We start from the raw sequence: 276,271 nt of genomic DNA, 5'->3' as shown, positions 1-276,271 counted from the left end.
GCAGCAGTGAGGCATCCTCATGATCATTCTGGCCTGTATTAGGAAAAATGTGACCAGCAGGATGAGGGAAGTTGTTCCTCCCCCTCTACTCTGTCCTGGTGAGGCCACGTCTGGAGCATTGTGTCCAGTTCTGGGCTCCCTAGCTTAAGCAGGACAAGGAATTACTGGAGGGAGTCCAGCAGAGGGCTACAAAGATGATGAGGGGTCTGGAGCATCTTTCTTATGAGGAGAGACTGAGAGAGCTGGGTCTGTTCAGCCTGGAGAAGAGAAGCTGAGAGGGGATCTCATCAATGTTTATAAATATCTCCAGCGTGGATGTCAAGAGGAAAGACCAGACTCCTTTCACTGATGCCCAATGGTAGGATGAGGGGCAACAGGCACAGACTGAAGCACAGGAGTTTCCATCTGAATATGAGAAACTTCTTTACTTTGAGGTCCCAGAGCCTGGAACAGGCTGCCCAGAGAGGTTGTGGAGTCTCCTTCTATGGAGACATTCAAACCTGCCTGGACACATTCCTGTGTGATCTGCTCTAGTGGACCTGCTTTAGCAGGTGGGTTGGACTGGATGATCTCCAGAGGTCCCTTCCAAACCCAGCCATTCTATGACTCTTTGATTCTGTGATCCCTGTGCCTGACTCCCAGTGTTGATGGGCAAATGTATCTAAATATAGACATTTTAGGGAGCGATCCCTGATTCTCACACCAAATAGTGCCAGCTAGTTTGTACCTGCACTGCTTTCCTTCCTGATCTTACCTCAAGGGATTCATCAGGGGTGGAAGCTGTTTCATCCCTGTATGTGGCTCCTCATGGCGTGCTCATGACTGCTCAAGCTGTGATGATTCCTCTATTACTAAACTCACGAGTACTCAAAACTACACTCAGAGATGAATTAGTAATATTTAATCTAAATTTACTTCAGTTAACTTTCAGTACATTTGGGTGTTTAAAGGCAATGACAATCATTATAAACTGCAAATAAAGCTATTAATGACATTGTAAGCACTGGAGAATGTATTCGCATTTGACATTTATTGTCAGCCATGAAACAACTATTTTATACCAACAAAGAACTCAGCAAACATAATCTAAGGAGGTCACTGAAAGGGGAAATTATAAAATAATGCTAACCTCTGAAGTTTTTTTCCCATTATTTTTTCTCATAGAAATGCAGCTATTAAAGTGTCTTCTTAAATATGTGGCTTTTAAATAAGTGCCCACTAACTCAAAATTTACTGTGCCTTAATATTCTTTGAAAAGTTATGCATCATACAGATAGATAAAACGCTCTAACTACACCATTTCAGAGTTTAAACAAACAGACTTTGAGATGTAGTGGCAAGATTTGCTTGTTAACTGACTGTAATTGTATCAGTGCATTTATTTCCACTTCCAGATGATGTTACAGAAAACCGCTGGGGAAGAACTTCTTAATAGTGCAAGTGTAGGCAGAAATATTAAAAGAAGTGAAGTTCTGTAAGTAATACAGAGTAGACTACAAGTGTTTGTAGTCGAAAAATTGAAGAAATCAACATAAAATTTTTGAAATTGGTGCCGTTCAAGAATTGCTACCTAACCAGAAAGACTAAAACCTGGATTCCAAGCGTACCAGTCCTGCACTTCGCTATCAGTTGCTGATATGGATCACTGGTCACAGCTCTAATTGACTGATTACACAAAAGCACTTTGCAAAATCAAGACTAAGCCTCTGCAATGTATGACCTGCAGTTCCTAGCGACTGGCTCCAACAGAGCTTCAAAGTTTGCATAGAGCCACTAAGATTGAATTTGCTGACTTAAAAGCAAAACTCAGGGGATTTGTCCCGTGCATTTACAGAATCTCAAGGAATAATGAATAAAACTGAAACAGCCAGAAGAAACATTAATTGCTGGGGTATAAACTGAGCAGCAGTGTTTAAAAATGTGCGTTGTATCTGGCTTTAAGTGAAAAAAGGATTTAGATCAGAATTAGTGTTAAGGTTGGAAGATCAGCTCTTCATTTGCCGATAGGAAAATTCAGATGAATTTTGGGAAAAAATGATAGCACAAATGAGCATGCCTCTGGAACATGATTTCATTGAAGGGGTTGTGAGCTTGTTTTCCTTTTACCTATTTCAAAACTAATTCAATTAACTGGTACTGCATCTACCTATTTACACTGTAATCTCAAATCTAATTCTGCAGATGTCCTTGAGACATCTTTTTGTCTGTTGCTTTGAAAACAGGAAGAAAAGCAGAGGCAGAAACAGGAAAGCAAAATCAAAATTGAGGGTAATAACTAAAGATATGAATATCAAACTATTTCATTGTCAAAGATACTTAGAAACAGGCCATCTCACTTTCAGTGTGTGTTATGATCTCACATAGCAAATATCGGAATAACAGACTGGGAGTGCAGAATTTATGTAATAAATTAGTCACATCAAGCATAATAAGATTTTGTGTTGTATTTCTGCAACACCACGCTATCCATTTCATGAAGGCTAGGGTAAGCTTAAAAAGACCCTCAGAGTTTTCATGGACATTTCAACAGCCCCAAAACAGAAGCCACTATAGCATTGCAACCTAATAAATTCTACAAAACCAGTGGGTTTTTCTTCTTCTTGTGAAATTCAGAAAGGATATAAACGAGTTAAAATAACAAGGAGAAAAATTACCTTCCTGTAAATCTTTGCTGACTTCTAGTTTATAGAAAAAGACAAATGTAACTCGGGACAGCAAATTTGTATTAAAATGTGACCCTTTACAACTAGAATGTCCATAATGGGTGGCAGTTGAAAGATCTGTTTTATAACCCTGTCACTTTTTTAACAGCCTCGCATGCAGTAATTTCTGCATTCAATTTCCTGTACATGTGTACGACAGCTTGCCCAAGGGAATTGGGTTCCCCTACAATCCTCTTCTTTTCCTGAGCCCTTGCAATTTCTAGCCACTGGAGGAAAATGAGGAAAAAAAATCCCATTTAAAAAAAAATAACACTCACTGTATTTATGGACCGGTGAACAAGTTTGCAATTCTTTGCTCCCAGTGATGTGAAAAAGGTCATGGCCTGATCCCACCAGGCTGTGCCATAGCTCTCCCAGCTGGAGGACAAGCCCAAAGCTGTCCCTTATGGCAGCTGTCGGATCCAGATACAAAACACCATATTCTCCTTTCCCCTTCCATCTCTCCCAGCTGAAAGGAAGTAGAATGGGAAGGAGAAGGGGAAGAGCTAAACTCAGCCCTGCAGCTAATGGGGATAGTCCTGAGCCAGCTATGAGAATAGATGGTAAAGATGTCATTCAGTTACCACATTAATCATCTTTGCAGTAGTCCTGGACTGTCATGGCACAAATTGTATAACTTACGATGTACTATTTGGCATGGGAAATCATAAGGAAATCCTTTACTTAACAATGGAAAGTGTTTTCAGCCTGTTTGATAACTGACACTTCCTTGTCTATTGTTTTTGGGGTTGATGCAGGAACTGCCGGAGGGAATCGGTAGCCCAGGCTGTGCCCAGAGGACTCACTAGATCATTCTCCTCTGGCTGTGTAGTTCATTCAGAATAATAAAAATAAATCACCTATTGAGCTACATAACGGAAATTTTATACACTTGGTTATCTCTGCTAACTAATGCTCCAGGCTTTTAGAGCTGGCTTTTGGCAGATAAGGAGCCTTAATGCTTTCAGGAAAACCATTAATGCCCTGTGCCAGGCATGAGTGTTAACCCCACCAGCATCATGGCTCTGAAGGGACATGTCATGCAGCATTTGCAGACTTGAGGTCATCTGTCCCATGGTGAATGATAGTGCTTCCACCCAACCACTGCCTGCAGATGAAACAGTAGTCATTCCAGATTGTGATTGTAGCTCATCTATATTTAAAGTCTGCATGTGCATATAGCTCTATATCTATATGCATGAAGTCCATAATATTTAACAGCTCCTCAGCCTTAAGTGTAATACTGGTGTTAAGGCTTTGAGCTAAGACTAGATGTGGTTTTGGTTTTGCAACAGATGTCTCCTCTGTTTTTGGCATAGTCACATTCTCCTGGAGTTATTTAATGCCCCTTTGCCCTTTTGGGGGTGAGGATGGTCTCCAGGGTGCCTAAGCACTGCACTGCAAGGGACTTGCAGGTGTAATTGGAGCACAGATGGTGGTAATAGCTCCAGAAAATTAAACATACCTGTTGGTTTTGTTGTTTGTTTGTTTGTTTGGGTTTTTGTGTGTGTGGTTGTTGTTGCTTTGTTTTGTTTGTTGTTTTTGGTTTGTTTCTTTTTTTTTTCAACAGACAATAACCATCTTAGAAATTATTTGGCCAGGCAACACCGCTCACTGCACCCAAATACAACAAGAAATTCAACAAAGCAGTCAAGATATTAACCAATTTTTCCAATTCTTTTAAAAAACATGGAGCAATGTGGCAAAGTCAATTCCCATCTGGATAATTATTGTTGACACAGTAGTGTACATCACCTAGAGAAGCTGTTTTCTTTAATTTGCTTCATCCAGCAATGAGGTAAATGGGCCTTAGCTCTCTGGCTACATTATCAGCAAGACCATTAGCATGTCTGCTGTGCCATTTATCTCCTGTTCTTCCTGACATGTCCTTCATCCTGCTGTCACAACAGATATTTCTGCAGCTGGAGACGCTCTTCAGGGAGCATAGGAGCCCAAAGCTGCAGCAAGAGGGAACCAGGAAACATAGCACATCCTGAAATAAATGGTGGTTGTTTCATCTTTACCTCCTGGGAAAGCAAGAGCATGCTGACAGCAACCTTTGTGTCACAGAAATTACTTCTGCACCCAGGAAGGTCATTGCTCAAACACGCCTCATTGGTGTGAGCCAGAAGATGATGAGAAGTATTGTGCATAAAATGTTTTTTGTTTTTGAAGAAAAATAAGCAAGCCATGGTGTATGCCTTCATTTCTCAAAATACCCTCAAGGATAAAGAGACTCCAAATACTCCCATCAGGACCAGGGCACCAATGCAGCATGGTTGGCAGCTATAAAACCACACAAGAGTCTTCTAGCTGGTCAATCACAGAATCACAAAATTGTTGAGGTTGGAAAAGACCTCAGGGGATGATCTTGTTGAACCTACTTGCTCAAGCAGGGCCACCTGAAGCTGGTTGCCCAGGAATCTGTCCAGATGGCCTTTGAACATCTCCAAGGATGGAGACTCCAACACCTCTCTGGGCAAGCTGTGCCAGAGCTTGGTCATCCTCACAGAAAAAAAAATGTTTCCTGATGTTCAGAGGGATGCTCCTGTGTGTCAGTCTGTGCCCACAGCCCCTGGTCCTGTCACTAGGCACCATGGAAAAGAGCCTGGCTCTGTCCTCTTTGCTCTCTCCCCTCAGGTATTTTATATACATTGATGAGATCCCCCTGAGCCTTCTCTTCTTCAGGCTGAACAGTCCCAGCTCTCTCAACCTTTTGTCATAGGAGAGGTGGTCCAGTCCTTTAAGGATCTTCGTGGCCCATTGCTAGACTACCTCCTCTTCCTCTTCCTCTTCCCTCTTCCTCTTCCATTTTCTCTCTTCGTCTTCCTCTTCCTCTTCCTCTTCCTCTTCCTCTTCCTCTTCCTTTCTTCCGGATTTCATTTGGTGCACTGTAATGATGGGGAAGCTCTAAAATGCCTAAAACTTCTCCCTTCTCCTCTGTTCATAATGCTTGCAAGCTGTCAGTCGCCCTGGTATAAGCTCATTTTTTTTTGTCAAGGACAGTGGTGACCACTTGTGCCAGCTAAAGAATCACAGTGCTTGTTGCCAGAGGCAAACCTACAACTGGACTAGTTAAAGCCCTCGAGTTTTCACACCAAAAATTTCCCTTTGCAGAACCACAAGCATGAGGTGTGCACCCCTCCATGTCATCCGGTCCATCTTATCACTCCATTCTGCATTTCCATGGTGATTTTGTCACCAGTCAGTCAGTGTTAGTCCCTTGCATTGTTGAGCTCAGCATCTTCCAAACCACTGAGAGCAGCCCAGAATCCAAACCTGGGTGAGATGGACATTTTTTTGCCATTTTTTTCCTCTCCAAAATGTGCTAACTGAAATCTGCATTCACATGATCACCAGGCAAGTTTCACAGGATGGATACGTGTAGCTGGTACACTGGCACAGCTGGATGTGGTCTCACCACCACATCTGGAGCCACCAAACCACAGCATTGCTGGCATGAGGCTGCCATTGCATGAGGATTCAGCTGATGTCTCCATACTTTGCACAATCATGGGTTAAAGTGCACAGATTTTTTTATGCAACTGTGTGGATAGAGGATGTCAAGGTCATAACTGCCAATTTTGTGTCACTAATCAGGTAGTTTAGCACTGATAGTGATTGGACACGTATTTACCAGGTAGGTTCCTGAACAAACCAGTACTAGCTTTTTACGTTAAAAAAAGGCTTGATAAATGTTTTTATTTCTGACTTTTAAAACCTGGAGCCTGAGAACTACAAATATGTTGAGGAGCCTAGGTCCTGTTTAGGAAAGCAGCAGGGATTAAAATGCCTGAATAAGTGACAGGGGCTAAGCACCTTTTTGCTCCTAGGCCTAAAATGTTATTGATACAAGGGATTGCCAGCAGACTTATTCTGGGAAAAGATTTGTTAAGTTATTCTGAATTGTTACATTTTGTTCTGGTTGTGGATGCACTGGTGAAATCAGAAGAGACAGCCTGCACTTTCCATAATAAATTAAACACTGATATGCTTTGAAAAGCAATAGGGAGGAATGGTGTGGGATTCAGCAGAGCTGGGTTTATTTCTCTTTCGTTCTCCAATTCTTTATACATTTGTGGGCAAATAATCTTATTAGTTTGAGTCTTTATTGCCTATGTGTGAAGTATAAAAATATTTCCTTTCTCTGTTCTTTGTCTGTCTTGACTGCTCAGCTTGTAAGTTTTCTCTATGTAAATACAGTGTGTAGTAGCACTAACAGGACTCCAATATTAGATGGTGATTCTAACACTATTGCAATAGAAACTGTAGCCAGCTTGCATTAAATCACCATATATTTGATGTAGCAGTGACAGATTCAGTGGCATTAGGCTAGAGAGAGATTTATCCGAGAGTCTTTAGCAGTGATTTAGACATGAATGCCCTTTTTATGTAAAGTGATAGTTGGAAGGATTAAGGTTGGGAGGCTGATCTTTCCTAACGGCTAACTCATTGTTTTCTCACGATTCCAAAATTCTTTGGTAAGAGACATGGTCTGGATGGCTCACCATTAGCAATTTTGGAATGGAAAGTTAACCGCAAAACAGTCAGAGCTGGATATCTTGCAAAACTCGCTGAAATACTGATTTCCTTCTGAGTCTTTCTTCTGAAGATGCCAAACACATTCCTATCCATGTCCAACAGCTCTGTTTTCTGAAATAGGAACGCTTGCACATACACAAATATCCATGCAGAGACACATACACGATCAAAAGAGACAACTTAAAGTCTCTGCCAAAGAACACGTATGCTGGAAAATATACTGATTAAATAACTTGTTTTCTTATCATAGGCTAAGAAAGATCACCTTTTGTAAGACAGGGTGCTACTCGTAGGGGAGGCTAATATCCAAGTTAGTATTAATTAATTAGAAATCTTAATTTTTTTTCCTTTGGTTTCTGAAATGGGAAATCATCCCACCCCAATGAAAATTTGCTACAGAAAGGAATTGTGCTCCTAGTCCTTCCCAGGAGAAGAAAGACTTGCTGTCAAAGAACTGGTGGAAAGCAAAGAGGGAAGGTGCCATGAGTACTTTTGGACTTAAATCCACATGTCTAGAATTCCAAATGAGTCCTCTTGGTGCTGTGCTAATACATACCCAGTATAAATTCCCTTTCAACCTCCGTTTGTAAATTTTGTCCTCAAATCCAGCTATGTAGCAAGTTAAGGAAAGTTGGTTTTGGTTTGTTTGGTTGGTTTGATTTGGTTTTGTTTTTCTCCCAGCAGTTTTCTTGTTGGTCTGTCTGTTGGTCTACATTCCATTTGGGACGCTTTTGTCATGTCTTTGCCATTTGGTGGTTGCATGGCTGTGATACCCTCAAGTGAAGGCTGCTCTTGCCAGAGGGAACCTTCCTCCAGGAGGATTCAAGCATATTTATAGGCAAATGTAGAGAGGTCTGGTGGGTTTTTTTGGTGTATCTTTCACATACAAATGGTGTGAGGACTTCAGGGCATCCTGTGCTCAGATGAGGATGCTGCTCACACTTTCACGTGTCAGCCCAAACCATATGGGAAGAGGATTTATGAAACAGCCTTGTATTAGGCAAAATCTGCCCCTGTAGAGATATCTGCGTGGTACACACACATAAACGGAGCAATGCTAGGCCAGCGAAGAGCTTTTTTGGAAAAGTGCCAGAGTACACTGTTGTGGGATGACATTTCTCAGTCACACCCCAAATTCTTCTGTTCTTCTGTCCTGTTAGAAATTAAAATCCTCTTTCTTGGAAGTTGTTAGTTATGCTTCCAGGTCCTAAACAATTATTTAAAGGGCTATCTTGGGTTATTTATGGCACAGCTGTAATCAGGAAAAGAAAAAAAGGCTATAGAAGTACCATTGCACATATCTGGTTCAGAAGCAGCTTTCTTCACTCTGTTTACAAATCAGAGGAGTTGTCAGCCAGGGAACGGAGATTTAAATGGGGTCATTTCTGGCTCAATAATCATTAGTAGTACTGACCTTCCTGCAAGATAAAGAGTCCTCCATCTAGGCACAGATTTATGTCAGTAGTACCAAAGCCTCTAGCACACAAATTCTTTCGAGGCCAGCTCTTCCTTCGTTTATGATTTTAAAGTATCTCACTGAAAGAGGCCTCAGAGCCATATTATATCAGAACTAAAAGTTATTTTTAAATCACTGTGTTCCTGAATCAGTTACGTGGCTTTGGCCAACCCCAGGTGCTACTGTTGGTAGAAAAACAATATCATTTTATTGGCTAATTCATTCTGGACACCTTTAGATAAGGTGGTGACTTGATGTCCTCTGAGGATGGTGGAGTGACATAGAAAATACAGGAGAGAAAAATCTTTAAAGCTCTGACTAAGAAATCCAAATTTGGAGGAGAGGATTTTGTGCTGTACAAGTTCGGTTATTGTGAGTTTGGGACTGAATTGTATCATTATTTTTTATAGTGCTATAAAATGAAAAACTCTTTTTTAACAAACCCAGTTCTAGCTGTCCCTTTTGGGTTGTCAAGTCCAAGTGTGCTCTGCACAGGATATAATTAGCCTGATGCACAAGCTAGTAAAATAAATGGACTTTTAATGATGCTCAGGGTGCTCAAAGAAAAGAGTAGCCAATGTAAAAAAATGCGTTAGAACTGGAAGTCAAATAAAATTACATCTTGCAAATGACTTTCTGGCTTGTTTTCTCATTTCACCACTGGATATTCTTGCCTTTTTTTCTTTCTTTTTTTCACCCCTTCATTTTCTTTGGTTGAATTTTTCTTCACAGCTTCCAGGGAGGCAAACCTGCTGCAGGCACAAACTTTCCTGTCTATCTGATCTTCCCACCCTGTCCCAAACAGCTGCTATTTCCTATGCTCCTTCATGAAAAACAGCCTTGCCAGCTCTTCCCTGGTGCGCTGCCATGCACCCTGGGCTGTCTGATGGGGATGCCCCCAGGTCAAGTGGGACGCAGGCTGAGCCCCAGCAGAGGTGGGGGTCAGGAGACCTCTGATCTGCCCCTTCTTCCCTATGCAGAAATATTATCCCATTTTTTGTCTTGCTTTTTTCTCGGAAGTTGGAAAACCTTTTCTGGATCCCACTGGCTTCTGCTTCTATCTCTTTCTCTTCTTCAAGAAAGAGCAAGTTCAGTCCTGAGCTTCATGAGCCCTTTGCTTAGGAGCTGTCATTTTAAAGAAGAACTTGTATGGCTTTGTATGCTTCAGTTGTTAAGTGCATTGAATTTGTAAAGAGCGTAATTCTCATGCTAACCCTACACATCCCGTGGATGTTCATACTGAAAGGCCAACTTTCTTCCACGATGTACTGAAAAAGGGAAATTAATCACAAAACACAAGCCTCCGTGGGCTGGACAGAGTGCAAATGTCTCCCTATCTTGGTTCAAAGAAAATTTTGACTCTGAGCCCTAGATCCATTTGGACTGGTGGCAAATTTCCACTGCCTCCAGTGGCACCAAATTTGGCCCTTGAACATTTACGTTGTTAAACGGACTAACAGTCCCTGGATGAGCCAGGAGAAGGGTCCTCTCCAGCCCACAGGGTCATGGCGTCTGAATCTCACTTACTCAAACATGCAAAACAACACCATCAAAAGCTCATGAACAGTGGTGAATGCTGGAAGTTAAATGAAATGCCTGCATGCTTCACATAAAGCCAAAAGCAGTTGTGCAACTGCAAACCCATTAAAGCGTGAGTCAGCCAGGCGTTTGGAGGGAAAACACATCCCATGGTGGACAGATACAGTGGGTAGATGGACCACATGGCCCACTGCCATCCTCAACTGTTGCTCTTTTAGGTCTCTTATAATAGAATATTTGCAAAACAAGCCTTTCAAAAAGACTTCTGTGCCATGAAGTGGGGTGTAACTTCCCTGGAGGCTGGGTTTCTGCTCCGGACCTCATTATTTCTCCTGTTATACTCTCAGTTTTCCACTTTCCTTTTCTATGACTCCCATTTTTCTTAACACTGCCCTTTTTTGAGCTGCTGCCTTCTCTCCTCTGCTCACACCTCCTTAAACCCGATGTTTGCAGTTACTCCCTTGTTACTTTCCCATTGGTTGGTATCCCTCTGTCCCACTAAATAAGTTATTTATGGAGATCTGTTTAAGTGTTGTTTTCTTCTCACCTGATGCCACACTTTTCTTAAACTCTGCCAGTATTGGTGCTTGATTATTTGTGTTATTACTATCACTAGTCTGGTGTGTGCCCATATTTATGGTAGGTTTTTTCCAGTTCAATCACTAGGCTCACATATCCAGTTTGAAGAACTCTTCCTTTGCTTTTCTAAGGAGCACCTTTACTAAATGCTCTTTTCTTTAATACATTTATGGAAAATCCATTCTGGGGAAAGCTCAGCTGTTAAAGGTCTTTTTATTTGAGAATAGTTGGAAAAGTAAAGGTGAGTCAAGCCACTGATGCAAGATTGCTTTGAATGCAGTATTTGGCTGGTCACCTTCTACTGACAGGTAAAATCAGCATCCCCCTAACTCATTGTACATCTGTAAAACTCATATAGCTTGTCACAACATCTACAGCATGTGGAAAAAATACAATTTCGGCTCTAAAATTTTACTTACTGTTGTTATGAACTGTGAAACGATGGCAGTTTTCCATCCGGAAACAGCTGGAACTGCATGCGGGTGAAGTAAGCTCTGTATTTTACATCTATACTTGTCTTATCTACCATAAGGTAAGGATGTTTAGAAAACAGATCTGTCACTGCATTAGTACACAAAAGCATGTTGCTATCCTCACAAGAAGTGTCATCAAAACTTGTGGAATTACCACACATATCCCATGATCTGTTTGCATGTAGAGTTTCAAACACAGCTTGGCATGTTTTCTTGGAAAATGTGAGTTTTTAGGTGGGCAAGCCATCTAGTTGTTAAAACATTGCCGTTTTGCAGAGCGTGATTGAATGTGTCTTGGATGCCAATCAGCTCACTCAGTGAAGAGAAAGAACAGACAAAACTCTTGGAGTGTTAAAAAGCTCCTCAGCTGCCATCCACTTTCCTGCTTTCCAGCCAGCCTGGTGGGGAGCTGTTTTTTCTCTCCTTGCAAAAACACTTGGGCATGTGCAGTGCAAGGCTTGAGCAAAGCAGCTTCAAGCAGAAACAAGTCATTTCTTACCTAAGAGCAGGACTAAATTCGGTGGAGACAGAAATGAAAAATGAAAGGTTAATATTTTGGCTTCAAGGTCCTTCTGGCAGACTTGAGATTATCTTTGGACATGTCAAGAAAAGCTTTCAGGACAGACCCCAGAGCCAAATCTTTCTGAAGTGATTAGCAGTTTCGGAAAACTCAGCTGTGTCGTGCCTGGCTTGAGAAAACTCACCTTGTGAGAAATCAGGCCCCTTTGCAGGGCTGGAAGGAGATAATTCAGCCCTCCAGACCCAGTAAAACCTCACGCATGAAAGCATTGCATGGGTCCTTCTCAAAGCTGCCTCCATTTATTCCCTGCAAGACAACTCTGCAAGACAATTCTCATTTCATCATGAATGTCTGGACCACGTTAGCGTTTGAGATGCTTCTGCATTTCTTTGATAGAGGTCTAATTGCTTTCAGCAAAATCACTCTTGGTGGAAGATCGATAGAACTTTTGTCACTTATTCCAGTGTCACCGAGAGTTCTCACAGGTGAGAGCTCAGATGTCAGCCCGCTGCTTCAGAAAGGCCTGGTAAACCACATGAGGAGGACACTGTACTCAAACTCATGTTTATCGGTCAGACTTCAGAGCTGGCTCCATGAAGAAAAAAATCAGTGGGACAAAAATAGTCTAACTGAATGGAAAGCCTGTCTCAAAGAATCAGCCCTTCAAGGCTGTATTCTGATTTTATATATGCTAGCTGCGATCTGGAGTATGCCTGAGACAAAGACTTTGCAGCTTAAAACTTGTACTTAAATGTGAAAAAAATGACAAAGCAAATTAAATTTTGCAGTGCATTTAGGTACAAACCTCAGCTGTGAATCCTCTGCTACTGCAAGGTCTCCGAGGCTGGTCTGCCTTTCCTCCAACTCTCTTGTACAGGAGTGGTGTGAAAACACACACCTGAAATGTAGGAAATTGTATCTGAAATTTGAAAACAATATTCCTCCTCTAGCTCACCTCTCTCTGTCTCCCCTGACCTGATGGATATTTAAATGTGCACAGAAAATACAAAAACAGGAATGCATGGGCCAGTAGCTTAAAGTCTATCTGAGCTTGTATCAAACCATGAAGTGATAGCCAAGCTTCAGATGAGCTGGAGGGGATGTTCTCCACATGGCCACATGTGTCACTCAGCCCAAAAGGCCATGCCATGTGTTATCTGAATAACCCTGTACTTTGGTCCATAGACAGGAGAGGGAGAAGAATGGTTAGTATGAGAATCTCTTGAGGTTCGTGCACACCTCCAGGTATCTTAGCTCTACCAGGGCTTGGTAAGTTTGCTTATAGTTTCTGGCAGAAAGTTAGGCACGTGCTGTGTCAGGTGGCAGCTGATATAAGTGTGGAGCACCCCAGCAGAGCCCGTGTGCTGAATTCAGGCACTTCATCATCTAGACATGTTCACAAGGCCTTTCTGGAATCTAATCCCTTCATTTCCCTGAAATGCTGCTTTGAGTTCAGAGTTGCAAAGTGGCAGAGCTCAGATTCAGATGGTAAAATACCCGAGGAATTCTGCCGCACCACCACTTCTCCAAGTACCATAGTCCAGAGGTCTCCAGCACGCAGATGTGTGAGATGCACAACTCTTCTAAGTGTTTGTGGTCTTCCCAGTGCTGTGCAAGCTAATTACATTTCTTTCACTGAAGAACATTCCTTCCAACATCTCATCATGGCAGGGATGGCTGTATTAAGGAGAAAGCTTTTATTATTGGCCCTTTATGGATGCATCGGGGCAATAGCAACTCAGCTGTTGCAGCAGCACACAAGCTCCAGACTTCAAGTTGGCTGCTGCCCACTTCTGCCACACTCTTGACACTCAGCCTGTTTGGGACTTTTTTCACCCCCAGACATTGGCAGCATAGCAATGGAAAACAGAAAAAGTTCAACATGTAGGAGTGTTTACTCTTGTCATGACAGAATTTGGGATTTTCCATTTGAGCCTGAAAAACAAACCCTAAACAGAATTTATTAGGAAAATAGTAGCCATGAGGTAAACTTGTGTCAACAAATGCCAAGAGGTCAAATAGACAACGCATGACATTTTTGCTTGAATATTCTGTGTGTTCCTAGAAGCAGCGAGAAAGTTGGCTCACAAAGTATTTGCTGGAGCGTTACAGTGACTGGGGAATAGGGCAAATCCAGAAAGTTCCTGAAAGAAAAGCCTTATTCTAATTTGTTTTAACAGAGGTCTCTTCTTCACACACTGAACCCAAGTGTTCCAGATGCCAAGGCTGGGAAATGGCAGGAGGTGCAGCCACGTCGCCAGCAGGAGTCGGAGGATGCAGCACAGGCTGGTGCCACGGGCATCCCCACTCCAGCCTGGGTGGAGAATAACTCTGAATTTTTCCATGCTGCACCCAAGTTAATAAGTCATAATTCCTCCCAAAACCAGTCCTAACCAACCCACCAAAATGAGAGATTCACAGCTGTTTTTGGTGAAGGTGCTCTGCTCTCATTAACAGAGGCAGATATTTGCTCAGCCAGCAAGAGTGGAAGGAAGATTAATGGCAAAAGCTGAATATGAAGGAGAATATCCATTCCTGCTTCAGACAGGGTTCTTACATTGCCCTCAGCAGTCATGAACCTGTATGATGCACCTCACTCATTTTTACATCTTGCTTGTTTTCTTTCTTGCCTCACTTTTAACTGCAGGAACTGTGTTTTGAAGAAGAATTTCATATGACATGACATTCCTAACCAACATCACAAATTAGACCATTCCTTTCTGTAGGCAGCAGCTGGGGACTTGGTAAATCCAGTATTGCCAGACCTCTTGCATTCCTGGGTTATTAGCTGCCTACCAAAATGTTGCCATTGTCCATCTTCAGGGTGCCTTGGCACCACCCCAATAGAAATATTGAATACATATAATATCACATATAACAACAGGTTTTAACAGTTATTCTGTCTTAATATATTCCAATAACACTGCAAAATTAGCATTTATCCATGTTACTTCCCCTTTCTTCCTATTCTATTTATTGTTTCAGTGCTAATAATGCCATTTCCAGGTGCGCAGTTACAGAAATTATTCTCCCTGGTTTCCATTGCAGCACACAGTGTTTGCATATGGTGAATAAAGCTACAATTTACTGAGATTATGAGAGAGGAATTAGAAGAAACTCACTGAGACAAACGGGGCAAATTATCATCACAAAGAAGTTAAGTCTTAAGTGTTGCGTGGAACTATTTTGCAGAGATGCAATACACTCTGAAATGCTCTCTCCTTTCAGAAAATGGGGACAACACTCGTACAGACAGATGCTATTCTTAGACTACGGGTTGAAAACAAATGATTCAGGACAAATCACATACCACAAGTAGGTGTGCGAGTTTCCAAGGTTGTGATAATTGCACCGATGGGCATATCCCAACAGGTCACTTGTAAGCTACAAATACTACATAACACTGTGGTGTGCACAGGGGCCCCTGGAAGATGCCATGACACAACTCAACATTTTGCTGTGTATCTCTCATATGAGCTCCAAATTCACATGCTTTATGGGACTTAATCTACAGCACAAAAAATTGGAAAATACGTTGTACCACAGAGAAGAAGAAAGATGGAAAAGATAAATATTTTAGATGATGGGAAAAATTTTCATCTGTGTGACCTTGGAGGGCAAAGCCACAACTATACCAGCACATTCCCATGGGCAAGGCCATACACAGAAGACCATGGGTCATGTCACAACTATGGGAATACTCCGATGTGTCTGCTAACCCCAACTCCTTTGATCGACCTCATACTCTGTCATGGGTTAAAACAGGTATTTACCAACAGTCAGTGAGGTGAAATAAGACCATCCCCTGGCTCACTCTGTGATAACTTCTTTGTGCAGTTATACCCTAAATCTCAAGTCACAAAGCTCGAGTAACTTTGAAAAATAGTTCGGGTATATATTGTCAATTTTTTACAACATTTGTGGCACCTAAAGATGCTCAGTAAGATTTCAAAGTTGAAATACTATTAGGATCACAGTAAATTAGTGAATCCAGACTCCAAAAGAGTCCAGGTGTGTAAGGTGTGCCTATGTGCAAAATGTATGTCCACTGAGTTCTTCAACTATAACTCCTAAGCTTCCCCCTAAGCATTTTGACTTGTACTGTCAACTACCTTTCCAACATCTTTTCTGCTAGGCATGTAATTCATACTGAAAACTGGTAGGGAGCAACCACCGGCCTAAGCAGAGGTCCTGGGGTGAGCTCCCACTCAGGTGGGATGAGAAAGTGCAACCGGCCTCACCTGGTAGCTCAGCAGCTGGAGAATAACCTTTTACAAGAGGAGGAAAGAGGATAAATCCTGTGATCTGGTCACATTTTACAAATACATATGTCATGTAGATTGAGATGGAAGGATCTCCAGGCTTTGGATGAGTATTGAATGGAGATGCTCTAATCATCAGGCAATCACTACCCTTAGTTTCAGGAGGTGTAAGATTGCAAACACAGACCTCTATTTACCCTTTCTTTAGGGTCAATTAGGGTGGCTCCCCATACGTTGACTGATCCACACCCTTTCTTAAGTGATATTTGAAGTATATAAGTCACAGCTCTCAGCTCACAGGTCTGGATCCCTCAAGCAGTTAAACACCTAAGGCAGGTTCTTTAATGACTGACCTTTTTCAGTAGAAAACCTTTATTAGTTCTAGCTCTGAGACTCCAGCTATCCCTAAAATGGGATAGTTATACACAGGGAAAATCTTATTATTTCCCTGTGAAGACCTACTTCACACATTTGCAACACAAGCACATCTTTGCTGCAGAGATTAAGTGTTTTGGTGAGGCAACTATCAGTGGTAAATTCTGACATCCAGATCTTAGGCATTTACCAGGAGTATTCAATTTTAAGTACAGGGAATTTAGAGCTTTAAAATGTCAATTTTGAATCCCTAGATTCAGCCACTGCTGACATGGGGTAGCTTGGAGCTATAGGATGGAGATGAACAGGATAGAAGTATTTGGTCCTCTCCAGTGCATGGGAGCAGAGACCTCCCAGCAGAGCCCAAATCCTGCCTTGGGCACCCCAGCCAGAGCTGATAGGTGTGTGAAGCCATTCTTAACACAACTCCACAGCAAAGTCTAGCTAAAAGACAAATGGAGGTCAACACACTTCCCCACCCTGCTGTTCTTTGATGCTGCCCTCCCTGCTCCATTCACCCACACAACCCCTTGATGTAAATGGGTCAAGACTCAATTTCCATATGGGGCAGTATGTGCTATTTTTAATTTTTGAAAGTTAAACCAGCTCTGAAGCTGGATTAGTGGTGGCAGATCCCCCTAAACTATAGGCACGTAAACTGAGGGTGGACAGCTGCTCCGACGTTCCTGCCGGGGAATCCAACCCTTAAACACACTAGATGCACATACATGGCTTCTTGGCTGCCCCATTTATGCCCATCTGTTACGATGGCACACTGCCTGCTTAGAAGTTGGTCAGATCTTTGCCCTTGGGTAATGTACCAGGCAATAATGGATATATAAGGACAGCCTGTATGTGGTGGCAAGAGATCTCTTCCCCAGGAAGTACCTTCTCCTGCTCTGCCTGAACCTTGCAGTTTGGTGCCTTGGTACACCCTTGCACTCCAGGCACACCTGTTTTGTCACTGGCTTCCTAATAAGTAAGCAAGCTGAGGAGAAGAAAAGAAGCCTGTGGACCTCATGGAAAGTTCTGGCTGTCAACAATGAGGCAGGTTGTATTACAGAGCATTCCTGAAATACATGTGGTCACCAATGGGGACATCAACATGACAGTTCTGCCCACTGCCACTCTGCATAACAGGCAACTGGACCAGGGGACAAATCAAATTTCAAAGGATTGCGTAAATCTGAGCCCAAGATACCGCTTGTACATTTGCCTCAAGAAGAGAGCCAAGGGACATAACCCTTTCTGGTCTTTAGTAGGGTACATGATGCCCTTTCACATGGGAACATGATGACAAGAAGAGCTATGTCAGGTGAAAAGTCAGGATTTTCTTGTATTCCTTTAAGATACCTCCAATTCCCTTTGTCCAAAGTGGGAGAACCCCCTTAAGCTGAAGACTGAGGATTTTATGGGCTTCTCTTTCCCCTCACCCCAAAGATTCTTTTTGTCAGAAGCAAAGATCTTGAGTCTGTAGGACAAGTAACATTTAGCTTGATGTAAAAGAGGGCATGCACTGATCTGCTTTTGTATTTGCAGTAACACGCAGAGACCTCAGCTGAGATTTAAGCCCTAGTCAGTCTTTAGGACAGCTTCTGTCCTGGGAAGCATAAAATATAAGCACATAATGTGAACGAAGACAAAAGAAAAATATTAACCTGAAGCTAACTACCAAGAATTGAATAAAATGACTTATCTGTGATCACAAAGGGAAGTTCTATTTCAGCAAAGCCCTTATAAAACCCTCACCCACACTTTATCTATGAGTTAAGTTCTCCTGTGTTAGAATAATCTCAAACACATTTGTGCTACTGTAGGCAGGTAGCAGTGTCTCTTTTGCTGCCTTTCTCTCTGAACCTTTTCGACCACCTCATGATTCTGCTTCAGGTTGATTTATTTAGTTCAGCAAAAGCTTAAGGGAAACAAAATTATTTTGATGTCACCTTGGAAGATGTTGTTAGGGGAACGATCCCCCAGGATACGAGATCCTGACTCAGGAGACCAGGAGCGTGTTTGATTCAATGCATGGTGCCAGTGAAGATGCTACAATGCTCTCACCCTACTCTACTCTCCCAGTAAATCTCACACTTTCTTCTACACTGCCTGCAAAGCAGCTTCCAAACTCTTTGAGCTCTGGTGCCCAAATGAGCGCAGCAGGTCAGTGCACCAGTGCAAGTACACTCTGGCTCCACCACCTCATGGAAAGGCGGTTGGCAGCGCTTCAGAGGCCATTCTTGCATGATGATACACATGTCCCCAAGGGTAGGTCTTGGAAGGGTAACTGAATGTCTAGATCCCACTGAAATCCTATAGTCTCCTTGTCCCTCAGGCCTCCATATAAATTGGGAATAACAGGAAATCTCTAGCTTAGAGGCATGCTATGAGGCACTTAGATACTGATGTAATTACAGCTATTTATGTACTTCAGGTGGATGGATCTGATGTATTACCCGCGATGGCGCCACTACTGTCCAAACCAGCCTCCAGCGTGTGCACATTTCTCTGCAACACTCTGGCCCACATCCCATCACTAACAGCTATTCAGACCATGCTTTGAGACTCTCTGGTGAAACCTCTTGTCATTCAGTCACCAGGATGAGATAAAATTTTAACAAACGAGACAGTCTACAGTTTTCTCACCAGCACCAGTGAGAAGCCCTTGGTGTGAACTCCTGTGTCTGGGAGTGTGTTGCTGTCCCACTGACCTCTGAATCTGGCTCAGCCTCAGAAGACAGGAGTGGACAGTACATGCACTTTCTGTCCGTAGGCCATTTCTCTCAGTCTAATTAAGTCTGACAAGCCCAGGTTCTCCTAACACATTGAGCTCACATGTTCTCATATGAGAAAATTTTATTTCAGCTGCCATTGTACAGTCAGAAGTATTATAGGTTTTGTTCTTTCTTGCCAGACAGTGTTTTTTCTATAATTGGATCCATAAGAATGCCCTTATTCCTGAGATGAGGCAGGCTTTTGCCAAGACTAATGTCTGCAGAGAAGAGCTAATGTTATTTATACCTTACAAAGCCATGCTTTTAATCCAGCAAAAGGATTTTATCATTGTGTTATTTGGATGAGTGATATGGAGTGGAAACCACCTAAATGACTCTTAAGTAGTTAGTGGTGTAAGCTTTTCATTCTTTAAAATCCTCCTTCAGTCTTGCGTCTGCTGGCTGCATTTTGCAAAATGCCCATTCTGACAGATGCCCTGCAAACACCAGTGGGTGCCCACCTAGCCAGGGAGACAGCTGGAGAAATGTCTCTTGTATGCCCTCTGGCAGTCTTTAGCTGTAGGTGAGATGTGTCGGTGCACAGCGTGTTCAAAACCTGTCTGGATGTGCACAGGGCATCCAGCGAACCATTCCTAACTTCTGGTAAAATTTGCCAGGTAGTTCACAATAGACCTGTCCCAGGTCTTCAGTGTTGCAGTGTCCTTAGGCACAAGAAGTATTCATGTAAGGGACCCTTCCTCCCCTGCGATGGTACCTCTCTGTACGTCTGGACCACTGTGAAATGCATACAGTGATGTGAACAGCCAGGTCGTTCACACACCTGAACACCTGAAGGTCCAAATCCCCATGCAAATCATGTCCTGAGACTTCAGTATTACACACAGACAGCAACTGAGACAGGACTGGAGAATCTCAGTTTCGCACTTCGGACCACAGGGAGTTTCCTATTCATTTAATGGAGCTGCATCAAGAGCACAGATACTTCTTTTATATTTCTGTTGGCAACTGAGGGCCTTTGACCTCTCTGAGAAGCATGTTCTTTCCAGAAGAAAGTTTATGTGTAGACTGGCTAGTTCATTAACACACAAGGGATCAGTTCTTTGTTAAGACTAGACAGTACTTGAACACGGTTAAAAATGAAAACACAAAGGAAACTGGCCCTTTTGGGGCAGGAAAACATGGATGTGGGTTTCAGCTCTGAGTGAAGTCACTGAACCGCTGCTCTTTATGGTGGCATGAGACAGAAAAGACACGATAAAAACCTTCAATGTGATGCTGCCAGGTAATTTCTAGGGCTGGAATCACTCCCAAAGCAAAGACACAGAGAATCAAAGGCTAAGGACTGTCAGCGTTGTCAGAACCATTTCTCAAATATTTAAATGCCAAACAGATCTAGGAAAGCTTTTTGAGGTAATGTAGGTTTGAGAAACTATCCTACAGAATTCTTGAATGCAGCTATGCCACAACTTCAGGCTGACTATAGGAACAATGCAGAGGGGAAGGGGGAAAAGCACAGGGATATGTCCAGGATGTCTGCCTTGCACAATACCTTCCAGAAGAAAGGCCAAGATTTCTAACTTCTTGGATGTACTTACCCCAAAACTTGCCAAAGCTTTTCATTCTCCATGCTGTGAACAGGAATAAGGTAATGGTAACGGGAGGTGAAATTTAATTAGGTGGAACAAAAGGGACCTTTTATGGATTTTCCATCATAAATCCTGTACTCAGATTTTTTTTGGGGGGGCGGGAAATCATACGGTTTAAAGAAATGAGGCATAACATATAAACCAGTAAAGGTGATTAAATAAACATAAATCAACACTTAGTGAAAAGTTGATGCAAACGCAATAGCAGCACACTATGTCATTGTGTTTTTGCCAGAAAGACTGCTTAAAAGTAATGAGTGAAAAACTGCTCTTACTTAGGCGTCATTTAGGCAGCAGATGGATGCCAAATGGCATTTGGGATTTTAAATCACAGTAGATATTTAATGCACTAAGTTAAATGAATCTCAGGCAAGGGACCGCTTCCTTTCCTTACAACCTCCTCACCTAATTTGTGCTGACTTCCATCTTTTCCTGTCCAAATATGATGAGGAATTACAAGGCATATGTCTGATTTGCCCACTGATATTGACTTTGGTCCTACTGATAGCAGAGCAGCTGCTGCAAATTTAGACCTTGACTGGCCTATCCATGATATTATTTTGAACCTTTCCTGAGCACATCTCAGACCCCTTTACCAGTATAAATTTTGTCACACTGGTCTTGGTAAGCCATTTTATAAATTAATGATGCACCTGCATCACAAATATTACATCTTCCTCCTCATCCTCAGAAACAGGAGTGACTGAAGGGCAGTGTGATTAATGAGTACCCTTCCATGTGAGCCAGAAGTGCAGGATGTGACCATGCAGGTTGTCTGTTTTCCCATCTTTCCTCATCCTTGGGTCATAGGTCTAGGGAGAACAGGGTCATGATCCCACCAAAGACTTCTGACAGGTGACCCAACTTTAGCTGGTAGCCCTTCCAAAGGCAATGAGGGATGCCTAGGGGCTTTGGGGCTGCTGGTACTGGAGAGTTTTCTCCCCTTTTCTTGAATAGGCCTCTTCTGGACCAAAGAGGATGAGACTATCACCTCCTACATCTCACCAGTCAGTTTAGCAGCTCTCCAAGGGCAATGACTCTCTTCCAAGAAAAATTTGTCAGAGTCATGGTCTCCATGCCACTCTCTGGAGCCTTAATGGCCTTTGAGTCATAGATTTTCCACTTCAGCTCCAGTCAAAGCACCTTTTGCACAACAAGGTCTGCCAGAATCCCTGGCACTGCAGTCAGCCACAGAGGGTGATACAAACACTGGATCTCTTTCTTCAGATGGTGTATGAACCAGAGCCACAGCCCTCAAGGAGTTCACAGAATCACAGAATGTCAGGGATTGGAAGGGACCTCGAAAGATCATCCAGTCCAATCCCCCTGCTGGAGCAGGAACACCCAGATGAGGTTACACAGGAAGGCATCCAGGTGGGTTTTGAATGTCTCCAGAGAAGGAAACTCTACAACCTCTGTGGGCAGCCTGTTCCAGGCTCTGGCACCCTCACTGTGAAGAAGTTTCTTCTTGTGTTTAAGTGGAACCTCCTGTGTTCCAGTTTGTACTCATTGCCCCTTGTCCTATCATGGTTGTCACTGAGAAGAGCATGGCTCTATCCTTGTGGCAATCACTCTTTACATATTTATAAACATTAATGAGGTGACCCCTCAGTCTCCTCTTCTCCAAGCTAAAGAGACCCAGAAGAGCTGGGATGGTGGTCCAGGTGATGGAGATGTTCAGCAATGGTAAAGGTGACAGGGTCAGCTTCATCACCACCATCTGCTCCCCTGCAAGTGTTGCATAGGTGGGTAGGACTAGAGCCTGCAAGTATATCCCAGTGTCATTGGTACCTAATGAAACACTGAACAGTGCTGTCAGGAAAAGTTATTTGCATGGTTAGTTAAAATGGTGATTAGACTCTGAGAGCACTCTATGTCATGAGGCTGGTCTGCCTTCAGTGACCTTCCAGTTTTCCTCTGAGACTGTGGTTGTTAGCAGTAAAGTAGAAGACATCTGGAGCTTAATGAGGAAGGGACCAGGTCAGTGCTGAATGGATACAGGCACTAGATTGTGGGAGAGAAGTGCTCAGAGACTTTGGCTCCATCTATATCAGCAGACAAATTAGCCCAAGGAGCATCTTGGTCAATGCAATTCAGTTGTCTTTATGGTGCAGACACTGTCATGTTTTTGCCCAGGACTGTCTAGTATTGCTGCAGAAAATTTCTGGGCATAGGTCATGAGTCAGCAGTTCCCAGTGAGCAATTTTCTCATGGCCACCACTTGGGACACTTAGAGGCAGTGACTGGCATCATTTGGTAGAGGCAAGGAGAATGGATACAGAACATTCCTGAGGAGAAGGACTTGGTGGTGTTTGTTGATGAGAAGCTAAACATGACCCAGTAACGTGCACTTGCAGCCCAGAAAGCCAACCGTATCCTGGGCTGCATCAAAAGAAGTGTGGCCAGCAGGTCGAGGGAGTTGATTCTGCTCCTTTCCTCCATTCTCCTCAGATCCAACCTACAGCCTTGTGTTCAGCTCTGGGGCCACGCAACATAAGGAGGCCATGGATCTGTTGCAGTGAGTCCAGAGGAGGCCATAAAGATGATCAAGGGCTGGTGCACCTCTCCTGTGAAGACAGGCTGAGAGAAGGCTTCAGGGACACCTTATAGCAGCCTTCCAGTACCTAAAGAGGTGCTACTAGAAAGTTGGAGAGGGACATTTTGCAAGGGTATGTGGTGACAGGACAAGGGGTAATGGCTTGAAACTGAAAGTGTAGATTTAGATTAGATATAAAGAAGAAATTCTTCACTATGCAGGTGCTGAGGAACTGGAACAGGCTGCCCAGAGAAGCTGTGCCCTATCCCTGGAAGTGTTCAAGGCCAGGGTGGACAGGGCTTTGAGCAGCCTGGTCTAGCATCCCTTCTAACCCAACCCATTCTATGATTCTATTGCATGAAGTCTCAATGTCAGATACAGATCACACACATACTTAATTCACCAGTACATACACAGTGCCTAAGGCCGGTATGGACCATTTTGAGCAAGAAAAGAATGGCTGAAGCCCTCAGCACTTGAACCATTTTTGTTACGCCAGCTTAAAACAGGTTGTCCCAAGGCCAGAAACGCGTACGTGACTCTCTTCAATTAACAGCATTGTCACACAAGGTCCCATAAAAGCCACATCCTGGTTGGAAATGCAGGTATGCATATCTATCTTGGATACAGCAGCACCAGACTCTTCCCTATTTAAGATGCAGTTCCTTGAAGGTGGCCCACAAGCTCTCTTCTGCCAACCCCAACACCTGAGTCAAGAAGTTTCATGCTTTCTGAGTGATGGAAAACCTGCACAGAGGGAGTTACTGGGTTTTTGAGGAGCTTTTACATGAAGGCCAATGCCTAAAGGCTGTGGAGGAGGAAGAGCTCTCTGTACTGTCTCTGCTTTTAGTTATATGATTTAATTTCAGATAGTCCTAAAGGAGCAGGGAGTTTGACTTGACGATCCTTATGGGTCCCTTCCAACTTGAGATAGTCTATGATTCTGTGCTTTCACCTTATTACCATGCTGGGTCCTGAATCTGTATCTCCCCCAAGAGAAAAGAAAATAGGTCCTGGAGTGATTTGGCAGCTTAAATTTCTCTTCTCTGACAAAATGAATATTGCAACAAGAATGTCTGTCTTCTTGTAGGGTAGAAATCCCTCAGAGAAGGTTTTCTACACAAAAATAACGCTGCAGCTTTGTTCCAGAAAATCACACCCCACAGACATCAAAAGAAGGGAACCAAATATTTTGCTTCTCCTCCAGGAGCCCACAGCAACCCAGGCCTTGGATGGAGAGGATGTGGGCACACCAGTCACCCATCATCATGCAGCATTTACTGGTCCTGCCCACAGGCAGAGACATGTTGGTCACACGTACGCAAGAACCCAGAGAGCAGCCCAGAGAGAAGCGTACAATTTAAAACCCATCTAGTAATGTTCTTGGAAACATTCCCCCTCAAGTCAAATGGAGAAAAATATGTATTCAAAATACCAACAAGAGGCACAAGGAATTGCATCATTCTCTTACGGCTCCAGGGCTGCAGCGTGGCCAAACAAAGGAGGTGCAGGAAGGGCAGGATGCAAAATTGCAGCTCTAATTGTTACTTTAGAGGAGGCTTGAGGGTCCTTGGGTTCAAGCAGGAGAGGTTACAGCCCTGCACCAGAGCTCTTAATCCTCCTAAATTAAACAGTATTCACTGAAAATAAAACAAACAGTTTCAGAACAAATACAAAGCCTTAGTACTTATTTTTAAAATGTTCTTTTAGCTTCAATGATTGTTTGCTGCTACCTTTATCTACAGTCATGCTGAATCAAGCTATGGCTAAATGGAAAGTTTAATGTATTCACAGGGTGCTATTGTCTACATCTTATTATTTGCAGTCTCAGAGAAACAAAGTAACTACAACTAGCGCTATGCCAGAAGCTGTCTTCTTGACCAACAACGTTGCTTCAGCATGCAAAGAACTTCTTTCTTGTTAACAACAAGAAACTTTATGTTTGAATATGGTGTGTCTTTAGGTCCATGTGAAAACAGGTTTGAATGTTGAATATTTATGAATGTTGAATGTTTTTCATATCACCCACGAGGACGGCAAGCTGATTTCATTCAAGACACAGTCTTGCTTTTGGTGAAATCAGTGCTAAGAGTTCTCCTGGTTCTTATTGAATTAAGGCTCAGGCAGACCTGAGAGCAGCCTTGCATCAGTGTGTCCCCAACGCTCCGTTGTCTGCACAGCAGCACCCCAGCGCACTGGTGACACAGTGAGCCCACAACAGACATGCAGTTCTGCATCTGTGTATTCACACGTTCACAGATGCTACATGTGTAAATTATCTGTTTTTAAACATCATGATGTAAATGAGAGGTGTATCTTTAAGAAGGTGGGGGCTTCCTTTGGAGAAACAATTATATTTTTTTTCATCTTTTGAAAGCATGAACAAAAGAGTGGTAGGTTTAATTCATGTTCTTCTTTTTTAAAATTTCTTTTTCAGGGGTCATTATTTGCAATTTCAAGAATAGAAATCAAATTCAACCTGTTCTTTAATCTCGCCTTTCTTTGAATCTCTCCTTTCTTTGTAGACATGTCCACTAGTCCTTAACCTGATTTATGTGATTGGTCAATTGTGAGTTAATGAAGGGGATAAAATGATTTCTGGAATGCTGGGATAATCGGCAAATAGCAATGACCAGTAACTGGACCACGGCCAAGGCAGGAACTTAATCCCCTGAAGTCCAAGGGTATTATGAAGCTGCACTGAAGTGGGAACTGAAAGAAACCAGTTACATCATTCCATTTGTTTCCTTAGGTTGGGACAAATGCTCTCACTCCAGTAAGCGTATTTGAAGACTAATTACATAAGGAGAAAACAAGTTAGGAAGGAATTTCTCCACTTCTAGGCATATGTGATTTCAAGTGCGGTTTGAGGGGTTTAATCCTCTTCTTTTCTGGCAACATTTTACTGTTTGATGCATTCAGAGCGGGTTGTTTCTTCCAGAGGTCACACACTCTTGCCCTCTACCTCTGCTTTCCCTAACGATGCAGAGCAGCTCCCTCACCCTCTGTCAAACACTTCGCCTGAATTCTCACTGGCAACACAAGAGCTGAATGGTTCAGCTGCAAGGATTAAAGAGGAGGGTTTAAAATGTATGTATATCCTTCGAGTGTAAAATTTAAATTAGAATACAGAGACACCTTTGCTTGCTCTGCCTTGGATTTTGTATAAAGGTCAGAATTAGTCACTGCTGGAGTCTCCCTGAAGTTAAGCAGTTTTGACGAACGTGGGGCTACTCAATCCAGCCGAGGCTTCTCAAACTGGATCTTTCTGCTCTGGAACACACACCTCAAGAGACATGGAGTAGGACCGGGAGAGAGGATTTTTAGGTGGTTAGTACACAGTCATTGGAGTTAAAGGTTGAAACTATGCACGCAAAGCCCTGACCAATGCTCATAAGTTCAGTATCTAGAAAGGGACTGAAGCACAGCACCTGTAAGACCACCAAGAAGTAAGTTATCAGGCATTTGGTAGAGGCAAAAGGGCACTGGTTACAGTGAGAGGACAAGGGGCACTCTAAAATATCCCCCCTGGCTGTGGTGGGTGTCACCAGCCCCGAGGAGCTTGCCAGGAGTAGAGGGATGACAACCCAATTGACCCTAGGCCTCCGGTTTTGAGAAGTTAGACCAAGTCCCTAAAGTGTTACGTGATATGTGACAGTATAAGGAGGTTGGTTGTCTCAGTCCTTGTACTGACACTATGCAACCCATCTCCCAGGAGGGGATTTCGGGGATACTGCAGGATGATCCCCGTGCTCTGATGAACAGCCAGATGCTCAATTACATTTCCTCAAACACACAACATTATCTCAGATCTTGCTGGCTTAATAAAAGAAAACAAACCAACAAATTTCAAAGGAACTAAAGTGACAGAAACTCTTCAAGGACTTGCAAGCTCACACCCTCCCATACGTTTCTGTGCTGCTTAGGCTCAGTTTTCCTTCAATGAGTACTTAATTTTTAGATCATTTTACAGATAGTTTTTTGACAAGAGGCCCTGGAGAGCTGATGTTGCACATGCAGGTGGACTGTATTTGCTGGAGAGAGAACTGAGTTTTATTTGCCTCATTTGCACCTCAGACAGTGGGTCCTGATTTGCTTGCTACACTAATTCATGTAATTGATGGGCAAATAACTGAACAGCTTAAAATGCCTGGGAAGGCCCAGGAGAAGGTTCAAATGGAGCCATTGCTTTTCTTACAAGAACAGTTGGGGTCTGTAATGATGTGAACTTCGAAGGGAGTAAGAGATGCTATTTGTTTTAATGAGATTTCCAGAGCCAGAGGCCCATGGGGAATCATAAAGAGGAGAATGAAGTGAGACGTAAAGAGTGAGGAGAGATTAATTAACAGTAAGAAACATCCTCTTGATACTCTTTAATAAGCTGAAGTACTCAAATATGTAAGAACTATGTTAATAGTCCATGGTGAAGTACTGGATGGGCCAGCACCAGGGTCTACACCCAAATGTAGGAGCTCTGGGGCAGCCCTGCTGCTCCTCTCCCAGCCTGGTTCTGATCCAAATTTGCAGATGCCTCTATACCCCATGTCACCCACCATATCTCCCATGGAGTCAGGTTCTTCTTCCACCTCCTCCTGGCTCCCCTCCACTGGTCTCTTTATGCCTCTGGCCTTGCTGTGTGTATTTCTTCAGCAATTTTGCCTCTTCATTAGCATTTCAGCAAGCTAATTGCTGTCCTCCCACAAGCTGGTTGAATAACTGTGTCAGCCACACAGCTGCATCTCTCTTGTGTTTAGGGATTTGATGATTAAAAAGATTAGCTCATCCAGTTTGACCCTATCAGCTCCAGCTTCCTTTGCTGCTGATGAGAAGCACATGTTGGTGGGCCTGGAGCATCTCACAGCAGAGCTCATCAGCAAGACAAGGGGTCGGACAACAAGCAGGTGGGTTCTGGCAGTGCAAATTCTTTCTTGCTGTGGGTTCAGGACAGATCCATAGGGACCTATGGTAATCACCAACATAGAAAACACTGCTGCTAACCCAGGATCCCATTTAAGACAAAATTCAGCAATGGGTGGCTTCAGAAGTAAAGGACCTTCTAGAGAAAGATTGAAAAAGATGTTGTTAGTTGGATGAAGTCTGGGAAGCTAAGGAAGAAGAGCTGGTTTTTAGCTCTAATTTGCTAGAGAAGACTTACAAGAATTATTGTATAAATGCCTTGTGAAGAAATAGAAATTTTTATCATCAGATTTATGTGTGGGGTACTACAGACATCTACTAATAAATTGTATAAAGTCAGGAGAGTTGTGTCTGCTCTGTGTGTCCCTGGTTTCAGATGAAGCTTTTGTTACTAGTCAGCTTTCCAGCTCTCCAAAGACAGATCTGATTAGTTTACAGCCCAATGTGCTAAACCTCATTTCCATACCCTTTCAGTCATAGAAAAGACTTGGAGGAGAGGTCCAGAAAGGTTTTGATTATTCATTTACCTTCAAATGTTAAATGCTGTATTAAGGTATAGACTTCTCAGGTCTAATCTGAATCTGGTTTAAATCGAGAGGACAATAGCTCTTAAAGACAAAGATATACAGCAACAAATGTCTACAATAGCTCAGTTCAAGGCCTGATTCACCTAAGGTCTCCTAAAAATCTCCTGTTAGGAAACCTTTCCATACAGTCTATTCCAGCACTTGCCTATCCATCGAGTTACAGAGTTTTCTGGTGTTCAGCAAATCTAATTCTTTCATTTATCCACAATTTTTCCATCTATCTTCTCTTCTGTGATTTGGATCTCATGTGTCTGCAGTACATATTACTTAACCTTTAGTGCCTGAAGCTGAACAAAGTGCTACATGTCTCTCAGATATGACTCTTTCAATTAAAACCACAAACTAGAGATGCCAAGTCCTGACTTAATAACATATCAATTAATAGTGACTGTTATCGGGAAAACAGGAAGAACAGCAGACAGATAAAAGGAGAAAAACTGTATCGGGTTAGGCATTTCTCTGGAAACTTCACTCCAACTTAACCACAAATATAGTCAGGTAACCTATGTGAGTGATAGGCCTCCCTTTAATTTTTGTACAGGTAACTGTGTTTCAGACTAACTTTTCAGAAGGAATAACAAAAGTTATTTTCTCCTACATACACAAAAACTCACACTAGCATGTTTATGCATTGCTATGGGCAAAGCACCTTCCAGACACTCAAGGCTGTTCCCTTCTCTAAGCATTGTGCAAACCAAAGGCTGTTTTTGTTGCTTACTGGGCTATAGCAGTGCTGATAATTACATTTGTAACAAAATCTCAGGTAACGTAAATATTTAGAAACAGGAATCCAGTGAGATTAAACAAACACAGAGCCTAATTCTTACAGGATTTACCTTGTTTTGTTATTCAGCTTGTACATTTCAGAGACAGGAAAACCAAACTGTGTAGGGCTGTGTTGATTAATTCCAAAGACTAAATGCTCATACATATGGGACTGAATTCATGGGAAGGATTTAAGGATCAGTATTAGACCCTGTTCCTAAAACCGAATTAAGCAATTCCTAAAGATGGTAGTTCACAAACCCCAACACCCTGAACATGGCTCTACCTAGTATCAGACCCTCTATTAAAAAAACCAAAATGCTGAAGGCAAGAAATTTCATATGGGATTAACAGCTGGAGCTTTTTTCTCAAGTCTATGAATCAGGTCAGTCATTCGTCTCCCTCAAAAAAATACTAGAGTTGGGCTAGCTTGTGTACAGCTCTTCTACCCCAAGTACTAACCTACACATCTCTGACATGAGAGACCTTCTTCAATGTCCACAGCCTGTGCTGAAGACCATCTTAGAAGTTGGGTCATTAGGTCTTCTTGTGTAATTATTAAGGGGTTTTCATGCAGAGGGGATGGGGCTAAGTGCAGGGAGAGGGGGACATTCTTTCTGCAATAGCCCGTGGGATGTGCACTTCATCTCTGACATGCTTTTTCCATATGTGGCCCAAAGAAAACCTAAAACCCAGCTCAAGGTGGGGGGAGGCAGTTTCATGTGGTGAGCCACTGGGTTTATACACAATTAACCCTATTTTGGATCGAAAAGCTTCAGTTCCAGCTCCAGAAACAAAACAGCGTCAGGGGACTGACCAAGTTATAATTGAATCTCTTTGTATTATTGGTCCCTCGACCTTCCTAAGCTGAAACAAGCTACATTTGATTTCTTTGGCATCGTCTAGCGTGTGTACTGCCAGCGCATTGCCCTTGGTGCCTTGTGTAAGCCAAACCAGCCACTTCTGTGACCTCTTGTTCCTTCTATACATGGAACATATTTCAATGATTTTATAACTCTTCAAATAAGGTCTCTTTTATTCTCATCTGAATGTCCTGTTAACTTGGTTTTGGATCCTCTCCCAGTCTCTAGAATACCTGATGCTTTATACTCTGGATATACCAGACTGCCTGTTGCTTCAGGTTATGACAGAGGGTGTCTGAATCGTATACTTCTCCCTTTAGATGTTAGACTGCTTATTACAGTTGGAATAAGGGTGTCGGGAGGAAGAGTATAAACACCTTCCTTCAAAATTCTCACTGCAAAAGCTGCCCATGAGCATGCATGTCCTGTCCCATCAGGTAGCAAAAGCAAGAAGTCCCTCTTGTTCAGCTTGTCCAGCCTGTGTAAGTAGACAGGTTTTGAATCAAGAAAGCTCATTGTGGATTTTTTCAACATAGGTCTAAGGGCAATATCTGAGGTCACAGAGATGAGGATCTCCCAGACAGTACAGGAAACTGGCATGAGAAAAGCCACATTTCCTGGAAACTGGCTTGTGAGAAGCCAACCTGCTTGCCAGAACATTTAGGGAAAAATTTCCAGATTAAACATTTTAAAAATATACTTTTCAACTTGCCATAATGCACGCTCTCTCTCTCTTTTTTTTAAATTAAGAATTTCTTTCTATTCTAAAGCGTCTTAAAAATTACAGTACACTAATCTTTTCAAAAGTTTTTCATTTTCTTTAGATATCAGAATTAAAATAAACCATTCCCATATGATCCAGATTAAAAATTTCAGTGGAACCAATTTGAAACTGGAAGGGGAGAGTTTAGCATGCAGAGTTCTACTTGTTCTTCATATGTTTTGCAGGAGGGGAAAATCAAAAACTCTGAAACTTCTCATAGGATGGGGAACAAGGTTTCTGATCACTTGTGGGGGCCAAGTTCTCCAGGCAGAGCTGCTTTCATAGCAAACCAGCCCTGGTGAAGGTTTCTTTTCATCAAGACATGGAGAGGAAATACTCCCCTCTCAAATATAAACTGGTCATGGCAGGTATAATGAATATTAGGGGGGGTAGATTAAGCTGAAGTAATCAACCCTATCTCTCATTCTCAACTCAGCTTCCTCCTCTTCCTCCAAACTAACTTGGTTCTTTGCACAATTCCTGCTTAATATTAAGCATGCAAGCTGTATCTCTTGCGCTGGTAGAAGATGACCATGCAGTTATATTAAATAATAATTGACCCCAAACTTCTCCCAATTTTTATGCTCTTATGGGTTTTTTTGACTTCTCATTCTCTTCCTGGCCTTGGCCATTTATTCCTTGAACTTCACCCTCAAAAAGGCCTCTCAAATCCTGAAACAGCCGCTCATTTCTCACTCGTCTGCAGATTTTCCAGCTGAAGCATCCCAGATCATGACAAACCGGATATCTTTCAGAAAAGCCTCCCAGAGGGAAGGTTCAAGTGTTTCTCCCTGCTCTTCCCCCACTCCTCTTCACACCTTTTTGTTATGGTTTGAACTCTGGGATCTGTCATCTCTGCAGCCAGTAAATCATCGAGGAATTCAGCACAAATATGTTCAGCAGCATGTGTATTCCTATCAGTTCCTTTGCCATGCTCTACCACAGCAGCCAGTGGTTTCAGCAGAAAACGCAAGTGGTTTCAGCAGAAAAAAATAAGATGAGCAGCCCTGAGTGCCTAGCTGGTCCTCTTCTCCTGTGATGTTGGGAGGTGCTCAGCAGAGGTTATGGGATGTTCAAGCCTTCAGCTTCATTATGGAGACAACCGATGAGTTTCCAAATGGTCACAAGGTCTTGGAAGTGTGGACAAGACTGTGTGCCACCCTCGTAAGCTTTTACAAAACCAACGTCGACCTCTTCTCAGGTGTTACCATGAAAGCATGTGGTCAGTTCTTAATTCATTGTCCCACATAAACTTTCTTTTGCACTCAGATTACTAGAGTAGGTATTTTTCTTCTTATCGCCTGTCCCAAGCCTTCGGTCAGGAAGAAAGCTACTAGTCAGGAGCCAAGGAGACGTGACCAAGAGAGTACACCATTCACCAGCCCAGGAACAGCAGCCAAGGCAAAATGGAGCCCAGGCTGACTACCTCTACAGCTACCAGGAGAGTAAATGGGGGAAATTGCTCCAGGTAACAGATACCAGAGAATCATGGAATTATAGAATGTTAGGGATTGGAAGGGACCTTGAAAGATTATCCAGTCCATTCCCCCGCTGGAGCAGGAACACCCAGATGAGGTTACACAGGGAGGTGTCCAGGCAGGTTTTGAATGTCTCCAGAGAAGGAGACTCCGCAACCTCCCTGGGCAGCCTGGACAGCTCCAGGCTGTGCTCCAAAAGTTATGCCATATTGGCAGAGGATGACTCAATGGCACGTGAAGTGTTGTTCTGTGCACTGGGAGCAGGTGCTGCTTGCAGAAATCCCTGTCGTGATTTACATACATAATCCTGGACATTGGAGAAGATTGGGTTCCCAGGGGAGTAGCAATGGAGAATGTTCAATGGCCAGGACAGGTCAAATAAGGCTTCAGTGAGGTCCTATGAGCAGTAGGAAAATATTTCTGAAGGTCCTTCTAAAATCCAACTTGCCTTTTGAGTTCTACACCTTTTTCTTTGCAGCGAGGTAATTTTTCTGGACACTATTGCAGGGATGATCCCAAATGGGCAGGGAGGTGCAAAGGGCTAAGAGGAAGTCAGGGAAAGAGCGAGATGGCAACACAGGACAGGCATGTGGAATGACAAGGAATAGATACATTACCCTAATCCCCCAGTCAAGGATAATATCCAGGTTTTCCAAGCCATTTCCATTCAGAAATAAGAAAAAGAGAGAATTACAATCAATCTGTCCCTGTATGTCACTGATGTTCTGAAGCTTAAAATAATGACCTGTAATCCCAAGTGAGGAAGCAATTACTAATTTAAAATGAAACATAGGAAACATGTTTTTTAAAAAAATGCTAGTTCCTCTTTCCCTTTCTCACAAATCATTCCCTGAATTTTGTACAAGTGCTTACTATTCATAAACCTTCATCAAAATTTTGAGTAATAACTTTCAGGCAGTGGAATGTCCATGAATTTACGTAATTTCCTAGTAAGAGATGGCCACACTGCCGTTTGCAGTGTCAGAAAGGCCGGCTAAACATTCCAGCAGTATCCATGTACTACCGTAAAAGGAACTACACTACAGCATGAGGTGTGCTAAAGGCTGAATGAAATTATTCTCTTGTCAGAAATTAGTGGTTAAGGAGATGTAAACATTTTAAGAAATCCCCAGTGGCTGCCCCATACACTTGCGAATATGTTATTAAATTATTTGATGGGCTTTAGGTTGCTATGGGAACTTCATGAACGTGGAGAGACACAACAAAATGAGGCACTTCCACTTGGGACCACGATGTCTTTGGTCCCAAGCACTTCACGATGTACTGTAATTATTTAAATGCCAGCAGAGCAGTGATATCATGCAAAGACGTGACAGATCACACTTTCCTCATATTAGGAGAGAGGGCTGGAACATGTGAATATGTGTACAGGAGTCTGTTTGTAATGAAACTGCCATTATGGGGCCCTTGTGTGCTTGCAGTCTCATTTCATCGAGTTAAGAGTACTCACTTTTCTTAATGCTTGCTTAATGTGTTTACTTAAATATATTTAATAGCCTATGGAGTCCATTTCCATCTACTGTTGGAGTTTTTTAAGAGCGTCATAGTGGGAAGGCTGCATAAGATACCCATGAAAGACATCAGTAACTATAACATATTGAAAGTGCTGAGGAGTGCACGTCCAGTATTTAAGAAGGCAACCTTCAGTTTTGTAATGAAAACAAGTAAATGAGGAAAACTGTGAGAACGTATTAAAATAAAGCAACAAGTCAGTGAAGTAACAAATTACTCTATCTACCCAATGGGAAAGAGTGAAGAAGGCCAGTTTCTTTTTTCAGATGCTGCTTACTGTGGAAGCAATAGATGCCCATTTTGGAAAAACAAATTAATAACCGTACAAGGTCTCTGCTCCCTGTTCCCATCTGACCTCATCACTATCACATTCCTGGGGGCAAAACAGCTCAGTTTCAAGGAAAAGATTGAGCAGCTCTCAAGAAACCCTAGAACCTGGTGCTTAGGACACTTAGTTTGAAGGAAAGGAAGGTTTAGTGTCCCTTGATCTGAATGATAGCTTCTTTCTTCCTAGATGAATGCAAACAGCAGCCACTACCAAAAGCAAAGGTAGTGGGTGTGCTGACCACACTCTGGGACCTTCTCTGGGAAGCCTTGGGGTGACATGGCAGACTAGCTGAGACTGTGATGGAGCTCTAGGTGGGAGGCCACCATCTGGTTTTACTAGAACAGGCTCTTCAGACCATGTCTGAAGACTAAAGGCAAGCATCTAGAGACATTTCAGGCAAAGCTGCTGTGAGTCCTACAGCTATTCTCATTTCTAGACCGGTATACAAGAAATTGCCTGCTCAGTGACCTTAGGGAGGAGAGGAAGAGGCTAAAAGTCTGGAGTCTCCTTCTCTGGAGACATTCAAAACCCGCCTGGACATGTTCCTGTGTGACCTCACCTAGGTGTTCCTGCTCCAGCAGGGGGATTGGACTAGATGATCTTTTGAGGTCCCTTCCAATCCCAAACATACTGTGATACTGTGATACTGTAAAGTCTTGAAGCAGAGGCACCAAATAATTAAGAATCCACCTTTAAATTGCAGGAATGACAAGGGGATTTTGCACTCACCCCTTCTGTGTTTCTGTACCCAGAGTTGTCTTATTCCTGCTAGAGACATCTGTGTGTTAGAAAAGCAGGTCCCAGTGGCAAGGGACACAATGATCTCTTCAGAAAGATCCCAGCTGCCTTTCCCTGCTCAGTGTCACTCATACCGCTGGGCCAGGGAAGTCAGCGCTCATGCATGTAAAATCACTCTTTTAAATTTTCTGTTTCTGTAACATGACCTGTTACTATACTACATCTTCATGAGGCAGAGCTGTCTGGAGAACATCTGTTGCAGTCCCAGCTGTTCGGGTACTTCCTCTCTCTCTGATGTTTCATCCCTGATGTGTGCAAATCACTGACAGTATTACATCCCCCAGTTCCTCCAACAAATCCTGTTTTCTCTGCTCTCACAGAGAGATGGGAGGAAAGGAAAGGAAAGGAAAGGAAAGGAAAGGAAAGGAAAGGAAAGGAAAGGAAAGGAAAGGAAAGGAAAGGAAAGGAAAGGAAAGGAAAGGAAAGGAAAGGAAAGGAAAGGAAAGGAAAGGAAAGGAAAGGAAAAAGAAAAGAAAAAGAAAGAAAGAAAAAAGATACCTCGTATGGTTAAATATGGGTTAGATGCTTTTTATTCTCACCAAATCGGCACCAGCAGGGTCATTGTCGACTGACTCATACCAGACAGACAGTAAAAACCATCCCAGTGTTTATTCCCTTTGGAGCCTGTATAATTAAAGCTGCCCACCTGCTCCTGAATTTTGCTGTCATTTTTTGATGCTATGGGCAACTTGATACTCAGTTATTATCATAAACTATGTTAAGCTCTACCCACTATGGGGTTTGTGACAACAATCCTTGAGAAAACTGTAATCCGCTGTGCTCAAGTATATCTCCTTGTTATAATGCTTATGATTCTTGGCTTGAGATGATGGCAGATGATGGCCATGAAAGACTTCCAAATATGGGTCTTGGCAACTGGCTCTCTCCCTAACTTGCCTGCCTTAGATGTGTTAGATGAAGCCATTTTCAGCCCATGTCTTCCAGCCTTTCAGCACAGCCGGCATTCCTGCTCCAGTACGGATGACTGAGAGATGTGATAGCCTGCCCCAGGGTGATGGTTCTGCTCTCATCTCCAAAGCCAACCTGCAAATATCTGCTGAGAGTCCAGGGTGAATCAAGGCATCTGCAAGGAGCTGGGAGGGCTGGGGTTTAATCTGAGCAGCTCTCATGCAGCTTCACCCCAGACTTTGAAATAAAGTTGCTTCCTTCCTTTCCCTGCCTGGTCTACAACTCTTGTTTTCATCCCCACTCAAGAGCAAGCATCAGGGTGTCTAGTTGAGGGTGCTCAGTAAGTCAAGATTTGGGGCAATTTCCAGGTTTTTGGCTGGAAAATTTGCAGGGACTGGAGTTTACAGAGCCCTTCTCACTCACCTTGAGTGAGAGTTACAATGAGGTCATCCCATTAAAGGGTGGCAAATCCTCTGGGAGTGTTTTAAAAGAAATCATGCTTTGGATTTTGGGAGAAGGGTTGTAGAGAAGAGCACTCCAGGCTGTGGGTCCCATGCAGCCTGATGGGCATTTGGTACTTCCAGTGTCTAATATTTCCCCTTGGAAAAATGCGAATTATTGACTAATGCCCTTTACATACTGCACAGGCGTCGCCAGAGGTGAAGACCAAAACACGTCTCCACTGTTCAACATTTAATACACTACAATTAAAAAAAAATAAATCTAGCTTCTGAGTTCCAAATAGAGTGGAATAACCTAGAGATATCAAAGTACAGTATTACAAATACAGTCATGGGGCAGCTCAAACATCTGACAGTCTTGGAAACAATAAAATAGGTTTCCCTGTTTCCCAATACTGGTGACACATATGTTAAAGCAACCATCATAAAATGATTACTGTAACTTCATGATTGAAAACAGCAAGAACACGTTTTGTCTCTGTAAACATCCTTCATTGGTTTCTGGAAGATTAAAAAGCATCAAGAATATATCTTTATAATATTAAAAAAAAAAAAATAGTAAGAACACCAAAGATTTTGGAAATTCAGCTTTTTTGTGTGACTTTTAAAAAAGTTTTGAATAACTGGACATCCAAAATTTGACACCACATGGTTACAAAAATTCGACATCTGATATAGCTTTCCCTGTACTAGTGCCTCCAGCTAAAATCTGAACAATGAGAAACTATCAAGATTAAAAATCTGAACATGTTTCCTAGACAGTCTGGTCATCCATAATTGTTGGAAGCAGCCACTTCTCTTCACTGCCAAAATATTGTCTATCATTTGTTGCCTGATACTCCTAGAGGGACCTATCAGTGTTTATTTAATAATTTGAATCTGGTTTGCAAAGCTTCCATTTAACGCTAGTTGAAATATGAATTATTTATGATGCCTTTTTTTCCCCCCAGCTTACTTAAGGACAACGTATGTTTTTTGATAAAAGTTTTTGAAGGAACGTGCATGAGGTGGAATGACACACAAGTAACTTTCTGTAGTAGCTGTAGCACAAAGCTTTGATGCTGATACATCTTGCACAGCTCCTCCAGGATGGTGAGAATTTTCCCCTCATATTTCTGTTGCACATGCTTCCCTGGGAAAAACTAGAAAAAAAGAAAAAAAAAAAAAGAAAAAAGAAAGAAAAAATAAAACAAGAAAAAAAGAAAAAAAAGAAAAAACGGAAAAAAGAAGAAAAAAAGACAAAAAAAAGACACTTCTCAGTGCCAATGACAGCAGTTGTCAGAAAGCTGCTACCTTATTAAGGAAAATGAGCTATTCTCCCATGAAGACCAGTACAGGGAAAGGAAAGTGTAGAGTCTTGCATCTGGGTAGGAACAACCCCAGGTTCCAGTATAAGTTGGGGAATGACCTATTAGAGAGCAGCGTAGGGGAAAGGGACCTGGGGGTCCTGATGGACAGCAGGATGACCATGAGCCAGCACTGGGCCCTTGTGGCCAGGAAGGCCAATGGCATTCTGGGGTGTATTAGAAGGGGGGTGGTTGGTAGGTTGAGAGAGGTCCTCCTTCCCTCTACTCTGCCCTGGTGAGACCACACCTGGAATATTGTGTCCAGTTCTGGTCCCCTCAGTTCTAGAAGGACAGGGAAGAGAGTCCAGCGCAGGGCAATGAAAATGCTGAAGGGAGTGGAGCATCTTTTGTGTGAGAAAAGGCTGAGGGAGCTGGGGCTCTGGAGCTTGGAGAAGAGGAGACTGAGGGGTGACGTCGTTAGTGTTTACAGATATATAAAGGGTGAGTGTCAGGAGGATGGAGCCAGGGTCTTCTTGGTGACAACCAGTGATAGGACAAGGGGTACTGGGTTCAAACTGGAACACAAGAGGTTCCACTTAAATTTGAGAAGAAACTTCTTCTCAGTGAGGGTGACAGAACACTGGAACAGGCTGCCCAGGGAGGTTGTGGAGTCTCCTACTCTGGAGACTTTCAAAACCCACCTGGACACCTTCCTGTGTAACCTCATCTGGGTGTTCCTGCTCCGGCGCGGGGACTGTACTGGAGAAGCTTATCAGGTCCCTTCCAATCCCTAACATTCTGTGATTCTGTGAGTATAAGACTCCCAGTAACTTTCAAGAGGCCAAGAATAACCCAAATCACTCTGACAGCCTCAACCAGTGGCTGGGGAAAGAGAGCTTCACCTTTTTTTTAGACCATGATTTGGAAGAAACACAACTCTGAAAGGAATAACAACCCAGCTATGCCTTCCACTGCCTGAGAAACTGAGCTCAGCACTGGGACACGACCACTACAGTGTGGCCTCCAGTATCTTCACTCTGTCAGCAGCTCAGGTTTGGGAAATAATTGATCTTGGTTTTGATTTGCTACCCCTGATGCTCTCAAAGACAGTAGATGTCCTGTGATTTCCCTGTGCCAAACAAGCACTAGTGATGCAATGAGAAAGGTGATGGCTTTGGACAGACATTCATTTGATGTGTGGATCCAAGTTCAAAAGCTTTTCATTTCTCTGTATTTCAATGACTCTTCTATACAGTGAGAGTAATTATTGCTACAATCCTCAGGGATGTAGTAAGAATATGTGGGCAAAGGTGTCCAGAGCACAGACACTATGGAAATGGAGAGAGTTGCTCAGTCATTTACCTACAGAGTGTATATAATATTATCTCCTAAAATTATAAAATGTAACAAGTAGGGGTTTTTAAAGTGCCATTTTTACCTTGTTCTGCCCATGTGATTTTCTGCCTTTTGATTTGTAGGTGACAATTCCAGCAAAGATGGCAAATCATATTAAGTGCCCTGGGGACTGGCAGTTTAAATGCTGACTGCAGAGCCGCGTTTGCACAGAGGCCCCCGCAGCACTGTCAAGGAACTGAAAAACAAGCGCAAACAGAGTTGCGCTGAGTTTATCGCCCCTTAAAAGTCTTTTTTAGCATATGGAAATATTAGGCCTTGAGACACCAAAATGAGAAAAAAAAGTGTTTTATCACTTCTGTGTGGTATCAGGTTGAACCTGTCCTTACACGCAGGCTCTATTGTGCATGCATATTTGGAAGAAGGTTTCAGATAAATATCAAAATGTGCCTCTTCTGATGTCAAGCAGGGCAGCTCTTTGCTCTCATTCAACCATGATGGAGGGCAGCTTGTGTTCCCCAAGCAGCAGCAAAATGTGGCTGGAGCCATGTGATAAAAGCTGGGGCTTGTACCAGCAGTCAATCCCACCCCATCCACCTCTCCCCTCTGATTCCCTTGTTTTGTTTCCTATTCCTATGGGAAGGGAGAGTTCAGAACATCAGCCTCCCAGGCTCAGAGGGATGCTGCAGGGATACAGCAGTATAAGGAAAGTCCCAATTATTTGCTGAGTCCAATATAGATATGACACACTGAATGTAGATGGACACTTCACTGGTTTCCTGCTTATTTTTGTAATTTTCCAATATCTCAGTGCCAAAGCCAGATTTATATTTTTGTTTTATAGTACCTGGATGACAAATTAAACTTATCTCCTTGACTTCAGTGGAACAGTAAACACCATTGAGGGTCTTTCTCTCCACCAAGAAAACAAACCACCTTCAGGAAGTGACAGTTTCTCTTCCCCATTTAAGGATGCTCATGATGACTCTGTCCCTAACTTTGCCACCTCATTTAAGAAGTATGAATCCAGGCCTTAAAACACATTTCTCTTAGAAATCCAGGCAAGACAAGAATGTGTTAAATTAAAAATGCTCTGCAGTGGTGTCCTCAAGAGAAATTGGCTGTTATTTTGAGCATTGAGTGCTCTGGTTTGTCTTGGGTCTGGGGGGAGCACTCCACAGCAGCCCCTGGCTGCCTCCTGGGCTCCAACCCATGTGGACCAGCCAAAGCAATGACTTGACTAAACCCTGGAAACCTCCTGCAACATAACACCTCTCCCCCTCTTTTTTTAATTGCTCCCACTTGCCATTCACATCTCCCCTTTTCACATTCGCCTCCTGTCTTAGGCAGCATTAGTGAAAATATTAATATTTTCCATTTTCAATATTAATAACATTAATATTGAAGTAACTCAGTAAAATTTGCCATAACCCCTTAGCTAAGTCCTCAGCAACAGAGTCACAGAATCATAGAATGGTTTGGGTTGGAAAGGACCTTAGAGAACTTCTAGTCCACCCCCCTGCCGTGAGCAGGGACAGCTTCTACCAGACCAGGTTGCTCAAAGTCCCATCCAGCCTGACCTTGAACACTTCCAGGGATGGGGCATCCACAGCATCTCTGGGCAGCCTGTCCCAGTGTCTCACCACCCTCATGGTGAAGAGTTTCTTCCTTATACTTAATCTAAACCTACACTCAGTTTAAAGCCAATACCCCTTGCCCTATCACTACACACCCTTATATAAAGTTCTTCTCCAGCTTTCTTGTATTTGAGATCCCAGCTCCCGCTGGTTTCAGGATCTGGGCCTCCATCCTTATCTATCTGATTAAATAATTAGCTTTAAAATCCTTCACCATTTTCAACCCTGTAATAAAACACAGGAAAACGTGGCTGTAAGCTTCATGAATATTTATTTTTTCAACAGTGAAGGAGCAAGTTTACCTAACAGCTTTGCTAACTTATTGTTTGCAGAACAGGGAAGTTATGGCCATGTTAAAGCAAGCAGTAGTAGTTTATTGTTTTAGTAGACACTTCTTTTTCCTTCCTTTTGAATAAACACACCGTGGGGTCTGGGAAGACGTGTGCCAAGAGCATTACTGAGCACAGCAACAGCCGAACAAAGTGCGGCAAAAGCACAATCCTAATCATAACAGAGCAAGCAAGTATTGTTACAAATGTTCGCTTTAGCATGGAAATGAGCCAGGGGTAATAAAACCACCATAAAAATGTCAAAATGACCGATGGCCGTGAAGCACTGGCCTTTTTATAACCAAAACTTGCAATGAACTTAAGAAAATTCCTGTGTTTAGAGAAATGCCATTTTTACTTAACTTTATTGTTCGACTTATCCTCACTTCATTGCACAGTTAAATGATTGCAGGAAAACAACAGGAGAAGGGCATCAGTAGAGATCTGATTGATAGTGAATGGTATTCGAGCACGACAGTGGAGTCCGTACGGAAACAAACTGCTAACTAGGGCATTAACATTAACACTGCTACTGCCTCTTTATGAGAATATGGGGCATATTTAGGTACTAATTGTTTCAACAGCAGCAATAAAACATAATGCTTAATAACATACAAATGAAGAGCTGTGTAACTCGTGTAATTCCATCAGAAAACGCTCAGGAACAGCAGCTTGACTTTAATTACTTGGATCAAAAGAAAAAAAGGCATTTTGAAGTCTGGTCTAAAGTGTTATTTATTACTCCTCTCACTAAAGCATAGATCAGCTCAGACAGAAATAGCGCTTTGGATTGGATTTGGTTAGCGAAAATGAGAAAAAATAGAATATTCAATGCTTTGCTGATGTCCACGTATATTGGGGGATATTTTAAATCCTAATTATAATAGACTGGCAGAAAGGAAAAGGCAAAAGAAAGAAAAAGTGTAAAATCTAAAATAAGGACAAATAAAGGTTATAGCTCCACATATTGCTCTCAGAGACCTGAAGGTGGTAAACACACACAAATGTGCCTGGGCTAAACACAAAATGTAAAATGGGCATCCTCTTTCCTCCAGACTCTATGCACAGACAAGATTTATGTGCCACTTAACAGTCAGTGTAACACAAATATTTTAAATATGGCTTTATCAGCCATTATTTCCTGTTTTCAACTACTATAATTGACTTGTTTGTTTGTTTGTTTTGGGAGTGGTTTTTTGTTTGCTTTTGTTTTTTGCATTTGTAGAAAACTTCCAAAAGCTGAGAATCTTTGCCCAAGAGGTGCTTTGCTGGTAAGTTATGGTCAAGAGAAAGTCTGGAATGCCTATAATTCCTAATTATTAGCATTTTCTGGCAGGTCCAGAATACAGAACTGACCTGTCAGGTGTCCTGGGTCTATCCCAGCATGTTTGAATGACAGACACTAACCCTGGCTGCTACCTTCATGCCTCGCTTTTTCCTCTGTGAGATTCTTGCTGAGATCTATAGGTGAAATCCACTCGGTAGAGCTACGCGCTTTTGTCACTATACCCCTCACACCCTCCCTACATCCATCCGTTCACAGAAAAATGTACGTGAGTGTCCCCTCCGTGGGTCTAACACTCACTGGGATCCCACGCATGTAGGAGACCTGCACGGTTACTTTGGCCAAACTGTACAACCCAGCATACAACATCTCACATCCAAATGAGTGTGCTGGGGGGGAGCTGTGTCCAGCCCATGGCGAGGGCAGGGCAGGATCCCAGCTGGCTCTCATCCGTGATAAAAGGGAATGGAAGATGCTTACACCAGGAATAAGTTTATAGAATCATGGAATCATTTTGGTTGGAAAAGACCATCAAGATCATTGAGACCAACAATTAACCTAACACTGGCACTCAACCATGTGTCTAAGAACCTCATATATGCATCTTTTAGACACCTCTGGGGATGGTGACTCCACCACTGCCCTGGGCAGCTGTACCAATGCCTGACAACACTTTCTGGGAATAAATGTTTCCCAATATCCAAGCTAAACCTCCCCTGTAGCAACTCGAGGCCATTTCTTCTTGTCCTATGGTTTGTTACCTGTGAGAAGAGACCAACACACTCCATGCTACAACCTCCTTTCAGGCAGCTGTAGACAGTGATAAGGTCTCCCCTCAGCCTCCTTTTCTCCAGGCTGAACAGCCCCAGTTCCCTCAACTGCTCCTCGTCATCCTTGTGCTCCAGATCCCTCACCATCTTCGTTGCCCTTCTCTGAACTCGCTCCAGCAATTGAGCAGACTGTTAACCACATGTGTTTACATTCAAATTCCCACGTAAATTCTTCATGACACTAACTGCAGTGGATCCAGTATGATTTTCTAAAACGCTGACAGCACAGAGGAGTGGTGTGTGCACACACCGGGCTACGCTGCTGTTTACACCAGGGGCTTCTTGCAGACACAGTAAATGTCAATGCACAGCTCCAGTCTATATAAATAACACCATTACTGTAGTAATAAGCTGGAAAGTGCTGAGATCACATATTTACAGTCTGGATGCAAGTGGAGCTGGGTGTGCAGCCTGAGCAGGGCTATCCTGTGCCAAATGTTGCCGTAAGGCCTATGGTGCATGTGTGCTGGGTGCAGGGGACCTGCGCTTGTGCCTCCTCTTTTCTGCAGATGGACTAAACTTCTTTAGGGCCAGAAGGGACCACTAGATGACCCCATCTGGACTAGATGTATCCTTTCAACCCAATAACATTCCCAAAATCTTGCATCCAGATGAAACACCCTCTCCACAAATCACCCAGCCTTGTTTTGAAGATTGTGAGAGATGCAGTGTCTACCCTTCCTTTGTTAACTCCTTCCAAAATATGTGCATTTCCCATTTAAATGTGTCTGGCTTCCTACTCTTGCCGTTAAGTCCTGTCACATCTTTCTCTGCCAATGGGCCAGCCAAAAAAGATATGTAAAAACCTTGCAATGACTCCATTGATTTCCCAATGGACATTGCAGGGATTTTTTTCCCACTGGCATCTGCAAGAGCTGGAATGGGTGCTGTATGTGGAATAAAAATTGACCGTGGGACATTTGGAGTCCTGGGCACACTCAACTTACCCCATGTAGACGGAAGTGATGACCAGATAACAAAACCATGATAAATTCCCCATTAACCTTTGACCACCTCACAGTTTTTGCTCACTGCTACATCTCCCCTGGGGCTTTCTTCCAATATTTCAAACCTCTGAAGAGTTTTGGAGAGCCACAGAAATTAAGCTGACAGAGAAATATTTCCTCTTTCCCACCCCAAGTCTGCAATTTCTGCATGGGGCTGTTTGGGTCAAAGGTTTAGGTCATGTCAAGATGAAGTTTGGGTGACAGCCAGCTTTTCTTAACTTAAAATTGTCACAGCTTGTATATCTGCTGGCTCTGGAGTGAGTAGTGAGACACATTTGCCTCAATGGGGTGGAGGTGCTGGGCTTGACCCTGAAATCTCTGCTCCACTCCACGCACTGAACTTTGGCCATCAGCCTGAGGGACCCCAACATTTCATCTTGTTAGTGGCATTTTGGGTCCTGGTGCAACTATGGCATTTGGCTCTAGAGGTAGAGAGAGGAAAAACAGTTTATTTTTGCTAAAAAATAGAAACCTTTTCCAAATTTTATAAAAACCAATACCTCTTTTGGATTCACAGCACCTGCACAAAATATTAGACCGAGTTGTGGTGCAAAGGTAATTCTGCAATATTTTCTGCTTGTCTTGCCAGCACATATCCCTGATGTGTGCAAACACACCTACATTCACAACCTCTCACACACGCATAGACATTTTTCCCTTCAAAACATGGTAAGTTTACAGAACTCTATAGTCTATTAACACATTTCCAGGCTTTTATTCCTTTCTTCTGTAACTTTTATTACACAGTCACAGACATACACACACTCTGTCATGCTGTCTCATTTTGATGTGTTCAGTTACCATATTTGCTATTGACTGAAGATCACATGGCACTTTTTATTTTAAATGTCTGATGAATGGGGTTTTTTTTTTAGTTTGAAAGGGACTGACCATACAAAGATTGTCCATACAAAGTTTAAAAATGCCACACACAAACTGGCATGTAAGGCCATGTTTGATCTGTAATGCAAATAAATTAAACAAAGATGGTGAGTTTTAAGCCTAAGAATCCTTTGATCTTTGAAGTCACATGGCTTTAAAAGTACAACTGTCTTCTGTATCACAGCCTGGCATATATATCTATATGCCTATATGTACACGTATACTTATACATTACATAAAAACTTCTGTGTTCAAAATAGAGTAGTTAATTGCAAGACTACGGTTTTCTTCTTTAAATATCCTCTATTCATGAGTGAAGATCAGTCCAAATCTTGTCCCACTGATGAAAAACAAATTCAAACACAAGCAGGACCTGGCTGAATTTATTTAGAGTAAGGAAGACTTTGCAGTACATGCAAGGCACAATCAAGCCTCAAAAATAAATGGCATGAAGTAGGGCACTTACAGATTCCCTCTGGAGGCAAAATAACTCCTCAGAAATGCAAAACCCACCCAGTCACAGCAAGCCAGCAACAAGGCCCAGACAATATATAGAGCCCTTCTTAAATAGAGCACATGATGGTATTTTCCTAGGGGGAAATTTCACAACTATTTAGGTGCCCAACCAGAGATGCTTAAGAGGGAGCTGATACCCAAGGCAGCATGAAAACCCCAAGCTTTCTGCAGATCAAGACCTTTATAGCATCTCACATGATGCATCCAAAACCAGAGCTGCCTTCTCAGCACCGTGGCTGAGAGCTGCAGCTGCGCTTGGCCACTGCACCATCCATGCTGGGTGGTTTGTTGTGGTGTTCCCCTTTGGCAATCCCTCTATCAGCATCACTAGAGATTTGTGTCTAAAGGTAGGAGCTATAAACAGCAGGAAGAAGTCACTCCTTATGTGTTTCTGGCAATACATAAAGTGTTTTACTGTGTGATACAACACCAGAGCTGGATCACAAAGGGTAAAAGGCACCGGTGGAGAGCATTACGCTCAGCGTGGAAGATTGTGCTGGATGGGCAATGCAGAATTGCTTCTTTTAACCCACTAACCCCCACTCTGAGGGTGAGCAATACAGCTACAATTTTTGAAAGTGCTACAGGACATAGTGTTTGCTTAGAGCTCAACCACACAAAACCAGTGTTCACCCCCACATTTGATGCTGGAATCAGTTCCGCCACACAGTATGTGTTAGAAGTGTCATCTCGCTGCAGCCTGGCACAGAGAACAGAGAAGGGCCAGAGGGCTACATGTACATCCCACCCTCTGCCATGTCCCCAACGCTGCTCACACCTGCAGTAGCTCAGTACATACTATTGAGCAGTAAGTTGGCTTGAGATATGAGATGTAGCCCTTAGTATATCTCATGGAAGAATCCACTTATTGCCTTTATCAGATGAAGGTGATGCATTTAGTGTATAAAGGCTTTTTAGTGTGTTTTATTTGGTTTGTTTTCCTTTTTTTTTTTTTTTTTTTTTTTTAATATTAATTGAAATCACTCAATAAACTACAGCCATTAAGAACTCCTGCCTAAATCATACCTTATATCCAAACAGAGACCACAGTGCTCATAATGATGTCTCCCTGAAGCTGAGAGGATGCAGGCAAAGATACCCATGATCTGAATTTAGCTATTTTGGACTTCATAAATTTGTGTTAACAGAATGTAACTGAACCCTCCTGATGATGTTATTATTCATACAGGAAGATCATCGTGAGGGATGGTCTTTCTGTAGAGGTTATAACGTGGAGTTCCTGCTACAGCTTGTAGGAAAGCATCAGAATGTGCTATGCAGTGCTGTATTGCAACAGCACATGTTGGCAAACTCCAGGTGAGTAGGAAGGTGTCCCTCTTCCACTTTCTCCCCCTCCTCCTCCCCTGCACCAGTACTATTGCTAATGGCTGGGTTCTGCCAGCACTGGCACAGGGGGCAGGGATGGAGCCACCAATCCAGATGGCTGAGGCAAAAAAAAAGGGACTTTTAGTAGCAGCATGAATTGGTGAAAGAGATCAGGAGCTCACGTGCTTTGCTGAATCGCAGCTCCATCTCAGAGCACCACGGCTGAGCAAACAGGGAACTGTTTGGTTTGCTGGTGACTCAAAGAAGTCAACAGAAAAATCACTGCAGGTCAACCCAGAGCAAATACCTTCAGAAAAGTCCAGGGAAAAGCAAAGCCTAAAGCATTGTTTTGTTTCAGGTTGAATGAAGTGTTTCACTTTGAAACGGAGCAGCTGGTTTGCTGAAGATCTCTCTTGCACAGCAGGCTTGAGAAGAAAGCAATTTCAAACTTAAAAATTGGCATGTTTCAAATTATCAGGGCTTTTTTTCTTTTCTTTTTTTCCCCAGCAAACTTTAAGAGAAACTGCACTGAACAGCAAACAGTTGCAGCATTGCTGAACCTGCCTTTCTGAAGAAAACATTGGTTGCTAAAGGGCTGGATGCCTCTCCTTGGCATCTCCCCCTTCGTGCTCTCCTTCTGCACCCAACTCAACCACCACGGGCTCCTTCAGCAGTTGCATTTACAAACACAAGTGTTTCACCTACATTAATCCTTTCCAAGCACCCTGAGGCTGAAGTTCATTTTACAGGCTTGCAAATTATTATATTTTGATTTACAAAATTTTCTTTTAAAAAGAAAACACGCTGCAGGTTTGTGCTTCAAAAACAAATGCATAGTGAAACAGATTTCCCTCTAAACGGAGAACTTTGCTATTGAAGATGACAAGGGATCCATGAGAAGTGATCTGGCCACTGCAGGCCCTCACAGCCAGAATATGAACAGTGGAAAAGATCAGCTTCTGACGGAAAGAATGGCACCAGAGGTACCTGCGATGTTAGGAGGTTACGCGTGGCTAGTGTAAAAAGGCATAGAAATAGATGACCTCCAGGTTAGAAGTACAGTTGGTCACGTGCTACATTGAGAATATTCTGAGCATGGCATCTATAGAACCTGAAAAAAAAAAAAATTCTTTATTTTCTTTGATCAAAAATATGTATAGAAATGCCTGTTTCAAGGAAAATATCATACATTTTTTTTCTTGTTTAACAAAATAAATTAAATATACACGACTTCTGTTTAAACTCTATATAGAATTACAAAGGTTTTATATTTGCAATTGGATTCATTTCCAGTCCATATAGGTATTTAATATGGTCCTTATTTATTTTCTCTTCTTTCTGTTTTTACTATTGTTTGAAGTGCAATGAAGTTGAATCATTTCCGAAAAGTTATCTGAGAGGTGGGGACAACCACACACAACCTAGTTGAATATTCTTCAAACACATTTTTTCCTACAGAATTATTATTTCATTCTGCTTTTTTCTCACTCTTTTTTTCTAATATTTTCATGTATGTCGCATTGATGTAGAAAATCCAGTAGCTTGTCACTGTGAGCCATCAGAGAAGGACAGCATGTTCTACCTTCTTCACCATCAGCAGTTCAATTATTATTATTATTATTAATTATTATTATTTCTTAAATATAAATATAAAGGTGTTCTGTACAATGTTCCTCTTTCCTTCTTTCCATTTTCCTGGTAGTGGTACTGAGTCCCAGGACCAGGGGAGTGAAGCACGTGTTGTTTGATCTGCAGAACACTCCGTGGGAAACACGATGCCTTCAACTGGCAGAAATTGAACCAACCAGCTTGGTTATTATTTCAGATCAAATGACTGTGATTGAGAAGCATTTGGCATTTCATATTGTGAACAGGAATTAGCTTTTCCAGACCCTCTTGTGTTGTTTTTTTTCACCAGGTGAACTGGTTATTCAATTGGCATTAAACCTCAGGTACTTTGCCGCTCAAGTCACATGGAGCAGGATGGGTCTGGGGGCTTCCCACTGAAACGAGTGATGTGCAGCAGGTGCAGGAACAGCTGTGCCCATCCAGAAAAACACCACAGTTGCCTCTTGCTCTTCTCACTCCTTTTAGCAACACAAGCAAGGAGGTGATGGTTCACGTCCCTGTGTCCTGTCTCACTTGTCCCCACCTTGATTAAAAAATCCAGGAAGCCTCTGCTGTTGGAGATGGCTGCTTCTCTACTGAGATTTGGAGTTCCTTCATTATTCCTCAGCTACATCCTGATTGCAATAATTAAAAAAAAAAAAAATCTCTTTTCTCTCTTTGTCTATTATATATACATTTATATAGATAGATATAGATATATACACATATATATACACACATACACACACGCATATACAATTATATATATATGTATATATATATATTTAAAATTATATATATAATCTTTTCTGTCTGCTTTGCCTATTGCTGGCAGTGTGAGCTGACTTGGAGCAGTCTCTTCTGAGGTACCACGAGGAAAAGCCCAAACGAGCTACTACTGAACACGGCCGCCCTCTTAGCACTGGTACTGGATGTGCTGGTGCTGGTGGACTTTGCCTTCCACGTGTGAGTGGGTGTGGGTGTGGATGTCCGTGTAAATCTTTGGGTACATTTTGGATGCCATGGCCGGGGCGAGTGCAGGCCCTTGGGACAATAAATGCTGCTGCTGGGCAACATATTCCTCATAGTTTATGGAGGAGATGCAGTCTTTGTCGGGGACCTGGGAGACGCAGATCCTGTCCCGGGGCTGCGGCCGGTGCACGGGGGCAGCAGCTGGAGGGGAGCAGGGTTTCTTCTTGGTCTGGCAAAGCCACAGAAGGATCGTCCCAAAGATGAAGACAGCTCCGGCCGGGATGCCAATGATGACAGGCCAGGGCAGGCTGCTGGCCGAGGAAGGGGGCACAGGTGCGCTCGGGGGCTTGGGATCTGGACACGACAGCAGTAGAGAGACAAAAAGAGTTAATTAAATGCAGGCAAAATGGATTCAAACCAGATGTCACACCCGGGCTGGCTTTTGTACAGGCTGTCTGGCAACCATGCCAGACCAAGTAACAAGGGAGAAATCAAGCCAGCATATGATGTTTGGTAACTGCTTCACTTTTCAGTGCTCCTGGAAGAACAAGCAACTCATTTTCTCTGGTTTAGGGGTCAGAAGGGGAGTCTTTGGGGGATTTTTTAAACTTTCCTATCCAAGTTTTAATGGATGCACTAGAGACAGCCTGAGTGAGTTTCCTAACACTCTCACTCTGCGATGGAGTGGATGTTGCTGCCCAAATTGGAGGAGACAACACGGGACGTGTCAGCAATACCTCCAAGTCAGCAGCCCAGGAGGAACAATAGGGTTGTGTAGAGCCATGGCACGTTGCCCGCTTGCATAGCTGTGTCTGCACGGGCTTTACACACTCTTTAGTGTCCCTGTCTACAGATACTGGAGCTACTCAGCAAAGCTCCACCATGGCAGGCAGCATGAAGATGGTGTTTCGGAGTGCTGTCTTGAGGTTCTTGTGGGGCTGAGCAGAAGGCTGAAGGATGGGAAAAACATAGGTGAGCTGGTGTACCCTCCTTGGTGCCCAAGTCATGGAGACATTAAAGTTCACATGGCATTAAAGTGTGTGTCCAGCTCCCCATGTCAAACGGGATCTAACTCCACCAGTCTCTTTGGAGCTGCAGTTGGCTTTCCAAGGTAGGCAAATTCAGCTACTGGAGGAGATAAGATGCTTCAGACAGCATCTTTTGTACCTAACTCCCCCTTCCCCTCTCTGCTATTGGCAGACTATACATCATGTGTAGCTACTCCAGTTTCTTAGCCTGTTCTCTTGATTTATAGATCCAAAAGGAGTTCTGGGGTAGGATCCTAACTACCAAAATCCCCATCTAGATAGCTACCATCTGGGATTTGCAAAGCCCTGAAAAACACACAGGCACAGAGTTCAGCTTGCAGGGAGACACTCAAGAAACTTTTTGGTTTATCCAAATTGCCTAATATGTTATATTCAAACATACATCACTTAACTTTCCAAGCCAAACTTCTTTAAGACACTAATGTCTTTTTCCCTCCCTGACAAATAATCCTATGGCTAGCTTGAAATATTAAATATCTACCATGTGGTCTCTTTGAAGTCAGAAGGACCTATATGATTGACCTCAACAGACAAAACTTCGATTCACCAGCACTGGAAATTACAGAGTAATTTAGGTTTGAAGTAGAGTCTGGAGGTCATCTGGTCCAGTGCCCTGCTCAAAGCAAGACAGGATCAGAGAAGTGACCCATCAGCTGACCACGAAAACAACAGTCTTCATGTCAGTTGGCAGAAATCCTCCACTGGGCTGAAACGAAAGTGTTTGATATTCCTCCATGCTGTTCTTTGGAGCTGTCTATGTCAAATCTGGTAGATTTACAAGCAAAATTGTGTTTTTCTAACTCATGGCCTTGCAACCACATCTTTGCCTTTGAGGGCAAGCTAGGTTCTCTTTCTTTGTCATTGCCAATAACAACAGGCCTGCAGGCTCTAGTTCTGGTATGAGGCCTCATTATAGTGCCACTTAAATCAATGGAAAGTCTCCCACTGATTTCAGTGGGAACTGGATCAGGCTTTCATTGTTCAGGAACTCCCAGAGGCTTTAAGTTATACTGCACCCATGCAGCCTTTTCCTTGGATTGATGGGCTTACTAGGTGGGGTTTAGTCCAAAATGTAAGTGATGCTGAATAAGACACCAAGAGCATTCTCTTACTTGGCAACTTGCTGTCAGTATTTGAATTTAAGCTAGTGACTCTCAATGGCTGCTGAGATGCAGAACTTCGTCAATCAGTGAGCAGAAGAAGCCATGCTGCCTTAATTACAGGACTCATGAGAATTTTCCCCACTACCTACACAGAAAACCAGTCCTAATAGCCTGGAAGAGTTGATGATCTCTGTCTCTCACTGGTGTCTTGGCTGGAGACACCCAATTAGACCCAACAGCTAAAATGTTCTCATAGTGGCTCCAGCTCTTGCAGTCTTTTAGCTGTGTTGGTCTTGTGGTGGTAAAGGGAAGAAAAAGCAGTAAGATTGATTTTTGTCATAAAACTGGTGGATCTGAAGCTAGGTTCACACAGTAAGAGGAGGCAGAAAGAAATGCCCTTTTCAATTAAAAATATTCTTCAGGGCAGAACTTCACAGTCAAGAGGCAAAAGAGTAAATTGCAGAGTGTGTGCCTCAAACACTCTTGGTACACCCTCAGTTGGACATGGCCACCAGTGCTGAGGCCTGGGGAGAGAAGGAAGCAGCTGTGTGTTTAGTACAAGGGTCCCCAGGGGATCACTGGATAAGAATTTAACTGTTCAATCATCCTCTCCTTCACCTCATTCTTTTCCTTTCCTTGTGACCAGGACAGTTTTTATTCTTCTCTCATTTTATGGGCCTGTATCATTGTTTCCTTTTACCAGTAAAAGCAATATAAATAAGAACAAGAGAAAGGAGGAATGTAGGGGAACGGGGTTGCAAACTGTGCTGCTATTCAGTTCCCCTCTCATGTCCTGCACCCTATTGATGAAGTGATGTAGTGCCTGCAACTGCAGTATCCTCTCCCAGCTCCTCTTCCATACAGGATCAGATCACTCATTTTATTTCACCTTGCTCGAATCATTATTTCCCATGAAGGGAGAAAAGGAAACATCATAAAGAGGATTTCAGCAGGGGCTGATTTAAATCAGGCCTGATTTAGTCTCTCATTCATTCTTGTCAGAACCAGGCTAGCCTAAATCAGCACAGCATCACAGAGGGCCATAGACCCCACTCAGTACCAGCAGTTCCATTAATCATAGAATCATAGAATCATTTCAGTTGGAAGAGACCCTTGAGATCATAGAGTCCAACCATAACCTAAACTAGCTCTAGCACTAAACCATGTCCCTAAGAACCTTGTCTAAACGCCTTTTAAACCCCTCCAGTGATGGTGACTCCACCACTTCCCTGGGCAGCCTGTTCCAATGCCTGACAACCCTTTCTGTGGAGAATTTTTTCCTAATATCCAATTTAAACCTCTGCTGGTGCAACTTGAGGTCATTTTCTCTTGTCCTATCACTTGCTACTTGGGTGAAGAGACCAACACCCTCCATGCTACAACCTCCTTCCAGGTAGTTGTAGGTAGCAACAAGGTCTCCCCTCACTCTCCTTTTCTCAAGGCTAAACAGCCCCAGCTTCCATAAATTCCATGATGCAGACTACTGTTTCAGATTGGGAAAAAAAAGGCATAACTCACCTGGCAGGACTGTTAGAAAAGCGCTGCGAAAGCTGTAGCCCATGGTGTTTGCCCCCAGGCAAATGTACATCCCCGCGTCCTCTTCCTTGGCTCGAGTAATCATCAGTTTGTTCAGGTAGGAACCATCGGGACGGGACCAGACTTCCCCCGTAGGCAGCACAACAAACTTCTGTCCCCCAACATCAATGGTTGAGTTGTACTTGCTCTCTGTGCCATACTCCACCCTTTTCAGCCACTGGATGACGGGTTTGACATCACTGCGGACTTTGCACTGGAAGGATGTGGTCCCACCATAGTCTACTGTTGTGTTGACAGGGTGCGTCCCTGTCAGGATGGGTTTGGATCTCGTCCTCTCTGCACAAAAACACAGGGAACTCCATGGAAAAAGGTGTTTGCCAATCTCATTAACTTGTGATTGCAGAAACGTTGGAAAAAGACACAGGACAATTCCTGCAAACCTCTCCTGATATAAATTTGCTCAGCGTCTGCCAAAGCCGCTAATGGCAGATGCTCCCCAGCCTCTCCAGACAACTCCTCCATTGTCTGAGGCTTAGAAAGTCTTTTCTCAAGCTCAACCCGAACCTTCCTGTTTCTAACAAGGAAGTTAGCTATGTGCATCAGACCTGCAGAAAAGCTTGTTCTCCCTCTTAGCCTTTATATTTTGGAAGATTTTCTTCAGGTCTCTCTTTGGTACACTGAATAACTCTCCTGACTGCTAAGCAAACAAGGTCTTGAGAACCTTCTACAGAAGGTTTTTCTGTCTTGGCTGCGTTTCTGCTCTCTCAGGTCAGTCATGAAGTATTTATATATGAGTACTCAGTTTGCAGTTGTTTTACTCAGCACCACACAAGTCAGACCTGACCTTTCTTCTTCTTGGCAAGTAGTGTAAGTCCAGCCCAGCCTGCTGAATTTTCCCATTCCCTTGCTGTATGAGATGACAAAAGGGGCCATCCTGCCTTGTACTCCCACTTATCCCCATGCCTCAGGGACCATATCCCAGAATAATGGGCTCTTAATGATACACCTTTAACTACAGGGTCAGGGGCTGCAGTGATCTTTCTTGAGTCTTGACCAGAGCAAGTTATACGGCCTGGTACTAGCCAAAAAGGCCAAAACCTATTTCAGGATTAAATTGCGCCAATAGTGCAGGTTTGAACACAAACCAAGTGGATTATTTTACTGTAAATGTTCACTTCATATTGACCCTGATGATGTCCTGTCAATGTATATAACATCAGAAAACACTTTTTTACTGTAAGGATGACTGAGCACTGGCACAGGATGCCCAGAGAGACTGTGGGATCTCCATCCTTGATGATATTCAAAAGACATCTGGACATAGTCCTGGGCAACCGGATCCAGGTGTCAGTGCCTGAGCAGGGGTTTGGACCAGATGCCCTCCAGAGATCCCTTCCAACCTCTACCATTCTGTGATTTTGTGATGCTGTGTCTCTTACCACCATGTCTGGTAGGGTGCAATTTACAGGTGAATATGACAGAACCTTCTGTATTTTCAGTTTTTTGCTAGATTATTTACAAGTATATATCTGTTGAGAGTCCGCACCAGAACCACTGTGGCTACCCCCAGTTTGGGGACAGTGAGGGGTAGGGCAGGATATGTTCCATGTCTTTTTGGTCTTCCCAAATACTCCTTAAAGACAGACAAAATTGGATGGGAAAGGGCCTCTTCTTTCATGGACTAATGGCCTTCAGGAGATATCTGTCACCTCTGTCGCTGGGCCTGGTAGCTACCTATGGGGACCAAACTCTACTGGAAGCCACATCATGCCATATCATCCACTGCTGGGGAAACTGAGACCACAGACACTGCTAGTGAGGAAGATCTTCATCCTCACCTCCCTGATTCTATTATTTTCCTTCAGTCTAATCATTCCCACACTCACTATGGAGCAAATTTTTGTGGAGGAAGAGCTCAGATGGCTTTTGCTTTTCTAGCCAATAAAAAATATTTTATTTCTCACTATTATTTTGCCTCCTATCTCAGACGATGAGGGAAACAAGATGGTAGGAAAGGAAATCAAACATAAGTGGCTCACAAGCTCATCTCTTCAAGCTTTAGGTTGTGTCAACATCACATAAGGTCAAAGGAAAAAATTTATCCTTCATTCTGAGGAATGCTTGGATTTTTTTCTGACATCAGAGAAATCAGCCACAGTTTCCAGACAAGGAGGTACTGCAAACCTCTATCCTAGTAGGCACAGAGAGAAATTATGGTATCACTGTGGGTGGTAACTGCTGGCAATCATCAACTGCTTTTGACGGCAAACACTGTTGGATTGAACATGTAACAAAACAGCTCCCACAAGCACCAGCTTTGGGATGAGAGGAAGAAACAATGGAGCCTCTTTCAAAAACTCAGGATACTTTCAATAATGACGGCTCCAAAGATGTGCTTGGGAAACAAAAGTACCACAGTGGTCTCTATAGGCTTTGACTTGGGACTATGAGCAGGAATCACAGCTGGGGAGACTGAGACTCAGATAAGCAGGACTTAGGAGTGGAGGCTCAGGGGGGAAAAAGAAGGAGGAAATTGAATAAAACCTGTAATGCTCCACAGAATGATGTTAAAAATAGAAAGACGTCTGAAAACTGCTTAATGCCCTTATCTCCTTGACTCTGGTTCCAGCTTTGGTTACTGTTTTCACTCCTAGCCAGCAAAAGCTAATGAAAACAAAGGTTACATACATCTTTAAGTTGATAAAAACCAAGATAAACAGGGACACAGAAAGGGGTTTGTTCCTGGTGCTGTCTGGTTTTGATGAAGTGAAAATGCCACAGCTGCCATTAGGATGGGGCTTGATTCATTTCCCTGTCTCTGCTCCTGGTTTTAGTGTAAACACATGTTTTTACTGTCTCCACACAGCTGCCTCTTTATCAATCCCAGATGTCCAGCAGGTTTTTGCGTTTGGAGCCCAACAGAGCTCCCCACATGTGCTTTTAATTCCTGTGATTCTAGAGAAAGGACTTATCAGAGAACAGATCTTTACCTTTAAGAACAATCTTTCACACTGGGATAAACTTTCTCATGCTAAAATATATGCACAGACAGACAAATAACATGCTTTCCATGTGGCTGGAAATAGCCCTCCATGCCCCTGCTCCTCATTAATGAAGGCTATTCAATCTTCCCTCCACTCAGCTCATCTTCTCCACTTTCTTGAGTTGACAGCTCTGTAATCATTTCCATGACAACTCCTGATGATGTAATGGACAAAGCAAAATGATTTAAGAATAAGAGCTCTTCTCTGGTAGATTTATGTGGGATTTGAGTATAATTTTCTTCAGTAATCATAGGGGAAACAGGAGATTAGAGAACAGGAATCAGAATAGCTAGATAGTAAGAAGAGCAATTTACCCCACCACAATGCAGGGTAATCCCCCACAGATCATCTTCTAAGGTTGAATCTTTGAAGCTATGTCAGCAGCTAAAGATACAGACCAGACCCTAGTGGGATTTTCTTTGTTTTCTTAGTATCTCATTTGTGCCCAATTGAACCTTCAGATGGACAAATGTTTGGTTTTTTTATTTATTTTTTGTTTGGTTTGGTTTGGTTTGGTTTGGTTTTTGTGTGTGTGTGTGTGTGTTGTTTTTGTTGTTGTTGTTTTGGTTTTGTTTGTTTGTTTGTTAATCTGGCCATAAAGCCTTCTCTGGCTAATCACTCTCATCACAAAATTTCTACTAATTCCCTTGGGATATTTCTCTAATGAAGTAGGTCTCCTATTACAGCTATCTAGACTAAATTTTCAATTGATTGCTTTCACTTTATTACCACTTTAACAATGTAATCTTGGCCATCCTAAATATTTCCATCCCTCTTTTAAGGTACATGAAAGGGCTTCCTCAGCTACTTCTCAGTCTGTCCTTGAATGGACTCTGTTGATGGTGTAAGATTGGACTGGGCAATGATGAACTTTTACCATGCAGGTGCCCTTAGAGATGACTTTTTCCCAAGCACCTCTCCTCATTTCAGCTACTGAATCATATTGCTGCTACTCCGTCTTGTTCAAGTGTTATGTTTATTCTGGAGTTTCAGTAATGTTTTCTCTGTCTCTGCTGATGTTTTTAACACTTGCCCATTTCTGTGTCTGGCTACTGGCATAGAGCACTTGCCATCACGCTCTCTTTACTCAGCCAGCCCCCTTCTCAAAGCTCCCCTCCTGCCTGCCCCCCACAGAGGCTGCACTTACGGATTACTTCAACTTTGTACGTTGCATTGATTTCTCCAACTTTGTTAAACACTCGGCAGGTGTATTTCCCACTATCCTCTGGCTTCAGGTTCTTCAGGTTCAGCGTCCACTTCTTCTTCTTGTTCTCCCCAATCTCTTGGGGTGTCAGGGGTTTGTTGTCCTTCAGCCACATGATGTCAGGCCGTGGGTTCCCACTGGCCACGCACTTCAGGCGGATGGAGCTGCCGACAGGACGGGCGATCACCCTCCGTCTCATCTTGGCAGGCTGTGTGAACCTGGGCCGGGCTGAAAAAGGCATGAAAAATTGACTGTGGTGAGCAAAGGGCGTGCAAAGAATGATGCTGCTGTCGAGTGTTATGGCCAAATTTGCTTGAGAGGCACCTGGCAGCCCTAAACATACCAGCGTATCACCCTCACATCAGCTCAAATTGATTTCATTAGAAAGGAGACACCATCCAGCCTGATGCTTTTAAACGTCTACTGGACTGCTGCAGCCACCGCATTACCCATCTCCGTCGTACAACCCTGTAATTTCTCGGTGTCTGTAAGCGAGCTGCATCAGACCATCTCACAAAATAATACCAAAGTCATGCTGCTGTAGCTGAAAGCAAAATGTGGCCCCACAATCACATTATAATTGTTACCATATTCCATGCCACAAATGCAAGCCCTTAGCCAAGACCAAAGGAAAAACCTCAGATTCCTGTCACGCTGACACTGGTGGTCACTTGAAGCTTCATTTTCTGAAGAAGTTTTGCCCCTTAGTTCTTACTGACTTTAATGGGACTTAGGAAGAGACAACTTCTTTTCGATATGTAGGGAAGTCTCAGAAGTATGCCAGACATTTGTACATTGATCTGAACTTACATGTACACAATTCCTTCACCATTAATTTATGAAGCATTCATGTTGAAAGGCCCAAAGAAGCAAACAAACAAAAGGAAAGATCCAATAAAAACGCCTTGAGTTTGCTACTAGAGGATATATCATACCAGTCCATCCCAAAAACGGAGAAGCTGAAGCAATAGCTGCTGGTGGACAGAATCATGGGTTGATATGGGTCTAACCTGAATCTCCCCTCTTCTGGTTTAAAACCATTACCCCTTGTCCTGTCATTGCACGCCCTTCTAAAAAGTTTGTCTCCATCCTTCTTATAGACTCCTTTTAAGTACGGAAAAGCCGCAATAAGGTCTCCCCAGAGCCTTCTCTTCTCCAGACTGAACACCCCAACTCTCTCAGCCTGATCTGCAGCTTCCTCTCTCCAAGCACATGTGAATTGCAGCCATTGGCCTTTGAGGTCTGTGAACATATCCCTTAGTCCTCACCCCTGCAGCCTTGCCCAACATCCCTCCCTCTTGGAAGAGAACACCCCTTGGCATACCCCTCTCTTCAGAGTCCTTTTCTGCAGGGGAAACCATCTGCCTCCACAGCCTTCCCTTGCTCCCTTTGGCTGTCATTTTGGGTCCCAGCCATTTCATGTTATTTCAAACTCTTGCTCAGAAATGCTTTACTCTCCACACAGAGTCTTTCATGTGTAATCTAATGAACCGGAGTAACTCTGGCACTGAAAGGCCTTGCGGTGACAGCTGAGCAGCAAGTGTGACATACTAACCCACTCCACAGGTCATGGTGCCTAAATTGCTGGGTATTCCCTTGGGGGTCTGCTGCAAGAGAAGGCCCTCTCCCAGAAAGAAAGAAACAATCACCCTCCCAAAAAGACAATTAACCCTGTCATAGCCGCACATTGTGAGCAATGACATTTTGAAGTTTATGTCTGAGCTGAGGGAGACATGCTGATAAGGGCTGTCATTGTGGAAATCGAGTAAATGTCTGCAAGGTGCAAGGAGAGGTTAAGAACCAGCTGTGAAATGGGTCTAAACAGTTCATAGAATCATAGAATGTCCTGAGTTGTAAGCGATCTACAAGGATCATTGAGTTCAACTCCTGTCCCTGCACAGGACAATCCCAAAATTCACACCATGTGTCAGAGGATGTGGTCCAGTTGCTTCTTGAACACTGTCAGGCTTGGGGCTGTGACACCTCCCTGGGGAGCCTGTTCAGTGCTCCAGCACCCTCTGGGTGAAGAACCTCTTCCTCATGTCCAATCTGAACCTCCCCTGGCACATCTTCCTGCCATTCCCTCAGGTTCTATCGTTGGTCATCAGAGACAAGAGATCATCACCTGCTCTACCTCCCCCCTAGTGAGGAAGCTGTAGAACACAATGAGGTCTCTTCTCCAGGCTGAAACGACCTATGATTATCCTCTAATATGGCAGTAATTCACTCTGAGACCAGGAACTGCAGATCCAGGTAGGGGTAGATCCTTTCTGGATGGGATTCCTGGGCTGGGACTTACATATCAAAGAGCGGGTTGGAGACAGGACAGTTACATCACCCATGCAAACTGAAAAGTCAAGTGAGTGACTCTAAGCTCTCGCCTTCCCTTACCTCTCTCCTGCTTCCACAGCAATATTTCAGAAAGACTTGGTGATGCCCCTGCTCATAAGGACATTCAAAGACAGAAACTCTCTTTCCTCCCAAGAAAGCAGGCCTGTAACATTTCTGGTTTTCCTCCCACTGCGACTCCTATGAATCTGTCTGGAGTTTTGCCTTCACTCCTTGTACATTGTTGCCCAGATACGTACCAAACTACAGGTAAAGCTAAACTTCTTTGGCTCTTTCTGTCTTTCTTTTTTCTTCCTTTTAAAGAAGGTTAAGTGATTATGCAGTCTCAAAAGCTACTCCAGGCTGTGTGCAATATGCTGAAACCAGATCCCATTTACACAGTCCTGAATGTTTCCTTAACAAAAGCCTGAATTGGACAAGTTTAGAAAAGCCAGTTAACAAAAAAGGGGAAAAAGACAGAGACACACACATAAGAGAGAAAAAGGACCCAGCAAGCACAAAGGAGAAAGAAGGAGAAGCAGAAGCGTGAGAGAGAGGCAGAAAAATTCTCTTTTGAGTGGGTGCTAGTAAATGTCTGTCCCCAAATCTGTACCATTTACAGAAGTTTTGCTTGTTGGAGTGCCAGCGAGGGCCATTACAAAGTGCCTCTGTGTTATTTATACTTCACATGCTTGTTCTCCTCCACATCACTTGGCATTTGCTTCATAAACATGAACTGCACATTTGTACAGTATAAATTATGCCACACACAAGAGGAAGGGAAAACACAAGTGGACGAGACAAAGAGAGAGTGTTGTGTAGGGGTTCCTTGATGAAATGCTGTTTACCATTAAGATTTATTCAAGCTAATGAAAATGAAATTAAACACAAGGCTGTCAGCACAAAGACCTGGGAAGGACTTCACAGTCTCCTCTCACTGTGGGACACCTCGAGGTGCATGGATTAGCTACAGAAGCTCCTGTCGGATGTTGTTCATACAAAGCAAAGTGGTTAGCTAAAACATGTAGTCCAACGTAATCCACCACAATTAACTCCACACAGTGACAGTACCACTTCAAGCTTTCATGAAACTTGTACAAAAAGCATCATGATACAACTAAGTAATGAAATACTTTCAAGTCTTTTGGATAAGAGCTCAGCCAGTTGTGGGAAGATGTTCATGGGGGTATTTTATCATTTCCCCCTCAGCTCCCTGCTCTTGATGGGGACAGGACTTCTCCCCAGTGATACCATTCCATGACACTAGCTGGGAAGCAAAGTGGAGGTTTTTTTATACCATGCTTCTCCTCTCTCACTTCTCTAGGGCCCAGGACTCTGCAAACACAAACTATTCCTTCACCCATTATCCTCCAGAGACCTGCAGACACACACTGACCCTCCCTGCACAATAACCCACAGCAGCAATTTGCTGGTGACCACTGCTGGATGGAAAAGGCTTGTGTGTGTGTGGTCTGCCCCAGCCACTTCCCTGACTGGGGAGGGGAGACAGGAGGGATGGAAGGGGAAAAGCAGAGGTGCAGGAATGCTCTGCAGTACAAAGAACAACTGGACCAGGGCAGCATAGAGCAAGACACAATATGATATGAGATTCTCAATGCCTAATACTTTAGTAGCACTTACATCTTTTCTCATAATACTATCAATAATACTTATTGATCCATCATGGACCAGCTCTACCAGGAGAACATCCAGCATGGCATTTAGTTTTTGCTTCTACCTCCACCATGGTACTGAAGAACAGAGAGATGGCAGCTTTTCTTGCTAGCTGCTGAATCCCTCCTGGACTCCTGGCCTCTAGTTTACCTAAGCCACCCTTTTTCTAGCTCTAAAATGTTGTCATCCTTCTCCAGAATCAGTGAGGATTAGCTTCCTCTCCCAGAGCAAGATCAGTCTCAGACAAACCTGTAATTCAAAGCTGTTACGGCACTGCCTCTTCCAGGTGTGGACTGGACTACACCACAGCACGCCACGTCCCTTCTTTGCCAGCTCCTGAGGAAATCTGGCCTCTGCTCAAGTGAAAGGGTGAAAGCTTGACAGGTTCCACCCCTACCACTGCTATGAGGTTACGCCCTGGCCACAAATGTGGTACAAAGTCACCTCTGTATTATGAAATTAAAAGGAGGGATGTACTGCAAGAGTGAAATGGAAATTCTGTGCTTCTTCCCTTGAGGTCATAAACTCACATAACACTCCTGTAAGTAGTGGCCAAAAGCTGTTTGGCATCAGCCTGACAACATATTGTCCTTCAAGGAGTGCTTGGACCAAACTTTGAACCTGCAAGTCTGAGGTGATTCAGAACCTGCTCCAAGTGAGATTTTAGTAGTTCCCCAAAGCTCTGCAACAGCATCAAAATCCTACGCTTGAACAGCCCAGGGCTTAGAGAATTTCATGCAGGTGCCTAAAAGAGATGGTAATTTTAAAAAATACTCAGCTTTGACTTAATGTTAGTTCTCCTGAAGTGAAGTCAGACCTCACATTTGCCCTCCATGGGAGCAGTGTTATGTTGGCACTGAAGGCTTTTGGAAAAATTGCTGTAAAAGTCAATATGCCTTTTACAGACAGTCTATGAAAGCTGTAATAGCTGCACATGCAAAAGTAAGTCAGTGCCCAGAAAAACAAATGCAAGGGAGAACCATGCTGGCTGTGCCCAGAAAAACAAATGCAAGGGAGAACCATGCTGGGGTATATGGCAGGGGCCCCTAGAATGGACCATAGGCTGCATTTCACAGAAGGACACTTGGATGGGATCCATTCACACCGACGCGTTCAGCTGATGCTCTATTATTTGACCATCTGTAGGGAGAACTCACTCCAGTCGCTTTCCCTTTCCCTTTCCCTTTCCCTTTCCCTTTCCCTTTCCTTTTCCCTTTCCCTTTCCCTTTCCCTTTCCCTTTCCCTTTCCCTTCCTTATTTTCTTTCCCAACTACAAAATGTGCCGCATGAACAGCACTAAACCAAGAACCGAGGAAAATAACAACCGTACTCTGCTCCTTACCCCATTGCTTCCCAGAATGATCTTCATATTCACCATTGGAGCCTTCAGGTGCCTGGCTATCCTTTCTTGAGCTGGCATCATCTGCAAAGAAAAGAGAAGATGTTAAGAAGGTCTCCTGCAGTGCAGCAGCATGATAACAAGTTTGCATTTCCTCCTGGAGGTGCCAAGCAGCTGAAACACACTCAACATACATTTGGCACCCACATCCCAGCACTTACAGCTTGGCCAGTTTTATGCACAATTTAGTTCGCTGCTTTATGGGCTTTTCAGCAGGCTACCAAAGCAATGGGAGATTAATCAATGTTTCCATTAATAGCTGACAAAAGCCTCTTTGTTTATGTTTACAGGTTGGCGTTCCCTAGGAGGAGCTGATCTGTTGTACCTTTTATGCAAATGATGGTATAAATCAAAATTAAAGCTAATTAAACCTAGGAGGTGGGGGAAGACTTATCTGATCAGTCACACAGAGCACACACAGTGGAATTAGGGCCACTAATTTTCCTTTCAGTTTCCATATAAAATCAGGAGAACAAGCAGGTCTGGGGTCAAATGAGCCCTCAAGGGATACTGAATGCAAAGCTATGGCTGGAGAAAGCAATATCACATTGAAAAGGTGTAATCCACAAGACGGGGGAAAAAAACAAAACCCACACAAAACCATAAGGTTTCACCCCAGAAGGTAAAAACCCTGCCTCTCCAGCAGATCCCACCTCAGATTCCCACTGTGATATGGCTACCTACGAGGTCTCCACAAGGGCATCAGGCAGTTCCCTGAGCCTCCTTCTGCAACCCAGGTGGTGCCGGTGGCCTCACACATCTGCTGTGCCTGGATGTGAAGCTTTTTCCTCCTCCACTGCACAAGCTCTCAGCTCAGAGCATCCTCTTATAGCAATGCCCTGCACCAGGATGGAGGTCCACCTGAGGGACTTTGGGCACTTACAGGTGAAGGCACAGCAAAGCGTGGCTCTTCCAAGGCCACTTCCCTGCCCTACAGTCTGAGCAGCTCCATACAGCAGCTGGATTTGAGGTGAAGATCTTGATCAAGAGCTACTCAGCTTGTAGCTAAAGTGTACTGAAGTGCTGAAGAAGTTTGATTTTCAGTGATAAGTCAAATGAAGGCTGGGAAGAATGTTCACCTCAATTGGGAACTGCTCCACAATGGTGTAAAAAAAAAGTAAACAAATCAAGAGAAGTGGAAACACCTGACACAACGAATGAATCCCTTCAAATGCACAGTTCCTAAAACCCATAAGTAAAACATCTCATGAGCAAAAGAGAGGAAATTTCTTGCTGTAATCTCTGTGGCAGAGAGGAAAAACTTATCTGAGCTTATACATGAGCATGTCCCCACCCCCGCCCCGAAAATGTACAAATAGTTGAACTGCTCTTTACACAGAATCACAGAATTGACTGGATTGGAAAAGACCTCAGAGATCATCAAGTCCAACCCTTGGTCCAACTCCAGTCCATTGACTAGATCATGGCACTAAGTGCCATGTCCAATCTCAGTTTAAAAACCTCCAGGGACGGTGAGTTTACAGTTGTTTCAGAAGCCGGGTTGTGCTTAAACAGCGTTTATCGTGTAAACTTGTGCGAAGTCTCTGTGTGAGAAGAATGTGTGTTTAACCCCATCCTCACCCCAGTTTCCGCTATTTTGGAAAATCATCCTGTCTCTTCAGCATTTTACGCCGACACATGCTCCGCTCTCGTTTGCCGCTGTCCCTTATGCAGAGCGGCTGCAATGCCATATGGGTTCGTCCCCCCTCACCCCGGCAGATTTTTCCCCTCTCCTTGTGGTTACTTCAGCAGTTTCCCCCGGCGGTATGTGCAGCTGTCACCTCGAGGCAGAAAGAAAACTTTCAGGGCAGCAGCGTGCTGTGCTCTTACTTCAGCTCCCTCCAGCTGACTGCCCCTTCCCACCTCCTTCTCCCCCTCCATCCATTGCTGGAAACCCGAAGGCTTTCCCCGGGGTCCAGCCAGCTCCCAGCCCAAGCCACAGGGAAGCAGCACGAAACATCAGCCCTTGCATGGTGCAAACGTACTGCCCGGTCCTTGCCGAGGCTGGCCCGCAGCCTGTGTTGCAAAGCAGACAAGTAACCCACGTGCTGCATTTTACAAATATATTTTTACAGCTGTGGCAAACTGAACGCAGGGATTACAAATATACCCATTATATATGATGGCTTGCATATGGCTGATTGTCTCCTTTCAGTCAATATACTGAATTGATTCCCTTCTGGCATTTGTACAGTTTTTCACATAAGTATCAGTAGTGCTACGAATGAAATCCTGGATGCTTTCTGAGAAAGAACTTACTAAACCCCTTAGCACGATTAGAAAAATGTATTAAGTAACAGAGAAGAAAGAAAAACTGCAGCCAGAGGTATAGGATTCCTTCCATTGTTAACTGCCAAAAATCTTAAAAGTGGTTAAGACATTTAAGTGGTGATGTTCTGTCAATTTTATCTTAATCCTACTCAGCTTGATGTACAAAGAGCAGCATATCCTCCCCTTGCCTCCTGCCTCATGTTACAGTATGTCAGCCCATGTGCGCTCCTCCTGCCTACACACAAGGACTGACTGGGGTTCTCAACACCTCTTGACTTGCTGCCAAGCTTTTGATGTAAGTAAAATTGCTCAGAATCTGTTTGATCCTTTGAAGATGCTTCGTTGGTTGTTATCCCGTCAAATCACAAACCTGCGGAGTAACCCGCCAAACACAGAAAAAAATCATTTTGTGGCGAAGAGATCAGGATAACTAATGCCACCATGCTGAGCCTGTGAAATAGATAATTTGGTGGGGGAGCAAGGCTGAAATAAATAACTGCATGCATTTATGAATGTTGGTTTAGATCCACTGGAATCAGTTTTGTCTTTGTTAGGAATGTGGTAATGTTAACAACAACACATAGCAAAATTCTCGGGCAGTGGGGGAAATGCCATAAACATGGAAACTCATGTAGAACAAAACTACTCCTTCCCATCCCCATGCTGGGTGAGGAATGTTACAGCAATATGCAGCGAATTCTGCTCCTACCTTCGGCATGACCATATTCGAACAAACTCATGCTTGAGAACTATATGTAAAAAACTTCATTCATGAAATCCAGGAATTGGATGAAATTCAGCAAAGCTCATTTTGGGGAGATTCTCTGAAGTCCAGGAAACTCTGGTCAAGCTTAAAAGTGTGAGTGAGGCAGCAGAATAGCCAGTGAGATAATGATAAAGTGTTAACCTGAGATGTGAGTCACCCAGGGTCAAGTTCCTCTTCTGCTGCATTCAGAGAGGGATTTGAACCTCTCCTTTTGCACCTTGGGTTAGCGTCTTAAGCTCTGAACTGTGGTCTCAGAGAGCCAAAAATGAGTTTATTATTACATAAAGTGAAACTGCACTGTGCGAGACAGATATCTAGGAACACCCCTAGGATGGGAGACCCCTGTCTGTACTTCAGATATCACCAAGATTCGACTTCCATCTGCCCCATCCAAAGTTAGTACTGTGGCTGCATGGACATAACCTGTTTCTCTCTGTTTTGAAGAACTTCCTTTATTTTTAAAATTTTTGTATCAAGTTGTTTCCTAGGGTAGGGAAACACTTTTGCGGTTTGTTCTAGTCCCTGTGCTAGCAAGGATGGATATCTTTCTGTATCACAGACACACTTTGGTCAGCCTGTTCCTTCTTAGGGAGGGATCTATGACAGTGAAAGCAAAGCCAAATTTCCCAAAAGTTCAGAGGCATCTGTTTCAGTCCAAACCTGGGGTCTGAAGCCCCCAGGTTAATACTGCCAGAACTGAAGACCTGCTGTTTGCATTTCACCCCAAGCTTTACAAATGCAACTGGCCTGGCAATATTATTATTAGACAGAGAGTTGACCTGAAAAAATAAGCTACATTCAGGTATGTATGACAAGTATACATAATGATGAGTTAGTAGCAGAAATCAAATGAGTCTTAGCCATATTCAAAAATGACCTAATAAGCCGATTGCTTACTCGTACTCTTGTCACCTCCCACAGAGGCAGGCAGGTCAGGGTGATACGTACATACAAAAAAATGAGCCTGCAGCCAAAGGGCAGCAGGGACCAGCTCTGCAGCGTTGCCAGCTCTGCTGCCAGCAGATTACCACAAGAGGCAGTGCTAAGGAGGATGAGCTGCTGAAGTTTCCTACAAGCTCCCTTTTCTGTGACCTATATTGGAAGGTCATCCTGTACTGGACTTCTTGGACAGTATCACAGGCTTAGGAGAGCAGCCAGTTGGAAGATGAAGTGGAAAACCTGCCTTGAAAAATAAGCACTGACTAATTTTATGTCACGAGTATCTGAGGCTAAGAAAATACATACATGATTTAGGTGTTCTCACTGTACAATTTGGTTTCGTGGTGTTACAAAGCATGCTGGCTGGTTGAGAAACCTGAAGCGGAAGGCTCAGATATCACGTCAGGTGATAGACTTGGAGACACGAGACAAACTCGTGTAGCCCTTTCCCCTCCAAATACTGCACCTGGCTGTACAAGACGGGGCCAGCATGGATCCAGAGGCATTGGCTCGTTGTTGGGGAATGTTGTCCCAGTGGTGTGATCTCCGGCTGCTCTCCAGCCATTGCCTCTCTCTTGCTTCAGGACCTTTTTCCAAGCTGGCTTCTAGGTCTGAGATCTCACAGGACTGAGATGTTGGCACTGGGGAAGTGTGTGGTGGGGCTGAAAGGGGCAATCACAGCCTTGTTTTTACATAAGGCTTGACATGTCTGAGTGTATGAGGCCCTGATTGTAAGTGCTGTCATCAAGGGCCAAATTGTCCTTTCTCTACATGTATTGCCTTCCATGGGTCTTTTTGGTCTATTCTATTTGGTCTATTCTATTTGGTCTATTTGGTCCCAAAGCAGGCAGGATTTCTGCAGAAAAGGGATTTCTGTATGTAACCTCATGCATTGACAATGCATTTTGGGGACAATAGTGCCAGATAAGCTGGGTATAGTTACTGTTTATCACCACAGCAGAATTGTTCTATTCCCTCTTAAAAGTTATAACAAATAGAAAATTCTGCATAACGGTCCAGCTCAGAGAGAAATTGATGAGAAATATTGACAGATTGTTACCAAGCCAGGATCAAATTTTATTTACCCACAGACTCTCCACGAAGGCTTTGTGTTTTAGTCGAATGGGTATAACTTGTTTTCAGGCCAATACTACGTGCTGAGCGTCCATCCCCAAGTCAAGACAACAGCCCAATTTCTGAAGCAAAAATCTAGCCGTAATATTTCTCTATGATTCACAAAGCTGATTTAATTTGCTATAATGCAAGGCCCGTCCCTGCCCTGACTTGATAGGACCAGCTTTGGAGTCTTTGATGTCAGGGGCCTTGAAAGCCCCATTTCACAGATGAGCCAGCTTTGCATAAATAAACAAAGTGACCTCTGAACTGGAGCCTGAGACCTGAGCACACTTCAAAGAGCTGGGGGAGGTGATGGGGGGGGCGATGGGGAATGAAGCGATCAGCATGCATCATTAAGGCAGCCCCCACTCAACGCCCCGAACAAGGGGTGTAAATAAAAGGAGGGAGGCAAGCTGAGAGGGGGTGAAATGAGGGAGAAAGTGATGTAATCCACTCAGGCTTGAACAATTATAATGAGGCCTTCTCCCATGGATGAATGAAAGAGATCTCTCTGAACTCCGCCTTTAAGCAGCAACTCTTGGGTTTACCCAGATGCATCATATTTGTACATCATATTTGCTCTCCAACGTCCTTCGCTGCTGCAGGTGTCTAGTGAGAGACAAAATACCAGTTGCTTGTGGGAGATGCGTCTTGTGTCTTTCTAAAGAGTTAAATCAGAATTTGTTCTGCTGAGCTCAACCAGTAAAACTGAGGGGTGGGAGTGCGCCATAAATTCAGATCAGGAAGCAATTTGACTTATTTTTCACTAGTCTTGACGATGCAGTAGACAGAAAATAAATACACATGAAAGTAAGTACATTCTGAAAAAAAAAAGTAGAGCTCTGCAGTTTATCTCAGATAAATTCAGGATTTGCTGTAATAGCTGCTGGAATTTTAGGGGAAACACAAGGGAAAGATCATTCTGTACCTTGTTTTAGGAACCCGACTGGTTCATCTGATGCCCAGATGAATGGTCCATGCTGTATACATGCAGGTAGTAACAACTCTATCACTGGGTTTGTGGGGATTAAGGCACTTGCTTTCCCCAGATCTTCTTAATGTGGATTAACACTCCAGGTTTCACTAGACTTTCAGCTGGTATTAACCCCTAATGGCCAGGGAAACACATCCCAACCTACTGGCTAGCACATGATTTCCATGTGAAAGCCACCACTGCCAGCTGTCAGGATTTTATTACTCATCTTGTGTTACTTGGGACGTTTCTGGAAAGCCTTGATCCTGGCAAGTGACTACTTGACAATCTAATTTTTTCTGTGATTGAATAATGACTTTTAACATCTGTGATTGTAAAGAAGAACTCTGCATGAATATAGGTTAAAAGCTTGGAGGAAAAGCAACAAAACACTGATTTTTGAGATCTTGTGATTTTTCAGCTTGTTTGGTGGTTTTGCTAGGTCTGAATTATGGCTTAAGGACCCTCGGTACTGGTGATCCATAGATGAATCCCAAGGCTGATTTGAAATAATGAAGAAGATTAAGATGCAAAGTCCTCATCTTGACTAATTCTGAATTTCCCCACATCATTAAGATCTAATTTAGCACACCACTTCTCTGAACCCTCCTTTCCACCAGAGGCAGACAGAACAAAACTCCAGTGAACACATCCCACTAATCTGGTGTAAATCTTAGATACTATTTTGAATGTTTTTCATAGTTCCTCCATCCACCCTTCACCTCACCCTCACCATTCCTTAACCTGCCTGCTATATTAACAGTGTCACCTACTGTATTATAAGTACCAACACTATGAGAAGACAGGAAATGTGTTTAGAATTTGGAAGGGCACAGTGAAAGTAAAGGAACCAGGAATATTTTAAGTGACGAAAAAGGATCTCATGAAGGAAACCCCTCTCCTTGGGCCCAGCCAAACAAAACCCCTCAAGAGGAAAAAGAAGAAACCCACTCAGAGGAGCACATAGCCAAGGAACACTCTACTTTTCTCAAAAAACAAAACAAAATAAACCCAACACAGACTAAAAGGTTACTGGCAGAGAATTTGCCTCTAACAGGCACTGAAGTATTTACTGCCTACTGCCTTTGGCTCCAGCTGGGCCAGAAATAACCAGAGGTATCGATACTGGAATTTCCTGAAAATAAAAAAAAATGTTTGCGTTAGTGGCTTTTTCTTTGCTATTTTCAGCTTTGGTGATTTCATGAAAGTTTTCATGCAAAATTTTTCATGTATTTCACTTCAGCCCCAGCACTGGGAATCTCTCTGTAAGCAGGGTGCTTTGCAAAAGAAACATTCGCAGCCCAGCTGCTCCCCAAAACACTGGAAAGGCTCTGCAGTCTACAGAGCAAAGCCCTGGCTGGGGTGTGAAGAAACAAGACTTCTGTCCCTAGGTAATATCAGTAACTCACATTTTTAAGTTATGATGATGTACAGGCCCATCCTATTACCTGTAGGTGACAAAGCTCTTAATTGGTGGTTATTGCTGCATCCCACATCTCAACACACAGGTGAACATATATGAGAAGTGACTACTTAATGACCAAAGAAGACTCAACTCACTTTCACAGAATGAAAAAAGGAGGGACTATGGGGTAGCATGGATGTATCAGAGCCAGTTTATTTTACGAGCTGATTCCAATCTAGCTCCAACAGCACGGGCAAACCAGTCCTACTTCTCTGGAGAGTTTTAGAGCCCACAGAGAAAACAGCACTGCTGTGCATAAGCTCCTACTGGCACCTGAGCTAACTCTCTTACCACCAATTCCTTCTTAATACTGCAACCTATGATAGGAGTCCAACATAGACACATCCCTTCTCTATACTCTTGCAGACCACTAAAGACTACTGTGATTTATAGTTTGGGATCCATTAAAAAGCTTTCATGTGGAAAGGGATCACATATTTCCTTAGAGAATCTTTGGAAGATCTAAAATTATAATAGTCTGACTATGGCTGAACTAGAGATTTTACAAATCCCTTTGCCAAAGTTGGCTCATCTAGTTCCCAAAGAGAGTTTTAGTGATTCCTTCACTGTTACTGTTAATATGGTATGATGGATAAGAGTCAAAAAGCACAACAGAAAAGGATGTTTGTGAAAAAGAACTCGAAGACTAAAAAATTCTCTCTTGGCTATGTATATACAGAAGAACTTAGAAGCTCTCCTGGGGTCATGCATGGAGCTCTTCTGAGTCCATGCAGGATGAGACCTGGGCATACCATGTTCATCTCTCTCCTCTCCTTCTTTGTCCCCATGACTCTGTATCTGGTTGAGATCTGCACCTACTTTATAACTCTTTTTCCTCCTTCTTCCCCAACTACTTTCCATAAAGGTGTGGAGGGAGAAGCCTTCCCGAAGTTTTAGTTCTTCTCTTGCCCCTTGTGGTCTATCGCTACCCACAGACCTCACAGGGTCATCTGAGACACGTTCTCAGCCATGGCACATCCACACATAGAGATGCTCCACCTCCTGCTGTAACCACACAAAGAACCACAAAGAGAAACGGCTGGAGCTTTCACTGAACCACTGCAATTCCCTGGCCTGCCATTATAACAATTACATTACAAGGGCAATCACAGGTCTTCCGCCATGCCGACTCCTCCAGACACAAGGACACAAGGACCTCCCGCCCTGCCCTCAGGTCTCCATTCCACTGGGGGTAAGAAAACAATTCTTCCTTCTTTGTTGTTGTTGTTGAGGTTACTTTTTTGATGAGAGTGCCTCAGCACACACAGACAGCAGCCCCAGGATCTCTGCACCACAGGCACCAGTCTGCGGTTTTATTCTTGATCTACCACTGGAGGGGATGAAAGGGAGAAGAAATCAGAGAACGAGAGGAGTGGTTACACTTCTGCCTTGTCACCAGCACTTTCTGAGCATGAAATAGTAGCACCAAAAAAACAGCAATTACCAATTAGCTGTTCTAAACTTTGAACAAACTTATAATATCTCCCAGTATTTTTTAATTGATTCTTGGACCATGATATGATAACATTAAGGATTTCTTAGAAATAGCCTCCCAGTGTATTAGACATTGTTCACACACAGCAGAAAAGACAGTCCTTGTTAAAAGAGCTCACTGCCTGTGTATTGCAGGCATGGACTGGATGTCACATGTATTGAGGTTCCTCAAGAAACATATTTTTTAGCATCCACCTGTTCTGGCCTGATGGGGGAATGATGAAGGTCTTGTGCTTTTGTAGAGTTGAAAGGCAAAGCTTCATTTATAACACTAATCATTCTACCTCAATTTATAACAATTGTATTGAATTTATTATTTATAATAATAAATCATTAGTTACTTATAATAAGCTTATAAACATTGAAAAGAACTATGTGATTTTAATGGTTATCTGACAAACAAAGATGTTGAAATAGTACTAATTTTAGAAACCTAACTCCAGTGCCCAAGTTAGGAATGAGAATGAGAATGAGAAGAAGGTCAGGTTGACATCTACCTCTCTTCTCTGGACTGTAAAAGAGATGACGGAGGGAGCCTCAGCCACATACAGTGTGTGCCAAAAGCGAGGTGATATGAACACTCCACCCAAGAACATAGGCCAAAATTCCATCTTCAACAATTCTAAATTGCTTAGGGTTGGGGGAGGGAAGCATGCCACTGGAAGGACTAACGCAAGGTTAATGATAAGAAGAAGATTACAGCAGAGCCGAAGATAAACTGATAAGACCTGGCTCTCAGCCTTCTATTTTAACTACTGTGCAGCTGCTGCTCCCCATAAAGTTATACCTCTATCACATCCCTCCCTAGTAGCACTGATCAATATTTATTATTTCCTGCACTGAGATGTGTAGTAACATCACTGATACATGTTCTATCACCCTGAACTTTCACATGGTCAACATAGCTAGCGCAAAGAAATTTCCAGAGGGGTTGGAAGGAAAGAGAGGTCATATATGTCGGTGCCTAAGTACAGGAATTATTTTTGGATGGTATTTATAATCGAACAAAAATAATCAATCCCTTCCAAACACTGAGTTAATTCCTTAGTGTGGAATTACCCAATCCATCATGATGAACTGGGAACTGCTATACTGGACTTTACAGACAGGAATGTGGATCCAGCTGTTTCTTCAACACCAGTATGAAAATTATTGAAACATTCTTTATGGGCTTACATATTTCACAGTCTTCTGGTAGAAAATAAAAATACCTCCTATGGAAGAAAATAAAACATCCTATGCAGTGTAACAATTACCAAATGAAGCAAACTCTCTGAGAGGACTACCGCTTAATGTCTTTAATGGAAAAAGTGAGTCCCATGGGTGTTTGCTTGAGGTGAAAAATCACACCTCATCAAGATCCATCACTAGCCTATTATGTTTTAACTTTGATTTCAAGAAATCGCAGCACCTATAAGAGGTAAAAGTGCTAAGAAATCAACAGAGGATGACAGTTTTTAATTGGGTGTTAGAGAACATAAAAATTTCACTGTCTAAGATGTTAGTTGTATTTGATAAGGGACAAAATGTTAGGGAATCCTTCCTCTCAGATTCCAAAGTACAGAGAAATATTTCACAAAACAGTCCATATATGCAATAAATATGGATTTAAAAAGCTATGTCATTTGCAGCTGTCAGCCGCTCAACAGCCACCAACCTATGACTATATACTGAAATATATTTTGATAAATGGACTTTCTAAAGGACAGGTAAACCACTAAGACAAGAAAGTACAGAAAAGGCATTTGAGGAAAAACAAATTTAGTGCTTTTTTTTTAAAAAAACCCCTTAGATTATCTTTTATTAACAGACTGGTATGCAGTGCTGTAATAGCAATATGACAGTGGTGTAATGTCTCTGACCACCGTACTCTACATTATGAGAAATAATTAAAGAAATTGACATTTTGAGGCCCAATTATGAAAGACAGAAAGTAGCAGCAGTACCTGATGATGTCAAGTCTTTCCACATGGCCCTCATAAGCTGTTAAATACATCATTTTCAAGTGAAGTGCCATCCACCTTCTACATCATGTTCAATGACTGCTACATACATGTCTGGGTCATTGTCAGACTAATAATAAACTGGTTTAAGTAGCAAAATGTTACCACTTTTACAATTCTGTCCAAGAACAACTCTGGGCAAGTGGCAATTTTGTTGGCTCCCAAAAAAACCCTGAATACTTGGCACCCCACATAATGTGAGGATTACAGTATGTCACACTAGATAATATGGGCCTATGTCTTGCCAAAATTAAACCTAACCTAATTATTTGGAGTAAATTATAGCTTTCCATGTGGGGTAAAACACAAATTGTAAAAATGGTTGTTCCACAGTCAACTACCTAATCCCAACGCTGTCATTACAAATTTCTTAAACATACTTCAAAACAATGGATAGCGTAGTAAAGTCATTCCTGTAGATGGAATTAAATTCCCCTTTTTCTTTTCATTGTTTTTTGTTCAGTGTGTTTGGTTTTTTCTTATTTTTTCTTTTCTTTTATTTTATTTGAATGCTTGTCCTAGCACATGACCAGCAGTGTATGAGAATAACAACCAGATTAGGACCAGAAATGACCAGAGACAGGAGCTACCTAAGAAAATATGTGAAACTCAAGAGTTTTTTAGGTAGAATTCACCAGATTTTGGGTGTTGAGTTGCAGTGTTACTGCATTGTTTGGAGAGCGAGAATCATAGAATCACAGACTGTCCTGAGTTGGAAGGGACCCACAAGGATCATCCAGTCCAACTCCTGTCCCTGAATATGACAACCCCACAGTTCACACCATGTGTCTGAGGATGTTGTCCAGGCTCTTCTTGAACACTGTCAGGCTTGGGGCTGTGACACCTCCCTGGGGAGCCTGTTCAGTGTCCAGCACCCTCTGGGGGAAGAACCTTTTCCTCATGTCCAACCTAAACCTCCCCTGGAACATCTTCCTGCCACTCCCTTGGGTTCTGTCATTGGCCACTAAAGAGAAGAGGGCAGCTCTCCTCAAGACTCAGAACCCTCTACAGAGATGCAACACACCCCGTGTTAGTGCACTCCATACCTTGAACTTCTCTTTGAGGCTTCACTGAGATGAAGGAAGAGTGGCAGAGAACCTGTATGAGTGATGTTGTTTTGCAGGCAGGGAACAAAGGCACAAAGACCGTACGAATGCATTAAGACAGACGAGGGTTGCAGTTGAATTCAGTCCTTGTCAATGAAACGGAGGTAGCGAACACCTAACCAGTTGCCTCTCACCTGTGACCTTGCCTAGACAATCCATAAACCACTTTTTCCAAGAAGTATTTCACCTTCTTTGATATTTTGAAGCTAAAGCATGTGCAGTTTATTCAGTTTCTATGAGAGTTACCACGTAAGGACTGATCTTGGAGAGCATGATTTAGGTCCTCCATTTAAAACAAAGAGAATATATATCTCCAACCTATCCATGGGAAAAAAATATTTATTTTTTCACTATTAAAAAGTGCTTTCTTCAAAACCTCTAAATACTCTAACGTGCACTGCAGTTACACACCTTATATTTTACCATAATAATGTATACTATTATTAACATACTCATATGAAAATTGCATACTGAATGTATCCCACATGCTGTTGGCTATTTTAAACAACAGATGTGAGAGGGATTTAAATGCCAATTTTAAAACTGTGCAGTTGATTAAAATCCTGTGAGCCATTCATAGATTGCCAGATATTTTATTTACATGTATTCCTCCTATGTAAAATACTTCAGGGAATACTCTAGACCCTGGCATATGGTTTAGAATGATGATAACTGATGTTGGAGATGCCACACAGACAACAGGACATATTATCCGGTTACATCTGTGTGTAAAATGCTTTGAGATTTTTTGATGGAAGGAGTTATGAATGTGTAAGGTTGAGATGCTACATTTATATCCCTCTAAATCACGCTCAGAGACAACAAGCAGTTAGAGCCCCATCAATGCAAAAACAAGCACTTTTATAAATGCATTTCATTGCATCCATGTGCTGTTATCCTCCAGGGTAACTATGACTTGTGGGTGAACCTTGAAAAATTGCGGAGGATCAGCTTAAAAGGAGCGCTCCAATGCCAAAAAGCATCCAAGCCTTGAAAACAGAAACCTTGTGAGAATAGCCTGTGCACAGTCAGACTGCAGAGCACTCGGGGTTTACTCTTCACTTCTTCTAACACTGGGGAAACCCCTCTCCGTGCCACGAATCTGACCAGCTTCAACTTCTGCATCTGCAGCCTCACAAATCCCACGGGCCTGAAACTCCCACGCTCTATAGCAGAGGCCCCGCCTGACAGATTACATGCAAATGCTACAAATACATCATAACTTATAGCGGAGGAATGTTCACAGAGCTGCAGATGCGTTCAGGAGAAAAGATTCAGCAAGACCACTTGGTAAAGTCTCTGCAGCAATACGTCCTGAATGAGGAACTCTGTCGTGTGAAAGTATTCCTAATAATTCCTTCTGTTTTCATTAATAATATTAAATTTCCTGCTTCTTGGCTATCTTTTTGTTTTAACAAGCACAGTTTTTTTGTCTCGCCTTCTGAAAGACTGTGCCACTGTAGTCTATTATTTCTATTTATGCTGAAGTCGTTTAAATGGACCAGGCATCCGTATCCAAAATCAGCAAGTTGCAAGCCATAATCTCATACCAACCAGATTAATGTGACACCTGAGATGTGTTTTCTTTCAAGACATAGGAGTCTGAATGGCTGAAAGTGTCAGAAACACACGAAAAAATAGTCTTTCTGCTTCAGAAACGTATATGCTGTTGATTTTGCGGTGCTCATAAATTACTTTTGGTGATCTTTTTCTTGACAAAGAGCCAACTAAAATTGAATCAAATTGCAATAGTCCAATGGTTTGAAATCACTAGAATACAAATAAGACAGTTGTTTTCTTACTATTTGAAATACCTCATTCTGGCCTAGAAATAATTAGGGGTGGATAAATTATCTGGTGTACGATTTTCTCCGGCATATTATTTTACTCATGTCTTTCTTCTTCCTCTGCAGGGGGTGCTTGTGGTCATATTGTTCTTTTATTTATGGCTCACAGCCTTTTCAGTGGCAGCACGCACACCAAAGCGCAGGCACCGAGCGGGAATGCAAATTCCTTACGAGGTAACCAGCAAGAGAAAACGTCCCAGACCATGCCAAATCTTTACAAGAACGGCAGTTAAACAGAAAACTCTACCCTTAAAAAACCAGAACCTTGGAAAACAGCAATGCTTCATTAGAATGTCATGATTTGTGTATTTATGAGCTTTAAATATAAGGCCTGGTTCCCTGTTAAAATCTAATTGGTTCTTTTGAAATTCCCTTATAAACCGGCATTCATATTATCCAGCTGATGCGTTCCCCTATTTATTTTGCTTGATGGTGACTTGCTTCCACTTTGAATTGGTCGCTCCCAGGACTGCTCCCTGGCTCAGCTTTCAAGCTGATTTCTCTGACAAGCTGGCAGCAATAAAATAATTCATTCCAGAGGCTAAGAGAATCACCCGCAGCATATACAGCGAGTATCGTCTGGCAGCTGTACAGAGCCCTACGCAATGGGAAGCCTGGGGTAAACCCTGCTCTGGGACACATGAATGCAGTGGGGAGGGGGAAAAGCTTCAGGAATTCAACCAGGAATAAAGGCAGCATCATGGCAGTGGGATGGGAGGAATGCTGGAGAGCGGTTGCTCCGAAGGAGACTCAGTGAAATGGGGAAGAAGCAACCAAGGAGAGAAATATTTCTCATAAAATCAGAATTTCCAAGACAAGAAGCAAGCACTGGGGAGGAAGCCTGCAATGGGGCACTATGGTCTGTATATCCATAACTGCTTCCGAAGGACCAGGGAAGATAACTGAGGACAAACCAAATGGCAGGAGCCATTCTTTTGCAGTACTTTTGATAGAGTTTTCATAGAATAGTGTGGGTTGGAAGGGACCTTCAAAGGTCATCTAGTCCAACCCCCTGCAATGAGTCCTGGAAATTCTGGGGATCCACAAGCTGTAAAAAAAAATAACCCTTGTGCTACACAATATGATGTAGAAAGTCTTGTAACTGAAACTCTGAAAAAAATGCAATAGTACACCCACTCTAGTTCAAAAAAAAAAAGGTAAACTCCTCAGAACCTAGCAAGAGCATGGGGTTTAGGATCATATCTGCCGCTGTGGTTTCTATGAGTAAAGACAGGCTTGAGATGTTACATTTCCCTGCTGAAGTCACTGGATCTCTAAGTGCTCAAAGCAGTCTGGACATGTGTGTATCAGCACGACATGTAATGAACTGACTCAGTTTCTCACGGAACAATCACCAGCTTGTTGCGAGGAAACCTTATTACGTATTCCTATGTACTTCCAAACCAACCACATTGGGGTAGAGATTAGTCGCTGTTTTTACAGTAAACTCCTGGACTAAGATCTGCTGTCTGATTCAGGGCTAGAGGCCTCACTACCTATACGCCCTGAAACCTGCCTCAGCAGAATCCCACTTGCTCCCTTGGAGTCCCATGTAGAGGGAAGCAAGTCAGGGTGATTTGGCAAGTCCCCTTGGAGATAACACGGCAGGCAAGCAGGGTTTAACTGTGCTGGTTTTGCTCTTTGAACACTAAAAAATTATACCGTTGGCCAACTAAATCAACACCCACATGAATCTCCCTTAAATTGACATCTGGCTGGTGTAATCATAATTTTTCAGGATTTCAAACTGCAAGAAGTCTCTTCTGCAAGACCTTCTCATAACAGAGAGAGACAGCCCTCCTGCACAACCCAGTTTGTTCAGCTCAGCAGGCAGATTCTCATTGCCTTTGTTCCAACTTGCCCACATTGTCCTGGCCCAGTCTACATAAAGCTCACTGATCCCTAAGGGCAGCCTGGCCAAGGCTGGGATGGTTCTCCCGAGAAGCTGTCTAGAAGGTGATATACCACATTGTCCCTTCATAAGCAAGAGCTAGTGCAACCACACTCTCAGTACACCAGAGATGCAATCCAGACATTTGATCACAAAGCTCCATAATGAAATCTTTCCATTAAATTGCCAGGCTGAAGTTGGCAGAATTTAGGATTATGTTTTAAATGAAGCAGAAAATTGCTTCTATTTTATTTCTAAGCTATACGTTACTCAAGTGACCAGATATTCCAAATGAAAACTGCATCGAAAACTCCCCAGAAACCGAGGTGTGGCGTTAATTCTGGATAAAGCCAAGCAGAAGGCAGCTATCTCTTTTCTATAGGCTGGGTGGTTAGTCGATGCCCAGCAATCTTAAGAGGACTGAATATCACTTTAATCTCAGAAGCCTTCCGCTCTGGCTATAAAAATGTTACAACTGCAATAATAATACAACTGATTGTAAAACTTCAGTGTTAGAATTGGATTAATACCACTGCTACTTTATTCCACAGTGAAAGTAGTGTAAGGCGTCTTATGTGTTATCTCCTCCAGACTAGAAGGGTTAATTAACCGTTATACACTACAGTAATTGTGTTTTTGCCTTCTCAATGGATATCATCTGTGAAACCAGGAGCAATACGTTTCCAACAACTGGGAGTAACATGAGGATAAACACAGCCAAATTGTGAGCCTCTCTGGTACGAGCATAGACACAGAGAGACAGACACGTTGTTTTAGTCAGTGTGTATAACGCACTTAAATTTACCATGCAGTTTCAACTTGCAATCCCGTATTTCCTGTCTTAATCTCAGGCACAATACGGGGTTTGTACAGTTTCCCTGTGGTTGCTCCATAGCAATGTGCAAATTGATTCCTATAGGAAAGGCCAGACTCTGCTTTCAGATGCATACACCCTTTCCACTGCTCTCAAATGGGAGTAGCTGGTGTGGTCCAAAACAACTGGTGGAAGCACAAGGCATAGGTCTATGATCCAGGGGAGCTGATCTTTTCTAAACTCTGCTCAAGGCCCCTGAGTAAAAATGAGCAAATTTTTTGGCCCTCTTTCTGCCTCAAATTTTTACCAATGATGACATTAATTCTGCCTTGTCTGCTTTTACTAAGAGTACATATTCTTTGGGCAGGGCTTGCTCAACTGTTCACAACCACTTGCTCAACAGGACCCTACTACAATGAGTTAGTAACAACTAAGAGCAAAGTTGGTATTCCTTTAGAGGAAAGGCTAAATGCAAACTCATTTTAACAACCTGTACAGCATGATGACAACATTATACAGCTATCACAGGCTGGATCAAAGCACACTAAAGCCAATTAAAATGTCTGATTGGCTTCAAAGTAGAATGGATGAAGAACATTAATGTTTAAGGAAGGATTTGAACAACAATGAAAGATTCAATAACCTGAAACTGTTCTCCAACAGCATGTCCCTGAAGAGTGGAAGTGTTCGCCATCATATATTAGAGGATTATATCAACAAGACTGAAGCAATGGCACAGGAAAAAATAAGAAAGAAAAAAGAAAAAGAAAAAAGCAGTGGAAAGCACAAGCTGTAGAAGGTTCCAGTAAAGGGAACAATACAAATTACTTAGGAAAAGAGCCTGGGTAAAATTACCACCTTTGCCCTTTAAAGTTTCTGCCTGAACCCAAATCTAAATCACACCTTTGCTGCACAGGGGTATTACTGGACGGGAAGGCAAAATACCTAGTTAGCAGCAGCAATGCAAAGAGTAGCAGTGGAAGATGCAAAAACATCTGTTCAGTAACACGTTGCCTTAAGGACAACATATGTTATGTAGGCTGTTTGTGTGAGTTCTTTGATACATGACTTGATCTACACCTTGGGGTGTTTTTGAGCTTAACAAGTAGTAGGCCTTATGATAAATCCTGAGCTGTATTCACAGTCAATGGTCCCATTGGCAATTTGTGCCAGAAAGATCTTATTATTAAGGAACGTGGTTATTACAATTGTTGCTTTAAAAGGAAGCTATTTTCTCATATTATGTTGTTGCTTGTCTACACACAACAGATAAGTAGACACTGTTTTGTGATTCTGTCATCTAAAACAACGACAAGCTTCCAACATCATTCACCAAATCAGACAGGACACAAGTTCCCATGTGCTACCAGGAAAGGGACTACCCCATGTAAAAGAAACACCACCTGGCCGTAAGTGCTCCTCCGTGCTTGTGATTTCTTAAAACAAGTAACTCATCTTTGCAATGGCCACAAAGCACACTTCTCAGCAACCTATCCAACCCTCCTGGCTACCAGAGCTGAGGAAATGGCAAGTGCTCTGCCTTCAGCAACAAGTACCCCCCTGTGGGAATGGTGGACAGAGTGAATCCACCCCAGTATGGGCAATTCAGCTGAGAAAACGGTGACAATCCTTCAACAGAGACAAGCAACAGATGAAATGCTGTTTGATCGGAACCCAGCAGGCATCAACTAGTCCCAGAAAGGTGAGGATTTAATGGTCTAGACAGCCTTACTCCAGGTAAGAAGAGGGACTGGACAACTGGCGTATTATCTCCCATCTTTGCCATTTCCTCGAATGAAAGATAGGTCGAAGGGTTGACTTTTCCAGCAAAATCACTGCATTTCACTGCGAGTCTCAGCTGTTCGATTTTTAAATCATACACCTTCAAGATCTAAGAGCAGGAACCAGTTTTTAAAATGGCAGCAGCTATGAGTGAACAGTTGACAAGCGTAGCCCGGGAGGAAGGGAGAACTTGCTTTTATGTCATACATTACTGCTTCTGAGCAAGGAAAACATAACTGGTAATAAATTATAATGAAAAGAAACAAGCTGATCAAATACTTGGCATGGAAAAAAATGTTGTTAAAAAGAAACTGATTTAACCAGCCGCAGTGTAGTGAATAATGACACATTTGAGCTTTGCCCTGTGAAAAGCAAAGGAGATGCTCTTGGAAAATGAGCTAAATGTCTCATCAATTACAGAATATAAAAGCAGAGACACCTGTAGAGCAAAGTCACAGCTAAGAACATTTTCAGTAGTAAATCCAGTCACACAAATAGGAGGTTGGAAAAAGGGTTTATTTTTCTTATATCTCAGCTGTTGCCTACTCAGCATGAGAAACAGGTACCTGTCTCCTTCACCCCAGTCCAGCCAAGCAGGACAGCCCAGAGCCAAGTGAGTGGTCAGAGAGAAGTGGGATATCAAGGAGAAATTACCTACACATCAAGGCTTGCCCTAAATCTGCTGCAATAATCTACGTGGTCTAAAGACCCTGGTACACAGTTCAAGCAAGGTAAGACAAGACAAATTCTGGAGAAGCCAAAAAATAGCAGAAGAAAGCAAAAGAAATCAAAAGTCAGTTACTCTGGAGGAAAGGCTTTCATATTGGCTGACTGCAAGAGCAGTCTCTTCAAAAATTGTTTCCACACAACCTTCTAATATTGATGGAAGGATTACTCTCTAATACTGCAGAAAGCATTGCTAATGTGAACAAGTTCAAGACAAATCTTCCCTAGAAAAACCTCTCACCTCTATTATTAATAATTTCTTATCTTTCAAGGAGTTCAGCCCAGATCCAGATAACCCTGGTGTCCAGAATAAATAAAATCTGCTTAAAAATGGGGCAGGTAAGACCCAACTGCCTGCCTGTATCAGACTTACAGCACAAACAGTAATGATCTCCAACTGTGTAGCGTTAAGGTACTTATTGCAATTTTTCTCCCCAGAGCTATGTGCATGGTGGGCTCCATCCGCACAAGCCTCTATTAGCACAACACACAGAGCGCTCCAGGAGAAAAGCGGAAGGATTATGCTACAAACAGTTCTGTAGCCTTCAAAAGCCTTCACTATGTTAATAGCCTTTAAAGCGACATTTCAGAGCACCAGTGGCACCTGGTCCAGCTGCTCACGGCTCTGCTTCCATCTAAACCCCTCGCTGCCCATCTCCCAGCCCCTCGGGCCAAGGTGAGGAAGGTTTGTGCCTGCCTACTCAGTGCTAAAATTTATTGGTTAGGCAAGAGGAGAGGACACAGGATTCTCCTTCAGTTTCTTGTGCACATTCTCCTCTACAGCTGCTGAACGTAACTTTAGCAAACATCAAGGAGAACAGGAGGCTTTACTGAATTAAAATATTTAACATACTGGCTAGTCATCGTTCCCTTTGAAACCAATACCCATCTGGGATTTGACTTCATGAAGACTGCTACAGTCTTTCCATACCATGTCCCAAAAAAGTTCAGAAGGGAAGCACATTGTTGTATACTTTATGTAGGCCCATAGAAAGATTGGGTTTGGAGTGCACATGCACACAAAAGCTTTTTATCTCTGGGGACCTAGCCTTTGATAACTGTCATTGCAAGCATTTTATTTTGCTCACTTAAGTAGCGCTATCAATAACGGCCTTTTGCTCCAAAGACAAACGTGGTCTGCTTTTCCAAGCAAAGGAAAACAAATTAAAGACTTAAAACACCCATCAGTTGTTCACTTCAGCAATCTGATCACTATCTTCTTTTTTTTCTTTTATTTCCAGAAGACCCTTCAGGCCAGATAATGGTCACTCGCTGCCTGCAACACTGCACTTCAGTCTGCAGCATGTGTATTTTTTGAGAGCTTCAGTGAAATATGAGTGAGAGGCACAGATTAGAATCTGGCCTGGAATTACAGTTTGAACTCTGCAAAAACGGATACAGCAGGTCAAATTCTCCTCTCAGTTACACCAGAGTAGCATTCCAACGAAGAACAGAAAATCCATGTTTTCAGCCCTTATTTTTTAGGTTATTTATACAACCCAGAACGATAGGGGAGGTTTTAGAAGGATTAAAATAATTTGTAAGAAATCTGCAGCAAGATGCATGTGTACTGCTCACTGACGCATCAGCTGAATGCTTGAGTGAAGAATAAGAAAGTGTGTGGCTCAGTGTCATTTGGGAGAAGGCAGATGGGTCTTGCTGCCTTGCAAGTCTCATGCCTCTCCATGGCAATTCATGGGGTCTGGCTGAGTTTAGAGGAAGCTCTCCAGGCAGCAGAAATTTAGTTGCAGCAACACAGAGCTCAGCAGTATTTTATTCAAATACTCAGGATTTCTCAGCTATTGTGATTTGCTCTAACAGTGTAAGACACACAGAGTTTCACGCCACCACAGCTAGGTGGATGCTCGTCCCCATGATAGCTAGTCTAATTGTATCTGTCATCACTCTATTACATTGAAGACAGTGGTAAAGGCAAACCCCAAAACCCATGAGAGGAATCAGCGAATACCAGGTTGGAAGGGACATCAAGGATCAACTGGTCCAACCTTTCTTGGCAAAGACACAGTCTAGACAAGATGGCCCAGCACCCTGTCCAGCTGAATCTTAAAAGTGTCCCATGTTGGAGAGTCCACCACTTCCCTGGGGAGATTATTCCACTGGCTGGTTGTTCTCATCATGAAAAATTTTCCTCTTGTGTCCAATTGGAATCTCCTTTAAATGGGAAGAACTGACATTAACATGGTGGGAAAGAATAAACACCAAAAACGACCCTGTGCAATACAGTCTATGGAGCACTGCTGTGGGAGCAATGCATTTCTGATGCACACACAATAAAAACAGCATTTGGATCCCCAAATACACGTAGACATGAGTGGGTTCAAGTGTGAGTTGCGCTCACATTCGCCCAGGTGCACGTGAGAAAGGTAACGGGACACAAGCATCTCTGGTGCTCGTGCACCTGAGTTATTCATCACAGTCACAGAATGTCAGGGATTGGAAGGGACCTCAAAAGCTCATCCAGTCCAATCTCCCTGCTGGAGCAGGAACACCCAGATGAGGTTACATAGGAAGGCATCCAGGCAGGTTTTGAATGTCTCCAGAGTAGGAGACTCCACAACCCCCCTGGGCAGCCTGTTCCAGTGTTCTGTTACCCTTACAGAGAAGAAGTTTCTTCTCAAATTTAAGTGGAACCTTTTGTGTTCCAGTTTGAACCCATTACCCCTTGTCCTATCATTGGTTGTCACCAAGAAGAGCCTGGCTCCATCCTTGTGACACTCACCCTTTATATATCTGTAAACATTAATGAGGTCACCCCTCAGTCTCCTCTTCTCCAGCTCCAGAGCCCCAGCTCCCTCAGCCTTTCCTCACACGGGAGATGCTCCACTCCCTTCAGCATCTTTGTTGCCCTGCGCTGGACTCTCTCCAGCAGTTCCCTGTGCTTCTGGAACTGAAGGGCCCAGAACTGGGCACAATATTCCAGATGTGGTCTCACCAGGGCAGCGTAGAGAGGAAGGAGAGTCATGAGACATGAGACAGCATTTGTTCCTCTGCTTGCTTACAGTGGAGACACGAGGGATAAATTTAATCCTGTGATTCTAAGCACCTGGCCAGAACAATAAAACTGCAATCTGTAAATGTGCTCCGACTTTTTTTTGTCTTTTTTTTTTTTTTTTTTTTTTTGTCTAAAAAGGTAATAACTTCCCCTTACATACACACATCCACATTGTTCAGAAATATTAGCCATTTCTCCCCTGCACCAGCTCTGGTAAGTCAGGTAATTGAAGCTTCAAAGGAGAATCATGGTTTAATGGAGGTGTGCTTGCCAAAGAAGACAAAGGACTTTCATTAGATTTCTTCCAGCTTGTTTACATGACTTATCTTTTTATAAATTCAACTTCCTTCCAAAGTTGATAATGAGGTGCCTTGAAAAAAAGAAAGAAATGGAACGGTTTATTTTGTCGCAAGACAAGTGATTATTTTTGTGATAGAGGGTGTCTGGTGTAAAGTTCAAAAACAATGGAATAGTCTTTAGGCAAAACACATAACTGCTCCTGATAACAGCCGCCTAGGAAAAAACAGCATTTTTCAGAATTCTGCATAGTAGCATTGACAAATATCTTCCAGAAGCTGCCATCATGGTTAATTTCTGCTCTAGGAGCCAAAACTAGGGATGGCTTTTCAATTAGATGACATTCATAACTTTTTTGCATTTTATTTCTTTTGCCTCAGTAGAAAATGGACATTTCTGCGACAGGAAAAGAACTATTAACATACTAGATTAAAATGTTTCCATGCATTTGAAACCTTGTCATTTTGACTTGGACACAAATACATCCAATTTCTCCACTGTGGAGTCCTTATAAAATCACAGGCATGGTGATATTTTCCTAAACTGGTTTCTACAGTGTGGCAATGGGGCTTATGAATATCAAGATTTTAGTGAAGGAAAAACAGAAAGAGAGCAATTGGATAATTTGAAATAATGATGGAAGTTACTTTCTAGGTAACAAGTAATCAAAAAATTAGGCGACATGATTCGTAATTCGGCGGCTGGGATGCATGGAGAATTACTCAAAACAACAGAAGGGGACACATGATCAGAAAAAGGATGGAGCAAAGCATCCCCCTCTGCAGGGAGTCAGCTTTAGCACTTAAACTGACTGCTTCTTTATGGTTTGCATAAAACCCTGACAAATAAGCACTCACCTGGGGCATCTGACATATTAATCTGAGGGTCTATCTGAGTGAATTTATCCCAAGTAACTTCCACAGTGAAATCACGCCTTAGCTGTATTTGAATTCCCTCGTCATGAAATAAAAACAACATCAAAGCAAAACTACGTGTGCAATAATTAAACAAAAATAAAACGCTCTAGCATACTTGAGCAGACAACCTAAAAATAGTTTCCAAAAGGATTCTCAACATTTCTAAAAGTAAAAGCTGTCATAATAAGAGCGTGTTGCAAATAGCAAATCTCGCTGGAAAAAGTTCTGAACCTTATGTGTGTGAACTAAGAGAAACTAAAGCAAGAATTTTTACAAGTCAGTTGACTCAGTATTATGGTACATTAACCTTCATTTTTATTACTGCTCAGACCAAAACCCAGAAATACCAATGAATACACATATGCGGGTGGGGAGGAGAGAAATGGGAGGACTTGGTTTTTGTAATCACTGAAAAAATGCAGTAGGAGTTCTGTGCTAAAACCCAAATAGGCTGTCATTTTATCTAACTGATTAGCTCCATCCATAATTAAACCCCAATTTTTCTCCCTGCGGGCTATGAATCCAAACACGTGTCTGAGAACTGTGCGGGAGGGACAACCCGCGATGGGACGTGGGCTCAGGGTCAGGGCACAGCTCAGCCTCACTCCACCAAGACCAGACTCCAGGAGGAAAGTCACTTGCCAAAACATCCATTTAACTGACCACCTCTTATTCAGTGGAATATCACATGTTTGCAAATAAAATTGCTAAAAATAAAAGGAGTAGCTGCTCTGCCTTCGCGCTGATGGGAAAGGCAGACGTTGCCTGTAGCTCTACCCACCACAATTTTAGTCTCAATTTACCCGCCACCCCCTGTTTTACGGCTCACCCTGCGGTAAGATACTGGAAGTCAGAGCTGCTGATTGCCAGTATGAACCTCATACTGGTGTTTATAGTGCCTCATACCAGCAGCCGTTGCTGGAGAACAGTTTGGAAAATATCGAGAAATATTCTCCAGTCATTCTAGTGGAAACCCATGAGAGGTCTGAATTAACCTTGGCCAAAAAGGAAGTGAAACAGGAAACAAAGAAAACGAATGAAGATAGCAGTTCTGGTAATGCACTTGTTTTACGTGCCCAAATCCTGCCCTCAGGCAGAAACGGGCGACTGGGCTGCTAAATAAATGCATGAGCAAAGAATTTGGCACCCGCGTTCCTAACCACAGGTCATTGCAAAGCAAATCATCATTGCTGCCCTTTCCCAAAGATGCTGGGCCCCAGGAGTCCTCCCAGGAGCACTGTGGCAGAGCATCAGAAGCAGCATCAAGTATTAATAGCAGCAAAATCAGTTCATTTCATCACCTTCTTCAGGGAACTGAGTGCTTCTGTAATCTTCCAGGTATGAATAAAAGCTGCTCATGTTTGACAGAGTGAGAAGCCAGTAGTGGGGTTGATGTCCCAATCCTTCCAGGCTTCCTCTTATCTCTCTTATTAGGAGTCTAACGATCCCATGATCATCCCAGATTCACCCTATTTCATAAATTTAAGCTATGCCAACATAGTATGGATGCCCTTGCTCCCCGTGTTTGTATCCCTCCTTGATTTGAAACACCTTTACATTTGCCTGCTATTAAATGTCAGAGTGTTACCGTGGGACTTTTGTAAACTAAATATTTGAATTGTGATTTCCCCAGTAGCAGAGAGCTCCTGCATTGATTTGTGAACACCGTTCTTCTACACCGTGTAAGATCATGAGCAAATGGGCAGATGAATTTTGAAGAAGCCAAGCAGACTACAGCAAACAAACTAGGAGACAATACAGCAAAAATACAGCCCAGATTTCTTTAGTTAAACTGACATGCGAGTTGTTCAGCTGTGGTTCATCTCTAGTGGAAATTCAGCATATGCTGAGCATTTCAGTCATGTGGTGAATGCAGTTAGCATAGAAATGCAAGCCCAGAGAAACACATGGCTGTTTTTGCAGGAGGTACAACACGGTCTCATCCCAAATGCTCTCCCTCATTTTCAATCCACCTCCATTTATCCAAACATTTCTAAAAAAATCCTAAACTAATGCACAGCCATATATCCACTTATTCATAGAGCTGTGCACACTGCTGTGCCTTTTCTGGCCAGGAAATCATGAGAGGGTATACACAGGTAAGAATAAACAATTGGAACTTGTAACTTGGTGAGTTTTTTGCTCCTGCTTGAAGGTATTTTCTGCATTACTCATTTGTGGCTCTGTCATTAAGATAAATTATTTTGATACTTTTATGTATGCAGGCTGGCATGGTGAGGCAGCAAGACCGGACCTCCAAGCCCACCAAAACTCCCACTGGTCCAGAGGAAATAGCTCTGAGAGCATCTGTGCTTGGAGCTGGCTCCAGAATAACTATTTTGCCATCAGCCCCATGGCAGTACCCGTATTCCCAAGCTCTCAGTCCAGATGAGGAATGAGTGGTGAGCTCAGACCCCTGGAATGAGGGGTTTGCACTCCAGAATTGGTGCCTAACAATGAATTTATGCCACAATATCCCTTCCAGAATTTCCAAATATTAGTGCAAAGGAAGCGAAGGAGGTTCTCTGGACAGGTCTCTGTGCCAGCTAAACCTGCATCAATTCTGCGTTTGATCATACTCCCCTGAAAGAACAAGAACTATTTTGGTTGCAGAAGGAATGTTCCGTATGAACAGCAGGAGGCAAATCCTGGAGCCTTGACTTGCCTGTTACACTGGTTGATACTCAACTGAGGTTCCCAGCAGAAACAGAGGGAATTTACCTGCACACAAACTTTGTGTTTCATGGAGCCTTTCTGCCTCCAAAGCAGTGGCATTTGGGAATCAAGGGGAAGTCTGAAAGCTCCTAATGAAGGGAAATATTTCTATGGAGAAACTCCTTGGTGCAGGCAAATTAGAACTGGAAAAAATCAAAGCTCTGGAGGGTTTTATGCAACAGTAGCCAAAACCCTGAAAGAAAACATTGTCAAAGGTTTGTATTTTCTTCTTTTCTTTGGGGGGACCATTTCTGCTGGAGTGGCCTACATTCTCAGGCCTGAATGCTCCCAAATTAATTGCTTTGCGTCCTCTTCCCTCCCCCCACCCTCTTTTCTTTCTCTCTCTTTAGCTTAGTCCCAAGCTGGTGAAATCTTGGCCCATAATGAACTGGCAGAATGATAAAGAGATGCTGGCCTGGAGGGAGGTGGGGGGGCCAAAGCCCGCTAATAAGACCAAGATCCCCTACTTACGCCATGCCCCACCGCGGGGAAGCCATTAAAGACCCACAGAATAGAAGAAAAAAGGAAGAAAGTTCTTACCGAGAGACCTCCCCTCCCCGGGCCCACTCCAGCACTTTTTCAGAACAGGGCCCTCGACATAACTAATCCCTCCACCGCTTAATGAACTACAAGCTTCCCTTTCACTTGGACAAAAGTTTCTTTCCTTTCTCGGGCCTAATCGCAGACAAATGGTTCCCCCCACCATGATGCCTGTTAAAAACCCATTCCCTTTTTTGAGGCTGCGAGGCAGGAGGAATGCCACTGGCAAGAATAGGTACCCTTGAATTGAGCTCCTTCTGCGCTCCTGAGAGATAAGTGGGAGATGACATTGGAGCTATAATGGAAAAAATATTTTCACAAGGCAGCATCTGTTGTTTCAGTGGATGCAGCCCCATTTTTGTTCCAGAATGCTTCTGTGCATCTGTCTATATCTTTTCTGTCAGTGAAACAATTACCTCCTGCCCGCCCTCTCTCTCCACACACATATATTACTGGTAGGAATGTTGCATGGCTGCACAATAAAGCTGCCTCAGCCTGTGCCGAGTTTCGTACGGACAACAACTTACTGTAGGAATGAGTTATCGGTTTGCTTCCAAAATGAAATAGTAGGCATAACTTTTGCAATTTATTACTTCACAATGTGTGGGATGAACTCAAATATTGCCAGCTCCACGCAGGAAAAGGAGCACATGCTATGTAATTGAGTATAAGAAAGTCGAGCATGCAAATTTTATTTCGGTACATAAATAACTATCCTTATTTCAGGATAATAAAGGGGTAAAGTGTTTGCAGCTCTCACTTTTGCAGAGCAACAGTGAAACCAGGCCATTTATTGTAGTGTTTAACCTTCCAAATACAGTATGAATACTTCATCTTGGATGACTTTTTAGATGACCATTCAAAGCTGATTTCCTCAAGTTTATAAAATACACCAGTATCAGAGCCGGGAATGTGCCAGGTCCCTTCAGAGCTCTGTCCTCTGTCTCACACTCGTGTGACAAGAAGATGTATAGACTTCAAAGCAAGCAGGGACTGTTTGAACATCACATCTGAGCTCCCATCTAGTCAGTGCTGCTGTATTGGGTGAAAATATTTTTCGGGAAATCTTCCTTTCCTGAAAGCTGAAGATGTCAAAAGATGTAAAATCCATCCTTTCCCTCAGCAGTTTCTCCCAGGCGCTTTTCACCTCCACTGCCTGCCTAGTTTCTACCTTGCTTTTGTCCAGATTCACCTTTCAGGTCTCATATTGAGTTATGCCTTTCTTTTGTTACATTAAAGAGCCATTTAATATCATGTATCTTCTGCCCATGAAGCACTTGTACACTGCAATTAAGTCACCTCTCAGTCTTCCTGTTGATAAGTTCTCTAAATCTCTTTCTTTAAGGCCATATCTTCATCCCATCAACACTTTTGTGTTTTTTTATATAGCCCCCCCCAATATGCCAGTGTGCTTTCTAATGCACAGGCCCTTTGGTTCTGTGCAACATCTCTCTATCTTGCCAATGCTGTTCACATTGCAAAACAACCTCCTGCTCCCAACAAGTGAGACCACACCAGCCCTTTTACAATGGCATCATTTACATCAATATGCAATCATATTTAACAAACAGAGAGAGGTACTTAGCGCAAAAAAAATCCCTTTCTGGACCTTCCGTGGGAATAAATACTGCTTATTTTCTGCACCTGAACTGAGGGAAAAGGCAGACTTAAATTTGTTTGCAAGACAATACTTCTTTACTGGATTTGACTAGGAGGGAAGGGAGAAGGAAAATCTCCCAACCCTACCCCAGCATGGGGCCTTGGGACACAGGCAACTCCCACCATAAGGAAATGCTGCAGCATGAATCTGTCTCAGTAGACTTCATATCCAGTTATTATATATTTTTAAGGCGGGGGGAGGGAGGTGTATGGATTAAATGAGCAGCTGTAAATCAGTTAAGACCAAATGCTCACAATAGATAAAAGTTTACAACAATAAGCAGGTCAAATAAGACAGAAAGCATGTCTTTGGGACATCACCCCTTCAGCATTTCCTCTCCTATTACAAGCCATCACAGCAATAGTAATTGTGTTTTCTTAACAGACCCTTGTGCAGATACACAGAGTTTTGGGTCTGTCACCCACAAAGCCTGTCTGGAAACTCACAGATGCATTTTCCCTGCAGGACTCCTGGTGGCTCTTGCTCCCATTCTGCTCTCTACCACAATATTTCTGTCTGTGCTCTGTCTGTGCTCTGGGTAGATCTGACAAACACAGAAGCAATCGAGGAAATGACAAGTAGGAACACTAACACCATCGGAGCCGTGCAAAGAGATCTCACATCACCGCATAGTGCAGAGGAGAGAGAAGCTGAGTCCTGCTGGTGTGAACAGGAGCTTTGTGGCTTTGAGCCCACCTTGAACCACCACATTTATCTAAAACAAGGGTGATGACACACGTTTGGACCAAAGAGGCTTTAAAATGAACTAGTAACAGCTATACAGAATCAGGAAAAAGTGTTTTTGACAGACGAGGTCTCTTCTAAGACCATTTCTCACTACTACACCACTGAATTATGGCTCTCTTAGGAGAAGTTCTCCCCATTGAAAGGGCAGAACTCCCTCCCACCCCCAATATCCAGGTTACTCCAGGCTTTTGCAAAAGTAGCACAGAGCTTATCGTCACCAGCTTGGAGCAGACTTTGCATCCTAGACTAGGTGAATCTTTGCCAATGTGTGTAAAGCACCTATGAGGTGAGAAGTGACAAGAATTAGTACTTTCAGCCATGCATTTCTGACTCTGTGGAGTGGGTTCAGTTTCAAAATGTTGGATTCGGTTCTTATTTCTCTCAAGCTTGTTTGCCCATCAGTACTTGCAGGGTCAGGCATGGGAGGAGGGGACGTCTACCCAGCAAATCAAGCAGCTACAAAACAAAAGGAATCCCGTTCAATTATTCCCAGCAAGCGCATTAAGCAATGAAAGCGACATACAAGTCCTTTGTGTGGCATTTTTGCAATTATGTTCATTTTTCCTACATTACTAATACACTACTAGAAACCAGACACCATGCCCAGAAATGCAAAAACAAGACAAAAGAATGGAGCCAGGAAGGGGAAGAAATAGAGTGGAAAAGGCAAAACATTAAAATATTTCTCTTAGCAAATGTTAAGTACCAGCAAGGGCACACTATATCTGGGCCCCCAGACTCAGGCAGCAATGAAGTAGGAGCAAAGCAGCAGATGGTGGTGCAGCAGATTAGAAATTGCTACCAAATGCCCGTCTGGAGAGCTTTGCTTGGGATTACAGACTTGGGGGTAGAGCAAAAACCTGTAGGGAGAGACATCAAAGTATAGAGATCCTTCAAATAGGATGGGTCCAGGCTTCATGAAGATTTAATCTGTCCGTGAAGACCTCTACCCTGCGGGTGTCGGAGAAAGCAGATAGAAATTTTTTGTGGATGTGTAACTGGAAAAAGTAACTAGATCACATCATTGTCATGAACCAGTACAACTGCATGGGCACCAGTAGATCTGAGTAAAAAGACACTGAGATTTGGGCTTCAGAGACCAGACAAAAGCTGATGAAGGTAATCACAGTGCTCTCTTCTTTGAAAATCAAGCATTAATTCCCCCCTTACCCTTCTATCCTCACGGTCTTCCAGGTGTAGAGTGACACATAAGCACTCCCCCATTAAAACGCCATTACATAGCAATAAATTGCTCCTAAAGTGCTGATAAAAAGTGATGGACAACATCTGAGGGATGATCATCTTTACTGTTGGCTGCTTGGAACAGTCACTGCAGCACAGCTACTGAGAGCAGAGGGCATCGCAGCATTCTTTAGTGTGGAACAAGTGCCTAACAAATTTCATTCACAAGGTCATCCCTGTGTTAAATGGTTCTTAATGATATTCCTGTTAACTACCAGCAGCTACTAGTTTATCAGTGCATCTCTGACTATGGCATGACAAACAACACACCCAAGCAAGAATCAAAGAGGGCAAAGGAACTGACTTCAAACTTTACTGGATATAGCCGTCCCCTTGTATGACCAGAGGTATTTTCCAAGAGGTATTTTCCAGAGCAAAAGTTAGATGAAAGCTTGGGAGGAGATCTACTGTATCAGGATGGGCAAATGTGCATGTATGCATATATTTATCACCGCAGTCCTCCCAAGGACTCAAAGTGCCTTCAGCAGAGGGATACGGTTTCTTTACTGGGTGATGTCCAAGCATCAACCTCTGTCATTGACTTCAACTAATGAAACATTCTGACAATAAACCGCCGCAAGCCGCATGCCGCACCCATCGTGCTGAAGCAGTATGTGTTTGCACGTGCATTTTTAAAAGCACATTTTCCTTGATAAGCCTGTAATTCAACTCAGCGGGTCAGTGCAAAGTGAGCTAAATAGGATGGGAGAGTCCTTCATGGTATCATTCACATGGCCAAAGATCTGAAGCAAATCTATTAAACACATTATGTTATTCCAGATATTTAGCTGTGGAAACAAGATCAGGACCTGGCTTGTGATCACAAGAAAAATGTCCCTTATGACCTTTGTCTTTCAAGAGTGAGGGGAAAAAACTGCCACTTGAACATATATAAGGTTTACTCATATAGATTTCAACCTGGACCAAAGAGGATCTGATGAGTGGGCCAAATGTTAAATCAAAGTAAATAAGTATTTTACAGCAGTTCATATTTGGAGCTCCAGTTGTCAGTCCAAGCAAATGTTGATCTCATTCTATTCCAGCATCTTCCAACCAAAGCAACACAGGATTTCCAGCCTCTATTCAGAACACAAAGCTCTGAGTAGCCTTGGAATTTTATTATACAGTATAGAATAGACTATTTCAGTTGGAATAGACCTGCAATGATCATCTATTCCAACTGCCTGACCAGTTCAGGGCTGACCAAGTTAAAGAGTGTTGTTAAGGACATTGCACAAATGCCTCTTAAACACTGATCTGCTTGGGGCATCGACCACCTCTTTAGGAAGCCTCTTCCACTGCTTGTTTGACCACCCTCTCGGTAAAGAAACACTTCCTAATGTCCAGTCTAATATATACACACATATACTTTAGAATTACACCTTTGTCTCAGCATGACCCCATTTGGTTTATGAGAAAGTATCTTCACAAAATTCTTTTTAAAAAGGAGAGAAAAAGGGAATCTCCTCCCATGAGTACTGCCCCGCACTCATGAAGGCAGCACAGTCCCCAGCAAAGTAGTTGCCCCTGTTGTGGAGGGCAAACACAAGGAGGTAAAATACCCCTCTAGTTCAGCAATAACTCTTCAAAGCTCTATCTATCTATCTATCTATCTATCTATAATGGTGTATATATTTCTTCAGAGTTAGGTTCTGGTTGGACTCAATGATCCTGAGAGTCTCTTCCAACCAAAACAATTCTATGATTCTGTGATTGTATATATATAAAATCGTATACATGTATAATGGTTTTCTTTGACACAAAAAACCCGCAACATGTCCCCTTAGTATAGGTACTCAGAAAGCTGGCATTTTCACATTGCATTTGTCAGCCAAATAAGTTTTTGCTTGGAAATAAAGCATACAGGCTGCCTCGCTAAGGCTTTTCCAAGATCAGTGACATGAGTAGCAAGATGTGTCACCACTTGCTGTCATAGGGGATGGTAAGATCCCGTCAGTGATGCCATGCAGTGTACCCCACCAATACACATGGGGAGTGATGGGAAAGGAGCAGCCAGGGTTTATTTCCCTTTCCATGAGGAATAAACCCTGATTAGACTGGCCAAGGCAAACACTGGCCTGCCCTCCCGCCTGCCACAGAGGTCAGGGCTGGTGGGGCCAAGCCAAGTGCTGGCCGTCAGCTGCTGAACCCATGCCATTCCCCACGCAGGCGAGGTTCTGCTTTTCCAATATGCAGCTACAGCCAGGCCTGGCAGGTGCTGTTCACCGGTGACGCCAGGACTTTCTCCTTGGCTTGGCTTGACTTCTCCCCTTTGGATGGGAGTCATGGCTGGCGGCAGACAGGCTGACGCCTGACCAGGGCTGCCCTGAAGGCGAGATGAGACCCCTCAGTGATGACCAAGGGCTCCCTTTTCTCTTGCCTCCAAGTTCAAGGCCAGTTCATGTTCCAACCCCAGAAGCAGAAAAGAGACAAGTGTGTGGTGCACAAGGGTGCTGGATCTACCCCTCACCTCTCGGCACATGAAAGCAAGAAATGTGGTTGCTCCGTCTGCCACAGAGGACTTAAGTCTATAAAATAGCAGAGCTGGCAAAGTTTCTTTTAAAGCTGGTGCGCTTTGTAATGAGGGCAAAAGAAAACTGTTAAACTAAAACCCCAATTATAATGGCCTTTTTACATCAAAAGATAATTTAGTAGCTTTGTTACTTTCACAATAATAACAACAAAAAAAACCCCACTTCTCAGGAGACACAAATATTTGTCTTCTTTGCTGACAGAAAGGGTGAGGTTTCTCTCATCTGCTGCACAAGTAATTCGTGCATGCTCCCCTTGTGTAACACTATCCCCCTCTGCCATCAAAGCGCTGTGGGTAGAGTTTAATCACTGCCGCTACTTGCTCCCCTTACAAGCCTTGCCACAGAAGACAGGTCTCCCTTTGGAGATGGATTTTACCATCAAATCCCTCTTTTCAAAGCCACACCTACTGCACAAGATCACAAAGAAAGGGGATTACTAAGACACAAAACCACAACTGTTTGATCACAGCAGTTATCACTTATAAATATTGCAGCATCTTTCAAATCTCCAGGTATTTATATAAGAAATAGTTAACCTCTGCTCCATGTCTTCAAGACATATGATTCCCTCTTCACCGATGAGAGTTGATTTAAAGTTGGAAAATGAGAATGGCACTTCTATACATAACACACATAAATAAATTATACACCCCTTTCTATGCGTTGGAGATCTACTTCAAGATTAGCCCAAGCAAAAAGCCAGGATCTAAACAACCTCAGGTTGTGAAAACATGTATCCAACAGAATTAAGGCCCATCTCCGGTGACATATCAAGAGGATATTCTGCAGCAGACAAACTAGGGACCCCTTCCCCATCTGAACCAGAAATAGAATCTAGCCGAGTCCTTCCTTCAGGCTAAATGACTTTCTAGAACATCAGTATTGGTTGTATGTTATTTCTGATACAAGCACTATGCAAACCTGTACTGAACTGAAAAGGAAGATGGAAAAATTTAGGAACAAAATATACTAAATATCTTGAAATAAATAACTGCATGGCTATAGCCCAGAGACCTTACAAAGATGTATATTAAATGTGTGCAAAAGCAACTAACACAAAGTGTTCTGTCTAAAATTTTGACACCTTTTAATATTTGCCTAATGGACCAAAACATCAAACTGTTGTCAGTTTGCCAAATCATGTTGTCAAATCACAACAAAACACGCTACTATTCTAAAAAATTCAAAACCCCATATTAATGTGTTGAAAAATCCTAAAATGCTTAATTTGTCTCAATGTTCAAACTAGACTGCATTTTCCTACTCTTGTTTGTGGCCTTATGGGAGCTGTACTTCCTGATCACACTTCATCTTCTAATAGGTGTGCAGGATGACTGATTCTTGCGATGGATCAGACAAGTTTGGACAAGAGACACAGGTATTGTATTACAAAAATAGCCCATGGCAAAGAATGTAAGACAAAAGTATAAGTGCTGCATTAATGGAAGCAACTTAATGCCTTATTGAACTGACTCAAAACCAAGTTGAGTCAGATTCAATAAAGCAAAATATTTTAATTTGAATCACGCATACTCAAATAAAATTTCTTTGGGATTTTCCCAACAGAAGAACTGATATTTTTGGCATAATCAGAAGTTTTCTGAATTAATAGATTTATAATTTTATGGAAATTCCATTTTCCATTAGAAAACGTCTCCAGGAAAGGTTTCCAAATAGCTTTCATAAACTTTGTTGGTTGAGGCAGCAACCATCTTTCTGTTCATTATACACTGTCTAGTACAACATGGTCCCAGCTCATGTTGGGGCTCTTCGCAGAATCACAGAATGGTTTGGGTTGGAAGGGTCCTCTGGAGAACATCTAGTTCAACTCATGTCTCAGTTGTTACGTTGTCAGCAATATCATTAAAAACTAGAAGAAAATACATTACTATTGCCTAGTTTTGCAACAGCTTTTTTGGTTTCTTGTGGCATATTTCTTTCATCCCCAAGGCATAAGTCAACTTTACATTCATGAAGTTTCTTGCTTTGCCATACAGAGGACTTGTCCTTGGATCATGGAAGAAGCTGGCAAGGCTTACTACCCCTGGCAAAACTTTACTGAACATGGCTCAAATGCCAAATTTACTATGAAAACACCCATAAAAGAAGACTCACATTGATTTCTTGTATTTCACTGACACACAACCAAATGGGTCATCTCCTGTGGCTAGTAATTCATAGGCAAATAAGGCAGGCAAATAAGTTATAGGTTTCATGGTGCGCTTCACTCTTATGGCACACACCTACTCCTCCAGGCAAGAAAAGTTATTTTCTGGCCCTGGGGGAAAGTATTTGACAGTAACTGATCAGGACGAATGGCTGCTGTGTGCTTATCCAAGTCAGTGAAACATGGTAATGCTCCATCCCCGATTCGTACTACCACAGCTTAAAACACATTAGGAAAAATAGCCCCATCAATAAATCCTCAATGAATGCCCCAGCACATTGCTGCGTTATCACACGAGTGGAAACAACAAATGTGTCACTCCAGTGGTTGTTTGATGTGAAATCATGTGGAACGCCTCATTTGGAGAGCGGCCCGGTCGGCCTCTCTGAAACCGATCCCCCTTGCGCCATGTTAACCAACGCCGGAGCGTGAAACCCAACCTCGCATCTGCGCTGCTGCGATCTCGTTTTGTGCCCGCTACGTGTCAGCGTCTGTTTTTATTTTCTGGCACCTTGAGCAAGTGTTAGTGACTCTAAATAATAAGTGACATGCGGACACTTTGCTGGAAATGAGCACCTGGACTGGAGCATGGCATTCATTAAACCCTGACACATTCACCTTCTGCACTCTTTTCAGTACTTTCCTTTCTTTCCTTTACCACACGATTACTCATGTGCCTACTGGCAATGTGAGAAATGGAAAATATAGCATGCCCCACTGGCCGAACAACTGGACCATGATTCCAGCAAAACTCTCCTCCGCTTTGGTCCCTTTTATCCTTCCTGCACGGCACATTTAATAAAACCACAGGCACACCTTGGTCAGCTTGCTCATTAGAGAAGATTAGGCACTGATTTTTCTTCATTGCATTGTAACCAGGAATGCCGTACACAGGTGCAGTCAAGCTAAAAGGGTATGCAAGTTTTGCTTTGGACGAGAAAACAAATTTCAGGGGAAGTTAACCACATCTCCACAGCTTTGTAATATGCAAAAAGCCTGAATTTTTCACGCACATCTTCCAAGAAGTTGAACTTCAGAGAAAGTAAAGAGCAGTGTGCACCATGATGGTTTTGAGACAGTTCGTGCTCTCTTATCCTGTGTAACTACCAGAACCAGATGAATCAACAGAAACAGAAAAATGCAGAAGAAGATGCATGTTGGGGAACTTGCAGGCGACCAGGAAGCTGCCAGCAGTCATCCTCCCTATAGGATTTGCTGAATTAAATATTTACTGTCCTCCAAAGAGAAAGCTGTGTCTGGAAGGGTGGAGGGATTATAATGGCTGTGCCATATTGCACTGCGTAAGGCAGGTTAAACTAAACATTTTAAGACCATGTGAAGGAGGAAGAGAGATTTACAACTTTTATCTACAGCAAGCTCAGTTCTATGAGTTTAAGGCTGGGATTGCCAGGAGGATTTTTCACAGAGCATCTGCTTTCATTGGCTGACCATCCACTGCGATTAGCAAAGACAATGACTGCTCCTTAAGCCTCTAGCCATAAATATAAAGAGAAGATTGATGATGAAGACTGTTATTAGTCTTTAAGAAATACAGCCTGCAAAAAAAGTCAAGTTAAAAGAGTGAAACACCAGGGACTCATCAAGCCAAAATCAATAAAGCGGAATTTAAAAATCCATTTCCAGTTCAGGATAATCCTGCTGCTGTATGGGGAAGGAAAAACCATCAGTGGTAGCACAGAAAGGACAGAAGCAACAGCAAACTGTGGAGACTGTGTATCCTGAGAAGAGAGATGACGGTTGGAGCATAAACTGCATCTTCCACTGAATAGGTAACAATTCAGCAGACAGATGCAATGTTAATATATTTGAAGTTGGAAGAGTGCAAAGCTTCACATTGTGAGACTCAGTCTTCAACTTGAACTCTCAGGCAAAATCTGTGGTGTAAATAGCTAATGCATTATATGGATACAAGGAGTGGGTAGGAATACACAATACTGAGATATCATTTTGGGTCCAGACTTGATGTCACAGATCAAAAATTAAATTGAAAGAATGAAGAAAAAATCCCAAAAGGGTACAAAAATGAGCAATAAAGAGAGTGGGAGAAAACACTTGTAAATGTTAAATTGCTCAACACATTCTAATAGTTAGAAAGAAGGCTGAGAAGTGAGTTAAGCCCCCTTAAAAGATTCTGCAACATAACAAACACATAAAATTGTGGCTTCTGCAATCCTGGTGAACCAGGCAAAATATAAGCCAGTGACTGGTGGTGTAAGTCGGCAAATAACAAAGGAGTATTTGCAAAAGTGCAATTTTTCTTGTTTCGTTCAGCAGCATGTTCAATTTTCCAGCCTTCTCCTGGACACATACAGAGATGTAGAGCTGTAATATGGGACTGAAGATGTCAACTGTTTTTTTCACAGTAAATCTTTCATGGATTCCTAAACCTGTCACTTTTCATTAACTTTAACCTTGGCAGGTAGCGACGTTTAACCAAATAACCAAACCCAAATATTTCCCCGTTTTTCTAAACAAAAGGAACTAATGTAGCGTAGGTAGCAATTGTGATGACATTTGAGATTATCCTATAATCCAGTTTCGATCTTACAGCTGGAGAGCAGAGACTGGATGGCTTGAAATCTGTGAAGCTATTTGATTTTAAAGGCTTAACAGCCAAATAAAATGCAGAGTAGGCCAATGACACCAAATTTGCTGTACAATGTGTAGTATGCTGGATCCAGACTTTATACGTGTCCTCTGTGTGCTTAATCCGATATAAACACTTACAGCAAACCAGAAATATGTGCTGTCTGTGCAAGATGGACTGGAATTCTGTCCTTGCTCACGTCTGATCTGTTCACACAGAAGTCAGCAGGATCAGCCAAAGGAAAAGAAGTTCTCAAGACAGAAGGTATTTAACAACAACAAAAAGAACTCTAAAAAAATTGATCATGAAGGAGGAAAGGTCAGAGGGAGCAGAGTATGCATCTTTGTATCATATTGTAGTGTGCAACCAGCTCTTGTCCTCTAATTTAATCAGGAAGACATATATTAGAGAGTGACAAGTAAGAATGAATACAGTCAGTCTTGTTTTCACCGCAGGACACAGAGATTGGGTTTGGATGTCTGTTTGAAAAATTCATTTGCCAGGCAGAATGGAAGCCTGAGGGCAGAAGGCTTCAAAAAAAGAAACAAAATATATCCCAAAAGTCATCTAAAATACAGGTCTGTGCTGTCAACTAGTGTAAATGAATGTAACTCCACTAATGAGAAGGAGTAACAATAGTATAAACTAGAGGAAGATCTGACCACGACAAACTGAAACTGTGCCCTTGGTCACATCTGATCTATTCACAAAAATATGCATGCCTTCTGGGGCAAATTTTACTATCTGTTCAAGTTTGTTTGTTTGGGGAATATGTGCAGTTATGTCTGCTGGGAGAACCAGGAGGGGCAGAGGGAGTTCTGTGGCATGAAAAGCGCTACATCATTAAACATCTCAGTGAGCAAATTCTACCCTCAGTTGCACAGAAGACAATTAACCCCCTCTGGTGCTCTGCTCCAGACCATCAACCCAATGCCCAGCTCTCACCACTCTTGTAGCAAAACTCCTGGTAGAGTTATTATCTCCGAACTTTGTGTTGGCACAAAATAGGAGTGACTTTGCTGAAATAATGATCATAGCTGTTCTACTGTATGGCTGAACTGCTTGTGAGGGGATCGCAATTAGAAATAAGAGAATTGTTCTGTCACGAATGGCAGTGTGCTCTAGTTCAGAGTAAATTCTCTGTCATTTATGCATGCAGCTCTGTGTGGTTTAAACCTCAGCACAGTCACTGGTAAGTCAATAGTAACAGAAGGGGGGAGGACACAATGATTTGTTGCTGCTGCAGAGCAACCGCATATTTTCCTTGTCAACAGCTGTGGTTCATATACACTATAGAGATAGGCAGAAAGAGGAAAAAAAACCCCACCCAATAAATAAGATGTAGGACTCTGAGGAATTGTTATTACATGCTGAGCATGCCAATATAACACTATTCACAGTCTTCTCTCTAGGTCACTAGAGATTCCAGCGTCCTTTGTCCAAAACAGTTGCTTGTCCCCAGGAGACTGTGCAAACCCTTTTCTTTCAGCCAAACCCCAATGGAGGTTTTAACCAAGGAAGGGTGAACAAGTTCCACTTGTGCACCTCACTGAAACGCCCCTGCTCTTCACACCAAATTAGCACATGCCTGTCTACCCTCTTTCTTTGTACCCATCTTCCTTGCTTCTTTACTGCTGCCTTCCACGTGACCGCCTGTGTCTGTAATCCCGTCCTAGTCCCAGTCCTGTAATGCCTTCCACACACTTCTGCTGGGAGGTTTTAGTCCACAGGAACACGTAATCTCAACACTGACAGGCAGTGACACTCCTGTTTGCTTTTCATTCTCTCCATACATAGCATCTTGATTATGGCTTAGGATATTGGAAGCTCCAAGAGGACAACTCTGGCTATGCCCTCTTTTAGTGTAAAGGCTCACAGCCGAAGATGGTTGAGCTGCTCTGTCTATCCCAGCCACCCCTTTGTCACAGTAAATAATGACTCAGTCTGCCCTCATAGCAAATGAAACATAGAAATCTAAAGTGCTGTGAATGTGATGGCATGAGAATGCCAGTTCGGCTACCACAGCTGAGCTGATGAGAGGTAGCTCATTAAATGGTGATCGCAGCAGCATTGTTCAGCCAAACCCTGGGATTTTAGGTTGCTTGAATTTAACTGTAAATCCTCTAGCATCTTACTGGCATGAAAACACAAGGGCATTCAGACTCAGCCCTCTGCCTCAGCTTTCTTCTGGGTAGGATAGCAAATATAGGCAGCTGTTCCCCAACACCAGACACAAGTGCTGACCTAAACCTTCACCCTCCATCTGAGCCAAACTAAGAATGTATTCAAAGGGGTAGGAAGTCCTTACTCTACCCTAAAAATTGTCTTGAAGCATTTTGGTCCTTTCCAAGGAAGCTGATGTCACAGTTCCATGATATACACTGTTTGTTGGACTGTTGATTAACATTTCTGTTGTGATAGTGTCTCAAAAATCCCTTTGTCAGGTCCCCAGCGCCTGCAGCACTTTCTCCAAATGCTTTCATCCTACTGAAACACCAAACCATTTTACCTGGGTGAAGTTGTGGATGACAAGAAATTAAGGTCAATTATTTAGAGTTCCAGTGAAATCCAAGCACACCTATTTATCCACAGCTTTGAGCTTAATTTGTTCTGCAGAGGAGATCAGCAGACATTGAGGTCAGTAAAAAGAACAAAAATTCATTTTCACTCCTTTCACCAGAGAGAAGATTTTTTTGGGGAAAAGTAACAGTATCTGATCTTCTCACAGCAACCACACTATCCAAGTTTTTCAGTTTGAGATCTCATTTCATGTATGTAATACTGGTTCCATACATGGCTCTTGGAAAAAATCATGCTACAAATACAAACATATCAGAAACAGATGTAGTCCTGCAGAAAACTAGCTGTTCTCAGGTAGAAGAGTAAGCACACAGATTGCCCCAAACAATTTTAATATTCATCTTCATAAATAAATAATGGAAAATAGTCAGCGATAGTTACAGTGCTCCTGCAGCCAGGCTGAAACCTGCTTTCAAACTAAACACTGTGGAAAAGTGAGAAGTGTTGCTGGCATTTCCACAACGCAGGTTGGAAGGAACACTATAAGCGCTGATTGACACTTGACTCCTTCCCAATAACCTTCAGGAGCTGCACAAAACAACATCTCTCTGCACCCCCTTTCCTTCCACTCCTGCTCCCCAGAGTAGTGCATCTCATCCTCCCACATGGGCTGAAGGTGGATACCGGCACCCACAGCCATGAGAACAACGAAACGTGAAAAAACTTGGTCTCCTGGGCTAGGAGCTGAGCTGTGCCTACGTGTCTGGAGCCAGATCCTTTCCTGCCTGGCTTTCACAACGCCAGCTTCTCTTTTGTTGTGCAGCACGTCTTACACAAGGAACCGCGTATCTGCTTTCATTCGCAAAGAAAGATCACCCACCGAGCCGGACCTCCGTGTGCCCTTTCTCTTTCACGGTGAGGGTTTTATGAGGGCTATCTTCCCGTTTGCACAGCAAACATGTGGCCTGATCCAAAGATCGTTCAACAGAAAGGCTCCTCTTGACTTCTATAGGCTTCGGTTCTTGCTTCTCTGAAGAGCAAGGAACTGTCATCTTCATAATAAGGCCCTGGGCCAAAAATAGGGCTGCACACATGACACGAGTCTCACCCCAACCCCGTGCTCATCCCCCACCTGTTTCTACAGGTCACAGCTTTGTAGCCACAGGAAGATGTTTACGTCATGGTCCTATTGACACAGGTCAGAGTTCAAGGAAGCCCAGTAAATCATGAGTCTAAATAGGGTAGGGCTGGAGCCAGGCGGAGGAGAGAGGGGAACTAATGAGAGCAGAACCATCTCTTTGAAGAGGAACAAATGTGAATGTTTACAGTCCCCCTGGTGCATTTTCCTTCTGCTGAAAACGTGTCCAGACGCTGGTTGGCTAATCTGCCTTCTGGGAAGCTGTGCTGAATGGCAAGGAGACCTATTCGTGCCATCAACAAGATCTTAGCCTATGATTCAGTTTAAGCTGCAAAAATCCTGGTGGCATGGAAGGGAGCCAGCACATTAGTCCTGTGTTTTCATATGCACTGTACCAGAGAGGCTGAACTATGCATTGTGCATTCCCAAAAGGTTGGTGAAATCAGACTTAGTCCCAACACACAGTGGAAAAAGAGGAAAAGGAAAAAAAAAAACCACCAAGAACCCAGTTAGCAAACAAGACAAGGCACGTTTCTATACTAAACCACAGTACATGGTTTAACAACCTCTCACAAATCTTTATTTATCATTAATCTGAAGGGAACTTCTTTTTCCCCAGCAGAGTATGTATGATCCAGCTGCTTTATCCTACAACATTTCTGGCTTTCCTATAAAGTTCAGAAGATCTCAAATATATTCCCACTGCCTGTAATTACTGCAGAGTGCATCAGCACTTCTCTGTGTCACTCACTGATTTCCTCTGCCTCATTAAGACTCCACGAGTGTCTGATGAGAGCATTTAATTATAAGTGAGTGCAAACTGATAATGAGGTCTCCCAATTCTTTTGTTCATCTCTTTGTTGACCACTAAATGGTAAACTCAGGGGACTGGAGGGGAAAGTCCAGGACAAAATGAGTAGAGGAACAGTGAGAAAGGAGAGTTAACATCCAGGTGTGGGACATTGACGCAGCAAAATCAAATTTCCTGCTGAGATCCATGTAGCAAGGGTGGACACAGTATTAGAAATGCTTGACCTTTCTTCCTTTTAAAAGCAGTCCATGTTTGAAAGACATCTGAAAAGCATTTGTAAGACAGAACAGTCCTGTACATGGGGATAGGCTTCTAAAGGGAAGAGTGATCTGCTGGCCATGCTCCATTCACTTAGCAAATATAATCCAGCCTGTCTTCAGCACAGCCTCTTTACTGATGCCTCATCTACACTAGAAACATTATACTTGCAGAGCTTTATTCCCAGATCCTTCTGTGCTCAAACAGACACAGAAAATTATCATATGGACAAAATCCTGCTACTGTTAGTAAAATCGATTTATTCCAGCTGAGCAGCTGGTCCTAAGCTACTTTTTCTCTGCAATAAAGTCCTAGCAGAGATTCACACAAAGAAATGGATCCCCAGGTAAAAGCAACATTCATTTGGCTTCCCGGATGTAGACTTGGCTGATATCACTTTTATTAGATGGCTGTTTCAGGGAAAAACAGAATATTAACCATGTGGGCAGTCAGCCTCTCACTTCTGTAGCTTTCACTGAGATCTTCACCTTGTCTTAAGCCCTTTTAAGCCACAAATATTGCTCCTGATCAAGTTTTATTTTTTATAAATTGCAAAGGCAGGTAGTGCATTTTTCAGCAGACAGCGGTGGCCTGACTCTGACTTTGCTGCTCTGCAATCATGCAAATCACCCACAGAAGCTGAATGACTCCTCTCTTGAGGCAACCACAGAAAAATATGTGGGATGAGACTGGCCTTTCCTACATAAAGCTGTACATTTAGATGTCGAATCTGAAGGTCAAAAGATATCACAGAAATATCTATATTGACCGTCTACTTATTACATGGCATGATACATTGCACAAATACTTCATTGGAAACACAAAAGGTTTTAGTTAACACAGTTTCCAATTTTCAAGCAACTGCATCAAACACAACAGTGAAGGCCCAACCACTGACTCCTTTTCAAGGCCTCGATGAAGAAGAGGGTTAATTGCCCAAGTGAAGTAAGGCCCAATGCTAGCAATACCCTAGCTGCAAAAAAAATATTGAGCGATCCCTGCCAAAAGCCTTAAACAAAAGATTGCTGGTTCCCAGTCTGGCAAGGAAAGGTCCTCGCCATGTGAGGAAGACACAGAATACAGACATTGACACCACAGTGCTGTCTCAGAAATAAGAACAAAGATCTCCACTTTGTTGATATGGTCTACTGGATTTGGCTACAATATAGCAATTATTCTGCAGCAGTAACTATTTTCCGTATTCTTTCCTAACTTACTTTTAGGTAACCTGTGAATGTTAACAGCATAGGATGACAATTGTTGCGAAGACTGCTGTTCTTGTTATCTGTTATTTATTCTGTAGCTATTGCTCAGAGACTACATTCAGGCCATGAGACACACAGAGCAGGAACACAACGGACAAGGTGACATGGATATGCAAACAAGACTTATGTCTGGTTTGTAGGTTTTGAGTCATTATTACTATTTTCTTGTTAGGTAAGTAAACGTAAGATGCAATGGCATCCATCATCCTTCCTGGCGCCTGCCTAGTCACATGAGTGATAAGCAATATAGCCCATGGTATTGCTTCTCATAAGGGAACATGCATAGTTCCCTGCTCTGGCTACCTGAAACTATAATATGCTTCAGTCTTATCTGCACAGCAGAAAAGCGTTGTGTTAGCAAACATATTTTTTAGCACAACATTCAACACAATTTGTCCTTCTGAACAATGATTATCGCTTTTAAAAACACATTAAGCAATCTCAGATATTTCACAGAAACCCAAGTTAGTGACTTGTTAGTACGTTTAAGTGTGTCTTGGCTCAGGCCCTCTGCAAAGTCAAGGGCAAGCTTATCTGTCTATGTGCGAATGATAATGATTTAGCTATCTTTATTTTTTTTTTTAAAGGAGTTGGTTATCATGTTTGGTATTCTCTGCTTCATTCGGTTCCATGTACTCTGAGGCACTGAGCTGCTGCAGGTATTTTTGGTGACCCTCAATAAGACTGAATCCAGCACAGGTCTGGATGAGCATCTACCATATATTGCTCCCTGCTCTGCTGGGGATGAAGTCCACCAGCTGCAGCTGTTCGCACAGCTTTCCTAATACCATCCCATGATGCAACGTCTCCTGCTCAGAAATTACTCAGAAATCCCCACTTACAAAAACAGGACACAGGAAGAGGGTTTTTAGGTCATCCAGGGCAGGCTGGCATAACCACAGCTCTGTCAAAATATGTGTCCCTCTGTGGGCATAGTAACACTCCTGTACGGTTAAGTGATGCAACCTGCCATGTTCCAAATAAGCACCAGCTGCTATTTTCTCCATATTTTGAAAATTACATGTGGCTCTCAAGAGCCTGGCAAACTGTCAACACAGCCCCTAGCCTGGTGCAATATAAGCGTCCTTAATCCAAATGGTATAAAGGGAAACAGTTACAGAAACTCTGAAAATAAAGGATGATGTTGGGTTGACAGCTTTCTAAATATTTCTTAAAATCCTGGGAGTGCCCTCGGTGGACATCTACTTTCATGCAAAACTTTAAAAGCCTGAGGTGATATCACTTTCCAGAGGAGCTGGCTTAAGGGCTATATTTAGAAGATCTTGTCAAAAAAGCTCCCTTAAAATCAGGCTGCTTAGTCCTACCTAGAAAAGGATGTCATTTTATACACATTTGCTTAACATTTTTGTAAAGGAGAGAGACGACGGGACTACCTCCTAAACTTAAATTAAATCACCATAAAAACCTTGCAGAGAAAATTCCAGTTTTGTGCCTAGTAAAAAACCACGTAGTATTTTCCTGGCACTGTGCAAATGACTGATCCAGTGGTTGTTATCTTTGAAAAATGCTCAAATTATGGAATTTGTTGTTGGTTGGCAGTTACCAAAAACTTCTGGGTAGAATCTGGCTTTTACGGTTTGAGCACTGCTTAGCATCTGTCATGAGAAAGGATTAGGATGAGTTTTCTCCTCTTGCGGGAATGCATTGAAACTGAAGGAAAACCTGAAAGCATCAGGAAAGAAGCAAGTGAACGGAACAGCAAAGTTCCTACTACTGAAGTGCTCGTCAAGTATCTTTAAGAACCAAACATTAATGTGATCCTGTCTTCTTGGAGATGGATTACATGGTCTCTTTCTATAAGTCTTTTCCAGCTCTTAGATCTATGATTCATCCGTCTTTTGGGCAAAATACAAAACCAGTGTGCTGATCATCCATCATAATTAAAAATCCCATTGCATTTTTCACAAAAGCAGAGATGTTTGTTCCAGCCAAAATTCCAATTTGCGTAATTGCTGTACACTGCCTACCTAAAAAAATTCACTTCAGTTTGAATCACAGAGGCATTACGCTGTAACATTTTCTAATCAGAGGAAACGAGCTTTGCACTTCACTTTCTTGAAGTCATTTGCACTTACCCAAAGTGGATGTAAAATGCCATTTACACACATTGTATTTGAGTCCTACTGGGTGAAGTAGCACACAAGATAATGTGCAGCTACAAGGACGGAAAAACATTTTACACAGTTTCAAGACACGACTTTCTTCTTGCTGCAAGGCTAAAACCTTTCATGGTGAGTGTGGGGCACAGCCCCCCCAGGAGACATCTCCCTAGACTGGTCTCTCACGGACCTCAGCTTCCCTGCCCCTGATTTGAGTTGGGTTTGGTCAGAAGGGCCCTATGGCCATGTTACACTCTGCCCAAGGTGATATTTTCTACAGAGGTATTTTTCTTACTGTTTTTCTTATGGAAATGTGAATGGTTTTTAGCACAGAAACCATCCAGAAAATCTTCAGAAAGAAAATGTGGGGTTTGATCTCAGAATTACTACTGGTCTAGAAACCATCAGAAGCTGCAACAAGCTCTTTCAGAAGGCATCAAATCTGAATAAATAACTGCATGTTATTTGTAAAGAGACAAGGTGAAGAAAGACTATGGTACCACATCCCCACCATCATTTTGGGTGTCATTTCCAGTATTCCACACACAGCACATATCTCCTTACTATTGCAAGCCCATGGATACTATGACCAAGGCAAATCTGGAAGGATTTGGGGACAACTGTGAAGGAAAACAAAAAGATTACCCTGTGGCTCTTTGAAATAATGGGTGCCAACCTGTGGCCAGTGTAGATCCAGATAAAGGCTTTTCAGCAATGCATTTAAATGGCTGTTCCCAGAATGAAGGATCAGGCCCAGGGAGCTCTTGTCACAAGGAAAGTATTGAGTTGGAATTCCCAAGCAGAAAACAATTGGGGTCTTGGAAGGGGAATACCACAATATGTTGTTTTGTTTGCTTGTTCATTTGTTTTCCCTTTTCCTTGGGTGTCCACTATTGTGGCTGTTACAGACAGAAGATTGTGCTGGATGGCTCTCTGCTTCAGTGTGGCCTGGGCATGCCTGTGTCTTGATACCCTGTTCCTAAGGCCGGCATGTAAGACCCTATCTGAGGAAACTAGCTCAGTGACAGTCAGGGTAATAATAGGGTTATCAGTGATAGTACAAATAATTCAGTATTTTCTACAGTCAAAGACTCCTCAAAAAAGCAAATTCTTAGGGAAGAGAAGTTATGCTTGATTTATTGTAATAAAGCTATAAATGCTGTAAAATTCTAAGACTAAACTGCAACTGCCAGAGGGTCAAAGAGATTTATGGCACCTCCAGTGCATTGAGACACTCTTAACAGATCCTTCTGGGTCCTTAACTTAACAGCTAAAATATGGAAAACAAATTTGGACCCAAAACCAGTGGAACATATCCATCATACCCAGGGCTTAGATTAGACAGCAGAATCTTCTAAATTGTTAAAAGATTGTATCCTCCACATTTGGGCCAGGTACGTGCGCATGGAAGCACCTTTGTCCCGTGTCTTCTCCTCTTCACACCGAGATATTATAGCTTGCTATAATATAGTTTATAAGCCTGCCTGACTGGCAAATTTTAACACACGATACTTTCCATATGCACTAGAGAAGTTCCCTATGCACCAACAAATCTTATATCTGCGTGTAGAAGCAAACCCAACAGTCACTGTTCTCTGTCATGTTTGTGTGTTGTCAATAGTAGAAAGCCAAAGCCAAATCAAAAGGGGATATTGAATTCTTTACATTGTGTCTCCCTCAAACCAGCAGAATGAAATTCAAAAATAAAATATGTAGGTTCTACATGAGGAAATTAAAAAACAAACAAACACCAAAAAAAACTCTGGCAGAGAAATAAGATGTATTAATAAGTTTTGGAAAAGACTGATTCTGCTTCTTCTGCTTGTGGCACTGGGACTCATACCATAGGGGCTCAGTTTCCAATTCCTGTACAAACTTCCTTTGAGACTTCAGGAAGTTCCCTCACTCAGTAAAATGGGACAAGGGCTGTCACTCATCATTTGTCTGTGCAGATGGCTTAGTCTGGAAGATCATAGGGGTGAGGTCTATTTCTTACTACGCTTTAGAAAAATGCCCAGCACAACATGGCTTTGCTTTCCATTCGGCCCACTGAGCACTACCATATAGATAAGAAATAATCCCAATGTATTTAAAACTGAAAAAAAAAAAAGAGAAAAATAAAAAATAGACTGAGGGGGACAAAACAGTAAGGAAAAAACTCCCAAAAACTGACAAACAAAAAAAACCCCACACAACATGTTTCTTGCAATAAAATCGTGTAAATCAGGAAGGCAATGACACTGTCCAAAAATGAGAAGACTAGTTCTGGGGTGGGACAGGTGTATTTCATAGCTGTTGATGGGCAGCAAACTCACAGTATCTGGCAGATGGATGTTACTGCCTCAGTATCCAGGCCAGCAGGACAGGAGCAGGCAGCAGCTCTGGATTCCTGCCAGGTTGCTCCTCTTTTACAGGTTCTGCCTTAAACCGCTCTGAAATGCTGCTGGGGTCTCTGTCACCAGCTCCTGCCTCCGGAATATGGCACCTTGGGTGACTTTGTTGCACCTTGTAGCCTGGCTGATAAGCTTTCCTCAACCACTCACCAAGGGTCTATCCTTTCAGCTGCACCTTCACCCAATGGTTCATCTGCCAGTGTCTCCTCTGCTGCTGGCCACCACAGGAGAGGTACGAAAAGACATGGAGAAGATAATGCCATAAGCTCTGTTCTCCCCCATGGTATAAATCTTGGATCCTGAAAAATACATGCACGATTTTCCCGCAGACAGAAAGCAGATTTCAAAACTGGAGAAGCGAATTCAGCCTTGGCATAGTCCCAAGCAAATGGACAACTCAGGCTAGACTGAAGCCCAAGGGATGGCACAAGGCAGCCTCCTGCTTTTTAGCAACACATCACACCACCACACTTCAAATTAAAGGTCTGCAAAAGCCTCTACTTTACAAACCTCTATCGGGTACTTCTACGTCATACAAAAATGTAAGTGACAGAAGGAAGTAAGTGGAGAGGAGAACTAATCCACTAAGGAAATGAAATGCTGTATGCACCACTGACACAAGCATTAAATATTCACTTCAGTTGAAAAAGCTTGAGCTATTTTCCGTTTTGGTCATATCAAATCACTTTCCTAATCATACACACTTGTTATTTTTCCCCAAGGGTATGAATGCAGCTAGTGAAACATCTACTTGAAGAAAAGCTTCAAGTTGTTGGTGATGTGACACGAATTGCTGAAGAAACACTGCTGAGGGTCCAACCTGAATGCAAACTTGAGCTGTGGCTTTCCAGCAATACTGGAAATGCGAGTCTGAAAATCACTTCTCTATCTCTCTTTGCATTTTCTGACTCAGCCATTCAGTGCTAACCGTTCAGATTACCAGAACCCACATCTCACTTAATTCCTAAAATAGGAGAATCATAATGAAACCCTGAACACAGCTGCTTTTGACAGAGCCTGAGGTCTGCCACTTGAAATAAAGGGACTACTTTTTTCAAATTCTATTAAATTATTGTTGCACCGGAAATTGTTTTAGCAGAAGCTACGCAAACGCTGAACCTTTTGCAAGCTGTGAAGATCCACAGGAACTGAAGAACTTTTCTCCCCTGACTCTTGCATTGTTTTGCACAGGGAATCATGAACAGGAGGTCAAAAGCAATGCAGGAACAGGAGCCTTTGGCCAACTTCGTGTGCTGAGCACTTGGAAGTCCCGCCAGGAATTCGCTCTGCATTATGAAGAACAATATGGCTTCTTTGAAATGTCCAAAAATCCTGCCCCACCCCCTCAACAGTGGCGCACAGGCCCTACAGTCAGCAAAAACTGCTTTAAAATATTTCATCCTGTGCTCTGGCTAAAGTGTTAAACCAGGCTTCCTTCCACCCCTTCATGCTAATTGAAAAAAAAGCCCCAAACTACCTGCAAAGACATTATCCAGAAATAGGTCTTTGAATTCTCTCACGTCCAGGATAGACAGAAGCACAAACAAACTACTCTGTCTCAAGAATTACACATAGAAATTAAAAGAAAAAAATACTTAAAATAGTCTTGTGTAATTTAAGTGTGACTTTCCACTAATGACATTCTGAGGCCTTATTTGAAACCTTACTAAAGAACTGCAAAGTATTATTGTTACAGCATTATTAAAACACAGTGTGAAATAATTCCAGATGTAATGAGGATGGAAAGGAAGAAAGCGCCTCATGTTCCTTCACAATTATATCTTCAGATGACTCTCTTGCTGTGCCCCAACAGCAGAGGTTTGCAGTGTCTTACACACTGGAACTGCTGAGATGAAGCCCACGATGAATAATGGTGCTTTTGTTTCAAACGAGCTCCAATTCCCATGGTTTCTTTCGAGATTTCTCTCCCTCTTCACAGATTCTATATTTTGCTGACTTTTTCTTATACTTAAGTGTCAGCCAGCAAAGTATTGGCAACAACTGTGGGACAATTGCTTCTTCTCATCTCCTTCTTGCAGGGGAAAAAAAAAGAAGAAAAAGGAATTTAAAGAGACAGCTTGCATGAAGCAGTGAAGCTTCAGCCATAAATGGTACATTTTCAGAGAGCATGAAGCTATGAAGGCTTTGAATACTGGAAAGGTGCAGCATACCTCAATATCTATGTTCTTTACCAAGCCACCTGAAGTGGCATTTAGGGGCAATGGACCTGTATCACAGGAACAGGCTGCCCATGGAGGTTGTGGAGTCTCCTTCTCTGCAGACATTCAAACCCGCCTGGACACATTCCTGTGTAACCTCATCTGGGTGTTCCTGCTCCAGCAGGGGGATTGGACTGGATGAGCTTTCGAGGTCCCTTCCCATCCCTGACATTCTGTGAGTCTGTGATTCTTAGTGACTCACACAGTCAGATGTTACTCACACAACATTCACTCGGTCCTCCCTTGCCCATGGGTGTTTGCAGGAAGGGCTGGTGGCCCGATGTGGTCAAGTTGGAAGAGCATCGACTCAGCAATTAGGAGACCCATAGGGAATCCTGAGAGGGATTGCTCTCTTGCAACCCCCAGAAGAGCTCAGAACCTTGATGTCAAACAATTAAACATGGAGAAAATAGTGTGAAGCCCTGGAGTGAGTTGCACAATGAGTTCAATTTTCTTCCTAGCATGCTACGCAAGGAGAGGAAAGATCCCCTGCCTTTCCACTGCCTTTCTCTGTAGACCTAGGTTATTTGCTACTATCCGATGAAGCACAGGTAAACCATTTATAATGAACAGAAAGTGGTCTAAGCCACCTACCTGCTGTTGACCCTTTGGGAACTTCCAGGAACGGTGGCTTGCTGTGAGTGAATTCAAACACCAAACAATTTTTCCTAATTTGGCAAAAGTGACAGTGCTTTTATGTTTTCTCCCATAGCCTTTGCAACTTGTTGAACTCAGCTAAGATCCGCAAGGAAAGGGATCTGGGGCCTCTGTTACCATGTTGTAGGACTGTCCTCCTTGGAAACACGGATGCTTTGGCCACATACTTTTACTTGAGATCAGAAAAAAAAAATTGATTATGCTCTCAGGAAGATTCTAATGCAGTCCTGGGTCCCACAAAACTGCATCTATTCCTAATCAGTCTCAGCCCTCTCAGCATCCTCTGTGGGCACAGAAAAGACCCACTCCTGCCCTGGATGAAGAGGCTACCCTGGTTAGATGTCCCTCCTACCTCTACATGTGGTCAGAGGTCAAGATTTGTCTCCATGGTGCACAAGGGACATGGGACAGCATAGCAAAAGAAGACAAATGGGTCCAAATGTGGGAACCAGACTGGCAGGACGCATGTGATGCCCACCAGGCTGGGGAAAAGCTGACACAAGGATTTCTACCACCTTAGACTTTATAGGCATGAACTTGGGCCCTTTCTCTTCTTTCACACAGGAGTCCCTGGGACAAACCACTGGGTTAATTCACCTTCCCATCTTATTCTCTTCCATCTTTCCTTATGCCATTAGACCAAAGGAAACCCCAAGAATCCCTAGAAACAGCTTTGCCATTGCTCTTGCACACAGGAATGAGAATTGAGCCTGGAGACATAAACCCAAATATACAGCTGTGTACAGTATGCTGAAAACTAACCCAGCACAGAGAGCTGCTTTTATGGGCAGGATTTGTTTTTCCAAATGGGATTTATTTAAAAGAAAATTGAATGGTTATAAAGAGCTCACTCTAACAATAACACAGAAAATGAATCCAGTGTTCACTGCCGGCTTTGCCACGAGGTACAATCCAGAGAGACAAATCTTCTTTAGAGGGTCCTGGCAGCAAATGACCTGCCCTGCAGAGCAGCCCATAGGGGAACAGCTGGGTGAAAACCGTGACTCTGCTAAGGACTGAAGTTAAGGCAGGAATTTCACTGGCGGAGAATATTGCAATGCCAATGTGAGGAAGTGATGATGGCAACACCTTGTTTCAATAACCCATATCAGTAGCATAACAAGGCTCTAGGAGACAAATGGGAATTGCCCCACCCAGGAAATTGTTGGATATCTCCATTCCCCATGTCACCACCTTTGTCACCAGGGCCAGGACCCCTTAACTCCAAAGATCACCTATGTTCCCTTGATGCTCCCGCCAGCTGTATAAAACTGCCCCTATACAACCTTGCTTCCATTTTGGCTGCATTTGGGAACTAACTGATGGGTACCACAGAACTATACATCAATAAATACCCAGTGCTTTAGGTTTCAACACAAACTGTCCATAACCCACCCTATTGAGTTCCTCAAAACAAAGCACTTGGGACATTTTGACCATCACCCTCTACAATTTCTCATCTCTCTCTGCTTTTCCCAGTGCAGTAAATGTGCTGCAGTTTCCTTTGTCCAGTTTGTCTCCTTTAGTATGTGTCCCAACAGGACAATACACCCCATCACCTAATTGCAGTTTATCGGACTATCTGAAGAATAGAAACCAAAATAATTAGCCATGACCATCAACGTTTCTGATACAATTTACTTTAGGACTACAAATCTATTTCAGTGACTAATTAGAGAGACCATTAGAGGTCTTTAATCTGGGGGACATCAAAGACCTTTCTTCTCCAACTAGGCAATGGGTTTCATTCAGTCCTGCCCAGGACAGTAAGCCATGCACTGTTGCACAGATGTTTTCAAAGCAGAGTGGGTGCAGGGACAATTTTTACAGCTCTTACTGGAAACCTATTAAGGCCATGGTATTGAGAAAGAGCACAGTATGGTCTTCATATTTTAAGCTTTGGAATATGAACCCCAGAGTTGTAAGATTATTTATCCTGGAAGCTGGCTACTAGGCAGCTGCCAGGGTAGAGCTAATCGAGTCATATTAATCCTGACATATGCCCCAGCCGATAGTCTGCCCATAGCATTCCATGCCTACTCCACAGTCAGCAGATAACCCATTACAACAAGAAGTCCTGATGAAACTCCAGATGCAATTGATTTTTTTAAACCTGCCCCAACCACATTAAGACCCAGGAAGAGAAGAAGCGGCTGGATATTTTGCTGTTATGGACTGGAATCTGCAGATGTAGATTAACCCTGGGAGAACTGCCCCTTGAGACCACCTGATCCCTTTCCAAGAGCTCCAAAGACTTTTTCTTCCCAGAAAGACATCACCTTTGCAGTCTTACCCATAGCAGCTTTAGTTTTAACTGAAATTAGCTCCCTTCTCCTTGTCCCAGCGCTCTCACATGTCCCACCGCTGCCCCAGCAGCCTGGGATAACATCTCCGAAGCACATTGCAGCATCCTTTCCTTCTCCCACTCTCCAAGTTCAACACTCAGCAATTCTCCTGCACCTGAAGTAGCGGCCTCCATTGCCTCTAATCCACTCTAGAAAGCTTCATCTTCTCTCCAGCAAAGCTTGAGCTATGAACTGATCACACGTGAGACTGAACATGCCAACTCCAAGTCTACCAAACCCTATCCTGCTTTACAGTTATCCTAAAGGAATTCAGATTTCAACAGCAATTCCAAATGTACCTGCATGTCCTCAAATGAAGTGGATTTCTCCTGTATAAATTGGCTGTGCTGATAACCAAAGCAGGGCAACAAAGATGATGAAGGGAGTGGAGTATTTCCCTTATGAGGAAAGGCTGAAGGAGCTGGGGTTCTTTAGTCTGGAGAAGAGGAGACTGAGGGGTGACCTTATTAATGTTTAGAAATATATAAAGGGTGAGTGTCGGGAGGATGGAGCCAGGCTCTTCTCAGTGACAACCAATGATAGGGCAAGGGGTAATGGGTTCAAACTGGAACACAAGAGGTTCCACTTAAATTTGAGAAGAAACTTCTTCTCAGTGAGGGTGACAGAGCCTGGAACAGGCTGCCCAGGCGGGTTGTGGAGTCTCTGCAGACATTCAAACCTGTCTGGACACCTTCCTGTGTAACCTCATCTGGGTGTTCCTGCTCCGGCGGGGGGATTGGACTGGATGAGCTTTCAAGATCCCTTCCAATCCCTAACATTCTGCGATTCTGTGATATTGTTATCAAAAATATGCTTACTTGATTTCTTCCTGGGTTATATAGGATTAATTCACTCAAAATTGTATAACACCTTGAAGAGGTAAGACACTTGTGCAAGTGGTAAATTCAGTAGGGTACATTAAGCAATAGTGAAAAGAAAACGGGATACATGATTTATATGAAATAAGCAGTTTTCTAAGACCTCTGTAGATAGGTTGCAAATGTTTCTTTTACTATTACGCTGGCATATTTGCTGAGAAATCGAACGTTAACGTTACCCACTGCTAAGGAAACCCTGTCAAATAGCTACCAGTGTTAAAAAGAGGAATTTCCCTTACTTAACCTTTTGAGGAACAAGAGGTTAACACAAAAGGTAAATTGTAAATCTTTCCAATTAAGAAAGTGGGACCTTTTCAGCAGCATTTTCAAGGAAATCTACTGCCAGACTGTTCCCAGAATTAAAATGGAAAACCTGACACCTTTAACAATTTCCTGCCACTGTATATCTGTCAGCGTTGCATGGATTTTATCAACCCAAAAGTTAAGTTTCCAGGTTAAGAAACCTTTGCATTCATACACTTTTGGGTTGTTTTTATACAGCTTTCTTTCCTCTGCAGACCCAAAATACCTGGCTGAAGAATCCTGGGAAAGGCAGCGCTGTGTGTTTTTACAGATTCTTCCTTCCCCTGTGAAACACCATCCAACACAGATTTGAACAGGAGTTTTGGACCGCACCCATTGTCCTAAATAGCTCAAATCTGTTGCCCTTCATGTAATATGACAAGATACAACTTTCACAAGTGATGGTGAAGGGACAAGCACCATCAGTGTGGCTACTACTTGCCATGCAATTGAATCCAGAGGCCATACCAAAAATTAGAGCCCCACAAGGGTGAACACTGTCCCTCTGGAAGTACACGAGTAACATATGTAAGACCCAGGTAGGAAAGCAACACCCAGTGGCACCCAGTAGCTAAATGCCAGAACCAGGAATAAAAATGAGGTTTTATAACTCCTTGCCTCAGCATGCTGTGGCACCACGTTTCTGGGGTAAAGTGGAAATTTGGCTTAGTTACATGTGCTGAACGTAATTAAGGGTATTGAAGATGAAGTTACGCTCTCGTTGGGTTCATATAACACATGGACATGGTACAAGATACTATCTTATCAGCCTAGACAAACCTGGTTTAAAAAAATCACAGTTCCTTTATTTCTTGGTCTCTGTCTCACGTGCACTTAAAAGTCATCAAGATAACAATGAACATTGAGAGGCACCAGCATAGAAAAAGGTCCCAATATTTTACTGCTTCATCCTGTTTCTTACATAAAAAGTGCTGGCTTTCTTCTTCAGAGGTATTCTAGGGTACACCAGCCCATTCTAATCACTGTAAAGACATCCACGTGCCCACGTCTCAACCAGAGGTTCCCAGGGCACTGAGATTGCTACGTGTTATAATTTGATCAGTTTTGATAACAAAAGAAATGCAACATTACAAACACAACCCAAGCATGCACCTCACTGCAAGGAGAAAAGCAGAAGAACTAACAGGAAGGGAGCTCACACAGGAGGAAGAGACTACAACTACAGAAAATGTTTCTACAGTGCTGTTACTTCTTTTAAAGCCCTCCTTGCCATCCCCCACAATATGCTGCTTCTTTTTTCACAACAGAAGGAGCATTTGAGACAGGAGAAGGCATTCGGTTCAGCTGTCTGCTCTCAGCCCTGCAAAACCACAGGGCACTCTCTGTATTTCCACCTCCACCATGCTGGGGAATGACATCACCTCTGCTCCAGGGGGCTGGCGGGCCAACAAAAATAACTGTTACTGACCAAGAGCGCTGTTGCAAGGAATATTTTTGGAACCGTACTCCGCATTCCTCTGAGCCCCCTGCTTCCTAGTCCAAACATATCATGGCCTAAAAATTCCTTGCATTTTCTATGCAGTGTTTCCTTTGGGCTTGCACAATGGGGCAGTTCTTCTGCTCAGAAGCAGTAGTGTTCTGGAAAGGGAAGAGGGGAAAAGCACCAAATAACCCTAATGGCAACCGCAGGGGCCACGGTGTTATTTTTAGGTCTGAAAAATGATGCACAAGGAAACAGAATCACCTCATTTACCTTCCACTGCCCTTTATTGAACAGAAGGCCACAGAGTTGGGTCATTTCTTCCACGTAGTGGTGAGGGGGGCTCACCTATGTTTGTGGCAAAGACCCAGCTTGGTGGAATTTTGCACAGAAGGAGGAGGCCAGGAGGATACGGCATCTCCCTCCGACAGCACCTCCGGGACTGTGCAGGGATCACGCAGCCCCAGAACCTACTCATCTCTGTGCTCAGCTGCCCTTTGGCTGCAAACAGAGCAAAACAAGGGAGGTAAATCCCAGGTTGTGTCGCGGCTGTGCACCGGCCCTTGTTTTCCCAGAGGGAAGAGCAGGAGTCCCCAGCACGGACTGTCCCTCCTGACGTCCCACCCGATGACACTGAACCGATCCCCTCCGCTCCCATGTCTGCCAGTGTGTTGAGATCAGGTCATTCTGGAGGCTTTCTTATAGCAAACAAATGACTCTGGAAAAATGTGTACACCGAAAAATATTGCAGCCTAAGCCAAGCAATGGAAAAGACTCTTATTCCTGCTTCACAAGGCATTTCTACCACTTTTTTTTTTCCTCCTTCATTGGAAGAAAGCCATTTTTCTTATTATCGAGGTAAAAGTCATGGCTGATCTCACAGGGACAAGTTACACATACCTAAGCGGTAGCTCCATTCCAGCCCTGCTCTGTCCCAAGCAAAACTATTTACCCAGTCTTGGTACAAATTTCTATTTGAATAGAAACAGAGGCTATTAAACAATATGTGCTTTACTGGCCAATACTATGTTTCTTTTTTTAGCTGCCTAGATAAGAAAAACAATGCAGAGAAGAAACTAATAGGGGACATAAAGAGGCCATTTATGCCACCGATGTTCTGCATCAGGTTTAGAAACTCCTTTTACCTTTTTGTACCTCTTTTACTCCACCAGTCCTTGACCAACTTAATCTGTTTATACTATAAAGTCTGGCACTTGCTTTCTGCTGTGCCCTCTCATAGCTGGGCCTGGAAGCACACGTTTATTAGAAATCATTATATTTTTAAAGGTATTTAGATTCACTGCACATCCACAAACAGACCAGTTGCCATGAAACTGTTTTCAAACACAGGGAGAGGAAAGCAAATTCATTCTTTGGGGTGTTACAATTAAGAGACGAGGAATGGGCTTGGGAAATCAGTATTTAGGTGGAACTAATTACCAACGACTAAAAGCTAAATGACAACGTAACCCATAGCCCCCTTGTGGGATATTCTAAAATGGCTGTGCATGTCCGAAGCATTTCAAGGACTTTCATTATCTGCTCAGTCTACCGCTTTCACAGCTCAGCTAAATCAGTATTTTCAACCTCAGCATTCCGCTTGTTGCCCCCTGGAATAATTCCCCAGTCATAATTTCTGAAGATACAGAAGCACACAAAATATGATCTCTTTTACTAGGCTAATAAAAACCAGAAAGTATACTGTATAAATTTTATAGACCTCGAAGGTCTATCTTCCGTAGGAGGAAATTGGGACTTCAGGCTACTGTCAGCACTGCAACAGAGAGAAAATATTTACCGGCTGCTTTGGGAAACCCACCAGATAGAAGTCACCAGCAAAGCAAAATAACAGAACTGTAAACTCACCTGAATCTTTCCTCTCTGTGGAGCTCTATCATGTTACGCTTTCAACTCGCAGATTAACGCTAACAGAACCACACGGGGAAAAAAGGGCCAACCAGCCAGAAAAAATACTTCTGCCTCTTCAAGCCTACCCCAAGCAGGCAACTCTATACGATCAGAATGCAAAGCGCAAGGGCCGTACGAGTCTCACTCGTAGCTCTCGTGCATCGCTGTGCACGGGGTCACCCGCTCCCGCCGGCTAAGCCAGGCTGGGGGCGTTCAGAGGAGAGAAGGCGCCTGCTCCGTGCGGAAAGTCCTGCTGATTCGGTAGGATGATCCGGGGAACCCATCTGTGCTCCGCTCCTGAAACGCGCCGGCCCTTGAGGTATTACTGCGTTGCTGAGCGCTCCGAGGTATGTCAAGCACAAGCCCTCATGGCTGTGTTGCTCCTTGCTGAATCGGGGGTGAGAAATCGGAAACCCAAACACCTCCCGAAAGCCACCTGGGTGCTTCATCCCGAGCCGAGAAGATCCATATGGATTCAGCTTCTACACAAGGTGGGGGGAGGCAGGGTGGGAAAGCATTGGAGGGAAGGGAAGGAAAAGATTCGTGTAATTTTCCCCAAAGAAACAAAAGTGCTACGTTAATGCTTTTATAAAGCTGAATGACTAGGCGAGAGGTGGGAAGAAGGACTGTTTGATTGTTGTGTTGGTGAAAGTGGGAAGAAGCTGAATATTGAGGTCCCAAGGGAGAGAGAGAGACCGTGCTTCAAGCAGAAGCTGGGAGCTGCAGAAAGGGAGCCGACAAGAGGTGACCTGCAGACACAGAGAGGCTCTAACAGAGATTTTGGAGATCATCTCAAGGTTAGAAGGAGGACCCCTGCACCAGCAATATGTTTACTTCTTTCAATATTGCTCCTGCATGGTAGAGAACAGAAAGCGACTGCTTTGAAGAGCTTTCTGCAAAATCAATGTATATTTGCTTGTGGGCAAAACCTCACACCTCAGACAGGTAATATCAGACACTTCAATATATGCCCTCGATTCTCAGAAAGTTCCTAAAGACCCCAAACCTCATCCAGTTTCTTTTCAGATCAGAGGCCAGAAGGGTGTCCTGAGTGCAGACCTGAGCAAATGTGTTTTCATGTGCCCTAGCAGAAGGCTCCACTTCTAAAAGCATTTATGGTTTTCCATGGAAGGGACATTTTTCTCCTCAAGTTGTGTGGGTCCAGAGTGCCTGTCCACATGGAAACACTTCTCCTCACCTTAATTTCAGCGATCCAGAACTGAATAACTTCAGATGGGGGAAACAATGGTTGTGCAAATAAAACCACCTAGAGACCATCACATTTTTTGCTTCTTCAATGACCAAGGAGGTAAGAGGCTATAGGGCAATATGAACACAACTGAAATCTGAAAGGTGCTTTTTATTTCCCTCATGATGACAGGTTGGATTGTAGAAAGAAATATGATTCTTGTGAGGGGAAGCAAGCTCTTCTTGGCCATGAGAAAAATCATTCCCCAGGGCTTTCCATCTTGACCACTATGGATGTGGACAGCACTGATCACTCCCTGCCTCAGCCAAGCCTCAGGGAAGAGTTCTGTTGCAAAGGAAGACAGGTGGGTATGTGTTGTGACTGGCTTCCAATTATGTAACCTCAGACGTAGTCCCAAATTCATTAGCTGGTTTTCTCTGCTTCTAACAAATGAACAAACAGAATCCATTCCTTGGAGCCGGAGAACGGATGGAGACTCCCATAACCTTGGCAGGTTTTTAGGGAATAGAGAGAGGAAAACTCTAGTCCTCAAGTGAGATTAACCTAACTAATCTGGAGTATTCTGTCTTCACAGGAGAGAAGGAGAACCACATAGCCAGTTTAGCTCAGGTTAGTTACATGAGGATCCCATCTCCACAGTCTACTGGAGAAAAACAGCGGGTGTCTCCTCAGCCCAGTTTTAGTCCTAGTTTGGGTGCTAAAAGATGGAACAAATAGATCTGGCTCATGACTTTGACATTTGCTCTGCTATCATCATCAGCTACATCTGATAGGATGACGCTGCTTAAGCTGTGGTAGCCAGAGGAAATCCAATGCTAAGGAAATGGACATTCACTTAATGTTTATCTAGGATCTGCTCCACCAATGAATTCCAGATGTTGGCTTTAATTGTCGCATTCTGGTATGTTTAAGCAGCAGGAGTTTGTAAGGCCAATTTGTAAATCAATCTGGCAGACGCATACTGAATCCCATCTTTGCCAGCTTTTCTAAGTAAGAAGATGCTCTTAAAATATTAAGTACTTAATGTGTCTGCAATGCAAAAGGAAGGAAAGATTCTTTTTAAATCCCTTCCCTGATGTTTTTTCTTCTTTTGTTCCTTCTCTCCTTCATTTCCTCTCTGCAGAACTGCAAGACATTCTCTTCAGATGAATGCAATGAATTTTGGCAGTCCTAGAGCTAACAAGGCCGGGTATTGGGACGCGTCCCTGCAACATGGGCAGAGCACCCTGCTCCTCGCTCACAGACATTCCTTCTGAGTAACACTACTGATTTCCCACCACGGCTGACAGCAACTGCATGCATGGACTACATCCAGCAGCAGTGTTCCTGACATTCGAGCCTGGAATTTTCTTACAGCAGAAATAAAAAAAATATATATTACTGCAACCTTGGGACTGTCTCAGGCCCTAGCTTCCATGTTCTTATTAATTTGTATTTAACTGTTACAGCAGTTACATCTCATGTGCAGAAATGTCCTTCATATTCTGAATCCCAAAGCATCGTACAAGCTCCGAGTTAGACGCTAGCAAACCTTGCAATTGTTTTGTGCTCAGCGGGACTTCACACAACAGCTGAATGTGTTGGACTGGCATTAGAGGGATTGCTTATCATGACTTATCAGTCAGGCCTTGCTTACAGGAGAGAAAACTGTGTGAAAAAATAGCTTCATCTTAAGTACTATGCCCCTACTGACTAGGGCAGACACTATAGCTCACTAAAATTGCTTCAGAAGCCCGTTTTCTCAATTTCCTTTCAAAACACCTGCTCCTGAGAAAGCACCTCAGCATTCAACACATGTGAACTCTACTGACATTTTCCCAGGAATGTGTGCTTAGTACACACATTTTTCAAAAGTTGTCACTGGATGGCCAGGTAAGGTTTCAAAAGCTTTCAACACTGGCAATACTCATCCCATGGAAGTTCATGGGAATTCTTCAAAAGGGGTTGACTCATCCTCGGCTGACTGCTTTTGAAAAACTCCCCTTTATCTTCCATCTTTGACAGCCCCAGAGATAAAGTGCTGGAAGTTCAGTTCACCTCCTCCCTTTAAAATTAGAGATCTCAAAGTGGGGTCCAATTCTGCACTCTTTTAAGAAGACGCAAAGCATTTCACTTGTGGCCTGAGTTATGCCATATTTGAAGAGGGGTTTGAGAGATGCAGTGGCCAAAAATCCACCCATTACTTCACACTCTGAGTGGAGACTAAGGTATCACTAAAGAACTGGCTGTATCATCTCAGCTGATCAGTGGTTTAGCATTTGAGGTTGGAGAAGAAATCCCACTGCATTATAACAGCAAATACTCCAAAATAGGCAGGATGAAGCGAGCAGGTTTGAAAATACCCTTCAAGTCCATGGGACCATGTCTAAGCAAGGCACAAAAGCAACATCATCCCAATAAGTTAAATCATATCACTGTGCATCCTGCAGAGCTTGGGCGGCACCAGTTATTGTGTCACATGTGAAGGATAAAAAGGCAGCGCAGAACTCCATAAGGGCTCAGGACACTGGTCATTGCACCTCGGCAAACAGGCTCCCTGTGCTAAGTGTCAAAAAAGCTGGTATGGGGCTCCAGGAAGGTAACTGTCAATGGGAAAAGAAATAAAATACTGGAAAAATAGGCTGTGGCAGCAATAACAGGAAAGACATGCAGGCGACTTGTTGGTTTTTATTCCTGATGTGTGAAACTATTTCTGCAGTCCATAGCATGGGAGCAAAGATGAATAGATGTGACACCACACATAGAAGCGTGCTTTCTCCAAATACCAGGTGAGGAGGATCTAGTGAATCTTTAAAAGAGTTTGCCCTTTGGGACATGCCAATGTGGCCTTGGAGGAACGGGGACGCTGTCACAGGATCTGCAATATTCCTTCCCTCACTGCAGATGCTGAACGTTGGCAAAAATGTCACTTTGTGAACACTTCAGTTCACAGCCCGTCCTCCTGTTAAGTCTGAAGCTTTGAACAGAAGGCGGCCCAAGAACTCCTGAGAAGAGCTAACATAGGTCAAACAAACAGCAATAACCACATATAAGACATAACTTCATTATTAAGAGGTTAATTCACAGTTGAGTATGTCCGTGACCCAGGTTTTGCCTAGAACACGAGTAAAATGTATCCAAATAATTCCTGGCAAAGGCATGGGAGATACACACGGGCTCTAATGGTACTGGGGATGTCAGGTGGCCAAATTCCTTTCTGATGCAATTCTGCTCCTGAAAGCTGTTACCCTTTTGTCTGTTTATTGTGGCAAGGTTTCAAGTGGCCACCACAAAATTCTCAAAATTACCCAAGGACAGAGCACCCAGAGAACAACCTCTTTTTTTTTTGAAGGCCTTGAAGGTCGCATTGACATGTTTTTACAACAGGCATGATTAGGGTTTCTCAAACACCTCCCCGTAGGCTCTGAAAACCATCCTGGTGGAAAGAAGCTGGTGGAGTCCCCATAGATGAAGCCAACTGATCTGCCTGTGTGAGCAGGAGATGGGTGACATCTGAGGAGCACATGTGTCAGGACAGGAGGAGTACACCTAGCACCTTGCTTGCATTTCAAGCCAAAAGCACAAACCAGCCTCTCAAAATTCACCCTCACTTCCCACAAGTGAAGGCGACTGCATCTTCAAAGCCTCCTTGAAAGAAAGGGATTAACCAAACCACACTTCAGAAATGAGGGCTACCAGTGGGCTTGCAGTTGTTAGGAGATGCTGCCAACAGAGCACAGACACTGGGTTGTGCCAGGAATTGGGGAGGTGCCATCCCTCTTCTCCATGAGATTCCTGGGATCAATCTGGAAAGAGCAGCAGGCAGGTCTGGGAATCCCAGCCCACATCTGAAGTCAATTCAGCTTCCTTCCCAAATTCCCTGCCAGGTAGTGGGGAGGACTGTCACCAGCTCTTCTCTCTCCTGCCAGCTGCACATTCAATAAAGGTGAGATGAAGACCCTTGTTCCCTTCAGCAAAAAGGTCATCATAATTTACCCAAGCTTGAAAAAATGCAAAACCAACCTACCAACTCATGTGATTTCTCTTTAAGAGAGAAACATCCAATATTGGACCAAAGAAAACTCAATGAAGAATTTGGTGGTGACGCTTTTTTCCAAATCAAAATAGTTTTGCAATGGAAGATTCAATCCAAAATATTTCAAAGCTCTTTGTTGGCAATCAAGCAGAAAAACAACTCAACTCAATAGTTCAACTGACTTAACAACATTTTTCAGGGAAACAATGACATGGAATTAAAAACAAACTAACCAAAAAGGTAATAGAAGTCCTATGCCTCATTTGGATTGTGTGATCAACTCAGATTTAGTGTCTTGGTTGGCATGAAGAGATCAGAAAACCATCAATACTCTGCATTTTTTGCCCTATAACCTTTGTAGTGTGGCTGTAAGAAAACTATACACACACAGGAACTCACATATCTGTAGCAAGATGAATGAAAAGAAGAAAATAATAAAGACATCAACTGCCTTTATTGTACTGGATCATTGCAATGGAAAATAAAATTATTTGCTTCCCTTTAATTTACATGAAGTATTTTCTGTACAGGCCTGTTAATAATTTAGCCTGTTATTAAACAACAGCATTGTTCTTACTGTTTGTCTCCCTATTGTTCTGCCACTTGCAGTAATTTAAAGCAACCCAAAAGCAATCACGGGCAGATGCATTGCATAGAGGACAGATGTGTTGACCCATTCAGTCTTTTAACAGCTAAACTTGCAAGGTATGTTTATGTTCTTTGCTTTTACTGCACATTAAAAGAAGGTTCTCTTTAAAACATTGAGAGCTGCAAAAGACATCACAGGAGTAGAAAGTGAAGGGATAAATTCTAGGATATCTGATTCCTTTTACTGCTCGGAGGGGTTTTATTTCTCCCCTCTTTTCCTTGGCTTCAGCGCAAGGAGGAGGTTCCACCCCCGTCAGCGCGACCAGAGTGAAAACTGACATTTTATGAGTGGAAATAATCCAAGGATGGTGGCTTATGCTCTTAACATCCTGACATCTCAACCTCTGCAAGCAGCAGCAGCGTTGCTTCCAGTGGCTGCAGAACACCTTAAAAAGCAGCACAAACTGACAATGAAAATAAACGACGGTTGCAGCGCTGCTGGAGTCTGGCAGTCCTTAACAAATACAGCAGCGTCTGGGTGTTAAAATACATAAATCTGTCATCATTACCGGGCTAAGGGGTCGTCGTTCTATTCACAAAATAAAAGAACTGTGCATAATCAGTAGGGCAGGGAGTTCAGAACAAAGTACGCCTTTTACAAACTCTCAACTGCTGATAGATGGATGTTTGCAAGGGACTTAATGTCTTTAACAGGGGACGTTTAAGAAGGAGTGTAGGTTTCAGAACTCCTGGGATTAGCGCTTTTTTCTCTTCTTTTCCAAATTTATTGCCAAAAGTGTATAATGTAAACACTCAGGTTTTCTGACTATGAAACCCACGTTATTATAAAGAAGAATCAAAGCGTTCTAGTACAATTATATTTTTCATCAAGCACAGCACATAATACGTTCTTTCTCTCATCAAACAAAAATAAATTTGATTTAAAAATAGGTTTATACACTAATTGCCAGCAGTTTTGTTGGGCTCTCCCCCCCGCTTTTCTTCATCTTTTTCTTAATGTGGATGCCAAAGACAGCATGGGAAAGGTAGAGAACCAGACCCAAGAAGCGTGTAAAAATACAACTCTTCAACAACCATACATTTAAATGGGCAACATACCTACATCTATGGATCAAGAAGCAGCATGTGAGCAATTGACAGTGCGTACGTGCATTTGCACATAAAGAGGCAGTCTCCAAAATCAACATTCAAGTTACACCTTATAAAGTAGTCCAACTTGGTGTTATTCTCTCTATAATAAATATCGTACGTTGTGCTTTAACCTACAAGTATGCCTTTTGTGCATTTCTGAGTTAACTGATGCCAAAGGAACTAAAATTTGGCTGAAAAGCACTATCAGTGTTTTCCTAAAACTGAGGACAGCAGAGCTGTATGATGGCACTAGCGAATGGGGCACAGCGCTTCCCGGCAGAGACCTCCTGGAGACACTATGCCCATGAAGCTCAATGCAGCTTCAGTGGTCTTCTGAGTCCAATGAGGCCATGCTAAGTTCTTCACTCCCAGCCTTTGGCAAGAAGAAGAGGGATGGAGCACAGGCGCCAAGGAAACACCATCAGGGAGAGAGGAGGACAGCAGTAGTTGTAGGAAAGTTAAGGGAAAGGTCCTGCTACTTGGGGAAGATGGTCATCTTGGATGGTTGACAAGGTGGCAGATATCTCAAAACTGCTGATGACCAGGTCAGCAATAAATATGATGGCTTTTCACTACTTGGGGCACTATTAAATAAAGACTGTTAACTACTGTTCTCCAGTCACAGCAGACCTTGACTAGTAAACTAGAACACCTTCTGCATGCCTGCTTTCCACACACATACATAGCACCTACTTGGACCAGTGTCTGCCTTGTCTTTATTCACAAATGCAGCTACTTTAAGTATTTGAATAGCGACTAAACAATGCCCTCAGACACCTGGTGTGAATTGTGGGGTTGTCATATGCAGGGACAGGAGCTGGACTGGATGATCCTTGTGGGTCCCTTCCAACTCAGGACATTCTGTCATTCTATGATTCTAAGCATTCTTGATTTGTAGAGGTGAGCAAGTCGGTGGCTGTGCACATCAGCATTGCTCTGTCAACACGGGCTGCAATTCTGCCCATTAACTCCATGGAGGATTGTAACAAAGACAGCTGATTAATAAAGTCAGAGGCAAAAGATGCTTTTAGCCTCAGACACAGTGACGAGAAAAACCCAACATGTACGCCACAAACTCATTTGGATCAGAGGCTAATTCTATTAATATCATTTAACAGAAGGAAGCCATAACTTGCTCAGATCAAACACACTTTTATTGTCAGCCTGCCTGGCATAGTGTATTGCTTTCATTCCCCCAAAAAAATATTTCAGCAGCAAACAGAGCTGCAGTTTGCTATTTGCATGGGTGTAGTAGCAGCTACACACTCCAAAGCATCTGCAAAGGATTGTGGGCTAAATGCATCCATATGTCCTGCATGCCTCCAATTTACACTGGCTGCAGCTCTGGTTTGCCACAGTCTGCCACAGGATGGAGTATGGGGGGGAAATTATATATCCATACATATATATATGAATTTCATGCTTACATCCGTGGAAAAAAATCTTTTCATTTCCTTTAAATTGTGAACAGGTGTTGTCACCTTCTTAACTTGGCTTCTATGTTACAGCTTCACAAAGGGAAAAAAGAAAATGACCCAAAACAGTGAGGCTTTTGTTAGCCAGAACATGATGTATTGATAAGCATACTGTAAAGTTTGTTATAAAATCAAATTAAACTAATAAAACCTAACAAAGATCTTGTAAAAACTGTGGACATTATACAGCATTAGCACTGAGTTACATTATAGATCTGGACTTAGAAGAAATAAGACTGCTGCCCAGTTGTGACATTTTCCAGCCTTTTACACCCGTTTGCCCAGAGCCATCAGTCAAATCACTCAGTGCCACATTTTTGATCAGTCATTTTTAGGATAGTTACAGCTAATACTGGCACATCATCACCTCTTCATGGAGAACTAACTTTTCAGTAACAAATTATTACGAGCTGTTGTGACATCAATCTAGTGTAGCACTCATCAAAATGACTAAAACTAGTGAAATCGTTGTTCTGTGGCAACCCAGGAATAGTCACCTTTTCATTTTGGAGTGTTTCTTTCTCCTCCTTTCCTCTCACAGGACATTTTCTCCTCATTTGGGGAATCCTGCCCAGAGTCAACAAACTCCCTGTCCCAATACACAGCATGTTGAGTCCTGGAAAATGTCCTGCGAGAGGAAAGGAAGCACCACTGAAATTCAGGGGATAAGTATACCTGGTTGCTTTTAGATTTCTTTTAACATGCTTGTGCTGTTCCTGAGCAACATCAAGTTTGATCAGTGTGTGTTTCTTTATGCCCTCACTAATAAACACACAGAAGGAAGAGCCCTTGCTTGGGTGAGGGCATCATTAGTCAATGATGAGATGATGAGTCCCTCCCAGTGGAAAAGCAGCTTCATTTCCAAACGAACAGTTTTTCACCATGATTTTGGACCAAAACACAAAAAAATATTTTATCTACCAAGCATTTCATTGACTCCTCTAGGCAGTGGGATCAGTTCATGCAGATTCACAGTCCCTTCCCACAGGCTGACACGCAGGACCCCCTCACTTGGCAACACCACTAAGGCAGGTCTTGTTATGAACCGAAGCCCAACCTGCACCTCCACACAGGGGTTGCTGTGACCCAGTGACATCACGCCACACAACAACAACAAGTCCTTGTGCAATGATTGCAATTGCTAGGCCTTGAGTAGTAAACTAAGGCTCCCCTTTTCTGCGCAACTCCCAAAGGCCAAAAACAATCTGAGCTTTAATTAGCAACATAACCATTACTAAGCATCAGCGACTATGGCCAGATCCTCATCTGGTGTTAATCATGCTGCGTATGCACAGGAGGCCACCAACATAGACCAGCTGCCGGATCGGGGCCTTAACAAATTAAACACGAGAACTTTGTTACTGTTTATTGTCACAAGGAATTCTTCATTTCCATATAACAACTGACTAATCTTCATTAGTCATGATTATATGCCCTGTGATTGTGTTAACGGTCCCATGCTGGATGGGCTGCCTTTCACACTTTGTGTCGAAGTAAACGTGCTAAACACAGATTGCAAACTCCATACCACAACCAGCACAATCCACACCACCCTGTTCTCAAAAGCAAATACTCCACCTCTTTTTTATTTCTTTCTTTCCCTTTTTTTTAAGTGTTGACTCATTTCAGTTTTTGCTTAGCACTAGCAGTCCCTTGGTGCACACATTGCTGACTCAGTGTTGATTCACATCTTGCTGAGCACATCTCTCTCTGGCCCCCAGAGTTTATTAAGAGGCCAAAACCCAAACATAAATGAATTTGTCATGCTTTTCCAAGATGGCTGGTGGCACCTGACTCTGCGCTACAAATGTTTTCTCAGCTTTTGCACTATAAATGAGTTCTGAGACATAGATTGATGACTTCATTGGAGAACTGTAATGCAAACCGTATTTTACTGTACTTGAGAGGCTTTTTTCACACAGTCTTTTCTACTACTATGAGCCGAAAAAAGCACATTAGAATAAATATCCATTCAGACATTGCTATGTTTTTTTTCAGGATACTTATGCTGACTGTTTAAAAAAAAAGGTTATTTTAATGCAAATTTTTCACACATGCCTGTTATCAAAGAGAGCTGTCTTTGGACAAGCTGTAAAAAAGCACAGAATAGCAGCTGGCTCAGCAGGAAAAAGCTACTTTAGAGATAAATCATCTGATGTCAAGGAAGATTCTCAAAGCAATCAATCGCAGCAGACGGACAGCAGGCATGTAATAGTAAATTTGATTGGTTTGAAAACAAGATGTAGCTCTATTTCTCAAGAGCCCATCAGAGGTTTAGGACAACAAGCTGCACTCTTCCTCCTGCTCTCTGCATCAAGATTTTACCACTCCACAGCCCAAATGGGGCCAAGTGGCTTGGTCAGCCAGAGGGCCAACCACCAGAGGGGAGTATGACCTGAACAGACGACGAATTCTTCACCAAAATCTTGTTCCAAATAAACCCAAAGAAGAGAAAAAAATACTTGCAGCAGTCAGAGAAACAGGGTAAGAAAGAGAAACACTGGAGCAGCAGTTCCTTGGACTTAAACGCTTATCTTTTTTGTGCTGAGATGCACCCAAGTGAGATGTGTCTTTGCCAGTTTACAAACCCCGAGTGAAGCGAGAAGTCAGCAGTGCAGAAACAATCCCAAACCCTGCTCTTGTTGCTGCTTGGTTTTCTTGCTGCTGAAGGTAATAAGTAACATGCATGCGGATGCAAAAATAGACAATTCGATCCTTCATCACGTGGTTGAGCAAGTGATGCAAGATGAAGTGTTTACTGGCAGTACCTGTAGCAATAGCCCCGTGTGTTGCAATACTGGCACACCTTGGCCCATAACACTCCTGCAAGTGAAAAGTCCTCTGTGCTGCGCATTAGTAAAAGAGGTCATTATCCTACAGCATAAATATTTACTAATAGTCATTCCTACAGTTGTTTACCAACAATTTTGCCTTCAGGAAATGGCCAGACCTCTGGAACAAGTGATGCTGTTTATTATTGCAGAAAGAGATGGTAATGGAGGTTGTCCAGCGCTTCCTTGTTAGAAGATTTTGTCTTTAGTTATTCATAAGTCAGGTAACCACACTCATTTGGGCTAAGATTTCCCAGTAAGGGCCTGATGGTCACCCATTCTCCAAGCTGACCACAGGCTTCAGTTACGTTATCACACACTGCTTCTTTTCTGTAGAACATACGTCCATTCAGGAGACAAGGTGGACAGTTTTCAGACAATGAGCAGCTATTGCACATTTTGTTTCTTCCCCTTTGGCCTTAGGCTTCCTTTTAGAGCACACTGGCAAGGAAGTTTTATTCTGCAGTAAAGAAACTGTAGGTTTCAAGCAAGCATCTAAAAACAAAGTTATTTTTCACACCTGTAGGTTATAAATGTTTTTCTGAATTGATTCGGCTGGGAAAACAAACAAACAAACAAAACACATACCGGAAAACAAAAACTACTTAAAGATTAAGATTTTTATGGGCATCATTGTACAAATAATTTTTTGGGAAGGCACAGCATATTTGTTTTGATGAGCTACAGGTAATTCTCCCTAATAAGAAACCATTGTACTTAATAACTGCAATGCTGATTTAATACTGATTAAAGAGAAGTTTCTCTTCCAGCATTTGTAAATCTGTCTGCAGTGTAATTGGCATCCCAAATCTTGTGGTAAGCCACAGAAACTATTAACGCTGGCTAGGAGGGGAAATTGTAGTTTTTACTTATATTGGTTATCTGCTTTTACTGGCTTACATTTCACGTAGGAGTGTATTAGAGCAGGATTCCTTGGATCTTTGGGATCTGGGCCCCTGCAGTCTGAGAAGATGAGGAAATAAGCAGGGCAGAAACCAATTGCTACCATCTGCGTTGGCAAAACCTGTGTCTGAGAAGGAAGATCAAAAACCTAGAGTAAGAGAAGAGTCCCTTCCAAAACATCAGCAGGAAGATGCTAAATTAGGAAGAAAAGGCTTTACCAAGTGTTAAGAAGGAGGAGTAGTCTTTTAGGGTGAGATTTAAGAGGTTTAGACTCAACTCTGAGCCACAGCTCATATTTTATCTGGTCTTGGACTGATCACCTGGTCTCTGTTTGCCTTAGTTACCATCTGTAAAATCACAGTAATCTGTCTCATCCGCCCTTGCAGACGGAGAAGTCCTCCAGCCAGGCAATGTGTCTACCAGGTATGTCTACCAGACGTGTAGAGGAAGCCCCAAGTTTGCTCTGCTCATGCACTGAGCTGGCTGGTGGCAAGATCTGTCATGAAAGCCACAAAGCAACATTCAAACAGGCTTATACCAAAATTATTCTATCTCACAGAGATCAACCTGCAACGTAGACAAGGGAGCTCACCTCTACCATGTCTGCTGGCACCCATCGGTGTTGGCAGATCCACTGCCCTTTTTATCCCTTTGTAATATTTAGTAAAATGTCACAGATTTTTGTTTGTTCTCTACACTATAATGGAATATAGAGACTAATAAGAGTTATAGAGCACTGAGTACAGGCAGGAAGGTTCAAGGCAACTGAATTTAGTCCCAAGTCTCTGTAGGACCTTGGGTAAACCATCACCTTATTCTGCTGCAGTGTACACATATACAACACAGGGGTAACAGTTTCACAGTGGTGTGGCAGAGCTCAGTTAAACACATATAGCATAACTCCAAAATCTTTCAAGAAGCTACGGTATGGATTCCAGATATTACTGCTTAAATTCCCAGAATGTTTTCATGCCAAAATGGATTTTACTTTTTCAAGTCCCAATGTTTAATGAATCACTTGATGCTATTCTAGATTTAATATCTTAACCAGCTTGCCCTTGTCTGACACCTGCATGGTTTTACATGGTTGGTGTCAGCAGTAAAGTTGGAAAAAGAGGTCTTTTTCTCCTTTGAAGGGCTTGGAGAATAGAGAGACCATATGGTTCAAAAGGCCACTCTGCCTAATGAAGTTTGTGCTTTCCGGAGCACAAACAAAACAGCTCCATCAATTTGACCTTCAGCCTCAAAACTGACAAGTAGTTCGTTTTCAAACATTGCCTCCTTCTCAAAAATCAACAAATGATTGACTTGCTTTCAACCAAAAGCATTTTCACCAAGACAAACACAAACATCTGGCCAATACATTAAAAGTTTGGATCCTTTGAAAGAATAATTCAGTGATACTTTGTGTTTGCTTGTAGACCTTGGCAAGAAAGACACTAGGGGAACATTTGTTTTCAGAGCAAATTGTTCTAGTGAAAACCAAGTGTTTGAAACATGTGAACACATCTGTACCACTGGAGACCAGGGACACAAGTAATCTGTCAGAAATGGTCTGAGCAACAGCAATGCACAAGGGTACACTGAGAGTCTAAGACATACTGGTTTTAGCCAGCATTAGAACAAGGATGCATGGAGATGAATGATAGCTCAGCCCATATGTCTGCCACACATTTACATTAAAGTTACCCTTTTCTTGGCACTTGGTGATCAATATTTGTTTGTATAGGGCTCAATCTCACACCCACAGAGGCCAGCAGGAGCTTGTAATTTCCTTCTGTAGCTGCCCAAGGAGGCTGCAAATAACTAGTGTTTGTGTCCAGGGCTTTGCAGTGCCAAATATAATGAACACTATTGTTCTTAACACAATTAAATTTGATAATCCAATATCCCTGAGCAACTGAATTTGACTTTATGCCTCAGTCTTTCCTGAATTCTAGTCCAACTTTTGCCCTGTGCCTTCCTTTCATTTGTTTCTGTTGTGCTACCATGAATAATCAGAGCCTTCTTTGACTCACAGATGCCTTGAAGCCTCTTTGCCTTGGAATAATGGGAGCTGGCTTGGGCCCTGAACTTTACAGAAGATACTGGATGACAGAGAAGATCAAAGACTTTGGCAACCTCCACAGAGTGAAAAGGCACAAGAAGGACTGAAGGAGGTTCCTATAGCATTCCTTTCTCCATACCAAACAGTCTGGAAAGTACATCCAAAAGGAGTCTGTATAGACACGATGTTTTATAGACTACTTCCACTTCACCTTTTTTGCTCAGTGTAGCAAAGACAGATGAATGTGGATAGGAAAGTGGTGAACGAGGGAAAACAAATCCACAAACTATGTAAACTATAAGATGGCTTTTTCAGCTTTATCCCACTGATGCTACATGAGTCATATAGCAAGAGGGTTTCCCTCACCTAAACATCACTTTCCCCATAAGACATTTACATTCTGGTCTCCCACACTGGCTCTGCAGTAAAGTGCATTCTCCAAGAATCAATCTGTTATCAGGTGATAATCCTCCATCAAGCAGCACCAAGTGTTGTTCTTAGCCCACAGCATTGTAAGAACATGTTCTTAGTCCACAGCATTTCTCCTTCTGTGATGGGAAGAAGTAACTGAACAAAACCAGACCAAGTGACAACCAGTAGGCAGCTGGAAACAGCCCCAAACTTTGTCATCGTTTCCACTGAGAGAAAAAGAATGTTGTAGACCAGATACTCGGGGTGCTGGTTAGGCAATAGGATGAACAAGATGCCTGATCTCACCCCTTGCTTTGGAACCCTCCAGCTTTGCTTCCTCGGCATCCTCCAGCATGCCAAACTTCAACCAGCTATTTCCCTCCTTGTGGACAAGGACCAACGAGCATATTTCTGTGGCAGCCATGGCAGAGGAATCTCTGATTACCCAGTGAAGTGTATTTGGGAGCCTTCAGGAATGCTCAGCCCAGCAAGTGACAACAAAATCCTATCGCCAGGCTAAGCCCTTTGAAGCCAGTCAAAAGCACAGCCAGTGAACCCATGGCCAGCAAGACAGCATCTGAAGCTTTTTTAATCCTGCCTCCACCAAGGGGATTTCTCAGGAACTGAGCATCCCTGGGTCATATGCCAGATCTGAGCTTTGTTTCAACCTAAATATTATTCCTGAAGACATCGTGCTTTGTAAAAGCTCAGTACATGGATCTTCCAGCTGTGCGTTTTTATATGGGTGCCTAAACATTTGTTTTGAGAACTATCCCATTCCAACAGCAAACATAAAGATCAGCGTGACCTCTCCTTATCACACAGCCTTTCCTGTGTGGAATTCATTGTGATTTGGACCCCAGTGACTATTGCATCACTTCTGTTTATTTGTAACCTTTGGCACTGCGTAATCTTATCTGCTTGCAGCCGGCTGCAGCAGAAGATGTGCAGCAACATCGCCAGCTCTGGCAATCCTCAGACACTGGAAAGGGCCAGTTAAGAGGTCAGTAAATGATTAGCAAAGCAAATCTGCAATCACTGACAGCTACACAGAAATCAGCTCGCTCTCTCCCCAAAAATCAGGTGAGTCCCAGTTTTAGTCCAGCTCTACTCACCAATCACAATGAGGGTATAGTTCACGTTGGTGCTGCCAAAGCCATTGGTTGCTTTGCAAATGTAGGTTCCTGCATCTTCGCTTTCCACCTCCTTGATTTTCAGCCCTTGCTGAAGGATTCGGAACCTTGTCCAGCCACTGTGGATAGTGCGTCCATCCTTCATCCACATGGTGAGGGGCGGGGGGTCACCCTCCACGGGGCACAGAAGCTTGATGGTCCTCCCTAACCTCACGGACTGACGGTGAATCACTTTATCGGCAATCCTTGGAGGACCTAAGAAAGAACAGAGAGAGGAAGAGCTGTTATTGTTTTTGCCAGTGATATAGCACGGATTTAAAGACCAGACATCAATCAGGACATTACACTGACTGCAATCCAGAGGTATAGTGAAAGGTGCTAACCAAAAATCTCTTACAACAAAGGCTAAAAATAGAGAGAGTTAGAGAGGAATACATCAACAGAGATACTGGTTTGTGTGAGACCTGAAGCTGTAGCCTTGCCATCATTAGCAACTCATGCTAACCCACCAGGGAAGCCTGGTTCTGGGTCTCTTTGGTTTTTCCGAAACACCCACATTTTCCTACAGCAAGGAGGAGTCCAATACAAAAACTGTTCAGCTGTATTTGATGAAGCAACTGTGGTTGTTCTTAACTTAACACCTAACCTGAAGGCAAAATTAGTAACAGCACTGGTACTTAAAACATTTCCCCCCTCGAAAAGTTATAATCCTTTCATGTTGTATGTACAGTAATTCCCTTTAATAGTCACCAGATGGGCTTTATCTGAGACACATACGCCTGCAGTTGTTGAACAGAAAGCATTCATTGGGTAGCGCTTCACTAAGAGATATACCATAGCCTGATGTGTTAACATTGCTTATAGTCCAGAAGAGGTTATTTTTATAAATTGCCATGGCGACACTGTTGGTTTGACCCGAATGACAAAAGTATTTGTTCTTCATAAAAGGTGATGATTTTATGCAAAACAGAGTGTCCCTGGAATACCGCACTGTTTGCCACATGGCAACAGGATGGTCTTGGACTGGTCAACACTCAGAAGAAAGAGGTCATAAAGACTTCAATAACAGGAATGGTCCTATAGCTGAATTCAAACCAGAATTTCTTCCTAAGGCTCTGAAAAGTCAAAGCAGAGAGTCTTTTCCCTGCATGTGCCTTCCCTGCCTTCTCATTAACCAGACCATTACACAAGTTCCCCACACAAACTGCAATAGCGATGCTCTTCCCAGAATAGTCTATTAATGGGCGTGATAATAAGTGCCTTGCTCTTGCATAAGGACAAAATGTTTTGCTAAGGATTGCTGATGCTGAGTTGCACCCAAAACCCACAAGATGTTTGTGGGATTTGGAACTGTTCCCTCATATTTTATTTCTGTTCCTAGTGTTTTGCAGGATTGGACCCACATGGGATAAGCTACAGAGCTCATATTTGCACTTCCTCATGACTAATTCCTATTATTTCAATGTCTGCCTTAATTTTCCCCAGCGTGACTAAGGCAGTACATACAGTCCAGCTCATGAATGACTACAGAGCTGCTGTTGCAGTTACTCATGTTGAATCGCACCCATGGATTTTACAGCTTTGCTGGTGAACAGAAGTGCTGCTCAAACTGAGGACAGAGTCATGAACTAGCTTAAAACTCACTAATTAGTTTAACTAAGAGCCTGATTAGACCACTGGGTCTTAGACACACTCAGATTCTGATGAACTCCTGAGGACCCAAAGTGGAGATCTCAACAGCTCATAATCCGAAAAAGTCAGTCCCTGGCAAAGGTAACAACCATCCCTGTACACCTTCAAAAAGATGCCTGTGGGACAATGTCTTGGATGTGATGGTGCCCTCCCATACTCCAAGGCAACTGTTAGAACACCATACAAAATCCTGACTGTCCAGGTCTTTCTAAGCACTGCAAACCACACTGTTAATGTTCTTTGCCTTGGGAGATCTCCAACCAGCTCTGTGAATGGAGAGATAATCCAAAGATCCTTTGAATGCTGATCTGACACAAGCTGCGTTTCTGAATCTTTTAAAGAGATGCGCAAATCAGGAGGGATTGTGTGTGTTGGCTTTGATAAAGTTGAATTCACCAACACTGGGTGAAGATCCAGTCCCAAATTCTGCTACATTTCCCCATGTGTCGCAGTATATCACTCAGTGCAAAAGAGCAGAAATGTCCAGACAAATCCACAGCCTTGCTGAAATTCTGGGTTGGCCCTTGGAGAGGTCGACTCTGACTTAGAGCCATACCAAACCGAGTCAGACTTTAAGAGTAGCTTCATTGCTATCTACTTGTAAGCCGGGATATTCAAATGGCAAAACCAGACCTATAATTAGGGTTGGGAAAGAATGTTAGGTGCAGGGCAGGCAGGGACAGTGGAGAGAGAGCGCCCTCCTCCCAACTTGGAAACCTGCTGTAGCTCCTTCAAAATCCTTTTCCTTCCGACATTCAGGTTGACTCCTGATGAATTTTGAGACCTGGAGGAATCAGATAGTTTCCCAGTCACGTCATGTGCCTCGTTGGGGCAGGCTGCACAGGCGGCTCTCCTGACGGCACCAGAGTTGCCTCTGGACCTGTCACATGTTTGGGTCAGTGGTAAGCTTGGTCCTCCCAAATGCCATTTTCCTTTGATTGACCTTTCGTTCTGAGGAATTGTTGGATCGCTCTCTGTCACAGGATCTATTCACAGACCTTTATGACATTTAGATAAGGGTGTATTTCTTAGGGCTTTTCTGCCTGAAAATAAAAACACTACTGCATTCCTCTGCAGCCCTTCATTAGCCCCTCCAGCGACTTTCTCAGGATGAGGAATAAAAATTGCCCCCCACTCTTTTTCCTGCTGATAATTTTGCCAGAGAGAGCTGCATGCACTTCTCAATAAGGTACAGCCCCAGGACAAAGATGTTAAAACCTTGCTTCTGTTCATTCGGTGCTGTAAATATTCCCATTTTATTACATATCATCCTTGCATTAATAACTTTCTGGAAAAGTAGCACTCTCTCTCTTGAACCAATGCCTTCACCTACATCAAAGGCTTCAGAGGCCCTGGCAATCCAATGATAGCTGGACCTCCTGTACCTGACTACAGCAAGAATAAAATGTTATCATGGATCTCTGTCTTTCTTTCTGTACATCTTTCGATGTACAGGCATCGACTGAGTCTTATTTCACTACATATCTGCACAGCCCTGCCTTGGAACTGCAACAGTGATGGATGAATGCTTTTCAAGTCAAGATACAGTCTGGCACATCTCACGACTCTTTGCTGTCAGTATTTGGATGGGAGGTGGTGGAGAGTGGAAAGTGTGTCTTGCAAAAAGGCCCTTCTGCAACGTCCCCTGTGCAGTGGGTGCTGCTGACACAGAGCTGCCTCACATGATGTGCCATGGAAATGCCACACTATCCAGATAGAAACGTATTCCCCCTCTGAGTCCATGTATTAAGCTACCCAGAACCACTCGGGTTCCCCTGGAGTTTCATTTCCAGGGCTTCTCTATGGCATTTCCAGCTTCCGCTAAATGAACAGAGCAAAAACATGTAGTAAAAAAATTGCATCCCAATTTCTGATGTGCACCACTGCTACTGAAGGGAGCTCCTCACCTTGCAGAACTGGCCCACAACATGCCAGGAGGGTGGCCATGAGAGCAGGGAGCCTAACAGATGACAGGTCCCCCAAGGTGCTGGTTTGGGGGTGTCCCTTGGTGGCACAGCCCATGGTCCGGCAACCTGGACACGTTCCTACAGCTGCTGAGAGAGGAAAAACCCAAGGAAAGCACCTGCTGCTTCACCTACAGCTGCCAGCGGGGTAAAACCAGGCTGAACCCTGGTTGCTGCCAACTTCCCATCCCTTGCTGCTGCCGGCTTCTGTCCTGTGCTGTAATGTAGCACTAAAAAGCAGACGCAATTCCTCCTCAAGCAGCCAGTGTCACGATCTCAGCCATCCTAGACTCCAGCTTTGCGTTATATGGGAGCAGAAATGATCTAATGTATTTTGAGAGCAACACCCTATAGCTGCTTGCCTGGTTTGTGGGTTGCGCATTAGGGCAACGCCACAAGAGCCGGACGGCAGCACCACAAGGGATGGTCTCAAGAGCTGAAATCGTTTTGTTAAACCAGATTGTTGAAGTTATTCATTCATATATTTACCAACACGATTTTTTTAATGCATATATATACCATCTTTGTGGTATATATTGGCACGTGCCTGCACGCATGGAGCCAAAGGTCCAGGCTGGATCCTTAGAAGACACAGCAGAAGAGAGCATTGTTTTCTGGCCCTGGGTGTAAATCCTGGGGGAGGTGTCTTTATGCCATAACCCCAGTCATTTCTAAGCCATTAAGCAGTGATTCTTGAAAACATCAGCATTTTAAGTGCTGAGAATCTGCAGCTTCTGACGTTGCTAGAGACAGAGACAACTTCCCGCAGCACTTTGCCATGAGATATGGGAGAAGACGCCAGGTAGATATTCTACCAAAATTGTTGACACAGATTTCTATACATTTTTATCACTGGGAAGGGAGTGGGGAATGGTGGGGAGAGAAAACCACCACCATTTCGTGCTTCCACTCTTGCAATATTCCATCAGGTAAAGGCAGCTCTCTATGGCCACTGCTGAGAAACAGCCTTTTCAGCTGGAGAGGGGGCAGCCGACTTCACAGCCTGTGCGAACAGAAGGAGCTATGATGATAAATTAAGCCCTACCTCGACAAAAACCCAATGGCAGGTTTTCTTCAGCCTCCCTTGTACTCAAACCAATAATTTGAGAGAATAATTTCTTAATATTTCGGTTGAGGGGAAAGGGTGGGTTTTGACATCCATGGATGTGACTTGGGAAGAAGTGACGAGAATGCAGCTGCCTGCCCCCCCCTCCCCCGCGCCTGGTTGTTATTCTTTCTCCAAATACAAACTAAATATAACTTTGCCCCATAACATTCAAATCATTTTAGTTACTTAAAGGGATCATGCCTGGAGTTCCAAGGGCCAGGGTGCAATCAGGCTTAAAATATAATTTAAACAGTCCAGACCCTACATTTTCCACCAAGTTATTTGCTTGCTTGTTGTTTCCCCATCCGCAAACACATCTAAGTACACAGAGAAATAAACCAACAGTCCCAGCCAGATGCCAAGTTTTCTGTTCGAGATCATATAAGCCCAGTCAAACATTAACAAGGAAATGCCATGATCACCTCATTTGTTTCAGATATTTCTGTTCATATACATGCAGACAAGTGTGCAGATTTATTTGCCTCATTTACGAATACAAGCAACTGGAATCTCCATTCTGTTCCATTATATAAAAGACAGATCCTACACCTGTCTTACTGAACAGCTGGGCAATTTTCAGTTTATATCCTGCAATACTGTTCTCCACTATCCTATACCACAGAAAGGCCCCACTTGCTGTTCTGCTGCTGACGTTGCTTTACAAGCATTCCTGTTCTCCCCCACAGTGCCTTGGAAGGGCTGGTTCTTGCCACTTCTTGGCAAAAGGAGTTATGTAAAGCCCAAGAAAAGGAGTTATGCAAAACCCAGGAAAGCCTCTCTGCTTTACCAAATAGCTATTTCCGGGAAGCAGCAAAAACAATTTCTAGAAGTGTATTTAAGACACAACAGTGGAATAGCCTGGAGCTTCCTGTCCATATTTCTCACAGTCAAAAACACACACACATGTAATTATATTTTCCTGGACTGCATTGCAAAGTTCATGCGCTAGTTCAACTCATACATGTAGTAAACATGATTTATGGCTCTGTGTGAAAACCCTCTAGATATATGGTGTTTTGATAGTGACTCGAACCTAGAGCTATAATTTAGTAACACCTAGTAGTGAAAGCTAAATGATTTCCCACTCCACATTCCTAACTTTCCATGAACCCCTTTTACTGCTAACCTGGGGAGGAGATACTGCTTCTACAATTGTTTGGACTTAGCCTTGTTATTCCTTCAACTAAACTCTGCACTAACGTCAAGCTTCACATATGGTGAACACACCAGCACTGACCCACATCCTATGAGACCATTTGCCATGATACAGTTCAAAGTGAACTTTATTAACACATTAAACATAATTACAAAGAGGAAATTCCAAGGAAGGTCAACTAGCCCGGACAGTTTCTTGGAATGGAAAGTAATTTATAATATCCACATACTGTATTGTAAAGTTTATAAAGAATTTAAATAAGTTTTAAGAGCCCCATGGGCTATGTATATTTTATTATTTAATACCAAACACATTCACTTTCCATGAAGATAAGATTTCTTTTGAAGTGCTGTGTTAGTAAATTAACAAAGTCATTTACCATGAAGCACCCAAACAACCCATCAACACGCGGAAGGAATTAATATCGGGGACTGGGGTGCCACAGACAACGTCTGTCCTATGAGGAGAATACAGCCAAGCAGAGAAATCTTTCACTACAACAGTGAGATGAAGGAGTTGGACAATGGCCGCTAATCAAACCAATCATTCAGTGTGAACACAATCTCTTGCACCAACACTTGAGGCAACATTTGGCCTTCACTATACTCATCACTGTAAAACCTGATCCTCCAAAGTCCTTAGTACAAGAATGGTTTGCACCAAAGTCAATTTCTTTCACCTCTCCCATGTTTCAGAATGAACACAGTTGGCTGGGAAGGACCATCTAAAAACCATGTTTTAAACTCGTTTCCAGAGTTAGTTAACTTGGGCTATCCATTTCCAGAGAGCTGGGCTGGACAACTCCTGCTTACAGCAGGAGTTTAACCATTACTACAATAGTTTAACCCTCTCTGCGAGACTAACATGAGGATTATACACTTGCATGCTCAGCACATCATTATTACCCTCACTTGTGTTGGCATTCAAGCTGTAATGACGGATCAACGGATATAGAGACCTCACTATGCTGGGGGCTGGACAGACACCTACCAAAGAACAATTCCCACATGGAAGGGCTTACAAAGCAATGGTGGCAAGAGTTCAAATTAACGTGAGTAGGTGTTCCTCAAAGAAAGGAACTCTTGGCTCTCCACACAGTGGGAAGTCATTACATGGAGAGAACTGATAAAAATGCTTTTTGACAGAGATAAAAGGATGAATGCTTTGCCCATTAACTATTGGAATAAGCAGTTCAAAGGACTGGTGAATCCTGCATCTTCTCATATTTTCAAAACAAAACAGTCTCCATGTCCAAAAGGTATGAATTAGCCAAGTAAAGTAGGGGTCAGCATAGGGGTAACTGGGCCAAATGCTTTGGTATGTGACGTGAGGAGATCAGATTAGATGAGCTAATGGGTCCTTCTTGGCTTGAAAACATAGGCGCCCACAGACAAAAACAATGCTTATCAAAAACAATCAAAAGATTAAAGAAAAAAACAACAGCATCTCTGTAGAACAAAGAATCTTAAAGAGGAGCACAAAAACACCACAAGTATTTGCTGACCAGCTCCAATGACTGGTCAGGCTCAGCTTTGGGAATAGCGGGCCGTTTGCAGGAGCAAGTTCTAGGCTTAGACTACACAGCTGAGCCCAACAACATGATGGAGAAAACAGCTTTGTGGATTCATTTTATAGCAAGTGAAGTGACATATTTTCTCTTTCTTCCCTACCTTTGTGGTAGGAGCTGCTTTCCTGATGAAATGGATATTTATTGATAGCACAAGAAGTGCTTGCCATATTTTTACATGAGTAATAACTAGCCCCTCGGGTGAAGGCTGCCAGTAAATTATCTACTCTAGATGTTCCAAAAATAAGAAAAATAGAATATTTGGGAACATGTTCCATTTAATCAAGTGCCCTGCATACACATTTCACCGAGATTTAATAAAATAGTTATTGTATGTTAAACAATTGGCACTTGATTATTGCATAGATTTATTGCAGTTCAACAACAGTAGATGAGATGCGTATCTCTTACGTGGTTTTTAAATCCTTTGTGCATATGTTTTCAATAATCAGTTGTATTTATTTAACATGAAATTACCATCTTATTAAATTAAATGTGCATGGGTGACATTCAATTTCAAGCGTTGCTGAATATATTTTCAGCAGCAAAAAATAGTAACCTTATCCCTTAGGTTTTGAGGTAGCAAACGCAGAGGAGAGTTAGGATTACTTCAAATTACTTCTGAAGAAACAGACTCCATATTCTAGAAGGCTTTTCTTCTAGTGTGGAAGAAAAGATATTATTTATTGTTTCTTAAGTGCTTCCAGTGGGCTTAGCATGGGCCAAAAGAGACGACTAATATTTCTAAGGCTGAAATGATACTGACAGCGCAGTGCAGGTATGCAGTTCAATGGATAACCAGAAAACCTTTTTTAGAGAAGAGATAAGTACAACAAACGTGTGTTGGAACACGTATCCACACAATCTACCCTTTTTATTCCCATTCAAGAAGGCAAGTCCATTCTGAATAATGGCATTCTTAATTTGCCTTTTAAAAAGAAATGGCATTAAAACATGTTTTCAAGGTTCTGAAATTAAAAGGCGCTTTTTTTTTCCTTTTTTTTTTTTTTTTTCTCTCCTGTTTCCAGGAAGGACAAGCTGCCTAATTCTGGAAGAAAACTGAAATCCTCTGGCTTGAGGGAGTTAGGAAGATCCAGGACCCAACGAAAATCCTGCCCCATAGCCCCAACCTGTGCTCACCAAACGTAACCCAAACCCACAGTGTCTCCACCACAAGTCACACGGGGACCATTTCTGCCAACATAAGGCATCTGTTTGCTTCCCATAATCACTGGGAAACAATCCAGTCAGGCAGCCCTGAATTAGCTTCTGGGATTAATCTACCCCAATTCTAACATAAATGCTATTGTGCTCTGCCCTTCCAATTGCTTCCCAACCATGCAAATCCTGCTTCACAAGCCCAGCAGATTTCCCGGCCAAATCGCCCACCAACTCCAAGACTTTCAGCAAAACAAACCAGACACTCCGCAAATCTCAGTCTAATTCACTTATTTTGTAACAAAACTCCCCTTCGAGCCACCAGTTGCAATCATGTTCCAAGACTCAGTGCTTCAAAGACAGGCATTTACTTCTGGGTCAACCTGCTTCAGTTTTGTCTCCTTCTTTTTCCCCAATGCCTACGTGCAGTATCCTGTCACCAAATCATCTTATTTAAACAGCTCCTAGAAAATCAGACACCCAAGTTCATGTTTGGTGACACGGATTCCCCTTGAACTTTCGCAGTCAATATTTAACCCAGTCTAAGCACAGTGCAAGGTTTAATAAGTAATTAGTTGTTGCCCTTATAGGCAGGCGTTTGTGTGAGAGCTGCACAAGCTGGAAATTTTAAGTGTCATTGTTTATGTCTGCAGGGAAACAGAAACCATGATGGTTGACTCTGTGACATATTTGGGAACGATGTGAGCAAAGATCTTTAAATACTTGGTTTGCCTTCCTGCTAGTCCACAGAGGCAAGTCTTGGGCCACACAGGGACCATTTTCATTCGTATCTAAGACCTTGGTTTTCCTCAAAATATTCTTTACACTCTTTTTTAACAAATTTCTCTCTAAGGGATGAAATTGGAGACTTTACACTCTTCACCCAACGTTGGTTTCTGCTGGCTTTTTCCAATACCCAAGATGGAAAAGGACATTTAGGGCGTTAAAAAAAAACCCACAAAAGAAATCTGGAACACTCACTATCAAACATATCCATATATCCAAAATATCCATAAACCTTTAGCTGTTGGGAAATCATGGCAAAGCTGTTTTCAGCCCTCTCTTTGCTCGGCTCTTGTCACTGGGGGCTTCTAAGTTTGGTCACCGCAAAAACATAGTAACAACTGTTTGTTGGTGCCCACAAAGAGATAAACACTGTGGTATTTAAGAACTGAAGATATTTTCAGAGGCTTCTCTAAAACAGAAAGCACTTCCAGCTGAATGGCTGCAGAGCAGACTTGGTGTGGAGTGCTTTGCAGAAATGTTTTTCTATCAGAAAATGACATTTTTGTCAAGAACCAAGACTTTGTCCATTTTTCTCTTTCAATATTCCAGTTTGCAGTGTGAGAAATCTTTTGCGCCGTGATTTCAGCAACTTAAAATGAAACACGTACAAACAAAAAATTCAGGATTTTAAAAGTATATTGATTAAGTAATGGTAATATTTTTAATGGCTTGCTGCACCACTAAAATATGAAAACAGCTTTGATTTGGGACAGGGATAAATGAAAATACATTAAAAACTCACAAGGGCAAATATATACATATATATTTATTTTTTTTTTTAAATCTTGATCCAGAACAAAAAACTTTTAAAACTCCTCATTTTTCTCCAAAAGAAAAACACAAAACCAAGCTGACTTTCAAGCTTCTAAAACAACAGCATTTTAAAATTCTGCCTGAAACCATTCAACATTGCCCTACTAAAACCTCCAGCTAATGGTAGGTGTGATGGAAGTGCTCAATCCAGCTCTCTCCAAATTAAACTGTCATCATAAGGATCTACCTCATGGGTGCCTACATCGGTGTTTTAGTTTGGACCAGACGTGTGCTTTAAAGATAATATTTTGATCATCCCCACCAATTATACTTTGCTTCACATCATGAAACAGTTTTGGGGCCTACAAAAAGAGCTGCTTTTATATGACACTGAGCTGCAAGGCGTGTTCCAATTCAGATAGGCATTTAAGTGATAGGACCAGATTAGGGCCATTCAGAAGTGAAACGCCCCTCTGAAATGGGGATGTCAGGTCCTCAACACCAAATGTTTAGTTTTATAGATCCAATCTTATCAATCCCCACCAGCTCCTCATAAAGACACAGCCAGTAATCGCTAACTGGGTCCCTGGTTAAAATTAAATATATTAATGTTAATGTTAATGTTAATGTTAATGTTAATGTTAATGTTAATGTTAATGTTAATATTAATGTTAATAATAATAATAATAATAATAATAATAATAATAATAATAATAGCAGAAGCTGTACTCTTGGATTTCCATTAATTCAATCTACATGACCAGACTGGACCTAATCCAGAATAAACTCCCAAAATACCTACCGTGTGAACATCACCTCCTCATCACCAAATATTTCACTTTAAATATTTGTTCCTGTTGTGCCATTCTACAGGCTGACACACACCTGTACACCTCTTCCAGGCGGGAAAAATACTTAAATGCATTTTAAAAGAAAGTGTTCACATAGTGTTCAGCGAAAATATACATTCAAACTCAAGAGACACCCAGTCTGCTGCATATGAAAACAAGGAAACCATCAATGAATTCTTATAGCATTCACATCTGGTTCCTGCTCCCCTGACACTGGGGCACGCACTACCTGATGTGTAAGCACACAATACTTAATGGCTTTGGCAGAAGCCATGATTTCTTAGTGCATGAAGCCTTCATACCGGAAGAATATTATATTGTCAGATCTCATATAGGAAATAGCCCCAGCTCCAAGTCATACCCAAAGAAAAGCAGGTAACATTTTCTTCAAACAGATCAACCCTAGTCTGGTGTAAAACATGCGATGACGCCGGCTCAAGTCCATGCACAAGCAACCTTCTGGCTGGGAAAACTCGAGTTATCGTGGGCAGAGTCTGGGGGCTCAGTTGGTGCCCTGGACAGAGGCAAGCCCAGATTTCGGCAGCCTGCGTGGAACTGGGACAGCTTCAAACAGATACAGTTCCTCTGCTCCTCCTTTTCCACATGCTGGCTTGTTCACAACAACAGGGTTAATGCACTAATAAGTGGCCTTTATTAGTTTTCTTAGCAAGAGATAGCAAAGACTCGTTCTGTTATGCTTACTCTATGGGTTGTGCTTAGGATTAACAGGTGCTTTTCTGGACAGTCCTGGGACTGTTCAGCTTCTAACATCAGATAGCATTTTATCTGTTTGTCCAAAGCTCTGATGCACCCCTTGCCGCTCAAAAGCTGCTTCATTTCATCTGGACAAAGGCGATACCTCTATTGCCTGGCACTTCTCAAGATGAATGGTGTTACCAAAACAGCACCTAACAGTGGGTATATTGAAACAATAAATGTAAATATTTAAAATATAAATCCATTTAAATTCCCTAAATTATTCAAAGGATTTGGAAATTGATTTCCTTTGCTGAAGATCTCATATTGCCAGATTTTCCTCTCTATAAATCTGCATGAGCAGAAAGATGGTGCTAATTATTACCTGATACACAAGTAAACTACCAGCCCCCTGTTATTAGCACAGCCTGTGGCTGTTGGTGAAGTGCTTTATTTGAGCTTCAGCAGCTACAGAGCATACAGGAGTTTTGCTGACATCAATTGCTCTGTAATTTCAAATGACATCATTCCACTGGTGGGCCGTGCGCCGGTATGTAATGCTGTATCCATCAGGTAGATAGAGCTCCACTGGAATATCAATTAATGTGCACTCCTATTACCTCACAGTCTGGTAATGTACGGTCCCAGCTACCCTCCTGCAAGTGTGTGTGGGGGGAGAAACCTGGAGAGCGTAAGCGCTATCTAGGAAAAGCCGTGCACGGAGAAATATTGTCTCGTCGTGTGATTACGTAGCGGTTTTATCCCCCATCTCGTGCGTGTGTGTGTACTGACACACACACTTCGCATCAGCTGTCAGCAGGAATTCCCGACTGTGGATTAAAGTGTTGCCGTAGTCTGTCTGCTCAGCCTGTCCTGAGCAATGCATGTGATGTAGGAGCACATAAAGTAGACCCTTCTGATGACAGTTTAATTTGGAGAGAGCTGGATAGAGTGCTTCCATCACACCTACCATGAACTAGAGGTTTTCAGTGAGGGTGGTGAAACACTGTCCCAGGTTGCCCAGAGAGGTGGTGGATGAACCATCCCTGGAGACACCCCAGGCCAGGCTTGATGGGGCTCTGAGCAACCTGATCGGGGTGAAGGTGTTCCTGCTCATGGCAGGGGGTTGGACAAGATCAACTTTGAAGGTCCTTTCCAACCCAAACTATTCTATGATCCACATTGGAGCAAAGTGTCCAGTTGCATGCAGATTTCTGAGCATCTCTGTTCACGGAAATAGGAGGTTTTACTCTTGCAATGACTTGAACTTGTTCTTGAGAGAAGCCAAATCAGAAATCACTGCATGCTGGCGTTTCCAAGCAAGGAGTCAAGAGGTCAAAACCCAAGGTCAGAAAAAAGCAGACAGGCAAGACCCCTTGCTGTACCTGTGGCTGGATAACTCAGCACTTTCCTAATCAGTCAATAATCCCCTAATCTTTATTGCATGTAAATTCCAATCCCTTCCCAACGGCTGTGCTGTGGCAATCTCCAGTCTGATTACAGTGAAACCCCATTAGAAGACTCATTGATAAAAGATGGAAACGTGTAAAATCAATTTGCTGTATATCACAAACAGCGCTGCACACCCCTTCAACGGATCAAAGAAACACCATAAAATACCAGCAAATAAGGGGCTGTTAAAAATGGTTTTTATCTATTAGTGGATTTGACTATTTGACAAAAGACAAAACTCACTTCTGAAGGGAGAACCAGGGCATTGTTTTACCTACAGTTGTTGGTGACTAAGGCAGAAAAAGGCAGTGTAAGAAAGGTCATAATTTAAGTCCATGCTATAAAGGTGTGAGAAAGATGCACTTGGGGTCACAATTTATGGGCAGGAGCTCAGACTTGACCAACAGTCTCAGCTTTATCTCCAGAAGGCACAGCAGGAGCAGTGTTGGAATGAAGCGGCTGCCCAATGAATTTATCATTTGGTATTTATAAGAAGCAATAGTCATCGGTGGGGCTGAGCAAAATGCCCCAGGTTTTGGTTCTGAGCTCCATCAAGATTTGGGCTGAAATGGCCCCAGCAGTAGGGACCACATTTCTGGCCCACGGGGAACAGCCTGGGCTCTGGGATCATTGCTAAGCACAGTGATTCTTAGTTTTGAAAACAATGGAAAATTGATAACACTTATAAAAATAGAGTATCTTGGCAGGATCTCACTCTCATATCACTTTTCTACAGTTGGTAGAAGGGAAGCCAAAGCCTCCTTCGTGCAACCCACCAGAAGACAGAGAAAAATATTAAATTAAAAGAAAGCAGAAGCCAAACTAACTCCTGTGTTTCATCCATTGAGGGGAATTTGCCAGCATTCACGATTTTAAAATTCTTGTGATATTAGGTACTTGATTCTTAATGTCTCTTTTTCTGAGGGCATAATCCTGAAGGAGAATCTCCTGTTTATTTGAACATGAAAGGAAATTTGTGACCTTTGTGATCATAGGGAATCACTAAATGCTCTAAAAACATGAAGCAAATAAATAAAATCCAATTTGTTGTAACATTCATGTTACTTAAGCCAGGGCACTGGTTTTCTGGGGTTTGACCCAGGAGTGTTGAACACGGAGGATTAGTAATGTGAGTGTTTCCCACGGATGTGTCCCACGTGATTTATTTAAGCATCTTTATGACACGCATTAAGAAAAAAGCTACACTGGCTGTGGGATCCAATAGCTGTAGGATCTAATATAGCTTATGCTCCATTCACCATACAAGCAGGTGTCTCTCCTAGAGAAACTGTTATGCTGCAATCAAGAGGAAGCTGGCTCATACACCCAGATGTTTGTCATTATGGGAAGGAGGGAGAAAGAGGGACATTAGGGTCAATAAAACTACGCTGCTACTCTTGCAGCACCTACAGTCCAAGAGGGACTTCAGTAGCTCAGCTCTGTCATTGATAAAAGTTTTACAAGACCTCTGCTCCAAGCAGCCCTGAAATCAAAGGTCTGTTTACTTAGCCTTTGCTTGCCGGGCTTTAGGATAGTGCAGGGAAGATCAAAGCAGAGACCTCGTTTAACATGCCCAAGTACACAACCAGCAAGTCTGTTTATGTTGGATTCCTACACACCAAGTGTGCTGCTGTCTGTCAACACTTTGGGCTCATTTTCAGCAATATTGGGTGAGGAGGGAAATATTCAGAAAGGCCCCACAGATTTTGGTCCTGCTGAAACAGAAGTGAAAGAGCAGGGAGCTTTGCTTTTAACTATGACTGCCAAGGTCAAATATTAACTCCTTGCAGGAGAAAAAGAGAAATAGACCTGTGGCCTCTGCTGAAGTGTTACACCATTAAAATGCAGCTAAAATCTGCATGAAGAGCTGGAAAAGACAACTTTGGTTCTGTATTATTTGGGTCCCAATTGTTTTTCTTGCAAATAAACAGTGAGACTAAGGTACTTGGTTTGCCATTGGTAAGGGATGACACCCTGTGCAACTCATATACAGAAAGAGATGCAATAGCCATCAGTAATTCGTATCTTCCTGCAGTATCCCATGATACCTGTACAATCCCACACTGGGCATGGAGTAGTTTGCAATGGCAGGCCATTCATTCATCATATGTAATCTCTCTTTCACACCCACTGCTGGGGACAGCCAACCAGACATGGTTTTATGGTTATCAAAACTCAGCAGGACTAACAAAGCTTAGTTGCCAATGGCCATATATTCTGCGTCTGGATTTCCCAGCACCTATTAAAGGGCAGGAACCTGCTGACAGCTTCATTTATTTATCTGTTTTCTTGTGTGTTGCTGGTGCATTCATCTCCCTCTAATGTTTAGAAAAGGTTGAACCCATGCAATGGCTTTTGCGTCCGGCATGGTGGCAGTTACATACAGCACTATTGCAATCACTCCCATCTACACGGCTTCCCATTTTCACAACGTTTGTAAGAACTTTTTATCTGCTACATCACTCTGCAAACAGACATGTCTGAAAATTGGTTAACAGGCCTGAAAGCTATTGGAGGAGATAGAGATGGAACAACCCTCTAAAAATGTTGACACATGGATCTCATCTCCTTAGGACACAAACCAAAAGACTAGACAGACATGGAGAGGTACAGGAAGGGTACTCAGAAGGAGGTAGTTGGTTACGTATTTATACTTGGAAGTTGGGCTCTCTGTAAGTTTTCTGTGAGGATTTGCTCTGGTGAATCTGCTTTAGCAAGTGGGTTGGACTAGATGATCTCCAGAGGTCCCTTCCAACCCCAACCATTCTGTGTGATATAACCCCCACCTGATATTACACCAGAACCTTCACCAGAAAATCAAGATCACAAGAACTGAAGCAGTTCCACTTTTTTCTGATTTATTTTACTTTTCTTGGTGATTATGTTAGTTTCCCAGAAAAATCCTCTCATGTTCTGACCAGTGTTGCTTAGAAGACACAGAAACCCAGGGAGTGCAAAATAAGAGGCAGTCTGTAACCAGTGTTAGGAAAACAAGTCTACAGCTGGTTCTAGAGTTGCCTCTTGCAAAATTCCCTCATCTCCTTCTGAAATACCTGAAAAGGCCATAGGCAGAGACAAGGCACTGGACTGCACAGCCCACAGATGAGCCCAGCACAGGGTTGGGTTTCCAAAATACACGATATTTACTATTCTTCCATCACCCACATGCTTTCTTTCTGACGTCAGATCACCTCTATTTCACCAGATGGGAAACTGAGTCATTTTTGTTAAAAGCATTGCACATGTGTCTTGAGATCCTTCGTGGATGGATCCCACAACAGCACTCTTGGAGCAGAAATGAAGCCATTTGGTGTGAATTAGACCAGCTTGTCATTTGCCTTGGGAAAATAAACCACACAGCTGACACCCAACCCAATAGTTACTATAGCAGTGACCAAGCAGTAACCAACAACATATTCAACCATACTTGCACCCTCTTCCCACTGCTACCCAATTCTAGGTGTGTTTAGGGTGAAACTGCTTCAATGGGGACTTAATCCCCATCTGAACATGCCACAGGTTCCCTCCTAAACTTGCTCTCTTGCACTGATGGGAGGAGCTCATGTAGGGATGAGCCAAAAAGTGATACCTGCTTCTTCTTCCCTTGGCTTCACAGAGAAGTAAAACTTTATAAGGAGTAGAAAATTTTAAGGAACATGTAGAGAAGGCCACACCAATTGTAGGCTGGAGGAGCCCCGTTAGATCTCCTTCCCACCCATCTCACCATACTATCAACAGGACTGACCCTTTAAAAGAGAGACAAGTAAAAGGAAAGAGAGCATAATGGTTAAGATATTTTCTTAGGTCCTTGATTCAAGTTAGATAGCAAGGGTCATACAAGGTACCGAAGTGTCACAGCTGCACGCTGGGACATCTCCCTCTCATGGGGTGCTGTGAGGACAAACATAGAATCATAGAATAGAATCACAGAATGTCCTGAGTTGGAAGTGACCCACAAGGATCATCAAGTCTAACTCTTACATTGGATTGCCAGGCAACCTGTGATGAGGGGAGTGCTGATGTGTACCTAGACAGATGTGCAGGTTTCTTTTAAATGAAAAAAAAATCTCATCAAAGAGTCTTCCCAGTCTTGCAGGGGATGTTTTCCCCAACCAGCACAGCTCGCTTTGCTCCACCTGATTCCAGTGCCTCTAGTCAAAATCCTCATCTGTGCTCCTAAACTGTTCCCTTCCCCTCCTCCTGGCTCCGGTATCCAATCCCTTCATACACTTGTAGACAGTTATTGTCCCCTCAGGTGCCACTTAGCCAAGCTATACATATATTTACAAGCAGCTCTTTTAATCTTCTCACATAAATCAGTCCCCCCAGTTGTCTGATCCGATCATCCGGGCCTGTCTCTCTCTGTCCAGACAAAAACCTCGCCTGTCTCCCTGACATCTCATGGATGTTGAGCTGTCAGCTCAAGCTCAGAACTCTTAATCTTCCTCCCCCTCCCCACCTCCTTCCTTAATTGCTGCAGACACCGCTACCGTCCTGCCTGTCGCTCAGGCCCACAGCCCAAGCAGTTTTTTCCTCATCTCCCCCTCCAGCTCTCCACATCCCAGCAGAGTCTTTCTGCACCTTATTGATAAGCCCCGGCCTTGTCTTTCCGTTCCCTCACTTGCAGTTTGCATCCAGGCTCCCATTGTATTTCATGACTCCTCTGCTCTACACTCTTGCCTTGTTTATATTCATTGTTCTCTGGGCACCACTCTTCTCATCCAGCTCTCCCTTTCCCTGCCACAGCAAATGGCAGCTACTTTTCTTCACTTGTCAAGGCTCCTCCTGGCCTCTGTTGCTATCACCTTTTCCTTACCAGAGGTCCACCCTTTTCCAGCTGACCCAGAAGTCCAGTCTCTCTCTTCCCTTTTTACATTTTTCCAAGAAAAACATAGAATCATAGAATAGTTTGGGTTGGAAGGTACCTTCAATGGTCATCTAGTCCAACTCCCCTGCTATGAGCAGGGTCATCTTCACCCAGATCAGGTTGCTCAGAGCCCCGTCCAGCCTGGTCTTGGATGTCTCCAGGGACAGGGCATCCACCACCTCTCTGGGCAACCTGGGCCAGTGTTTTACCATGCTCATTGTAAAAAATTTCTTCCTTTTCTGCCAAGGTACCCGCCCTGTGTGGGAGCAGCTCCCCATCAGCATTGGCTGAAGGTCTCTGCTCTCTCCCCGCACACCTTAAAGCTTTCCTGCACCAGAACCCCGCAACAGGCTGCCCAGAGAGGTTGTGGAGTCTCCTTCTCTGCAGACATTCAAATCTGCCTGGACACATTCCTGTGTGATCTGCTCTGGTGAACCTGCTTTAGCAGGTGGGTTGGGCTGGATGATCTCCAGAGGTTCTTTCCTACCTTAACCATGCTGTGATTCTGTGATACCCACCACTACTGGTCAGCAGCTAAGCCTAACACATCTGCTGGTCCTCATGGTCAGCACCATCTCACTGCTGCTCTGCTCCACCCATCTCTCCATCTTCCTGCCATCGTCCTTCACCTCATACCCCCAGTAGGTCTTTGTGCACAGCCTTCTTGCTGTGTTCAGACAACACCTTGCACAGTGGGGTGAAGGTCCAGAGCACAGCGGCGACACACTCAAATCACGCTAATCACAAAAGCTTCACTAGCACCTCTCCGCTGATTATCCTCATTTCTGCATCCACAGCATTAAAGTGTAATTGCATTTTAACAAGCTTCATTAGCACATTGCCTTAGTCAAGCTTAACACACTCCAAGCACCCAAGGAAACCTCATGGTGCTTCTTTTCTGCTCAATATAATTTTCAAGGCTTCTGTAACCTGATTTGTTAGGAATAACCTCAGGGCTGTAAAGCTTTTCTTCTGCCATCCAGCAATTAAGGAATAATTTGTCACGGAGCAAGTCAAGCTGCAGGGCAGGAAAGCCCTGTGCAATACAATGAAGCCGTGTAAACCATCGCCCTTGGTGCAGGAACAAAGCGAGCATCCCTCCCCTCCTCCTTCGTTAGCTGGGAGCCTGCGCTCAGCAGCAGCTCCTGTAAACGCTGCACTAAGTAATGCAACTCTTCGGCCCGCAGGCAGAGAAATGCATGTGTACACCCTGCCAGCGTACACCAGCCACAACTCTGCCCCTCCTGCACAGTTTTTGGACATCATGTAAGTTTTTTTAGCAAGTTTTATGAAGCTCTGAAGGAAAACCCTGGGAAGAAAAATGTTAGTATATTAAGAATAAGGAAGAATGAATAAAGTCAGGTGATGAGTTTACAACATTCTAGAAGCTTTGATCTTGCTTAATTTATGTAGGTTTCTATCTACGATGGGCAGGAGGTCTGGTACCCTGGACAGACCAGGATAACCTGGTAGTTCATACACGACAAGGTCAGGATGAGACCCTGGGCAGTGGCTCTAAGTGGGGACACACTCTGCATTCCAGCCATCATTCATGGTCTGATGATTGTTCAGGTAGCCATGGACAGATGCACACACACAGAGAAGAAACTGATCTCACATTAGAAAGATGGAAGAGACAACCCTTATATCTGTAGAGTCTGATGAGTATTTCTGTCTGGGCAAACCTTTGCTAGCTTTAAAGTTGTTTAATATTTTCTCCAGTTATCTCAGTGACATAAAAGTCAAACACTTTCCCAGGCATTCCTGGAAAGATGCTTCCTGTTTTGGTGAGGGAGAGAGGGTATTTTTAAATAAAAAATGATCTGATAATGCTCGCTGTATATTCATCCCAGTCACAAAACCAGAAGTAGTTTTGCAGATGAAGGTTGTTACCTGATTTTTTTTCCTTAATGCCCACAGCATCCAGATGAAGGAACTGCTAGCAGACCTCAGTCACTATTTCCAAAACCATATGTAGGAACAGCATGTCAGGAATAGAAAGCTATAGAGTATCAACCACTACAGAGCCCCAGACAGCTGTGTATGAAAGCAGAAAACATAGGGTTAATGGCTGTTTAATATTTTTTGTAGTTCTTACAGATGACCGATGACTGGCATGGAGATCACTGATCACTGCTGGAAATTCTGCATGCAAAGAGATAGTCTGATCTTGTGAGGTGTGAGCAACACTCAGTTCCTATTAATTTAAAAGGAGATCAAAGTTGTCCAGCATTTTGTAGGAAATTCTAAATCTATGGACTGGTAGGCTCCCATCTCACCATAGAAAGGGTTCTCTTCCACCAGACCCTTCTCATGTCTCCACTTATCCGTGCTTTGTAATTTTTCAGCTTGAGCATATAAAGAAGAATAAAAACCCAAACAGTTGCTAAATATCTGATATAACAATAGTACATTCTTCAGGAATATGTACTTTTCACATCCTACTACCATTATTTTAACTTTCAGAGGTAGAGGAAAAACTTCACCCATCCCCACCTTCCTCCTCCTTAACCAGACAAATAAGGCATTCAGCTCGTCTGAATTTGAATTTTTATTGGAGTCGATCCAGCAACCAGAGCGCATTGCTAGAAGCCAAGGTCCCGCTTCCTTCAATACAGCTCCTTCATTCTGACTCCCTGCTTTTGTACTGCTTTGGTAATCTCAATCTGTGGTCAGGGATAGGATAAAATTTCAGCTATTTCCCCCCTCAACTGCACAGAACAGGTCTTGCTCTTAAATCACAAGCCCTGCACCCCAAACCTCTGGTTAAATACTTAACTATAGGCAAGTCTTTGAAATCATCATGGGCTTCGCAGAAGTCACATTTCTGCCATTGCCTTGGTAAATGACCTCCACCTTTCTGCACAAGACAGTGTGGGCTCCCACATACCTTCTACAAATGTTTATATTTTACTCTGTGTTTTTCCCTTTTTTCCCCTCATTGCTTCTCCTCTATACAAATAGTAATTCAAGAACCACGATCAACCCTTTGCTTGGCTTCAGGTCTCTTGCATGGGCTAAAATTACCTCCAATTCTCCAGCATGGTTTGGGGAATTTATTTATATTCCGTGTTCTGGAGATAGACCTCATGTCTTGCCAAGGGCTCGCGTGGGTCTTACAAAAGGAACACTGACAAATATTTATGGAACCTAAAGTGAAACTTAAGACACTGTTAAAATAAAGTTTGCCTTCGGTTTTTTTATTTTCCTGAAGAATTGACCTGGCTTTCTTGGCAGAAAGACTAATCCAAATGCTATTGGTATCTTAACAGCTCATAAGAACCACATGCTTCAAATAAAGCCATTACTATCAGACACGCTGAGTGGTTCAATTAAACAAATATGAAAATAGACACTTCATCCTGCTTTAACTAAGGGGGATCATTTCGCTCCTGAATCCAGACTGACAATGAAAATGATATAGTATTTATAGAGTAGCTTTTTATCCTGAAAGATCCCAAAGGATTATGCAGACCCCGCTTCACACACTACTGAGATGGTGCCACTTCCAGGGAGGAACATGCGAGCTGTCCCCCAGCCCTGAGGAACAGCACACAGCAATTTAGATGGAGGAGCAGGAAAGAATTTCACATTCAGCTGAAATTATAGAAGGGAATTTAGGCAAGTAGGATGGAGATTGTTTAGACTGGAGCACATCCAGCACAGGAGGTATAGTACTCCAGTGTTTTAAATATAGAGGTCAAGGCAAAACCATAACAAAGTTCTGGTTTATACTATCCAAAAATCAGAATTTAGGGCAGAAAGCGATAGGACATCTTGAAGGTGAACAGTTTCATTCTGTCCACTTCATTTGCACATGGGAAATTCTCTAAAAGATGCTCTTGTCCACTACTCCCTTCAGGAACACAAGAATCAGGACTAATAATGCTTTGCATACTTGCATGTTAACGTAAGGATGACATAGGATACTTTATGAATTAAAGGCTTCAAAATGCTATGACTGGTAGTCTCAAACACTTGACGGAGGATAAAATATTTCATCTATCAACAACCCACAAGGGCTCACATCAACTGCTTCCGCGACACCTTCTGGCATCATTTCCCAAGAGCTGCATTGCAAATGGAATGCAGCCCAGTATGGAGACAGAGACCAACTGGCCCAAGGCTGCCCGCGAGTCTCTTGTGGCGACACCAGGAATTCAGTTTGGATCCCCAGTGTTCTTCTGTGATGACCAGGTGTTGTTTCCCCTCTCCAGGACGTTTTCTCCTGTGAAACCTTGGCCATGCTAAGGAGCTCAGCAAGCCTCATGGTTACTTTTGTGGGAGAAAGGGAAATTGCTGATTTGTGGAGTAGCAGTATGGTACATCATGGCAAAACTGGGAAAATCCACCATTTTAAGAATCTAGGGATGCAGTGACATGACACAAAGTCACGTGGGGATGCACCAAGAGTCAGCTGCAACTCTAGGGGTTACAGCAAGGACTGGGACTATCTCAGCATGAAGAGTTCAGCCTCTGGATGTCCTTATGTATGTCCATAAGTCCGATCAATGCAAAATGCCACATTTAACTATATATTTTTTCTCCCCCCTGCAAAATTTACACCGAGTCTCCTCTAAAAATGTCAGTGGCCCTTCTGATTCACAAACACATAGCTGAGAAGAGAAGCAGTCCTGACATTATTACTGCAAACATTCCCCCACTACAGAAGCATGAAAGAAATAAAACTGTGCAGTGACAGCTTTTTTATTTTTACCTGGCATCAAGACTAGTGCTAGCAAAAACCTCTCTGCAGAACAATTAGCAGAAAGCACTGATCTTATAAAGCTTCTTTCTTTTTTTCAGTTCATTTAGCCTAAGTAGAGCAATCGAGGCTCTTCTGGCAGGATATCACATTCTCAATATGTAACCACTTAAAGGAGGAGGACAGCTATTGCAGAGATGTCCCAGGAGAAGAAATCATTATACAAGTGTAAGGGATTTCTTTGGAGTGACTTTTAAAATAATGTGAAGCTGCTGGTTTGATTGTTTTGGTTGTTTGGTGGTTTTATTGTTTTGTTTTGTTTTCCCTTTCCAGGACTGGACTATGAACCTTTCTTTCACTAGTGAGCAGTTCTTCACACACCTAATCCCCTGTGATTTAAATGAAACCCCTCAGGCAGATAATCATGTACCAGCAGGAGGAAGGGACTGACTGTGGCCCTAAAGCCTTCAGGCACGACACCACTTTTCCTCATTTATATGTATTTTAGCAGGTTTTCAGTACACACAGAACTCATATCGCTGACAGCAGGGAAGAAAGCTCATCTATCCAGAGATTCTGCATTTCCCTGTTGTGGCGGGGAAACTGTCTTCAGATATGATGTACAAGGAGGACGCAGGGGTCAGCCCTGTCTGGTTCAGGGTCCCCGGACACGCAGGACACCAGAGCTCCAAACCCACGTGGCCATGTAGAAGAAGGCTCTGGGGTGTCTCATGGCTAAACAGGTAAGGACAGTCAGTGCTTGTTGTGCCAACCCTGGCGGGGTGAGAGGTGCGTTGGACTGAGGCCACCAGCACAGCTGCTGTTTTGGAACAAGAAAATCTCTATTTTCACTTTTTCTAAGCAAGAGGCAGATTGGACTTCAGGCTGCAGGCTGAGCTGGAAGAAATTCTGTGCAGCAACCTTAAGATGAAGCAGCCTGCACAACCCACGGGACATCGCATTTCACATGGACGTGACTCGCTTCCTCTGCTCCTGTGCGAACACGCTGCTTGCGGTGAGTAAGCCTGTGTCATCCCACAAGCCTGGGAGGTTGGAAACACACCCAGCTTCAAAACCTCGTGGATGGTGAACGTTTGCAATGCCAGGGCTGTGCATCGCACTGCCCAGAAAACCATATGCATCTGCGAGCTTTAAACTGAGCAGTGAGACAGACCCCCAAGAAGGCATGGGGGTAAGGGCTTCTTCATAGATGATCAAGTAAAATGTGTGCCTTGGAGGACCTCTGGCTGGTGTCCAAGGCAAAAAAAACAAGCCTTATGGAAAATATAACTTCTCTCTCCCACCCTCCTAGCATATTTGGGATGGTCCACTGTGCTATTGCTGATATACTTTTGCTGATACACCCCTAGAGCAGCAGCACCACTGCTGCCTGCACAGCTCGAGCGCTCCTGCTAATTCCCTGCTAAACTCCTCGGACACTGGAAATGCCCAGCAAGCTGTCGCTGGTGTGGGGAAAAATGGTGACTGTTGCTGGAAATGGAGGCAAGGTGGAAAGGGGAGAGGGGAAAGGGAATGTCAAAATAATGCAACAAGTGACTGAAGATCTTAAAAATTATTTTAAATCTAAGTTTTTGTAACACTTAGCAGCTTATAATTTGTTCTCTGTGTATGTGTATATATATGCACACATGAACAGCATACATGAGCACACACACGTGTGCACACATGACCTACATGTGAAAACGCATGCATTTTATCACACGGTTCTGCAGAACAGGACATGACACTATCCCACATACAGAAAATGCACGTGTGTGTATTGCCATATATTTCACGAGGGTAGAATTGGGACAGCGTTGTATTAATGAAACACATGATGCTACTCTTCAGCCACGAAGGCTCTCTCCGTGTCTTGAAGCCCATGGCCATTTTACCACATGCAGAGTCTACTTTCTGCAACAGCATGACATCACCCACCCCACACTCCAGAAATAATTACAGCCTTGTCTGCACTGCAAAAACTGGCCCCATAATTTAAAAAAAATTATTAAAAAATTGCTGTTCAGCCCATAGCAGCAACAGCAGTGCTCTAATACAAGACTGGACTCAGCTGTTTTTAGTATTGGGTCACCTAACCCTGCTTAGAGTGGGGTTAGAAAAAACACTGGGAAAAACTCCCACACACTGACACCCCACTCTTAACAATGGCCTAATTGCAGCAGCCGTGAGGAAAACAAGGGGGAAATGGTTTTCCAGTCCCCAGATATTTTTTTCTGAAATTTCAAAAGGAAAATTCTGTTCCAAAGAGTGGTAACAAATCATTACTTTTCATTTTCATTCAAATAATAATGAAAAGCAAGAACCCCAGCGTTTTCTCAAAATTATAATCTAAGAATCTTTTCTTATCTGGTCAAATGTTGTATCAGTGCTTTGGGAGTGTTTAATTTCAATCCTGGCAGTTGCTCTTCAGTTTTAATCTTTTCAAGCTTTTTGGTAAAAAGTACCCAAAAGTACTCAGACTATTTCAGATCAGAAAATTATGCTTTTCATTTGAAGAAAGTAAGCTGAAATCACAACCTCCCTGGGTGAGAGACAATTCTATTCCTACCATTCTTTATTTGTACAACAATTAGCCCATCCTGATCCAAGATAAAGTCCCCCAGGCACAGTTGTGAAACTGTGTCAGGTTTTTTCAAGTGGACCTGAAGAATGACCAAAATCAATCCTTTCCTCAAAATGTCAGTTGTGATGAGCCAGCATGTTCCCCTCCAAAAATGTTACCCCCAGAAATTCTCAGCTAGACGCAACACTGACACGGGAGCATCCTAAATTTCCATGCCTCGCAGCAGTTCATGGCTGTTATGTTATTCCATGGAGCTTCTGCAGCTGTGTATTGGCAAAGCCACCAGCTACTCTTCTTAAACACAGAATACGTAAGATTTCATGCACGTTGGACTTATAAAGTGAAAGTGATTCCCTCCCCAACATGGCAATGTCAACGAAAGATGAAATTAATTGAATTCTTTCACACACAGAGCCAACAAGCCATAACATAGAGAAACACACTAGCTCCCCATGTCAGCAAGCAAGGAAGAAACGCACCGAGACCTCATGCCAGATGCACCTTATCGTTTCACTCACATGTGGCAATGAACCAACACGTGGGTAACGGCAGCCCTTCCCTCTGGTATGTCCCTAGCTCTCCCTGCCAGGGGAACCGAAACTTAGGGCTATGAAGTTGGTGAAGGGTTTGAAGACGAAGATGTATGAGGAGCAGCTAAAGTCACTTGGTCTGTTCAGCCTGGAGAAGTGGAGACCTCATCAAGGTTACAGCTTCCTCACAAGGGGAAGAGGAGGGACAGGAGCTGATCTCTTCTCTTTAGTGACCAATGACAGAATGGAGGAAACAGCAGGAAGATGTGCCAGGGGAGGTTTAGGTTGGACATTAGGAAAAGTTTCTTCACCCAGAGGGTGCTGGACACTGGAACAGGCTCCCCAGGGAGGTGTCACAGCTCCAAGCCTGACAGTGTTCAAGAAGAGACTGCACAACGTCCTCAGACACACGGTGTGAACTGTGGGGTTGTCACATGCAGGGACAGGAGTTGGACTCAATGATCCTTGTGGGTCCCTTCCAATTCAAGACATTCTATGATTCTGTGAAATGCTTTGCAAAGCTTGCAAACACCTGGCAGGCTGCCCTGTGGAGAGAGCTATCTGGCATGGCATTGAAGATCTTCCATTCCTCTGAACAAATTACATTGGTCATTCAGATAAAAGCAGAGGGAGATGAAGAAGCACTTGTGTCTGGAATTCCCTCAATTTCACCACCAACCACCGAGGGCTTAGCCAGGGCCAAGCTCTGTGGTTATTGTACAGCCATGTTTCCATTTCAGGACTATAAAGGTCCATTCACTACCACTGTCAAGCCTTGTGGGTTGTGATACAAGTTCAACAAGGAGCAAGAAAACAGCCCCCACGGTGACACCGGATTGAACTCAAGCAAACGGGGCGGCTGTCGCAGCATCCCCTCTGTGACATGCACTGCCACGGTACTTCTACTGCTCTTATAGCGCTTAACCTATGTCAACTGCCTTCTGAGCCGTCCATTTCAAGACCTGCTAGTGACAGATGTGTAATTCGGTTTGGGAAGGCATGAGACCCAACGCCTGCTCTCCCTTACCACCTCCCTCCCACGTCTATCCACTTTCCTTGCTGCTGGCTTATGTCAGCCCAAAAGCTTCCCTGGGGGGGGAATAACAGCTGGTTCTCTCCAAACCATCTCGTCCAATTAAAGAAAAATCTGCAATCAATGCTTACATGCTTTTATTGTTGACAAGGCACAAGGCGGCTGAGAAGTGACTTCACCCTCCCTCGGCTGTGCTGACTTTACAAGATTCCTGAAAAAAGTCAACTGAACAAGAAGGTGCCACTTGCAGCCCATCATTTCTCAGAGCAGAGCCAGGCTTGTAAATGTTAGCGCTCGTGTAAAACTCTCCGAGATGCCAACTCTGCTCTTTTCATCCTGAGTTAACTATATTTAGTATGTTTTCATGAAGTGCCAGCTTCTGAAGTCATGAGATAACACAAAAGGATGAACCTTAAGAAGTATTTTAGCCATTGTGGTGACACGCATGTGGAAAGCTTGAGAATTTGAACCCTCAGCCAGACAATAAGTAATGACTGCCCAAATAATGATTTTAAAATACCTTACAATATCCTCTTGAGTGTTGAAGACTGAGTCATGGTTCTGGGAAGGGCAATATTACATCTTTATTGTCTGCTGCAGAACTTGACCAGGATGAAATCAGAGGTTTCCTGTAACAAGTTTGTGCCTCTGTCTCTTCTGTGGAGGGGACAGTCCTCAGCAAGTAGCAGGGGATGCCTGTCTGTTAAACTGGCACTAAATTAATAGAATTACAAGTGCTTAACAGTCTTCACAGATGAGGCCAAGGCAACACACTTAGGTGTCTAACCACAGATTTAAGCATCTATCGCTAAACATGTGAGTTTGAAGGCTTGGGCCCTAACTTCTAAGTGTTAATTCTTCCCTATGAAGTGGGTCAAAATCTAAATCTCTGTCTCACTGCAGCATCATGAGGTTATACCAGTACCTGAGATTGAATGAGATGGGCAATGTCAGTGTGATAACATTTAGTAAGGGCAAGCTCTGGAAGGAGCATTTTATGCTAAGGACACACCAAGCTAATGTAATGAGAGCACAGGAGGCTTGACCAGTGTTTCTCAGTAATTCCTGGAAGGGCCCCCAAGTCCAGCTCCCTAGAAAGAGCCTGGATATACCGACACAGCCCCTGCAGCACAAATCTGAGGTTAACAAATGGGCACTTGAGCAGGTCAGGTCTTTAGTGGCTAAAGCTGTCACAGGTCACTTGCAGACAACATGTCAACTATACTTTTTACTGTCCCCTGACCCTCCCATCTCTACCTTCTCCTTCCAAACAAAAGTAAGTGGCACTTCTGGAGGAACTCATCAAACAATTTTCTGATAGTAACAAAGCAAAGTACGTGCTGAAGGTTTTCACAGAGTTGTCTGCAGAGCCCAGGTTCCCAGAGCTCCAAGCGATGTCTACGTTACTACTATTCTCCAGAAGAGTCAGCTCTGCAACCTCTGTGCCCATCAGCTTTTAAGCGGGACCTTACACATTTTGTTACACTCCCATATCACCACAACACACAAAAGCTCCCCTTCTCTTTGAACAGAGCCCTCAACTCCGCAGCCACACAGCCTGGTCCTGCCACAGCCCCCTACACAGCTTTTACATATATCTTGGTATTTATTAACAGAGCCATGTATTTTCTGCTAGATATGTTGCTCCTTCATACAGGTCATGGGACCATAAAGCTCCTTGCCAAGCAGACCTCTCAAATATATAGTGTTAAAACTAAAAGGGTCGTTGTAATTGTGCAGTGTTGTGCACAGAAATGTTTCTTCCCTGCTCTCTATTGTACCCTAGGTACAGCATCAGTCCTGACTCATGGGGAGCCAAGGACAATGAGGTGACACTGCTGCTATTACCCCAGTGTTTGGGGAGCAGGGTGGAGACACAGGTCCATTCCCAAGAAGACGACCTGATGACATGGATATGGCAGGAGACAGTTCACCCCCCTCAGCCAACAGCCATGAGATAACAGAGCTTTAGGCCTGGGTTAACCACACTGTTCTTTGCCTTTTGCTGAAGATATTACGCTCTGTAGAGTCCCTGGTCTTTGATGTGAAACTGCTCAGGAGGAAGGGCCCCAATTTGATCAAGCTGGCACACAGTGCTCCACAAAACTCAACATTTCAATCATTAGTCATCCGCAAGCCCTCACACGACAGCAGTTCAATTCATGGAGGAAGAGATTGCTTTCCCATAAAAGTCCCCAACAATAATAACAAACCCCAAAAGCCATTACACAGATACAAACCTCAGCAGGACCAACCAGACGACTTTCATTGCTCATGTAGAGCAGGAGGCAAACGGCACTTTATCCGTCATCTCCTTTGCGTTCACAATTGGGAACAGGGAAGGGGATTTTCAGTAGTGCCGGATGGCCTGGCAAGCACGACTGGTGCTGAAAGACGAAGGGACTTTTGCTCCTCAGCCAGCCAGGAACTTCAAAGACTTTTTCATTCAGTTGCTGTTACACACATGCACATACACAACTGCTGTTAAGGTATCACAAGCCTTGGCCGAGGTCAAAGCCGCCCAGCTCATGCTACAACTGCCTACTGCAAACAGAGTAGAGAGCTTTCGAAAAGTTTGAGGTTTGTTTTTGCTTTTGTTTTTTTGGGTTTTTTTAAATCTATATACAACTTATGTTCTGTGCCCAACGGAAACAACGCAGAAATGACCATGTGAGATTTTGTGAAGCGCATTATGCAACAGGTTGGATAAGATTACAGCACAGCCGTTTTCCAGCTGCCTGCCTTTCAGTTAGAAGATGACAATTTGAAGAAAAGTGCAAATTTTGGAAGAAAATATATCAAAAATTATACACTGTAAAAAACTTTTTAGTTTCAGCATGGAAATGTATGTTTCCCAGAACAGCCACAGCCTAAATCACAAAAATCTCAGTTCAAGCCTTGTACTAAATCAGTGAAAACAAGACTTTCATATTTTCTCACAGATTGAGCACATACACACATACACCTCTACAGCTTTTCACTCTCCCTGGTTTGAGGAATACTGACTTTATAATAATAAAGTGCTCCAAGAAACAATATTAAGAGAGAGCCACCTCAAACTAGGTAGTGTGGTGAGAACCACCTTCCCACCTGCCCCAGTGATTTCCCTCCCACAGAACAGGCTGGTGCCTTTCTGTCTCTTTTCCTTGCAAAAACACCACTCAACTCTAAAATAGAATGGGAAAACCACAAACCTATTTATGATAGGAGAATCTGAATGACTCCTTTTGCCTTTCAAGTCTAGCAAAGATGTTTGTTGCTTCTAAAAGGCTTAGGATCAAACACCACAGTATTTTTTATAGGGAAGGTCCCCATAGCACCAAGTCTCAATTAAGGCGTATGCAACAGGTAAGTGCAAATGTGAAAAGGAGAAGGGGTGAGATGGGAAGATGGCTGCTGTAACTTTGCACTGTGAAACGAACAGAATAAATCAAGCAAAATGCATTAGAAGTTGTTTGGGTTTTGTTTGTTTGTTTTCTGAACTGTTAACAAGAAGAGATATAAGGTTGTTTAGTCCTAAGGCTTAAGTCCATGGTTCCCTTCAAAAATGATTATTCACTCTGCTCTCAGTATGTTTTTATTGAGCAATTGGAAGATGCTATTTTCAAAGCCAGGACTCAAGTTGGTTAATTGTTACATCTCTTTGTGTTGCCTTTTCTTTCAATGAAAAACAGCTCAAGGTTTGCAGGAAGGAGCCTCAGGGCTGCAACAGATGTCATGAGCCACTTCCTACAAATTAGAAAAGGAAAGTAACCCTCTCAGGTTAATTACGGGGAGAGGCCACACACGGAGCTGTGTAATGAGCCTGTGGGACAGAGGGAAGGCAACTGCTTCATATTGGATTTCAAGAGACGGAGCATGAAATCTCCTGTGCTGACTACATGCTTTCACGCTGCAAGAGCAATGCCTTCTCCCCGGGGGAGGACACAAGCCATACTGTCTGGGGCGGGCAGCAGAGTTAGGGAAGGACACACGTTGCTCAACCATCCTCCGATGACATCCCGTAGTGCAGGTATATCCCCGGCGGACGGCCAGCACAGCAGGCTGCTCTCTGCTGCTCAAAACACCAGGGATTTGCACCTGTCCCCCTATTTACACAGGTGCAAGGTAGTTAGAAAGCCATGGCCTGAGGACTAAAGCGGAAAGACTGGGACTTGGCTGACCTGGATGTTGTTATTTTCCTGGTGGGATGAATAGGGCAAAATCCTTTCATCTTTCTCTGCCTCATTTCCCCATCACTATAATGGAGACGGTGTTTTTTTGTCTATTTTTATATAAAGGGGTTAGATTTTCACTAAGGGAAAGCACCAGAACAATGCCAGGTAGCATCGTTACTGGAAAGCTCTGGGAGAGCTCAGGTGATGGCTTTTTTCTCTATTCCCCTTTTCTTTTTCATTCCCCCTCCCCATCAGGTTGGTTCAGGCTTATCTGAGACCCCATGTCTTATGAAACTGTTTCCTCAGGGACTGGGTCACTTTAAAAAATCACAGATGCTCATTTAAAGTAAATTGGTGTAGCTAAGCAATTGTAACCAAGCCATGAACTTTAGCTGAAGAATCAGCCCCATGTTTCCTTCAACTAAAATATACATCTATGGTCAGGTTACCATGACCTGACAACAAACTCAGCAATGACAAAAACAAGTGAGCCAGTTAGCATGCCTAGAAGATTTATTTTAGTGAGGGGGAAATAGCTTGATGTTTACTTAAAGTATGATTTGCAGATTCAAGGTTTAAGTGACAGTCAACAGGTCCATCCACAAATAAGGAGAATCCTGGCAAAAGCTGGGCTACAGCTTCACCCAGGAAGGTATCGCTGCCAAGAGTTCAGTGGGATCCAGGCAATGTTGCACAGATATAGCTGAACCTCCTACTTCCAGGATGGCCACGTGTAGTTGTTCCTGAAGAAGCAGGGACAAAAAACTGAAGTAAACTCATACAGTGGCCAGGAGGAATGGAAAAACTCAATATTTTCAGTCCAAAAGCAACATTTTGTTGACATTCCATCTTGTTGAGGGGGAACTGAAAGATTTTGGGTTTGTTCCAATGCAGGACAGTAGTTTTTTAAATCTCAGAAAAGCAACAGGAGCTAGATCTGCCATCCTTGGGACCGTTGTAATCACAGTCTCCCCCTGGAACATCTTCCCAGTTGTGCACACGCCACTTCTAACACATTTGTTGACACTGTTCTCAAAGCAGAGGCCAAGTAGAAAGGTCTGAATCATTTCAAACTTCTCATAAAGTGCAGGTTAATACACAATTCCCTTGCTGAGAAAAGCACCAAGCAGTGCTTGTGGCAGTGGATTTTCATCAACACCTATCACTTCCAAGTGCACAGGAGGGATATTCATAAACATACTAAAAATGACCGGCGGTCAATGAATATTAAATATCTTCCAATTTTTCCACACCCAAAGACAAACAAGCAATCTCCAGACTGGTGGTTTGTATGTCGTCCTACTCCCCTCCTTTCAAAAACAGGTACACCAAATCTTCCCCAGTTTCAGTAGGTAGATCGGAGGCTAAGTAAAACTAGTTTTCTTGAGCAGGATTAGCTTGAGGTGCTTCTGAGATAATCAGTCTGCCTTCCAGGCACCCTTCAAATACTTAGAAGCACCCATTTGTCATCACTGCTGCATTATCCTTGCAAAATGCATCATCCTTGCATGATGGAGCTACCTGAGCTGCAGGGTGGGAACGTGCACGTGTGTTACCTCGCATGTGTATCTGCTGGGGAGAAAAACTGGTTTTGGTCTGCGTATTTCAAGCTAAACACCAAGACCACTCAAATATTGCAGGGAGGCATGTTGCTGAACTCTGATCACCCTGTCCCAATGGTGCAGGATGGCATCCAGATGAGCTACAGGAATGTGGCGTGCTAGATCTTCATAAAAATAGCCCTTCAGCAGGGCTAAATGAGCAGTTCTGATTTCTCACAGCAGATACGATGGGCACACACAGTCCACCTGGGCAATTACCAATGTCCTCTTAAGTGCAACTGAATGGCAAAGCAGCCTGGAATACTGAAAAAATACAGCAATTCTTGTCTGCACTTGTACCGCATTTTCTTGGGCTCAAAGGATTTCTCTAAGATTTAAACAAATAACAGGATCAGAAGGTTTTAAGAAGCTCCCACAGGCTCGTATGGGGCTTGATCCAGCCCCCAGTACAGTCAATAAGTTTAAAAAACATAATCTCCAACTTCAACACAGCAATCGCGATTTACACCAGCTGAGGATCTCTCACCCCGACGTTAATGGGAACATGACCAGGCTGCTTGCCAGCACTTGGGGCTTTGCTGTAGGAGAAGTGACGTTCAGGTATGCGTGACCACTCACCATCAGATTTCTTTACAATGACAAGCTTTGAAGTCAGAGCGCTTTGCTCTCCTTCCACAAACCGTTTTCACTCAAAACAATAACTATTTAAATGGGAGGCTCACCAAAGTAATTTCGGATATTTTTTGTTTTTTAATCTGATGATAAAATATAGTTAAATCACAAAAGCAGAAAGATCTGCCCGCTCCATAGTACCTATTCAGCGCAGGCTAGATATACCAAAGCTGAACCACCTCTACTATCTCACATCATTGTGAGAGAAGGCACTAGTGGCTTCACCCAATACTACCCGGAAAAACTAGAAAGAATAAAATCAAGCAATTGCCTCCTTTTGCTGAAAATCCCTAGGAAAACCACCAAAAGTTGTCTTTTTTTGTAGCCGGCGGGGCTGCTAGAGGCTTGAATGCGATTTGTGGACCTCATCCTGCCTATTCAGAGCAAAAGATAACACCTGCGGGGAGCAGGCGAAAGGTTAAAACCTGGTACCTCGGCTTTTTCCTAAGTGCGGGGCTTGGCACCAGAACAGAGGCTGTGAACAATGGCAGGAGCATTGCGTGTGTTTTCTTTTCCCTTAAAGTAACATTTTTGCTGCAGTGTCATCTTTCTGCTCAGCCAAGCAGGCGCTCCGGGTCAAATCAGCTGCGTGAGTCGTCAGCAGATTTTTTTGGCCCTTTCAAAAGATCTTCAGGCATTGTATTAAGAAGCCAAATCGGTGAAAAAACAGGGGAGGAGAAACAAAAAAGATTGGACAAGCTGCCCACACGTTTTACCGGTCAGGCGCTGAAATAATCAGCATTCTTTTAGTGAAATGTAGCAGCTTTAAACCAGCAATCTGGCTTCACTCTCTGGAAAACGGCGCGCTTTCTCAAAAAAAGCTAAAACCAGGGTATTACAGCCTGACAGCTTCAGAATTCCTCAGACCTCCCGTAGGAATCACTCACAAAAGAGAAGGCAATTCCCCAGGGCTGGATGTCAGGAAAACAGACCCTCAGATGGAAAACCCTAAGGGAAGGCATGCTTCCATTTATACCATCTTTTATATTTTGGCTAAGTGGCTTGTTTATAATTGCTGGATTTAGGCAAGAGAGGTTTCACCTCTCCTCACAGTTCCTGTAATGCAGCAATAAGAGCTTTGGGGCCTGTTGGGTCACTTCCCAAACAGAGAGGTGAAAATTTCACATATTTTGGCAAGTATTCTCCAGCAGACAGACACAAATAACATGGAAGACAGTCTCACTTTCACAGCCTTTTCATAGAATCACAGAATCATTGAATCATTTCAGTTGGAAGAGGCCCTCAGGATCATTGAGTCCAACCTTTTGAACAAGCCAGACCTGTTTCTAGGAGCTACTATGCACCAACAGAGCAGAGAGAGAAGAAGCACTGAACAAACGTCATCGTTATTTGCCAGGACTTCCATAAAATAAACAATATTTTTAAAAATAAGCAGCATCTTTAAAAAAGAAACAGCATTTTTAAGAAACCCCACCCTTGCAACACAAAGTTTGTTCAAGGCCTGTTGCTAGCGCAAACAAAAGAAACTGAAGAGTTACATATGAGACTTCCATACATAATAGCTACCATGAGTCTCTGTGGTTGTTGTGCAAATCAACAGGTTGTTAAAATGCATGAAGACAAAAGATTAATTGTTCACAATTTTGGCAAACATAAATATTTGCGCCAAGACCTTCCCATGTTTGGGACATGTAACTACATTCTTATGAGGGAAAAATAGTAGAACAACAACTAATTAGGAATTTTACAATTTCGCATATGCACATATGAGCTGAATCAGGGTAGAAAAAGGGCATTTTCTTCAATTCTTTGGTTGGCAATCTTAATAACTTGTTTGATATAAATGTATATATTTGTAAATATATTTGATGGATGGTAAGTGAATGCTAATTCCCAGTACTTGTGAAGCAGAGCTGAACTAATCGTTGCTGCACGTTAAATAATGGATTACGGCCTTAATTTCTATTTGTGTGACTCTAAAGGAGCAGCCTTCAAGCTTACACCCTCCCAGCTGCCTCTTCTCATGTGAACTTCTTCCAGTTTGCACTCTACTGACAGATAAAATCATTTCTGAAATGCGAATCAGAAGAGGAAGGAGTCGTCAGAAAGGGGTCTTCATACTGATTCAGTAGGTTATCAGGTCTTTACCTGCCTGGTAATCAATCCTGGGGCCTGATCAGCTTCAAGGGATGGACCCAGCAGGAGCACAAAGGCTCTTTATTCCCTTTGCTCATGTTGTGACTCTGCTGTAAAGCCTAATTCGCCGGGAAGGGCAAGGTGGAACTGGACATAGGGCCTATCAGGTATCGTTAATGTTCAGCCAAGACATGGACGTTGTGTTTGAACGAGACAGACAGTCTTTGAAGAACATAATCTGTGTTGCCAACAATGGCTGGAGTGAAAGGAACTCTCTCTGGTTACCTTATGGGATGGACTGGTAAAGCAAAGTTGGATTCTTATCAAGATGTTGGCTTTGGGTTTTTTTTTTAATCATTGATTCATATGGTAATGGCTGTGAACACAAAACGCAGGGTCTTCAAAGGGAGGAAACATGAGAAGAGTATAGCTTTACCCAGTTCATGTTGAGGTTGCACACTTTTGTTCTACGTGATTTGATTTAATATATAAGTCCTGCTGTCCTCACAGGGACTAATCCTACCCATGTCTTTTCAGATTCCCTCAAATTCCACTCGGACACAGACTCGCCAGCAGCAGTGAAAAGCAGCAGCTCTCCTGGGGTGCTGTGTTTCTCAGATTGACCTTAGCTCTGTTTACCCTTGCTTCGAAATTTGGGCCAACATCTGCTAAATAAACCAGAGTGCTAGGGTGATGGGAACAAGGAAGGGGAGTAAAAAACAAATGGGATTGTTCTAAGTGAGACAGTAGCTAGAGGAGCTCTAGGGAGATTGTGATGGGTCAGAATACAAATGCAATTCCCTTTAAATTAATAGAAAGCCTTTTCTGACAATTCTGATCCAGTTCTGAAGCATGCAGAACATACCTATCCAAAGATAGTGTTACCAAATCAGATTGAAGTACTCTTCAAAACACCCAGACAAGTCACACATATACTTCACCCATGCATGCAGTAGTGGATTTGTTCATATAGCATGTTTAAGAAGGGCGGCAGCTTATATTTAAGATAGCAGAATCTGTTTCTGACTGTGTCACACTTTGAACTTCAGAGCTGGTCCCCAGTCCAGTGGTCTGCACAGCATCACTATGCTGTGGTCATGTCTCCCTCCAGATGTTTGCCAGGGGCACGATAATCAAAATTCTCTCACTCTTAGTGCATGTAAATGGAGATGAGGATGCTTGGCATTTTGCTGAAGAAACTTGGCGCTTTGCTGGATCAGAAATACAGGTATTGCCTCACACCTACAGCTTTCCTGATCTGAACATCTTGCCAGCTAGACTATCATCTTGTCACTAGCTCTGAAAACCAGTAACACTGTATGAGACAACACACACCTCTTCTGCCCCCAGACAGCCAGGAGTAAACAGTAATTATTGGAAGGGAAGGGGAGAGAAAGAGGGGCTATCCTACAGAGTGTTGTTGCTACAATGATGAGGCTGCGTAAATGTGATCCCAGGCTTGCTCAGAGGGCTCCAGTATAAACAATGTATATGGGAAAACCTGCAGCTTGCTTAGTTTTCAGAGGATGCTTCAGCAGCGTGGGCCAAAGCACAGCTTTCTCGTAGATGCAATATTCACACTAGGAAGCCACTGACTGCACAGCATACCATTATATACTCCAGTAAAGCACTCCTTAAATAACTGTACCCTCAGTATTTGGCATATGCCTTTAAAGTATCAGGATTAACATCCCTTAAAAAAGGAAAACTGAGTAATATGAGAGCAGATATTCCCATTATCAACATATCTACATATTTTTTAATCCCAGCCAGCACGTGCCTGGTATTATCTCATGGCAGTATGTTGCAGAGCTTATCTACGATAACTTTGCTTTTCATCACCTTCAAAGTTCCCTGAATATTTCCTTGTTCGTCTGTCATGCTGCCTTTGGCTTACTGGACAGCTCTGTTCATACTCAAGGCATCTGAGAAAGAAACAGATTCCAGCTGACTCAAAGACACTCTCTCCTTGACAGCAAGCTGTCTGATACCCTTTTTCATATACAGCAATAGTGAGACTGGCGCAGTGTTATCTGAGGTGAGTATCAGCCCAAGAACACAACGTTAGTATTACACAGCACTTTATAGCAAATCTTGAAGCTCTGAGCAATCGAAAGTAAGTTAGTAGCCAAGAATATTGTGTAGCAAGCAACATTTCTTAATCAAAGATGCCAATTGGCTGGGAATCTGCTTTTGATATGAAAACTGATTTTCTAGACGTGAAAAGGTGATGCTGAGTTTCAACAAAGCTGCATTGGCTCATGACAACCACACAGAGAAAGGAAAAAGAAGTGGAACTCATCCAAAAGCATCTCGTTGAGCCACACTGGAAATTTTCAGTGAGCATGAGGAGATGGGGACCAGTAAGGTGAGTTGGTTGGTCACTGAGCAGGAAACCACCAGGAATTATGCTAAAAAGATTGACCTGCAGGAACTTTACTAGTAGAGTTCTTCCAAAAGGGTTTGCAGGGTGAACCTGGCTAAAGGATATCACCAAGAATTTTGGCACCAGAGCACAGGATGGGGTCTAGAGACTGGAATGCTCTACCTCAGGGTCTCCAATCCCTTCACCACTCCCGGAGCAGAGCTGGACACCATGTCTCTCCAGAGCAACACATAGCAACCCAGTGCTTCCCAATCAAAGGACATCTGTGAAGCAACATTATCCTTGTTTTACACCTGGGAAACTCATGCTGGCAATAGCAAAGACAAAAGGGATATCTCTCAGATCAGTCAGGAAGACTGCTGATGCACAAAGATTTAAACCATAGTTAAGTCCCAGATGGGAATGATAAACACTAAACCATTCTTTCTCCCCTCTAGGTTACAAGTCCTTGAATTCCTCTCCTGGAACAGATCTCAGGTACGTCAGTCCCACACTGGAATATTTAAGGGTTAAATAGGGCTTACAAAGCAGTTTCTCTGCTGATGAAATATATTACAAATAAAATCAATAAAAATTTCAAAGAAAATGCTACTGATAGCTGTCACAGTAGGAACTCCCTGAACTCTATTTGTAGTCAAAAGCAGAGAATAGTAACCTGAGCCTGTTCACTTCACCTTTAAAAGAAGAAAATTAGAAGAAGCAGGGAGTTGAAATCTGTGTCACTCGATAGCTCCTGGCAAACTCTTCTTGGCTTTGTGGATATGCTTCTAAATCCTCTCAATTTAATGGCATAGGTTTCCCTATTTTTAGATCACAAGGCAGCTGGGCTTTTTTCCCTGCATTATTTTTTAACCAGGCTATGGTCATTAAACCTAGCAGAAAAGGAGCAAGGGTGTCCTTTAAATTTAAATAAAAAATAAATAAATAACCACCTACAATATATGTGGATTAGCTGGAGAAAGGAAATCACTCCCAGGGGCTGACAGACCTCTTGAGTTTCCACTTCGCTGGCCCACGAGGCAGGTCTGGTGCTGGGACTCCCGAGACCCCGGAGGTGCCAGGGCTCTTGGCGGCCGACGGAGGAGCTGCCTTGGCACAAGTCTCGCGTTGAGCGCAGGTCACCAACAGGTCTGCAGCAAGCGACGGTTCCACACAGCTTTGGTTGGATTATAACCAAATAACCTCCAGTTTAATGCAATAATCAAGGTGAATATGGCAACTCGTTGCCTGCTCCCTGCCCGGGTGCAGGCAAGCTCGGGGGGAGCTCTGCACGGGGAGGGCATGCCGTCCTCCAGATTGTTTTGAAACAACAAGAAAAAAGCTTATCGTAATCCTCCTGGCAATTAGAGCCCTGGCTGGCTGTAAAGTGTAATGCATTTATCAAAACCTCCTTTGAAGGCGCTGAGGGAAGTGAATTTGAAGCTGTTGGGGATTGCAGGAGTAGGAGAGCCCAGCTGCTCCTGGGAAGCCTGCACTGGGGCGAGGGGGCAGAGGGAGGAGGGAGAGTTCTCTTGTCTAGGACATGCACATTTTCCATCAGCCTGTTTGTGCAAAGAGAAATAAAACGTTATCTCTCTCAGTGTATCTCTCGAAAGCTCATCAGATTACGGCTGGCATGCTCTGGGGGCTCTTCCTGCTGGGTTTGCCAAAAAGTTAGCCACCCCTGGAGCCATAAATCATCCCAAACCAGGCTTCTTCCCCTGTCCTCCCCATCAATGTGAGAAAAAGTCAAACTGTTTTGTGAACATCAGGAGGACAAAACTGACAGCTTTGCCTTTTTTAACACATGCATCAGCAGTGATTCATACACAGCACCATGTTGAAGGGAATCATCTCCCCTTGCCACACAAGGTCCTAGTCCAGCAGCATGAGGTGGGATTACAACAGTCTTGTAAAACCGTCCAAAGTAACAGGCTAGAGCAGTGTTCCTAGACCTCTGCCACCACAGACTGAGTATTGGTCTCTGATTAAATTCTCCAGACCCTTTTTATTTCCCACCTAGGGCCCGCTGCTCTGTCTGCAGCCCTACAGACTGCCGGACATTGTTTTCACCCTCCCTCCTCCTCACAACTACGTTTCCTTTGAGGGCAGGGGGGGAAAGATTGTTCATGAGCTCATGATGCTCTCTCTCCTCATCTGCTTACAGAATCACAGACTGGTTGGGGTTTAAGGGACCTCTGGAGATCATCCAGTCCAACCCACCTTCTAAAGCAGGTTCACCAGAGCAGATCACACAGGAAGGTGTCCAGGCAGGTTTGAATGTCTCCAGAGAAGGAGACTCCACAACCTCTCTGGGCAGCCTGTTCCAGGGCTCTGGCACCCTCAAAGTCAAGAAGTTTCTCCTCATATTCAGATGGAACCTCCTGTGCTTCAGTCTGTGCCCATTGCCCCCCATTCTGTCGTTGGGCACCACTGAAAGGAGTCTGGTCCATCCTCTTGACACTCAACCTTGAGATATTTATAAGCATCGATAAGATCCCCTCTCAGCCTTCACACCTGTCTGGTGTGGGCCTGCAACCTCTTTGGCCACACGACACCCTCCTTCCCTTGGAGCAAAGACCATCTGCCCTTTGAGCAAAGACCACACCCCAGGATTTTCATGCTGAAATGTTAATGGTCTCACCACAACAAACAGAGAGGTTGACCATGACACCACGGCTCTCCTACCACATGGAAAGGAGCTGAGTCCAGCCCATGATACAGCCAACCAAAACTACTAGGGCTCTTTGCAGAAGTGTGCTGGCACATGTGCACCCTCAGCAAGAAAAAGGATGTCAGGATAGGGAGTGAAAGCCAGGGAAGGGTGGGAAGAAGCAGATGGGAAAGTAAAGATGAATTAAAGATTATTTAACCTGTCTGCAGAGTAGGACTGCTGTGCCATCCCCCTACATTTCCTTCACGCACAGGGCAGGATTTCTCTTTACGTCTTATAGATGCACAGTCTCATGCGCCTTCCAAAGCAGCTTCTCTCCTTTGTGCAGCTTTGTTCATCCAAAACCACTGAACAATCATTGCCTTGAGTATTTTTTTAATCACTCCCAAATACCTTTCCTTTGGGGACTCCTGCCGAGATCCCAGCCTGGGTTCTCCTCTGGAGTAAATCAGTGTAACTACACTAACTGGGCTGCTGATTTACATCCACTAGAGATCTACCCTCCTCCCAGCTTCACTCCCTATGCTTGCCTGTGCACGAGCCTTGCCTAAAAATCTCTGGGTGAAACCTTGCAGTGCATCCTCCCCTGCACAGGGCTATTCTTGGGATTTAAGGAATGTGGGCATTATATTGCTATGAAAAGGGGCACTGTACTGAATTTATACACCGGGAGGTTGCAGGCGTGAGAGCCAGGGTGTAGTAGCCTTACATCTGTGACAATGTTACAGGGGTGACAAGAGCAAAAAAACTTCGATCAGTCCCAGAGTACAAATGCAGGTTTATATTCTTGCCATCTGGCAGAGTATCATGTTAAGAGCTGAGCAGACAACAGTGGCTGCTACTACACAGTGTACTATATACCAATAAAAGCTGAATGGATCTGCAATAAAGCAGACTTCTGAAATAGCTGTGAAAGGAAAATCTAGGCCACTAAGTGCTGTTAGAAACAATGTCCTGATATTTTTTCCCTTCCATTGCTATTCTCCTCTGCCTTGCTTCTGCTCTTGGGATTCCTCCCCCCTCCTTTTTCCCAGCCCCGGTGGCTGCACAGAGAGCTATGAAGTGAAATGCTGAACCTAAACTAAAGGTTGTATTCACTTAACAAGCATTAAATAATGGTCAGGAGGGGCAGACTGGCAGCTGCCTTCACAGCTGAGGCCTGTCACCCTCCATAAATGGTGAGGCACAGCAACCCCATGCATGGAGGAGGTGGCCGTGGTCTCTTCTTTCCTGCTTCTCCCTTCCCTACTCAGTACAAAGGCATATGAGACCCACGCTGAGCCAGAAACCCATGGATAAAATCCTGGACTAGAGTTAATCATTGATTTTTGCAATTCTCCACAGCTCCTTCAGCACAAGGAGCTCCAGTCATTCTCTGGTTTTTGCCCATAGCAGCAATAAACTCCCAAGTATGATCAAACCACCACTGCTTACTGGGCAACAATGCTCTGTGTCCATCTCAGATGCAAACATCTTAGCTCAAGCGTCTTTCATTAGACACTAAGTGGGCACACTCTGTCCTGCACTTTCCACACCCCAAAAGCACATTTTCTCTGACATGTGCAGCAGTGCCTTACACAGTGCTATGTGAGCTACAAAATGCCAGAGCATCTCTCTGATGAGGATCAGAAGGAGGGACAAACTCTCATTTCACTCACAATTTCACTGTGGCTTAAAGATGTTTGCCCAAGCTAGTAGCAAAGTCAGGAAAAAACTCTACCAATCCTAGTTCAACCAAACCAGTTCTACCAAACCAGTTTCAACACCAAGACCACCACTCCTGCATCACCCAACTTCACAGGCCATAAACCATAACTCAAAACACTCTTGGTATTGTTCTTCACAAGAAGCAGCTGAGCTACCAAGTCATCACACCCACTGGATATAGGCAAACACAAAATGTATGTTCCAGTGATGCCCTGGTGAAAATGCCATGACCTGTGGCACATCATCTAAGGAACCCCACAGGATTCCTTCTCCCTGTTTTGAGTATGTATTTCCCATTAAAATGAATAAGAATATTAGCCAGCAATGAGACGGAAGAAAACATTAGCCTGGCAGTTAGATCTCTTTGTTACTAAGTTTTCCTAACAGGAAATAAAATGGTCTCAGAAGGGAAGCAATGGAAACTATCACTCGAAACAACTGAACAGGTTGCTAGACTAGACACTACAGGAAGACCCAACAGCCCTATTCTTCCTCTTTGGCATCTGCGACCCTACAATTGCTCAGTCATTTTAATAAATCCTTCAGCTCCTCTATTAGATTTACATTTTTAATGGGATTAGTTCTCAAAAGAACTCACTGCTCGGCATTCAGGCCAGCTTTTCATCTTCAGTTGCAACTCTGAGCTTTCCAAACATGCTCAGCACCCAAGAGGCTATCTTCGGAAAGTCCTAGACAAGGTGGTCTCACTTTGCCAAGATTCTGAAGTACTATGGGTATATTTGATGGCTGCCTACTCTTCAACAAGAGGAAATGTTTGCCTGATGTCCTTATGGATGTTCACACTGTCAAAAGGGCTAGATACTATTTTCCCAAAGTAACTTGACCCAATTAAAGAACTTCTCCGGGAAAGCCAGTTGAGTATCTCTGACATCTGCATTACTACAGACACTCTGGTATTAACCAACCCCTTTATCTCACTATATTTTTGTTGATAGCTGAACTATGCAATGCAGTGGTTCTGGCATCCCAGCAATGGCTAGTTATCAGGAGCAAGAAAGCACGAGGTCTGGGAACTCATTGAAAACATTCAGAGGCGATACATGAGGGACTGGGAGAGATTAGACAGGGTTTGCTGGGGCTCCAGGAATTCCTGCAATTCAAGAGTTACATGGTGAGATTTCTTTTTTGTATAGGACAGCAGTAAGCAGGAAGATGGAGTTTCCATTTCTCTTTAAAGTTATTTTCCCAAAACTGTCAAAAAAACTGTTGTTTTTCCAAAACTGTTTCAACCAGCTGGGATACCCAGGGCAAGTCCTCAGAGTAACAACCCTTGTGAAAACTGGAGAGGCTCAACAGGGCTCTCATTTCACCAGGAGCTAAACTTTGGAGCCTGACGGACAACATCCACAGCTGCCTCCCCAACAATTCACCACTTAGAAAGGGCTAATTAGTATGAGGTAATTAGTTTCAGGCAAAGAATGCTTGAAAAATAATCTGTGTGGGGTCAGCCACCCTAGGTTTTGTTCAACATACTTTTTTTTCCTCTACTGTTGAAACAGATCCAAGAAAGATGATGTAAGACACCTAAACTAGGCAGATGCTGGAGATTCAGAGAATCAAGTGTTTAAAAGTACTAAAATGCTTAAAGATGCATCTTCAATCCTAAACGCTTCTGATGTAACAGGCATATAAAATGTGAAAGTTTCATGGATGATGCTAATTATTCTAATAGCTCATCTTCTTTTCCCATAAATCCCCACACCTAGGTTCTTGGTTTGCCTGGGGGAACGAACAAGACAACATGAAAATGATCCAGCAGAAGACAGACGTGCCGATAACGAGGTCTTGCAAGATTTGTGGCTACATTTATTTGCCACTCAGCTCCTGCCCAGTCATGGGGCAGCTGTGAAAACGAGCACTGGGAAAGCACCACGTGAAGCCAGAATGGAAATGCCAACACAACTCCAAAGTAACAGCAGCCAATCTTGGCCACAGACACTACAGTAGGAGCTTTCTTGCATTGTTGTTGTTTTCCCCTAAAATAGCCCGTAAGATAAAGAGAGCCAGTGATTAGCTAAGTGCCATCTCCCATGATAACACGTTTGCCCATGATCTGCTCCTGACACCTAATATCTAATTGCGCTGAAACATCCCAGAAGGACAGTCTGTTCTAAGAGGGACTGAACAGACTGACTGGAGGAAAAAAAAACATGTTTGCTGGCACATCCAAGAAATGAAAAGGCTGCACTCCAGCAGGGTTAGGATGTCAGTAAGGGGATTTCAACAGCAAGAGTGCAAAAGGTTACTTCTAGGAAAGGCTGGCTACCTCTCAGAAGCACATCCAGGTTCCAAACTATTGGGTCTGGTAAGGTTTCCTGCCCACAAAAATAGACGTATGGTCTCTGTTGACAAGACCTGGGCTCTTCCCACTTTCTTTCCTAACACATTGCTTCAAGGATGCCTGTGAGATCAGAAGATCTCTGTGCTCCAGAAGGAGACAGCCCCCACCGTGCCATGCTTAAAATCTTCACAGAAAAAGCAACAGGGGAGAGGAAGCATTATCACCTCTCAAGGAGTTTTTTTGTTGCTGTCTTCTTTTATGGGGCTTTTTTTTTTTCTGTTAACTGGTTCATTTCACTGATCCTGTTTGCCAAGCAAACACACGAACAACCTGATCAGCACAGCTGGCAGAGAAGCACAACGTGGCACAGGAACAGATGGCCAGCAGTAAGAAGGTAGGAGTATGGTCCCTGCCTGAAAAAAACAGCCTTAAGTAGACTGGTATCTCCCAAAGTGACAGAGCGGACCTGTGGCAAAGCCCAGTTCCCCCATGCTTCAGCCTAGCAGGATGAGATCCACTTGCCTTTCCATCATTTGGTAACCAAGGAGCCAGCTCTAGAGCTGGAAGAGCTGCATACCAAGCCCTGTGGGCTCTGGGACGGACACAAGTCATCCTGCTCCTGAATGCAGGATCAAGTCCAACACAAACAATGGTTAAATATTTGTTGTAAACTAAACAGGGATGTATCAATTATTTGGGAACCTCATGCTATTCATGCTGGAGACAGAAAAATTGTCAGTCCTTCAAAAACAGCAAAGGAAAATTCTGGAGTCTAGCTCTGCTGACAATTTTTGGCTATTAGGTATGTCTTTATGTTGTCTCCTCCCATGACAAGGTGATTTTGGGTTATAAACTGCAGATGCATGGAAAATGCCTAATTCCCAGGAATGAGGCAGAGGATTTTGGATTAGGTTGCAGTGCTTCATGACTTGAACTTCAACAAAGCAACAGCTATGATGAACACATATGTCCATGACAGTTATGACACAGCATAAAAGGTTCATTGTCCCCAAAAACGGTGACATACTTCTCTATCCACCAAATACTGTTTTACCCAAAACAAAATGTAACTCACAAAACTCAGGGATGTCGCTTTACTTGGCTTTGAAATCAGTCTGGAAGCGTCTCAGTTATCCAATGTTGGAAATGGTCATGATGCACTAGATTACTATTCTGCCAAAGATCTGTGCAAGCATCTTACAGCCCTAAAACCAGTCTGAGCTCCTTAATCTAAGCAGAAGTAGCAGTGCCTGAGTCTTGGCCCAGATTTGGTTTGCTCAGGCTTTAGGATTTGAGATCTAATCATAACTAGGTTGCAGAACTCATTTCCAGGATGCTGGAATCGTCTGGTGTTCTGACTGGATTCATACCATCTGGAGAAGCATAAAAAGGCTCCCGTACCCCACCACACACTGCTGTAATGTCATTCCTCTTTTCCTGATCTCTGTGCTAAATGGGATCCAATTCAGAATGCAGACCTCTATGGTCATGCAATCCAAATCCAAAACCAAACCCATTAAGTGTGGATTTGGATCCAATAAAAGCCTTTATTCCACACAAAAATTACCGCGTAGATATAACATATAAAGTCTTCCATTGATGCCCATTCCTTGCGAAATAATATACGATTAGCAAAAGTCTTACTGTATGTACTTTTGGACCATATTTTTCCTACAGGCCATTGGTTCACAAGACAACGGCAACTGTTGTCTCTTTATGTGAGAAAGCAAAAGGAAATCCTGCAGCTCTGGGAGGGATGGATGACAAGCCATCTGAGAGCTTATGGGTCAGGATTAGAGAGCTGACCACTGTGGTCAATGTTGTGGTGGGTGTCTCTAACAGATCTGCTCAGGAAGAAGTAGATGAAGCCTCCAGACAACTGGAAGAAGCCTCATATTCACAGGACCTAGTCATCATGGGGAACATGAACCACCCTGATGTCTTTTGGAAGGGAAGAAGGGCACAAGCAGTCCAGGAGATTTCTGGAGTTCATTGACAATAACTTCCTGACATAGGTGACAGAGGAAATGACAAGACACCATGTTGGGTCTGATACATATGAACAAGGAAGAACTGGTGAGGAATGTGAAGGTCAGGGACAGCCTTGGCTGCAGGGATTATGAATGGTGGAATTCAGGATCCTGAGAGGAAAAAGCAAGGCAAAAAGCAGGATGGTAACCCTGGCCTTCAGGAGATCAGACTTGAGCCTGTTAAGCAAGCTGCTTGGAAGAGTCCCATGGGAGGAGGCTCCTGGAGAGAGGATGGGTCTAGCAAAGCTGGCTACTTTTCATGGATCATCTCCTCAATGTTCAAGAATGATCCATCCCCATGAGCAGGAAATACAGTAAAGGTAACAAGGAGGCTTGTGCAGATGAACAAGTAGCTCCTGGCTAAATTCAGTCACAAAACAGAAGTATGTAAGATGTGGAAGCCAATCTGCCTTATCTTGATTCCTAGGAAACTGATAAATCAAATAAACCTGAAAGACAAATATATTTCAGACAAGAAAGTGACTGGTAACAGTCAGCATAGATTTACAAAGGGAAAATCATACCAGACCAATGGAATAGTGTTCCATCTAGCCTACCACGGTGGAGATGAGGAGATTAGTGGATGTTATTTATCTCAACTTCAGCAACACTTCTGTCATTGTCTCCCATAAAGTCTTCATTGGTAAACTGATTAAGTATGGCCTAGATAAATGGACAGCAAGGTGCACTGAGAACTGACTGAGCTGATGGACATAACAGGTTGTGATCAGCAGCACAAAGTCCAACCGGAGGCCAGTCACTAGCCAGGGGTCAGTACTGTGGCGGGTACTGTTTGACTTCTTCATCAACAATCTGGACACTGGGACCGGGTGCACCCTCAACAAGTTTGCAGAGGATACAAACTGGGAGGAGTGGTTGCTGCACCAGATGGTCATGCTGTCATTCAGAGGGACATCAGCAGGTTGAAGAAATGGGAAAACTGAAACCTCACAGACTTCAACAAAGGAGTATGTGAAGTCCTACAGCTAGGGGTGAACCATGCACCAGGACAAGCTGGAGATATCTTCATCCTGGAGATATTAAAAAACAGACTGGACAGGGCCCTGAGCATCCTGCCCCAGGTGCCCCTGTTTTGAACGGGCATTTGGTTTAGATGGTCTTCAGAGTTTCCTTCTCACCTCAGCTATTCTGTAACTCCTGTTAAGTTAACATGGAGACTATGGAGAATATGCAAATACTCTGGCTTTACAGTACATGAATAAACACATTAGATACTAAGACTGCCTTATTGTACCTTCAAGTAAAAGGTGACTATGAAAGCTGTCACAATGATGAAGGCTGCCAAAATGGACACAACAGGGGAGACTGTGTACCCTCACAAGCATAGCAGGCAACGCACAAATATGTACTGCACCAGATAGGGCCAAATATGAAGCCCCCTTTTTCTTCTTTTCATTTTACTTTTATTTCAGTTTTCATTCAGGAATGAGGTTACAGCTTTGACTCCAAGTATCAGAGGTGCAGGGTCAAGTGTCTCACTCTCCCTCTTCCAAAGGTACATTTGAACCTGGGGCTACATATCCTGAGCCACCAACCTGAAGTCAAGACTGTCTTGCTCTTCCTCTGGCTTGGCCTCTCTCTTGCTATATTCCTAATTACATTTTCTTCAAAACTTCTACCTCTTCACATGTTTGTTGGTTTCAACAAAAGTACAAAAAAAATTCAGGAAAGCTCCATTTCGCGAAAATGTTCCCATCACCTCTAGTGGTGACTTAACTTTCTCTAAGTATACACAAGTCCAGCTGCAATGTGTGTGTTGTGTAAACCTGGTGTGACTCTGCTGAAGTCAGCAGATGTGGTCCAGATTTGCAGCGCTTTCTTGGAATTAAGAACTTTGCCTTCTATTTATAACCTACTTCCTTGCTAAAGAAACAGCTCTAAAATGGCATTCACTTTCTCAGTAAATACTTTAGAAAAAGAAACAAAAAGACCAACAAATACAAATAAGCCCCCTCCCATGCTATGGCAAAAAATACCACTTAGTCCAAGTTTTACTGGACAAAGCTGGAGTCATCCTGATCTTGTTGCTAACATGACTGCCCATTCATTCTAATTCAAACAGGCAACAGAAAGCTATTCTCATGCAAATAATATAAAAATCTGCCAGGAAGTAGTAATACTTAGTTCAATTTGACAGCTATGCACACCATCAGACAAGCGTTGATGATAAATGAAGATAATGAATGAGAAACTTGTGTTTAGCAGCCTAAGCAATTAATAACTAAAGACAGACAGATGAAATCTGTCAGCACATGGAAAGGATCCACTAATTGCACTACACATAAGTTACAAAAGTGGACAGCTTTTGTTGTTGTGTTTTTCAGAAAGGCAAACAACGTGTAAGAAAGTTTAAAACGATGCTGCTTATCCGTGGCTGCAGCTGCCCCGTGAGCAGGGTGATGCCATATCTGCCCAATGCCTTCCAGGTATCCTACCCCGAGCTCCTCCGCTCTGCAAGGGAACCAGGACACCACTAGCACACCCCATACTTAGATTTTCCTCCCATTAGTCAGGCGACTTTCCTGTTGACTTAAGTCCCTTTTCTTTAATGTCTCTAAGGTTGATCTTTCCAACATAAGCCCCATTCATATTTAATCTCTACCTCTATTTAACTTGTCAAGGCTCTAATAAATGGGGAGAGCACTCCTGGCTGAAGGTTTTCCTCTGATCTGCTTGGTCCAAATAGGCACACAGAAGCAGATATATACTTCAAGTGACACAGGTCACGTCTCGGGGGACACAAGGGACACTGCAGCCAGGCACACCAGCCATACAGCAGACCCACCATCGCACCCCTTCATCGGGTTCCAGCACCCACCTTAGCCTCACTGGCATGTTCTAGTTAATCCCCAGGATACAGGAGGGAATCTCCAAAGGGGGAAAATGGCCACCATGTAGGATAAGTAAAAGCAGTTTGAAGGATTGCAGGAGGATGGGATGTGGGGTTCACCATGGTCTTCTCCCACCTTGGAAAGACACCTCTTTAAAGGGTCCCTCCACCTGTTTTTCAGGAGCAGGGACTAGTTCTCCTCCCTTGACCCCAACAGAGCTGCTTTGGTTCTGAGGCCTCATTCATCAGTGCATCTTCTGCTGGAGAAGTGGGGCAAATCTCATAAACACCCTTTAAATGAAAGTGCAGGACACATGATGGGACAAGAGGTGGCCCTGACCAGCTGAAAGGGCTGCAAACACCAGAAAACAGTGCTGCGTTTCAGAAATCTTGTTTCTATTTGATCACACTTTCATTCGTTTTCCCATGAAAACCACGGCTCACAGCCCCAAAGCTGGTTCCCATCATCACCAGGACCTTTCCTCCTCTCCCTTCTCTCATGCACTGACGCTCTCCTCTACCCTCGCCCACCAGCACTGGCCCTCCCCACACACATTGGGCCCAACAGCCACCTCGGGAGTTTACCACCACCATGCCCTACCCACCATGTTGTGCTGTCTCCACCATGCCATGCTACATCCACCATGCCGTGACCTACCCGCCATGTCACACTCGATCCACCACACCACCAACCCCGCACCCCATGGCAGCCATTGCAGCAGATCCGGACCACCGCCTCAGCAGGGAGAATGAAGCACGGGCCCTCCTCTGCCTCAGTTGCTAATTTTTCCTTCCCCAGTCTTCATACTAGTAGACATTTATCTGAAAAACAGTCACCTTTAAAGCCAAAACCCACACAGGGAAGAAGGAAGCCTTTCCATCCATGCTGTCCAGACACTCCGGCAAGCAGTGCTATCTCAGGCTTACTCTCTCCTCAGCCCCCAGACAAACGTGGCTTCCCTCTTGACTTGCTATTTAAAAACCATCCCAAGACCAGCATACAGCAGATTCAGATTAATGAGCTGGAGCCGTCAGCGGGTGGGCAGTGTCCCTGTCTGCCACAAAGCGCTGGGTGCTCCCACCACAGAGCTGCCACCGCCTTCACTTCATATCAGTCCTTTTATTTACTTGTGGCTTTGTCTTATTTTTTAAGTTAAGAAGGATCACTTCCTAAAACAGACTAGAAGCTCCAATTCCAGGGGAAAGGAGGCTCAGTCATCGCATAAATTTAAGGTTTTATTGCATTTACACATCCCCTCTCAGCACACTTTACCAGAATAGCTCTTTATCTGCAGACACGGCTCGATGACCTGGGCTGAACATGAAGTCTGTATCAAGGCAGCCAACATGACCGAGATCATTTGGTTCCCTGTGTTGTGTCTCTTCAACCAGCTTCTTCCACTAAAGCAGGGGTGTCAAACTCATTTTCACCTGGGGCCACATCAGCCTCACGGTTGCCTTCAAAGAGGCAAATGGAATTTTACGACTGTATAAATGTAACTGCTCCTGACACCCCTGTTCTATAGTCTATGTCCTGCCCGGCCCACAGGGCAGGGTATTGAAAGCCTCCTGCACCCAGAGGTAAGCAGAAGGTGGGTATTTTATTTCATGTACAGTTTCAGAGATTTTGAAATCCAGACTGGCCTGGAGGCAGCAGCAACACCTGAACTGTGGAAACTGTCTTAGAAGGAAACCCTTATTTTCAAGAGGATCGGTTTGGTCTGAAGTTCAGCAAAGCCCACACTGCTCTGTGAGCTGCTTTCATTTCAATGGGACAGAACACAATTTCTGACAGAAAACAGTTGTCCTATTTTTTTTTTTCCTCTACATATCAGAGCTAATGTAATTACATGCATGGAGAAGAGAGAGCACATACTTGTAGATCTGCTACACCCAGGGCAGTCATATATAGTGATGCCAGACATGTTAAAGCCCTGTCACATTGACACAGTAGGTTTTTACATCACAATTACCACAGCACTTCTGCCAAGGTCCCAGTCAGGATCAGAGCCCTGATCAAATGAGGTACCCTGCAAACACACAATGAGAGAGCATGTCCAAATGGAGCCACGGGGCAGAAAGCAGAAGGAAGAACAGAGCTATGAAATGAATTGGCCAAGGTCCCACAGCAGCTTGATTGCAGAGGCAGGAATCACCCCAAGGACAGGTCACACCACCCTTTGCACCGGTTTGCACAACCCTAGAACCATAGAATCATTTTGGTTGGAAGAGACCCTCAGGATCATCAAGTTCAACCACAACCTAACTCTGGCACTAAACCACAGCCCTAAGAACCTCATATTTGAGCAGACACTTTAAAATCAGACTCATTGTTTAGGGAAACATGGCTTTGGAGCACCAGTGGTCCAGATGTACATGCCAGAGTCTGCCCCTTTACAGCTCACACCTGCACTCTTGCTTTCTGTGGTAAACCAGAACCAAAACAGCACCGTCAATACATGGTGACATCATTTAATACCTTTGCTCGCTTGGTGCACCTGGCCAAGAAAAACTGGAAATGTTTTGTGTTGATTTGGGATGCAGGTGAAGAGTCCAGCGCTCTCAGGATTTAGCTGTAATGCAAGATGAGAAGCCTGGAGAGACTGATGCTGGGCGGAGGAAAAGAAATAGCCAGCGAGAGGATTAACATAAGCAATTGCAAGAGGATTGACAGTGGTGGAACCAGGGTTATAAAAAAACAGGTGTAAAACACAAACTGACTTTAACATTCAGAAGCAACTCAAAAAACTCCCCAGGAACATGGACAGACATTTATGTCATCCTCGTGCAAGCACAAGGCAGCTCCATGCAGATGGGGTAACCGCTCAGGCTGTAGCCATCTGAAGTGACAATTCCCAAAGCCGGTGGATGGAAAGAGCTTCAACTACACCAGATGCAACATCTCAGCAATTTGTAGGACCTGCTTGGTATTTTACATGGCCATGCTATACACTACAAGCCTTAGAGTGTTGTGCCCCTTCCTACATATCCTGTGATGACAGCACAGCAATGAGATGACATAATCTCTCAGGTAACACCATCAAGTCACAACATGCAAAGAGAAGGGCTGGAAGCTGGAGGAGCAACCTCTGGGGCTCCATCAACTTTGTTACCCTGAAATACCTAAGTTGTTGATGCCTGCTAAAAAAAGTGGTTGCTATGGAAAAGATCTGATTTAAACAAATAATAAATGGAAACAACTGCATTTCAATCCCAAATGCATGGTTAAGTCTATAGAAAATCTGGCTTAGGATCCCTAGAAGAAAAGCTGTATCCTAGGCTAAAAAGCCATCTTGGTCAGTCCTTGGTGGGTGATATTTTGCTGACAATCAAGCCTCCATTCTTTGTCAATCAGCAGCCTCATCCACATCATCCTCAAAGAGCAATATTCAGAAAAGCTGCTCCACCTCCCACCAGTGCCCACCCAGCAGCACAAGCACCATAATTAAGCTCTGCCAGCTTGATCCCAGGCTGGCACAGAGTTTGGAGATGGCTGGTTGGGAGGGCAGCAATGAGGCCACCCATCTCAGGCAGGGCAGACCTATGTGTAGGTTATCATAAAATCACAGAATAGTTTGGGTTGGAAGGGACCTTCAAAGCTCATCCAGTGGCACCTCTGCCATGAGCAGGGACATCTTCACCAGATCAGGTTGCTCAGAGCCCCATCCAGCCTGGCCTGGGATGTCTCCAGGGATGGGGCATCCACCACCTCTCTGGGAACCTGGGACAGGGTTTCACCACCCTCATTATAAAAAATTTCTTCCTCATGTCTGGCCTGAATCTCCCCTCCTTTAGCTTAAAACCATCACCCCTTGTTCTGTCACAACAGGCCCTGCTAAAAAGTCTGTCCCCATCTTTCTTATCAGCCTCTTTTAAGCACTGAAAGGCTGCAATAAGGTCTCCCCGGAGCCTTCTCTTCTCCAGGCTGAACACCCCAACTCTCTCAGCCTGTCCTCATAGGAGAGTTTGTGCATTTACTTGCAACCATTTCTGCTTTGTAATTTCTGAAAGCAGTTTTCAGGGGCCAACATTAGAAAGGAACCACAAGATTACAGAGGGCTTGTGGACAGCCACAGACAGGCCCATCAGAGCTCAAACTGCGGGCGCCTCAAACGGGAGACAGACATTGTCCGGGAAACTCAAGCCCATCACCAGGCACTGATTCAGATGAGGAAAACAGGCATTAAATTTGCAGCAGATCTGTGGTTTGGGAGTCCAGTTAACAAGGGAAGCTTTGCCTTGTTTATTTTTACATTCCAGTCATGCATAAACAAAGAATATCATCTGCTTTTGAGTATTTAAAGTCTGTAGATCTTGCTGTTCATGTTAAGGTGCTTGGCTAGTGCCATCAGCCTCTGTTCATTGGGTCTGACATGCCAGGTTGATTAATTCTCTTTCCTCATAATGTTTTGTAAAGGGAGAGAGCACTAGAGAAGGGAAAACTGAGGTTGCTTTTGAAGAATTGCTTGCTGTTAGGGATGGCAGGGAAACACTTCTGGTTCAGATTAGCATGATGGGCAATGACAGAGGAGACTTTCCGCTATGAGCCCTCGTGTTCTGTCAGCACATGATCTCTTTGCTGGTGCACTGTCCAGCCCAGTTCTGACCACTAAAGTAATAGTATTTTCAGCACTGTTTCCTTCTAACAGCTTTCCTATAAGCTCAAATGTCTGGAGCTATTTACACTGCTTATCTTTACTCTCCTGTGTAGACTAACAGACAGAGTAGGCACCACTCTGAGTACTCAGATACCCAAATTAGATGCCTACAGTTAGATGATACCCCCATTTTCTCACACGCTCCCTTTCACATCCTTCTCACACTGTCAGATTGGTGCTAACAAACCTGAGCATCCAGAAAACTAAGTGTCTTACCTTCTAGGATTATATTACCCCAGGAACAAACTGCATCCTTTGCCTGGGGGCTACGGTTCAATTGGCTGTGGGCTGTCAGTTTGGGCAGATTACAAAAGATGGCTCATTGACTTTCTTGCACTTTCATGCACATTAAAGAAAAAACAAGGATGAAAAGCAGGACCAGGATCCTGCACTCAGACACCTGTCTAGAGAGGCAATGCCTTGCACCCAAGGGTTGATCTGTAATGAGAAGGGGAGGAGGAGAGAAAATCCCCTCTCCCAATGCACACACCACCTGTCCGAGCGGTCAGCTTGCCTCCGGCGGTCCCACTTTGACACATTACACACTGGATTTGGGCTGTGAAACGTTGGGTTGCAACACATCTGCAAAAGTAACAGCCACCGTAAAAGGTAGGGGGGAGCTCTGGGTTTCCTGTAAAATGTAACTAGCAGGAATTAAAATGAAAAAGAAACACCCTCCGGGGTCTTCACAGAAGCTATAAACCCAAGCAACTGTTTTGCCAGGTGCTATCGTGCAGCGCCTGCTGTTAAAGCGACTCTTTGCTGGCATCTCGCCTGTCTCCTCTTCCCAGTAGCCCTGAGCCCACTGGGCAGGCAGCGCCGAACTGGGGCAACCGGGGAAGTTATTCGCCAACAGCGCTGAACCGGCAACAGGGCTTTGAGCAGCTGAATGAAGTGTTGTCATTTCCCAGCTGGGAGCGGGAATGAGCATGGTGCCGCTTCCTGATGCTGTTATTTTATTTTGCAGCGGCTTCCCCTTCCCGCTGTCTGAATGTCACAGATTACTCCACTGCTGTGCGAGCCTCAGGGGGAGGGATGGAGGGGGAAGTGAAAAATCTGGCGAGCGCTTCCCAAGCCGCCAGCATCCCTGATGTCCCAGCTGCCACACAGAATCCAGAGGCTGGAAAGGATGGGTGGAAAATTCACCTTTTGGGAAGCAGAAGCCACACACGGATCATTAACCCACCTGCCAAGTTCTGCAAACACCCAAGGATCCTGCTCTCACTGCCATCTATTTAACCCCCTCTGCACTAAAGCTCGCCACATCTTGCTGGCTCGGGAAATATAAGCCCTGGGGCTGCTTTTTGGAGCCTGTCAGCAGCACTCTTTTGTCAAGCAGAGGCCTTCCTGTCAAGTGACACTAAGTGCTCTCTCTCCTTTTTCCCCTTGGGAGCTGCACATGCTTCCTCCTCCGGCAGCAGCCCAGCCTTTGTCAGCCGAAGGGACCAGAGCAGCTGGCGGGTTGCCCGAGTGTCTGGCAGGGAGACGACTCCGTGCAGCCCCGTATCTCACCACCTCATTGCATGCAAAGGGTCTGGGCAGGGGAGACGGTGGGGAACTTGGTGGACCAGGCTGGAGACTGGCAGATGAAGGGCAAGGATCCGTGTGATGCTTCAGAGCAAAGCCTGAAGATGCTTAGGGTTGATGCCCCCACCACAGGGGCCGACCCCCTGCGTGGCTGCTGGGAGACAGCATGCCAAATGGAAAAAGCAGCATCCAGAGGTGATATATGCTGCTTTGTGACCCTTTCCAACCTGTCCGGCTTCAAACTAGAGGCAGACAGAAAAGCAGAGGGTCTACTGGTTCAAGTCAGAACAAGTGGCACAGCCACATAATTTCATACATTTACAGAAAGCTCCTTCCCCCAGCAGGAGTAAGTGTCCAACCAGGGCTGAACTGAAACCCTCACAGAGAGCCAGCAATAACTAAGAAACAAAAGAGCTGTGACATGATTTCCCCAATAATGCTACACAGCTACAGCAGCAACAGTGAGAATGTCAGATTCTCCAGCGTACACAAAAAAGCCCTGTCACCAAAGCATCTTTTTCTTCACTCTCTCTGAAATTTCATTGGGCCATGGCCCTATCTGGGGAAGTTGGCTCCGTATCTGCAAATTTACACGCTTAGATTTGTACCCCATAGGTTGTACACACAAAATAAGCCAGGCCAAACTCAGCTTTTTCTCCCTATTTTAATAAATAGCACCTCCAATCCCAGGTGAAGAGCCATGGGAGGGAGAGCAGGCAGCACTAGTTTCAGCTGGGATGATCTAATACCAATCTAAAGCACTGCCACTGGCTAGCAGGTGGGGCACAGAATCATAGGACAGTTTGGGTTGGAAGGGACCTTCAAAGCTCACCCAGTGCCACCCCTGCCATGAGCAGGGGCATCTTCACCAGATCAGGTTGCTCAGAGCCCCATCCATCCTGGCCTGGGATGTCTTCAGGAATGGGGCATCCACCACCTCTCTGGGCAGCCTGGGTCAGTGTTTCACCACTCTCACATTCTCCTTTTCTTGCCGCTTGGTTTAGTGAGAGCTCTTCCCTGCCCCTTGGTTTTGTAAAGAAGTGACAAGGGTCCCAAATGCCTCTGTTAAAGCATTTTAAGACCTACCCCCTACAAGGTGCAGCATCCATTAATTTCAGCAGGACTGTTGCCTAAGGTAGCAGCTCAGAGGGTAGGCTGAGGCTACTAAAATCATCCTGTGTTTTAAGAAAATATGAAAAAGATGCAAACAAAAGTATTCTGCACAGATTTGTTCATTTTGAAAGAGGTGCAAAGTGCTTTCTTCTGTATGCAAACACAGGACAGATAATTAAACAGCACAGATCGGGGCAGCACAGCATCAGTGCGCGTACCTTGTTTGTGGGTTCCCCATGTAATTAACATATCAGAAAAAAGTCCTGTATGTAGATTTGAATTTACAACATTTTCAATTTTTTATCTTAAAGAGCACATTAAAATCACTGCATAAAATGCAAAAAGTCAGACAGGCAGAATTAGTGTCTCAAGAAAGGCTTTTCCTGATTCTCCCCTAAGCAACTTTCTCCTCTTACTTCCACAGTCATAAAGACAATTAATTTTAATAGGCAACACCAACAGAAAATCCTGTGGCATATGAACATCACAGCATCAAGAGAGGAGGACACAACAGTAACCTGGAGCTCTTTTTTTTTCCATATAAAGCTGGGAGCCTCTGCAGGACAGGCAGTAAAACCTCAACCTGTATCAATTTCTTGGTGTATTCACCCAAACTAGGCAAAGAGGGACATATCGGTGGTTGGTAGGAAAGGGCTGAGCTCCCAGACTGCTTTTAATTCATCCAGCCTCATCCTGCATCCACATGAGACAACCATGAAATGAAAGCAGGGCTCTAATTGCACAACTTAGGTTGGCCTAAATCACTGCTGTGGCTGAAGCTGGTTGTAAGTCACGCCAGTTTATCACAACTGCTTACACTAAGGGAGGAGTAGAGCAGGGCTGGTAGGCAGTCAGGACCATGTCCCTCAGCAGTGGGACCGGCTCGTGAAGGCTCAAGGTACCAGTGTTAGACACAGAATCACGCTGCCAGCTCTGGGCTGAGCGACAGAAACCATTTGGTAGTGCACAGCACTGCCCCACAGAAATTCAGGCAAGGAGGTATTCACCACCACACAGCCCCATGGCTTCAAGGAGCATTTAAGCAGACAGGTCGCATTAAACTCCATGTCAACATGCAGCTTCCAGCTCCGATGTTTGGATTGAGTATGTGTAACTCTCCACTGATCTCTGGGCCGATGGGGAAAACACTATCCTTACATCCCTCAAGGGACAAAGAGAATATTTTCCTTCTCACTTTTTCTTTTTCACCCCTCTTAAAGTAATGGTATTCCTCATCAGCTATAATCAGCATGCACGCTCTCCCGAAGTTCCACTTAATACTGTCGCACAAAAACTGCAGCATGAGTCGCTTTGGGTTATTATGTGCAATAACTGCAAGACACAGCAGCCCTGGTCTGCCAGGCTCCAAGAAGCTTTCTGCAAGGGGTCTCACTCAATCCCCCCTTTCTATAGACTCTCAGCTACATGCCTGAGAGATGGACGGCATCTCTCCCCATCACATCCACCCCCACCTCCACTTAATTTCATGCTTGGACTGTGACTGCACTAACGGGGCATATCTAGTTTCTCCCTCGTACGCTGATTAAGCCGACATGGTGCTTTGCACAGTCTTTCACGGAGCCCTTATCTCAGTAACAAAAGGGAGGAAAAAGCACAAGGACAACTCTGAGCAAAGCAACAATGTCTCCTCTCCTGGCACTGGCAGGAGTCTCTGGGAAATGGTGTGTACTCTTGGTCAGGAAGCTGGGAGAGAAAAGTTACGATGACTCAAGGGCTTGTCAGGTTAGTCTGGTCCCAGTAAATGCAAAATTCTGGAGGTCTAACAATGTTTTCCAGATTTTTCACTGTATTTTCCAACTGTATCACATTTAGGAGGTGGGCAGAAATCAATGGCTCAGAGAGGTTGCACACAAAGGTTTTCAGAAGTGGCCTTTGCTTCTGCGAGAGATGCCCAGGAGTGGGTGGTGTCCTGCCCTAGCACAGTGCGTGCCCATAAAATCAGGATCATGGCTGTGGAAGCAGGGCACTAAAGCCACAGCTGAGTGCTGCTGCTCTACATCAGTCCAAATCTCACTAGATCGGTTTTAACCAAATTATATTTCCCAATACTGTCTTCTTGTCTGCCCTTGGTGTTGATGAATGTGCTCCAGTAAGTTTAAAAAGCTTTTCTGGAGAAATATCTTGGTTTAGGACTGAAAAAAACCAACCAACCAAAACAAAACAAAACAAAACACACACAAAAAAAAAAAAAAATTTGAAATCAGGAATTCTCATCTAATCCTATTTCTTTGTTTGTTCAAATGGTGATAAAAGTAGGCAATATTCTAAGGCCTACAATAATCACAAAGGGAATTGCCACCATTAAAAGATTCCTTCCAACACAAACCATTCTATGATTCTATGAAGATATCAGGATAAATCAGTGGCAGACCCATGGGTAAATGCAGAGATGGGAGAGAGCTCTCTGGGCTTTAGGGCCTTGAATCACTCTAAACACAGGATGCTTAGGGCATCACAAGATGCCCCAGGTCATCCATATGGAGCTAGCAGATAGGACACTGAAGCTATGGGATGCCTATCTTCTTGTAGGGTAGTAGACCATTGGGTAAGAGACCCCATGTACCAGTTATCTGTGTTTGGGAAACCAAATAATAGTCTAGATTTCCACAATGCGGCTGTGTATGCCCTTTAGCTCCCTGTACTAAACATATAGAGATACTCTGCTCATCTCACAATAATGCAGGCACTTAAAACAGGTCAGATGATTCCCAGGCCAGGTCTCCAAGCCCATAGCCCAGCATACTCTCCACAAAGACCCAGTTTGACAGGCTCTTCAGACAGCAATAGAGCAATGACTGTAAAATAAGGATGGCCCCAAATCAAAATCTTCATCAATCCTATAATCTGAAGCTCAAAGAGACCCCTGGAAAATGTAAATGCATAAACTTGCCTTTCTCTCCTGCTTTGTTTCATGGACTCCAGCCAGATACAAAAATGCTTTGGTACCATAAGACAGGTTTTTCACTCCTAATAGGCTTGTGAAGCACTCACAGCTCCTTTCAGCTCATACTAAAGTTCCCTGGTTTCTCAAAGGAGCCAGCTCAGCATCTCCAGAGCTGATTACATGAGAGCACAACACAAGTATAAAAAAACAGACTGTATTTCCAAACCACAGGTTAGAGGCTCTGCTTAGAGAACCTCCAAATCCATCACCGGCATATTTACTGTTGTCAGATTCCATTGCCGCAAGCCTCGCAAAGATATCATAGAATCACCGAATAACTTGTTGGGAGGAACTCAAGGATCATCTGGTCCAACCTTTCTTGGCAAAGTACAGTCTAGACAAGATGGCCCAGCACCCTGTCCAGCTGAATCTTCAAAGTGCCCAATGTCGGGGAATCCACCACATCCCTGGGGAGATTATTCCAATGGCTGATTGTTCTTTTTGTGAAAAATTTACCTCATGTCCAATTAGAATCTCCCTGGGAGTAACTTGTACCTATTACCCCTCATCTTTTCAATCGTCTTTGTAGCCACCCTTTAAAGACTGGAACATGGTAGCACCTGGAAGAGGAATAAGTGGAGCTGATTTCAGAGGCAAGTTAATTACCTGGGACACACCTCACTGATGCAAAGTGACCAGCTTGGACCTCAGCTTTCCCAGCAGTTCCTTGGCTCGTCACACAAAACTGAGCTCGAGAGAGACTTGTTCTACTCACACATACCTACAGGTGACATTCGTTGAGTTCACAACAGGTTATTTCAGGAGGAAATATCTTTGTTTGTCTTGGGTTTTTTGATGGGACCAGAGAACTGCAGCTGATACCACTATTGAATGGAGCTAGGCCAGGTGGGTTATCATTCCAGATAGCCGGTCTGCTGGAAAGTGCTTTCACACACACACAAAGTTTGGCTGGGCTGGTTAAAACACTGCAGCACTTATTGCTCCTTGAGGCCTATGAGTTCACTTCTAGGCTCCAGGCCAGCTTGGAAATCACATAACCCGCATGAGCAGCAAGGTTGTAAGGAGACGTTTGTCAAGAAAAAAGATAGTTCCTGAGCGCCGTTCCCTGCAAGACATATCTCGGCAACCCTGAAACCAAGATAGTAACTTGTCAACACTTGAGGGACAATCCTTGGTAAGGTCAGCCAAGAAATGACTGCCCACCACCACAAGTGAGACGGTTGCCATACTTGGGGAAAAGAAAAAAGCACCTCCTAAGCCTGGTTCTTTTCTAAAGAGAAGCACAGATATTTTGAGTCATACTGTATTGTTTTTATGTCAAGCAAAAGGGCCAAAGAGCCATAAAAGGGCTGTAAATAATTTGTGCTCTCTAGAAAAGACAGTGGAGCATGGTAGGTACCTTCCAAGGATCTTCTTGCAAACACCAGCACAAAGGGTAAGGGAGGATGCCAGGTAATCAGAGGATGGCATGACGAAGGGGCGTGAAGCAGTAGTGGTTGGCATTACATGGTCCACAGAGCACTCCATTTATACCTCTAAAGGAGATCAGAAACCACCATGGGTCTCTTTCCCCCACCAGAACAACACACAAGGGGCAGGCAGCATGGTGGAGAAACGCCTTTCAGAGCTCAGTATTGACCTACCCGCAGAACAAGGTCCTTTTCCCCAAATCCTGGCAGGGTTTGTCATGGCAACCCTTCACAAATCCATGTTGCTGTGTCCTCCCTCTGGAGAACCTGGTGCAGCAGCCTGGATCAGAACAGGGTCCAGGATATCGGGAGGACTAGGCAGCTTTGAAGGGACAAATTCTGGTACCACACAAGCACATGCCACCACTGAGGAAGACAATGGGGTTTTGGCCCATCATATGGGGATGAAATTTCTGTTAACAAAAAAGGGTAAAACCCGCATCATGGTGTAAAAATCTGCATTAAAACACAGCTAGCAATATCTTCAAGTTTCCCTCCCTAACCATCATCTTTTCTCCTTTTAATTTTTGCTGTTAAGAGGTAGCTCATTACTGGGGAATGGGGGGGGCTCAACACTTTTTTTCCAATTAAATTATGGCAGCGGTGTGCAGAGAAGCACGGCACTTCCCCTCTCTCACCGGGTAAGCTGCAGCACAAAGGCTTGGGGCTGATCTCACATCCTCTTCAACAATTAAAAGTCAAGGCCAGCAGCACAGCCAAAACCTGACACGCTCTTTAGAGAACAAAGGTCACAAGATTGAAGACTTCACTCCCCGCTTTGGCTGAAGCAGCATGAAACATCCTCTTCAAAACCTAAGGCAGTTGAATCTTTATCAGGTGATGATGGCTTTTTGGAGAATAAAGACAACTGACCTCTGTGCCTTCCCTCCTACTGTTCCACAAGAAACCTTCAAGCCCCCTAATTAGTATAAATCATTTTCCAGTAAGTGCTCCTGCCCCATGATGGCCTCATCAGACACAAGGTCCAGAGATAATGCTCCTGATGACCTTGACAGCATCTGGGCCAAGGTTGGGTATGACAGCTGAAGCAAGCCAGAAGCTGGATGGTCACAGCAATGGTTGGCCCCAGGTCTTGGAGGAATAGAATGGGCTGAGGTGGTCATTGCGGAGCTGCAGATGTGACCTCCGCACAGCTGTAGGTCACATCGCTGTCCGGCCAGGCAATGGGGAGCTGGAGAGGACAACAGCTGAGCAGGAAATGAGCCAAAGAAATGCTGCATTAGAAACCCCAGCACTCCCAATGCTTTTGCATAAATAGTGGTTTTGGAAGATTAAATAAAATAAAAAGTCATTACACGGTTAAATGGTTAATTTCATGGCCACACTTACAAAGCTGACAGAAGCCAGCGCAGCCACAGGGAGGCTCTGCCCAAGCCTGACAGCACCAACACCTCCCCCCAAGAAATGAGGCTTCACTAAGTAATTTGGTTTTGGATAATTTAAAATTAATCCTCAGAACACACTGCTTGGTCAGCTCAGGGTCTCACTCTTGAAAGAGTCCAAAAGACAGACCCATGGGACAAAAGTCAGCCATCTTCTCGGCCATCCCAGCAAGTTTGCAGGCCCTTCTTGCCTGTTGCCCCTTCCTAATGCTCCCTGCTTCATCCAGCACATTGAAATCCTCCCCTGAGAGCCCACTCCATTCAAAGGTAGCCTCCCACTTGAAGACACTTTGTGTGTGTGGTGAACAAGGCCTAACACAGTCCTGACTTCTCTGCTCAAAGCAAGGATATAATCCATGAGGAGAACATACAGTCATGGACTGAAATTACCTTGGGGTTCATAGGCTTCATCTTACTCCTTCCCACCACCTTGGACAGACTCTAGAAGCGGAGTGAGCGGAGTGCAGACCAACTGCGTTTTCCCCCACACTTTGGTCTGCTTCTAGCATAACCCTTGTCCCAGCACAAAGCCTTCCTGACATTCCTCCAGCAGCCTGGAAAAACCCTCTACAAAAGGGTATTTTTAGGAGCTGTTTCCTCCTATCAACCTGAACACCAAGTGGCATTTTCCTACCATTAGCCCAACAAAAATAGAAAGCACAAGGCACCACAGAATCAGACCTCTCACTTCCACGACGGACTCCAAGATCTAAACGTGAGCTCTTCCAAACTTAGACTCAAGTTGCAAAGAGGAAAACAAGCAACCCCCACCAGCATGGCATTTGGGTTCACCTATGAACTTGGGGACATCTAAGTCTGAAAAAACGCTAAGGCAAAAATCAAACCGACCCTTTCCACTTCTCAGAGTGTGGTCACTCACTGGTTACTGTTGTAGTAAGAAGGAAGGTTCTGGTAATTAAACCAGCAGAAAATGTTTTGTTGCGTTAGTTTTCAGCGGTGCTATGAGTCCCATTGGCCCAGTGCAGACAAAAAAGTGTGAGAAGGCAGCAGGCAGCCAGCAGCAGGAACGGACACGGGGAGAGAAGGACCTCCAAAATGAAACTCACCTTAAAATATTGTTTTATATGAAACAGTCTCTGGTGACAAATAGCTCTTTGTCCCAATGCAGAGAGCAGGCTCAGGCAAGAGCTGCTAAGGTAGAATACCCCTCATGCAATTCCCTGCTCAAGATAAAGCTGCAGAAGCTGGTACTGCCTCCATGTGCCCTACCAGCTCTAGGGTTAAAACAAAACATTTCCAGTCCTGTCCTTAAATAAATAAGCACTCAATTTCATGAAATATTTCTACTCTGCTTTTACTGAGCCAAACTCCAAATCTTCATCCAATAGCACTGAAGTGAGTGGAGCTGCACCTCCAGGGCCCAGGCAGAAGTGCTCACCTCCTTAAAGTCTTGTCTGTGTTAACTGAGGTTCAGAAAACAAGACATTTAATAAAATATGAGGTAGCTTTATCAGGTTACACTAACTGATACCTTTAATTACAGCATGTAATTCCAGTTTTTAAAACTTTGTTTCCCTCTGCAAAATTTAAAAAAAAAAAAGTAAGAGGGGGAAACATCCCAAATTTTCTTCACTTTTGTTTCATGGGATATTGAAGAAATTCTAAAGGATGCAAGGATAGTGTAGAACAAATTGTATTTTAACTCTGGAATCAACTGGCTTAATTTTATCCATAGAAAACTGGATTCAGGTTTATCAGACATTAATTACCGATATAAAAAAAATAATCCCACCTCTTCCTAAAAAACTAGTGATTAAAAAATTAAATTGATAAAGAAGTCATAATGGATGAACACACACATGCATTCACCCCGCTACTAACTAATCAGAGCCCCTAACAGGAGATAATGGAAGCTGCTTTTAAATGAAACGTCTAAATGGGTCTAGAGCTTGTTTTCTCCAAACTCAGCCAGGCATTACTGCTGCCACAGCCACTTTCAATCAAGCTTTTACTGCAAAGCAAAACAAAGGAAGAAGTTAAATCCATGGGAGATTTCCAATGAATACTTAAAAATCTTTTCATGGGACAGAGTGAGGGAACTCTGTACCAGCAATGACCTCAGAAATCTGGTGAGTTCACTACATTGCAGACTGTTCCCTCTCTCCGCTAGATTTTAATTAGCTAATTCAAGGCCTTGTATGGAGGAGGAAAGAGTAGTGCTTAAGCAGCATAAAGTTCGGCTAAATTTGCTGTGTGCTTGGAATTTAATCCACAAATACCAAGATCCTTTCGAGCACTGTTATTTTACACAGTTAAAGGTGGACATACGGCCTCGTGGAGCTTTTCAAAGGGCGACGTACACAGATGGTGTGCCCACACATACAGCCACAGCAGCTCTTCTTATATCAAATATATGCCCAGATTTGTGCATCATGGGGATGTACATGTGGGGAGAGATGCTGCCGCGCCGTACATGTGCAAATTTGTGACTGTGCAGATGCACAGCACACACCAGAGGCATTTTCCCTGCCTGCCTGTTTCTTTCCCCCTAAGCTCCTTTCACCCGTCTGCGGAACAAAGCCAGCGGTTGAAAGATTCAGCAAAAGTGCCTTGTTATGCAGAAGAAAGAGATACTTTAACTCAGCTGTCAATAAGTTTTGCCCATTTACATGTGTGCGGAACACTTTGAATAAATTACGTTTCCAGGATTTAGCTCCACGACACCGGCCAAACAAAAGCGGACTTACAGCTCGGGGTGAGGGGAGGGGGCCAAGGGGGACACACTTTTTGCACAAGATGAAATCCCTTCCAGAACCATGAGGGCAAAATGGGTAAGTGTTCTTCTTTGAAAAGCGTGGCTTTTACGTCACTTTCAATCTATTTTCAGTCACATTTTCTGCTTTAAAAAGCTGGGCTTGCATCAACCATAGAGAGTCAGTTCCACATATGGTCTCTGTTGAGGTGAGGATGGGATGGTTTTGCTTTTTTAATTACAGATCGAACAAAAGTTAAAATGATAGGGGAAACATGGGGTGCTGCTGATGTCTGGTAGAGACATGCCCCTTAGGGGTCAGATTTTACTTGGAGAGGGAAATTTGCTCTTCCAGCTTTTAGCAGCACTAGCAGCCAGCAGAAGGGCTTACAAGACACTAGCTGGATTTTATATATTATTTTAGATATGCACACATATGTCCCCAAGTGACTACTCTGCAGAAAATTTACCTGTGGGGCGTGAAACAGAGGATGGTGCAGTTTGTCACATCACCAGGGGGGCAGAAAAGCAGCTTTCTCATGGCCCTGTCCTGCACCAGGGGAACCACTTCAGCATTTTGCTAAGTAAGACACCCTAAAAAGGCAAAATCCACTGGGTAAATCAGTGGGATTTGCTAAGAAAAAATTGGGAAGTTAGGTTTTCTGATGACTGAAAGGAGAGCTTCCCAGACGGCAAGCACTCCTCTCTATCCTTCACTTGCCTGCAGGGAAATAATAACATAGAGAGATGTTAGAATGGGTTTAATTAAACACAAGTTTGTGCCCCTAGAAGAAACTAAGCAGATGAAGCTCCCAGCTCTGTGCCAGGCAGGACAGACCAGCTGCTCTAGTGGCACACACCGATCTTTGCATCCTTCAAGCTGTAACGCCGTGAAATGAAGCCTGGATGCTTTCCAGGGTTGCACTGGCCAGTGACTTTAGTAAAAATAAGTGAAGAAAAGTTGACCTATGAGGCTAAAAGCTCAGGCAGGTTCCCCATGAAAATGATAACTGAAAACATCCCCAGCTGACACGCTCTCCAGTGCCTCGGTGACAGCACTTTGCGACGGGCAGCCAAAAAGAGCTAAAGACTACATGATTCCTTCCTCCTCGAAGGCAGCAAACATGAGTTCCTGACCTCCCTGATATGAAAACCAAATACGCTGAAAGTGAGAGAAAAGGAAACCACCATCACAGCTTCATGTTTAATATCAACGGGAACACGCAGAACCTTTCTTCCCCACTTCAAACAAACGAGTGACTCATTCCCTTTGCAGCAGCAACCCTCACAACCACTGCCAGCGAAAGAAACAACGTGGGAAAAAAGAATCCATCTCAATTAGGTGAGTTCTCTGCCCCCAGCACCCACCAGCAATTGGCACTTGACAAATGATCCAGGAAAACTTTTGGAAAATGTCTCATCATCATCCCAAACAGCCTCTCTGCAATTACCACCCTAAGCCAGGCGAAACCCCTGCCAGAAGCGTGCCGATTTCAATGCTCTTAATCTTATCTGCACAAAAAGGATCCAGGGCATCAGCTTTACCGATGTTTCCAGGAAGAGGAGCCCTAATCAAGCATTTCTCCCGTGAATACCAGACATGGGATGTCTCCGCTTGGCCAGTAGTAGCCTGTGAAAAATTAACAAAACATTGTAAAACCTGCTTTGGAAGCAGGGGAGAGCGAGCAGAGGATGTGGTTGCTGTCTTATCTCCACCAGTGCAGATGTGAAGGCAAGGCTGACCCACGGGCAGCCTGTCACTCCAAGCTGGCCTAACCAAACCTGCAAGATCTAATACAAACTGAGGGCACTGGTCTACCATGCTGGATGGCAGTCACCCAAAACTGAGGTCTCTGCCCAATAGATGCTTTTTTTTATTATAAAGAGAGCTGCAATAATCACTGACTTTCTTAAAGCTTCAGCCGCTGCACCATTGTGGCAATGGGAAAGCTGCAGTCAAAAACCACTGATTTTATTTTCAAGAACTCTGAATGTGCAGCAGAAATAGTCAAAGAACCGCAAACCACTTCAGGTATGAAATCTGAGACTAACCAGCCCCAGCCTGGGGACTTGACCCATCGCTCCGGAAGGCACCAAGTGGGCCATGTTGACTTTTTACTAGAGGATACCCCTGAAAAAGAAAAGCAAATGTTTACAAGCTCTTTTTCATGCCAACTGGGCCTGGTCATTCCCAAGCAAACCCCATGGAACCTGCATGGTTAGCAGATGGTACCGCATTTGCCAGAAATAATTGTTAATGTTGGGATGGCTGTTTCTTAAGCAAGTAAAAGCACTTTCAAGTGTGTGCGTGCAAGCAGATTTGCCATGGCACTTCTTAGAGATCTGACAACACGCAGCAAAGGGTCAACAGTTCTCTCTGGAAGGCTGTGTGCTGATATCTGCTGCAAGATAACGCACCCTGCAGTCAAAGAGACTTACTTATTTTCTAGGCTTCTTATCAGTTGTTATTGTAAGTAAAGCAGTACTATGTCAAATGCCCCTTCGTTTTGACCTTACTATGGGCAGGACCCACTAAGATCTCATGGAATGTGAAATAATCATTAATACCGTCTCCATGGCAGTGCTAATAAATCATACAGCTCAACATCTTTTAACAAAGCAATAAAACTCTACCAAAGACACACCAATAAACTGCACATACGAGAACCCTTCCACCCCCGGCCTCTCCCCTCGCATTCCAAAAATGCAGAAAAGCAGCAGTGACGTTGGCTCCCATCCTCTAATCCCCAAATCCCCAATTACACCGAGGGAGCTGAAGATAACACAGATTGAAGACCTGGAAGGCAGCTTCTTCCAGAGGTAGAAGAAAGGTGTTAAACCAACAATCCTGAGTAATGGATTCATTTACCATGACACTTCTCCCTGTGCAGATAGACAGGCAACATAATGTTCTATGAACCTCTGGCCTCCCATGAAAGCCCTTAAGAGGGGTGTGGTGGCACCTGAGCCTTCTGCAACCAGCTGAATTTCATGCCATAAGGAAAAGTTTTGCGTGTGTAAGGAAATGGGCTGGCTCACGTATTAATCCTCCTAACACTCACTGAAGCCTGGGCGTGAATTCATGTTTATTGGCTTTAAATTAGCCTTTCCTTTTCCACCTCAACAAGCCACTCCTGATTCCCACTAGGTTGTGCTCAAAATCAGACCCCGTGAGGACTTCTTCACCTCTAACTTTAGACACACACAGCGTAGGCACCTGAGGGGTCCCTCACCTCCCTTTAGAGGAGGAAAAGGTGCTTTTAGGGCATGATGCATCTCATGCAGTTAAATAGACTGGGCCAAACAAATCCTGCTCTGCAGCATAGCAGGGGCCAGACAAGCTTATCTCTTTCATGCTGTCGGAAGGACCACTGGGGCTTAGCACGGAGCACATTTTGTTGGTGGCATTTTCCAGCTGCTGCCATGATTTGATGCTCCATTTCACGGCAGTGGGGCTCCAGGCCACCGTGTCCACCTTCTCCAGTTCACACGAAGCAGGAGCTCTGTATCGACCATCTATCTAGCCGTGGTGAAGGCCACCAAGTCCTCTGTGTGCGTCACCAGCCTTGTCAGCAAGGGCAGGATTTGCAGCACTAACGTAGAGAGGAAAGTTTTGCTTCCAGCTTCTGATCCACCACCCACAACTTCTCCTCCCAGATCCAGCTACAATCCCTCTGCTAGGACTTTAAAAAAAAAAAAAGGAAAGTAATGTTTTCAGGGTCACTGTGAAATAATGTTGTTTTCAGCAAACAGAACAGCCTGAACCTGATTTACTGTACATCCTGTCCATGTTTCACAAAGAAAACACCACACAAGGTTTCAGGTCCGACCTTTGAGCTCCTCCTGCTTGGGATGCTAATTCCCTTTGTGGGGATGAGAAAGCCCCAAGGGCTATTAATCCTTCCCACTCTGGGGTATAAATGGATCACCAGGAGGGAGGAAAACCACCCCTTCCCTCAAATAAGTATTATATTACACACTTAGGAGTAATCAACCTGCGTGTGAAACTCCCAGACAGCTACTTTGCTGATAGCAGCCTATACAATCCCATGGGTCTGTCCTTGGGTGTTTGTCCAGACAGTGTGAACTGTGATGTGTCCTCAGGCACCAGCACCCTGTGGGGAGAAGTTGGGAGGCTCTGGATAAGGGTGGCCTAAAGTGGGCTATTAGGTAGCTAAGGAGTGAGCTAAAGCTTGTCCAGGCTCAAACTCAGGGAAAAAACCTCAGTGGGGACATGCCCATGAATCACCCAGAGGCTTTAATTACTGGCACTGCATGCAGATAAATGATCACTGACCATATATAGCATCGCCATCAACTATCCCAGGAACCTAAATATGGCCAGGACTCAGCTCTCTGATTCACCTAAATTGAGGTGTCTAACTCCCATTATGGCTTGCAGAGAGCTGGTCAATACTAGCTCAGTGCCCTGTTTACTCACATCTCCATCAGCTTTGAGGGCAGCTCAGACACCAACATATAGATCATAGCAACATAAAATCATTTTGGTTGGAAGAGACCCTTAAGATCATTGAGTCCAACCATAACCTAAAACTAGCACTAAACCATGTCTCTAAGAGCCTCATCTACATGTCTTTTAAACCCCTCCAGGGATGGTGACTCCACCACTTCCTTCAGCAGCTTCTTCCATTGTTTCACTAGCAACCCTTTCAATGAAGAAAGGTTTCTTAATGTTCAGTCCGAACCTTGGGTTCACCTATGAGCTGAACACCTCTCGCAGTGCCTCAGCTCCATGCTGCAGGACTGCATTCCCTTGCCTGGTGGCGTGAGACCCCATGGACAGGACAAAGGGGTCCCCTGGAGCACCTTCCCCATGTGTACCCACCTTCTCACCCTCCCCAGTGGTGCGGAGGCTCCTTGCCCATACAGAGAGTCAATGCACCAGCACAGCTGGATCAGACAATCATTTGCAGACCTGCAGATGCAGGAGGGATCAGTCCTACCTGAGCAGGACCACATGGAGGGAGCCAAGTGCACGTCAAGCCCTCAGCCTCGAGGTTCATCAGGGCTGTCTTGGTGCTCCTTGGAGGCTGCTGCTCACTTGAGAGGGGAGCCCTGTGTGCAGGCAGTAGTTTTCAGAAGCGGTTTTTCATTCTCACTAAATCCTCAGTCCAAACCTTTCCCTTTTGCTGGAAGTCTTTGCAAACACTAGCAAAACCTTTCCCGTTAATCTTTCTTCATCTGGCTAAAACAACACAGACTGTCTGTCTCCAGGGAAGGCTGTCACAGGATATGGGGGAGGAATCTATCATTTGTAATGCACGGAAATATAACTTACATATATCAAAGGCATTTTCTGTAAAAACAAATATGCAGCAAAGACTGGGAGGCCAAACCCCCGTTGCCTTCAAGCTACTGTGCTCAGCAATCGTGTGAGCAACAGCCTGAGCAAACCCAATTAACTTGATTTGTAGATTGCACAGATTAGCAATTGTGTTCCAATTGCAAATCCTGCAAGGAGCCCCTCTCACTAATGTTTCTGTACAGCTTCTCATTTGCTACCATAATATGTAAGGGCACCTATCTAAATCCCTTAAATTTATGTATTGCCAGGTATGCATCCCTGCCCTCTAACTGCCCCTGCTGACTAAGAACTGTGGAGATCTCTGCAAATTTTAATTCTGAAAACTCTCACATATCCCCATCAGGTCATGTCAAGCAAAAATCTTGACATTGAGTGGCTCGATTTAGCTGTTAACACGGGAACTTTGAAACAGAACTGAACTGTCACAAGGACGTGACATCTGATGGGCTTCACACTTCAACCACCAGCCCTCTGGGGCTCCTGCGCCCTCCAGCTACCACTGAATTGATCCATATTTAATTCCCAGTGCGATCAGATCCAACTGTGAGACCCTTTGCATGGTAACAATCCAAATGAGGGACATCTTATTAAAAAAACAAACAAACAACAATCACATTCTGAAAACTGAAAAATGTTGCAGGATCCATTTCTACACTGGAAATTGTTCTTTCAGCTATATGAACAGTTGTCTCTTGTGTAAAAATGCCTGATGAAGTATAATACATAGTCAAAGTTGCATGTGATCCTAGTAATGTTTGTATTAAACCCAGAGATGCCACTCTAAAATGAAGAAGTTTGTGGAAAAAATAATACAATGGCGACAGAGAGGGAGGGAAAGTAGGAGGTTTTTTGGTACTGTATCAACTAAAGAAACATGTTCTGTTCGTTAAAACAAAAAAAAAAAAAAAAAAGACAAGATGTCTCATGAATAGTTCTACTAATATTGACTGGATTTCTGAATTTCTAAAAACATGAGCACTTCATAAATATACTGAAATATTCTGTCATCACCAGACAAAACGTGCCAGTTTTCTATAAATATAGACATCTGGCGGTGGTTTCTACTGTTATGGATTTCTGGTGCAAAGAATGCTACTTTGTGAGCAAATGCATGTTCGAAATTAATTTCACATGCAACAGGTTACACTAAAGAGCAAGAATGATTTGCTGGGCAGAAGTGCGTAACAAAAACATTGTGTTCCCATGCTGCTCCTGTCCCTCTGGATGAGGTTGCCCGCACGATACCGTTGGCATAAAGCATGCTCCTCCAAGCAGTGCTGTGAAGCTTAATTAAAGCATGCCCGCAAATTGCATTGAAACTTGAAAATGGGACTTGGTATTTGGCGTCATGATTCCAGCTGTGGTGAAACACCGCTGAGAAGACAACATGTATTAAATACCAGTGAATAACAGCGTGTTTTGTACAAACCACCTGAGGGGTGCCACAAATAACAGCCGGTGTATAAAATTCAGTGTTATAGGGCTGTGCCACGACTTACTTAATTTTTTTTGTCCTTTTTTTGGTGGGATTTCCAGCCAGATCTCTGTCCCAATCTGGCCCACGATGCAACTGTCCACAGAGTTGCATCAGACAGAAGGCAAGCTGGGGACACATGGGGTCACTGTAAAGATGTGAGCATGGAGGGACACCTTACATCACGAAGGGCTTGCTCAGGTGAAAATGGATACCCATCTTGTACTCCAAGGGCAACAGAAAACATCTTTGTGTAAGGGCATGGGCTACGTTTTCTATCCACATCTGCCTTGCTCACCAGGCTCCCTATAAAAAAGTCATTAGCATTAGCAGGTAAATCAATTTTTGGCTGGAAGAGTTTCCTTTCTGGTTAACATAAGCCAAGCGTAAACACTCCCTCACAGGTTAACAAAAACCAGGAGCCCAAACAGGGATAATTCTTCGGAAAAAGGGGAACTGGAGTGGGGGGAAGGATGGAAAAGATAATTAATCACAACCTTTCCTACACCGTGACACATTTTTGCTGGTGATCAGGCATTTAGTGTGACTCTGTGTTGCTCCTCAGCCCCTTTAAACCCTGTCTGGGGGGAATATTTTCCAACTGAAGCCATCAAAAGAGCAGTGGACAGAGCAACCCTCAGCATTCAGCCCTGGCTGCCCACCTTCCCTGCTCCCTTCAGTAATCACTGCTAATTCACCAGCTCCACTAGCACCCTGTTTTTTCTCTCCCAAACCACCCTAAAATCATGTTGGGACCAAATAAGAAGGAGCAAGGGACCTACTAAACCCAAAGTCTCTAGAAGAGCTCTCAGTGTGTGTCGAAGACTTGCTAAATATCCAAATAAAGACAAACCTAAGAAGCCTGGATACCCTGCGTTATCTTTGCAGGCTGGCTGCTGCCTTATCAGCTCCAACAGAAACCAGCATTTAAGAAAAATTCAGTAGTCTTTGGGTGGAAGCTGGATCCTAAGAAAACACGCAGCCGAATTGCTGGAAGTCAGTACAAGAGGAGAGGGTGAGAGGGTAAGAGATGGCCTGAAAGTCTCCGCCATCATCTCGCTCTCCATCAGGAAATACGCTGCCATGCATGGTTTTTTAATTATTTTTTCATAATTCACTCCTCACACTACACACCCATTGCACCAGCCAAGAGCTACAAGGGTGAACAATGACTCAAAATGCCACTTGCTCTCATTAGGCACCAATGGAGTCTGGGCAAAGCCACCAGCTTTTGGTACCGGGTTTCGAAGTGCATCAAGTGGAAGAAGACAGAACATCACATCCAACACTGGTGTTAAGCCCCACTGTCCTGATGGGGAAGGATAAAGATGTTTTTTCTCCCTACCCTCACTTATTAAAAATATGTTCTTTTTGGATAATCTCTCCATGGAAGAATTTGAATGTTAAGGAGCTTTTTATTCACCAAAGTCTTGTTCGCTCTTGCACGTAACTCACCAGGCACAGATTTTGGCAGCCACCCCACACAGGAGCTGGACTTTCCTTTTGCAAGGGCAGGAGGGTCTCGCTCTTGAAAAAGTTATAAAAGAGTTACAAAACACCTTTACTTGACATTAATTGATGGGTAGAACGAGCTAGAGAGAGAAGAGCTGTCTCAAGGCCAAGAGCTGCTTTTCAGTGTCTCATTTGTAATGTGGCACAGGCAACAGCTGGGGGGAGGCTGTCTGCCTCTTGTCAACCCCAGAGGAAAGGACAGACAGACGGACGGTCCCCAGGGAGCTGCCCTGGCATTATAAATGCCTCTGGTAGAGGGTAAGAAGCTTTCTACCTCTGACCTGACCCTTCCTCCCCTAGAGAGGGTTCACAAATCTTCCTCAACAGCTAGCAAAAATTGAAATGACACAGCTGGGCTCCCAAAAATGTTCCTTTTTAAACATTTTCTTCTTTTTTATTTTCATGTTTCACCCAAGATAGCATTGCAGGAGAGGCAGACAGACAAAGCAAAGGGAACTGCAAGTATGGAGGGTGCCCACACAACTGGGCTCAGGCCCTGAAGTGACAGCACGCTTAGGGGCACTGCCTAGCCCAAGCTCCTCAAAAATCACAAAGTAAGCTCTAGAATAATGGAACTGGTTCAAAGGGGTTAGGAAAACTTGCTTTGGTTCTTTCTTTATTTCCCTCTTGCTGTCTAAGCCAGCCAAGGAGGCTGGTGCACGCAACTCACGTTTTCTAGCGATCCTTCAAAATCATCAAGGCTGGAATCTTGTGGATTATTTTCTCTATTCTTTAACTGAAAGCTGAATTATTTCCTGATTTCCAGGTACCCAGAAAAATAATTTTAAGGGGAAAAACTCGGTGTCAGAATCCTTGCGAAAAGTGTGCTATGACTTCAGCCTATGCTTAGGTCCTCCATATTTCAAATAAGAGTAACATACTGTGTAACACTCCACAGCAAGTGTTTCTCTGACTACAAGCAATCCTCAGGTGCTTAAAAGTAACTAAGTGGTTAAACACTTGGTAAAAATGGTGCCTGTGATCAGAAACTTTGCAAAAGTGCATTGAAATACTCAGTTTTGTACCTCCCCTTGCATGTCTCTGGTGTCGTGCTGCATGGGTTTCAGTGGATTCAAACCAGGATGAATTCAAATAGATGTGTCATACAATATTTTGCCATGTTGTATTTGACTTTAATTACTTCTTAACTGTACTGCTGTTTGAAAAATCTTTCTTATTTGAGGATGTTGATCCAGCCTAGAGCTGCTTGGCCCTTTTCCACCAAAACACCCTTTCAACAACGACCACAAGCCTTTCCAAGCAAAATTAAATCTTTTGGAAGAACCTCTTTTTCTGTGCCAGTGTGAAAATTTACCTTTCTCAACTCTCTTCCCTTCCCCCAGATTTTAGGTTGGCTTTTCTTTGCACTTTTCTAGGAGGGAACAGAAACCCATGGTGAGCTCCAGCATGATGTGGATCAACGCCTAGGAGCAGGCAGACCTTGTTGTCAGCACAGGTGAAAACACATTGCAAATTATAATAGTGCTTGAATAATTTCTGCATTTTTTTTTCCCTATTCAAGGACTTTTGACTGTTGTTTCCCTCAAAAATAAACAGGGTGCAATGCCTGACTCTCCCTAAAGTCAATGTTGAAGTTTGTACTTAAGCAGAAGAAAAGACTGGGTATTCAAGAAATGTTCTTGACTCTAGGTTTCCCATAGAATAATAATTTGATTAAACTTATTCTGCAACACAGGGCTTGTGACACACACACAAACCACGACGGGTGTGTGGCACAGGCCCTTCAGCCCACACACAAGCGATACCTTTGCATCTCTTTCACCTTGGGCACTTGACCAGCGTTTGGGCATGAGATTATCGATCATGTAGGTCTGTTATTGTAACAGCAACAAGAAATCCTTATCAAGGCAATGTCTGCTTTACATGGGGCGCTGTAAGCAAATACGGGATCTCGCCTTTCTCAAGTTTATACGGGTAAAATAAAACTCAGCTGATCAATAGGTCTGGTTTTTGGAGGAAGCCTTTGTCAGGGTAAAACAAAGTCTCTACACAAAGGGCTGTTAGTACCTTGCAGTTAAACCTGTAGCTGTCTGTCTTTCGTTCTGGGTTTGACAGCCCTTAACAGAACAATAAGGCTTTGGTACAATCAGGACTTCCAGGCGCTAACCCCAATACTAAAATATCACACCAGCTACAATAACAACTTTGCCTGGTGTTCATTGTATCAAGCAAAACCACTGCTTGCTTGCTGACCTGCTCACCCAGAGCAATATTAAATATTTTAGACATTGCAGCCCTCCTCCAGCTCTGCCTTAACATCTGTCTTGTAGCAAAATACCCTCCAACACATGCCACAGGATGAAGGCCTTGCACTGGTTTGAAGGCTGGGATACTTAGAAAGCTTGTTCAATTACTTTGGTGCATTTTTCATGCCCCCCAGACAAGTTATTGGGTTTGCTGGTTGTTGGTTTTGCATTTAGTATAGTATCCGCATTACTCTTACAGATGTAATAGGGAAAGCACCTGTAAGTACGTGAACAAAAAGATCCAAATCAAGAGGTAATTAAAATTCATTCAGGCTTGTTCCTCTCTCCTATTATTTCAATCAGTGCCAAATGACTAAGCTGTTCCCTTTTAATTCTGCATTGCACATTTTCTTCTTTCAAACACTTCTCTCAGTAGAAGTTCTATGCTGGTTTTCCCTCTGGAGAAAGAAACCCTAAAGACATATTTTCAACCTCCCAGCTCAGTGTTTCCCAGATATTTTGAATCAGAGACCGCTGCCAAGATTCACATTTTTCCACAGATCACCGCACACCCTCACACTCTGAGCAGAAAGCCATTGTGGAGACACACACATGGAGATGGACTCTGGAGCCGTTCTTGTTGCCCTGTTCTTGTTGAACTTCTTGTGGTCCATGATCTGGCATGGGAACCAGTGCTTGTCCCACTCGCTTTGTCCAGGCTTGGGAAAATCTGACAGCTTTTAAAAGACATTTGAAAAAAAAAAAAAGAATAAAAAAAAACCCAACCATGATGCCATGGGTTAATTATAATTACTTAGTACCAAGTTCTGATTTCCCTGAGCAAGCTGTAGTTTAGCCTTCCAACACAAGAGTAACCTCAGCATCCTTCCCATGGGTTCCCGGACAAGTACCAGGGTCTTCCCCTCCCTACAAAAGCCTGGATCAACAGGCAAGTGAAAGCCACAGTTTCTCCGGGGTGCAGGGTCATGGTTCGTCATGTTAGACACACATCAATCATCCCCAGCCAGAATTCACCCGCTGCGCCTCACAAGCCAACATAAACACCCCCCTTCAGAAAACCCCTAAAAGTGTGGTTAATGCAGCCCTGCAGCTCTACCTGTTTAACCTACTGGCTCTGTTCCCCTGGAAAAATATTTTCACTCACAGGAAGTATTTTCCACAAGTTTTCTCTGCCTTACTTTTGCAGCCCCCTGAAGCCATGTCAGTAGTCCAGAGTCCACAAGGAGATGAAGCCAAGGTTGCGGGGGGAACCTGGCTCCCTCTCAGGGTGACATATCAACTCCACCTTGCTACCAGAGTCAAAGCACGTGGTGCTTGGACTGGACGGAACTCTGTCACCAGCAGTGCTGGTTTTAGCCCGTCTTTGTCTGCTGCAAGGAGGAGCTGCTCCATCAGGAGCACAACCGGCAGCAAGTGCTGGCAGCATTAATTTGCCATATCCCAGCTCCCCAAAACGATCCTTCTCCCTCATAAGCCAAAAGCAGAGGACAGTAGAAGGAAGATTCCCGTTTTCCTGCAAAGGACTCCAAATTTCAAGGGAACACTGAGACAGGTGGAAAATAGTTATGATGTAGAGTACGAAAGCTGGAATCTCCCAATACAGAAGGGACAGCGATATGCTGCCCTCTGACTGAGCTGAACCAAGAGCAAAAGTCAATAAGGAATAACTACTGCTTGTTCAGAATGGCCCAAACTGCTTCTGGATGAGAAGTTCCTACCAGGGTAATAGACACTTCTTCTGATGGGATCCACCGAGGGAGGACCCAGGATTCAAATCTGACTTTTCTAGTCTTCACAATCACTGCCCCCAGGCAATGCTACATTTTGTAGTGTGGACCCTGCTGCATTTTACATTCCCAAAGAGTCATTTTATAAAAGTTCACGTAAATTTTCAGTCCTCTCAGGTACTGAGCCTTCCTGACACAAGTGGGAATGAAAAGGACCTGCTGCCTGTTGTCACACTCCAATATCACAAGCTGAGATCATGCTCCTATAACATTTTAACTCATCACCTGTTTTTCCAGGTCAGCTTCTGCCCAGGTTATCTCCCCACAACACCCAACAACAAGGTCAGAAGAGCTCTCGCGCTGGCACAAGGGAGTTACGAGGCTGGAAGCAGAGCAGGACAAGGACAGGATGGTGGTGGGGTCAACTTCAGTCATCTTCAGCTGCTGTGCGATCATACCTGAGAAGCATTTACTGCCACATACCAAGCAGCTGCAGCTGGGCAGAGGAAGGGGGGGGTCCTGTTTGTGCAGCTAATGACCCAACTTAGCAGGACAGAAATCTCATGTTTGACCTTTCCCAACATCACGTGAGGCAAATGCTCCATATGATGGGGCTCCAGCATTATCTACCAGGCACAGGTGCACGACTGCAATTAGAAATAACCAGCATTTTATACATAACACCACCTTTCAGCCCAACGCAGCCCATTTGAAAACACTTGGAGCCGCAGTTACCATCTTTGCCCCACTCAACCTCCAGCTCAGGGAGCACCAAATAATTCCTTGCAAAGTCTCACAGTTATTATTTGGAAATTATATTGAAAGCCACAACACCTCTCTGCACTCTGGTTTATCTTAAACTCGGTGCTTGGTTTGTCCCAACAACATTTCTCCCCCCGCCACTCCAAAATTCAACTTCTGCAGAGAACAACGCTGCTGGTTTGTGTCCACAGCAGATTTATTCCCCCCTTCCAGCAGCTCCAGCTGCCTGTACCTTCAAGGGACAGTAGCTGCTTGAAGTGAATGGTTCCTTCTGGTTTCTGGGAATAAAAAGCTGCCCTCCATAATCAGGGTATTGTTCTCCCTAAATGGACCCAGACTCTGTAAACACGGTTCTCTGCACAGCGCCGGGAGGGTGACGGGGGAGCGTGTGTGTATGTACATGCAGGGAATGTGTCTTGTTTTTTAAAAAAAACAACAGTAAATTGTGTTAATTCATTTCCTCTGCCTAAACAGTGGTAATAAACTTCAGGAAAGGAGGAGGAAAAAGTAAACAAGAGTCAATTACAAAAAGGTGAGGGGGAGAGGTAACCACTAAATGTCTCCTTTGGGAAAGGACATTCATGTTACCACTCGGATGGGCTCCACACAGCCCTCCCTCCATCCTGCTGAGGGTATAAATGTGACTGTAACAATTTATTTCTTTTCTAAGGTTTCAGCCTATTTTCATGAGCTCAATCCAGGGGGCTACAAAATGAACCCGATCCACAGCACACACATCCCTGGGGGCTTTGCTCCTCGTGATGCGAGCGCTCCAGTGACCAAAACCAATACGGATAGTCAGAGCCTATTTGTAATTTTCTAACAGGAAAATAATTTCCACTAAGCAAACTACCATGCTTTGACTCAAAACCCTGATTAGCACAGTTTGAAAACAGGGCAGCATACTGTTCGGGGAATTAACTTGCTTGACCCCTAGTCTATAATGGCACTCAAATAATCTGTGAGTCAGATGAAGTTGAAAAACTCTTGGAAGACCACACTGAAAGAATTTACTGGATTTATTGGATTTTCTAAGATAAAAGAAAAATAAGCCTCAAACTCCACTTAGCTAGTCTGTGGTCTTCAGAAAGCCAAGCTTTTTCTCCTGACACTATCTGGAATAGGAACACTGCCTATGCTGAGAAACACTTTTGAGGTCTCTTTTCTGTATTTTTTTTTTTCACTGGAAACTCTCAATAAACAGTAATAATTATTATAAATAAACAAGTCTATTGCTCTGACTACTTTTGAGTAGCACCTTGCTGTTTTGTTCCTTGGGACTAGTGGTAAAACATGGGGAAAAGCGACAGACTCCCATCTCTGTGAATCTACAATTCTCCTTCTAACTGGAGTAGTCACGGCAAGAAGAGCCCTGAATTGAACTTTGAATTCAATATCCTGTGGCTACACTACCAGTTGCAAAGGACTAGTCTGGTATGAACTTCCAGTCACAGGAATTATCGTGCATATGTCACTATCACAAAATACTACTTGGAATCCTCCAAATCCTCGGGTCTAGCCCCGTTTGAGCAAGCAGGGAATCAGGGAAAGCATTTTGCTTCCCCTGATACAAGCAGGGCCTTGCTCTGCTCTAGATAAAACACTGACCCATCCCTACCTTATGATTTCTCCATCTCCTGAGCAAAATGCTCCGACCAGCCTCTGCCACTTCTTTGTGTCTCTTTGTCTCCCAGAAACAACAGATATGTGCTGAGAGCAGTGGCAAACATTTTCAGATAACAAATCCAGCAATTAGAAATCAACTGTCCAAAGCCAGTTCCCCTGCATATGCAAATATCTCCCTAATAGGTTTACGACTCCTTGTCAATCAAACCTGTCAAGGAAAAGTAAACTCCTGTCCCTGGCCATGATTAAGTTGAAAGCTCCACTCTGATTAGCCGTTAGCAAAACTAACCCTGGCAATATTGCATTTCTGATTGGTTGTGAATACCAGGAGGAGGAAAGACACTCATCAGCTCGGATCTGTTAATCTAGTTTTATATTAACTATCGCAGATCATGATGAACCCTCCCGTGTCTTGGTGCCACGCTGTACAGAACTGAAACACAGCCTGGTCTTAGGAGGCCCCAGTTTCTGCTTTTTGGTAGGATTATAAATTTAAACCCTACTCACTGCTACTCAGACACAACTCACTGAACCTAAAGGGACTCTCACCTTTGTACTGGAAACCAATATCTGATCCTGAATATTAAAATATGAAACAATTTATCAAGCACAGAGTCTGATCTCCATATGCTGGTGGAGCTGGCAGCTCTTCTCCTAGTTTCTGACTTTTAGTTGCCCAAAAAAACATTAAACACTTCCTATAATACTATTACTTGTCTGGCTAAAGAGATAATGTGATTGCCACCAAAATGTTGTGTTAATCTGAAGAAGAATGGGAAAGATTTTGATCCACCCAGAAGGCAAGCTATATGGCTCATAGCATGCTCTCTCAGAAGGGTACCCACACTCTGAAGGAGCTTTAGGTACCAGTTTTACATCGACTGATGGACGCCAAACCAGCATTCTTCCTTCCACAGAGAGCCTGCAGTGTCCCTGGGGAGATAGTCAACAATGTCCAGAGGTTTATCCTGTTATTCATTAACCCACCCATCCTTGACATGCAGTTCATACACCTGTAACTCGTATGACACTTGTCATTGCTTAACCAGTGTTAACAGATCTGTTTCGGTAAGAATAACCACTACAAAAAAAAGCTTCCTCAATTACTCCAACAGTCAAGAAGAAAAAGGTGGGAAATTAACCAGTTCACAGTGTTCCAGCATCTGTCGCAGCCTAAATCCAGTAGTTTGGGTTGATCAGTTTTGGAAGGCTGGTGGGGCTGAGTAACTGTCCCTTCTCCCTCCTTTGGGGTTGATTTGGCCTCACCTCACCTCACCCACTTCTGTCTAGAAAAAGTAAAGTTTAAATGCATACAAGGCAATACTAAAATACAAGTTACCACAATGAAACCCCCGCCTTTTACAATAGGATGCTCGTGCTCAGAGTCACGGGTTGGTCAAAAGCCAATTAAGCATCATATCTATAACTAATGATGAAGTGAAAAGAGAAATAAAGGACAGATTTGAAAAAGCTGCAGCCCAACATCCTTTTTGCAGCACACACACTCCCCACTCAAGACCCTCTCCCAAAGCTTGGCTGCACTGGAACGCAAGAGCAACCATACACTAATCCGGCCTAAATTTCTCTTGGATGTTGGCTAAAATGATTCGATTTCCTTTCATATCCTCCTACAGTGTTTTCCTCTCCCATGTATCTTGTGCAGGGCTGAACTCACAAGCCCCAAACTGCCACAGAGAGTCTGCACAACACCAGTACCAAACTCCTACAGTCATCGGTTCACTAAGCGTGTGCAAGCAAACCCAGCAAAGAGAATATGAATTCTTTTTAATATGTGCAATAGAAATTTTTAAGTTTGCATTTCTGCATTTGTCTGCTGTTCCTGTGTTTTTATCTAACATGCGCAGACAGCTCCTAAAATACCCACCAAAGTCAACACCCCCCAAGTGGCATCTAGGGTATGGCACCTCTTGTATTACTCACTTCTCAATCACTTGACAGGACACTCAAGATTCTGCATATCTTTCATGAAATAAATTTACCAGACATAAAGAGAAATGATTTTGGGTCTCATCAAGCTAGAAGCCACTCATAGAAGCTGAGAATAGAGGTGCAGCAGTCCTGAGAAACATCAACCTGCTCTGAGAAGTCTCTGTTCCGAATTTACACTTTTCTTCTCTTAGCGTAGCTCAAAATTAAGTTTGAACACTTAATGGAAGCAGCAGCCTGGAGTTACTGGCTGAATTTCTTCCTGAAGAACTGGACTGGTTGGGATGAAATCAAAATGTTAGGTTATTCGCAGCACTGCTGGATACTGTATTTCTGCTGCGATACAATGGGCAGACTGTGTGATCGGGGCAGCCACCCAAACTCCACGCAGCCCATGTTTATTTGACTCAGAAGGGGGGAAAAAATCTGAGATGTTAATAGATTCAGCAGCAAAGGGCATATATTAACTTGTTAAATAACACTCAGGCCAGCCTTCAGCCCCTTCACAGAGAGCAGCACTGTCAGCAGAATGGCAGCATTTCTTTGGGGATAACCCTTCTGCAGCATCCAAAGTTAAAAACAATTAATAACCAAGTTGCTTTCAGCCCCAACAGCCACCAGCCAGAGCTCGCAATGGCCAGAAGCAATGTGTTTCTAGAATAAAAGTATTGAGTCCAAGGGATCCAGTCAAGCAAGTGAAGGGCAGGATCCAAAATACCACGTTTAGCTCACATCTGTTCTACTGTCATACTTGAAAAGCGCCTATATGAAAGATGGGGACAGATTTTTTAGAAGGGCCTGTTACAACAGGAGAAGGGGTGATGGTTTTAAACTAAAGAAAGGGAGATTCAGGCTGGACATGAGCAAGACATTTTTTACACTGAAGGTGGTGAAACTGTGGCCCAGGTTGCCCAGAGAGGTGGTGGATGAACCATCCCTGGAGACATCCCAGGCCAGGCTGGATGGGGCTCTGAGCAACCTGATCTGGTGAAGATGTTCCTGCTCATGGCAGGGGTGGCACTGGATGAGCTTTGACAGTCCTGTCCAACCCAAACTATTCTATGATTCTGTGAGGAATCCGTAAAGAGATCAATATCACAATCTGTGCAAGTCATCCTTCAGGGATGGATCCAAGGCAGATAGGAGTGAGTAGGAGTCACAGCACCAACACTCACAGGTTCCAACCTGTTAAAACTGGCATGGGCTGCATCTGCATATTTCATACGACATCAGGGCTGCAGGATCAGATTATTCAAGCTTACTTTTGGAAATATTTTCTTTTACCTTAGTACCAATGCTGCTATGAATGAGAACCAGACTCAACAGGCTTTCAACAGTTAGCAGTCTTTGCAACATCTACACTCACACTGGCTTTAGTCTTAAAAAAAAAAAAAGTCCCTTATATGACCAAAAATGTTTCAACTTGATGCAAAGGATTAGGACAGGTCGACACAGCTAAATACCTATGGAGGCATTATTATTATTAGAGAAAGCTCCAAGTCAAGATTGATTATTGAGAGCAAGAAAAGGAATAGAAATCCAAATTAAATGTTCAAAACAAGATCAAACTAATTTCAGCTTGAGCAGCCCACCAGAAAACACAAGAAGAGGTCAGGTGAAAGACAAACTCTTTGAAACAAGACAAAATGAGCAGGTTAATGAAAGGAAAGGGAGAAAGGATCATTTCCACCACCTCCAAACGTAAAACATTTGCACGGACCCTTTGAACAGTGTGAGTTTACAAGTCAGTGCAGACACGAGCAGAAGTTTCACATCTTAGGAAAAATCAGAAACCTACATTGCCTCTACTCTTGCTGAATAAATAAAGCTATGGCTAAAGGTTGTTGTCAGTTTTGTGTTTGTTTGGGGGCTTTTTGTTTGGTTTTGGGTTTCTTTGTTTGTTTTAAATTCAAACAAGGCGAAGAGGACCTCTGAATTATTACTTTCTCCTCTTGGTGGAAATGTTTATGTCTTCCAATAATTAACCCAAAAAAGCACACCCAGACACTGACCATCTCTCCCGCATTCACGCTACTCCAATAACAAGTATTCTGCACCCAGATGTAGCAGCATCGCTCGTGGTGAGACAGCCGCTCGAAAAGGAATTATCAAATGGTTCATCGGAGAAGATCAGCTCTATCAAGCCAATTCAGGCCAAATGACAAACTTCATCCTTAGGTAATAAATTAATACCAATGGTCCCAAACCTTGAAATGCAGGTTCCTATTAGCTAGCAAGTGTCACTTTTGCTTGTTCACTTTTGGATTTTGAATGACCTTTATTTTTTTCCTGGAAAAAAAAGAATCCTGTAATTTCTCAAGCACCACCTCATGGCACATGAAAGCTTCTTCTGTGGCTAAAAGTCAGACTTTGGAATCCAGCCTTTGCTGTGTACAAGTTCATCACAGAAAAGACGTCTTTTAATTTGCTGCTTGCGTCTCTTAATGAAGGTCAAAGAAATAGAAGGACTTGGAAAACAAAGTTATAAAAACTTAAAGGAAAATCTAAATGTATTGGAGCAATTTGCCGAGTTTTGTAATATTCCTAATAAAAAAAAAAAAAAATCAACCCTAATTTTCCAGTATGACGCACACTGTATTTTATGTTTAAACTCAGCCGCAATATAAAGCAGCCGACAGCCTCAGAAGAAGGGAGGAACCAGGGTTTAAAGAAAATAACCAGGATTTTCTTAGATCGTCATGTTGACTTTAGGTACAAGTCATGCTGGCAGATTATTCATGAGCAAGTTCCCCAAGGGCACGATCCGAAAATGCCCCAAACTTAACCAGAAGATGTGCAGCGACTTACATAAAATTTGAATCGGGCTGTTAGATCTGAACTTGCTTCTCTTCCACAAGTGAGGAATTACCTAATCATTAAATCGGCTAACAACCATTCAACAGGAATAAAGGAGTAAAACAGAAACCAACAACCATCTCTCTTATATTATCATTATTTATCTTTTACACGTTTACTGCTGTTCACTCTTATAAACTCCAGAGTTAGAGAACGGTAAATACATTCACCAGAATTAAGAACTCATCTCACAAGAAAACGAAAAGAAAATCTTCTAGGCTCCTATTCCCATTTCTCCAATATTCAGAAAAACAAAAATGGCACGTAACGTTATTTCCACATGAAAACGTTGCATTTTGAGGTGGCCCCAACAGCAAATTCCCTCTAATGCAGGCACCAACCAGGCTTGCAAGCCAAGTGTCGCTCAGAGAAGTGCCAGAGCAGAAAGCAATTAAGGTCCCGTTCTTCCCCTCCCTACGCAATACACCGAAAATGAAATCAACATCCAAACTAATTAGTTTCCAGCAGAATATCAGTTTACTCGCTAAAAGAAGGGTTGTTACTGCTCTTACCAAAAACTTCTAAACATACCATACGAAATCTCGTTTAAGCCACGGGGCCAAGCCAAGCACATCCCAACGTGACCATATACGGTCACCAAGGCGAATAAGATGGCAACTTGACAGATTTGGAACAAATATTGCGTTGTGTGTTACTGAGACAACACAGGCAGGAAAATATCAGATTGTATTACCTGTATCCAACCGGAGGTGTGGAGTGGTAGGAGCTACATTGCTGCAGGACATCGTCACTAAAGGTTAGTGACCAAGATGGCATTCGTCCCCGTGGAGAAGGGCCAGAGCAGGACACTGAGGACTTTTATGTCCTGTATAGGGCTGCTTGGAGAGAAGAGGAGTGGGGTGACATGAAGGACGAGCCATCAGGCCTGCATTATTACCCCAGATTTAGGGCTGACACTGTCCCGTGCAGCTGGTGACGGGGCTGAAGCTGCCACCCGATGCCTTGGCCATCAGCCTATGGCGTAAAACCTCTTAGAAAACCACAACACGCAGGTTTTGTTCTCAAAAAAGGTGGATTTTGTACACACAGAAGTTCTTGTGTTCACCCACAACGGAAAGAAGGGATTTGGATATTTATCAAAATAGCTCCCGAGGAAGACTTTTTTGGTACAGGCTCCCTCCTGGAGATCCTTAGCCCAGAATGAGATTGGTCACTGGGGGAGTTATTCCAGGTTCATTTTTTTGGAAGGGTTATTCCAGTGTATTTGCAGGTGTAGACAAGCCCTTAGCCAAAGACTTTAAATTTCGGCCCCAAAAGCATTGGTTCAAATTTAGCCAGAGCTACCTCATCCTTCATCCCTCCAGACATAGCGAGTTCTGCACCTGGGCCTCTAAAATCAGACCTACTCTTTACTTTGCATGGATACTTTGAATGTATTGACTCTTTATCAAGAGTTTCTCTTGGTTTCCCAAGATATCCCCTTTTTCACAGTGTTTTGTACATGGGCAATGTGACCCATCGCGTCACAAGAAGGGCTGCGTTAGCCCAATCAGTCAACCCGATGGGGCCCATCACCTTAAAAGGCATCACCTAAATAAAGATGTAAAAATAATACAAGGTAACATTTAATGCAAGGTTGCAGCTGAGCACTCAACTGTCAGGAAATATCGAGGCCGGAGCGCGTGGGCAACTTAACTCTGCCCCCTTGAGCAAATGCACTACGGCACAGCCCTTCCCCAAACACAGGGCAGGCAATCACCCAGCTCCAAATTAACCTCCTAATTCCAGAATAAGCTACTTTTGCCTAATATGAGCCAAAGAGAAGAACCAGCACTTTCACATCGAGCCTCCTCAGCCACCTTCTTCGCTTGATCACAAGCCGGGGAGCACCTATTTAACTTCTGACACCTCAGATTAGGAGGTGTTGGCAAACTTTGGGCCACACACGTCTAATTTGCAGTCAGGATAAAGATACAAGGTGTTGGTTTGGCCAGAACAAAGAGCCCGTTTTCCTCTGGAGAAAAGCCTCGCGACCTCAGGCTGAGCTTTGGCCGAAGGACTGTCTGTAAAGCCTGAGCAACTGGAACAGGTAACATATATACATTTCCAGCGCCAAACCCATCGTGTGATGCACTCGGAAAAAATCTGCAGGCATGTGAACAACCGGGCATATTTTTCCAAGAATTTGAAATTATCCCAGTGTAAATATCTAATAATTTGGCATATATGACAGCGTAAAACAAGGTTGCAAAGCGCTACAGAGCGTCTCACCTCTGCTCACTTTACAAGTTTGATCTTTCATCTATGTCCTTCGCTATCAAGAATACTATCAACCCCAAGAGGTGCAAAGCAAGATTTAAATGTTAGGATTTTGTCCTTTTACTTCTTTACACCTTTTACTTCTCCACTTTCCCTCTCTTGATATCAGCACATGAATGAATGACATTTTACATGGGTTTCGCCCTGTTTTTTAAGTTCTATTTCTACATCATTATAAATAACCAGGACCATCTCTCCATCCACTTGCAGGATGGATTTTTCCAGCTCTGAGAAGAGTTCAAATAACCCAGTTACCAATATGATCCTATCAAAGTTACATTTAAAAGACCTTTCCATAGGAAAAACTATTATACCCTGAAATCGCCACTGTTAATTTTCTATCGCTTCTTCACACAGCAACAGCCCACAGCACTTCTTTTTCCAGGGGCAATAAAAATGTATGAGCAAGACAAGTGCAAACCAAATTTAAACAGGGTCAAGCCAGTGAAGCAGCCGATACTCGGCTCACAACAGAGACAAAAATCTTTTTGTCTTCTCCTGCCCACTTCAGATCTTTTCCGGAACTCCACCAACATCTCAGGTCCATTGCAATAATATACATCCATGAGGTCATCTTAATCCATACACTGCTGCCCATTGCCTACAACTTAAACTGAGTCTCCATTGTAAACCTTGCCTGGAATTCAGACTTGCAGGACTTACAGCCTATATACTGTTTTCTTTTTCATTCAGCTTCCAGCCATATCATTTTATAGCGCTTTTGCCTCCATAAAATATTTGCTTGGGAGCCAATGCCAAGAAGGAACAGAAATTAAAAAGCAACGTAGTAACGAAACCTTGGGTTTTTAGAGTAACGCTCCCCCTCTCCTTCCCCACTCTCACCCCTCAAGGTTTATTTTTGGCAAGTTACGGCCCAAGCAAAGGGCAAGTTTAAACCTTTTAAGTCGTGACTCCATGGCACTGGGCGATTTAAAGGTCTTTCAACAATTCACGCAACTCCGACACTGTTGGCAACTGCAGCTGGAGCAATCTGCATCCTAAAGCCATTCTCCTGGGACAACGCGACCCCTCCTGCGTGAGCGGAGCTGGGGGAGCTGGAAATATGGTTTCCCATTCAGGCTTTCCAGAGACAGCACCCACCAAGGTATGACACAGGCGGGAGCAGAGGAAAAGCCACCACTCCTTCCACTCTGATCCCAGAGCTTTGCTTAAAGCACCTTCCCACAAAAAAATTCTCCTTTTTCCACCCCCCGTGTCACTCCCAGGTCAATGTATTTCAATTTGTCTCTGGTAGGGTAACCTGTTTATTGAAATCTGATCAACTGCTGGAGCCCCAGCATTAAAATATGCTCTCGCTGTTGGGAACTGTCATTTGTCTGTCACCGAGGAAGTTAATGGATGTGTTTGTTTTGTTTGCTAGTGGGAATATACAGGGGCAGGGGCTGGAGGGATTACAGGAGGGGAGAGGTATTTCTGATCCACAGAGGAATGCAGTTGCTTTTCTTTAAAATTGCCTGTGTATTTTTACACACGCACGAGAAAAGCCGCTGGAAGTTCACCTGCGCCTATGAGACTGCAGCAAACCCAGAGCAACCGCGCTCCATCCAAAGCGACAGCCCCAAAACACACAGGTAAAGGAGGTACAACACGTGGGCACGAGCCTGCACCCCTGCGCAGATAAGTTCGTGCATGGGATGAGTCTGCACAGACAGCAACTCCCTTTGGGGGTCCCTCTGAGGGCACTGCGGAGCGGAGAGACGGGCGCGAGTCGCAGCGTGCACAGCCAGCGCGGTCTCCTTACCTCTCGCCGAGTCCGAAAACGCGATTATCCCGGCGAGAAGGAGCGCGAGCTGCAATTCCATTTTGAAAAACAGATCCCTCTGTATCGTACAGGCTGCCGTCCTCTCAGACCTGGAGGCAGGGAAAACGAGAGCAAAATAATTGCTGGGGGAAGAAACTCAAACAACCTACAACTTTGCGATAGGTTTTAAAAGACTGCAAAGATGCAAGAGCAGTAACAGAAAATGAAAGAGCAACGTACTTGCAATTCATTTCTTGGCGCTCAGCAAGTAAAACTTTGCCCTCCTCTCTGTTTTAGCCTGATATAAATCAAGAACCCACTGAGGCCAGTAAGCTCCTCTAAGTTTACAGTTAATGCATAATTCTTTGGTATTCTGTACAGAACCAGTCTGGAAGGCAAACAAAACACTAGCAAGTGGCCATAAAACAAGATTTCAGGTTAACAATTTGTGGAAGAACTTGGGGAAGGGGGAGGAGGAATGTTACCTCTCCCATCAAGCAGCCCAGAAAACTTTGTGTTGCTGCTCCAGTGCCCCTCGGACAGGCTCTGCCCTGGGTACGCGCCTTCCTCCACTCTGCACCTTCTCTGAACAGCACTGATTTTTCCTTTCCTCTTTCCCCCCAAAGCCCCACTTGTTTCCGTGTGCTCCAGAGGTGCGTCCCGAAGCAAAACCACACTTAATTATCCAGATTCTTGAAGATGCCTTCGCTGTGATACACAAACCCGAGGGTAGATCAGGTTTACATTAATTACACCCTGTTCTCCTCCTAAAACTCTCACTCTCTAAACACTGTCTGAATTCCTCACCCTTGTAAACTCCCCGGTTTAAACACTCCGTGCCCCCAGGACACACAACAACCCGTGCGCAGCATCCAGCAAAGCAAATACGGACGCCTTGCCATTAGTTTCCCAATTTGCAGCGGGGAGCTGGTTCGGAGGGAGGGAGGGAGGGGGCGGGGGGCGGCCAGTGGGGCCGGCGGGCGGAGGGGGCTCCCCCCGGGGCAGGACCCGGAGCGCAGCGCAGCCGGTAACGGGGACATTCACTGCCGGGAACTGGGGTCGGGGAAGGGAGGACGAAGGTCTGGGGCGGGGGGGACACCCGGCGCGATGCCACCTGGTGCTGCCCCCCGCTTCGGGGCTACCGCGCCTGCTCCCAGCTGTGCCTTAGTGTCTCCCCGACCCAGCGCTAACCCAGGCGGGGGTTCTCCCGGCCGGGGAGGGTGGTGTGGGGGGCACTTACCTCGGCTGCTGCCGGGGCTCTAGCACCGTGCGCTGGCGCCCATCCTCGCCGCTCGCCGCCTCATGCCCTCCGCGGCCACGGCGCCCGGCGGGGCGCTCCGCCGCCGGCCTCTACCTCATCTCCCCCCCGCCCCGGGGCGGGTGGGGGCTGCCCGCTGCTTTGGGGGTGCCCTCCCCACGGAGCAGCTTTCTCCCTTCACCACCGGCTTTTTACCAACTTCCCCCTTTTCGCCCTGCGGGCGGTTTTTCCACTAGGGAGCTACGGGCGAGGAGCAAAGTAAAAGAAGGAGGGGGGGTGGGGGGAACCTTGTAAATTATTTTTCCTGCTTTCCGGGTCGGGCTGAGTGTGTGTGTGTGCGGGAAGGGACAGCAGGGACCTGACAGATCCGCCGGGGCTCCGCCGCCGCGGGATGCCCGGTGATGCCGTCCCGCGGCTCGCCCAGCCGGAATCCCGTTTAAGGAGAGAGGGGAGGAGGGGAAAGGGGCTGGGGAAAGGGAGGGGAAGGGGGGGCGGGGGGGGAGAGCCGGGGCGAGAGAAACAAGCGATAAAGCAACTTTCCCTGCAGGGCTTTGTGGCGGTGGGGGCAGAGCCGCCGCGGAGGGCGGTGCGGTGCCGCCCCGCTCCAAACTTCGCACCAATCCCCGGGAGCCCCCGCCCTCCCCGCTCCGCGCCGCCGCTCCCCTTAACCCTTTGCGGGGGCGGCGGAGGGGAGGACGGGCGGCCCGCGGGGCTCCGTCTGCGCCTTGGAGTGGAGGGACCCGTTCCGTAGCCCTTCTGCCCCCTTTAGCCCCACGGCGATGAAGCCCCGGAGCAACCCACCGCCACCCCTTCTGCCCCTAGCAACCGACCCTGTCCCGTGCAGTGCCCCAGAGCATCCCCCGATCCACCCCCTGGAGCCCACGTAGCCCCTATAAGCTCTGGAGACCCACAACCCCCCCATACACCCCGGAACCCGACCTTGCCAAATCACCCCTCTTCCCAGGGCAAGGAGACCCCCGGCTGTGGGAACCCACCCTGGAGGCATCGAAGGAGAGATTGGGCTCCTTACAGCTGGGGCATGCAGGGGACATGCCATAGGGAGACAATGATACTTAAACAGGCTGAGAGAGTTGGGGTGTTCCACCTAGAGAAGAGCAGGTTCCGGAAAGACCTTATTGCGGCCTTTCCGTACTTAAAAGGGGCCTATGAGAAAGATGGGGACAGACTTTTTAGAAGGGTGTAATACGGCAAGACAAGGGGTGATGGTTTTAAACTAAAGGAAGGGAGATTCAGGCTGGACATGAGGAAGAAATTTTTTACACTGAGGGTGGCAAAACACTGGCCCAGGTTGCCCAGAGAGGTGGTGGATGAACCATCCCTGGAGACATCCCAGGCCAGGCTGGACAGGGCTCTGAGCAACCTGAGCTGGTGAAGATGTCCCTGCTCATGGCAGGGGTGGCACTGGATGAGCTTTGAAGGTGCTTTCTAACACAAACTATTCTATGATTCTCTGTTTCTATTATTTGGGTGGGTGAGATCCCACCCCAGCTCTGGCATTTTGACCTCTCAGCTTGAACGCAAATCGTGCCAGGAAGAGAGTGAACTGAACTAAACAAACTGGAAAATAAACTGTGGAGATGTCTGTTCCTTAGATTAACTGTTACAATTATTTATTATTTGTTTTCAAAGGGGACTCAGCTGGTGCATCTGCTCTTACAGCAAATTACTCTCCGCACAGGATAAAAATCAACCTGGCAGAATTCACCAAACAGACTAAACAAATGGCAAGAAAAAAAGCTGCTTCAATAGCTATACTTGTATATCTGGAAAGAAACACTGTTATTGATGTTATTGTTTATTAGACCTCTTATTTTATACGCTCCAACATGAAGGTTTCCTTGAAGATGAAACTGTCTCAATACCAATTCAATGGGATGGGCACCAGGAGAAGCCTGAAACCCAAGCCAAGTAGTTTGAACATCCATTTTATCCATTTTGTTAGGATTATGAAATCACACCCTCTGTTATTATTATTATTACTAAATATTTTTACTGAGCGGTTCCTGACAGCATTAAATCTTGATATACAAAATCAATATGAAAAACATTCAAGACTAAACATCTAAACCCCTGAATTAGAAAGAAACAAAGCAGCTGACAATACCATTTTTATATTTTACATATTTATTTCATCATTTTTATTATTAAAGTTCATTCATCTGAGAAATCCCAGATGGACTGCTCCTCCTATCAAGCAATAACTTCAGCCTCATTGACTTCAAAGACAGTGTTGACTGAGGCAAACCTTAAGGACTTGACCTACATGGTCATATTCATGCCATTGATTCTGAGCAAATCACTCCAACTTGCACTAGAATAAGCTCAACCACACACTACATCTCAAGGCGAGATGTGTAAAACACCTCTCTGTAACATTTCCTCGCTATTTCACCACAAAAGACTCAAGGTCTTTGTCCCAAGGACATCACCATCTAATATCCGTCCCCAAAACTATTTACATGACCTTCTGTTCCCGTTCAGACTGAAATCCAAAGCAGCCTCAGTTCTGGCTCAGCTGTGGGACGCCTGCCCATCACGGGTTTCCCATTGGATTAGATGGACCCGACTGACGAGCTCCTGCTCGTTGTCTTGTTTTTGTGGGTCATGCACTGAGATCGAGGTTTAGTTCCCATGCGCACGGTGGCATTGTCATCATAGCATGCTCGGAGACATGGGTGAGCTCTGGGCCTGAATCAGCTCTGGCCTGGAAGAAGGGACATTCTTCCACCCCAAGCCCAGCACCAAGCATCCAGCTCAGGTTGGATACAGGAGAAAAAAAATCCTCTGATGCATCCAATTCTTCCATCCTCACTTCCTTACTAAAAAATCCCACGTGTGCCTTTATGAGCTCCAACATCTTCCAGGCTGTGGGCATTCCTCCTCCCAATATACCTGTAAAGCAGCAAAATGCCTCCTGCAGCATTTCACCACTGGGAAGTTCTGGGAGATGGAGGATTATAGAGATGATAAACAAGATTTTCCAAAAGCACCCAGGTGCCTAAACACCTTCAGGTCCCCCTTAAGCCTCTGTCTTTAGGCCTTGAGAAGCCTTTTAAGAGTCCGACTCCAAGTGATGTTGCAAAGGGATTACGTGGGGCAGGGAATGGAGCCCACAGCTTCCATACCCCAGGCTAAAATAACCAGAAAACAACCCCTACTGACTCCAAAATGTCTGCACAATTATTATGTTTTTGCAGGGGCCTGGGCGTGCCTGAAAGACAGTCTGAAACCATGCTGTAGACTTCATCCATCTCATTCCCAATACAGCAGCGGAGGAATAAATGGAAAACATTGATACAGCGAAAATAATTAATAATCCTGAAACAGCTCCTAGTTTATCAGAAATAAAATCTCGTGCTGTTTTCCCAATACTTCTACCTAAATAAGGAAACATGCAGAGCTCTGTTTTTTTTCTGGGCTGGCTGTAATTTGCAGGATGATTGAGTAGTCTGAAAGTCAACAGCCCCAGTTTGCTCCTGCACCCCACGGTCCTGAGACAAGCTGTGGGAAAATGGCTTTCTGGAGCTGACAAACAAAACTGAATGCTAAGCAACGAAGTACGTGTCTCCATGCGGCCTGAGAAGCAGCCTAACAGTCCATTTGTATCCCAGTTGTCCCCCAAGCCCCGTTTCCAGGCCGTGGCTTTTCAGGTTTTGCATAGCTGTGATGGTCTAGTGAACATCCATCCCCAGAACGACTTTCCTCATGTCTCCAAAACCACGATTCGGCCTTTTTCCAGCTTTCTTACCTCTATTCTCTCGGGAGATACTCACCTCCATCACTACAGAACTCCGTTTTCCCCAAGTTTTATCCCTTCCATCTTGATTGTGTTGCCTTTTCTTTTCCTCTACAGATGATCTGGGAGACACAACACCTCTGGGCCGTAATTCCTAACCTGCTTCAATGCTTTTCTCAAACTGCAGGTGTAGCTGCAAGGTTGAATTCCCCATCACACCCAGCGCCCCCAGGATGGAGTGGGGAGCTGAAACCAACACAGTGACTTGGGTTGGCAACGGTGCCTTGCAGGAGCACGAGGCCCCATGGCACAGCTCCACAGGGACATGCCGTGGGGACAGAGGCTGTGCGGGACCGGGTGGCTGGATGCAGCTGACGGAGCACATGAAGGTGATGGAAGGGCATGGCCAGTTTTAGGCACATTCCCTCCGCCCGCCACCCCGTTTGTGCAGCTCTCCTCAGGTTACCAGGGGGAAATCAGCCTCCCAGGGTTGGATCGAGCATCTGTCGAGGATGCCAGAGCAAGGGGATTGCTCTGGACATGGGGAAAGGTGAGTAACGTGATTAACTGGTGGATCAATTCTGATAAAGCACTTGGCGTGTGGCAAGACGACACATTAAATGTCACAACCAAGCAGAACACACACCTTTCTGTTTGCACACCAGCAGAGTCACTGTGCTGATTCGTTTGGATCCATAGTTAAAGCTAAAACTGTGCTTTTCAGAGAAAAAGCAGTGTTTTATGAGAGCTGAATCCCCATCTACCCTATCTATGGTAATTGATACCTAGCTGTAATCTCAGTAATATTCAGAGAGGAGGTATGGGCAGATGGAAAGATGAACCAGGGTGATATTGTCCTGAAAACTGAATTTTTCCTTAATAAAAAGTGATATTTCTTCTCCCCACATATACATTTATTCCCTATGCTTTGCTCTTAGCAGTGTTGCAAAGAAACAAATGGTACATCATATGCATAAGGTTAACTTCTACACATGAAGCAGGAACACCGCTGGCAGACAAAGAAAAGATGGCAACACAGGGTTTAATATCTTGTCAACCAAACCTTGTGTCCTGTGTGGGATGCTAGGAGGTCCCACAGCCCCATGGCCCTTACATTGAGGCTTTTGAGGCTTTTTGCAGGCACGAATGATCACTCTGCTGCCTTGTGGTCTCTGTCTTGGTCTCAAGTACCACCAGGACAGGGTTCCCAGCCTTTCCCCTGAGGATTGGTCTCTTCTCCCAGGCAGTCACCAATAGGACAAGGGGGCATGGGCTTAAACTCTGCCAGGGGAAATTTAAGCTGGATATTAGAAAGAAATTCTTTACAGAGAGAGTGGTCAGGCATTGGAATGGCTGCCCAGGGAGGTGGTGGACTCACGTCCCTGGAGGTTTCTAAACTGAGATTGGACATGGCACTTAGTGCCATGATCTAGTAAATGGACTGGAGTTGGACCAAGGGTTGGACTTGATGATCTCTGAGGTCTTTTCCAACCCAGTCGATTCTGTGATTCTGTGACCGGTTGCACACGCTGCCCAGTCTCACTATGCCTGGAGAATGTGCTTGGCTTTCTCATGGATGCTAAATTTGCACATGACGGCATCTGCAGGAAATGCTTTCCACCATCCCCAGTTGGCCGGGAGACCCTATCTCCCTTGGCCAGGTTAGGCACGCTGTGTCAGCGCTCCCTGGCACTAAGGAAACGTGACAGCCCAGAGCAGGGGCCGGGCAGTGCTCAGGGAATGCCAGCCAGCCCAGCCCAAGAGGATGCAGCTCATTGGCAGCGCCAGTCCCTCACACGCCCTTCCCAGAGGCTGCCAAATTAAGTTCAAGGCCTCTGTGGCTGGGAAATACTGCTCAGCAGCTTAGTTCAGGTCTCCAAGGTGGATTTTAGCAGAGGACAACCTGTCCTCTTGATAGCTTGTACAGGAGAGCCAGAGTATCCCAGGGCAGCCCCAAGAAGTACACGCCAATATTCCTTGGTGACAGCTTCAGACAACCTTCCCTGCTCCGAAAGTGTGTGGAAGAAGGTCCTGGTGTAACAACACACCACAATCCATGCAAAATTCTCCTCCCTTGCAGGAAAGGTATGCACAAGGAAGGGGTTTGGATCAAGCAATACAGATGAAAGAACACAGAGAAGGTTTTGGATGCCAAGTCCCAGATCTCATCTGTTTTCTCTCTGACTCGTCCCAGTAGGTCTAAGGGAAGATATTACCTCTCCCAAAAAAAATTGCTTCCCTTTCACCTGACGAATGCATCACCATGATGGCTATAGCAGGAATAAACCACCTCTGACATTCAGCACACTCTTTCCAACCTCCCAGAAGCTGCTGAGATATTTAGATGAGGAATATGGTTTAAAAAGATTATGGCAGACCAGGTTGCCACTTGTTTGAAAGAGCTATACACCTTCTGCTTTCTTTAATTGCAACTCATTCTTCTTTCCCACATCCCTTTGCATCACCTTAAGCAATTTGCTTATGCTCTGGACTTTTTTCCACTCTTAAATGTTTGCAGGCAACTCCCTTACTCAGCGTTTGCTCAAACTACAAGTAGTTAAAGTTTCCAAATGTTCTCCATAAACACATCCTTCCTCAGGCCCCTTATTCTTTATATCACTCAACACTGGTTTCTTGGAGTCAGTCTGACACTGATGTATGAAGGATTTGATTTTGCTTTCCTTTTACATCTGGCTAGTACAAGAATAATCCCACTGGAGCCATTGGAATCGTTGTAAGTGAGAAAAAAACCTGATCAAGCCAACAGACTCGTCTGTGCAGCAGCTTTTCAGTCCAGGTAGCAGGAGCTTAAGACTCAGAATGTCCATCCTCAAATTGAAATATCTCATTTGCAGAGGTGACCACAGTTTTGAAGGCCTAAATCTCCTCTCATTGCTCCCTCATATCGTCCTCCTGTGCAAGGAAGTTTGTCTGTACACAACGATGCAAAGGGATGTAGTGAACATGAAAAAAGAAATGTGAAAAATAGTAATTAAAACAAACAAACCACAACACAAGATCAACAGAGTGAAAACAGAAATGTCAAGTATTAGTTGCTGCAGCGAAGTGAGGAATGTTAAGGGAAACTGTTTGGGGATTTATGTTCAAAAAAATAAGACAACTTCCCAGACTATTTCCTTTCAAATCTCTCTGCATTTTCCATAAATTCCATGTGCCTGTGTGGTGCTCTCTGATAACATACAAATCTGTGTGTATAAACTGTTTTGAAATGTTTGTAGAGTTTTATCCAAAAATATGACTATATGTTTGTGTTTTAATTGTCAGCAATAGGATATTAGGCAATAGCCACATGCATCATGTCAGGGGCACTGGCTAAGTTTAGGTGGTACTAGCACAACCTCCCCCTTTCTGGCTGGATCTCCATAACAAATAGTAACTGTATTATTTGAAGGAAGAACCTGCAATCAAGCAGGATCCAAGTATTATAGATAACAGCACAGCCCCTGCTCTCAGTGACCGAGGTGCCAGTCCAGACAAATCCACTGAAACCAGTAAAGCCACTTCAGATTCATACACCTACAACCAGGAGCAGAAATTTGCTGATTTCCAGGTCAGGCATTAGAGTTTTTGCAGCTCTCTGAGTGGAGCATCTCCCTTCTGAGGAAAGGCTGAGGGACCTGGGGCTCTTTCGTTTGGAGGAGACTGAGGGTGACCTCATTAATGGTTATAAATACATAAAGGGTGAGTGTCATGAGGATGGAGCCAGGCTCTTCTTGGTGACAATCAGTGATAGGACAAGGGACAATGGGTACAAACTGGGACACAGGAGGTTCTGCTTAAATATGAGAAGAAACTTCTTCACGGTGAGGGTGACAGAGCCTGGACCAGGCTGCCCGAGGGGGTTGTGGAGTCTCCTTCTCTGCAGACATTCAAAATCCACCTGGACACCATCCTGTGTAACCTCATCTGGGTGTTCCTGCTCCGGTGGGGGGATTGGACTGGATGATCTTTTGAGGCCCCTTCTAATCCCTGATATTCTGTGATTCTCTGATTTTTGGGTGGGGGGTTGGAACGACACTTTGCTTCAATCAGTGTTGTTTGAAATGTCTTTCATTTATTAGCATTCTTGCTGAAGCCGAACATTAGTTCCACTTTATCAGGAATATAATGCAGCTGCATTTTCTGGATGGGAACACCACCAAAATATGTTAACTATATAGTCGACAGCTATGCCTTGTTTACTCTCATGTGTAAAACCATACAGAAACAATCCTCTTAGGAAGTCTCTTCTTTTTCTCTATCTGTGTGCAAATAAAAACAAATGGAGAGGCTGGAATGAGATCCTTGTCAAGAAATGGGGTGGGAGGACTTTGCTGCTGCCTCCCCAGTGAGCAGCAGGATGGGATGAGCCATCCGTGGGTGAGGATTTGTCCTCTGAGTGTGGTGGAGGGAGGTGAGCACCAGGCTGTACCTTTGCAGAGATGCTGGGGAGCCTCTTGCTCTGTCCTGCCTGGACTGGCAGCAGCTTCGTTGTGTCCAGTGTTCCCTGAGAACCTCTCCTGGATTTCCCCAAGTGCAGATCCAGCCAGGTGGGGCTGCTCTGGCACAGCAATGGGGTTTTGCAGGGAAGATGCATCCATCCCCATAATTATTTCCCTCCAGGACATTCCTCTCACAGATGCATTATTTCTGAAGCAAACCCTGCAGCTTGGGTGCTGGCTTGTATACAGCTCTCAGCTCATGCAACTGCAAAACCATGATGGCTCAGCCTTGGTGTTACTTGGGCTGAGGGATGAGCTTCCCAAGTAAACTGGCTGGTTCCAGAGATGGTTTCCCAACAGCACCGGACATGGGAGCTGCAATAAGGGAGGCATCTCCTGAGCTCAGACTGGACCTCTCAGACCTTCAGCTGCTCAAAGGTCCATTAAAACCTCCCTGTTGTGGTGCCATTCCCATGGCTTCATCCAACAGCCCTGGCAGGGTGGCTGCGGGTGTGAGGCAAGGCTGGAAGGGAAGACACTCACACCAGGAGGCCAAATGCTGATGAACCTGAGGAGCGCTGCCTGCTTGCACACAGCCCAAGGAATCATAGAATCATAGAGTCATTTTGGTTGGAAGAGACCCTCAAGATCATTGAGTCCAACCATAACCTAACTCTGGCACTAAACCATGGCCCTAAAAGCCTCATCTAAAAGCCTTTTAAACCCCTCCAGGGATGGTGACTCCACCACTTCCCTGGACAGCCTGTCCCAATGCTGGACAACCCTTTCTGTGAAGAAATTTTTCGTAATATCCAAGCCGAACCTTCCCTGGCACAACTTGAGGAAGATGGCTACAAAATCCATGACATGCCATGACTACATAGCAGAGCCTCTGCCCCACGCTCCCACTCAGGAAAGGTTAAATATTGACCACACTGGGTCTGCTTAGACTAGAGTCCTGCAAGATGGTCCCTTTGGTGGGGCAGCCACCCCCCAGCCATGTCCACATGAAGAGAAGAGCAGAGAGCACACTAAGGAGCCCCGAAAATATGCAAGGAGCTGCCAACGTTTGCTGCCAAACACTTTTATCTTTAGACAAAGATAAATCTGTTGCTTACTTAACCCAGCCTTTACAAAACTCACAGCTCTGGGTTTCCAAAATAACAGGAGCAGAGTAGGGCTGGCTGGTGTCCTGGTGAGCAGCAGATATATACAGGGCAGCTAGACGGTGATAACATAGAAAAATGGCTGGAGAGTAAATCATATACCATAGAAATAAATAGGAACTTAACCTCCTTGGGCTGGAGAACTTATCTTCTTGTGTTTCTGTAAAGTGCAGGTCTCTGTTTACTTAAGAGAGTGATTAAGATGTAACATTAATAATGAAGAACAAAAAAAATCTGCTACTCAGAAAGAATAATGAAGAACATAAAATTCTTGCAAAGCAAGTCAGATGTAATGCACCAGTGAAAGAGCAGAAATGTGCCATAAATACATAAGAGGGTGTCCTCGGCTGTCACATGCTTTGTAACCCAAGGCCAGAGGGAAGAAAGATGCTGGTGATCCAAGGTGCAGCCCCCAGGGTAGAGCTGGCTCTGGGCCCCAGGGTCTGCTCACCAAGGTGGTTTTATTCACGTGGTACATGACTATAGATTCAAACAGATGAATGTCATCCCAGCGTTTTGGTGTAGCGCTGAGTGACAACTGTGAATTTGGGATGTATCTCCTCAAAGATGTCCCACATCTGACTGACCAGGCACTACCCATTTACTGGGGTTTTTGTCAAACCTCAGGCTTCCTGAAAAAACGAGCTAGACTTCACCCTCATTTTCAGGTCATTTGTTTACTTTTTGTAGGGATAGGTGCTGTAAAACCATTGAAAATACTGGCTGGCAATAGCAACTCTCTTTCTAGCTATAAAACTCACCAATCCCAGTAAATACTATTTTTTTTTAATACTAGACTTACTATCTGACAAGAATATAACCCCTTTCTCTGCCACCCGTGACCCAGGCTGAACCTGTTTGGCCTGTGTTATTGTGCTGGTGTAATTCAGTGGAAAAGAGATTGGATTAAACAGGCAGCTCTGGAGGAGTAAATAAAAGGAACATGCTTTAAAGAGTAAATAGACAAGTCTGGGTATAATGGAATAACTCCTGGCAGTGCTAAATCAAAGAGAAAATAATGTCCTCACTAAAATCTGAACACGGATGTTTGTCTCTGCAAGAAAGAGCCAAACAAAACCCAGAGGGGAGCAGAGGATGCTCTGGGGTTGTCCACAAATCCACACTAGAAACAGTATCGAAAAAAAAGTATGAAAGAAAAAAAAAATGAGGCTGCAACAGTCAGTCTCACTGGGGAAGAAGCCCAATTTCTGAATGGTCTGTGCACGTGCAGGCTTTTTCCTAAGGGGAGCGCAGGGAAAGCTGCACTAGCTCTGGGTAATTCCTCACTGATTCCAGACCAGATCTGTTTAGCAGCAGAAATATTATTTTATTCCACACTGCCAGCCCTTCAATTCAACCTGGACTGGTGGGTCAAGTCCTCAGTTTGACCTTCCCCTTTTCTTTTTATGCTGCTCCAGAAAAGACAAGAGCATGTTTGAAGGCAATAATAGGATTTTCCTAGCATGAGGGATCCTTCAAGAGCATCCAGCAGCTCCTGTCCGGGCCAGCAGCACAATGTCCTGGGGCAGGAGGGGTCTGGGAGGATTTGACACTGTCTGGCAACCTGAGCATGCAGATTCCCACTTTGGGAATGGTGAGCTAATGGCATATATCAGCCCAGCTGTAAAGTCATAGGATCATGGAATCATAGAATAGTTTGGGTTGGAAGGGACCTTCAAAGACCATCCAGTCCAACCCCTGTCATGAGCAGGGACATCTTCACCAGCTCAGGTTGCTCAGAGCCCCATCCAGCCTGGCCTGGGATGTCTCCAGGGATGGGGCATTCACCACCTCTCTGGGAAACCTGGGCCACTGTTTTACCACCCTCAGTGTCAAAAATCTCTTCCTCATGTCTAACTTGAATCTCCCCTCCTTTAGTTTAAAATGATCACACTTTGTCCTGTCACAACAGGCCCTGCTAAAATGTCTGTCCCCATCTTTCTTATCGGCCCCTTTTAAGTACTGAAAAGCTGCAAAAAGGTCTCCCCAGAGCCTTCTCTTCTCCAGCTGAACACCCCAGCTCTCTCAGTTCATCCTTCCAGCAGAGTTGTTCCAGCCTCAGATCATTTCTGTGGCTCCTCTGGCCCCTCTCCAACAGGTCCATGTGTGTCCTGTGCTGAGGACCCCAGATCTGGACACAGGACTCCAGGTGGGCTCTCACCAGAGTGGAGCAGAGGGGCAGAATCACCTCCCTCCACCTGCTGGCCACACTGCTTTTGATGCAGCCCAAGGTATGATTTGCCTTCTGGACTGCAAGTTGCACATTGCCAGCTCATGTCCCATCTTTCATCCACCATCCAGCCAATAGATCTGTCTTCCTCCACAGGCTGTTTTACCCCCAGCAAAAAGTTGAGAAGCAGATGATACAAAGCTCAATGCATTCCCACCACACTCACCAATGCTCTGCATCTCCAGGACGCCTGCAAGAGAAGCAGGATACTCACAACTCCAGGAACAAAGCAAGAAACAAAGTTTTTTTGCAAGCCCAGGATCTGATTCTGGTTGTGTTCACACCCATTTAATCCAAGGTTGATCCTGGGTCTTTCCCCATCCCTCTGCTGTGTTGGCCTGCAGAGAGTAGAGGAGAAGACTTTAACATCTATTTTTATCTGAATATATAAGCAGTAAATATCCAAGTGGTGTAAAGTATACATGGTGTCGCTTTTCAGATATGAAATCTTCATTTTCATGCAGTGGCATCAGGAGAAGTACATTGTGAATGACTCAGGGACATTTGTTTCCTATCAGATGCAAAGGAAATTCTTTGGACTTGGAAGGTGTGAGAGTCCTCCCCATAGCACTTGAAGTAAATAAATGGAGAGAATAAATTATTCATATTGTAAAGTTTGTTGGTGCAAAAGAATTCTTCAAGGAATACCACATCTTGAGCCTTAGACAAGGAAATCTGGGCCAGGCATCATGGAAAAAATTACTACATTTCAAGGCCAAGCAGAATTATGAGGATGATCAATCTGGATAATCAAAGGTGCATAGACTCAGGCGTATTTTCCAACAAAGAAGAGTAAGTGTAAGTCTGTTGTGTAACCCAGCACCGAGGTGCAGTACTTGGGTTACAGACACTGAAGTCATCTGAATGAAAGGCTCACCAGAGCTTCGCTTCAGAAGGGATTCAAAATCAAAAAGAGAATTAAAACTGCAGGTCGGCATTTCCAAATCACTGATGGTGACGCCAGATGGGGAAAGCCACACTGGTCAGTGGGCTCTGGCAGGGTGAGCAGCTCTACAAATCCCAGTGCACAGGGCAGATGGGAATCAGTGGAAAGCAAAGGTCCATCAGAGCATTCTGCTTTCACCAGCAAAGCGTTCCTGCCCAGCCTTAGAACCCCCTCAGGGACAACCAGTCCTAGAGTCACTCTTTGCTTACATCTGTGCAAGATTTACTCCCAAAGTGTGTTTTCCCAGCAAAGTCACAGGGCGTACTCATGTTGAGAATATCTCCAAGCCACGCCTCATGAGAAGCCCTCTGGAAGGTGCTTCAAGATGAGCTGGTAGAAATTCAGGTGCAGGAGGTAGAACTGCACGGCTTGAAACCCAGGAGTACAGGAAAGAGCAGCATCTGTCAGCACAAACACAAAGCTTTGTCTGTGAAACATCGCTCATTAATAGAATGTGGAACAGGAGGGCATTTGAGCTGGTGTTTATAAGAATAAAATTAAAAAAAAAAATAAGAAGACCCTTCTTTTTGAGTAAAGAAACATTGTTGCTAACATCTACATCCTTGTATAATTAATGTTGTTAAACATAGGTCCATGCTTTTCTGAAGATCCAACCCAAGAAGGCTAATATGGCATGTGCAAGAACATCTTAATTATTAGTAGCTATTTTTTGCATGGCTCTCAGAGGTGTGCTGGGGCTAAATAGTTAAAACATGTTTATTGGATCTGAATAAAGCCTCATGGGTCAGTCAAAAGTGACGCATAAAAACTGAAGTAGAGGTTAGCCTAGTCCCATTTCTGACAAGTCCCTTTGAAGGCAGAGTTGCAGTTTATTATATTCATGAACTCTGACAGGCCAGTCCTCCAACAGGCCTGGAAATGCGTATTTTATTCTTAGGCTAAGACTTTCACCATCTGCTAAGGGCTTTTGAGCTTTTTTCTTGATCTTTCTCACCCAGTGATGAGACTGTGCAAATTGACCTTGCCTCTTTTCATCCGTTTTATTCTGCCACTCAAAGAAAATGATACCTTCTTATATTCAACTCTTGGCAGGTTGGTTTTCTTCCTCTTTGTGTTTCCTTCAGGAAGGAGAATAAGAATATAAGTCACATTTAGCACAGGTACAATCCTGTGAGAAAGGGAGTGCAGGTTCTTGAAGGGGGTGCTGTGTTGTTCCCATCACTTTGAGGTGTCTTTGGTGCCACTTTCCACATTGATACTGTGGATTTAATTGAAAGCAAAGGCTCCAGTGCACAGTGCAGGAAGGCACATCGTGGCTGCACTGGAGAACTGTTTCCAGGTGTCATTCTGTAGAAATCCATCCAGGGCACAGCTGAGTCTCAAACTGGGTTTCTAACTGGCATCACTGAGGACATGTGCATGGGAACAGTGAACCATATACGTGGCTAAGTCAGACAACATGGTGTTATAGCCCTGACGAAACTAGATGCCAAATTGCTTCAGAGTTAAACACAAACTTGAATGCTTGCATGGCTCAAAGGTTTCTAGGAATAAACCAGATACTTCAGAAGTTTAGCTCTGTTTTCCCAATCAAGATGTTCTTAAAACAATCTCAGGCCTGTGAAAGGCACCCAAATCAACAACTCCTTATTCTGGGAAAACTGGTAAACACACAAGGAAGTTGAGAAGGTTGGAACTGCAAACTAAAATACTACATGTGTCATATTGTAATGTCTCCAGCTTTACATGCGTGTTTTCTGCATAGAGGTAGGGTCATCTTTGGATAAGTTAGGACGCCACTATAGCCAATACCCTGATCATCTGTTCTTAGGCTCATCTAAGAAGCTGTTTGGTTACCATATAGATATACGCTAGTCCATTCACTCATGCATCTCTAAGCATTTTACTACCATTCATAAATTAAATCTCAGTGAAGCCTCCTGCTCCACTGATCTGTGAGTAACTCCATTTGATGGAGAAGCAAGAGGCTCTGGTGAGTTTAGTCACTTGGCTGAGCTCCCCCAGTCAGCTTCAGCTCTGGAGCCCAGACTCCCAGTCCTTCATAATAAACCTTAGTGCTTCATTATGGCCATTTCCCATTAAAAAAAAAAAAGCACTGTAGGTGACAAAACAAGTCTGCCTGCAATGCACATACTGAAGGAGAGATTTCACAATTCCAGAGCAACGTATCTGAAGGGCTTCCACTGGAGGAGGGTTTTCCACCAAGGACATACCCAAACTTCAGCATGGTTAAGCCAGTTGCCAGCCCTTTTCTTCTTGCTGCCAGTCCAAATGTCAATCGTATCCAAGCTCCTGATTTATAGCAATCACACCACCACTCTTGCGAGCTGCAAGTGAGAATGCCTGTGAGAGGCCCCAGATGCCACCACAGAGAGCAGGACACATGGTGTGAATGCATCTCTTAACGATGCAGTTACTGTAGGTGTAGGGCAAGTGGCTGACACTGTCACCCCCTAACAAGGGAAGTTTGCACAAAGAGCAAACACAAGCACATGGGCTAAGGCTGACAAAACACTGGTCAGAATTTGGCTCCAAGTGCAAATTTTCCCAAAACTCAGGAGCATTTAGGCCTGAAGCTGTTGTGCAGACAGTTGGAGACACAAGATCTCATGAAGACGTCGTCTGCTGCTTTGGTTTCTAGTGCCTCATCCAAACACCTACAATGAGCACATGGCACTCGCAACATCTTCCTCTCCTTCTTCCATTGTTTTCATTTATTCTCACTGACTTTCTGCAGTTAGTATCATGTTTAGGAAAGCTTTGCACACACTTCTCAGCTTTGCCAGGGAAATAGATCCTCATCCCACTTTCTCCTGAAGACAACGTAGGAGTCTACATGTTTGTTTATGCTATAGAAACTACCCGTTTCTATTCATCCCTCCTTTTGATCCCAGAGTTAAGACGACAGAGAAAGAGAGAAATAAATGCTGCCAAGTCCCAGCTGTGGGTGAGTAACAGCTGGATAGTTTATCCCTTTGTTACTAAAGCCTTCTGGTGGTGCAGACATCCATCTGAGCTCCATCAGAGGCAGCATGACACCTCCTTGCTCCTATGAACAACATGATTTCCACGGCCAGGTCAAAAGTCATTGGCAAGATCTCACTACCGTATCCTACATATGGATAAGCCCTTCGAGACACAGAATTGGTAGGGAGCATCAGGAAAGACAGGTAAGAAGCTCTGCATAGAGTCTTCCAGATCTGCTAAGACAGGTGTTGATTGTCACTGGAAGGCCCACACAGTTCAGTGCAGACTCTGTGCAGGCACTTCTCCATTGTGCTCCCAGTGCATCCCATCACTACCTCCATTTTCACCAATATCTGATTTCTGCCCCAACTGCCCATCCCCTCCCCACCTCAGATAAAGAAAACATGATTATATATTGAAAATGCCAACATTTCCTTTCATTTATTCTTTTCTTATCTATGTCTCCCTCTTAGCTGGTAAGTGCTGCACAACCTCTGTTTTGCCATGTATAGCAGCAGCGTGTGAATAATAAATAACAACTATATGCTTTCAGCCAGAAAATAAACCGCGTATGTGTCCTCAAGTCTCTCTTTTCTCTTGAAGAATTCATGCAAACATTGGTTCCAGAGACTGTTATAATCCTGTTTACTTGTCGATGCTTGGAGTAAGCATGTAATTACAATTCCACTGTTAGATACTCAACATGTAATTCAATGGCAGAGAGCTGCCATGTTATTGTAGTCTTCTAAGGTTGGATTTATGCCCTAAAACCTAAATTAGTCCCAATAATTTTTGTTCAGAGGAGGATAATTGAATGCAAACATTATCAGACACACCAAAGAGCAAATTTCACCAAGGCAAGAGACAACACAAGCAAGTAATTTATTCTTTTTTTTAAGCTTTCTTTGCCACCACAGTTTTATTGGGCTTGACTCTTCCTGGACAAGCAAAGGGGTTGTGTTCGAGTAAGGTGCAGAAGTTAAATGAAAAAATATCAGTGGCAATTAAAGAAACCTTAGAAATCAATTCCATCCTTGGTGACAGACACAAAACCTCTGGGACACGTCTCTTATGGTGGTAGCCATTGGTGCAACTTTGATGTCAGCACTGAGCTAAAAGATGATGAAAGTTAGAGGAGCCTCTGGCCTTTGCTCACTTATTCACCCCAGTGCAGCTACATGTCTAGGATCTGTAGTTAAGCTACTGCCTGTCATACCATCATCATCAACAACATTAATTGGGCCCTGCCTTAAAATAATCCATCCTCAGCACCACAGCACTTAGCACTCCTACAGGCGTGTTCATACAAGACTTGCAGAGGGCTTTACATGTCCCGACTGCTTAAGCAATACAATGTGCCCAAGAATTTGGTCAGAGGCACAACAGGGGTAGCTGTGTTTGCCACAATAAAGCTACACACTTGCCTATGGCCGCAGCTGAGACCGCTTGAGGAACAGAGGAAGCAATCTAGCCCTTGGCTGCATTCATTCTCTGCACACCCAGTGCCGTATTTTTTCCTGAGCCTCAGTTTCCCATTCATAGAAGGAGCTTTGGACTTTCAGTCTTCCCAAGAGCAGGGAGACACCAGCCATGGGATCTCTCTAGAGTAATTGAATTATCTATGGCAGTGGAGATGCCTGGGTCTCCTTCACCACCTTTCAGCAAGGTTGGCCTTCTTGAGCCATTCCATGACTCCTATAGAATCATAGAATAGTTTGGGTTGGAAGGGACCTTCAAAGCTCATCCGGTCCAACCCCTGCCACGAGCAGGGACATCTTCACCCAGATCAGGTTGCTCAGAGCCCCGTCCAGCCTGGCCTGGGATGTCTCCAGGGATGGTTCATCCACCACCTCTCTGGGCAACCTGGGCCAGTGTTTCACCACCCTCCATGTCAAAAATTTCTTCCTCATGTCTGGCCTGAATCTCCCCTCCTTTAGTTTAAAACCGTCACCCATTGCCCTATTGCAACAGTCCCTGCTAAAAAGTCTTGTCTCCATCTTTCCTATAGGCCCCTTTTAAGTACGGAAAGGTGACAATAAGGTCTCCCCAGAGCTTCTCTTCTCCTCTCCTGAAGCTCCTGGCCAGCCCTTTCAGTACAAACATAACACAAGCAGTTTTGTTAGAAGGTGCAGAGGCCACAGCCAGGCTACGAGTCCACAGGAGTCATGCAAACATGGGCAGCAAGTCCCTAAGGCTCAGAGGAAGGAGAGCAGAAGAATGCAAGCATGGGGAACACCTGGGACCCCGGGCTGCCAGCAAGCCCAGGTGTGCACCATGCAGGCGGGGGGACGGTGACCGTGAGCCGGTGATGACAGCTCAGGGTCTCTAATACATTAGTTCCTGGGGTCTCCTGTGCATCTGTTGGAGGGTTTTGAGATTTGCCGTGGGCTGAGGGAATAATTAAGCAGGTGGGCTGCTGGCTGTTCAGGCCGCCTTCCAAAGTCAGTCTTGCTGAAAGTGGGTGTAACCCTATGGAAATCATTCAGAAGTGTGGATGTATATGCAATATCCTCACCCATGCATGCACGCAAACACATGCAGGGGAGTGAACGGAGGTGTGTGAATGCACTGGCTTGCACACATTTGCAGAAGCACAAGAAGTCCTCAGGGAGAGAGATGCGTGATCTGCAACACAGAACCCATCATCTGAGAGCCACCATATGCCCCTTGCAAAATGTCTGGCAGTTATGATCTCTTCTTAGCAACTCTCTTCTCTTTTATTTAAGGAGAGCTCTCTAATGGGCTGCCAGAATGGCCAGGTTCATACAACGGTTACATTGTGCCATCTTCTGGTTAAAGGCTGAGGACTCCTCCTTCAGTGCAGAAGCTTTTTTCTTATGCCTTCAAGAGCCGAGGTCTGGGGATGTCCGGGCAGCTCAGCTGTTGTGGTTTAGGAGCACTATGAACCACAAGGACCAGGGTGAGTTTGCAAAGATCATGGGGATGTAGGAGCTGCCAAACAGAGCCCTGACCTGCCAAGGCTGCTGTTCTTGCCTCCAGGAGAAATGACACTTCAACATATCTCTTCAGCATGACATTGAGATACTCCTATACCCATCTGGCCAGCTGTTCTGCTATGAAACACCTATAGGCAATGAGCAAAGCTACAGGAAAGTGAAAAAGAAAGTAGACTCATCAGAGTCCTCAGAGATAAAGCATGTTCATCTCTCTACTATGGAAGATCATAAATATACATAAATGCATGAGGACACATGTTCACAACAGCTGCCAATTACTCATCTGGATCATGAATATGGGGAACTGGATGTTCCCAACCCACCCTTTGCTGCATTAAAAATGAAGATGCACAACCGCAAAGGGATACATGATCTTGGAAAGAGCTCTTCGTGGAGAAATAACTGCTCTGACTTGATGCAAAATAGTAACTGACAAATCCTTTTGTTTTCCAGCAGCACAGTTTATCATCCAAGTTTTAAAACATGGCCCCTGAAAGCAGAGCAATTTCCAGCACTGCCACATCACGCCCAACTCTGAGCTCACTTGCACCAGTGTGGCTCCCTTGATTTCGACAGCAACATTTCTCCACCTCCCAAGATCATTTCTCAGAGGTAGGTATACAGGATGATGAGTTCAAAAAGAACTAATTAGGCACAGATTAGACAGACAAATTAGAAACTACTTCACTAAATACTGGTTAAGCAAATACAGCTTCAGGGAAGATCCATGCTCGGGATTGTCATCAGCAATGCTAGCATGAGCTGGATGAATTAGGTGCACAGAGATCCCTACCAAAAAGCTGGCATGTAATGGTGTTGCTACAGGAGATGGTATGAAAGGATGAAATCATCTCCTTTTCCAAGGAAGGGGAAATAGCCGCTGTATTTCAGGCACTGGCGAGTATGGAACCTGACAGACCGGCAGCTGCCAACGTTTGCCATCCTAGCAATATTTAATTATTTGGCTGTAATGAGCTCTGAGAATGTGTTTAGTCTCAAAATGTTGTTTTATAGTGCTCTGAAATTTCAAGTAAACCAGGATCGTTATGAAAACAGCCTAATGATGTTACACACAGTATCAGCCAGCTCTGAGGTTCCGTTTCATTCTTAGTTTGACTTAAGCAGGAGAAGCCGAAACAGAGAGTTTTACAAGATTTAGATGACTTCAGCCTCGTCTCCCGCTTACAATCTGCCTGCACTTCTTAACATGCCAGGTATCTCCTTGCACAAGTCTGTCATCAGGAGGAGATACGGGAACATGTCCAGGTTTTGAAGTAACTCGGTAGGTCTGTGCTCTCGATGATCTGGCAGACAAGCAGTCAGGAGCTTGGATTGCGCCATGCTGCAGTGCAGTGGTGCGTGATGTCTCTGTGCACTACGTGGAGAGCAGGAATACGCTTTCTGAGGTTAAGCTTATGCTTACATCAAGATCACCAGCAGCAGAAGGATTTTGGACCTGAAGTTGGGTGCTTGGTGGGTTGAAACGAGAAGCAAAGCACATAACCATCTCATGGCAAGGCATAAGCTTTGCTAGTATCTGACCACTGCCGTTATCTAGTCATCTCCCAAGAATGACTAACTCCCTCCCTACAGTTGCATCATTGCTTGAACATATCAGGAATAAAATATGAAGAGCTTTTCCTGCGGGCAAGCATACCAAATATCAGCCCACCATACACAGCAGCTTTTAAACCTCTCAGCATTTTTCTTTTGAGCATTTCTATGCCTACGTTTCTTAAATTGTATGGGCTAAGACTAAAATATTCAGGGTGGCGTCTTTCAGGGCTGTGGGGTTGTGGGCTTCCAAAACCAGCAATCTGATCTTGTATTTACTTCAATATTTGCTGCAACTTTCAAATTTTCCTGGAACTGATTTTTCCCCCAGATCTGCTTCTGGATTGCTGCTCATTCATTGCTGCCACAGTTTCCCTACTCTCCACTCCAGTTTGGCTTTGTTCTCCTCCACTTTTGACATCACGAGCTGACAGTTAAATTAAAGTTTTCTGCCAGGTCATCAGCACTGATGAATGTACCCAGCTTTGGTGTGTTTTGCAAGATCCCGTGGCTCATGGTCTCACTCTCCCTTTATGGAGTACAATCCCACTTTATCCCCCGTCTCCATTTCCTACTCTTGGACACAGCAGGAGTTCTCAAGCCATCTCTCCCTTCACCCTTTTGCTGCTTCTGAGCTGCAGTACTCCAGCATTTCACCACAGGGCTATCCCTGCCACCAGACCACTGCTCCCCATCTCTGGCTCTCAGCACTCCTGTGTCCAGAGGGACCAGCAGTCAGCTCTCCCTGCAAGCATTGCAGATCATAGAATCATAGAATAGTTTGGGTTGGAAGGGACCTTCAAAGCTCTTCTAGTCCAACCCCTGCCATGAGCAGGGCCATCTTCATCCAGCTCAGGTTGCTCAGAGCCCCGTCCAGCCTGGCCTGGGATGTCTCCAGGGATGGGGCATCCACCACCTCTCTGGGCAACATTATCCAGTATTTTACCACTCTCATTGTAAAAAATTTCTTCCCCATGTCCAGCCTGAATCTCCCCTCCTTTAGTTTAAAACCATCACCCCTTTTCCTGTTGCAACAGGCCCTGCTAAGAAGTCTGTCCCCATCCTTCTTACAGGCTCCTTTTAAGTACTGTAAGGATGATGATACTGACAGCACATTTGTCCCTGATGCCCTCTGGGACAGATAGAAGGAGCACATGCCCAGATGACCGGGAACTGGCCTTGTCTCGAAGACATGAAATAAGAGTCACCTCCACTACTGACCTCCTTGGCACCCTGCTGCACCCTGGGGAGCTCACTAATAGCAACAGCACTTCACTCCTGGATAATATATAGTCTGAGCAAGGGTATTTTTAACTACTTAGTATTTTTATCAAGTTTCTAGCACAGCACAATATCAAATACCCTCCTGAATCCCAAAATACATTATGGCTGCACTAGATTCATTGCATCTAATAAATCAGGAAGGCAATTATACATTTGTTTAGTATGATCTATTTTTAGTCTGCCCATGTTTTTTGCTGGCTATTGGATGCTTTTCTGCCAAATGCTGGTACATAAACTCCTTCGGCACAGTGTAAAGTCATTACACTTCCCCAGAACAGACAACAAGCTAATAAGACAGGATATGCCAAGACCTGATTTCATGGTCTTCTTAAAGACAGCTACCATACTTGTTTGTTACCAGTCTTCAGATGCTTCTGACCTAGAGATTTGTTGGCTTAATTTTCACTGGTGTTTTTTTTCTTAATAGATGCCTGATTCTCTCATGTTGTCCAATTCCTATTGACAGCAGAGAGAACTTGGGTTGATCAAGAGTGAGAGGACATGGCCCTGGCCTTTTTCAGCTCCCCTGGGTGCACTTCATCTGTTGATTTGTGTGAGAAATAGTTAGTTTGCCTTGGTGGAGAAACAAAAACACCCAAGTGCAAAAAGAAAAGGTGACTGAAGACATAATGGTCATGTCGCTATTGAAATGTGCTTCTCACTTCAGAAACAACAATCTGCCTTCAAACGAAGTGATAAGTTGGGACAGAGATCAAGCCAAAATAAACCTCCTTATCTTAAAAAAAAATTCAGCTTCCTAAAGCCAACCTGGATCGGATCTGTGTGAACAACAGGAGAAAGTGCAAGAAAGCTGAGATATTTCTTATAATAATATTACTGTAGGACCCAACAAAAAGTAGACTCTGCTCATGGGACAAAAGGTATTTACAATTAGCACTGACACTATGCCCATGAGAGGTCAGACGGAAAGCAGAGCACTAACCCTTCGATGTCTTGCACGTTTAATTTACAAACACAGGCAACAATCTTGCAGGGAGATACCTTGGCCAGACATCAAACAGTAAGTGGTTCTCATTGTCTATGAACTTCCCTTTAAAAGCAACAGGATTCCTCCCAGCACGTAAGTTAGAGGCCTTTGGTTAAAAACCGTGTATGGGACTGATTTAGTGAACTCCATTGAGACAAGATGGGTGATTTTCAGTGCGTGGCACTGAGCAAGGGGCTTAATTTCGATCCCTGGCCTTGCAAAAGACTTCTTGGGCACCTTTCCCCACTATATTTACCTTTTTTCTTTTATCCCCATTCCTTGAGGTTGGATTGAAACAAACCAACAAACAAATCCTGAGGAAGTTCTTTGTGAAGGGTTATAAATTCCTTTCAGACACTAAGTCAAACCCTCAGGTGCTACAAACAGGCATTACATGGAAAACACAAGTTTATGCTCAATAAGGTCACTGACTGCATGGCAGGGGAGGTCTCCCACACCATGCCTTGAACTCTTTCCTCCTGACCCAACTAAGCAGACATCAACCAGAGGGCTGAGTCTTCCCTGCACCGTGTAAAACCCTCCGTTGTCAGACAGAAATGTGTCTGCCCTAGCCCCTCTCCCCACCTGCAGCACACAGATCAGTCAGGGGTTGGGACATCTTCTCCTCCCTCCTGCCTTGATGGGAATTGCCACTTCAGATTTGCTTTGCTTGCCTGTTGTGCAGGTTACTTTTCTTTATGCACAAAATATGAATGTATGGGGGAACATACATACATATCAGAGAATCGCAGCATGGTTGGAGTTGGAAGGGACCTCTGGAGATTATCCAGTCCAACCCACCTGCTAAAGCAGGTTCACCAGAGCAGATCACACAGCAAGGTGTCCAGACGGGTTTGAATGTCTCCAGAGAAGGAGACTCCACAACAACCTCTCTGTTCCTGTTCCAGGCTCTGGCACCTCAAAGTAAATAAGTTTCTCCTTCATGTTCAGATGGAACCTCCTGTGCTTCAGTCTATGCCCATTGCCTTCCTCCAACCCAAGCTGGCCCTCTGCCAGGAGGCAACAGCACCTCGGGAGCCAGGAAGAACCATGTGAATTTTAGGGGAAAATGAGCAAGTTCTGGAGAAAAAATACCCAAAGTGGCAGTTTTGCCTCAAAACTATTATGGAGTGTGTGCCTGTGTTTGTGTGACACTTGACAGTCCCAAAAGGAATGTGAAGTGGAAAAATAAAACACCCTCCACCCCTCCGCTTGCTGCCAGCACCAAGAGTGCCCAGTTGCTAAAATGGAGACATCTCATCAGCTACAGGGCACTGGGTCAGGCTGCAGCTCCCTTGCTGCTGGTGGGCATCAGGGAAAGAGGGGGCAGGTTGCCTGATGGTCCAGGGGGCAAGTAGCAGATGAGCTCAGCCTCGTCTGGACACAGGGCTGGTGTGGAAAGGTTGAGGCTGGCTCCTCATATAACTAAAGCACGGATAGGGTCTGCATTTGGTGGAGGGTGGAGGGGTTGCTGTGCCGTTGCATCAGAGACAGCTGCTGAGACCATGTCTGGACCCAGGCACTTATTAGAAATTATCCCAGACAGAGCAGGGTGAGGGCAAGGGGGGAGGAGTGAGTGATGGATTAACCGGCTTCGATTCACACTTTCCCTATAAAGAACGGGTTACTTTCTGCTCTGATGCTGAGTTACGCCAACAGGCATTGCCAAGACAGGGCCTGGGCGAGATTTATTTATCTTGAATCCCTTTAAACATTTCAACACCCTGTGGCTGTGCACCCAACGAGCCTGTGAAACCGCATGCCTCGAAGTTCCTACCCTCTCCCCACTCTTCCCTCCTGGTTGTTTCACTCCCTCCTTGCTGCAAGCCAGATTGCTTGTCAAAATTAAAAATTAAGTCATGGGAGGCACGCACTCGGCTTTCCCCTCTGCCCATCTGGCAAAGCCCTGACCCTGCCTGGGGATGGTGGGACTTCTCATAAGCACATAATCAGCATTAAAATACCCCACGGCCTCTTTTTTTCATTAAGGTCCAAGACAATACGGATACTGGGGAGCAGCACAGCATGGTTCGCTCCCTTGAAATTGTGTTAACTTTGGAGTACCTCGCGCTGCACGCAGGGTGAGGCTTCGTGTGTCTTGGGAGGAACTCCTTCATCTGCAGCCCATCACCCACAGACCTGGCTGAGGAGCTCAGATGATACGGACCATTTGTTAACTTCTCCTTCCTGCTGACTAATGAAACATGGCAGGGATGGTTTATGGTCTAGCCCTGAATCACACAGGAGCCCCAGCACCCCTGTTTCCATCCAGCACTTTTGCCTGAAGAATGCACTGAAACCATCTGGGCTCTCTGCAGGAACAGGGAGCTGTTACATGTAACCTGTTCCACCAACCTCAAGAAAGTTGCAACAAGGGGAAAGGACAGTAGTTTATCCCAAATAATTTCTTGTAAAAGCAACAGCCAAAGAACACAAATTTGCCCTATTCCTGCACTACTGGATGAATGCTTCTTGCTGTTGAACCTGAGTTGAACCATAGAAACATAGGATAGTTTGGGTTGGAAGGAACCCCCAAAGCTCATCCAGTGTCACCCCTGCCATGAGCAGGGACATCTTCACCAGATCAGGTTGCTCAGAGCCCCATCCAGCCTGGCCTGGGATGTCTCCAGGGATGGGGCATCCACCACCTCTCTGGGCAACATGTTCCAGTATTTTACTACCCTCATTGTAAAAAACTTCTTCCCCACATCTAGCCTGAATCTCCCCTCCTTTAGTTTAAAATTCCTTGTATATCAGTCACTCCTTATATAACAATCACCCCTTGTCCTATCACAAGAGGCCCTGCTAAGAAGTCTGTCCCCATCTTTCTTATAGGCCCCTTTTAAGCATTGAAAGGCCATAATAAGGTCTCCCTGGAGCCTTGTCTTCTCCAGGATGAACAACCCCAACTCTCTCAGCCTGTCCCCATAGGAAGGACTTGCACCTCAGGCTTACCCTTCTAAGCTGTATTCCAGCAATCTTCCAGCCATCTTCTTCCCTCACCTCCAAAAACATGATATTCACCACTCATCAAGGCAAGAATTCCTTGGCAAGACAGGTGGACATCTCAGGCTCCTTCCTCCCAGGCATCCGGGTACCTTCACTGCATGGCTGACTGTCCTTGCCATACTGCCTGGCGAATGCTGTGCTTTGCTATCATGCTGTTTCTGCCATCACAGTATTTTAGCACCATTTAGAACAATTTCAGCCAAATATCTGAAAGTACTTTACAAGGTTTAGTTAATTAAGCCACTGAAGTATTATTACATCTCTCTTATGGAAGAGAAAGCCAAGCAAAGATGTTAAATGACTTGCCAAATGTAATATGAGTCAGTAGCTAAGTTGGGAAAAGAACCCAGGAGTCCTGACACTTAACCCATGGCTGTAAACCATTTTTCTCCATAAAACAGAAATTAAGCAAGCAGAAGGGTGGCAGCATGGCTTTCCCTTTTATTCAAGCTGCCTTATAATTAGGAGAGCAAGAAAAATATTCATTCCTAATCTTAGAACTTCATTCATTTGAAATGGACTGTGAGGAAGTTTTAGGAGACTTGCTGTTTTTTGAAATTTTCACATCACAGTTGTATTTAAAGAAGCTATTGTAGTAGCAAGAGTTATGGGCTTGTTGCAGAAACGAGCTCTGTTTTATCTAGAGAGTCAGAGCAAATCATTGAAACATCACTTCAAAACAGTCTGAGAAATCTGTGACATCTTTCTGCTGACTAAAGGCATTAAAACCACACGAACAAGTTACCATTTGTGCTTTCTGTTACCAGAGAAGCAAAAAAGGGAATGTAAAGGTGACTTCTCTTGCAGAAAAAGACTCCTTTTTCTCCAGCCCAGCATCTGCGAGTGGAACTGCCCCAACTCTAAAGATAAACACAGCGACAGCAAGGGCATTTCCACAAGGAGGCCAAGGAATTTGGAAGAGGAAAGAGTAACTGGGACCCCAATGAGCCATTTGCCTGTATCCTGCTGTCCATGAGTTGTATAAATTATGGGGGAAAATATGATGTGCGTAACTGAAAGCTGCCCCTAGGCACCAATAATTTGTCTGACCTGCATTTAGACGACCAATCCGCTCAGCTCTAACCAGCCTTGGCAGCCTTGCACGGGTCATATTTTTACATGGATGAACTGTTCTTCAACAATTTCCTCCAGTGTACTAGCAGCACAAACAGGCTTTTCTTTGCAAGCAGGTATGTGTGCCTTCTTTTCCTAGTTATTTCTTTTCTCACACACATGGTTCATGGGGCCATTTTCACAGGAAAAAAAGCCCAGCCCCCTCACTCTTTGCAACTAGTAGAGTTGCTACGAGCCCTGTTGCAGTTTTATGGGCAGGGATGGAGATTCTCATAGGTTTGGAATCCCCTGGTTGAGGAAGCAACATCATCACCTTTATTTTTCCATTTCTCCAAGTCCTATTTGTATCTTTCCCTAACATTTTCCTTCAGTATCATGTTTTATAACTCAAGAAATTTACTTATGCTTATGGTGACAGCGAGAATTAACGGTTGCAAAATTCCCATTGCTTTCTGGGGTAATTCTGAGCCTGAATTAGACATCCAGAAGAAATCACTGAGAAGAAGGGGAAAAATCTGGGAAAGCTGTGCCATCACCTCCTTAAATCCAGCGCTCATCCTATGAGATTGCTTGCCACGGACAAAACCCTGAGGCCCTTGGGTCTGTGGAACTGAACATATGGTAAGAAAAGTATTAAGAAAAGAAAGCAGGTGACAAGGGCACTGTCAGAGATACGGAGATATACAAAAATATGTATATTTGCCCTTTTTTTGGAAGGGATTCATCATATGCACCAAAAGCTGCATGATGTCAGGGTGTAGCCAGGATTTAGGTCCTTGTAGCAATTTGCCCTTGCTTTTTATTTAACACTGAGTAGGACTGAGCCTGTATGAACTGAACACATCCAGTGGTTTCCCTCAGACATTTTGTTGATGGATTGCTGGCATCACTTGTTTTCTTTTGACAGCAATTCATTTATCAGAAACAATTACTCAACTGATAAGTTCAGTGTGTTCAGCTGTTCATGGCTACACAGCAGCTACAGGCCAATAAATATGAGCTGCAATTAGCTTGATTAATGATTTCAGATCACTAAACTGCAGCTTTGTTTAAGATAAGGCTCTAATAAGCTTTTCTGCTGAATCTGGCAAGTTTGCTGGCAGCGGTGACACTACCTTCATTGTCAGTACCCCAAGTCCAGCAGCTCCTTCAGTCTGACTTGATGATAAAGTGAGTCCCGCTCCTTGGGATCCCTGAAGGACTCGGCAGGTGTTTGGCGGGTGGTGTACAGTGATGGGAAACTCCTTTCCATCTGCCGCATGGCGAAGCGCTAAGGAAATTGTTTCCAAATGTCCCTTAATATAAAATTTTACCCCCCACCTCCACCTTCTGTTTTACTCCTCAGGGCTGCTGACCTTCACTTCTGCTGCCATCCTTTAGCCACCACACGAGCATGAAGCAATGAGCCAAGGCAAGAGAAAAATATAAGAGCCAAACTATCACGAGCAGATTTGTAAGCAATGAAGAGTAGGTTTTAAGAGGACCACATCTGATTTTGCATGTCACAGAATCACAGAACAGTTAGAGTTGGAAGGGATCTCTGGAGATCATCCAGTCCAACCCACCTGCTAAAGCAGGTTCACCAGAGCACATCACACAGGAATGTGTCCAGGTGGGTTTGAATGTCTCCAGAGAAGGAGACTCCACAGCCTCTCTGGGCAGCCTGTTCCAGGGCTCTGGCACCTCAAAGAAAAGAAGTTTCTCCCTCATATTCAGATGGAACCTCCTGTGCTTCAGTCTGTGCCCGTTGCCCCTCATCCTGTTGTTGGGCACCACTGAAAGGAGTCTGGTCCATCCTCTTGACACCCACCCTTGAGATATTTATAAACATTTATGAGATCCCCTCTCAGCTTCTCTTCTCCAGGCTGAACAGACCTAGCTCTCTCAGTCTCTCCTCATAAGAAAGATGCTCCAGACCCCTCAGCATCTTCGTAGGTCTCCGCTGGACTCCCTCCAGTACTTCCTTATCCTTCTTAAACTGGGGAGCCCAGAACTGGACACAGTTCTCCAGATGCAGCCTCACCAGGGCAGAGTAGAGAGGGTGGACAACCCCCCTGGACTTGCTGGTCACACTGTTCTTAATTCACCCCAAGACACTGTTTGCCTTCTTGGCCACAAGGACACATTGTTGAGTCATGGTCAAAGTACTATCAAACAGAACTCCCAAGTCCTTCTCTGCAGAGTCGCTTTCCAGCAGGTCCACCCCTAACCTGTACTGGTACCTGGGGTTATTCCTCCCCAGGTGTAGGACCCTACACTTGCCCTTATTTAACTTCATCAGGTTCTTCTCTTCCCAGTCTGCCAGCCTGTCTGGGTCTCACTGGCTGTCAGCACAGCCTTCTGGTGTGTCAGTTCTTCCTCCCAGTTTGGTATCATCAGCAAAGCTACTGAGGGTCCACTCAGTCTCTTCATCCAGGTCACTAATGAACAGGTTGAACAAGACTGGACCCAACACTGACCCCTGGGGAACACCACTAACTACAGGCCTCCAACCAGACCCTGCACAGTTGATCGCAACCCTCAGAGTTCAGCCATCCAGTCAGTTTGGCAGGCACTAACATTGCTACGGCAAGACTTGCAGAGCACAAAGCTTCTCTCTCAGGCCGAGAGAGTTGGGGTTATTCAGCTTGGAGAAGACCTTATTATGGCCTTTCTGTACTTAAAGGGGCCTACGAGAAAGATGGGGACAGACTTTTTAGCAGGGCCTGTCGTAATAGGACAAGGAGTGATAGTTTCAAACTAAATGAGGTTAGATTCAGGCTGGACATGAGGAAAAAAATTTTTACAATGTTCTAGTAAAATACTGGAACATGTTGCCCAGAGAGGTGGTGGATGCCCCATCCCTGGAGACATCCCAGACCAGTCTGGACAGGGCTCTGAGCAACCTGATCTGGTGAAGATGTCCCTGCTCATGGCAGGCGTGGGACTGGATGAGCTTTGAAGGTTCCTTCCAACCCAAAATATTCTATGATTCTATGGGCTGATACCAATCCCTTTACATGGGATGGCATTTGTGTTCCATTCCTTTTCTTGTTGTAAAGAACCTGAGAGTGAAGGCATGCATGCATATACGTGTATTTACATGCTCCTCCACTGCTACCCTCTGCTAAAGGAATCAATAACATTGATTTTCGTGCCACAAACCCAGGCTAGTAAGGAACATGCTTGTGGAGCAGCAGTTTTGGAGTTACAAGCTCTGCTAAGCTCCAAGTGTGGGCTTGAATGGGCCATGAAATAAGCTGGGGTTCACCACACTACATCTGGTGTGTTCTCCACAGATCCAGTCCCACCTCCCACTCTTCCTAGTGAAGACATTTTCAGGCTGAAGAAGAACTTTTAGGCATTGCAGACCCCTGGAGATTTTATTTCGGTGATCTGGGGAACAATGCAATTGGCATTGTGCTTTAGATGGACATCGGGTGAAATTCAAACCATTGTTATTGAACATTCCAGATATAACATGTTCACTTGCCTCAAGCAGCTCAGCCAGGGTCTGTAAGTGGGGTGTCCTTCCCAAGCTGAGGGAGAAAAACAAGGCCATTTGCTGCTAGCAGGGATCTACTGGTTTCTGGGTTTGCAGTAAGGCCACGCACAGGTACAGAACTGCATTCCCAGCCCTTGCTCAAGTTTACGTCCTGCATTAGCTCCTATATCTGTATGGGGAGCAAAAAGGCAACAGCTGCTGCATTTCAGCTCTGCACCTTGAACCTGGATCTCTACATAGTTACAAGGAGCAGAGAGAGCTGTGGAGCATGCAACAGCCACAGCCAAGAGGAGAAGGTCGTTCTTGCTCACCTCATTCCAAGGGCCCTTCATGCATTTTACATTATACTTTAGAGGGAAATACCCTGCAGCTGTCAATTTTATGCCCTCCTCATTCCTTGAGTTTACCCTGAGAAACCATTTAAAACATGGTGTAAACATTTGGAAATCAATACTTTTCCCTGGGAGGTTTCCTCACAAACAACAGGTAACAGGTATATTTTATTAGCTTAATTAGATTGCTCTCTCTCAACCAGCAAGGCAGTAATCTATTTGTCAGCCACAGCCAAACACTGAACTGTTTATCCAGATGTCCCCAGGGGCTCAATAAAGGAAAAAAAAAAAACCCAAAACAATAATAATGAAAAAGCAAAACAAAGAAAACAAAAAAAAACCCCCACAAAAACAAAACCCCAAACAAACAAACAAAAACAGAAAAACAAACAAACAAAACACACCCACACACAAAAAGACTCCTAAACTCTAGGTACAAAGGGCTGTGTACTTGGCCACTTCGATGTCCTCATTTTGCGATCAAGCCTGCGGCAAGAAAGACTCTAATGAACCCTTCTGGAGGAGCCTTCCTCCTAGGAGCCATCTACTCATCCACTGGTCTGAAGGGCCGAGAAAGAACAACAGGAAAGGAGGAGAACTGGAAAAAAGGAATTCTTGATCCTGAGATTTGCTATACCCATGTGATCATTTGATCTTTGTTTTAGAGAGAAGGGAGATTTTGAAGTGGTTTTTGTAGTCTGTGGCTGCTTCATTACATCATAAAAAGAAATAAGCCCATTCAGAAACTTCACCTAAACTTTAAGATTGGTTCAGATGAAATCTCAAAGTTGTTCAGACCTCTACCTTACTGGAGGGATTTATCTACTGAATCCAACCTGGAGACTAACTATCTTCCAGTAAGAACTTGCTGATATGATTAGAACTGTAGGATTGCCATGAGAACACCCCAGAAGTGAGACAAGAGATCCTGGAAAGTTTTGAGGACCATAAAGCCTTAAACCAGATTCTGATCCACTTCTCAAGGCTGCATATCTGTTGATTTCAAATTTTCCCAGGTTGCCACAAGAACAGCTTTCATTGGGGTGATGCTGGCACATTGATACCCTGAGAACTCAGAAGCATGCTCAGAGGTGGTAAAAAGATGTTTTTATTTTCCACAGACCTCGAAAAGAAAGTCTGTGCCTGGCTCTGGGTTCCTATGGATTCGTGAGCTTTGGAATTAATTTGTTAAAAACACACATTCTGCTCCTACAGAAAACCATCAGCAAACTGCGTAGAGACAGTTAAATCTTAAGTAGATCTGCCAGCAGAAAACAAGGTGAAGACCACATAGGGTTTTAGATCCCACAGAGAATCTGCTAGTCATATTTTGTAGTAAAGGGAGACCAAATTCAAAAATCCCTACAATATCACAGAGGAAAAATAGCAAAGGAATCCGGGCTGTGTCAAAAGCTGGATCAAAAATATGAGAGCAATGTCATGATACGTCAGTTTTACAGGGTCCTACACCCTTGGACTCAATGATCCTTGTGGGTCCCTTCCAACTCAGGACATTCTACTGACATTGGAGGAATTATTTCTAATGTAAACTGGGACAAATGTTCTCAGCAGCCAAGAGCTGAACGAAGCCAAATCAATGTACATTGACAAATGGCCAAGTCGTTGTCTTGGCTACACCGGAGTAATTTCCAGCTGATCAGCCTTGTCCTCCCTGGAGCTACCCTGGCTTCAGACCTACAAAGGTAGAAGTGGATCCTTCATCTACACACTAAAAAGATCTGAAGCAGCAGGAAGTTGGACCAAGTGGGACGATGAGACAAAAGAGAGAATGAAAGAGATGAAAGACAGGAGTCTTTTGGAGAAGACAATTTCTGGATCAGTTTCCACAGCGTAATTTCTAGAAAACACTGATTTGGTATATATTCCATCCCTTGCCAGCCCAGCTGGGATTTTTGCAGATATGATGACAGCAATCCTCTTCAGGAAGAGAATTACACCAAGACGTACCTCATTGGCTACAGCATGGTGGGGACCCAAGGGAAATAGTGAAGATGACATGATGAGGTGCTCAATGAGGTCATTGAAGAGGTCTCAGCCTAAGGTGGAGAAGAGAAAGGCTATAGCCAGAGTCACAGGTCATGCTCTCAATGCAACACTTGCCAAACCTACCAACTTCAACAGCAGAGAGGATGGTTTGGATCAACACAGAGGGAGAAATGGTGTAACAAGAGTGGGGAAAATACAACTACACCATGCCCATGTGGAGAGAAAAGTCAGCAAACTGGACAGGGAAAGGAAAAATCCACTGGTATGAAAAGCCCTGTAGGATGCCCTCCATGAGAAAAGATCTCCTGAAGGAAAGGCTGGAGGGTTGTTAAGGAGGCAATGAGGCTTTCGTTATTTTGATGGAAATTCAGGGAGAGTCCAGATCCACAGCAATGTGAAGGTCCAGCTTTGATTTCATGGACAGAACATAGTCTAGGCTTGGGTTTCACAGGTGGAGTATGACAGCTTCAGCCCAGCAATTGGAGGACTCACCAGGACCATAAGCTAAGAAAATCCATTTTACCAACTAAAAATTAGTTTAACCAGCTATGTCAACTGAAAGAGAGAGTCTTTCCCAATCAGCTTGCTTCGTAAAAAGTCCCCAAACCTTAAAGCCCATATAGTTTCTTTTCAACAATTTGGTTTTTTGGGGAAAAGGTTGAAATAATCGCTTCTTTAACTGAACATTTGCTTTTAGTCAAGGCCCCATTTTCCTCTTGTTAAAAAAAAAAAAAAAATAGCCTGAAAATGTTTCGCTAAATCTTAGCATCAGTCTTATAATCAAGAACGGAACACATCAATACAGTTTAATTTTAGCCCAGTTCACATCTTTGTGTTTCTCCTCCAGTGTAGGGCAGGATGGGAAAGGTGATGGTGAAGAGTCTCCCTTCCTCCTGCATTACCATTTTTTCTCTTTTAAAATGAGCCATCTTTCGCCTTTCCCAGGAATTTCATTCACACCAGTTTAAAATAATATCATAAACCCAGTGATTACTTCAGCAAAACCCCCCAGTACAGGAGGATGTTGAAGCCACACCGAAAGTTTATGAGTCTGCAAATGTCAAGATCTCCAAGAAAACTGGAAGGGGTGATGCAAAGAGGTTAAAAAGGCAAAATTGCCCCATTCTCACGTGGATGGGCAGATCTTGGCCATGCTCTCACCATCAGCTGAATCTCACACATGTAACCAAGAAATGCCTTTGGTGAAGGAGACTGGGACCATATACGGTCCCAATTACAATGACCGACAGGCAAACATGCAACAGGGGGATAACAAATGGCCACAATATTTTTTTACCGAGCAAGCAAGGGGGAGGCAGAACACCCCTGCCCCTGTGCTGGGGGGTTTATTTAATCTCCCCAGCCCCCTTCGCCAACAACCCCAGATCGTTTCCTCCTGTAACAGCTGCAGTCGTGGGGGACGCAGGAGCACAGAGACACACAGCTGTGCCCCAACAATCGCCGGGTACCCCTGCTGAGCCTCGCTGGATCAATCCCCATGAGTCCAACCCTGGGATCAGCTCCCCCGGCCTCTCCCCAAGCCCCAGTCCTTGTGAGCTGTTCAGGACAATTTGCAAGTTTTCTTTTTTCATGCCTCAGCCTTATCAGTTTGGAGGATAAAAGATACAGCCACTCCTCACAAACTTAGTTTGCGAAGTATTTTTTGTATTTTAAGTATTACACATAAATATGTTTCTCCTTGACCAGCACACCAGTTCCATGAGATGGTTTCAGCACATGCAGCTCTTGATCTGTACCCCAGCTTGTGAACAGGGATGATGCTTTTGGAAAATTCAGCTGTCGTGAAGCTCTTAGAGCAGTTTGTTAAACCCCATTTCTAAGGATTGTAGGGTTTGGGTTATATGCATCAATTTTTTAGGGTTTTGAAGGGAAGTTAGTGATTTTTTTGCCAGTCAGCTGAAGGGGATTGGTGAACAGGAGGACTCTCACAGTGGTGAACATCACTTCTCACAGAGAGGCCTTTTTCCATGGCAAGATTTGCACAGTTGGAATCTGAACAGGATAAACCTACAGACCGACCAAAAACAAATGAGTCTTTTGAAAGGTCTGCCTCAGATTTGTTAACGCTGTTCCACAAAGACCTGGCTGCAGTCACGAGGACAAAGGGTTTAAAAGAAGACGCATCCTCCAACTGGGCTGGATTCTCCAGTACAAAGAACGTGAACAAGGGCACTAACTGCATTTCTCCTTTATTTTTTGGCATATTTAGTTTGGCCCTACCCATAGCAATTTTCCTGTCCTGGCTCTATATAAATGACAACTTTACAAAGTTGAACTGTTCTTTTTCTAACCTGGATTTTTTTTTTTTACACAAAAAGTTCAGTATTAGACACAATCACTTTTTGGCATGCTATATAAATATGCATTTTGTTAGACTGATTGGCTCTATATAAAGACCTAAAAGGAATAAAGTTCTACCATTCACCATTGTCAAAGCAATACCCCAGACTCCTAATCAAATCTACTGCTGCAAAGGTACAAAAAATAATAACCCTGCTATAATTAACTTGCCTGGAGCCACGGCTCTGACACCATGAAACTGAGCTTTTCTGTGCTGAACAGGGACTTGACTGATGCATTTTAAGTCATAAAGTCATTTTCTCAATGGCACGGCATGTTCTCACAAGGGCTATCACAAGGTACACAGGCTACAGGAGCTTAGATCTTAATGTTGTTCGAAAAAAGCACAAGCGTTTCAATAAACCTAAGTTGGGGATACGGGAACACAGAATTAGAGAGTCAAAAACCACACAAAACCACAGCCATGTCATGTCCACACATATCAACACTGATGATCCTCACAGCAAATTTAAGCCATCTCAAACTGAAGACTGAATTTGGGAAGAATTCAGTATCATCACTGCTCAGTTACCTGGTACTTGATGGCAGTAACACACCTGTCTTTATCCTGACACATTTGATGCTGACACTTTGAGCTCTGGCAGGAGGTTGGACTAGATGTTCTCTAGAGTTCTTCCCCAGGCTTTTTCTTGATGGTTGTGTGTGGGTCTTTACTTTGCTACCCATAGGACCTCAGTATTTATGAATTAAAAAATCTTCCCAGAAGGGATCACTGGAGACAGAAAAAACAACAACAACACAAACAAAAACAAAACAAAACAACCCCAAACTTGTCTTGTTCCTTTTTACATGTTTGGAGCATAAAAAACAAATTAAAACTACTCATTGTCACGAGCACACAGACTCTTAATTTATATACACTTTTTTTGCACAAGGTGTAAGTATTCTTAAGATCTCACACAAACATGCTATCAATGCAATTAGCACAGAGCATTTTCAAGGAAAAGCAAGCATTGAGGACCAAGATTTTTTTCAGAGATTAGCAATTTGGACCATTTTCACTTTCATACAGAAATAGAGTCTGTATTTTTGTGCATAAGCTGACATTTGGGGTCAAGAAACCAGTGCCTAGATTTCTTAGGAATTTATCTTTTTTGAGGCAATAAAGACATACCCAACTTGCCACACTGCTCTGTTCTTTTCCAGTTCTCTGAGTGACATGAAATTAGATTATTAATTAGATTATTAATTATCGAGCCACCAGACCAGCCTCACAACAACTGCTTAAAACTAGCTTTACCAGTTACATAGATAGCAATGCCACCTCCAACGAGCATACAGATAAACAGATTTGAACATGACCCTGCTGAATAGCAACAGCCTACTGCTTTCATCTCACCTCTCCAACTTCAGGAGTTGGAGATAATGCCCCCATTTCACACATTAGGAGAGGTTACCTATCTAGACTTAAGCACCACAGTCTGACCACGCAAGGTCTGATTTAATCTTAGTGCAGAAGGTGGCATTTAAGGTCAAGGGAGCAATGGAATGACATGCCCACGAGCAGCATATTAGCTAGAGCATTGTGTTCCTGGGCCCATGGTCCTGTCCAAAAGCCAGACTGCAATGAGAAAAAGAATATTTTGGAAGGTTCTCTTAGTGGTATATCTCTGAAAACACCCCTGTTCACTAAAGCCACTCTTCGTTGGGAGGACATGGGAGCAGTGGAGGACATACAGGTAGACATTAGCACTGCTGGACATCTTCCCAAAACTGTCCTGCATGTTGTTTCCAACGCAGAATAGGCTTTCCCAAATGCTGATACCCCACACCATGGAATCCTATGGTGTAAGAACAGTTCTGATTTACATCTCAGCCTAAATACTGTTGCAGCTCTTTCATCAGAAAAAAAATATATATTTATTAAGCTGATCAACAGCACTTCTTGTTCTCACTGCTTACAGGAGGGAGAGGGCAGAGAGGAAAAGATGACCCTCATTGCTCTAACGCAAGTCTTGCACTGCTGGCTTGAATACTGGCAGTGAAGCTGGAAATGTTCTTACAAGCCCTGGCCCTCCTCTGCAGTTCAGCTATTGGGACCAGGAGAAGGAGAGGAATTTGGGTGAATGACCATAAAACCTATCACACAAGCAGAACTCAGTGTTCCTGCCCATTTCCAAAGGGGAGGTGGGAGCCAGCCAGGAAACAGTGTGAGACCTAAAAAACACAGAAACCAAATTTAATTAACTGAAGAAGCAGAAAAGCAGCAAGTTGGTCTCACTTTGCAGGTTTTATACCAATGAACAAAAATGCATTTGTGTTTAGGTTTCCAAGCATAAAACAGTTGTGGGAAGGAAGAGGGGGCTCTTTTCATTACAAATATTAATTGACATTTTATCTTGAAGAGCCCTAGTGCTCTTGAAAAAATTGTTTTGACAGTGTGGTGTCCAAGGTGGAGAGGAAATCACAGCTTATCAGCATGATGGGGAAGCACTGATCACACACAGGACACTGAAATAGTAGATTTGCAGAGGGAAGCCTGTAATGCACATGGATGAGCTTTTTAGACATCTTAGCACCAAAGCAAGATGAACCTGCAGGCACCACAGAATGAAAAGCCATAAAGTCACCTCTACCAGTGTCCAAGCTGCAGACATGACTGTGGTCAATGGTAAATCAGTGTTCATTGGGTGACCCTGACCATCGCCCAGATGAGCAAGGTGATAAGGCCTTGCTGCCTTTTTTATTGCTGTCTTCATTTCTGTTTCCCATGCTGAAGTGGCTCAAGCTGGGCTGAATGAGGTTCCACCCAAATGGTCTATGCTTTCTTTTTTTTAGATGTCAAGGTGGGGGCAACCAAAAAGCACCAGCCCCACAAGTGTTTTCCTGCACTCATGACTGCATCGTTCCTCATGCTATGCAGTCAGGTATCCACCGCACCACTGAGAATGGGTTTTGTTCCTTTGTGAAGGAGCACATGCTTCCCTGAGTGACCCATAGGCTTTTTGAAAAATCACATTGCCATCCCCACGGTTGCTGCACATGTACTATGGCCTCCCAAACTGCATTCTTGGCAAAACGGGACAGACCTGTGCCCTCCCCATCCCATACCCAGACCAGTGTCCCAGCAGCAGGCCTGACCTTCGGATGAGAAAGTGAGGGTCCTGCTTACACCACACTTTTCAAAGAGCACATTAACCCTGATTGTCTTGGCTAACTCTCTGGAATTTCCTTCCTTGCCCCGGAGACAGAGCATTCTGTGGAAATGAAAATTAATACTTACAGGCGGCTTGAGTTTGGGTGTGTTTTCAATTATATATTTAAAAAAAAAAAAAAAAAGACTGAAAATTCAATGGCTGCTACAAATAAGCCCATTTTAATTGTAAATCCATTTAGCAGGAGGTGGAATTAATCACCTAAAAGAGAGCAGGGGGAGAGCCCCGAAGTTGTGCACAAAACAAGGAGAGTGTGAATCTCGCAGTTGGCATGAGATCCCATTTCATTTTTCTTAAGTGCAGGGGTTTTAAGTCCTTGAATATCTCACTGTTCTTTCCCTCCTGTTCTCCAGAGGGAGAACAAATGCAAATGGTGTCGTGTTAGAAGGGGCTAAAAGGGCACCCTGTAATAATCCAGTGTGTGAAACCCCATGGATTCATCAAGGAGGGAAGGTGTAACAGCCCTCAGGAAGCCTGCAATAGCCTCTGTGTACACATAACACCTCCAAAGGAATTTTCTGCAGCTATTCAAGAACAGACCTGGGTCTATTCACCCCAGCTTCACCCCATCGTTCACTCGCACATGCCAAGGCAGGGCTTGGGGGAGCACAAGGGAGCACTGCGCCACACCAAAATAACTCCTGCCAGATGAAAAATAGGGTCTGCTGTTTCTCCCATCGGCACTGGTGGTGGAATTTGACAGACAAGGGAAAGGACAGTTTTTCCACAGCATGTACCCTAGAGCACAGGTTAGCAAGAGCAGGACTTAAAAAAGAGGCCTATAAGAAAGATGGAGACAGACTTTATAGAAGGACCTTTTGTGATAGGACAAGGGGTGACGGTTTTAAACTAAAAGAGGCTGGACATGAGGAAGAAATTTTTTTTACAACAGGGGTAGTAAAATACCAGAACATATTGCCCAGAGAGGTGGTGGATGATCCATCCCTGGAGACATCCCAGGCCAGGCTGGACGGGGCTCTAAGCAACCTGATCTGGTGAAGATGTCCCTGCTCATGGTAGGGGTGGCACTGGATGAGCTTTGAAGGTCCCTTCCAACCCAAAGTAACCTATGATTCTATGATTCTGTGACCAAACTCCTAGCAGCAGCCAGTTACATTATACCACTTCCCCACACACCTTTTTCTACCCCAAGCAGGACAGGAGAGCCCAGGCAAGACACTGCCACCCACAATGCTCCACCGTGGTAAGATCAGAGGCTGCATGCCATACAGCCAAGTCCTAACAGACACAGCCATGGCATAATGAGCTGCACTGGGGCCATGGGCAGGATGAAGATCCTATTTGTGGAGTGTTGGCTGAGGGATGGATCAGCTCCAATAGGTTTTCCATACGCGTTTTCCTTGAAGGCTGTGAATTAATTCAGCTTGGGCAAACTCACCTTCATTTGAAGTTCCTGCTCCACAAACATTCAAGCTTTAGCTGTACAAATACTAAGAGGAAATTTATTCCACATTTCTAGCCAGCACTTGTTGCCTTGCACATCAGCAAGGACTGAAGCCTTTTACTGGTGATGAATTTGTCCAGGTGGACCCTCTGACACTGTCTCCACAATGTCCTGCATGGTCCCACCATTATCCGCCTTGGCCCAAAGCAGTTCTTTCTAATCCCTATTTTAAACCCTTCTTCTAATAATTTTTCCCTCTAGTTTTAATATTAGGAGATTTGGTGACAAATAGTATCACATTCAGCTTATCCATTTCCATGAAGCTTTTGAAAATCTGAATTATGTTCCCCCACCAATATCCTTCTCCTCTCCAGCTGTTGCTTAGGATATTGCCATATTGTGCAGTGACTCAATTCAGACAGCCAAGGCTCTGGCCCAGAGGACAGGGGTCAACAAGCCAGTAAGTCACCTCCAGTGACCAATCTGCATATAACGCTTAATTTAAAAAGCAAGCTAACTAGGGAATTATTATTGCAAGCTGAGTGTCTGTAATATACTGAGGACAGTGCATGGCACAAGTTTTTGTAGGAACCAAATTTTGAAACTGCTACGTGCAAGAACACATACCAGCTGTGACCATGAGAAAAACTATGAGTCTCATCCAGCTGACAACAGCTCACGCATACGAGATGTGCAATCAGGTCATTCGACCCTTGGAAAACACACACATCTCTCAGTTGCTTGGTTTATTTTACAGGGGAAATAAAAAAAATCTGTTTTCAGTGCACAGGTAGGACTGAGGATAATGAATCCACCAGTTTGGCCATCAAAGCAAAATCATTTTGGTTTGGTCTGGGTTGAAGCTACATTTTTTTTTGCTTTCCTTAGACACAAGCAAGACAAATTCCAAAAGTGAGGCACAGAAAATTTCACACAAAAGGATTCATTTAGTTTTCAAAACTGTTTTTCTAAACTGCTTTCCATGAAACTCTGTGAACCTTGAAGCGTTTCTCAAAACTAAAGAGTTGAGCAGAGGGTTTGTGACACCAAGGGAGATCCCCTGCTGCCCTGGGTACTGCTGCGTGGTCCTTTAGCTCACAACCCTTCAACGAGCAGCTCTTCCAACACCTTCCACAGCAGGGAAATGGCAGTTTCACCCCTCCACAAGCGTGAGGCCTTAGACCCCCAAAGGACACCCAAGATAAACAAGGTCTCCACATGTGATGCCTTAGTCCTTGGTAGCATCTTCACTGCTGTTGGACATGCATCCTCCAGCATGGGAGAGCAGGCAGGAGCTTGCAAGGGAGAAGCAAAAATGGAAAAAATTACAGAAAAAACAACAATTACCACTACCTTGTGCAGCTCTAGGATGGTTGTGGGACAGAAGGTGGTGTATGTTATGATGTTATAGGCTACAGCATTGCAGAGGGGTGACAGGTCCCTTTACCTTGAAAGCACAGGCTGCATTCAAAGGTTAAAGTTGATGCTCTCCCTAGGGCTCCAGCAGTCAGATATTTTCACTGCAAACTCCTTGGTAAAATAAAGCAAGCTTTCAAGGATCCAGCTACAGGAAATAGTCCGGATGCATGGTATATATAGATACGTAGTTTGTATAGATTATAAAACTGCTTAATTGATAACTCTTGTGTTGATAAACAGATACATATTGATACAAGTGATGTGCAAAGCTCAAATGTTGAAATAATTTGTCTTAAACATGAGATCTGGGGCGGGGGGAAATCAAGCTTATGATATTTGAGGGATGGACAAATGATTTCCAAAAGCAGGGTCTCGCCACACTTTCTAGTGAAGCATCGTGGGCTCCCTCGCTCCTTTTAAGTCTTTCATTATTATACCAAATGCTTATCTGTCCAGTGAAGGTAGCAGCCAATTCTGCAGGCTGTTTGCAAGCAGAGAACAACAGTTTCCTAAAATTATAAGGAATTATGGAGCTTAGGAGCATTTGCAGGCTTTTCTCCAAGTGTCTACATTTGCTATAGGCTATTTATTTCCAAATAACCTCATTACTTCTGTGCAGTTAGTTGCCATTCCTGTGCTGGTCAATACACCCATGAGCCTGCCAAGCACCAGGGATCTTCACAAAACTTTCCTCCCCAAGCCTCTTTTATCCCTTCATCCTTTTATACATCACCAGCTCAAGGCCAGAATGACCCCAAACAAGCTCCTCATCTCAACCTACTGGCAAACATAAGCGTTTGCATTTGCCCAGTCAAACAGGGTAATAATGGCTTCTTTCTGATTTGCTGCAGAGTGGCAGACCATACACAAAAAGAGATTTGCAAAAGTGCTCCTTGTCGCTATCAGCATCCTCTATTCTGCATCTTCACAGCAGAAACACAGGGTTTGTTGGGCAGGAGCTGGTTTCACACAGTTGTCTAATCTCAAGCACTGCAGCTCAAAGAAAGGTTCACAAAGGTTGGGAGAAATATTTTAGGGCAAATCTGATTTCCATGCTGTTTTGTTTCCTGAAATACCAAGCTCAATTTCTCCCACTGCTGGGCATCATTTTTCAGCCCCAGAACAGACAAGTAGGAAAAGGCTTTAAACAAAGGATTCGTTTAGAGAGCATCAGTCGCTCTTATTTACATGTTATTCAATAGAGATATGTGGGTGTATTTATTGCCAAACCAGAGTAATCAGATGTCGAAGCAAAGATGTGCATTGCACAGAGGCCGTTGGGGCTTTGCACAATGTTCTGAGCACGGGAAGCCAAATGAGATGCTGGTAACGTCTTTGTTGTACAACTGCACTGAAGAAATACCATCTCTCTCTCCGATTTTTTAAGAAAATAAGTGGGGGAAAAAGGATAAAAGGGATTATATGGATCATCTGTCATATTCAGGGGAAAATGCACAGTAAATTCGGAGACATGATAAATTCTTTGTTTGAAAAGGAACGTTTCAGCTGTGAGGATTTTTTTGGTGCTGTTTTGTAAGCCCTAAGAAGGACTGACCAAAGACACACAAATGTTATTACGTGGAGAAGTGCTGCAGGTAGGTATCTCTAAAACAATGTTCACAGTGGACAGAAATTTAAGAAGAGAGCAAAAGAATTGGTAGGAAGGAGTCCCAGAGAAAAAACACACCCCATGACCCTACCGCTTGCAACATCGATATCAATCCGTGGGAAAAAAATCCCTTTAGCACATCAACATTACGCAGCTGGAAACTAGTGAAACTCGTTCCACGGGTCCACAAACACAACCAAGGAGATGCAGCCAGAGCGCCAAGCTCAGAGAAGTGACACCAGGGAAAAGCGAGGTTATGAATGGGGCACCAGCAAATTAAGCCAGGAGGAAATTAAATTGAGAGGAAGCAGGAATGGGCAGTGATAAATGACATCGGGCTGGCCCCTGCTGCGAGCTTTCTGCCCCATGAGGAGTCTCAGCAATCGTCTTTCTATGGGTATTTCTGCTCCACACCAAGAACGACCAACCTTTGCAGAACCAGAGAAGAGGCTCAAATTTTTCAGTACAATGGTCCATTTAAAAAAAAGATAATAATTTGGGGTGCACCAAGACCTAACAGGGTTGCCTAATATCATAAACCCCTACAGACAGGGGAAAGGAAATTTTCTCCATCTACACATTAGAATAGCCCCTTTTCCGTGGCATCTCCCCACCAGCAATCCCTGCTCTCCTCCCTCCACAGCCCAACTTCATTGCACAAGGTCACACAGTCACAGAGAGTGAGAGTTGATGGCAAAAATGTCGTATTCAAACCCAAGTAGCAATAGATATCTTGTTTGCAAATTAGCACTCTTTCCCAAGCCACCAGGAAAAATGACCAGTCTGGGAACTCTTATTAGATTAAAAGAGATTTCATTTCCCTCTGTGTTAATTCTTGTTTGGAGAAGGAGGGGAAACAAAGGGGACAAACTCTCTTCACCTCATCCGTCATTTTAAGGATGCAAGATCATCCTTGATGTGTTATAGCCAAGGTCTATTGGGCTTTCTAGGCAGCTTTTTTTAATTTGCTTGGCTAATAACATAAAGGAAAAAAACCCATCACTTCAGCTTCTCAGCCCCACACCATATAGATTTGTTATGGTATCTGGATCCTTAGGGTGACCTAGCACATTATGCCACTGCTTGGCCAAGTTTGGAGGAGTATTTCTGTGCTCAGCAGAACTGCTTTACAGCAGGGTTTGTTGTTTAAAGCCCTTCATGCTGCCTGTGCAACCATTCTGATTGCAGGGGCTTCTATATATGTGACAGTGGTATAAGCACTGTGTGACAGAGGGTGGCGCAATAAACGAAGTCTTCCCAGAGCTGCAACTCCCCAAAAGCAGCTGCTGCTGATACTCCAACTGGCTAAATTCTGCCAAGTGGCTAGTTTGGGCCTGGAAAGCACCTGATCTTTCAGTTTAAGTGTCTTTTCGTCATCTCTGTGGCCCATGACCTTCAGCTCTATAAACAGCACCAGCCTCAAAGCAAAAACCCTGCCAGCCTGTCGCAGCACATGCAAATATCTTAAGCAAAAAAAGAGCCATGGACTAGAGAAATGCTCAAAGGGCATGTGTGGAAAGTCAGCAGCAGATAAGACCTGTGTTTGCTCAGATGTACAGAAGTTCATGGTTAGCTAAGCACAAAAAAAAATTACTCACACTTACATGGGAAAGTCTATAAATAATCCCAATGGACGGAGTACACTGCTGGCAATATCCTTGTGGAAGGAAGAGCTGCAGTAGCTACCAGACAATGTTAATGTCCTCAGATTTTAAGGGGTTATTAGAGTCTCCAGGGACATCAATAATTACATCGCTCCTATGGCATTTCAATAGCTCATAGCAGTGAGGTAGCTGCATCTCCGTGTACCTGTGTCCTCTTCCCTCCCAGATGAGCCATAGCGACACTAAATCTGACATCTCTGCAGCCTGACAGAATTACCGTGCGTGAGAGATGCTCCTCAAATGGCTTTTTGCACAGAGTTATGCAAGTCTGGGACATGCCCCGTGGCTGTGCCTGGGAGCTCAGGACATACAGCAACCCTGTCACAGCCATTGCAGGTATCAGAGGGACTAAATTCATAGAAAACGCCTTCAAGAGTCTTCCTGGACAACATTTCTAGGTAGGAGGATGAACTGTCTGAGAATATACAGACACCAGCCCTGCACAGAAGAGCCCCAGGAGCCCTAACGGGACCTTGGAGTGTCCCCTCCTGTCACTGCAGGCAGAGCCTGAACACGTTATCCAGGTCACCCAGGGAAAGCTGCACATCAGATTAGGAACACAAACTTATTATTAAATCCCTGCTGTGTCCTTGGACACATTAAAGCCAACACATTTTCCATGGCTATCAGGGAGTCACATTGCTCATATAGAAAATGTCTTCATAAAGGCAATGATCCCAAATGCACACTGTGAATATGGTCTAAGTGGAAGATCCCAGCCTGTTCCTTTCATTACGGACAGTGAAAAAAAATAAATCATATTTGATCCTCAGTATCAAGGGAAACCGGGCGTGAATGCAGTCATTCGTCTGGTGCCCTAACAATTAACAGGGGCTCCAGCTTAACTTGAGTACACCAAGAGTGGAAAGTTTTCAAAAGTGGTTGGGTTTGGGATGGAGCAAGCAACTCTTCCCCCTACAACAGCTTAACAGTACCACCTGGTGGACAAAGCCAAATTTGCTCTGCCTGCTTCAGAGCAGGGCTGCAAAAGAAATACTATGAAAGAAGAAAAAGATATAACAGGGCTAGCCAGGCTTGTTTTTTCACAAATACTAAATTTTCTGGCCCTTTTCAGTGGACATTCAGTGAGGATGAAAACCTCACTTAGTCGGAGCTGTTTAGTTCAGGTCTCCCACTACAAATGCAACCATGGAGGATCCAGCAGCCTCCTCCCAAAATAAAAGAAGCAGAAGCCTTCAAAGACTTGTCAGGAGGCAACCAGACAGCTAGCATCAACCTACATGGTACAAATAAGTGTGTCTCTGTGATAACCATCCCTAATTAAAGATATTTCACATCTGTGTGTTAAAAAAAAAATCAAGCTCCCTGAAATATGTATTAACGAAGTAATTACTTGGAGAAGCCCTGGATAAGAGAGGACATATTTAATCTTCCAGTTCCATAGCTTGATGAATTCCTAAATCTGCACATATCTCTGTATCTAACACTTTTGAAGTGTTTAACTAGCAATCTTTCCAGAATCTGCAGACAAAACATTCATTTTTGACAATGTGAGGGTTTCATTACACTGAAGCAGCCTCATTATGCAGATCGATCCTGGTGTTGAATCAATTAAGCATGGCAGCAATAAAGCAAAGTGGAACTAAAACTAATGTTCTAGTGGGAGTTAAATCACCAGGATTATTCAGAGTGAAATGTTGCTTAAGGAGTCCCAGGCGAAGTTTATTTATGGTCATGAGCATCGCTGTGCTGCACTGTGCAACCTGGAGATCTTGACCTCCTCCTGCACCCCTTCGAGAAGCAGCAAATTAAACCCCTAAATCATGGGAGGTGTTTGCTTTCTATAGCTAACTTAAGGCTCTGAGTAACTTTATTATATATATATATATATATAAAAATAGATATATGTTATGTAAATATATCTTATTTTCATATACATGAAACAGAAAATTCTGTCGAAGTTAAAGCTCTAAAGTAAAGTCTCATTCAAAATGAGCAATATCTTAACAGAGACAGGGTAAATAACTTCCCTTACTTATAAAATCGTGCAGTGAAAAATCATGAGCAAGAGTCTTGGCTACTGTAACCCAGACTCAGTTGTCTTCTACTCAACTACAACAACTTACAGACTCCTCCACAATTTGCCATGACCACTAATTAGTTTATTAAAGACTCCCTGCCAGTTGTGAACTCCTGAGATGATGGAAGCTGGAGTGCTGGGGGTTTTTAACATGTAATTAATTTTTCCATTTGTTATTTTCTTCCCCTTTGCACTTGGCTCAGCTCTGACTGCTCTGTCTTTGAATCAAGCTGAGCTCAGCTCCAGCACAGTGCTGCAGCTACGTTGTGCTAAGCCCATGGATTTCTCGCTAGATGTTAATGGTGTTTATTTATTAAGAACAACGATCGTGAACAGGATTGCTCTGACTTTCAGCCAAAATAGGTTTTCAATTGCTCGGGTTGCTCGTGTATGCAGGCAAACCAAGGTTTGGACATTTTATTAATAAGCAGAAAACCACTTTATTTTTAAATGCTGCAGGGAAGTAAGTTTGGGCCCAAGTCACCTGCTCTCTATCTTTGCAAAGGGTAAATCAGATTTTACCTATGAGTCCTTGGCCTCGGGATCCTGTCCTTTACAGGAGGAAAAAAAGGTATGAAGCAAACAAACTGGATCCTCAAACTGTTACTGTGATTTCCTGCTGAAGTGAAAATACTCTGGTTTTCCACCAGTGCTGGCCCAAGACAGACAACTTCTGCACAGAGACAGGTATTTTCTGAAAGCTGCAAGTCAAAAGCTTAATGGCCCCCCTCAAATGACAATTTCATCAAAACATTTCCTTAGATTAAGTTATTTTAACAACATCCCTCCAGACACCATTTAAATATCATTTGCCTGGCAATGGATCAGCTTCCAGTAGGAAAGCATGCAGTCCTGATCCAGCATCTCCCCAACCAGCTCATGAAGACAAGAATGAAATTAATCCCTGGTTGACTTCCCAAAAGTTGCACAATTAGACACAAAAGCCACTCCAACTCCTGAGCCAAAAAATTATTCAACTGGGGAGCAGAAAACTACACCCCTGCTTCACCTTCACAGCTCAGCAGGAGCTTGGCCATCAAGCAAGGAGGGACGTGAGGTTTTGGGATGGGACAGAGGGTTAAACCCAAGGATGGATGGTGACTCCACAGCATCCTGCCAGGGTGGGCTGTGAGGAGCCAAGGAGTTGGGTAAGAAAACAGCTTGGCCTCTCTCGGAGCATCACGGAGGCAACACAGCCCTGCAGTGTTTCCATTGTAAGGAACTGGCATTTTCTGACAAAAAAATTAAAAGTTAAAAAAAAAAAAAAAAAGAAAGAGCTCAGCCTGGAAGCAGTTTTGTAGCAAGTGCTGCCAGCACCCCCTGGAGTCAGGGTGTTTTTGAGAAGCCACTCGCCTCTTCAGGTGTCCAAAATTAAGTCTCGGAGCTCACACTTAGGCTCCCCCTTTATCACTCATATTGGCTGCTCTTCAGCTTTCCACCAGATGGGTCAGCAGCAAATCTTGTTGTCCCCAGAACACCATCTGTTGTGTCAGTGTTGCTTGACATCAGGCATCCTCGGTCTGCTGCTTTCTTGGATTTGGGCAGATACAAGGCCTGGAGATTCTCCTCCTTGAGATCCTGTCGCCAGGAGGCTATTTTTTCTTCCCTGTCCTTTTTATTGTTGCTCAGGCCCCAGGAAGATAATTATTTATGTTTTGCATCCCCGTTTTTGTTTCAAAGGGACATTCACAGCCTGAGGCATCATTGGGAAGGCAGAGGTTGCCCATTCTTGCCCATGCAAGGAGAACTGCAAGAAATTTGTATTTGGCCCTGCCAGCACTGTTGCTTCTGAGCTTTCAGCGGTGCAAAGCATCGTGGCGATGCCCTCTGCTAGAGGACAACCTATGTGGAGGGGTGGAAACTGCCAGTGGGGAGCCGGGGCGCAGGGCCCAATGTGAGCCAGGCAGTGAGCAGAGCAGCTGTTCCAGCTGGCAGCCCTTCCCTAGTGCTTCTCCCACCCAGCTCTGTGGGCCTCAAAAGCCTTTGAGAAAGTGCAGGCCTGTCCACAAGCCTCCCCGAGCTCCGCTAGCCCCAGCAGCAAGCTGCATGGCTCCTGTCCCACAGCTCAAGCTAGAAGTTCATGGACCTCCCCAACCACTTGTCTTCTGGGGAAGATTGTCAAGAAAACAATCATTCTCCAGATGTAGCATCCCACACCCTTCTCAAAGCAGCAGGGGAGCTCCAGTTTCTTTCTCTTTCTCACAGACATATCTGCAACTTCTTCTTCCACTGCCTTCCCAGCCCCATCCCTCACTCTCCAGACAGCTTCTCCCTCCTGGGAAGACTTTGCCACCTATTGTATCCTCACTCTGCTGACAAGGGCTCAGAAAGACAGGGGACACTTGCATGGTTCATGAGAGAGCACCCACAGGTCTACACCAGTGCTGAACCCCATGTGGACATGATGTAAACCTGCTCCAGGCACCCAGGGCTCACATTTTCGGCTCATGCCCATGGCCTTTCCCTCCCTACAGCATAACAAAACCTGTCTGGTCCTTCCTTGGAGAAGCCCTCTCCAGGTACCAGAGCCCAACCACAGGCAAATGAATACTCTAATCCCTGAGTTTTACTGAAGAGTAAGCCCTATCGGGTGCCAGCAAATCTGCTGGGCTCAGGACACATTGCAGCACTCAGGTCAAAGCAACCAAAATCAGGCTAAGGGAAGGGATTTAGAGGCCTCCTGGAGTCTCAGGGAACCCCTGTATGTTTATGCAGTTAAGGCAAGAACAGGACACAAGTCATCACACACAAGAGAGATTTTGACCTGCATTATGGAGTTTCAGAATGGGACTCACCAAAAAGACTTCCAAAAATCAAAAGAACTTACCAGCATCCAGCAACAGGCACCATTCTCACTCCAGGCAGCTAAGCAGCGTCTTCTCTCTCCTTGAGACGCTGACCTATCACTTGTACACAGCTGCAGACAACCTTAAAAATTCTCTTCTGGCTCACAATGAGGAAAAGCTTTAGCTCACCTCTAAAGATTTCCACCTTCCTTACTCCCATAGACCAGGGTTCTCAGGCCTTTAACCTACAAACCAAGAAACCATGGTGAACCTCCTCTGGCCCTAAATAGCCTGAGTTTGAGCACTATGAGCCCTGGATCCGCCTCCCTTCACCTGGGCAAACGAGTCACACCTGGCTCAGGTGAAACTGAACCAAACCTTTTTATAGGGTTGTATCAGTCTATGAGGACCATCCAATAGAAACACTCAAATGAAGGCTTGCTTTTAGAAATCATCGTCCCAACAAACACTATCTGCTTCTTCTCAGTGTCCTCAATGATGGAAATGTAGGAACAGGAATATAGAACATGTTGATAATAATGGACACACCTTTTTTCAGGGCATGGTTTTTTGCAAAGCCCCTCTTTCACCGGTATGTACCAAAGACCATGAGGACTGAAACTGGAAACCTCTGTAGTAAAATGCATTAACCACTTGTGATTAAGGTAAAGGAGAACTTATGGCTGAAGGACAGTAGGAGACTTATTGGCCCCACAAAGACCTTTGTAGACCATTTCTATGGAGAATACACACATCTTGCCTTCTCAACTCACTGTTATACTGTTATAGTTTGGAACCAAAGTGAATTATTTTGTTGGTAGCAGGGAGGATCCTGAAGGCAGAAGACTTGCTGCTTGACACAAGTTAACTACTGAAGGCTCTCAGGCTCTGAGAGAGGTTACTGCAGAGTGACAGTGGTGGGGACCAGCCAGCCAGAGCAAGGCACAAGAGAGGGATGGAAG

The 276,271-nt window shown here is 44.0% G+C and overlaps 1 protein-coding gene and 1 long non-coding RNA gene across 7 annotated transcripts; one reads left to right on the top strand and one right to left on the bottom strand.

Moving 5' to 3' along the window:
- Positions 1–41,291: 41,291 nt before the first annotated feature.
- Positions 41,292–227,066, bottom strand: FGFRL1 (fibroblast growth factor receptor like 1). 6 transcript variants are annotated; one of them, XM_065060291.1, is made up of 8 exons: positions 226,652–227,066; positions 225,412–225,521; positions 222,064–222,205; positions 136,766–137,038; positions 63,073–63,153; positions 57,672–57,956; positions 53,463–53,816; positions 41,292–50,146 (listed from the first exon to the last, which is right to left on the bottom strand). In XM_065060291.1, exons 3-8 carry the CDS (start codon positions 222,113–222,115, stop codon positions 49,737–49,739), a joined length of 1,455 nt encoding a protein of 484 aa, XP_064916363.1. In that variant the 5' UTR covers positions 222,116–222,205; positions 225,412–225,521; positions 226,652–227,066; the 3' UTR covers positions 41,292–49,736. The 6 variants fall into 6 exon arrangements, with proteins under 6 accessions (XP_064916363.1, XP_064916364.1, XP_064916362.1 ...); XM_065060292.1 differs by lacking the exon at positions 226,652–227,066 and adding an exon at positions 226,219–226,327; XM_065060290.1 differs by lacking the exon at positions 222,064–222,205 and having other exon boundaries at positions 226,652–227,063.
- Positions 227,067–227,260: 194 nt separating this feature from the next.
- Positions 227,261–234,718, top strand: LOC135579316 (uncharacterized). Its single transcript, XR_010472035.1, has 2 exons — positions 227,261–230,976; positions 232,507–234,718. It is a non-coding gene; the product is annotated as an uncharacterized LOC135579316 (long non-coding RNA).
- Positions 234,719–276,271: the final 41,553 nt, after the last annotated feature.

This window comes from Columba livia, chromosome 4 (assembly GCF_036013475.1).
Source record: "Columba livia isolate bColLiv1 breed racing homer chromosome 4, bColLiv1.pat.W.v2, whole genome shotgun sequence".
Lineage (NCBI taxonomy): Eukaryota > Metazoa > Chordata > Aves > Columbiformes > Columbidae > Columba > Columba livia.
Note: the sequence above shows the minus strand (reverse complement) of the source record. Positions and strands in the feature narration are given on the sequence as shown.

Bases quoted from the DNA above. Each gene is read 5' to 3' on its own strand.
- FGFRL1 (XM_005509945.4), bottom strand. From the start codon at position 226,313: ATGGCAAGGCGTCCGTATTTGCTTTGCTGGATGCTGCGCACGGGTTGT. The intron at 63,154-136,765 runs GTGAGTAGAGCT...TTTTCTTTGCAG, and splicing joins CTATACCCTCATTGTGATTG to ATGATGCCAGCTCAAGAAAG. The intron at 53,817-57,671 runs GTAAGTGCAGCC...GTTTTTGTGCAG, and splicing joins GTACAAAGTTGAAGTAATCC to AGAGGACGAGATCCAAACCC.